Source organism: Heterocephalus glaber, unplaced genomic scaffold (genome assembly GCF_053883595.1).
Source record: "Heterocephalus glaber isolate CG9 unplaced genomic scaffold, H.glaber_assembly_v1.0 deba00001067, whole genome shotgun sequence".
NCBI lineage: Eukaryota > Metazoa > Chordata > Mammalia > Rodentia > Bathyergidae > Heterocephalus > Heterocephalus glaber.
The window spans coordinates 609,178-896,506 of record NW_028258187.1 but is presented as its reverse complement, the minus strand read 5'-3'; the positions used below and the strand labels follow the sequence as shown (position 1 = coordinate 896,506).

The following is a 287,329-nucleotide window of genomic DNA, read 5'->3' as shown; positions in this document are numbered from 1 at the left end:
AATTTGTTTAACAAAACAAATGATTAGAAGTCAGATCTGGCAGGATGTAGAAAGTGGTTTTATTATAGGGATGGCAGTGTTGGTTCAGCATTGGAAGATCCACCCCCAAAAGTTGTCATTTTAACAGAGGAAAGGAAAAAGCCATATGATCCTGTCAGTAGTTGCAGAAAAAGCATTGGACTAAATTCTTCAGCTGTTCATGGTAAAAGCTATCAGGAGACTAGAAGTAGAACAGAACCGTCTCAACAGATCAAAGACATGTACTCCATACTTCCAGCAAAAATGCCTTATATGAATGGAAAAGATACAATGCTTTCTCCCTAAAGTGGGGAACAAGGGCAGATATGCCTACTCTTCATCTGTCCATGAAACTTTGAAACATAGGCCCAAACCAAAATAGCCTGGGAATAAAAAGAAACAATTAGCATAGGATTGGCAAGGTAGAAGTAAAATCTTTATATGTAGATGAAGTGATCATCTATAAAGAAAATACTAAGAAATCTCTAGGAGCCCCTAGAACTTGTATTTGAATTTAGCAAGATTAGAAAACACAAGGTATGTATAAAAATTCAGGTCTGGGTATACTTGCTATAAATGAAGAACTGGATATTGAAATTTAAAAGTTATGTAGGAGTACAAAGGACCTAGAAAAGTGAAAAAAAAACAGTGTTGGAAGACATTTATCACCTAATTTTAAGACTTCCTCTAAAGCTACAGTAATCAAGGCAGTGTTGGCATAAGGAAAGATGTATAGATCACTGGAACAAAACAGAATCTAGAAATAGAACCACACATATATGGTCCACTGAGTTTTGAAAGATTATTTAACATGAACATTTTATAGAACATAAACTCAAGAGCAGAGGAAAAGATAGTGTTTTTGGCAAATGGTACTAGAACAGCTGTTATCTGTATGTAAAAAATTAACCTCAACCCTTTATTTCCATACATAAAAATAACTTGAAAGGATCTATGAACCTAAATATGAAAGAATAAAACTATAAAACTTTAAGAAGAAATTATAAGGAAAAATGTTCATGAATTTAGAGTAGGCAAGAATTTCCTAGGATACAAAAAACATGATATATAAAAGAAAAAAATTGATAAATGAGACTCCATCAAAATTTAGAACTTTAAATGACATCATTAAGAAAATGAAAAGTAGTCCTTAAACAGACCATATTTATAATACATATAACCTATGACCAGAATATATAAAGAACTCTTACAGCTCAGTAATAGACAACCCAATTAAAAAAGTAGACACAAGAAGATGATAAATAGCCAGTACAGCACAAGGAAATGTGTACAACACTAGAATCAGAAAAATACCAATCAGTACAATAACAAGATCGTATTATACACTCATTAGGGAGATGAAGTTAAAAGTTTTAAAAGAACAGATGTCAGCTAAGGTAGAAACGAGTTAGAACTTTCTAATACTGCTAATGTGAATGTAAAATGATAAAACCATTTTGGAAAACAATATAGAAATTTCTTGTATTACTGTTAAGAACCAACAGTTCTGTTTTAAGTCTTTACTTAAGAGGAATGAAAACACATGTTCACAATAGATTTGTACATACAAGTTGACTATCCCTTATCTGAAATTCTTGGGACCAGAAGTGTTTCAGATTTTGGTTTGAAATCCACTTGATCTGCAAAGAGGATAGCTACTCCTGCTTTATTTCGGGTTCCTGTCACATGGAGTATTATTTTCCACCCTTTAACTTTCAGTCTGGGGCCGGGGATTTAGCTCAGTGGTTCCGCCGCCTGCCTCGCAAGCAGAAGGACCCGAGTTCGATTGCCAGTACCAAAAAAAAAAACCCCAAAAAAACAAAAAACAAAAAAACTTTCAGTCTGTGAGTTTCTTTTTGAATTAAGTGTGTTTCTTGTATTCAACATATTGTTGGGTCTTGCTTCTTGACTCATTCTGCCAGTCTTTCTTTTGATTGGTGAATTGAGACCATTAACATTGATGGTTATAACTGATACATATTGACTTATCCTTGTCATGACTTTTTCTTTGTGTTGGATTCTCCCCCTTTGCATTTAATTTCTTGTTGCGCCTGATGGATTCATTCTGCGGGATTTCCTGGGGTTGTGATCCTCATTGTCTTTTCCTAGGATATTGTCTAGAATTTTTTGGAGTGCTGGTTTGGTATTCATGAAGTTCCTAAGGTTCTCTTTGTCATGAAAGTATCTTATTTCTCCATCAATTTTGAAAGATAGTTTTGCAGGGTACATCAATCTGGGTTGGAGGCTGTTTTCCTTTAGGGCTTGAAATATGTCACTCCAAGCTCTTCTTGCCTTGAGGATTTGTGTTGAGAAGTCTGCTGTGATTCTGATGGGCTTTCCTTTGTAGGTGATTTGTTTCTTTTCTCAAACTGCTTGCAGAACTTTGTTCTTCTGTTGGGTTTCTGGAATCTTAACTATTATATGCTTATGTGTAGTTTTTTTTTTTTATTATGGCTAGTTGGAGTCCTATACACCTCCCTTATCTGTATGTCAAGTTCTTTTCCCCTGCTTGGGAAGTTTTCTGCCATCACTTCTGTGAACAGTTTTTTTTAATGTCGTCTGCACTCTCTCCTGTTTTTTCATTGACTCTGATCTCTTATGTTATTCTTCTTTGCATCGTCTAGCAGCTGCTGGATTGATTTCTTGTGGTCCCTTACAATTTTAAAGAAATTTTTCTTTTCCTTGTCACTAATTGCAATCTTATCTTCTATATCTGAAATTCTGTCCTCACATTGGCTCATTCTGCTGCATAAGCTTTCAATGGAGTTTTTAATCTCCTGGAAATCTGTTTGCATCTGTTTTATGGATTCCATTTGTTTCCTATGTTGGGATTCCATCATGTTCCTCAGCTCCTCTATTTTTTTTAAATCTGTCCACTCTAGATTTATTAATCATGTCTTGCACTATGGGCACAATCTCTGCTGTTATGTGAGAAATTATTTCTGATTTCATTTTTTCCAGATCCTCTTTGGTTGCAAGTTCAGGGAGTCCAGGTGGTTGAGTATCAGAGTGTTTCATCTCATTTCCCTTTGGGGTTGCTGTAGGTGACCTGGAAGTCTGGTTTTGAGGCTTGTTTACATGTCTTCTCATTTCAATGGGGGGGGATGCTGCTAGCACCCATACAGCTCACCTCCTCTGCACTAGGAGTAACATTATGGCAGCCCAGAAGCCTCCTCTTGGACCCTCTGAAACAGCTTATTGAATATCACCAGTGACTAGGCTTTGATTTTTAAATGGACCATGCCATTTTCTTTTTTTTTATTGGTACATTTTAGGTATACAATATAATAACAACCATGCAATCTAAGACTACTGACAAAATTCTTTTTTAAAAAATATATTTGAAGATTTTTTGTTTTGTTTTTTGTTTGGGGGGTTGTTTTGTTTCATTTTGTTTTGTTTTTGCAGTACAGGGCTCAAATCCAGGGCTTTGTGCATGCCAAGCACACATTGTACCCTGAGCCACATCCCAGGCCTACTTTCTGAATTTAGAAGTGTGCGAGACATTTCTAAGTATGACACTTAGTCACTAAGCAGGAGCAAAGCTTCAGGACGGCCTGTGGCTCAGACGCCACAGCCGGCTCATCCAGGAGTCAGTCCTACCTGTAGGGCAGAGCTGCTGAGTACTCTCAGGTAACAAATTCATGACATTCAGCTTTCTGATTTAGTTTCCATTTTAACTTTAACAAATATTTGCAAAATGCCCACCACGCAGGGGCAGTGCAGAAATGGCCAGTCAAATAAGAGGCAGGAAGTGTAGATGTGTAGATGTGTCTGCAGGCTAGAGCGAGGTCAGGAACTGAAGAACCCATGAGGCAATCTCTTCCAAACCTGGTGAGGTGGTGGAGGGCAGGGCTTCTGCAAGCAGAGCAGCCATGGGGATAGACACCAGTAAGAAAGCCAAGAGAAGCCACAAATGCTGAGCCGCGTGTTTCTAAAAAGTGGTTCTGTGGCGAGTCCACTGTAGCTGCTGGGGAAGCAAAGAAGGGTGAAAGTCAAGCCCCATCCCTGTGAACCTGACTCTCAGTGCTCCGGCGGGGCATCGGCTCCTGCTGGGCACCAATGAGGTCCTACTTTCTCACCTGATGCCAGCATTTAGGGACAAATCCGGGACATCCCTGGGAATGTTTACACACGTTTCTGCTGATTAATACCCACTGGCTATCGCATGACTTTATCCATAGCTCGCAAACATTTCCTAGTTATAACGGGGATTTAAGTCTTCAAAAAGGGCAGGTCTCTCAAAATGGAAATTTTGAAAAGGGCTGGGGACGTGTGAGGCAGAAAGTTCAACAACATCAGCGGGCTGGAGGCAGGAGGCTGGGAGCTACTTGAAAAAGAAAAAGTGGTTCTTCCTCTTTCCTTCACTCTCTTAATCATTGGCTATAGATAAAAACCCACACGTGCTTGTGGCTTCAGACTTCAGCTCCAGAGGCCTCACCTCTGAGCATGACTCCAGGGTCCTCGTGAAGTCCAGCTCTGGGGGAGGGGCTGCAAAGTCACCCATGCCCTGAAGCACAGGGAGGAAAACTGGCAGATCGGGAGGAAGTGGGGACCTGGCAGGTCTGCACCACTGCTCGGCTGGTAACAAACAGGACGATGGCCCTGCAGGGAGCAAGGTGCCCAGGGAGGGACCTGGCTGATACAGAAATGTGGCCCCAGCTTGGTCTTGTCCACCCTCAGGTTGGAGGTAGCCCTCCACTCTCACTCTGAAAATCTCTCATTCTACACAAAAACTCTACCCATGCTCTGCATGCGGCCTAGGATGGGGTCTGGGAAAACAGCGGTACAGGCAGGGCTGCCACCAGGTCGGACGATGGCCAGCAGTGCTGTGGTCTTCGTGCCAAGGCCCAGCGGTGCAGTGTCTGCGGAGCAGGTCACCCAGGTGACCTGGTGGCGTCCTTCAAGTCCTGTTACTAGTCATGCTTGATGCATCTTAGAACTGTGACGGGAAGGTCTGATGCTGCTATTACTGGCTTTAAAAGTTGTTTTTGATTTTTGTGAGCACATGTGCATGATAAGCACACTCGTGGGGAGTCAGTACCTGAGCATAACACACCTTCATCCTTTTTACACCCCCTTCCCATCCCTTGGTCCCTCCCCCTTGCACAAGATCTCTCTCCCTGCATCCTGTCAACTCTCTGTCATTTTGCTCTTTAAATTGTTCATGCTTTGGGTTTTTCATATAAGAGTAGTTTTATGACAATCAGGATGAGCCTTTTGAGTTCCAATGATGTACTAAGCAGAAAATAAACTAAGACAAAAAGGTCAGAGACTTTTCAGTAAATCTATTTTTCAAATTGTTGGGGTTTTGTTTGTTTGTTCGTGTGTTTTCCTTTGTTTTTGACACGGGGCCTCACTTGGTCTTTCAGGCCCTAAACTCACGGTGTAGCCCAGACTCCCCTCCCACCACCACACCCAGCTTATTTTTTAAACTTTTTTTCTTTTTTTCTTTTTTTGGTTCTGGGGATCAAACTCAGGACCTTGCACTTGTGAGGCAGGTGCGGTGCCACCGAGCTACATCCCCGGCCCCATTTTTTAAACTCTTGATTCATGAAGTATGAAATTATACCAGCGCAGCAAAAGCTCGTGAATGGAGGTATGAGAAGACCCAGTTGCAGGTGCCTCAGGCCTGATGCTCAGGGATCTGATCCTCTGCCGTGGGTGGTCCACGGCGGGCAAGTCCCCCGCTCCCAGAGAGCCCCAACCTCTTGCCAGCAGTGTCCCAAAGGAAGAGGAGGGCAAGAGTGCAGGAAGCTGCCACTCAGTGAGGCCCTGGGAGCCCCCCGACATGGGCAAGTGGCCCATGAAACTCCACTGAGCCCCTCTTTTTAACGTATAATTCGCCTTTTCTCCCCTTGAGGTTTTTCCTCAGGGTCCTGGGGGAGGGCGCAGGGCAGCACCCTTGTGTGGGGTGGGTCTGCTCTGTCCCTTGTGGCTCAGGTCACTCCGGCCGCTCTGCAGTGAGGGGTGCAGACACCCAGGAACCAGCCTTGGAGACAGGGCTGGTGGCAGGGCCTCTCCTGTGCAGAATGACACATTCTCCACTCCTGCCCAGGGCATCTGCAGCCCAGGCTGCACCAGGAGGCGGGTACAAGATCCATCTCAAAATAGTGCGCTACCAATGTTCAGATGAGGTTCGAAGGAAAATTTGGATGTCGCTTGATACATGAACCCAATAGTCACTATTTCCCTATTAAATATAGAAGTCAAAAGAGCTCTGCAGTTACCACTGGGTTTAACCCTCAACCCTCTACAGGAGCAGCCAACTGCAGGGCGAGCTTAGCTGAAAGCCAGTCTGTGAGGGCTGCCCGAGCATCGGGGATGGTCACCAGGTTTTCCATGAGACTCTAAGAAAAGAAACTCTGCCCCCTGAAAGGGCTCTGGCTTCTAGGGAGGCTATTACTCAGAAGAATTCAGTTAAATAACCTCTTACAGTTTTCCGGTCGTGGTTTTCTTCTAACGGTTTTGTGCTTTTCCCTCTCTCTCGGCTCAAAGATAATCAGCAAGGTTCCTAGGATAAGGTGATTATATTCAAGTCTTTCCAAAGGGAAACATGGAAGAAAAAACACTCCTATCTGATCAGATCAAGGGGGATAATTATGCTTCCTAAAAATAAATTGAGCCTAAGCTAAGAAAATGAAAAGGTTTATAATGAAGGTCAGAACTCCTTTTTCTGTCTCCTTTCATCACCGCATGATTTACTTTAATAGCAGCCTGTTGTTTCAAGCTAGACAGCTGGTGGCCTGACCACGGCCTGCACAGAGTTCGGCCTGTGGCCACCACCCGCTGCGGAGAGGTGGATTTCAGTCATGACAGAGAAGCACCACCAGTGACTGTTATTTCCCGCTGTAACCTCCTGACCTTTGCCCAGTCACGAAGATCAGTGCCATGAAGCTTTTACCTATAGAGAGAGAAGGAGGAAAAGAGAAAATGGGACTTGATATTGGGGGTGAGGGCCCATTTCTGATGGTCACAGAGGAGGAGCCGCTCCAAGCTTTGCCCCAACAGCTCCTGAAACTGAAACATGAGAATTTGTAACCACAATGGCACAGTACCTGTCCCCCAAGCATGGAGCTGTTTTCCAGTAGAAGTTAGGGGAATGACTGTCCTGGAGTTTTGGCAGGAGAATTTCAGGATTCCCCCATAGTTACCAGGAACCAGCATTCCTGGGGCTGTCGGATCCTAGATCCTACCAGGACCCTGCTCCCCTCTCTGAGCAGACAGTCACAGTGAGAAGGGGCCGTCAGGTTCAGGCCCATGCTAGGCCCATGCTAGGCCCATGCATATCTGATGTGGCCCAGAAGGGTTCCAGGTGTTGGAGTGCTGGCCCAGCTGCCCCTCCCCTGCCCTGCCCTCAACCTGTAGCAACAACTGCTCGAGAGCCTTGCCCTGAAGCCTCGGTCCTCACTTCTGCTCCACTCCAAGCTCTGACCTTCAGTGTTGTCGGCCAGGCCAAGCCTCACAGCCAGGAAGCAGGGGGTTTGGGCTAAGGAGCCGAGCCCAGAGTCCCCAGTTCTTGAGGACCCTCGACCCAAGGTGCTGGAAGCACACAGAATGTTCACATAGGGGACACAGGACTGGCTGTAAGGCCTGGGTTGCAGCTGCTGCACAACCGAGCTTCTTATGCTGCCAGCAGCCTGAGACCGCAGCGAGGGACAGGCTTCTCCAACCCAGGTCATGGGACACAGCGTGGCCTCCACACGCACACTGGCTCACATGCGAATGCGTGCAGCCACACGAGGTCCCCAGGGCAGAGGGTGCAGCCCCAGGCGAGGCAGGTCTTCGTCCCTCTGTCACACAGGCAAGCTCCACCCCATGTCAACACACACACACGCACACACATGTGCACGTGCACACACACACATGCATGCACACATGCACGCGCGCGCACACACAAAAACAGAGGCCTGTGTGCCTCTCCCTCCCTCCATCAGCTCGGATTCCCTCTGAGCTCTGTTCCCAGGGACTTTCTCCACACGGCAGGTCCCCAGCTATGGACTGGAAGCAGCCGGCAGTCTCCTCCACGGTAGGAGAGTCCTGGGAAGGCCCGATTCACTGTGCGGGAGGCCTTGCCGGGCCTCACCCAAGAAACCGGCTACACAGGCACCCTTAGCTGCCACGGCCACAGGGGCTGACTGGAGGTCTCCCTGCCAGGCCAGGGCTCTCAGGACGCCAGCCCCCAGCCTGCTCACTGCACCGGTCACGGCTGCTGCTGGAGATACTCTGAATCTTGCTGAGCACCATGCACTCTGAGCTGTGATCCTACGTCTGCTCTCTTTGCTGGGGACATTTCAGAAGAGCCTGAGGTTGGCGCAGGCAGCCAACGTGTGAGAAGGAAGTACCTGGTAAGGGCGATGTTCGTACAGCTCCCAGGTGTGGTTCCTGCCCCTGACGTGCACCGACTCATTTGTCACCCAGGCTTGAGGAGGCAGATGCCCACCTCGTTGCTGGGATCGGGACTGACGCCGTACAACAGCCAACTGTAGACACCAAGGCGGGCCTCACCAGAAGCAGCGCTGTGCTTGTCCAGAGAGGCTGCAGGTCAAGTTGAAATCATCGGTCATGCAAGGTGATTGAATTCAATCTCCAACACCGTCCGCTCCCTGGAGGTCAAGTTGAAAATCCCAACCCTCTGAGTCCACAGCGAGTCTTTCTAGCACAGCAACCCCCATCCTAAGTCCGTCTGAGTCACCCTGATAGCATGAACCAGGTGTGGGTGAGGGGTTCTCTAGGAATAAAAACGAAACTGCAGAACTGAGGAAGTTCCAGGGACTTAGAGGTGATCTCACAGGAACCAAGAGCAAAGACCAGAAAAATTCTTTATGACATGATGGCAAGTTACCAAAGACTGATTTTAGGTGGTGTGTTAGTCACTTTCCAGTCACTGGGACAAAACCCCTCTACCAGAACTCAGGGAGAGGTTTGTTTGGCTCACAGTTTCAGAGGCTTCAATCCACAGTCAGCTGGCTCCAAGACAGAAACAGCACGGAGGGCAGGCACAGTAGAGGGAAGCTGCTCACCTCATGGTGGCCATGAAGCAGAAAGGAAGAAGGGAGGAGCTGGAGACAGGAACACACCCTTCCGGTCACATACCACCTCTTCCCGCCAGGCCCACTCCTAACAGCACATTCCCCTGGGGAGGCATCCGTGGCTCATCCACAGAGGAGTGCAGACTCCATGGTCCATCACCTCCCTGAAGCCCACCTTTGAACACGTGAGACTTTTGGGGGACATTTTACATCTAAACCAGAACACCGTGCTAGCTGAGTGCTTCTCTTACTGCATTGATAAAGCAGATGAAGGCACTGAAGGAGGCCTTAGATAACAACCCTGGAAGAACTGAACTGGCCAGGAACCACATGGGTTGGATTGGAAGTGGGTCTTCCCAGGTGAGCCCCCCGGGAGGCCCTGATTTCAGCCTGTGAGAAACACTGAAGCAGAGGACTCAGCTGAGTACCCCACTCTGCTCCTAAAGCATGGTGATGTGAAATCATGAAATATGTTGTTTTAGTCTGCTGAAGTTTGCAGTCATTTGTTACACAGCAATACACATAACTAATACATTGACTCTATTGTGACCAAAGCCAGTGATGTTCTGAATACAGAGAACCTGGAAGATTAACGAATGGATCTCTGGCAACCCAATGAGATGGATCCGTTAGGCAGAAAACCACCAGGAATTTGACCGCTTGTCTTAGAAACATAGCTGGGAATGTTTGGCAATAAATCCTAACAGCTAACAACATTCATCTTAAACTATAGACCGGGCCAGGTTCTAAGTACTTTGTATATTATCTTACTTAGGTCTCACAAAACTTCAGTGAAGGAGTTGTTTATTATTCCTATTGCAGAGTAGGAAACAGAAACAGGGAGATAGATCTTTTGCAAATGGGAAAGAAACCAAGAAAAGGGGAAGAGAGGGGAAGCAGGGAGGAGAACAGGACATGAAAAGGATTCCATGTGTTATGCACATGCACCAGCTCCCCATGATGAATGCGATCGTTATGTGCTACAGACATGTACTAATAAAAATAAATTTTATAAAAGAAAACTGAGGCACAGAAAAATTAAATGGCTTACCTTCGATCAAAAAGGAAACTAATAGAGTGAAGGCCGCAGCAGCCGGAATGCAGAATCAACGCACTAAAACACCACAGTATACTGCCTCCGATAGAAGCTCAAGCTACAGACTGGTGAGTGACTGTTAATTAAGCAGTTCCTACCAGAAAGAGCTGCTCCTCTCACGTGTTTAACTACTATTTATTTCTAAATAGAAATATTTACACAGAGTATGTGTTACCAAAACTAATCTGCAATATCCACTAATCAAAATAAAATGAAGGAGTACTTCAGAATGAACACGAAGTCAGAGTGGGGAGAAGCAGAATGAAGCTAGGAACAAATAGAGCTCGATGCAGGGCTTATTCACCGTGCAGCAATAAAAGCTACAAATCTAACTCTGATTGTTCAAGATTCCAGGACAAAGGAAAAAATATATATGATCAAGTTTACAGGATCCGTTTGCACAGAACTCCACACGAATGAGTCCAACATCAGTGGATGCTCAGGCACAGAGGTGGGATATGGAGAGGGAGGGAGAGGCACAGGGGCCTTCGGGGCAGTGAAAGCGTCCCTGTGTTGATTGTGGTAGTGGCTGCACGCACTTGTCAGGCTCCACAATTAAAATGTGTGTATTTTGTTAAATGTAAATTATACCCCTATCATGTTACCTTTAAAAGGAAATATGACATGTTCCAAACAGAATTCATAGCCAGGTGTGGTGGCACACCTGTAATTCCAGCACTCAGGAGGCTGAGGCAGGAGGATCGCCACAAGTTCAAGGTCAGCCTGGGTTACACAGTGAGTTCAAGACCAGCCTGAACTGCATAGTGAAATCCTGTCTCAAATAACCAAAAACTAATAAATAAATATGAAGCAAATTAACCAAATTCTACCAATGATGAAATATTTATGTTCCAATATTAACCACTTAAACTCAAAATATTCACACTGACTCATTAATATCATTTTTGAGAAGTTTATATACCTGCTTAGTGGGGAGGCAGATTATGGACATTTAGCATCATTACCAACTGCCAGGGTCCAGAGGCCGTGTCCCCTAAAATTCATCTGTTGAAACTCAGGCCCCAGTGGATGGTGTGGAGGTGCAGGAAGTGTTGGGCAGAGGCGTCCCACGGAGGAGCAGTGGCCTGCAGAAGAGGCTTGGGACCGTACGTGTCCTTTGGCCTGAGGACACAGCATGACCTGCTCACAGCGACTGTGGGCTCCCAGCTCCACTGTGAGCCCCGAACGCTAGGTTTCTAAGCCGCCAGGCTGTGGCATTTCTGCTACGACAGCCTGAATGGACAGAGCCTTAGGTCTTGTATAACATCCAGGAAAAATGTTTCTGATACTTGATGTTAGAAAGACACCAGAATGTACACGCTTATACTTACAAATATGTAAATTGTCAGTATAGTATACAAGGAACTGGAAAAGAGAAACTGCTCTGTTAGAATATAGAAATATCAGTACTTTATGTTTTTAAATTTTTCTTTAACATTGATTCAATAAATTTTTATAAGAAAAGCATTGTATCAAACAAAATGACGTAGGGCTGGGGATGTGGGTCAGGGGCACTGTGCCTGCCTGGCAAGCACAAAGTCCTAAGTTCAATCCCCGATATCAAAAAAAACCTGGGATCACATGAAACACAATGATGTACCCTCAGACCCCAGGGCCACTGTTAATGATCTGCCTGCAGCAGAGCTCTCTCGAGGTGCTGGGGCCACAGAATTTCCTAGAGTTTGGCAGCGGCTCCTTGGATCCACCCCAGCCAGACACGAGTCCACAGGACAGGGAGGAGCCCAGGAGCCCTTAGTTTAACACCCACTGCTGATGTGGCAACCACTAATTTGGGGCAGCGAATGACATGATTGTGACTGGAAAGAGGCAAAGTAATTTTCATCCACTGGTTAATTTTCCCCATAAGTACACGTCCCTCACCCCTCTGTATTCCCTCTAATAAGGAAGGTCCACGTACTCCTTCCAGGGGCTCTCAGGTAGCAATGTTCTCAGGAAACACAGGGAGCAGAAGAGAAATCTGGAGCTGACTGGGATCCCTTGGTGAATTACAGGTTGAGAGTAGACCAAGAAGTTGTTTATGCAGTCCACAGGCTGAGACAGGATTATTTTTTCTTTTCTTTCTTTTTTTAGTAGTACGCATTTTCAGTACATGCAGTTTGCAGCTATCTTGGGGAGTGAGTGGGTACATGGCTTGATTTTTTGTTTTTTGGGTACCGGGGATGGAACTCGGGAGCTTGTGCCTGTGAGGCAGGCGGGAGAATCTCTGAGCTAAATCCTGGCCCCTTGATTCTTTTTTTAATCCTGTCCCCCTTCCTTCCCTTCCCTTCCCTTCCCTCCTTCCTCCCCTAATTCCCCTTCCCTGTTTTCGTTCTTGTTGATGTGATTAGTCTTGGCTCACATTTAAGGCAGACAGCGTTACCTTCATTGAGGGCATGGGAATCCTGCCCATGGCACATCTTCACTCTGCTTCTTTCCCTCCCGCCCGCCCCCTCAGCCTTGGTCTCTTGGATATCTTCCTGTCTGCAAGAGATCCGTCCCCTTGTCCACTTCCATGCATCCTCTGTTGATCTCTTTGTACTTCGGCTCACTCAAATGATGGTCTTTAAGCTTGCGTGTCTGGTTTATTGGTTCAAGGTTGTACTTTCCAGGTGCATCCATTCTCCCTAAATGTCTCAAATTTGTCCTTCTTTACAGCTGAGTAGTCTCGCATCTGTAGAGATACACCTTTTCCTTATCCAATCGTCTGTGAATGAGTATACAGGCTGCTTCCAGGATTTAGCTACAAGTGGCATGAAAGTGTCTGTGACGACGGACGGGGAAGAAAGGAAGGACATGAGGACTCACAGCCAGGCTTCCTGTGAGCAGAGGGAAAGGTGTCTCTGCTTCTCATTTCCTCCTGTCCTCCACCGGGGTACGGCTGAGCTGTGCAGCCACCCAGCTCAAGTTTACCGGCTCAGTGCTGTGGCGATGTCCCCGCAGCGGTGGGGGCGGCCACGTGCCCGATCTTGATGTGTGACGAGATGGTGTTCCGAGAGTCGAAGAACTGCAGGACTCGGGCAGAGCGCTTGCCTGGCCTTCACATGGCCTGGGTTCATCCAGCACCACAAAATAAACACGAGAATAACGGTGGGTCTGCAACAGGGCAGCCACGAGAGAAGGAGCACACCAGGCCGGGGTCGGGGCAGGTCCTCGACCACAGTCCACGCCTGTTTCAGGCAATGGTGAAACGCCGGCGGCCAGGGGCAGCCACGTGCTCCAGCCCACAGCGCGAGGCCTCGCGGGTCCAAACCCAGCGGCAGAGTGTGGCCCGGAGCACTCTGCCAGCCAGTGCCTTTCTCTCAGGTCCTTCCCCACTTCCTGCTCTCAGAGGTGATTCTTAAACCACAGCTCTGCCCCAGGGCCAGGTAGGAGGTCCTCCCTGGGAGCACCGCACCGTGGCCCAGCTTGCTGAGGCCCTCGATGCCCGCCTGGCCGCGTCCTGATGGCTAACTGCTGCTCCGGTCCCACCGAGTGTCCTTCACCCGAACCCAGCCCTGCCCCGAGCAGCGAAGGAGAGGCCCAAGACAAGACCCTGGGTGACAGTCCAGGGTAGCCGCCTGTGTGCACCTGGCCGTGTGGCAGCACCATGCAAAGAAGTCCCTGTAGAGCCATGAGGAGCCACAGCCCTGTAACCCCACCTACTCGGGAGGCTGAGGCAGGAGGAGTGCAGTTTGAAGGCCATCCTGGGTGACTAGAGAGACCCTGTCCTACTAAGGGCTGAGATGGTACCTCAGCACTACGGCGCTTGCCACGCACGCATGCGGTCCTGGGTTCAGTCCCTAGCACCAGGAGTTTTTTAAAAAAATACCTTTATAAAGGTGACAACTGCTTATTCCCTCCAGAGACATCAAGGCCTCAGAAGGTCAGCCCTGGGCAGGAAGCAGGCGCCTGGCTCCCCAGTGCCCCTCCCCAGCTCAGGAAGCATTGGGCCCTCCTGGCCTGTGCCTCTCCTGAAACTGCCCGAACGCTTCCCCGACGGCTGCTAGGCGCTGTGTCCTCCACCCTGACCCTGCCCGGCCCATGTCACTCCCCAAGCCGCCCTTGATGGCCCAGTGTCCCTGCTTAGACCCTGATGTCCCAGAACACCACAAATGCTGTTTTCAGAGTCCCCCTGGTTTACGGTGTATGGGTTAAAACCTTGAACCTTGATGTCACAGTTAGATGAAAACTAGAAACAGAAAACCAAGCAGTTGCTAAAGAGCCGCAGCCTCGCTGGGCCGAGATCTCTCAAAGGCTCGGTAGGCAGCCTCTGCAGGCAGCCACTTCCATCAGAGAGGCTTGCTCGCTCATGCTCTGGGGCCGAGGCCCACGGGGCGTGGCGCAGGGTAGCATCCATTGCGCAGACCGAAGATGGTCCGGGCTCACCCCAAGGGCAGCTCCCCTGTCCGTCCTGCTCAGGGCCCGAGGAGGGGGGCGGTGACCAGGGACTTGGCCAGGTGCCAGCCAGCTGCAAGCTCTTGATAGGTGGAGGCGCAGGCTACATCCTCGAGGCACAGAAACATAGTGAAACTCGTCCTTGAGAGGAAGTACAAGTCCAAATTGAGAGGAAAAATGACATTTACCCAAATAGCCAGATTTATTTATCCCATAGAGCATTATGAAAATCAGCAGAGGCTAGTGCAGAAAAGTAAGAGGAAAATCAATATGGGGGAATAGATGTAACTCCCAAACCTGCTAGATATCTGAAACACGAGTTCGTGTTCTCTAAAAGTGAAGAATGAATTCTAGGAACAACGGAGGTCAAAAGTAGGAAAATTTATTGAGAGAAAGAAAGCTTCTGTCTAAGAGAGACAGAAGGGGAACCGGAAAGTGGGTTACTTGCCCACCCTGCTTCTCAAAGGTGTTTTATGGGGCAAAACCATGGGATGAGGTGGGTTCAAGGTGGGACAAAACTGTAGTCAACTGGTAAGATTGCAAGTACAGTCGCTTAGGTGATATTGATCCAATGAGAAATCACAAGGCGGACATGAAGTGGGACAAAACTATGATCAACCAATAAGATGATGACAAGTATAGTTGCTTAGCTAATGTTGATTAAATGGGGATCCAACGGGGAGTAAGTCACGTAGCAAGTCCACAAGGAATGAACAAGGATTTTCGGTAAAGGATGGGTCAGGGATCTTTCTTGGAAGGGATCTAGGTTAAGGCCTTGGTCCCCCACCCAGATGACTGATACCTACTTAGAATATCAATCACTGCTATTCATCCCTACGGGAAGTAGGGAAGTACGTGGGTGTAGTACTTTCTCTCCTTTTACAATGTTGGCATTCAGTGAATGTGTCTTCACTGTCCTCCATGTTGCCTCCTCCAGGGCCGGCCCTGACTAGCTGCCTTACAAGATATCTAACTAACCTACCTATCTGCAATAAAATGACCCAAAAAGTTCTTAGTCAACTGCCAGGAGATCTGAGTTCTGATGGTGCTATGAACTCGATACAGTTCTGCAGTCTGAACACAGCAGCTTTCTCACAAACTGTTGCGGGGGGGACGTAAAAACAGCGCATCAGACCTTGCCACACCTGAGAGACAGGTGCAGAGCTTTCCTCCCAGGGAGACGCCGGTGCTTCCGACTCTGTAGGTTTTGCGCAGGACCTTAGAAGCTTAATTTTCACCAACACTCCGGATGTGTGTTTCTGGCCAGAGTGTTGAGAACACTGACCTTTAGCAACAGGAGACGGGCAGGTCATCCTGCTGTCCAGGCCTAAGCTGGAACTGAAATTCCAGCAGCCCAGGTGCCCTGGATCTAACAACTCACCATCCTCACCATCCTCCACGAAAACCCATTAGCACTGGAGGAAACCAAGCTGTGTTTCATAAATCACCCAGACTCAGGCACTCTGTTGTAGCAGCACACAATGGACTGAGACAACAAGCATTGGGTAGATGAGAGCGATTGTGTGACTCCCTTCAAAAGGTTGCCTCACAGGCCCATGATCCCCATGCACCCCAAATCAGGCATGGCTTTCCTCCTCCACCCCAACCTGCTTGTCCACGGCCCTCTGCTCAGTGTGCATGTCGGTGCCAGCCCCATGTCTCCATCCTGTATTCTCAGCAGCCAGTAGTCACCAAGTACTGTCACCCTTTTTTAGTTGTCAATTTTAACTTTTTTTTAAAGTAAAATTAAGTCCAAATTTTAAGAATTTCAAATAACATATTTCAAATTTCTAAACTGAAACAGAACCATCTTGGAATGAAGAAATGGCATAAATGAACACTGACATCCCTTGAAATTCAAATTTTACAAAGAAAAATTCCTCTGCAAACCACAACCCCATTACGTAACAAGATGAACCATCATCTACCTCTTCACTTTGGCAAAAGCTATTTCCTAAAGGAACGGGAAAAAGTGATTTTGTTACTTCTTTTAAGTTAATTAAAAATGGGATTCTATCTTTAGATTAAAATTTTAAAGATCAGAAAAAGCTATGTTTAGATGAAATATGGTTACAAAAAAATCAACATAGAATATCTAATCAAAATTCTGAAAATAAAAAGGAAAAAACTACTGTGATTGGTTAAGGATTTCCAGTAGTTAAGATTCTCAAGAGGTATGGATAGTTCCACACAAATGTGTTCACATTTTAAGTCCTTTATACTAAATTTTCAAAAAGACACCTATCACCTGTAAAAATGTATCAACTCAAACAATTTCATTAACAGCAGGAACTCTAGAACTTCCTCTTGAATTTCAACTTTTATTTTGGGGCTCTGGGGGTTGAACTCAGGGCCTTACATGCACTAGGCTCAGGTTCTACCACTAAACTACACCTCCAGACCAATTTTAACAATTTTTAAACTCTACCCATTCTTATTTCCATTCCAAAAGTCACTGCTCTAATTCAGGTCCAAAGCCCTATTTCTTAAGCACTACACCAGCTTCCTAGCTAGTATCCCTAGCACCACCTCTTTCCAATCCAGTCTTCCCATCGTCGCTAGAGTGATTTTTCTAAAACATACAACTGATCAAGTTATTGCACTGAATGGCTCCCAACACCCCACAGCAACAATTCTCAAGAGCTCTAAAGCCCTGGAATTTTGAGGGCAGCTGCCTCAGGGAGCAAAAGAAAAACTGAATGGGATGAGTCTTGGGCCTTTCACCCAGAGGAGCCCTGCTCATATCTGTACTGTATATTACTGTTTTTAAGATTTTGTTTGTTAAGAAAAAAAGGACTCTACTAATCTATCGGCTTGGGTCCAATCAAGAGAGCGAAATCATACAGAAATTTGAACAGGGAAGTTCAGAATTCAGATTGATTAACTACAGCAGAGGCCTGGAGCAATGAGGAGAGGTAAGGAATGCAGGAGGAGCAAATACACAGAGCAGCCGCATCCTTTGAGCCGCGCAGCATCCAGGGAGTAGGCCCAGACCTTGCTGGAAGGAGAGCAGGGGCCACAGAACTTGCTGGACATCTGTCCTCCCAGATACAGGGAAAGCTGCTCATGGAGCAGCATCTCCGGGAGACAGCTGAGGGGGAGCAGCCGGCCAGGGCACTACTGGCTGCCATGCAGGCCATGAGCTGGTGCCTAAGAAGCAGCCATGCACTGCAGGAGCCTGCCAGGGAGAGGGGCAGGACTAGGAAGCCAGCCCTCCACCCCTCACCCTTCTTCTGTCTTTCCTTTTCAGCCTGACATTGCTTAGCACTGTGCTTGCTAGTGAGGGGAAAACACTCCAAGGCCCAGATGCATTCTCACGAAGCACGCAGGAAGGGTGAGTGTGGAGCTCAGAAGCAATCAGTAGATCCTTGGCATAAGCCTCTTAGAAGAAATAAAAGTGAAAACAATCACCACTGTCTGTAGAATTAAAGTCCAAAATCTACACACACACCCCTCCCACCTGCATGTTGGCAGCATTCATGCTATGTGTGCGGTCCCTCTTGTTTGGAATGGCCTCATACCTCCATTGCCTTCTTTTGCTTGTTTGTTTTTGAAGCAGGGTCACACTATGGAGCCCAGGCTGGCCTCCAACCCGCTGTGATCCTCCTGCCTCAGCCTCCCGGGTGCTGGCATCATAGGTCTGCACCACCACGCCCGGCTTCCATTGCCTTTCAATTAAGAAAGCCTCTGCAAAGACCCTGCTGAAGTTTTGGATCTCAAATGGCCCCCAAGGCCTCTGTATTGAAGGCCTGGTCTCCAGGCTGGGGCTCCACTTGGGAGAGGTGGAACCTTCAAGAGAAGGGGTCTGGGAGAAAGATGAATCACGGAGTGCTATGGGAGCGAATGGTGGCCCCAACTGCTCCCCAGCCTCCATGAGGTGAGGAGTTTGCTCTGCCACATGCTCCCACCATGATTAACTGTGCTGCCACAGGCCCAAAGCACCAGGCCCAAGCAACCATGGACTGAGATCTCTCAAACTGTGAGCCAAAACAAAGCTTTCTTCCTCCTAAGTTCCTATCTTAGGCATTCTGTCACAGTGATGGAAAGATGACTCACACAGACCCCAAATCATCGCCCTTCCGGGTCAGGCTGAAATATCACCTCCTCTGGGAAGCTTTCCTGACCTTTCACATCGGAATTAGCTCCTCCCACTGATGTATTCCAGGATTTGCACTCACACCTCTCTAAGACAGGAGAACACCACTGGGTACAGCACTTTCACAGCAGAGCAGTCCAGGACAAGAAGGCACAACTTCTAGAAGATTGCACCTGAGGGAAAGAGATCCCAGTCCAGCCTGCCTGGGCAGCAGGACCAACCCAGGGGACCCCAGTGGTGCCTGACCCTTCATCCAGACTCTCCCTCACAAGGCTGGAAGCATCATTTGTATCATGGTATCTTGCCAGTGCCTTGGCATTGAGCAACCAATGCATGCTTGCTGAATGGGGAGTTTAGTGGATTACTTTCTCTGGGGTTAAAAGTTTAAATTTTTAATGAAAGTACAGGCCTGGGGATTTAGCTCAGTGGTGCTGTCGCCTGCCTCACAAGCACAAGGTCCTGAGTTCGATCCCTGGTACCAAAAAAAAGTACCTAATAACAGGAAGTTAGACATTAGCCATGATAGGGAATGTTTCATCTAATCAAAAGATGGATTTTTTAAACATAGGTGATTACAATTCACAGAAACTACAGCCCTCATTATTTAGGACATGAGCTCATCCTTCACTCTTTCTAAATATACTACAAATCTGCTAACCAGTAGAAAAAGAAATGTCTGTATTTAGCTTCCTGTTTCACATACGTAGAGGTTCCTGTGGAGGTGCCATTGAACCCTAAATCACCCTCATCAGAGCTCACCACACCCAGTCCTGCCATGTCCCCCTAAAACCCCGGGCCAGGATGGCAGAAGGATAAGGGGCCAGGGAGACACAGGGCATCTGCACTACAGGAAACTGTGTTTACACTTTTAATCAGAGGAATGTACCACCACCCACCTGCCGACTCAGTTCATCCTCATACCAACTGTGTGAAATAAAAGAAGAAAAGGAGTATTATTCTCTTTTCCAGATATAAAACTAGAATTGCACAGATCCTAAGAACTGTGTGTTTACCCTATACTTGAACCCCTGTCTTGCAAACATTGTATAGGTTTGCTGGCATAAAATGACTCCTCCCAAAAGTTCAAATATTTGTTTTAGTTATAAATATTTGTTTTGTTTGAAAAACATATCTAAAGCATTGATTTTAATAATTGAAACAGAGCAACAGTGTGTCTTTAAATTCTCTTTATAAAAAAGATGTAGAGGGCTGGGGATTTAGCTCAGTGGTCCCGGTGCCTGCCTCGAAAGCGCAAGGTCCCAAGTTCAATCCTTGATACCAAAAAGTAAAAAATAAAAAAAGATGTTGGGGCCGGGGATTTAGCTCAGTGGTTCCGCTGCCTGCCTCGCAAGTGCAAGGTCCCGACTTTGATTCCTGATACCAAAAAAAAAAAAAAAAGATGTAAGACACACAAAGAAGGAAATCCAATTCTTATAGAAAACAATTTGCATGAGCTGTCTGGCAGGAACTGGTTCAAGTCGTTCCAGGAGTTGTGTTGTTGTCCAGATCCACACATCTGGACCTTGACTCGTTGGCACACGTGGAGTTAAGGGAGGGGATGCTTCTCACAGGACTGCTCCATGAACAGCTACTTGTAATGACTGGATTTAGAAAATAGGTGAGGCAAATTAGAGAACGACGATTCACTTTAAAAGGGTTTTCTATGGGCTTCCTTTACACGAGGGTTCCCATAATGTATTTAAAGCATGATTCCATTTATAGAAATTCTATTTCAATCTAACCTATGAAGAAAGCATAGAATAAGGGAGAAAAAGAATTCAATTTAGATTCAGTTGTGGTGGGTTCTCTGAAGAGATAGCAATGCCTTAAGCAAAAGAGTGAAACGACAGTCTATTACTAGAGCTAAAACTATTTTAAATATGCAAACATCTGCAAACCCAGCATGAAGCGAGTGCTGCGTGCCAAACGCCTCCGAGGGTTTCTGTACTGGGAGCTCAACCTCCACCCCACCTGTTGGGAAACGGAGGGCCTTGCAGGAGAGGACGGCAATTAGGTCCCTGGGGCGGTACTCTCGGAGGAGATGAAGCAGTTCTCAGGAGAGCGAGCTGTCACAGAAAAAGCAGGCCTGGCCCTCACTCATGGCTTTGTCTCTCCACGTGAATCTCCCTCTTGCGAGTGTTCCTGCCCTGTGTCACCCTATGATGTAGTGGAGCGACAGCGCCTTCCACAGGGCTCAATCCACCAAGCTGCCCTACCCTGGACGTTCAGTCTCCAAAACTGTTTGCCAAAAAAGTTTCTTGTTTCATATGTTACCCAACCTCGGGAAGTTTGTTGTAGCAATGGAAATAGACTAATACAAACCCCAAGGTGGGAGAAACAAAGAAATACATTCAAAGGTTTCATACCAATGCCAAGTAAAATAGTGATTTACATGCCCAGTAAATGGAGGAAGAATGCCGATTCTTACACAATCGCCGCCAACAGTGCCACCAATTAATTTCCTCACTCGAGTCACCCCCACTTCTCAACATTTAGTCACACTCAGCTCTTTCTGCAGTTTCCAAACCTTCAGCACAACTAGATTCCAAACAAAGCTACAAAAGAAAGGTATTGTTGGAAACTGTAAGACTAAGACCCAGGACTAAGGAACAGAATGCTTCCAAATTTCGTGATTTGTACACCATTATCTTTGTCATAGGATATGATGAGGATACAAAGTTACAGAAATATTGGGCCGGGGATTTAACTCAGTGGTTTCGCCACCTTGTGCGCAAGCACAAGGACCCAAGTTTGATCCCCGCTACCAAACGAACAAACAAAAAGACAAAGTTACAGAAATATTAAGCAATCTAAAAACTTTTTGGCCAGGTGTGGTGGCACATACCTGTAGTCCCAGAACTTGGGCGGTTGGGCCAGGAGAATTGCTGTGAGTTTGCGACCAGCCTGGGCTACATAGTGAGTTCAAGACCAGCCTGCACTGCATAGCAAGACTGTCTCAAAACAAAAAATAAAGAGGGCTGAGGATTTACCTCAGTGGTGCTGCTGCCTGCCCCACAAGCACAAGGGCCTGAGTTCAATCCCCGGTACAAAAAAAAAAGAAATAAAATTTTTTATTCTGAAATGATTATAAAATAACACAGGGACTCTTACTTGCTCTGCACCCAAGTTCACCAATTGTTTATATTTACTTTATTAATCTTCTCTATTTGAACTATTTGAGAGTACATCGAGGAATCTGTCCCTTTTACCCTTAAATATGTCAATGCGTATTTTCTAAGAATTTACAAGACCACAACACAGTTATCCAAATCAGGAACTTTGATATGACTAATATTGTTATCTAAAGGTGTACAGTCAAAATTTTGCCAACAGTCATACTGTTCTTCACAGCTATTTTCCCCCAACCCAGGATCCAATCCAAGATCGCCCATGGATTTAATCAACATGCCTCTTTAGCCTCTTTCAATCTGGCACAAGTCTTTAGTCTTCATCTTTCCTGATATTAATGCTCTTAAAGACTAGGCCAGAAGCTAGATTTGTCTTCCTCAAATGCAGATTATGAATTTTTGTGCAGGAATACTACTCTATGCTGTGTCCTTCTCAGGGCATACTGTACATGAAAGGCTCATGATACTAGTTTCTCCTGTAACTTGCAGTGTTAGTCTTCACCACATTTCTGTGTTGCATACTTTTCTCATCTTTGCAATTAATGTATGCTGTGTGGAGAGTTGCCTGATACCGTGAAGTATGCTCCCCACCACGTTTACCTTCCGGCTTAGCATCTTTCGATGATTCTTGCCTAAATCATCTTATTGGAATATATACGTCATATATAGTAAGATTTGTTGTTTTAATTATACAATGCATTGTTTTTAGCATATTTACAGACATCTTGACTAATTCCATTTTCATCACCCCAAAAAGCAACCTTGCGTCCATTAGCAACCCCTCCCCTTCCACACTTCCCAGACATTCAAGGGATCCCTCAGTGTGCCGCCCCTGTGTTTGCCTGCTTTCACTTAAAGTATTTCCAAGGTTGATCTATGCTGTTTTTTTAATTGACATTTTATTCTTTGTATTTGCCTGCGTCAATTATTGCCATAATTCTTGGAAACAGATACTCCACCTCGTCCCAATAGCACTGATTAAAGCAACATTATTTTATCACCCTGTAAGAAAATGCAGCAGTGAAGTTCACTTAGAGGGACAGGCTCCTTGCTCTAGCAACTTGCGACGCCAGGTAAGGGCCCACGACAACTGCCTTCCTCCGGGTTTCCACCACCCGCAGTCGGGTCCCACCAACCCGAAGCCCGCGCGCCCCGGAGGCCCCGCCCTTCCGGATGCCCCTCCCAGAGCCCCGCCCCTTCCCGACTCCTGGCCCGAGACCCCGCCCCCCGGCACAGGAGAAGGAAGTGACGCACCGGAAGTACCCCGGTCCCCTCTCCGCGGGGGAAGGGATCAAGGTCCCAAGATGGCGGCGGCGTCGGAAGAGCGGATGACTGAGGAGGGAGGCGGCAGCCACGGTGACGGCGGCTCTTGTTCTGCCGCTGGCTCTGCCCAGCGACAGCCTCCCCCGCCCCCTGCCCAGCCCCCGCAGCCGGGGTCCCAGGCGCCCCCGGCGCCGGCGCTGGTTCCGGACCAGCTGCCTCAGAACAACACGCTGGTGGCGCTGCCCATCGTAGCCATCGAGAACATCCTCAGTTTTATGTCCTACGACGAAATTAGCCAGCTGCGTCTGGTGAGGCCCCGGAGACCCCGCCGCCCTCTGTCGGCCTCGGATGGGACGCGGCGCGGGCGCGGGCGCGTGCCCGGGGGGGTCGGGTCGGGCTGGGCCGGGCCGGGTCGAGTCGCCCCCTGCGCGGCCGGGCGACTTCCCGGGCCCTGCCGGCCCGCGCGGGGAGGGGGGCGTCTCGGTGCCCGCGACCCCGCGCTGTCCCGCCCCGGAGGCCCCGCGAGCAGCGGGAAGGAGCCCTGTCCCGAGGCGCGCGCCGGCCGGCGGGGCTTTTGGTTTTTGGGTTTTCTCGCAGTTCATCTTTTACCGAGTGCTCTACGCCCACCTGCCAGCTCGAGGAGTGTTTATTTATACCTTAAAGTCGCAGTCGTGCGGCCCAAGATTTTTTAGAAAATAATTTGCCATCGGAATTTTACTGCACCCCAGGGATTTTTTGACTGCAGGCTTGATGACTTAACTCTGTGGGGTATTTTGCTTCCCTTTAGTGAGTTTATCTTTGTAAGTGCTCGGGAAATTGAAGGAGGTGGACATTTTGAAGTGATTGCCAGCCGTTTCCCTGTGAAAGCCCAGGATTGTTTTTAAGAGGACAAAGACGTATTTCTGACTCCTTTGTACCATTTTCTTGTTAATCCATGTGCCATATTTCAGGCTTAAATCTCCAGTTTAAAATTGATTATAATTGCATTTTTAAGGGAAATATTTTTAAAAGAAACCTTATAAATATTAATTAGAATTGACGGCCAATTTGTTTCTAGTCATCAACACAGCAGTTCAACCATGCCATTCTTCAGGATGGAAAATTTTAGTTGACAGTAAATATTCAAAACCGATTTTCCCTAATTTTCAAAACATTTCATCCTAGAATCTTGTGTAGAATCTTAAATATTCCTTCAAGTTTTATAAAGAATGACGTTTGATCAAAATTCAAGCTGTGCTTCATGGTGTCTGGAAACTGGGCAGAACATTTGATTGAATTGAGCCATTCAGCGAGACAATGGCTTTGAAAAGCTTGGAATAGTCACAGTTGTGTTTTATGAGCGTTGAGGAAAAGTAGTTTTATTTGCTAGTTATTAAAGTTAAATCATTTTTAAAGGGAGAAAAGTTAAAACAGCCCACAATTTATGAATAAATCCCGTCCCTTTAAATAGCACACTTCATTTTTAAGCACTTAACCCTTCTGGCCCTCTAAGGTGTAGATTTATAATAGCAAGTACAGAGTGTTATCAGGGAGTCCATTTGGTATGACTCTGATCCCCATCCCCAGGAAAAAAGATTCTGCAGCGAGTTTTATGTCTGCAAATATGTGGGATTTGGGGGCTGGGGGGGGGGTTGTTTTCTGTGTTATGGGGATATCTTCACTTATTCCTTTCTTTAAGGTTACTGAATAATTCTTAAGTAGATTAAATGAATATGTTGTGAGAATGAGAATTCAGAAGTGTTTGGTTTTCAATTCTTTGCTTTGGTTTAGAAGGTACAATTCAGGTAACATAAAAGAACGATGTTCCTTTTTTGCCACTAGGTGTCACCATTAATTTAATTATGATCTTTTTATGGACTTGCCAGTCAAAACAAGGTTGGGTGCTTTTTGTACACTAGCTCTTTTAAGTAGCCATTTACATCTAAAGAATTGTTTGCCAGAATATTGAGAAACTTAAATATTGGCATCTGGCATGTAACATAGTTCTTTTCTGATTTTTTGTTTGGTAGAGTTAAGGCTGGGACATGCTTGGGAGAGAATATTAAGAATAGAATTAGTTTTTGTAAAGCTAAATGTCAGCTATTTGGTGGCTTATGAACACGTTTGTTCATTATTTGGGCGTTTTTATTCCTTCTCCGTTTACTTGACATCCTGTAGGACCTCAGTCATAACTACGGTTAGCATATAACTTAGAATACAGTTACATAATCTATGTACTTACTGTTCTGCACTTCCCTTAAAAGATAAACTAAATTGAAATTGCTACAGTAACATTCTTCAATTATCTGTGCAGGTTAGTTGATAATAGACTTTGCCTCCTGTTACCATAAATAATGGAAATTTGATGCTCTAGTCCATTGGTTTCCAAAGTACCATGAATGTCTTATTAAATCAGATCTTCTTCTGCCATTAAATATTGCTCCAAAAATGTGTGGAAATTCTGGTTACACAGAGATAATTGTAAACTTAACTCCTGCATTGTATATATTTAAAATTATTTGGCTGAACACAGCTTTTAAAATAACAAATCATGTACTTTTATTTGCACAAAAATAAATATGTGCTGGCACCGCATTAGTATGTCAGCCATGTCCCCGTGATAGATTCGTGAGAGACCTTGAAACAAGTGGCAAAGGGTGAGAAGTGAGATCCTGCCCCAGAGGAGCAGATCAGAGCTTATTGAACCTGTGACTCATGAGCACAGTGTCTTTACTGCTGAAAAGTAAGTCCAGCAGACTGTTAAAAGATGCTTTAGAAAGAGACACTTCAGAGCAGAGCTTTCCCCCAGTGATTCAGTGGATCTCATTAATGCAGTGGAATCATTAGTGGTTCGGAACATGAATTTTACTGCAAGTTAAATAGAGAATTCTTACCTGCTATTTGGAATGATATTTTCTGGTCATGCTTTGTCCTGTTCAGAGCACTCTAGGTAGTTACATCTGCTACCTGTTTATAGCTCCTTTCAGGTCTTCAAATACTCTTATGTTAGAATATTTCTTGGTTACAGAGTGGTTTGGTTGGAAATATCAAGGAAAATGAGGAAGCGTTACTTTTGATTAAGTAGGCACACTCTCTGCTTCACATCTCTTACCATAAGTGAGGAGTTACCAAATTTTTTTTTTCTCAGAATGGGGATCTAACTCAGGACCTCGTGCTTGCCAGGCAGGCGGGGCGCCACTGAGCTAAATAACTGTACACTTCTTAAAAATTATTTAAGACTCTAAGACTTAACTTCAGAAAATTCTAGAAAACATTCTAGAGAACACAACACATGTTCCATTACCCATCAGAGCAATAATATCGTCACATTGTTGTCATATGCCTCCAGAAAACTGCCCTGGATTCTTTGAAAAGAACAAGTGAGAAGGTCAAGTTACTCCTCAGTATTCTGAGACTAGTGTGGCCTTGTAGACTTCCTACAAGGGTCTTGGGAATCCTGGGTCCCCAGACCACACCTTGAGAACCACTGCTCTGTATTGTTTTACAGAGAATACACACTATTGCTGAATTTTGATTGTATTTTTTTTCCCCTGTCCCACCATCTCTTCTTGAGGTTGTTGATCTTTGTAACTGGTACTTAGATACACATAAGAAAATATAATATCTTGGGAACATTTTGTTCTTCCTGCTAATTCTAGTCTCACAAAGTGAAGGGGTTCATCTAGTAACCCTGTGCAGTGTCAAACACAATGTACAAACACAGCCTTGAGCACACTTACAAGGCACCATAATAACAGAAGTGGAGGTGGTAAATACCAGAGTGTTGGGGCTCATCAGGAGAAACCTCCTTGGGTTGAGTTTATCAGTTACTTAAGGTAGAAGAACCTTCACAGCAGAAAAAAGGACAAAAAGGCAATGAAGAAATTGGAGAGGGATTCTTGGATTAAGATGAACTTGGATTTGGAAGTGTGGAGTTTTAAACATTCTGGGTTATTGGTTTGCCCCTCAACTTTTTTCATTTCACAACTAGTCAAATGTAACCAGCTATCTTTGCAAACCTCCAGGGTTGACAACCTTTGGTAAGGAAAACAAGGATTAAAAAGTAAAACCTGTCTCATCATTTTGTAAGGGGGATCAGACATTATCTCCATACCCTGTGCAGTAGTTTGGGTCTGGAATGTTCCCAGGGGCCTGTGTGTTGAAGACTTGGTCCTCAGTTTGGTGCTGTCAGGAGTAATGGGAACTCTTTTAAGTGGTGGGGCCTCCTACTCAGCTCCTTGGGGATGTGCCCTAAAGGGATGGGAGACCCCGTCTCTGCGCCGCTCCCCCTTTCCATTCTCCACTGAAAGGTGAACAGCTTTGCTGTGACACTCCCATCTGATGTGCTGCCCCTCATAGTGGCCTAACAGCACTGTGTCCACCCGGTCATGGGCTGGGACCTCCAAACTTTGGAGCCAGAAATAAACCTTTATCTTCGTAAATTGATTGCCTTGAGCAAACAGATTACCTCTGTTTGTTTAGTAAAAGAAAACTAACAGTAGCCTGATAATCTCTATGTGGCATAAATGCTTGAAGTGCTGGAGAAGGTAGTACATTAAAAGGATGACATAAGCATATAAATCCAATTTCAAAATTTTTGAAACTAGGAGCAAAAAATGATATTTGATAGATGTTTCTCCCAACTGTCTGTTCCTACCTCTGAAGACTGAGTGGAACAAATATTAAGTTGTTTAGTATCCCAAACATCTGAGTGAGCCCTTTCCCAGCACCATACTCCGATTTCCCCTTTCCAGAAAACGCCTGTGCCTTCAACGTAACCCTCCAGCGTTGGTACCTTGGTGAAGCCTGTGATTTTCTCTGAATTTAATCAGCTAGCTTTTCTAAGTCCCCACTGCATCATTACTACAGTTAGGTTGGAACTGTTTTTGAAAGGTCTTGTCTTCCCACTAAGTTTGAGCTCTGAGGGTGGAGATAAGTCTTTTCATCATGAATGCTGAGGGCTTTAGATAGTCTGATGCGATATGTGCGCTCAGCATCTTAAAATACTTCAAAGTTTTGAGTAAACAATAGAAAATATTGTGAAATGAAAATGTTTTCTGTATAAATTGTAATAGTGCTGAAAAATCAGTGATTAATATTTACTTCCAACAGAGATTAGGAAAAATTTTTTGATCTTTTAGTTCACCTTAGAAGGTCTTTAATATTTTACAAGACCATATTAGGTGATTTCAGAAAATTCTTACGAGAATAAAAACGGATAAGGGGATCTGAAGTTAGTATATAATGAAGATAGCCATGGTATATCAAGGCCCCTTTGTATTAATCACCAATCAGTTCCTCTACTGATAAGGACAATAATGGTGTAGACAGTTACAAGCAGAATAATCAACTAGGTCTTTCTCTCTGGCTTTAGGGGGCATTATAGGAATCCTGGGAACAGATTTCCTTCCTGTTTTTCAGAGGCAAACATAAAATCAATTTCTTCCAAATGAATATCTAAGTGAGATACAGAGAATTTTAAATTTGTAGTAATTCCTACAGATAACAGGATTATTTATGTGTGTGGTGTCTACACACATGCAGACAGTATAGTAGCACAGGTGATCTTAGGCAGTCCATTATAAGATAGACAGAATTTCTGATAAAGAGTTAGAGTATTCTAACCTGCAGGGGTGGCAGGTTGTGTGCATATTCAGTGTGGGAAATGGTGAGGTAGAGCATCTCTACTGTCCTTGAGTGAAGGCAGGAGGGCCCCACACCACGCTTGACCTGCACTGCTGGCTAATGCTTCGTGTGCTTTTCATGTTGACTCTTGCACTGTATTCCAGTTTGTCTTGGTGACTTATTTTCTCTTTGTTTGTTTGTTTTAACAACTTTAAACTACACCTGTCAGTTGAAATTTTCATTGATAAGCCCTTACTATTTTCTCTCAGTTCCCCCTTTGGTGTTCATCTAGGTTGATTTTAACTCTCTAGTGAAACTTTCAGGACTGTATCTTTAGTCCTAACATTACAGTGCTTACAGAAAATAACCAGCCAACTTGTCCCAGTAAGAGAACTTTTGAAAGATAAGTGATCTCTTTCTTTTTAAAGTGTCTTCTCATTACCATCAGATCTCCCTGCTTAAAACGTGCAAATTGTATTCCTCTCACCTCTGCCTAACGCTTGGTCAATAGCAGTTTTTTGCTTGTAACCTAGAAGACCTTGCCCTTTCTTCCTTCAAGGCCTGATTCAAATCTTTAGTCCTGTGAGGTCCGCCTTAGTTGGCTTTATGTGAATTTTTATATTCTCTTCACTCAGGCTCACACTCAAATTTGGCAGTATTCATGTTCGGTTTAGTTTTTAGATGAGTACTAACATATGTGTAAACCCTAAAACTAGCTAGATTCAGTGCAACAAAAGTTATACAATAAATAATTTCTACCAGACCTTGACAATTTTAGCAGTAATAATTAACCTCAATATTTTCCGATGTAAAGATGGTATTCCCAGCCCTCTGGGAGGCTGAGGCAGGAGGATCACAAGTTGAAACCCAGCCTGGGCAACTTAGCGACTTAGTAGTAAGACCACACATCAAAATGAAAAGGGATATACCTCACTGCAAAGGCTCTGGAGTCAAGGCCCAGTTACAACCGCCCTCCCCCTGGTTATCTCAATTTACCAACAATATGGTAGGCTGTACAGAGACAAGTGTTTTCTACAAGATTGTGCTGGAGGGTGCCTTGGTTTTTCATTTATTTCTTTTCTCTCTTTTTTAGTAGTGGACATTGAATTTAGGGCCTCCACATGCTAGGCAAGTGTTCTACCAATGAGCTACATCCCCACATCCAGTTTTTTCTTTAAAACATTAGTTTTAACAAAAATGGTTTTCACAGTACCTAGTTTTACTCCCCAGAGGCACAGCTCTCAGACTCTTGGCTGAGTCCTGTCTGACAGTGTCTACTAACTTCTCTCCTGTGAGTGGCAGGATTTAGCCCTCTCTCCTCCCCTCGTCCCACACATGAGCACACTGCCCTTCCTTTCTCCACAACCCAATAGCATCCCCCACCCTCACCCTTATAGGAAGTTCATTACTGATGTTTGTAGCAACAGGATTAGGGAACTGAAATATTTTTGTTACAGCACTAACTGTTGCTGATGTTTCTCACTCTTAATTCTTTCACAAGTGTACAGGGAACACTTTTAGTAGCTTTCTCAACATATGATCTGGCCCACATACTGATAGCTAATGAAATACATACCTCCGGGTTCTTGGGTTGTATAGAAGTTTTTAAGTTATCAAAACACTTCAAAAATTTAAAATAGCCGGGTGTAATCCCAGCACTTGGGAGGCTGAGGCAGGAGGATAGCTACAAGTTTGAGGCCAACCTAGGCTACATAGTGAGACCCTGTCTCAAAAAATCCAGATTTAAAATTTTAAAAATATTTTAAAATTAAAATAATGCCACTCATCAAGCATTTTGTTGAGAATGAATTATTTTTCATTAAAATGTTATTTATATATGGGGTTTATTGACTTTTTTCAGTGATAGTGAACAAGTGATGATTAATTTCATATAGATGTAGCGCCCTCTAGGAAGTATCTTGTATTGATATTAGATTATTAAGAACTTAGTGAACATCAACCCAGTTTTTGTCTTCCTATTTCCTCAGGAAAAAACAAACTTGTCAAGTGTTTCATCAGCATTTCGTTGCAAACATTTTCATTTCAAACATTTGTGCTTGGGTACTGTAAGATAGAAGCATACGACAACCCCTGGCTGACTGCCCTTAATATAGACTTACTTCCATTTTGTACTTTCAACATCCAGCCCTCTAGAGTGAGATTTAGGGATTTTTTTGGTGGGGAGGAGGAGTTATTGAGGCAAAGTCTCACTGTGTATTGCAGGCTGGCCTTGAACTCTCGACAGTCCTGCCCCAGTCTCCTCAGTGCTGGGATTATAGGTATGCCTCATCACACCTGGCCACAGCGAAATTTAACCCTCTGCAGTAAGAACATTCAAGTCTAACTGAGAAGGACTGCTAAAATCTCAGATCCAAAACAGATATTGAGGGGCCGGGGATTTAGCTCAATGGTTCCGCCACCTGCTTCGCAAGCCCAAGGTCCTGAGTTCAATCCCCAGTACCAAAAAACAAAAATAAAACAGATACTGAATACTAGAAAATGCTAGGATATATCATAAATATAACAAATACGTGGAATAAAGTTTTCAAATTAGTGCTAAGGTAAGCTTATTTAACTGAGAATTTTACATAGTACTTTAGAGTTCACTAAAAGATTTATTTTAGCATGTATTGTCTCATTTAATCCTAATGATGGCCCTTTAAGATGCTGTGGATTTATTACAGATGGCTGACTTGGGTTCTCAAATGGTAGCTGACTGCATGTGTTTTGGGCCAGGGGAAGAATAATTTTCTTTTAAGCCTAAACTTGGGATGGCTTGGGTGAGCATCCCTTTAGTTCATGGGTCAGCACTATCCTTGACATTAACTCTGAAGGAGTTTTTGCTTTCATATAGAAAATACTTCTTGCTCCAAGGGCTCAATTTCTAAAACTCAAGGTGTAGCAAAGTATCTTGCACATATTAGGCATAATTATTTTTATTCCCCCTACAGTTGTTATTATTATTACCACTTAATAAATTCTATTTGGAATCTAAAAAAAAAACCAAAACAAAAACAGATGGTAGCTGACTTGAACAGGAATGCAAATTAGCTGTCTGACTTCAGATCTTTTGCTTTTACTGTTTAAAAACAGCATATTCTATGAGAACTCAGAGTGGTTGCCTTTCAGCTACACATTAAGATGTGAAGGGTGTGACAGTATCTCATCTAAAGGCTCTGATAATCATAAATGCTCCATAGTTAGCTCAAGTCACTAGAAGAAATTAGAATTCTCATTCTGGTTATCAATCATATAAATTTTGTGAGAGGTTAAACTCAAATTCCATTACGCATTTCAGCTAAGAGGGAATTTTTCTTTAAAACTTAAAAATCTTCAAGTACTTTCCTGTACTGATCTTCAGAACTACAATCTCCGGCACAAAACATTCAGCTAATATCTAGAGTAAATGCTGTCTCTTGGCCACACATAATACTCATTTCTCTAGGAGATACCACAGGAATGACATGGTCTGGAGGATTCTTCACTGATGATTTCAGAGAGCAACCTAGGGAATAATTTGACCACTGAGGACATTGAGCCATTAGAAGTCTAAGTTAACTGTGAACAGTCTGGTCATTAATGTTCTGTTTTATTAAAATTCTGTCTCCCTTTTCCCCCATAGGTTTGTAAAAGAATGGACTTGGTTTGCCAGAGAATGTTGAATCAGGGGTTTCTGAAAGTGGAGAGGTACCATAACCTGTGTCAGAAGCAAGTGAAAGCACAGCTCCCAAGGTACGCAGAGGCTGCCGATGGTACCCATTTACAGTTCAAGTGATGTGTGGTTTTTATACTGATTTTTAATTAGTTTTTAAATCTCAGAGTTTTCATGTTAAATAGCTCCCACTTTTTGTAAGGAAAAACACAGTAAGTGATGTCTATTGTCATTTGGTTTTCTTGGGCATTCCAATCAAGGGAATGAGCAAGAAAATGAAATGAAAGGCATTCAAGTGTGAAAAGGTGAAGCAAAGCTCTCTCTGCTCAAGGATAACATGTTCTTGTGTGCCAGAAATTCACTAATGAATTATTAGAGCAAGGAGATCAATATATAAAAATCTATTGTATTTCTACACACTAGCAGTGAACAGTCTGAAAATGAAATTTCGAAGACAATTCTGTGCATAATCATGTCCGAAAGAAAAAGTATACTAAGAAATTCCATGAAAGAAGCATGAGACTTGCCTACCAGATACTGCTAAACATTATTGAAAGAAATTAAATAAATGGAGGGCCATTCCATGTTTGTGGATTGGAATACTTCATATTGTTAAGGTAGCAGTATTCCCCAAATTGATCTACAAACGTACACACACACACACTGCAGTCTCTGTCAAAACCCTAGCTATCTGTTTTACAAAACATGACGAGCTGATCCTAAAATTCCTATGGAAATACAAGAAGTTCAAAACAGTCTTGAATAACAATAGCAATATTGGAGGACTAACATCTCTTAATTCCAAAGCTTACGACAAAGCTGCGGCCTTTAAAACAGTGTGGTGAGACATAAGCATAGAAATACAGACGGATGAAATACAGTTGAGAGTTCAGAAAATAAACTCTCATACTTCTAGTCAGTTGATTTTTCAACAAGGATGCTGAGACAATTGAATGGGGAAAGAAAAGTGTTTTCAACAAATGATCCTAGTAAAACCAAATACCTGCATGTCAAAGAATGAAATAGGACCCCACCTCACACTCTGTATAAAAAAACCATAGGGCTAAGTGGAAATGTCAGCACAAACTCCAGAACCCTTAGACGATGACACAATAGTGAGTCTTCATGAAGGTGAATTGGGCAGTGCTTTGTTATATATGATGGCAAAAGCATAAGTGAAGAAAAATAGATGTGGGCAACTTTATATCATCAAAATTTAAAATATTGTGGCTCTAAAGAATTTCTGAGGAAAGTGAGGGCTAGGGATATAGCTGTGGTAGAGAGCTTCCCTGCCACGTGTAAGACTCTAGGTTCAATCTCCCCCCCCCCCCGTATGAGGAGTGGGGAGAGAAAGCATGTTGGGATCACATACCTGATATGGGTGTATATCAAACCCAGGTTGTATGAGGAGCTCTTAAAACTCAATAATAAGGGCTGGGGATTTAGCTCAGTGGTTCTGCCGCCTGCCTTGCAAGCACAAGGACCCGAGTTCAATCCCCGGTACAAAAAAAACCTCAATAATAAAAGATAACCAAAGTAAAAATGGGCAAAGGATTTCAGTAGACATTTCTCCAGTGAAATGGGCAGTGAGCACATGGAAGAGGTTCAGCATGGTGTGCTACCAGGGAAGTGTGAATGAGATGCACTGTGAGGGCCGTGTGGCAGTTCTCTGAAAGTTAAAGACTTGCATGTGACCCAGAAGTTTCACTCCTAGGTGTGTACTCAGGAGAAATTAAAGCAGGAGTATGCCCAGGGCTCTGGGTTCAATCTGGGCACAGCAAAAAAGAAACAGAAAAACCCAGTAACCAAAATGTTGAACAACTCAGATAACCATCAGCCGATAAATGAAGTGATGATATTTCCATACAGTACAATGTTGTTCAGCCATGAAGAGATACACGCTGGAACATGAATGAGCCATGAGAACTATGCAAAGTGAAAGAAGCCAGACAAAGCTGCACACCTTAGGGTTCCATTTATATGAAATGTTCAGAGAGCAAATCTGGGAAACAAGGCAGATCGAGGACTGGCAGAGAGGGAGTGACTGGTGATGGAAATGTTCTATTAGATAAGTGAAGGCAAGTGCATAACTGAGTATACTGACAATAAATTGCACACTTCAGTTGCATGTACGAATTACTTCTGGGTAAAACTGTGGTAAGGTGGTAAGTTTTATGAGCGAAACGTGCTGTCTTGCCTGTGTCTGGGTGTGATGTAGCCCTTAAACTTGATACAGCCAGGGCTGGGGATTTCACTCAGTGGTGCCGCCTGCCCTGCAAGAGCAAAGACCTGAGTTCGATCCCCAGTACCAAAAAGAAAAAAAAACCTGATACTGCCCCCCAAAAAGAGGAAAAGTGTAATTTTTATTTATTTATTTATTTTTTGCAGTGCTGGTTATCAAACCCAGGGTCCTGTGCATGCTATGCAAGCACTGTATCAGAAAGCTAAGCCTCTGCCCTAATTTTTTTTCAATGTAAAGTGGGGGTTTTTTCCAGGTATTTTGTCAGTGAGTATTGGTCCTTTGAAGGACTTCTTTGCATAGTGATTCAGTCATCCTCACAGTTATGACCCCATTGTAGAATTCTAAATTCACACATCAATGTTAGATTGTTTCATTAAAGCATTCCAATTGCTTAACATTTTAATTTACAGTACTGCCTTAGTGGATGCCACTTATTTTTATAATTTTAGGAGAGAATCAGAAAGGAGAAACCATTCTTTAGCTCGTCATGCAGACATCCTTGCAGCTGTGGAAACAAGGCTGTCACTGTTAAACATGACTTTTATGAAGTATGTGGATTCCAATCTCTGTTGCTTCATCCCAGGAAAGGTAAAGTAGAACTGCCTGCCCAGAGCAGCTGCATTGTCCTGTGTCAACTGTAATTGTTATAAACTTAAAAAGTGGTTTGTGAAAAGTCAGAATTGCTTCTGCTTCTCTGAATGAGTTTCTAGGAATGGGTCTGGTTAGCTTCTGTACAGTCAGCAATATGAGTATGTACGTACATGTGGTCTTTACATTGAAAATGCTAACCGATGCAAGACAAACTTGATATTCTGCAGAGACGCTTGTTAAGAACTCAAATTCAAGGTCCGGGGATTTAGCTCAGTGGTTCCACCGCCTGCCTCGAAAGCACAAGGTCCCGAGTTCGACCTGTGGTACCAAAAGAAAAAACCAAAAAACTCAGATTCAAGTGCTGATCTTTAGTTAAGATACCAGAGACACTGCAGTGGACAAGATAGGGTTTTCCTGCCTCTGAGATTGGTACACTGAGGAGTAGGAGTAGGCCAGCCTTGGTTCTCCAGCACCAGGCGCACCCGGCTGCAACAGCGTCTTTGTGTCTGAGCAATGAGGTGAGGTCCAATGGGCGCCTGCTACTGTGGAAACCACTTGCTGGGTCTCCCCTTTGGAGTGTAACCCCCAGCTGAAGGTGGCTGTGGGCATGGGTCCCATGCTGCAAACACAGTCGTCCTCTACGTGTGCCCTAGGCAGCTCATTTGGCGGAGCTCTCATCCAGGTCCAGCAGGACAGCAGCTGAGAGGAGCCAGCTCCTACCTCTGTACCATGGCGTGGACATCTCCCTGTCCCTTTCTCTTGTCCTGGCTGCATCTTTCGTTGGTGAGGAACTTGGTTCTCGTGGTGTCATGGACAGCTGTGCACAGTGGGCGGAGCAAAGCTTACTTTCTCTTGCTTTATTGATAAGGCAGTTGAGGCCCAGAAAAGAAGTCAGTTGATTTGATGAGAACTGTACTCTGAACTGTTCATTTCTCAACTGTCTTCCCTGTTTTCTTCCTCTTTTCTTTACTAATTAATATCCAGAACTTCAAAAGAATTTATCCTAATTTTTTTCTCCTGCATACTTGTACTTGACTGGAAATTAAAAAATAATAATTTTTTTGTGCTCACTTCGGCACCACATGTACTAAAAACATAATAATTTTTGTTCCGCTGGGATTTTTTTGAGTTTTTTTGTTTTGTTTTGTTTTTTGGTACCAGGGATTGAACTCAGGTCCGTTGTGCTTTCGAGGCAGGCAGCAGAACCACTGAGCTAAATCCCTGGCCCAATTTTTTTGTTTTTAAAAAATACTTTCTTTATAGCTCATATTTCCTAAAACAATTGTGTATATACTCAGAATTTTTACTTTATACTTTCGGGGGTGGTTCCAGGGATCAAACTTGGGTCCTTACATTTGCGCAACAGGCGGTAAAACCACTGAGCTAAATCCCCAGCCCATTACTTTATACTTTTATATTGCTAGTACTTTTTATTTTACTTAGGCAAAATTTCTAACTTACCAAGAATTTGCAATATTTGGATTGTTTTATGACTTTTTTATACTTGTTGTCCTTAAATTTTTCATACGCTATCTTCAAAACATAAGCACGTGGCATTTAGTCTCCACATTCTGAATGAGGACATTGTGCCAGTCAGCTCTCCATTGCTGTTACAAATGCCTGAGGAGGGCTGGGGATTTAGCTCAGTGGTTCCGGTGCCTGCCTCGAAAGCGCAAGGTCCTGAGTTCGATCCCCGGTACCAAAAAAACAAAAAACAAATGCCTGAGGTAATCGACTTACAAGGAGAAGAGATTTGGTTTGCTCACCGTTCATGGGTTTCAGTCCCTGGTCACTTGGCCCTGTGGCTTTGAGCCTGTGGTGGAGTGGTTCATTGTGGCCAGGGTGGGAGCACATAGCAGAGGTGCTGGGCTCCTTGTGGCAGCAGGGAAGCAGAGAGACATCCCCTCCAAGGGCATGCATCTGGTGACCTTCCATGTGGTAGGCTCTCCCCTCCCATAGTGCCTCTGAGGAGCAAGACTTTAAATACATGGGCTTTGGGGGGACATTCCAGAACCACACTGCAGCAGATGTTGTACAGCATCATTTTCTTCCTGTTTAGCATACAATCTTTTTTTAAAAAATTCAGTTCTTTATAGACACAAAACAGAATAAAAATAATCCAAAAAGGGGGGGAGGGACTTTTTAAAAAGGAAAAGAAATTAAGGGGACTCATTGCTTTCTTTGAGATCTCCTTGGTCTCCTTCACTGTGAGAGCTTCTAGCTTTTCAGCCACTTTTCAGTATTAACATCTTTGCTTGGTCTCTTCCCCGCAAGCTCAGAGGCTCTAGCAGGTGCTGCTGGTGACTCCTGCTGCGAGGTTCGGTGACATGTGGTCACCTGCTGCAGCAGCCACACCTAAACCCAAGGAGCAAGAGACTGAGTCCTCTTGAGAAAATGGGGGCCATCTCAGTTACCTTTAGTTCCTCATAGGTTCCAGAGAGTCGTGACTGCCTGGACTCAAGGCCAGTGACAGTGAGCCTTCCATGTTCCCTGGAAACTGCATCAGCCTCAGCAGGTGAAGGCTGCCACAGCTCCCTGGAAGGTTCTCTGGCAGACAGAAAACCCACCTGCCTGGGGGCTGCAGCCAGGTGCAGTGTGAGTCTGTGACTGAAAAACAGTCTTGATTTGGTATATGGTTTCTCTCCCCAAGATTGTGCTCCTGGGTTATTAAAGCTCTGGTGGTTTTATACAAAATGTATTCATTTTGTTAAAATTCAGATCTACCGACAGCATTTTATTTCACAAGTTTCTTAAGTGAATCTGGGTAATAACAATGTAGTTTAAATTAGATTGGCAGATATGTACCACAGTTTTGAGAGTTTGCCACTACAGAGGTCAGCAACCTGTTTTTGGTAAAAGCCAGATAGTAAATATTTTTGGCTTTGTGAGCCATGTCGTCTCTGTCACAACTATTGAAGTCTGGGAAACAACCATGGACAACTTGTGGTAAATGAATGAGTCCATTTGTTCCAATAAAATTTCATTTACAAAAACAGGCACAGACCAAATAGGGCCATAGTTGGTGAACCCTGACCGCTTCGTTGATCTTTGCTCCATCGTTTCTCAGAACTAAGATGTCATAGGTAGATAGCTAGCTTACTCCTGTGTGCATTTCTCAGCTTTCCTATCTGGTGTGGAGGTTGCACTTTGTGTAATAAGCTCATGTCTGCATCTGAAGTTCCATGTCCTGGAGTTTGTGCTGCCTGTGAGCAGTGGGCACCTAACTATTCTGGGAGATAAAATAATGAAGATAAACTCAAATAGTCCCCGTTCCTAAGCATCACCAGTAGTCCTGTTAACCCTTGTGTTCCTACTGAAACACACTGGTCTCTAAAGTTTCAATTTTCACAGAATAAATGATTGTGTAAGGTCATGGAACTGAGTGTCCCTAAATAGACCTAAAATCTATATATTAGGTGTGGTTGCTTTGTTTTTAATATTTTGAGAAAGAAAACTGGTAGTGCTGACTTTTGTTATGAGAGCCAGCAGTTATATACCTCTCTGTTTGCTTTTATTCATTCTTTATATATGCATTATATTTTTGTCTCAACCATTTGAAAATAAGTTGGAGATATGTGATCTTTGATTCTTAAATATTTCAATATATTTCCTAAGAACTAGAATACTTAACCGTGATATATATACAAAAATCAGAAAAATTGGGCCAGGATTTAGCTCAGTGGTGCTGCTGCTTGCCTCGAAAATGCAAGGTCCCAAGTTCAATCCCTGGTCTCCCCACCCCATCAGAAAAATTAACATTAATACAATTCTCTCATTTGACAGTTTACATTCAAATTTCATCACTATTCAAATACTACTGCTCCTAGCAGTTTTCTCTCTCAGTCTAGAATCTAGTTGAAGGATGACTCTGATTGTGGATGGACTCTGATCTTGAGCCAGAACAGCCTCTAGACTCTTGTGTCTCTTCCTTTTTACCTTTTAAACAGCATATGACAGTTCTTTGGAGGAATGTCCTTCAACCTAAGTATAGTATATCAGATGTTTCCAGAAGGTTGTGGTTTTGTTTCTTTTAAATTTGGTTTTAATGTGAAGATGCTTTTAAAAATCAAGATTAGTTGGGAGCATTTCTTACATTTACTGTGATTATCCCAAAATATATATACCTGGGGCTGGGGATTTAGCTCAGTGGTGCCGCCACCTGCCTCGCAGGTGCAAGGTCCTGAGTTCTATCGCTCGTACCAAAAAATAAACCCAGCCATGTGAGCCTTTAAAATGGAAAAAGTATATTTCCATAGTGAATTTTTTTAGATCTCTCTTCCCCACTCTACCCATCTTGGATACCTAGGGAGTTCTGATCATCTTTTTATGTGCTGCAATCTTAAATACAAGCAGAGAACAGAGAATCACTAGACTAGTATGTAACAGAAAACAGGAAGAAAAAAAGCCTTTCAGGAAGTCATGTGAGGTAGAAAACTTAAAAGAAACTGTAATATTCTAAGAGAAATTAAAGATGTGTAATATGCCATTTAAAGGATATTCAGAGTTTTAAATATTTAAATTTTTGAAATGTGAAAGACATTTTTTAAAAATTAAGCAAAAGAAGTAGATGGTGAAGTTAGGAAATCTCAAGTATAACAACAAAAAATATATGGAGCCAGGTGTGGTGACGCACACCTGTAATCCCAGTACTTGGAGACTGAGGCAGGAGGATCACTGCAAGTTTGAGCCCAGGTTGGGCAACATAGTGAGTTCAAGGGCAGCCTGAACTACATAGTGAGACCTTGTCTCAGAAAAAAAAAAAAGGTGGGAAATAAAACAGGTTCATTAGTCTAATAGGATCTTTGTTTGCTAAACAACAGATTATAAAAGATTCTCCTTCACCCACAGTAGCCTAAAAGTTTAAGTGATGGTATTTCATTTATTACTGTGCCAATTCAGACATAAGCATGACAGAATGAACTGCAGCCTACAAAGGTAGTAGTTGTTCACCATATTTGTTTTGTGTCATCTTTTCTTAAAATTTAAAAATACTTTTCAAGCCAGGTGCAGTGGCGCACGCCTGTGACTCAGCCCTCTGGGAGCTGATGCCAGAGGGTCACAAGCTCAAGCCCAGCCTGGGAAACTCACCAGGTTAGTGAGGCCCTGTCTCATGATAAAAACTTCAGAAGTCCTGGGAGTGTAGCTCACTTCAGAGGCCCTGGGTTCAGTCCTCAGTACAGCAGTCAGTCAGTCAATCAATCAGTACCTTATTTTATGATCTTCATCCTAGGCAAGGTTCAGCGTGTGACATACTGTTTTAAAGCTGAAGAAACAGCCACTAAGTGGCCTGACTGAGGCCTGTGTTCTTTCCACCAGACCTCGGAATGTGTGGAAAAATGACCAAACCTACTCAGAAAATGGATTGTTTTTAAATGTGGCAAGTATGTTTCCTTTATGCTGTTGAGATGCTGACAACTCTGGGAGAAGCAATGTAGTTTTCCACACACTATTGTTTTTTCCTTCATCTCGTCCCCTGCTCATAGCTTTTGGACAGAAGGAAGAAACTTTTAAATTTTATTAACATTCTAGCTTCTCCTACATAGATTGTATAAGTCTTTTGCCTTTTAAATTTTATTAACAATGGATTATCCATCTCATTGATTAAAATCTTTGTATAGTATAAAGATTTGAAAATGTTACCTTTCTTAGTAGAAGATTTGAGCAAGTACAAAGAAGTAACCTTATTTCCACACTATTTTTGGACGAGTTAAACAGTAAAGAAGATTTCACCATGTATACGTATAGTTTAATATGAGGTAGTAGCAATGCCTGTGGGATATTGGGATCTGAAACTCATCCTGAGGAATAACCGTTGTGCCCCCAGAGCAGGTAGATGCCCGGTATCTCCCAGTGCATATCTACTAGTAGTATCTACTAGTGCTACCTGGGGAGACTCCCCAACCGCATCTCCTGGCCACGCCGACCGGCATGTCCCTGGCCAGTCCCTCTCCTCTCCTTATCTGGTCGCCACCTCCTGCCTGCCTCCCTTACCCATGATCGTGGCCTTTCTCCGACCTACCTGGTACCCTCAGGCAGATCTTATCTCTGCCTTTTTGTATTTTCACACAACACTTTACTTTCATGGCACTTCGTACAGTCTGTCTGACTCATGCTTTGCTGTTTACGGGTCTTTCAAGGAGCCTGTCTTCCACTCCCTAGGATCTGAGTCTTCTCATGCCTGAACCATTAACAGTCACTCCCAGGCTAGCTCACACGTACTGTGAATATTCTGTGAATATTCTGTCGGTATTCCTGTACATAAACATAATAGCCAAAGCTTTATAAAGGTGTGGATCCTATATTAAACATGTAAGTACTATTTTAAAAGTGTTGTGTATTTTTAGAAATCCCTCTCCATAGAAATCTTGTTAACTCTGACCTTGGTGTTCAGAGTCTGCCCTCTAAAAACCGTATTGTTGGATGGAATTTAACCTGGGAGCTTGCCCCTGCATAGATAAGCCGGTAGTAAGCAGTTAAAACACTGGACCGTGCTTATTGAGGATCTGCCATCTGCCTCGCTGCTAGGCTCTGGAATCTGACTGAAACCAGGTGTGAGCTGTTCGGCCCCAGAGCTTACTGAGATACTGGGAAGACAGATTAACAAAAAGACGAATTTACAGTGTGGAATATGTATCTGAAGGGACAATAAAAGGTTTAATAAGGTGTTAACATAGTTTAAATTGGAGGGCTTCAGAGAAGACTGCTCTGAGAAAGCAAGATGTTGCTGAGACCTCAAGAATGGGCAAGGAAGCTGGACACGGTGGTGTAATCCCAGCACTTGGGAGGCTGAGGCAGGGAGATCATCGCGAGTTCAGGGCCAGCATACGTAGTGAGACCCTGTCTCCAAATGAGAAAAAGGAAAAGAATGGCTGAGGAATTTGGCTTGGAGGAGATACACAAGAACATTCCAGCAGCGGGGTCAGAATCTGTAAACACCCTGGGCACCAAGATGGGGACTGCCTTAATTCACAGAGGTAAAGACCAGTTTGTAGCTGTGGGTGCAGTATCCTGGCACTGGGGACATTTTAAAAAGCAGTTGAGCATTGCAGTGCTTTTCCCAAAACTTTGATAAAAAACAAAACTGAAATCAATCAATAGCCAAGCACTAGCATGGAAAGTATTAGTCAGTGTGAAACCTTTAAAAAAAATTCCTATTTTGGGTCACACTTTGATTTTTATTTTTATTGTTTTTGGAGACAGGGTCTCACTGTGTGGCCCAGGCTGGCCTCAAACTCGCAGCAATACTCCTGCCTCAGCCTGCCGAGTGCTAGGATGATAGGCGTGTGCCACCACATCCAGCTTTTTAGCCATTTCTTTATTATTTGAGTATTACATAATTTTTGTAGCTTTAACCTCCTGCTAGTTTTCATAAATGTTTATTTGGCGGCGAGACAAAGCTAATAATTGACAGCTGTTTTACAGACGTGCTGTAGGTCCTGGTCTTGCACAGCACTGACTGTATGCCTAAATAAAGATCACCTGTTCCTGAACGGGCTGCGCTGACCCTGACCCTGACCCTGACCCTGACCCTGACCCTGACCCTGACCGGGGGTCGTCGGCATCGCTGCTCCCAGGTCTTGGAGTGAGCAGTCCTGCTCCTCACCCCCTTTATGCTGTCAAAGAAGCCTCTCTTGCCCTCTCACCCCAGGGGATGATCACATGAGCCTATTTTTCTCATGGCACTATCTGAAATTGTTTATATTATTGTTCACTTAATTTTCATAAGAACAATTTTGTGATGGGGTGTGGTGGCACATGACTGCAATCCCAGCACTTGGGAGGCTGAGGCAGGAGGATTGCTGCGAGTTTGAGGCCAGCCTGGGCTACACAGTGAATCCAAGGCCACCCTGAACTATATAGTGAGACCCTGTCTCAAAAAAACAAAACAAGGAGACAAAAAAACAATTTTATCATCCTGTTAAGGTTTTTACCCATGTGTGCTATGTAATTGCAGTGAGCCTGAGAGAAATGACCATTTTTCTTCTTAGCATAGGTAGTGGTTTCTAACATAGTAGTTGAATAAGTCACTGAAACAAAAATTATGTTCTTTCACAGCAGCAGTGCCAGAAACACGTGTCACCCGCCAGTGCCGTGCCTTCTGTGCAGACACGCTCGCCCGCATGTTCTCCGTGGCTGTGCCAGGCCCTCACCTGCAGTTTTCTCTTCCCCCAGCTGCCTGCAGTCAGTGTCACCCTAGCCAGCCTCCGCCGTGCCCTCTGCCCAGGCCAACCCCTCACGGCTCGTAGGCTCGCTCCGGCTTCTTCTGCAGTCTTCTCTGGCAGACGCTGCGGGTGTCCTGCTGACATTTGCTGAGTATGCGTCATTAGAGACGGGCCTGGATCATCACACAGCGCCAGGCTGCGGGCGTGGGCGGGTGCTGTTCTAGGCTGTGGCTGAGAAGGAGAGGAGACCAGGGACAGGTCATGAGTGGGAGCTGCCTGGGTAGTGCAGGGGTCAGGATGCGTGTGGCTCGAGGTTGTCCAGGTGCAGGTGATGCATGGTGTGGTGATTCACCCTGCTCTCTGCGCGGCTGGATGGGAAGTGTCATCTTCAGGTCTCTACAGAAGCTTTTGGAAGAAATGGGGCTGCCTTTGAGGGAGAAAAGCTGGGAGCCTAAATGCCCAAGGCAACTCAGTGCCTTTCCAACAAGAGTTAGGAAGAGGGCTGAAGAACGTGCTCTTCTCTGTGTGTGTTGGGCCTTGGGTTTCCCTGTTGCGGTTACTGTTAGGACAGAAGGTCTTTGCCACCACTTGGTGACGGCAAGAAAGCGTGGTTTGAGGAAACTTGTTCCAAACCATGGCAGCCCTTAGAGAACCAGACTCCAGGGGATAGAGCCTGTGGTGGGCAGTGCAAAAGGGAGAAAGCACTCAGGCTTTGGGGAGCAGAATCGGGTGTGGAGGGTTAATATCATATGGTTCGGGGCCCACCCCTGCCCCACCCCTACTCCCATACAGGATTTAATTTCTTTGTTCAGTCCTCTGGTTTCTTTAACAATTTGTAGGGCCCTCTCTGCACCACTTGTGTGTACATCTCTCTCCAGTTACTCCGTGATGTCCTTTAAGGCAACAACTCTATTTTATTTGTCCTGATTTTCTAGCCCTAGCAGAGTCCCTGGTTCATAAAAGGTGCTTAGTAAGCTGGCCGTGGTGGCACACACCCTAATCTCAGCGCTGGGAGGCTGAGGCAGGAGGCTCACCACGAGTTCAAGGCAACCTGGGCTCCATAGTGAGGTCAAGGCCAGCCTGGATTGCATAGAAACTGTCGCAAAAACAAACAGGTGTTTAGTATATCTGAGTGTAAAGTAGTATAAGAAGCCCAAAGCCCTGTGTCACAGCTGGTACTGTTGTCCATGTCCAGTGTGTCTTCTCGGGAACTGCAGAACCGGCCATCACTTGTCTGCTGCTTAGCCATTTTCTTTTCTTTTTTTTTTTTTTTTGCTCAGCCATTTTCTTAATGAAAGTGCTAATGAGAACTTGTTGTTTTAGGTGATTGATGAGATTTACCGTGTGTTGAGATATGTCAATTCTACCAGAGCCCCACAGCGTGCTCATGAAGTCCTCCAGGAGTTAAGGGATATCTCCTCCATGGCCATGGAGTACTTTGATGAAAAGATCGTTCCAATTCTGAAGAGGAAACTGCCAGGATCGGACGTGTCTGGAAGGCTCATGGGCTCTCCTCCAGGTAGCTCTTGTTTAGAATATCTTCACTTCAGAATAGCATGTGGGCCCTAGTTTTGTAACTTGCCCTTTTATTCCCACTTAACTGTGTCTTGAAATATTCTGTTAGTAAATATTTATTGATGACATCATCTTTAGTGACAGATTGATTGACCAGAACTGTTTAAAGGAGCCATTGTTATTTCTAGTTTTTTTAGTTATTTGTGGTGTTGTTTGGTTTTGGGTGGGTTTGGTTTTGTTTTGTTGCTGGGCACTGAACCTAGCTAAGCATGTGCTGTACCACTGAGCTACATCTCTAGCCCCTGTATCTAGTTTTTCAATTAGATTACAATCTGTAGAACAATTTTGTGACTAAACCTTTGCACATATCCACACCTGTAGACTTTATAAGTTTCATTAAAGTAGCATTGTTGGGATAAAAGTTATATTTAATTGGGTATATACTTGGGGGGTCTGATTACTTAATAGCTTTTAAAATCAGAATTAAGCACATCAGATAAAACCCAAAATTCTTCATGGAAATAATCCAGTAAATTATCTCAGCCACTGCAGAATCTGACTGCTCCTTTAAAAGCCAGTGCACATAAGGCTCTTTGCACACCGTCACTTCTCTGGTAGCTATTTTCCAAAAATATATTGGATCCTAAGAGATTTGTGCCCTTATTTTTTGAAAGACTTAAGTTGTTCCATGTTCTCAGCCCTTGTCAGGAGGGAGGGCTTAGTAAGCCTTTCTCTTGCACAGATTGCTTAGTACCCCACAGTGCCCCATGGGCTGGGTGGGTCTCTGATTTAAGATAAAGCTCCTGCTTCTGAGCTTTACTGTAGATTTACTTACTGAGCACCTGTCACGAGCACAACATTGTACCGTGTCCCGTGGACACTCAAAGGAGCCTGCTATGCAGCAGACTCAAAAGTTAAGTTACAGTAGTAGGAGGAACCCTTTGAGGCAGGGTCCAGATGGCAGAGGCAGAGCTGTGAGGGGTGAAGTCTGGGCGGGCTCTTGTGGTTGCCGCCATGCAGGCAGTGAGAGAGGATCTGAGCCTCGGGTAGCTAAGTGGGGAGGGAAAGGAGACTTAGTGTTGTGGTGAGTTACACGTGCAGGGAGGAAGTGAGCGTGCTGGGCTTGGGGTAGGAATAGGCCTGCTGGCTCTTCTCGAAAATCTACGGGAGAAAAGCTTGAAATCCTGGGAATGGCGGTGCACGCCTGTAAGTCTAGCACTTGGGAGGCTGGGGCAGGAGGGTCATAGGTGTTGGAGGCAGCCCGTGCTACATGGTGAAGGGAGGTAGGGTAAAAGCTCGGTTATCAGCTTGGAAGCATGAATTCTGTGCCCATGTTACCAGCCGGTGACTCTTAATAGTACTGAAGCCTTCACACATTGTTGCCAGCAGCTGCTCCTGATCATTTTGAGTGATGTAACCCTTGCTTTGATGGAGTCCTTGTTGTATGTTAGCTAAGTGCAGAGTAAACCTAAGTACATGGTAGGGCTGCGGGTGCAGCTGAGCAGTAGACTGCTTGCCTAGCATGCATGAAGCCCTGGGTTCAGTCTCCACTGCTGCAAAACAAAAAAAACATGGAAAGTCTACTTCTAACTCAAAAGTTTATGTCTGTTTATGTAAAATAAGATGGAAAGTGGTAATTTGCTAATTTGAGTACTTTGGTTTTCCTACTTGGTCCTAAAAGTGCTTGACAGTACTTTACGTACTTACACTATTCAGTGCTTTCTCCATTTGCTGGCAGTGCATATACGGCATTGCTCTGTGAGCAGGAGAGAATTCAAATGCATTCATAGTTCAGACATGGCTGATCAGTCTGTTCAACCAAGTGGATTGCAAAGGAGAAATTCTGCATCCTAAAAGGAGCTTACCTAGGTACCCCTGCTCAGGAAACATGTTGAGTGGTGACCCTTTGAAACTTTCTCCACAGTGCCAGGCCCGTCCGCAGCCCTAACGACAATGCAGCTCTTCTCGAAGCAGAACCCTTCGAGACAAGAGGTCACCAAACTCCAGCAGCAGGTTAAGACCAATGGTGCTGGCGTGACTGTTCTCAGGCGGGAAATTTCTGAGCTTCGCACCAAAGTGCAGGAACAGCAGAAACAGCTTCAAGACCAAGACCAGAAACTGCTAGAGCAGACCCAGATCATAGGGGAACAGAATGCGCGGTTGGCAGAGCTGGAGCGCAAACTGCGGGAAGTCATGGAGAGTGCTGTGGGAAGCTCCTCCGGGGCCGGGCAGAGTGAGGAGTCTCCTCGGAAACGGAGGAAGGCCACAGAAGCCATGGACTCGCTTAGAAAATCAAAGCGGCTTCGGAATCGAAAGTAGACGGGAGCGTGGGCCTTGCTCCAGAGGAGAGCAGGGCCGGAGCCTGAGCAGTTTTGCCTGTCAGGACCCTGGAAACAACACTGTCCCTTGGGCTTCTAGGCTTCCAGAACACGACCTGGAGGTGGGATGTTCTCTCCCTGCTTCTCCTTGTGGAGCTGACGCACAGAATCTCTTTACTTTGCAATAGATTTGTACTAACCAGACCTGTTCTATCATGTTTTGGGGAATTGACTTTTTTCTGTGCAGATAATGTTTAATTTTATTTGTTTCTGCATATATGCACATTACCTAGGATCTTAAGCAAACCAGTCTTGACAGACTAGAAGTTGTTTCATAAAGAAAATGTCCTGTTCACTTGAAAGAAAAAAACCCTACTTTTTAAATGGACACTATCTTGTTTTAAAACAAAAGTTGACTTTTTGTTATAAGTGACCTTTGTCTGGAATGTCTGAAAAGTAGTTAATGCTTTTGGTATCAAAGTAATGGGTAACTGAAAGGACTTGCATAGTATTGACTGTAGAAGGAGCCTCTACAGTACTGACTATATATTTTTATAAACTACTGGCAAGGGACGGATCCAGTTAGTATCCACGTTTTCAGTTCTCTCTGGGCCATGTCCTACATTCGCATGGATGGATGCATGCACTGCCCAGTCAACCCCCTTAAAAGCTCTTGCACTGGCATTGACCTTGAACCTCTGTACTTCACTTCTTAGCATCTTGTTGATTTAAGCGCTTTGCATCTTCTTCCACTGCAGCTGCTTGCCTCCAGGGGAGAATTGTTAGTCCATTTGTCCTCCAGTTTTCTAGAACAAGAGACTATTAAAGCCTGTTGCTTATCTGTGCTCTGTAGGGTTCAGGTACACTGGCTGAGGCAGAACCCCAGGTCCAAGGCTCCTTCTATTAAGACCAGGCCTCTGGGAGCTAGTGCTGGTCCTGACTCCTCACTGTGTTTGTGGGTCCAATGTGGTGACTGAGTTTGGGGCCCAACTTGTGGATTTAGTTTTGCCACTGAAGGAAAAATTTACTGAAGAAAATAGTGCCATGAAAAAGCAATTTGATCACTTCATTTCTGGGAGCTGACCTGAGGGAAGCTTTCTAATATTAACTTCAGGCTTCCCTTGCCCTAATTTTAAACAGAGCTTTAATTCTGTTTGCACTCCTGTTTTGAGCTTGTAACTGGAAAAGCATGTCTTGCACTGTTCACCCTTCTGAGTGGTCACTTTAACAGCCTCCAAATTGTGTACAGTGGTTCTCTTCCCAAGCTGTATACTTTTGAGACATTCAGTTATCACTGTCCTAGTTTTATTTTAAATGTACTAAATTATGTAGTTATTTGACTGTTAAGTTCTTTTAAACTGCTGCCATGGGCTTCAGTTATTTAAAGTAAATGTAGGTGTAATATAGAAAACTGTCCCTTTCCAGGTGGGAGTTTTGACACCTGTATAAAATCTAAGGTTTGGGTAAGTACCTTAGTTGAACAAAAGCACAAGGTTATCATTTCCTGTATCTGTCCAGCATGACAAGGTTATTCATACCTTAGGTAAAGTTACCAAGTGGAACTTTTTCCTGTCCATTTTTAGTGTTGTCCTTTCATAATTTTGTCCTCAGATTTTGATCAATTCTATGTCTTAACTTTTAAACCCCATTTACAATGTAGTGTGTTTTCAATGAAAAACCATAAAGTAACATTCAGGTGTTTCATGCTATGTTGGGAAGGTGATTTTAAAATAAACAGTTTCCTAAAAACATTTGTCAGCCAAGGTGATCCATAAAAGTCCCTGTCTGGAATGCATTTTCTCAGCAGGTCTCACTTTTGTAGTCATAGGATTTAGCCATATTATCAGAACTTTGCAGAACGCCTACTGGCATACTCACAGCCTTTAATAGTTGTTTTTCTGCTAACAGGAAGACTTTGAAGTAGCCAAGTGCAGCTTTACAAAGTATGAATCTTATGCATTAAAGGGATAGAGCCTCAGATTATTTCTGCAGTAGTTGTTAATGAATTGTTAAAAGTTTCCTGAATTTCTTTTTAAACTCCGTCTGATTAGCCTAAATGTATCTGTAGTCTTGCATCGGTTAACATGAGTGTGTGGCGTTCATAATGAGCATCCACGGTATTGGAAGGTAAATTTTCTGTTCCTCAAACCAAATTTCTGCAGCATACACTCACAGTCTCGAGTGGCACTTGTCAGTGCGTGAATATCCACACGCAGGGAAACCAAACACTACAGTTGAATTGAAGGTTCAGACTAGCTAAAGCACTGTATGTTCTCTCCTTCACCGTCATTGAGCCAGCTGTTGGGTAGCTGTCACGCTTGCTCTGGGGTATCTTGTAGGTACTGAGTTCTGCAGATCTCACATCATTTTCACCAGCTCAGATTGATAACGTTCCATTGAAATTGTAAATCAGCTTCCTAGGAGAGCACCCTCCTGCCCTGAATTTTCTCTCGGTCATCTAAATGCTGCATGTTGTTAATAGCACATTTCATAAAGTATTCCCATCACCTTCACTGCTTCTCAGAGATGTCTGTGTTACTGGGTCATGCCCACCTAAGTTTACTGTGGTACACACTGATACGTGTATAGATGTGGAAAGACATGTGCAGAAAGTGGAGAGGACGGCCCCGCACCCATCCCACACACACACACACACACACGAGTCCCACACGTCTTAAGACCACAGAGCCTGTTGTGTTCAAACTTGTCTTCTGCCGTATGGACCCTGGAAATGGGGCAAGCGCAGATGTGTTCAGAGAGGTCCTCCTGTCCCGAAGCCTGTTGGGGTGCCATCAGCTCTAAAGCCACTGCTGTTGGAAGCAACTTTTTTGTGAAACATGTTTTTTGGAGTACTGAACTTTACAGGGGCTTGCCTTAATCTCTACTTAGTAGTTTCAAGATGTATACGCATTATTCTCCATGTTAGAATATTCTGTGTAGCCCCTAATGTGGGTAAAACAGTGTAAGTAATGCCTAAATAAGCTAAAAGGTGTCACTGCAGCTGGATTTTGACAGAAAACATAATAGGCTATGCTTCATAAAAATAATGGCACCTTAGGATTGCACTATTTTGTTCATTATTTTATATGCCATTTCATAGCCTGCACTTTAATCTCCAAAGAAACTATGTATGATGTCCCAGTTGTTTCTTATTATTAATAAACTTGTTCCTAGCAGGGCACTTAGTTCTATTTTATTATGCTGAACTGGTTTCCTGGAAAGTGGATTCCTTTCCTGAGTTCCCTTATTTCCGTAGCTGTGATATTTTCTAGGACTTGGGAACCCCTTTCATCTGTTTCCAGCAGTATATGATTTGATGTAGTGTAATGTAAACCTCATCCTCGGTGATCAGCACATGCTTAGATCCTCTTCTGTAGTGAGCACCAGTTTGTTCTGAAATTGATGCTGTGCGTGAGATTCGAAGGCAGGAGGGGACAGAAGGCATCTTGAGACGTCCTGCGGCAGCAGTTACTGGGAAAAGGCTGGTTCTGTAGGAAAACCAGCTCTTTGGCTGGGGGTCTGTCTGAATTTCTTTACCTGGTACACAGAAGGCTAATGGCCTGCCATCTGCAGTAAATTACTTTCCAAAGTCCTGAGCCTGCAGAAGGAGACTTAGTACTGGGTTGGCCAGTGCCTGCTGTGCTCTCACTTGGAGTAACAGTAGTTATATAGGTGTCAGGCCTCTTGCAACTTTCCAAGAATCTTGGTTCAATTTCTGAAATTCAGAAGTTACGTCCAAAGTTTTCCTGTTGTGTCTGAAGGAAACCATGAGGTTTGGAATCTTAGCAGTAACCTCTGTATCAGATATGTTGCCAAAGCCTGGCGGACCATACCTAAACCACCAAAAGTTGAGACGTGTCTAGCATTCCTTGCTGTGCTGCCGTTTGTTTACCTGTGCTTATGAGCAACAATAAAACACTAGTTTACCTTCTGGAATTTAATTGTTTTGACTGATCGATTGGAAAATGAAAAGCACCTCCCAGTTACACAACAGGGTACATAAATAAATGTGTTGTCACCAGTGCTGCTGTTTTCTTTGTATTTCATGCACCAGAGTTTGGAGCTCTGTTGCTGCCAGTGCCCTCCCTCCAGGAGCCACTGCCCCACAGAGCACACACTGGTGCTTCGCACATCAGGGTCCTTCCTGGAAGCCACCTGAGCAGACCAGGGCTTGCACCACGTGGGGGAGCTGAGCAGCCCCACCTGCCTGTGAGGCTCTGTACTTGCTGCCTGACACCACATTTTTTTTTCCCTTCCTAGTGAATGTTGCACCCGGCGGGCCTTCCCACTAAGCTACATCTCCAGCCCCCTCCCCCCTTTTTTAGAATTAGGTCTTGCTAAGTGACTCAAGTTTCCCAGGCTGGACTGGAACTTGTCCTGCCTCAGCCTCCCAGAGTGCTGGGATCACAGGCACTTGGCTCCACGCCTGACTTGATACCTCTTTCTAAAGCAGCCAGGGGCAGTGAAATGCCACACTCCTGTGTGGGGATCCCTCTGCATCCCCTCAAGGTAGGCAGTGCTGGAATCACGCTGAGGGAGGCATGTGGAGCTGAGGATCCCAATGAAGCTGGGCTGTGGCAAGCCAATGTGCTCCTGAAGGTTTGGGGCAAGTAGAAAAAACTTGTTAGGGCTTCTCAGCCTGAGATCTGGAGTCTCACTCCAGCTGCTTCATTACAGAAGCATCACTGATGCTTTGGCCCTGCCAGGGAAGAACATGGTTCTCTTCAAAACTCCTGCTTGCTCCAAAACTAATGCTAGCATTTTCACTGGAATAAATTCTACAAATCAGTCTCACCCATTTCTTAACTGTAACCAAGGAAAGTGCTGACTAGAGACAGAGCAGACTCCTCTCTGTTAAGTGCTGGCCCATCTCCTGCATCCTGATGAGACCACAGCATTCAGAGTCTTCATAAGGCAGATCACAGTGCAAAGCCTGGATTTCCAGAGTCTCCAGCCAACTCCATTGTTGGGAATAGGTTCACACTGTTAGAAAACCAAAGTCCTTACCAGTATTTTCACTTTTTATAAACTGGGGGTGAGTGCTAGGGATGCAGATCCGGTAGAACACTCACCTGGTGTGCCGAGGCTCAAGTTCTGTCCTTAGCGAAATCTTGGTGAACCTCCCCGAGGTAATCCCTGGAACAATTCAGAATTAATGATGACCATCTTTGCTGCTCTCAGTTTGCTGACATACTTCCCCTGGTTTTGGGTGAGTCACCCAAGAAGCAACTGTAAGGAGACAAACCAGGAGTAGTGGGTATCAGAACCAAAAGTACAAATTATGTCTAGACAGGAAATGTAAATCAAGGAAGAACTTCCCGGAATTCAAGATACCTCCTTTATATAACCTAATCAACGGAATAGGTCTCAACTTGTCCTAATCCTACCCCTAACCCTTTTCCTGGTAACACACAAAAGCCAGTTTTTAACTAGCTGATTTGTTAAAAGTCCGTACAACTGGCTCTGGGGTTGGGACCCCCACCCCGGGCCTAGCGGGAGGGGCGCCCACCTGCTGGTTCAGAGCACCAGTTTCTGTGGCCCACTGTGGCCTTCGCCTCTGCCCTCTGCAGTGGAGGTGAAACGCAGTTTATGCAGCCTTGGGAGAGGACAGCGGAGGGATGGCTGTCTGGGCTCAGCACGTGCGCGCATGGCGACTGCCAGACGGTGCCGTGTGACTTAAACAGTTTCACACAGGAGAACAGATGTGTGGAGGTGAGATAAGAAAGCCTCTCTTTGGGCCGGGGATTTAGCTCAGTGGTTTCGCTGCCTGCTGCTCAAGCGCAAGGACCTGAGTTCGATCCCCGGTACCAAAAAAAAAAAAGAAAGCCTCTCCTCCCAAAGGAGCTGCACATCTCTCAGGATCGGCCAGCTGAGCTCAGCCCCTGCCTGGATTTATGGGCGGCCTTGGTCTGCACACGCCGGCCCCCACAGGAATGCCCTGGTTTCTAGCACAGAAAAGAGAGTTGCAACTCCTGCAGGCTTTCCAGCTTGCTGGGAAATTTTACTTCCAGTTCATCGTAGCTTTCTCATCTTTTAGAAAACTAGGACAAAAAGGGAACAATTTGGAGATCCAAGTTAACTCCCTTTCTTGCCTGAGTCCGCTCCTCAGCCTGGGATGCCCTCCCCTCGGCTCAGGCCGGGCAGCACTGGCCCTGGAGATGCAACGAGGCCAGAGCCCAGGGAAGGGCTCCCCACCAGGCTCCACCTGTCACCACTTGCTTAGCTCACCTCGAAGGCTCTGTCGTCACAGGGCTGTTGCTACAACTAAAGAATTCGGGGAAGCCACAGGGCCCGGCGTCTGGCCCGAAGCAGCTCAGTCCCGTGACCGCACTTCTGAATACGCCATTGCTCCTACAGGTCCTCTCTCCCGTGTGTCCCTTACCAGTGGCCTGGGTCCTCTAGCAATGAATTATGTCTAGAAAGGAGATGCAAATCAAGGAAGAACTTGCCCAAATTCAAATCTCATGGATATAACATAATCAACTGAACAGGTCTCAACTTTTCCTAACCTAACCCCTAACCCGTTTTCTTGGAGTAAACAAAAGTCAGTAGGAGCAGGTCTGAAACGCAGGATCCCAGGCCCCATTTGGACCCAAATCTGCATTTTCACTGGATCACCAGGTGATCCGTTTGCACTCGCAGTAACTTCTGAAGACCTACAGCAGTGCACAGGTGCTGTCTTGGAACTGATTGCTAACAGCAGCCACAAAGAAAGGGAGAAGCCGCACGGGGGGAGGGAGGCTGAGGCAGGACTGCAAGTGAGACCCATCCTTCCAGTGGAATATTACGCAGCTCTAAAATGAAGAAGTTTTTATATTCTAATAAGGAACAACCTCCAGGAATGCTAAGGGAAATAACTGAGTGCAGAATGTATTCAGTGTATGAACTGTTCTGAATGAAAGAAGCGGGAACTGCATCCAGTTGTGTGTCTATGCATAAAGAAACCGGATGGTTAGTATGGGGCTGTACCATGGTTGGGGAGTGGAGTCAAGAGGAGCTCATTGCTGGGTGCTTTTTGGTGTCTTTTTCTATTTTTGAACCATGGCGATTATCTGTCCCCAAATCCAAGAGCCTCTGTCGTGTTTGTCCCCTCCCTCCATGTTGAGCCCAGTCCTCAAGGCGGGGCATTCAGAGCCCCCAGGGCCTTTGGGTCTGAGGCTCCACCCTCACCCATGAGAATGTCCTTGTGAAAGAGGACAGCTCTTACGCTGTGCCTTGTGGGGTGGCAGGGAGGCGGGAAGCCACAGGAATGAAGTTCTGCTCTTTACAAGAGGCCTATGATAGGGAAATTTGTTAGAGCAGCCCAAATGGGCTGCAACATTGGAGAGAAAAGGAGAACTTGAGATTCACATTTCCTTTGGAAATGGAATGCATGTGCTATAATTGAATCTTTTCTTTTTCTTCAGTGCTGGGTATTTAAATCCAGGACCTTTGCACAGAGCTACATTCCTTTCTCCATCTTCTCATTTTTTTATATTTACTTTTTATTTTTGAGACAAGGACTCACTATGTAGTTCAGGCTGGCCTTGAACTCACTATGTAGTCCAGGCTGGCCTCGAACTCGTGGTGATCCTCCTGCCTCAGCCTCTTGAGTGCTAGGATTACAGCTAAATGCCACCATGCCCAGCAATAAGAGTCTTGGGTTGAGTTTATTCTAAGCCAAAGAGAAGTGACCACATCCCAAGACCACAGAGTCGACATTTTCCGAAGTGGAAGAGGTCACGTGAGCTTTTGTAGGCAGAGTGAGGAGTGGGCGGGCGGTTAACACAGTGCTCATGCACGGCTGAGGGCGGCAGGAAACATTTCTGCTAAATTCCAGGCAGTTCCCAGCCTCAGCTTTGGGGTTGGGGGTGGCTGGAATTCTGCTTGGTTTAACAATGTGCTTCCTTTCCGAGAGCTTTACCTAATAGTCTCAGGAATCCTGGCAAGAGGCAAAGGTTGCAAGCGACGACCTCTTTATCTAAAGGCCTGAAATAGCCCAAGATAATCGCTGCTCCAACCGGCCCGCCGCATTCCAGCCACAATCACAGTGTCCTCCGCCGAAGTCACAGCCGGCAAGATCGCCGGTGCAGACCTGGCTTCTTGGGCGAGCTTCAGCTCCACGGCGCTCTTAGGGAACACACCAGGGTGGGACGCACCCCAGGGTCGCCATCAGCGCAGTCTGGACAGAGACTCTCCAGCCAGGGTCCTTCCCGAGACTGGCTCCTTCCTGGTTGGTCCGAGCCCCTGCCAGCCTCGCACATCCTCGAGCCTTTCTGTCCCCGTGAGTGAGGCCTGATTTTCCGCACTCTTTTTTTTTTGAGACGGGGTTTCACTGTGTAGCCCAGGCTGTCCGGGAACTCACAGCAGTCCTGCCTCAGGCTCCCAAGTGCTGGGATTGCAGGTGTCTGCCACCATGTCCGGGTGCACTTCTCCTAGAGGGAGCCGTCTCTCCTGCAGTCTTTGGAGTCAGGCTCCTTCCAACATCATGCTTCTGGGACTCCGAAGTGTGGGTGAACATCACCAGGAAGCACCTTGTGCACTCGCTCGGGTGGGTCCACTGAACAGGACTTGTTTGTCCTGTGGCCTGCCTACTGACAGCTTAGTTGTTTTTGGCTCAGGGCAGGTGTGCATGAGTCTGTCCCAGCAGTCACGTACAAATCTGTGAATGAACACGTTTTCGTTTCTCCAGGGAGTGGAACGGCTAAGAGTCATATGGCAACTCCCTGAGAAAACCAACTTGTTTTTCAAAATGACTAGAACATGTTACATTCCCATCGAGAGGCCAAGCCAGGCCAGTTGTGCCATATGCTGTCCACAGTGCTGCCAGGTTTTTCTTTCCAAATAGGGCAGTTATTTGCACAGTATGGTGTGTTGCAACCCTTGTAATTCACAGCTGCCACCTGCCCAGCAGTTCTGACCACGTCACCCCTCCCCGAGGTCTCAGTTTGTGGCCCCCAACATCCTGCTTTTTGCAGACCCCCAGGGCGTGGCACACACAGGTTTGGCTGCCAGGCCGAGTGGGCACGGCTCCAGTCCTCTGACCTCCCCTGTGGTCTTGGCGTGGAGCTGACCCAGTGCCGCCCTGCAGGAACAGGTGCACACCGGGACGCCGCTCCTGCCTCAGTGGCCTCCAGTGGGGACACCTATTTGTGCCCAGCCACTTGCTCGTGCCCACTCTGGTGGGCTTTCAGCTTCCTGGGCTCCACCCGCTGGCCCGCGTCTGTCACATCAGTGCTCTCCACACGGCCAGGCAGGGGAAAGGGTGACGTTTTTATTTTAGACAGTGGAGTGGATAGGTGGTGGTGATTCGTGATGGTTTAAATTTGCCTTTCCCTGATGACTGACTATGCTGAGGACCCTTTCATGTGCTTATTGGACACTCAGGTGTTGTCTTCAAATCTCCTTGGCTACCTTTGCGAACCTCTTGTCTCAGTATCCAATGCTAGTCCTACATGTGGGCTGCGCACAGACCTTTGTTAGATATTTGCAGTGTGAATTATTTCTCCCAATTCACGGCTGCTTTGATTTTCATAAGAGCATTTTGAAAAGTAAAATAATTTTGATGACATTTGTTTTTTCAAGTTCTTGTAATTTCTACTCTTTTCATCCTAAGAAAACTACCAGGGCTTTCTCCTGTGTTTTCTACTGATGATTTTATAGTTTTAAATCTTATTTGTTAAGGGTTAAACCTGTTTTGATTAAGTATTCTGTGTATGGTGTAAAAAAAGAGTGCAGTTTTATTGTTTTTCCATATAAATGTCCAATTGTTCAGCAACAATCGCTGCAGAAAACTATCCTCTCGCATTAAATGACCTTGTTCCATTTGTCAGAACTCCTGGGCTGCTGTAAACTGCCTGCCGAGTTTATCTGTGTGTCCACACCTGCATCTGCACCACACTGCCTACAGGAGGAGCTTTGTCAAGTTTATAATCCTGAAATTAAGTACAGTGAAATCTTCTAATTTTTTTCTTGAAGTTGTCTTGGCTATTACAGATCTTTTGCATTTCTTTCTAAATTTGAGAATCAGTGCTTTTTTGTTTGGTTGGTTTGGTTTTTTGTTTGTTTTGTTTTGAAACAGGGTCTCACTATATGATTCAGGCTGTCCTTGAACTCACTGTGTAACCCAGGCTGGCCTCAAACTTACCATGATCCCTTGGAAGTGCAAGGTCCATAGTTCGATCCCCGGTACCAAAAAAAAACAAAAACAAAAACAAAAACACAACAACAAAGCTTACAGTGATCCTCCTGCCTCAGCCCCCCAAGTAGTGGGATTACAAGCGTGTACCACCACGTCCTGTTGGAGAATCAGTTTGATACTGGGATTTTGATTGGGACTGCATTGAATGTATTTTGGATAGATTTTATATATTAATTGTATGAGCATGGTATATCTTACCATTTGTTTACATCTTCTTTAGTTTATCTCAATAATATTGTGAGTTTTCACCATATACGTCTTACTACATTTCACTACATTCATCCCTGTTTCATGTTTTTTATGCACGCACAAATGGATCTTTTATTTTTATTTGGATTTCAGGCAGCTACTTGCTGTCATCTAGTAGTGCTATTTGTTGTCTTTTGTACATTGACCTTATATCCAGTGACCGTGCTAAACTTATTCATTATTTCTAGTAAGCTTTTTACAGATATCATACAATTTTTAAGTGATCCTATCATCTGAAAATAACAAGTTTTACTGTTTCCTTCCCAACTTGTGTGTCTTTTCTTTTCTTTTTTTTTTTTTTTTTTCGGTACCAGGGATCGAACTTGGGTCCTTGCGCTTGCACAGCAGGTGGCAAAACCACTGAGCTAAATCCCCGGCCCTGTGTGTCTTTTCTTTAATCTTTTGCCTTAACTGAACTGGCGTGAGTCTCCTGCACAGTAGTGAATGGAAGGAGAGACAGTGGACCTTTCTGCCTTGTGCGTGGTTTAGAGGAAATGTGTTCATTTTCCCCACTGGTGCAAAGAGGATGTCATTTCCTTTCTGTGTCACAGGAAGGCCTCTTGTCACCACCCTGCTTCTTTCCTGTTTTATGTTTCCCATAGAGATTCTGAGCTCCAAGTCAGCTCAGGGTATTTAACAGGAACCCTCAAAAACATCCTCAACAGTTAGGTGTATTTGTCGGAAACATCCCATTTATGATAGCAAAATAATAACACAATCAAAATAGAGGGACTCTTCAAGTAAGCTTTTCATATCTGAGGGTTAGTCTTTACTTCCGACCAGCAGGAAGTGTGATCCGGACCCAGGGCCTCTCCTCTGTCTGTGGGGTCCTCGGCAGGCCAGCTGCCTCAGGGGCGGAGCAAGCCCAGGCCTGGGGCTCAGCCAGCCCCGTTTCCAGTCTCTTCCTGTCTAGGTCACTGACGCCCGCTTAGCTTCCCTCTTATCAGCTACTTGTTCTTCCTGAGGACTGAGAAGGTTAATATTTTCTACAATTAAGAGAAAGAAGAGAGCTGGAGGTGTCGTAGAGAGCAAGCTTATAGCATGCACAAGGCCCTGGGTTCATCCCAGGCACACAGGCGGGGCTGGGGAGGGACCGGGACCCAGGGCCGGCAGCCGCTGTCACAGAAACAAACGCTACCCGTCCAAGCGCTGCTCCCTGCACCAGGACAGTAGCATCGGGCTCTTTCTACCGGGCGGTTTGTCCATTCTGCCTGAGCCCATTCAGACCCTTGGGTCAGCGCTGCCAGTCACAGCTCCCCTCTGGGAGGAAGTTTCGCTCTGTAGGACACTGTCACCAGCAGACTGAGCAGCTCGGTGTTTTTTCTCTCCACTTCCTGCCGCCTTCCTGTGTATCTGCCCAGGAAACCCAGAGTATTCTGCTGTCCTTTCGGACTCCATCTCAGGCCCCGGCAGTCCACAGCGCTGGAGACAGCCAAGACTTTGAGCGCCACAGAGCACACAGCCTCCGGCAAGGGGAGGTCCGGAGACCTGATGAGCTGATAACACAGATACTCACAGCATGAAATAAAATGTGCCTCTCATTAAAATGTTTATTTTCTCTTTAAAAGTTATTGTGAAATGCACCATAAATAAAAGTAGCTTCTCTTAGGTGGTGGTGGGGGGCGGGTGTTAGCTCAGTGGCACCGTGCCTACCTTGCACGGTCAAGGTCCTGAGTTCGATCCCTGGTACCAAAAATAAAAGTAGTTTCTCTTATACTTTTTTTAACTTATATTCTATTAGTGCATGTGAATATTACATGATGGTGGCGTTTATTTCAGGTAACTAGTACATAATTTTAACATATCTTAAGCTGTTTCAATCCCATTACCCCCCTCTTGTTCTAATTTTATGTTTCATTGTGGAATAAAAAAGTAGTATATAAAAATATGTATTTACAATTTAAAGAACAAAAAGAAAACAAGCTGCATACTAAAAGACTCAGCCCTTCATGGTCAACAGAACGCTACTGAAAGGTTAAAACACAGATAACAGCGATATGATCTGCAGCGTCACGGCCGTACCTTCCCCGTTCTCTGACTGAGTGGTGTGACCGCCCTCCTCCCTTGTTTCAGCAAGTGTATTCGTGCCCTGTCCAGTGTGCTGGCCTTTTTGAGTTTGTTTAGTCATGGGCATGAGGCCGACCCACCTAGGAGGCCCTCCGGTTCACCCGGTAGCTTATGTTTGTCTGCTTCATGCAAGGCATCCAGGGTGTCAACACACAACTGTTCACAGTATTCCCCTTAAATCCTTCTTATTTCTTCAAAGCTGGTAGTAATAGCCCTCTGTTTTTCTGATATTTGTAATTTCAATGTTCTTTCTTTTTCAATCTACATGAAAATTTTATTGATCTTTAAAAGAAACCTTTTTTGTGTGTATTTTCTGGAATTTTTGTTTATATTTTATTGATTTCCATTTTGATCTTTTTATTTTCTTCCTTCTGCTTTGAGTTTAATTCTCTTCCTTTTCCATTGTCCTAAGGTAGAAGGTTAGGTTACTGATTTGAGATCTACACACACACACACACACACACACACACCCCTATTGCTATCAGTGACCCTCTAAGGACTGACTTTGCTGTACCCCGTAAGTGTTGCCATAGTATTATTCATTTTCATTTATCTCTTCTTCTTTGACCCATTGGTTATGTAGGACTGTGTTGTTTATTTCCACATATTTATAAATTTCCAACCACTCCTTTGGTTTTTATTTTCAATTTCATTCCACCATGGTCGGAGCATGCACTCTGGAGTTTTGCAGTCCTTCCATTGAGGCCTGTTGTGACCTCACAAAGGGCTCCTCACGGTTCCCGTGGGCCAGATTCAGCTCTGCTGTCGTGTCCTTGTCCCCATGCAGCGTTACACTGCCATGTTGCTAAATAGTTTACATTTCTGTGTCATAACCTCAACAATAGGACTATGTGCAGAAACTACACAGATTGCTTTGTACAACTGATTTTTTTTTTTTGTATCGGGGATCGAACTCGGGTCCTTGAGATAGCGAGGCAGGCGACAGAACCACAGAGCTAAATCCCCAGATGTACAACTGATTTTTAAACTAAGAGGAAAGGAGAGGAAGTGAGCGAGTGTGCTGCCTCTTCCCTGCACAGTGGCCCTCAGCAGCGCTCTCTACTTTGCCTGTGGACTCGGCGCGAGGGCCGTTCTGTGGTCACCTGCTTTCTGCTGGAAGAACTTCTTTCTACATTTCTTGTTAAGTGGAACTTTGGGCAATAGTTTCTCTCAGTTTTCATTTATCTGCAAATGTCTTTATCTTTAAAAGAGAGTTCTTCCAGATGCAAGATTCTTGATTGACAAGTTTTTATTGCAGTACTTTAAATAAATATGCTGTCTGTATCAGTCCATGTTCTGCAGATGGTAACACGGTCCCATAGACCAGGCAGCTTATAAAGAAAGAGGGTTCGTGGGCCGGGGATTTAGCTCAGTGGCTTTGCTGCCTGCTTCGCAAGCGCAAGGACCCAAGCTTGATCCCCGGTACCAAAAAATAAAAAATAAAGAAAGAAAGAGGGTTCGTTCACCTCGGCTCAGACTCTGGGTTGATGGTCTGGGTCATGTGTTAGTCAGCTTCTCATTATTGTACTTAAATAAATCAACTTAAAACCAGGAAAGGTTTCCTGAGTATTGTGGTGCACACCTGTAATCCCAGCTATTTAGGAGGCTGAGGCAGGAAGATCATAAATTACCCTAGGCCAACATGGGTAACTTAGCAAGACCTCGTCTTAAAATTTAAAAAACAGAAATGGAAAGGGCTGGGGACATAGCGCTGCGGTTCAGCACCCCTGGGTTTGCTCTCTAGCACTGAAAAACGAAAAGGAGGGAGGGTTATTTCGGGGCTTAGCCCTGGCCAGCTGGCAGCTCCTCTGGGCTGTGGGGCCAGAGACCCACTGGCCTCCTGGTGCAGGTGCCGCCCCCACGACCCCTCCAGGGCGAGTCCCAGGGCCTCACTGCCACCAGGGCGCCCTGGGGTGGGGATGGTCGGGTGCTCACCCCATGGGCACCCCCGGCACAGCACAGGCACGGGGATCCAGCCGCGAGGGCGGCCTTCGCTCTGCTCGGGCCCTCCCCACAGCAGCGGCACAGCCGAGCTGGCAGGACAGCACGCGGCCCTCCACAGCCCTCGGCGTGTCCTGCTGGGGCTCCTGTTGGCCGTGTCACTCTTTGTTTTGTAAAGATTTGGGGTTTGTCTTTGGCCTTTTATTTTATCGTACTGTGTCTGGATGTGGATCTCTTTGTTTTGTCCTACTTGGACTTCACTGAGCCTCTTGGATGTGCAAAATTAATGTTTTTCATCAAATAGGTGGTTTTCAACCTAGGTTTACTTCTTCCCACTGGTACTTTTGTTACATGTCCATTGACAAGATTGTCTCTGAGTTGCTTCATTTTTTTATTGTGGTAAAAATAGACGCAACAGAATTTACCAGTTTAACCAGAGGCACAAAGTGCATCCACACAGCTGAACAGCCACCCACTATCCATTTCCACCCCTTTTTCTGTCACCTCAAACTGAAACTGTGACAGTTCAGCGATGGCTGCGCCCTTGCCATGACATTCACCTGTGTGTCTGGCCCACTTTTTACTTTGATCACGACAGTTCCCTTCTCACTAGTTTTTGGTGGACGACACAGGACAGTTGAGAAATGAGGGGATGCAGCTCAGAGGAAAGGTGCTGGCCTGGCGTGTGTGAGGCCCTGGTTCCATCTCCACCTCTGCAGGAAAAAGCAAATGTGAGGGTGAGGATAGTGACGATTCATCACTTCTCACTGTCCTGAGTGTGGCGAGGGCCCTTGCGGGCAGGCTGCGGAACCACTGAGCTGGATGCCTGGCCCCTATGAGGGCCCTTGTGGAAGAGCCGCCCCTTCCCCCTGGTGTGCAAGGACTCAGCCCTCACCTCACCAGATCTGTGTGCACCTTGGTGGTGACTTCCCAGCCCGCAGAACTGTGCGGTCGATGTTTCCATGTGAGCCACTGTATGTGGGGTGCTGTCAGTGGGGTACTGGTGGGCTGTGGGTGCCTGCCCGGGTCCCTTCCTGGTGCTCATTGTCCTGAACAAAGAATTAGGCAGGAAATGAAGTAGTGGGGTTTACATTTATTAAAGACATTAAAGGCATTAAAGGTAAGAAAAGAAGGGAGAAGTGCTCTGCAGAGTGAGTCCAGGCCCACTAAAGTAGGGCAGGAGATACGGATACGCTCTATGGGCAGAGTAGGCCACAGAGAAGGAAAGCAGCGGGAACAAGGCCAGTGAGCACCGGACCCCGGCTCCACTGTCAGATCTACACCATCCTTTCAAAACCCGTGTGATCTGTGCCAGAACAGAAGATCACATTCTCTGATCCATCCCAGGGCAGGGCTTCTAAACGTGTCCCGGACGGATGGGTCACACACACTTGCCCAGCCACTTTGCCATGCCCTAATCTCCTGCCTCAGTTCTGCCATACCAGCCCCAAGACTGAGAACCATGGTTTTCAACTTCAGATTTTCCCTCTGCATCTTTTTGTGATTCTCATCTCTTTCCTGATGTTCTCTGTTTGATAAGACATTATCAGCACACCTTCCTTCTTGAAGGTTTTCCTTGGTCCTTTGAACATATTTATATTGGCTGACATCAGGGCCCTCTCACAGGCAGTTTCTGTCACCTCTTTTTTCACTGTGCATAGGTCACACTTCCTGTTTCTTTGGATGTCTTCTATTTTTTTTTTTTGGTGGACAGTTTAGGAACTGGAGATGTAGCTTGGTGGTTGGTCACATGCCTAGCATATACAAGGCCCTGGATTCCATCCCTAGCACCACCACCACATTAATAATGATAATAATAATAATTAATAATAATAATAATAGTTTCAGTCATTTATTAGTCATGTTTCCATTGCTGGGACAAAATACCTGATATACATAACTTAAAGGACAAAAGGTTTATTTTGGCTCAGAGTTTGAGAGGTTCCAGCCCCTGGTTGGCTGCCTACAAGGCAGAAATGGAATGGGGAGGAGGGCTGCTCCCCTCATGGTCCAGAAGTCACAGAAGCTGGAAAGAGGCAGAGAGGCCTCCACTCCACTTGCAAGTCAGGGAAGGTGAGCAGAACCTTGACTCAGCCCTGCCACGGAGTAGGTGGAGGATGAGAAGCACAGCCGCCTGCCCTTTGGGAGACACAAGCCCCCTTGCCCGGGAGTGGGGCACAGAGCCTGGTCACGATGGCCAGCCCTGCCTGAGGAGCGTCTGCCAGGCTGACACACTTGCTGCTCTCACCCAGGTTTGAGTTTCCTTGGGTTTCTTCATTTGCAGCATTCCTTTAGGGCACTTTCTAGGGGTGTTAAGAAGGTTCCCAGAAATCTGCAAAACCTTCCCCAGTTACCACTGTTTCAGAGGACAGGGATCCATAGAGCTGTCCCCTTGTCTGCCTGGGAAGTGTTTCACATGTTCCTGCTAAGTGACACAGGCGGACATTTCCCCTCATACTGGGCTTCTGCCACGTCCTCACCTGCCCAGCCCAGGTCCCAGCCCTTGGGCACTGGGCTAATGGGAGATACCAGAGCAAGGAAGGGAAGTACAAGCCAGGGTCCCTCCCTCACCCCTCTGCCCACCTCAGGCTGCCCATGTCTTCTGGTGATGCTACCCCAAGCCCCAGTGCACATCCACTGGGGAGGGGTAGCCCAAGACTTCCTAGCTTCTGGCAAGGTGTGCCTTGCTCTCCTCTGGGTTGGTATCGGTGGTTCTTCTTCCTTTTACTTTTTCATATAAATTTTAAAACCAGCTTATCAAGTTCCATCAAAAACCCATTTGGAGCCAGGGATTTAGCTCTGGTTCTGCCGGCTGCCTCGCAAGCGCAAGGTCCAGAGTTCGATCCCTGGTACCAAAAAAAAACCCCAATAGGCCGGGGATTTAGCTCAGCGGTTTCGCCGCCTGCTGTGCAAGTGCAAGGACCCGAGTTCGATCCGCGGTACAAAACAAAACAAAAAAACCAAAACAAACCAAAACAAAAAACCCATTTGGAAGTTTAGTTAGAACACCAAATTTGAGGATATTCGTGATATTTAGTCCTCCAGTCTATGTACATGGTCTAGTTCTTTAGTCTTTGGTGTGTTTTAATCCAGTGTTAATATTATGGGGCTAGGTGCAGCTCACTGGCAGAGCGCTGCTCACCTCGTGCCAGCCCTGGGTTCAGTCCCCAGCACCCTCCCCCCAGTTGTTAACATTGGATCTTGAAGGTCTTCCATATTCGGTGTTAGATTTGTTTCAAGGTACATTTTTATGTTTTCATAAATGCTATCTTTCTATGGATTTGATTCTATCTTTTAACTGGTTGTTGATGTGTAAAAACAAAATATTTTTATGGATTAATTTGCCTCCTATCAACCATGTGAAATCCTCTCATTTTATTGACACATCATCTCTGTTGGGCCTTACATAGATATTGCCATTAGACACTGAATTTTATCAAACCCCTTTCTGCTTCTTTTGAGACCATCGTAAATCTCTTTCTTTGGTCTGCTTTTTCCCCAGTACTGCATTCCAGGCCAAATGAGAGGCAGACGGACAGAGGCCTGTGGCCAGACTTTCCTCTGATGACCGGAACTCCTGCCTTCACAGCCCACCCGCTTGCAGCCAGCCGCTATAAACAGTTGATTGGCAATCCTTAAGGGGAAAGTCTACACCTTTGGGCCTGAGGATGCCGCAGAGCCCCCAGCGGATCAGGAGCTCAGCTAAGGGTCTGCCTATGATCGACCATCATAAGGCAGACTAATGAGGCCGGCAGGAAAAGGAGCACACAGTGCCCCCAACCCAGGGCAGGAGAGGCTGCACCCCGAAGGCCCTCAGGGCTCAGGCCAGGTTGGCGGGGTGGAGCGTCCCCTGCACCAAGTCCACGGGGACGAGACTGGGGATTAGGGCGTGGCTGGCTGGGGAAGTAGGCGTGACCTGTCCCTCACAATCCCAGGACACATTCCGGGGGAACAGTTCCCAAAGCCCTGCCTGTAGACTTCTCCCTGGAACTCTAGCAGATTTCTGGTAGGACGGCCTTGAGCTGACAGCAGTCTGAGGAGCGGGCGGTACAGAAAGGCCAGTCCACGCTGAGCTTTGGGCCACTGTTCTCGCTTGCATGGTGGCCGCCCTCACGCTGTAGGGCGCACTTCTTTTCCTCCTCTTGCTGGCCCAAACTCACTCTGCAGTCTTTCTTTTCCTACCTTTAATAAAACGTTGCTACCACCCGTGCTTGTCCTGGCCTGTTCTTTGCTCAGGATGGAAAGAACCTTGAAACCACCTCCAGAAGGAGACTCCAGCACCTGAGAACTGCGCAACAGCCACACACAAACTTGTGAAGGTTTTAAATGCAAATTTAAATGTCTTAATTTTCCAATCCAGGAATACATTTCAAAATAAGAGGTGTTTATTGGTAACTAATTCCTAACTGGAGGAGTTTGTTAGTGTTCAGCTATAGAAGGCATTAAATTCTTGTGATGAAGGTTTGAAGTGAATAAAGATGTTTTCTGTATTTCTCTTCTATGAATTAAAGTTTTAAAAACTTCCTACAGGTCAGTACCTTGCAATATGATTATTAGATCTTGTTTGAGTTATCAAAATGGTCATAAAATGATTTGCCAATGAAAATATTAAACAGGGAAGGAACTTGATTTCAAAAGTCTGACTGAGGTCATCTGAGGTTTCCTAATATCATCAGGGATTATCCATATTTGCAGTCTTCTGGCAGCAAGGGAATAGAGTCTTTTCAGAATAACTGGTGCTACTAGTTCCTCACAGATCACCCCACCAGAGCAGTGAAAAGATGTGAAAGGTAAGATAGCACATTAAGAAGCAAGAGGCTCTCACTACATAGTTCAGGATGGCCTGGAACTCACAATACAGGCCTTTAACTTGCCATGATCCTCCTGCCTCTGCCTTCCGAGTGCCAGATTCACAGGTGTGCGTCACCATGTCCAATAACATTAAGAACTGTGAAAACTTCAAAGCGTTGTATTTATCTGTCTATACTTCCCTTAGTTCACTGTTTTTGGTTGTACATGCACATTAAGAACTTTAAAAAAACCCTGCAAACGAAAGAAGCATGACCAGCTGGATTTGGTGGTGCACACCTACAATCCCAGCACTCTGGAGGCTGAGGCAGGAGGATCACTGAGAGTTCAAGGTCAGCCTGGGCCAAGTGGTGAATTCAAGGCCAGCCTAAACTACAGTGTCACCCTGTCTCAAAACAAACAAACAGCATGCCTACCTGTAATTAGATTTCAGTCTCTGTAACAATTTTACAGCTCGAATCTTTTCCTTTTCTTAGAATGTCAAAATCCACCTTTTCACCATCAACATTCTTTTAACTTCCAATAGGATTTAATGGGGGGGAAAACCCTTTCCTAACCCTTATTTACTCCACCACAATGTAACCATTTCCTGGGTGTGTTTTGAATAATTTATTATGTATATTTCATGCCTGCTGGTTTTCACCTAACAGTCCCTTTCAGAAGTAGTATTTATTTCATATTACTACAGAAATAACTGCATTTTTTTAGTGGTGGGACAGTATAAACTTGTATGGTTACTGTTTTTCTGATATGAACCTACAAGGTAAGAACTCATTTAAGAAACTATAATCATAATACTATAATTTTTCAACACTTTAACATACCCAATTGGTATTTAAATTAAGGGATCTATTAATTTTTAGACTATTTGAATCAGAATCTAAATAAGGTCAACACACTGCAATTGACTGACTCATCTTTTCAGCCTGTGATCTATGTGTCTCTCCCTTCATTTTGTAAGGAACCCGAGAGTCTCGCGCGGGTTTCCGGTCAGATCTTGCAGGTTGGGTACGAGGACGCCTCCATCGGCCTAGCTCTGCACACCAGCTTGTGATCCGGGGACCTGCCTGACCGGGTGGGGGTGTGTGTTTGTCTCTAATCCTAGTAAACATTTCTGTCCTGCATTTCTATTTTATTTTATTTCCGGTGATGGGGATGGAACCCGTGCCTTCCTCCGGGCTAAGCTGGGGGGGTCTCCCTCCTGCCGAGCGGCACCTCTGGCCCCCAATTTCCTTTCCGAGGCAGCAGCGTCGCGGATCTGGGAGCGGAGCCGCCCCGCCGTTCCGGAAGGGGGCGCGGGCGAGGACTCCGCGACTCCCGGGCGCGTGGGTGCCGTCCTCCCGCTGGAGAAATGGGTACAAAAGGAGGACAAAGGCCCCGCATTTCCCCACCTACAGCGGGTGAGCCTGTTTCCCGAGAGGCTCTGTTCGCCCTGAAGAGCTCGCCGAGACACCGTCCACTCAGGGGGAGAGCTCGCACACCCCGACCGGTGGCCCCGCCGGCGGGCACAGACTGTGGCCTGGAAGCGCGAGTGCGCAGCCGCGGCCCGCGAGGGGCGCCCGGGCGAGGGCGGGGCCGGCAGGAGGGGCGGGGCCCGGGGGGCGCAGTCTGAGGACCCCGGAGGCGGCGGAGCGCGCAGTCGCACTCGCGTGGGGCGGCGACCGGCTGGGCCGCGGCTCTGGGCGTGGCCCGGCGTGAAGGGCTGCGCTGGCCTCGCGCGTCGCCCGCAGACGCGAGCAGTAGCCTCCGCCGCCGTCCGATCTAGCCGAGCGAGCGCGGCCCGAGCTGCCGCCATGGGGAGCCGCGTGTCGCGGGAGGACTTCGAGTGGGTCTACACCGACGAGCCGCACGCCGCGCGGCGCCGCGAGATCCTGGGTGAGGCGCGGCCCGTTAGGTGGACGCGGCCTGCGTGGCCTGCGCGCCCGGCTGGGCCCGTTACGGCGGCGCGGGGACGCGGGGAGGACGGGCGGCTGCGCGGGCTGGGCTCGGCCCGTGGGGTCCTGGGTTCCGGGCGGAAGCGCCGACGTCTGCGGCCCCGAGGCCGGGCCCGGCCGGGCGGGAGAGAGCTGGCTGCAGGCCGGGCTCCGTCGACGTCGCCGAGCCGGACCTCGCCGGGCTGCCGCCTGCTCCTCCGCCCGCGCGGGGCTGCGGACGGGTGACTTCGTGGGGAGGCGGGTCGCTCCCCAAGATCGTGAGCCTGGGTTTTGGATTTTAGGGTTTTGTTTTGTTTTTGGTGGTACTGGGAACCGAACCCCGAGTCTTGGCGCTGAGCCACAGCTCAGCCGTTTTAATTTTTTTCTTTTGAGACAGGGTCCAGCCAGGTTGCCCAGGCTGGGTTGGAACTTTAGGACCTCCTGGTTCAGCCTCCCCAAATACGCAGTTAACTTCTAATATACAGTATCTTTAAACATCAAGGAAACCAGCACTTGGAGCATCCAGCAGGAGCCAGAATTCGGCTCACACACTATTTCCCTATTTTTTTCTTCTGTACATCTATTTGCCCAGTGAAAGAAAACGGAAGCCCCGGTTTTTGCAAAAGTATCTGAAGTTAGAAATTTTGTGTTTTCACAAACAAGAGTTAATAAAACACATTGAAATGGGCTGTTTTCCTGGGGATCAAACTCAGGCCTCTCTCATTAGTTGAGAACTCTGCCACTGAGCTACGCACCCTGGCCCCTGAAATAGATTATTATTTATGCTTGGGATTGAACCCAGGAATATTCTACCACTGAGTTACATCCCCAGCCCTTCTTATTTATTATTTTGAGACAGAGTCTTTCTCTCTAAATTGCTGGGCTGGAATTTGCAGTCCACCTTCCTTAACCTTTAGAGTATCTGGGAGAGGGCCGGGGATTTAGCTCGCAAGAGCAAGGACCCGAGTTCGATCCCCGGTACCAAAAGATAAATAGAGTATCTGGGAGTACTGGCATCTATCCGCCACTGCACCAGGCTGTGTGCGCACGCGCGTGCACGTGTGGGTGTATGGGTGTGTGTGACACACTCCCTTTCCCTCTCTCTTTCTGTCTCTCCTCCCCTCCCTCCCTGTCTCCCTCACAGTGAAAACATGTTGTGCAAATTCACTTGCACATACTTGATATGAGAATATATTTTATGTATTTACATATTGCTTTAGGCTGGTGTCAACTTTCTGAAATGAATTCCCAAACCCTGGAGTTTAGCTATCACTTTAATATAGAAATCAGGGAAGCAGAAAGCTACTAATTGATGCTTAATGCAAGTGTTCTACTCACAAACTTATCATTGAACCGTATCAGTTGGAAAGTTAAGAGAACTACGCGTTTCTAAATGAAAATGCAACATTTTCAAGTAGGGATAAATACAGTACTGTTCAGTGTTTCATTTTAGGGATCGAAGGTGGAATAATCAGCAAAAATAAGATCTAGAGATTAGTTTAAATTATGTTTAAATGATAACAGATACTGTATTTTCTGCCAGGTTTTTTTGAGAAGGGCAAATCTATTGTTTAACAATCAATTCTACATACAGTAGCTTATATTTGGGTTCTAGGAAGGTAGGTGCTTAGTGGTAGAATGCTGTGTAGCATGTGAAAGGCCTTGGGTTCAATTCTCAGCATTGCGGAAAAAAAAGAAAAAAAGTTTATGTTTAAATAGGTTCATGTTAAAAGTCTATTTAAAAGGAGCCAGACGTGATGGCACATAGCTGTAATCTCACCGCTCTGGGAGGCTGAAGCAAGAGGATCAGAAGTTCAAGCCCAGTCTAGGCAACTTGGCCAGACCCTGGCTCAAAGTAAAAGAATTTTTAAAGCAGAGGCTGGGGAAGTAGCTTAGTGTGAAGGCCCTGGGTTCAATCGCCAGTACCTGCTCCTCCCCCAAAATTCCATTCAGGACCGCACACTTCCCAGGCAGGCATGGAGCCACTGAACTGCGTCCCAGCCCTCCAAAATTCCATTTAAAAGACATTGGGCTGGGGGGTAGCTCCTGGTAGAGCACTTGCCTAACTTGTTAGAAGACTTGAGTTCAAATCCCAGTGCCATCGAGGGAAAAAAAGGCATCTCTCTGAGAGGGCTATCAAGTAAGAGTAAATAATAAGGATTTCTTCCTTTACTGATATACTTTTACAGAGAAGCCTTAAACAGCCTTACTGGAATATAAATCACACATTATAAAATTCACTCATTTAAAGTGTATAGTTGTATTTTGTAATATGTTCAGAATGATGAAACTATTACTGCCATCAATTTAGAATATTTCATTATCCCAGAAAAAATCTTTGAACCCCTTAGCAGTCTCCATATCCTCTAATCCCTATCCCCGTCCCTATTCCTAGGCAACCACTAACCTACATTCTGTCTCTATAAGTTTGCCTGTTAAGGACATTTCATATAAATGAAATCATAATACTTAGGCCTTTTGTGATGGCTTCTTTTACTTAATACTTAAGGTTCACATTATAGCATGTATCCTTGCATCGTTTCTTTGTGTGACTATCCCAGCTTACTTGCTCAGTCAATATGGTGGGCTGTTTCCCTTTTTTTATGTATTTTGAATAATGCTACTATAAATGTTTATTTGCAAGATACTATATGGAAGTATGTTTTCATTTCTCCTGGGTAGTAGGAGCAGAATCACTGGGTCATTAGTAATTTGGTGTGTAACATTTTGAGGAACTGCCAGACTTTTCCAAAGCAGCCCACCATATTACATTCCCATCAGGAATGTGTGAGGGTTCCAGTTTCTCCACATCTTGATATTGCCTGTTTTTATTGTTACATCCATTGTAGTGGGTATGAAGTTGTACTGTGCTTTATATAAATTAGTGAAGATTTAAGTATCTTTGATGTGCTTATTGGCCACTTTCATGTCTTTTATTGGTGAAATATCTATACACACCCTTTGCCTGGATTTATTTAACTGGATTATTAGTTGTAAGAGTTTTAAGAATGTTTTATATATTCTGTTTACAGTTCCCTCATGAGATAGACATTATGCAGATATGATTTCTTTTTTTTTTTTTTTTTTCCGGAACTGGGGATCAAACTCAGGACCTTGCACTTGCCAGGCAGGCACAGGCGCCACTGAGCTAAACCTCCCACCCTTATAATTTATTATTCTATGGGTTCTTTGCACTTTTTTGATGGTATCATTTGCAGCAGAAAAGGTTTTGATGCAGTGCATTATGATTTATCTGTTGTTTCTTTCATTTGTGCTTTTGGTATAGTATGGAAAAAAAATCACAGAGACTTATTCCCATGTTTTCTTTTGAGCCCCACCTCCCCTTTTGAGTAGGGTCTCATTTTGTAGTTCAGGCTGGCCTCCAACTCTGGACAGCCCTCCTGCCTCAGATTCCCCAGTGCTGGGGTTACAGTGTTAGGCCACTATGCCCCGCTTTTCCTTTTGAGTTTTATAGTTAGAACAGTGACTCATTTCAGTTGACTGTGTGTGGTATAGCGAAGGTATCCATTCTTTTTCAGGGTGGTAACCACTTGTTCAGCACTGTATCATAATCCAGCACTCCCCTTTCCTTGTATTGGCACCGTTGTACCGTTGATTTTTATATACGAGTACAATCTAGTCAAAATCCAGTACAAGATTACTTGGAGTAAATTGGTTTGAGAGAACCATGAAAATACATTTCATGATTTTGGACTACCTAAAAAAATCTTTTATCAGATATGTGTGTTGATTCAACTATGTCTTATGTGAGTTAAAGATGCTGGAGTTCTGTCTAAATATAACATATACTATACTTCAATACAAAATATATGGTCGGGGTCGGAATGTAGCTGAGCGGTACAGGTCTGGATGGCAAATGTGAGTCCCTGAGTTTGATTCCTGGTACACACCTCCCACCCCCCACCCCTTCCCCTGCCAAAGTCATTCTAGATGCTGTGGCTACTTTTTCTGGCATAAATTCTCAAATTGTTACTGTTGTAGTATAGCTTTACTAGCAAAATTTGTTCATTGTAGTGGATAAATACTTGATGAAGAAAGTTATAATTTGGAGAAAAACCTAATTAATGTGTTAATTTAATTATACTTGCTGAACAATTATGTGCTCTTCTCTATGCATGATTTTGTTTGTTTTTCTTACAGCAAAGTATCCAGAGATAAAATCCTTGATGAAACCTGATCACAACTTGATATGGATTATTATCGTGATGGTTCTCACCCAGCTCGTTGCCTTTTACTTAGTGAAAGACTTGGACTGGAAATGGGTCGTATTTTGGGCCTATGTCTTTGGCAGCTGCATTAACCACTCAATGACTCTGGCTATTCATGAGATTTCCCACAACTTCACCTTTGGCCACCACAAGACACTGTGGAATCGCTGGTTTGGAATGGTTGCTAATCTTCCCATTGGGGTTCCATATTCAGTTTCCTTTAAGAGATATCACATGGATCACCATAGATACCTTGGAGCTGATGGCATTGATGTGGATATTCCTACTGATTTTGAGGGCTGGTTCTTCTGTACCACTTTCAGAAAGTTTCTATGGGTTATTCTTCAGCCTCTCTTTTATGCTTTTCGACCTCTGTTCATCAATCCCAAACCAATTTCTTATCTTGAAATTATCAATACTGTGGTCCAAATCACTTTTGACATTCTAGTTTACCACATTTTAGGAATTAAGTCTTTAGTCTACATGTTGGCAGGATCTCTTCTTGGTCTGGGCTTACACCCGATTTCTGGACATTTTATAGCCGAACATTACATGTTCTTAAAGGGACATGAAACTTACTCATATTATGGGCCTCTGAATTTACTGACCTTCAATGTGGGTTATCACAATGAACATCACGACTTTCCCAATGTTCCTGGAAAGAGCCTTCCACTGGTGAGTATCGATTTGATGCATTTTAGTTTCCTATGGTCATACAGTATTGATTTGTTCATAAGTATCATGTGTAGCATCCTAAGGCGAGCTTTGGAGTTAGTTTAGGATTGTGTTAGAACATGTGTAAAATCTGCTATTTGGTAAAGTAACTCAAATATAAAACTAAATCCCTCTGTGAAGTATATACCAGTTCTTCAGTGATGTAACATTCATCATTATTAAAATGAGAAGCTTTGTTAAAATTCAGATGGTGGTTTTGTTATAAAGTCCAAATATCAACTTGGGCTCTGTGTTGAGTTCAAGGCCAGCCTGGACTACATAGTCCCTATCACAAAAAAAAAAATCTTGCTGCAATTGTAAAAAGGCTAATAATGTATATAAAATAGAATAGTAGGTCTTCTTCATTTTTTTTAAAGTATTATTTAAAGGAACCCCAACCAGTGATTTTAAGCTATTTTAAATGCCCAAATTTTTAAACATTGACATAACATGACAACTTAGTGCAACATTTGGTTGTTGCTTTGGATCCCCAATTTAGCAAAGCAAAAGCTACAAAATACATGAGTGCTTGGGGAAACTGAATCTGAGCTGTATCTTAGGTAGTATTCTGTTAGTGTTACATTTCAGCACTGTAGTTCTGATAACAGTGGCTTTGAAGGAGAATGTCCTTTGGTAGCACATGATGAAATATTTGGGGATGAAATGTAAGGAGTGGTTATCACACAACTTCTGCAACTTACTTTCCAAAGGTTCTGTCTGGCCCAGGGATGTAGCTCAGTGGTTCTGCCACCTGCCTCGCAAGCACAAGGACCCAAGTTCTATCCCTGGTACCCAAAACAAACAAAGGTTCTGTCTGTGAGGAGAACAGCTTGTGGGTTTATCACATACAGCACACATGGAAGGAACATGGATCATAGGGGAGTCATTGGTGAAACTGGTCCAGGGCCTGAGTGCTCATCTCACTCCTCTTTCCACACTTCAGTGGGCTGTACTATTCAGAATGAAGCCTGGGAGAAAAGCCCAGCACAGTCCAAGGAGGAGGACTGGGGTGGTGGTGCAGTGAGGCTGCCCCCGCCACGGGGCCACTGTGCCCTGTGCAGCCCCAGAGTGGCGCCTCTGGGGCCAGCTTCAAAGTGGGTCATTTTTTGAAGGGAGGTGGTTTAAAGAAAAAGCCAGGCACCCTTTCAACTAAAGAGATTTTCCTCAAGAGCCCCTTGCTTTTACTTAGTCCTGGTTCTGGAAACGCTGCAGTTCAGAGGCTGTGTGACCTCAGGCCCCAGATGTGAGTGGTAACTGCTCACTCCCTCCCACTCCGTGGTGCCTGCTTGTTCCCCAGTTCAATGGACACACAGCCCCAGAGAGCTGCGTCTTCATTTTCCTCCTCTCATGATACATGTTGAAGAGAAGCTTGTTTTCTTTCTTCAGTAACTCCTAGTATTTATTGCATAAGTTATGACAGTTACATTCAATACTATTGCATCATTAACAAGTATGCAGTAGTGTTTTTTGTTTTTTTGGGTTTTTTTTTTTTGTTTTTTTGGTACCGGGAATGAAACTTGGGACCTTGTGCTTGCGAGCCAGGCGCCAGAACCACTGAGCTAAATCCCCGGCCCAGTAGTGCTTTTTAACAGCTCTATTAAATGTAACTCACCTGCAGTTTACTCATTTATAGTGTTCATTTCAGTGCTTCTAATATATTCATAGAGTTGTGTAATCTAATCATCACTATAGTCAATCTTAGAACATTTTTATCAGTAACAAGGTTTTTAATATCTTTATTTCACGGTTTATATTGTAGGGTTTTTTGTTTCATTTTTCTGTTTGCAATGGTGTCTTGCTATTTTCCTCAGGCTCTTCTCACACTCTTGGTCTCAGTTAATCCTGATGGCTCAGCTTCCTGAATACTGAGATGACAGGTGTGCATCACCATGAGCAGCACCATACAGGGCCCCGAACCCAGGACCTTGTGCATGACAGTCAAGTGCTTTACCTCAGACCTACATCACTGGCTGGGTTTTTTGTGTGTGTGTGTGTGTGTACTTTCACAGTTTTGCAGTTCATAAATGACTTTTAAATGTGTATTTTTCCATTTGTTGATAACATTGCAAAGTACACAGATATCCAGACATATATTATGGTACCATTTGAATTGAATCAGACACATGCTTAATAAATTCCCTAGAATTAAAACCTCCTAATATTGAGGAATTTATTAGTTTTTCATCTCACTGCTCTAAAATATGTACAGATGATCAACTTTCTCTTTTTATTGTGACTCCTAAGGTAGACTTAGTCTTCAGGAGTGTCACGAGTCAGCTGCTTATGTGGACCTGTGCTTTTGCAAAGCTGTTGTCGTCTGGCTGTAGCTGTGACAATGAGCTACCTGCTTCTGGCTTTGACCTAGTCAGTAGATTATGGTGTAGGCCTATTTGTGTGTGGGGGGGAGGTCTTAGATCATCCTTTGATGAGACCCTCTGAAGATCTAGAGGGCTGCAAGCAGAGTCGTTGCCCCTCTGGAAGGTTTGGTGCTGGGTCCTTCCCTGTTTGTGTGGAGCACTCACCTGTCACCTTTGATGGCCTCACTGCTCACTTCGCTGTGTCATTTCCTGTCCAGGTGAGGAAAATAGCCGCAGAATACTACGACAACCTGCCCCACTACAATTCCTGGGGGAAAGTGCTGTATGATTTTGTGATGGATGACACCATAAGTCCCTACTCCAGAATGAAGAGGCCTGCAAAAGGGCAGGAGGTCCTGGAGTAAATATCATCCCAGCAAAAGAATTCCCCTGCGAAGCTTGAAAACAGCCACCCAGTGTGTTCTGCAAGTGGCAGCTTCAGGCAGCGGTACTTGGGAGGCGCCTCACACCATGTGGGCTGAGGATCTCCACACACCCGCCTCTGTGTGCTCGGCTTGCCCCACTCATTGATTGCTCATCCCTAGCGGAGTCTCCATCCACGTGTGTCACTGTGTAAGCAAATTTTTATTTTACTAAAACAGCTAATAAACTGACCTACTAATCACAGAATATTAGTACTAATTTCGGTTTTATATTTCATTGTGTTTGCACCCTGTGATTACTGGTGGACTTTGAAACTTTCATTCCAGAAGTAGTTTGAAAAAGATCCCAGTTACTTTTGGACAGAAGCTTGAGATTGAAATAATGTTGACTGTAGCTGAACTACAAATGTTCACTTTGACCTGCTGTACACGTGACCTAAGTCAGAAGCTGCTGTGTCCTGAACTGCCTTCCTCCTGAATAAAGTGCGTATGGAACCCAGTCCTGTCCAACACTGGGCTTCCTCCTTCGACTGGCATCAGACGGCTCTGTGGACAGACTTCGGTGCTCTTCATGGAGGGGAGCGGCTGTGGCAATGGACACGTCAGAGAGGGGCTGCTCTCCAATAGCCAGTGTCGTGGGCTGTTAGCCAGCAGTCAGTCCTGGCCACCTCAGTGGTGTCACTTGGGTCATTGTAGTGTGACAGGGAAGGCACCATTTAAAATCTAGCAGCCACATTGCAGCTCCATGAAGCCTCAAGCAGCAGCCAGGCAGCTGAGTGCGAGGCATAGACCCTCCTGGTATGGCAGCCCTGCTCTACAGACCTAGCTTCAGCCCCAAAGCCCTTTGCTTTGCTCTTCTCACCCTCCTGCTGGGGAAACTCCCAGTATGGCTGGAGGCTTTATGCTTAAGAAGCACCGATTTAAGTTTAGAGTGGCAGTGCTACCAACTCCGCAGCGCACGTTTGCTCAGTCCTGCCACAGCATCTGTGGACACACCTGTGCACTGGGGACTGGATCAGCACCATGGTGTGAGGAGTCTCCCCATGCCCTCAGCTCCACCACGAGTAGAACTCTACCTGTGCCCGGCCACCTGTGCTGCAGCCCTGCAGACAGCTCCCACTTGTCCTCTCATCAGCCTCTGTCTGATGCACTCCCTGCTGGGTACAGAGGACATTTCTGTCCCTCCCCAAAGTGCTGCTTCCTGTTCCTTGATGACTTACTGCCTGCATGGAGGTCTCGGCTTCCTTGCAGGTCTCATTAGCCTGGCTTCCACCTGCCAACTTTAAGGCAGTAGAAAGTCTGGGCCCTGGAGTCCTACTGGAATAACTCTTAAGTGTTACACAGTGGTATCGAAGCAGACCTACCTCTGCTTTACTCCTTGTTTATGCTCTGGTCAGCGAGGATCAAGGCCTCAGTGTTCACTTAGACCGTTGATTCATCTCCACTGTCGAGCAGATCAGGTGCTTTGTTTTCTGACCAAGGACCAAGGGTTGCTGCTCTCCTGGCTCTAATCTTACTGCTCTGTGAACAGGTAGTCTTTCCCTGAGGTTGTAAGGATCCACCTAGGACCTTTAGTTTCACCCTCACACCCAGTAGGGTCCATGCTATACTGGGAGTGATTGCTTGATAAATGGACCCTGGCCAGCACTGAGAGTACTTGACCTTAAGGTTTATCTAAAACAGCCTAAGATGGAGGGTGTTTGTATGACCTTAGGTAAGTGTGTAATACTGAAAGCATGGACATTTACAGAGAATCCTTTTCACCAGCCCTGCACCATGTTTTTTGTTTGGTTTTTTTGGTACCGGGGATCGAACTCAGGACCTTGTGCTTGCCAGGCAGGTGGTGGCACCACTGAGCTAAATCTTTGGCCCCAGTTTTTTTTTTTTGCACCAAGCATTTTACATGCGTTATCTTCCAGGCTGCACAGTTCTGAGATGCAGTAGTACTAATATCTTCACTGTGTTGATGAGATACTGAGGGTAAGATGAGGCTAAGTGACTGGCCCAGGGTTACACACTGTAAATTCAGATAACATGAATTTTTTTTTTTTGGTACCAGGGATCAAAATTGGGTCCTTGCACTTGTGCAGCAGGCGGCAAAACCACTGAACTAAATCCCCAGCTGTAAACCCAGATAAAGAATCTGAAAACCAACTGAGAGTCCAGAATCAGAACTGGAGTGTACTTAGCATAGGATCTCATGAGCCTGATTCTGGGACAGGAAAGAGGTTGAGAAACATGTTCCTGATATATGTGCTCGGCTGCAGCCTTGCTGACCACCTTGTGCTGGCAAGGGCTCTGTGAGTTCACCAATGTGTGATAATTTGAAATCCTAATATGAACTATCCCTGTATAAATTGATAGCAAAATGTATTCACTCATGGTTCATGGTGTGCTTATCAAGGATTGCATGGAGCCATGAGGATACCACAAATCCACCCTCAGACCCTGAAGCATTAACGAACCCTAAAGCCCACTTAGTCTCCAGTGGACAAAGACAGCCCAGGGCACCTATTAGGAAGAGGGGCAGAATGTGCAGTAGGTATATATGCAGGACAAATGAGCAGGTACTTTCTGGCTGGAAAGATGACAGTGCAGAGGGAAAGAGGACAGTTGAACCTGAATGTCAGATGGCTTGGGAGGGGGTCTCCTGTCCTCACATGTCTATGGGCCCTGCATTCCCAAAGGCACATGTGACTTGTCACTCCAGGCCCCACAGGGATAAAGACAGGTCCTGGGGGCTCCTGGAGCTGTGGCTGCACAGGCTCCTGGACAGAGCACCTTCCAGGAAGAAAGGTGGCATCAGGAATCAGAAGCGTCTTTGGAAAGGGCAGCATGGATTTCCAGTTTTTAGGAGCACAGCTCTGCACCTAGAGCCCAGGAAAAGGAATCAGCGCATGCTTTGTGAAAACAGCTGATAGAGTGGAACAGCACTCAGTGCAGGTTTGGAAATGCTTGTACACTAGCCAATCTAGGGTGGCCTCTAGAGCCCTTCACTGTAGTAGGTTGTCCCCAAGACTGCTCTAGCCCTTCAGGTTAGGGGTCTCACAGACCAGGGGGACCGTTCATCTTTGCAGTGCATGGCCTGAGTCTCCCATAGCCTCTTGGTTGGCAGCTGAGATTTCTTGTGGCATAATGGGGTGTTATTTTCCCACTCTGACCAGTCATGTGCCTCTTGGCTATGAGAAATCAGCTTACCCTACTGGCTGGGCACTTAGCATGTTTGGAAGTAGGTTCTCTCTGTTGTCCTCAGAAGCACAGCATGCCACCTTTACAGTTGTGTCTGCTTTGGGACCACTGAGGACACTGCTTTACAACTTTGCCCTGCAAGGAGTCTCCTGAACCCGACAGCACGAGGCATTTAAGGGTATTTCTAGAATTTTTTTTTTTTTTTGGGTACTGGGGATTGAACTCGGGTCCTTATGCTTGTGAGGCAGGCGGCAGAACCACTGAGCTAAATACCCGGCCCATTTAAGGGTATTTCTGTGCAGCACATGACTGCTGAGTCTGGAAGCCTGCCCCCCACCCCCTTTGATGACTGAGAGTTCAACAGCCTCTCATTCCAGTGGAATTCTGTCATGTTTCAGTTCTGTAAAAGCTACTTGTGAATTCTTGTCATGCATAAATGAAAGCAGGAGAATTCACCAAGTCCTTGAGTGTTTCTCTCAGGCTTCTGGCACTGTTGTGTGTGTATGGAGCACCTTCCCCCACTCTTGGTGTCTCCTTACCCAGCTCTGCACCACAGGTCTGCCTGTTGCCAGCTGCAGCCCTTGGTTTCCACCAGGACTGGGGGTGAGGCAGAGAGAAAGGCTGAGGGAAAATGCAGGAACCCTTTCATCCTTTTAGGGTAGGAGGGCCAGCCTGTCGTTGACTGACCTGAAGTCCCACTCTGGTGGAAGCCACTGTGCAGGCAGGAGGCTCTCCCTGAGTTGCCCTAGGTCACCCTTCCCACAGAACCCTCCCACCCTGTACTGTGACCTCTGCAGGGTTCATTGAGGAGTGTCATCACATGTGTGCAAAGTGTCAGCTTCAGCAGTGTCAGCTCCTCTCAAAGCACAAACTATAAAGGAGATGATCTCTCCGCAGAAAAGAGGAAAGTGAGGATTCAAGGTGCCAGTAATGTGCCTCAGATGACTTGAGCTCTCAGTGGTGGCAGAACCAGCACCTCATGGGAACCTTCCTGGTTCTAAACCCAAGCCCTGGCCACCACCCCATGGTGCCACCCTGTCATTACGTGTCCACAGAGAATGTTTGTTTATGTATGCAGGGGGGGTGTCCTGCTGGGAATGGGGGAGATGCAGAGCAGGAATTGGAGGAATGTCTACTGTGATGAGGGCTGGGTCCCCTACTCCCTGTCTTCCCACATTCCAGGCAGAGGGCTGAGCTCTTCTCTGCAATCAGCCTAGGCTCAGGGCTGCGGTGCCAGGGGAAGTGACTCCACTCCACACCTGTCAGGACCTGGCTCCCTTCAAGTTTCCCTTGCTGAGTAAATTAACATGAGCAGGAGTGTAGAAAGAACTTGTCCTACTTCACAAATTACATGTTAAGACCCCAACTATTTGAGGACTGCAGGACACGGTCCATAAATATGGCTGCCTCCACCCATGACTTCTGCTTGGGGTGACGAAGTTGATGGGGTCCTGTCCTGTGCCAGGCACTGTGCTGGTCTCTGTGGATTGCTGAGAGCTCACATGAGTATTGCCTGCCTTGTGCTATGAGGAAAAAAATAAAAGGGAAAGAATAGGTACCTTGTGTAAAATCATACAACCAAAGTTCAAATCCAGGTCTAATGCAAAGTCTATGATGTACAGAAGACCTTTACAATGGCATTTTGATCAAATTCAGAGCCCTCTTTCTAATGTTCTAATACCTGAGGTTTTCCTCGGGAGAGTCTGTTCTGTCACTCTCAGCTGTGGGGGTTCCTGTAAGGGCAGGAACTGTTCTGCAGCCAGCCCACCCCAGCTCTTCCTGCACTATGCTGCTGAGGCAGGTGAATCACTTAATTAGTCTTGGGTTGAAATCCACTTTGTCTGCAAATAGAATAGCTACCCCTACTTTTTTCCAGGTTCTGCCAGTCTGTTTCTATTGATTGGTGAACTGAGACCATTAACATTGATGGTTCTAACTGATATGTATTGTCTTACCTTTGTCATGTTATTTTTCTGCTGTTGCCTTCCTTCTTTCCTCTTTAATTTCTTTTTTTGGGGAGAGGGGTACTGGGGATTGAACTCTGGACATTGTGCTTGTGAAACAGGTGGCGGAACCACTGAGCTAAATCCCCAGCCCTACTCTTTAATTTTGTGTGTGTGTGTGTGTGTGTGTGTGTGTGTTGGTACCAGGAATCAAACTTGGGACCTTGTGCTTGCAAGGCAGGCGGCAGAACCACTGAGCTAAATCCCCGGCCCAACTCTTTAATTTCCTGCCTTGCCTGGTGGGTTCATTTTGTTGTGGTTCTTAGACTTGTAATCCTTGTTATCTCTTTGTAGAATATCTTTCGGAGCCCTTTGGAGTGCTGCTTTGGTACTCATGAATTTCTTCAAGTGTTCTTTGTCATGGAAGTAGCTTATTTCTCCATCAATTTTGAAAGATAGTTTTGCAGGATACATCAGTCTGGGTTGGAGGTTGTTTTCCTTTAGGGCTTGAAATACTTCACTCCAAGGTCTCTTTGACTTGAGGGTTTGGGTTAAGAAGTCTGCTGTGATTCTGACGGGCTTTCCTTTATAGGTGATTTGTTTCTTTTCTCTAACAGATTTTACTATTCTGTTCTTGTGTTAAATTTCTGGAATCTTGACTATTACATTCCTTGGGGAAGTTTTATTTTTTTTTGATCATGGCTATTTGGAGTTCTATATGCCTCATTTATCTGTATGTCAAATTCTTTTTTTTTTGGTACTGGGGATCGAATTCGGGTCCTTACGCTTGCGTAGCAGGCAGCGAAACCACTGAGCTAAATCCCCAGCCCTGTATGTCAAATTCTTTTTCCCTGTTTGGGGTGTTTTCTGCCGTTACTTCTGTGAATATGTTTTTTATGTTATTTATCCTGTCTCCTGCCTTTTCATTGACTTTGATCAATCTTATGTTACTCTTCTTTACATCATCTAGCAGCTGCTGGATTGATTCTCATGGTCCCTTGCTGTTTTTAAGAACTCTTTTTCCCTGATCGCTAACCACAGTCCTGTCTTCTATATCTGATATTCTGTCCTCACATTGGCTCATTCCGCTACATATACTTTCAATGGCATTTTTGATCTCCTGTTTATCTTATTTAACTCTGTTACATGGATTGCATTTCTCTCCTATACTGGGTATTCATGGTTTCCATCATTTTCCTTAACTCCTCTATTTTTTTTTTTTTTTCTGTATCTCCTCTAGAGTCACTAAGTATGTTTTTCATTCTATTCACCATCTCTCTAGTTAGCTGAGAAATTATTTCTGCTTTGAATTTTTCTAGAGCTTCATTCATCTGGTGTGTTACTTCTTTCGTTACCATTTCAGAGAGTCCAGGTGGGTGGCTTTTGAATTGTTCCACCTCATTGCCTCCAGCGTTTGCCTTTGGTGAGCTGAAAGTTGTGGGGGGTGTTGAATCTTGTTTAAGTGTCTTCTCATTTTCTTTTTTTAGTTTAATTACTGGGTTGATGCCTGTAGATTTCTTATAGCGAGTAACTTTATTGTCAATATTCAGAACCCTTAGGAAATGACTACTCCTCAGAGATGTCTTCCAGGTTTAGCTGGCTTTTGGGTTTTGAGTCTGTTGCAAGATCCTTAGGCAATCTCAGCCTTGGTATATCAGGAAGAACAACTGATTAACACAATTATGTTACTTTGGCTAAAGTACAGTCAGCAGTAACTATAGCATCAAACACAGCCTAGAAAATGACAAACTGGTAACTATTAATTTGCCACCTTTAACCATATAAACTAGATTTGTGGTTATATAACAAAATCTAAAACCAGAAAATTGTATGCAATAATTAAGCCCTCAAAATGGTGATTTTACCCTAAGGAGAGAAGATTTTAAAAGGGTTTTGGACAAGCGCAAGGACCCGAGTTCGATCCCTGGTAGCAAAAAAAAATAAAAGGGTTTTGGGGGGAAAATAGAGAAATAGAAGAGATTAGAAGCAAGGCTGAAGCACAAAGGAAGATAATACAAAGTTTGGGAAACTGATGAAGACGGGAGGAAAGAGAGAAGGAAAAAATAAAAACGAGAACAAAACAGAACCACAACAAAAAATAGACCATGTTCACACTTGTGTAAAAACAAGAACAAACAATCTAAAACCAGAACACAACTAGAACAAAAGCCAAAAAAGAGAAAAAAGAAAATAAGGAAAAAAAGAAAAACGTCCGATTCACGGCATATCTCTGCTGTCACTGGTAGACAGCAGGGGTAGAGAGTACAAATGCACTTGTTTAATCCCAGAAGGCAAGCTGTAGATTTCCTAGCAAGCCTGGACCTTCAGTTCCACTGAAGTTCACGCTTATTTCTGACAATGAGGCTGGAACTGGATTTATTGAGCCCAGAACTATCTGTGTGCCTCCTGCTGACTTGAACTCCGCTTCCTGACCTCCTGCCAATGTGAGATTGGCACCTTCACCATGACACCAGGAGCCACTAGATGGAGCCCGCCCTTAGGTGTTCTGAGTTCTGAGCTCAGTTGGCCCCTCTCCAAGATGGCTACTGGCCAAGCGTCCTCTCCTTGGTGAGACATCTCTGAACCTGAATAATTCACCAGCTACTGCAGTCAGCTGTGTCCACTGCTCAGTTCCACAGGTGTGTTTCTTCGTGGAGGCCTCTGGGGTCGCCAGTAATCACCATGTGTCTGCAGGTTCGACCTGCCCTTTCTACGCCATGAGTCTGGACTCGAGGACAAAGCACCACCTGCTACCTTCCTCTTTTTCATTGAAGTATCTCTCCACTCTCCCCATGGACTTCAGTTTCTCATTTCAGATCCTTCCTGGTCCCAGGAACCCACTTCTCTCCTCTTCATGCTGCTATATTCCAATGTCAGGACACCAGATCTCAGAGAGTCTCTTTCTCTGCTGCTCACCACTCTGCCATCTTCCCAGAAGTTCTCAGGGGCTGAGACACTAGTCAGAACAGGACAAACAAGGATTTTCAGAGCCAGCTCAGATACATTCTTTCCAAGCACCATAGTTGTGAAAAGCCCAATTTAGATCATTCAGAGGCCAAGCTACTGCCAGCCAGTGCCCCTTGTGGCAAGCAAAAAGACAAGTGAACATGTGAATGTCTTGAGCACCTCAACCCCACACTCCACCCCTTGCCCAGGATGAGGATGAGGGGCCGGTCAAGAGCCTCACTCTAGACCTGGTCCCATGTTCCAGCAAGGACCATATTAGAGCAGCACTGGGGACCTAAGTCAGACCTTCACGGGCTATGTCCAGCAGATGGCTCCTCTGCCCACATCTGCCAAGGACCTCCCGCCGTCAGATGCTGTGGAGACTGGCCCAGGCAGGCTCAGATCAGTGGCACCCAGGGGCTGTGGTCCTGTCCTGCTGGTCCCTATTGCCAGGGGAATAACAAGGTATGGGAGTGTCATCCGGCTCCATGCACACAGCAAGAGGAAAGTCACAGCTGTCCCAAACCATAGCATCTGATCCTTGCTGCTCAAACCCTGTCTCATCCTCTGTCTCTCTCCCTCTCTGCCTGTCTCTTGTGGAAAGGTTATAACTGTGGTAGAATACACATCCATACACATTCCCTGCTGCCTTCTGCAGTGATGGTGCAGGGGTAGTAAGTGCATTCTCCCTGCTGGGCACCACCCCCAGGGCCTCTGCTTCCTCTGAGCGGAAACTCTATGCCCAGCACCTGGGAAGCCCCACTGTGTCTGAGTGTGACGTGAGCACTTACTGTTTTCTTCAGCACAACCCCATCTCTGCCATGAGTGCACACAACAGAAGGCCAGTTTCACACCAAAGGAGCAAAGGTGGGTAGCAGACATGAGTGGAATGGAGGGGCCCACAGAGGATCTGGGGAATGTCCGCCCCCCTGAGTCACTCTGCCTGGGCAGCTGGAGAGACCAGTGGATGCTGCTCCCCTGCTGGGGACACACCTGGGGTACCTGCCACCTCCCAGGCTGGCTCTGCCCTGCACCACCTATGGGGCCTGTGCCCTCTCAGTGCTGGCAAGGGAAGGTGTGCTTCAGTAGGATCCACCTGCAAAGGGACCTGAAGGCGGGGTCCGGGTGACCCACACCTGTGTACCTATTACAGTGCACATGGACAGGACTTGGGAGCCAGGTGCCACATCTGCACAGATGTTTGTCTTAGGGCTGGAATGGCCCAGTGAGGCTGGGATTTCAAAACAGCGCCTGCAAGAGTGGCAGGGGTCAGTGCACCGAGAGCAGAGGAGGAAAGAGGAGCAGAGACCACGGGCCACAGGCGCTCATGTCACACACAGGCCTGGGAAGCCACCTCCCACCGGTGTCCCAGGCAGTGGGTGAGCATGTGCCCGCACTCAGGACAAGCCTGAGCTGGCCTTGGTGGCTCCCTCCCTGCGGACAGCAGGCCAGGCCCGCCAGGCAGCTCCTCGACACTCCACTCAGCCCTCCTCTCAGCACCATGTGTGAGGAAGCCCGGCCTCAGCACGGGCCCGACTCAAGGCTGGGACAGTGACTGTGTCCGTGGAGAAGCCTGGCTGTGGGGAAGGGGGCAGGCAGGCAGCCCTGTGGGCAGCTCAGGTGTCCCACACCCAGGCAGTCTGCAACCCGTGGATAGGTGACCCCTCACACAGTCCCACTGCAGCTCCCGGTGTCTCCTCAGGGCTCGCATCCACTGCACATTCGCTCTGGGTTTTGCCTTATCCACTCCCGGTGAGACTTCAACAGTCTCTGAGGCCGAGGAAGGTGAGCTGCACAGTCACCAGCCCTGTCCCTCCTGCTGGAGGCTGCTCCTGGGGACCCTGACGGTCTGCTGAGGGTGGGAGCAGAGGCAGCCCGGATGCAAAGGGAACTAGGACGTCCTCTGTGCCCAGTGTCACCGTCCTGATGGCAGCGTGGAAGGAGGGGCTGTGAAGGGTCTGTCCTCCAACCCCACTCTCCACGCTTCCCCTCAGTCCAGGGACCTAGGCTTCAGGGCCGGGCCAGCTCCGAGAGCTGTGTCACCAAGCTCCAGTTACAGATGGAGAGAGTGACACAGCCCCGTGCCCCAGGCTGGAGAGCAGCAATGCCGGGCAGGGCTGTCCACTGAGCAGCCCTGTCCTCAGGGAGCAGAGCGCTTGACCAAAGTTCAGAGTGAAGGCTGACATCATGGCCCTGGGGGTCACAATGCAAAAGCAGGTGACTCAGGGAAGGAGCGAGGACTCCAGTGCCCAGGAAGGGACCTGCAAGGCTGGGGCCTGGAGAGCAGGCTTTGGCCCAGGGCAGGGTGGCAGTGCCCCCTGCTCAGCTGCTCTCAGCTCAGCTGCTGAAGTGATTCCTAGGACTCACAGGAAGGCAGCTAAAGGGGAGAAGTCAGCCATGGCCCAGCCTGGGCAAGACCACCCCTCTGAACACTTCCCTAACACTGGCCTCTAAGCTCCTGTCAGATGGGTTGGGGTGATTGACTGACATGGAGTCTCCTGTGCTTCCCAGGCTGGCCCTGAACTCCTGGGCTCCAGTGATCCTCCGGCCTCAGCCCTCCCAGCAGCTGGACCACAGTGTTGAGACCGTGCCCAGCTGGGATGATGTCTGTGTGATCAGATGTGTTCCTTGTCTGTCCTTCCATCACCCTCCTTTCCTGCAATCCAGACCTCAGAGCACGAGGGGCCCTGGTGTGGAAATCCCTGCCCACACCCACGTCCTGAGAAGCCTATGCTGAGTCCCTGCCCTTTCCAATCCTGGGGCTGCGTCTTCAAGACCACGAGACGTCATGGAGCCCGAGGCTCCTGTCCTTTCCAGCCTCTTGTCCTCACAGCTCCGTCCCCCGACACTCCTGGAGGTGTCACCTTTGATGGCCACATTCGTGGTCCTGCTTCTGTGTGCTGGGGAGTAGCCATGAGCACTGGCAGGGACACCACCCCAGGTGGCAGTCGGCTACGGACCGCTGAAACCCAGGCGGGGGCAGCCTGAGTGAGGCTCCGGCTCCACGAGCTCCACAGGCTCCACACCGTGCTTCTCCCACTAGTGCGCACTTCTCGGCAGTGCACTTGTCTGGGCCCGAGGTTGGGGTCTCATCTTTATCTTCACACATCTGTAACCTGGGTCTCCCTGTCATGGAACACAGTCAGCTGGGGACGTGGACACAGTGGGTCTGCACAAGGTCGAGTGAGTAGTTTTGAACCCTCACTGATTCTTGTGCTCTGCTGAGCAGTGCTGATGACATTCGGCTGAAGGCCTTTGGCAGCACTAGCATGGCATGGCTCAGGGAAGGAAGTAATTGACTGTAGGCAACACTTTGCCCAGCCACATCCAGACAGAACAGTGCTGCATTTCCAGGTGTAGTCTTGTAAAACAGTATCTGTCGCTCTCTAGAATCCAGTAAGATTAAAAACTAGTGCCAACACTCATCTGATGCGGCCCCAGGAGAGATGCAAGAGTTCTTTCATGTCCCAAGAGTTAGACATTTGCCCATTTTTTAAAGTCTTTTTCTTCAAGTCTAAAAAATAGGATGCCTATTTCTTCACCTTCACCTATCCATTCAAAAATCACTTATCAGGGCCAGGGATTTAGCTCAGTGGCACCACACCTGCCTCAAAAGTGCGAGGTCCTGAGTTTGATCCCTAGAACTGGAAAAAAAAAAAAATCACATCAACTACATATGGACTAAGTGATAGTTGGGATTTGCTTAAAATTATACAGGGTAAGTAAGGGGTAGTGAGGAAAGGAACAGATGGAACAAGACTGGGTGTGAGTGGATGGTTGCTGAAGGGGTGGCCAAGCACATGAGCAGCCTCGGTACCTGCTTGAGCATGGCAACACTGCCATCACTGCACCCACAACAATAGACACTCCATGGGACCCCCCACATATACATTCCAAACGTGCATGATGAACATGCCTTCAGTTGCCATATACGAGTACAGTTAATGTTCACAAGTTCATCTCCATCTCCTCCAGCCCATGCTGCCAGACCACAGCAAAGCATTCTGTCAAACACAGATGCTCCCAACCCGTGCCACCTGATGTGAGAAATCAGTGCACACAGACAACTGCTTGTTCACTGTGATTGAACTGGGCCACACAGTAAGGCATCTGAGAACCAGACTGGGCCTTTATGTCCAAGTTCTCAGTGAGGGGAGATTAGATTGCTGAAAAAGATCAGACATGAAGCAAGGCTCAAGGCTGCATTATCTAGCTTTTGATCCCCCTTTTTTGAGACAGGGTCTGTCAGGCTGCCCTTTAACTCACTATACAGCCCAGACAGCCCCAAACTTGCAGCAATCCTGCCTCAGCCTCTTGAATGCTGGAATTATGGGCATGTGCCACTACTCTCAGCTGGATTCCCTTTGTAAATAGCTTTTTTAAATTGGAAAAACTGTTTTCCTTCTATGCTGTGGCCCCGTGGCCCTCAGCATGACAGAACTGCTGCTCACATGGCTCTGACCAGCAGTAACTTAAAGGTCAGAGGCAGCTACCTCTAAGCCTCGCCAGCTTCTCTTCAGACTGCTGAGAAGCCCTGGTTTCATCAACTCTCTCCAATACTAACTGGTCTGTGCCATTAAGCCATCCAATTAAATAGTTACTTCCTTCTCATTGTCATGTGTTTGGGACCCAAAAGAGAACAAGGGGCCCTGCCACTGAGAATCTCCACCTCAGGCTTCAACAACCAACGTAACGAGTGAGGCGAGTCAGAATAACTCATAGTATAAGCAGAAGCAGCAGGATTCTGTAGATCTTCTCAGGAGATGGTATTTTAGTGAACGATGGCCAGTGGGTGGCAGGATCATTTGGGGAAGTGGAAACACAAGGGCTGATTCGTGTTTTAAAAAGAGGAAAGGCAAAAAAAAAAAAAAAAAAAAAAAGAGGAAAGGCAGATGCCAAAGGGTGATGATGTCAGATTATAAGTCTGTGTGCAATTAGACTGATGGAACTCAGCACACTGAGGGATGTTTAGCTGAGAATGACGGGTCTGTGTTAGCAGAAGCAACCCTAGTTTCCCCTCACGAGGTGGGAGCAAGGGTGAATCGGGATGTCATAGGATTGGAGGTCTTGTACAGATTCCTGATGTCCTAAGCCAGTGATGGAGAACCTTTTAGAACTTTTCAATGATAAACAGCCCATTGCAGCACTTGTGTCACAGGTTTGCCACCACTGTCCTAAGCAAAGAATTGAGCATGACACCCAGAAGTGGCTGCAAGATCAAAGATTTGGAAGAAAAAATGTACAGTCCACAAGGTGGAAGCGGGCCAGTGAGAAAAGCTCATGGCCTTAGGAAGCTTGATACCAAGGACTTTAAACCTGAGGGTATGGGGCGGGACTGAGTATTTACTTTGAGCTATGACTCCTGCCAATGAGCAGCTTGGCTGGGTCCCTTCACTGGGTGGTGTTTTTTTTTTTTGGTACTGGGGATCGAACTCGGGTCCTTGAGCTTGTGAGGCAGGCGGCAGAACCACTGAGCTAAATCCCCGGCCCAATCCCCTAAATCTTTATGGGATATTGAGGGCCTGATGATCTCTTCTTCTGAAGCTGCCTCCGAGAGCAGTCTTCATTCCTACCTACAGATTAATTTCTTGTATAGGATTTAATGATCTTCCATGGAGTCTGGGTGAGCTGGTGGCTAGAAGGTGGAAAGGCTGAGCCACCTCTTTCAGGGCTGAGTTGGAAGGGGCATACTTGGGGTCTTCAGTAGTTGATTATGGCCGAATTCCCTGCTTGCCAAGAGAGACAGCCAGGAAAGCCATCCCCAAGGATGCCTTTAAGAGAGGCAACTGGTTAGCCCTTATTCACTTAAGTGGGATGCCTCATCTTTGAGGGTATTTACAGCTTGTACAACATTTGACTGGTAGATATACTAATAGTATTATTCTTCCAAAGCCAGGCAGAGACTTCCCCATGCTTTAGTTAGTGTTATCTAAACCTCTGTGACTTTTAAGGGACACCACAGCTAGGGAATCTATTTGATCTTGTAAGACCTTTAAGGCAGCAGAGACTAGGATAAGGTCTTCAGCAAGCATGAGGCAGAGGTGGTCAAAGTGTAGTCCTGTAGCTCCTGTTCTTATCCCTGTGGCAATTCCTACAGGAATTAGAGTAATCATTGATTTTTGGTCAAATGAAGGTAGAAAGGGAAGGGAAAGGCTGGTTGTTAGGAACAACGTATCAGGGGCTAGAAAAGCTATGGTACAAACACCTGTCCAGAAAACAAAACCAAACCACTTGTCCAGTTGGGAGGAAAGCACAGGAAGACTTGATTCCTGCAAAGAACACACTCAGGGCAGTAAGTAGCAAGATCAAGATAGAAAAGTTGATGTGTATCAGTTATGAAAGTACTGGGGGTTGCTCTGAAGAAGTATCAAAGAGCAAATGTCATTCCTGTTAATGGGTGAAAAGAGTAAAGTTGTGGCTGACACATGCCTTGGGCCTTGTTTTCTTCAAAGTACTACCTCTGTGAGTAAAGAAAAAACAAGTGTCTGTGATTGACAAAGTGATGTATTGCCTATAAGCAGTTAAGAGTATAGCTAACAGTGGTTATCCAGGGGCTGAGACTTAAGAGGATGGTCTTTCTCGACATCAGAAGCCAGAATTTTTATTGTGTTCAGCAGGTCTGTTGAAGGCAGATTGAGATTGATTTTGAGGAACCACTGTGTTGGAGAATTCAGCCTCTAGACTTGCAGTCTAAGATACAGGTAAAGTTACAGGGAGTGACACTGCCCATAGGTTTGACAGTATTGAGGGTTATCTATGGCCTGCATGCACACTGGAGCTCCGGTGACAAAGAAGTCTGAAAATACTGGCCCAAAAAGTTATCATAAGTGGTTTAAATTTGGCTGTATTTGTATAAGAGAACTGTTAGGAGTAATAGGGGTCGAGCAGCAAAGGTTCCATCAATGACAGTGTAAAGATGCTGTATGAATTGTCCAACCAAAAGGCTCTGGGCTGGGGATTTAGCTCAGTGGTTTGCGCCTGCTGCACAAGTGCAAGGACCCGAGTTTGATCCCTGGTACCAATAAATAAATAAATAAATGAATGAATGAATGAATGAATGAATGAATGTCTCTGCAGGATATGCCTCGGTAGTCATTAGGAGACAAGTGGGCACAGCCAGCAAGCAGTCTTATACTAGGGACTTATTAGACTTTAAGAGTGTTAATCTTTTTGAGTAGATGGAGGTGAGGAAATGGTTTGGGACTGATAGTTTGGAGACTAATAATCATAGGTAACAAAGTTTATCGAGGCAAGCAGCAAGGAGACTTTATTTGGTACCAGGGATCAAACTCAGGACCTTACACTTGCAAGGCAGGCATGGTGCCACTGAGATAAATCCCCGGGCCCATGGAGACTTTATAAACCATGTTCCAATTTTGATAGAGCAAGGATATTATGTGAGGCACCAGAGACTGACTCAGAGTAGGCAGAAAAATAACCAAATGAGAACCAAGAGTAGAAACCCACCATAGAATAAATGCCCATTTATGCTGGGATAACTGGGTGGTCATAGCTTAAGTCTTAGTTGCTTCCCAAGTAGTCTGATAAGTCTCCCTGTAACAGTAAATCGCAAAGCATTTGAATAGGTCAGAATCTAAGAGTATGTTCAAACTACAATCCACTGAAGTAGCTAAAATTGTATCAAAGGATTTTAGAAAAATGATCATTATTTGTACTTTAATATTAGAGGATGCAGAGAAGCACAAGGCATTGCTTCATGACAACCCTAATGAATATGCATGTGAATCAGTTGTGAGGACACATCATAGAAATGCACACTGAAGCCTTCTGAAAGTAATAAGCAGGGCCTTCAAAAGTACTGAGTCAAGCCAGAGGAATGAGACTTCTGTCAGGAACTCCAGCCTCCGCAACTCACTAGAATCGCTGGTTCTAAACTGGGTCCTTTTGCTGAAGGTATTATTGGGACAGCTGGAGAAGCCTGAGTGGGTCCTATGGATTAGGACCCAACAGCAATGTATCAGTACTAATTTCCTGACTCTGATGGTAGGTTACGGAGAAGAATATCGTGGTGGGCAGGAATTCTACATGAAAGTATTTAGGGTAATGGACATAAGACTAGCTACTTACAGAGGTTCCAAGGGGGGGAGTTGTATCAAATTAAAAATTTTGAGTAAAGTTTTATTTCACCAGTTAGAAATTTATTTTTCTTAAAGGTGTGGTGAGTTGGGGCTGGGGATTTAGCTCAGTGGTTCCGCTGCCTGCCTCGCAAGCGCAAGGTCCTGAATTCAAGCCTTGGTACAAAAAAGAAAAAAAAAAGATGTGGGGAGTTTTCCCAGAAAGTCTGCCAGATTGAAGAATCTTCAGCTTCAGCTTGTCCCTATTAATTTGAAAATAAAATGCTTCCATGAGACATCTATGTTGAGCTGAGGGCAGGCATCTCAGAGCACCTGGACTGATTGGCTCGATGTGCTGGATTCACCACGCTGGCTGCGGGAGATGTCACTGGCTGAGGGATCGCTGAAGAGCTTCATACATTTTTTGATCCTTGGGGAGGGAAGGCAGAACACAAGAGCTAAGCAAGGGCTCTGAACAGAATGGTGGCCCACAAGTTCATACGCTGAAGTCTTAACCCCAGGACATCAAAATGTGGCTGTATTTGCAGATAAGGCCTTTATGGAGTTGATTAGGTTGGGTAAGGTCGGTGGTTGGGCCCTAACCATAAAAACCAGTCTCCCAATGAGAAGAGGTAGTTAGAACACAGATATGCAGACGAAAGACCATGCGAAGACACAAAAAGAACCCCCTCTGTGAGATGAGAGGCCTGGGAAAAACCAGTTCTTATACTTTGGTCCAGGGCAGGTTTTCAGACCAGTGAGGAAATAAAACTCCTGTTAAGTCCCCAGTCCATGGTACTTTGTTAAGGTGCCCTGGCTGAGGGATCTGCTGTTGTCAGGTTGGGGAGGCCTCCACCCAGATTTTTCAAGAGGTGTGCCTGGGAAGGCAGTGAGCAAAGCTGTGAGTTAAAGCTCAAAGTGCAGTGGAGACCCCTGGAAGCTGGAGAAGCCGGCACCATGGAAGGTCTACTGAGGAGGGCCAAAGGCAGTAAGGGGAGGCAGCCCCAAAGAACCCAAGCCTCACGTCTCACAACTTGCCCTGGTTGCTGAACAGAGCTAGAGTATTTAATGTTTGCCCTGCTGGGTTCTGGTATTGCTTTGGTCTCATTCCTTCCTTGTGGTATGGGAACGTTCATCCTTTTCCATTTTATTGAAATGTTTAATTTTCTTTTCATTTTTACAGGGAGTCACTAAGAGTTTGCCTTGAGTTTCAGAGGGGTTTTTGGACCTGAACTTTTCAGCAACGGCCAAACTAAGATTTTGGTGATTCTTAAAGATAGACTAAATGCATATGAATAAAGAGATCCACATAGGTGTTTTGGGGCCAGGGGCAGAATGTTATGGTTTATAGGTAGGTGTCTCCAAAAAGCCTCATGTGCGGACAGGTGAAGCTTTTGGAAGAGGACTGGACCGTACGGGCACTATAGCTTACTTGCAGTTAGAAGGTAGGACCCGGTTGGGAAAGGCAGTTCACTGGGGGTGTGACCTGAACAGTGTATCATCCTTCCCAGCTACGCTTTAGCGCTCTGCTTCCTGGCTACCACACATGAGCAGTTCTTCTCCACCTGAATCCTTCTACTATAAGATTTCTATGTTTGAGCTTGCCGAACGTGGACCAAAACTTCTAAAACATGAGCCAAAATAAACATCTCCTTTCAGGTGTCAAGTATATTGTCCCAGTGATAAGAAAAGTAACTAAAACAGCAAGAAAACTGTTAGAGGTATTTAAAGAGAGTTATAGGGTAAAGAAAGTTTGATACTAGATTAAGGTACAGGAAGAAGGTAGGAATCAAAGGAGAAATGCTGTCTGTCATTGGAGGATGTGATGTGATACCAGATGTGAGGATGCTGCTTCCTGGCAATTTGTCTCCTATGGAAACACTTGCTTAATTTCAGAAGAGTCCCATGCCTGTACAGAAGAAAATGACTGGTTTCCTTTGGAAATTTTGTTTGTGGTTTCTATACAGAATCTGGAGTTATCAGTAAGACAGACATTGTGGTTAAAGGTTGCTGATGTGTTCTGATTTTGGTCGGAGACCAGCGAAGGGAAGATTAGTTGTAAAAGGCCCTGCCCCTCCCCACCTTTCCTAGACCGAACCACCCCTTCCCCTGGTAGTGGACGCAGTTTTAATCACACCTCCACCCCTCTGTGGTGGGAGGCCTCTCAGTAAGAAACCTTTAAAAACTGGTTCTTACTAAACATTCAGTATTTCTAGGTTTTGTTAAGTGATTTTATGTGTTGATAGCTAACTTGGAATTTGTAACCTCAGCTCTGGGAGAGGATTCTTCCTGAATGACTATTATCTAGCTTAAGTATGCTGTCACGGTAGGGTCGCAGGCATCTCCACAATTATCTCCTCCTCCAGTTCTTTTATAAATGGAGATGAGGTAACACTCACTCACTCTTCCTTTCCACCACATGACTAATGTGTCTTTCTAGATTTTCCTTCTGGTTATGTAAAACTGCTATAATTATTTTTTACATAGATGGTAGAATATCACAGACATATTTCCTAACCTTTTACGTAACAATATCCTTGGGAGAGGTCCTTCACTTTGTAGTACAGTTACGTATCATAATTTACTATATAAATATTTGGAATTTCAATCTTAGGTGTTACTATATACAATGTTCCAGTGAAATTTTAACTTCTCATGGATGTGTATAGCTCTAAGTTCATAAAAAGAAGGTGGTGAGTCTCAGCTTTTGGTGCAATTGTAATTTTGGCAGATATTCTGCCACCCAAAATGGCTGGGCTGATGGACACCCACCTTCCCCCAGCTGTGTGTGAATGTGCCTATCTGTTCCTACCCTGGTAAAGTGTATAGAAAACCAGTCCTGGAAGAGTTAAACTTAAAACTTTTCAAACACCTTTCAAATAGTTCCAAAAGTGCCCATAAGAGAGTTATTATAAGAATACTGAATTAACTAAACCTGACACAGGATAACAGGGCTTCTGTTTCTCAACACCACTGCTAAAGACACCATAATGATGTAAGCATGTTTCCTTTAGAACCAGATGAAATAAAATCTACTTTTATACATAATTTTCTTATAACAAGATGTTTATTATAGAAATATTAGAAAATATAAGTTAGCTGAAAATGAATAATTAGGGGTTTTAGTCCAAGATTCCCTCCTGTGCATACATTAGTTCTGCACAGGTCTTGTTAGAATGAAGACTTACTTAAAAAAAATTTCTTACTATCCTGGTCTTCTATACCTTTTAAATTATGATTTTTAATTTTTTATTTTCTGGTACTAGGGATTGAACTTGGGACCTTGTGCTTGTGAGGCAGGTGCTGGAACCACTGAGCTAAATCCCTGGCCCTAAATTATGGTTTTTTTAATATTTAATTTTTTGAGGGCTGGGGATTTAGCTCAGTGGTTTTGCCGCCTGCTGCACAAGCACAAGGACCCGAGTTCGATTCCCGGTATCCCCTCCCCCCCCAAATTTAATTTTTTGAGACACTGCATTCCCATGATTCATGGTTTAGCAAGATCAGGCTGTCCTCCCTCTCCCTCCCATAAGCAGCCACATTATGGCTTCCAGAAGGGCCTTGAAGACTCACTGATTTGCCAAACCAGGAAAAAGTCCCTGGGCCTTAAAATTACTCCTTATTTTTATAAAGATTAAATACAGTAAAAATCAGTCTGGGTATCTATTTGCTTCATATTACTGATTCAAAATTCGTACTATGCCTTTAATCCCAAAGAGAAGGAGTACTTTCTTATTCATTAAGGCAGTTTCCAGATATTCAAAGGAATGCAACAGAACCAGGATATCACATTACTAGGATATACATGTAGCCTTCCAAGGGATGTTCTTGTTTTCCCAACTAATCTGCAGATTCAATGCAATCCTTTTCAAAATCACAGCAGGGGCCTGCACCCCCACCCACATACACAGGGGACTGAACTCAGAGCCTTCACACTGAACTACATCCTGAGCCCTTTTTATTATTTTTATTTTAAGACTCAGGGTCTCACTAGGTCCTAAGTTACCCAACTTGGCACTGTATAGTGCTGGGATTAAGGTATAAGGCACCACTCCTGGATTCCAGACGGCTTTTAAAAACAGAAACTGACTGGGCCGGGGATTTAGCTCAGTGGTTCTGCTATCTGCCTCATGGGTGCAAGGTCCCAAGTTTGATCCCTGGTACCAAAAAAACAAAAAAACCACCCAGAAACCGATAAATATTCTATGGAAATACAAAGGGCTTAACAGACCAGGGGTGGGGGGCAAATTTGGAGCACTTACACTACCAAATATCCAGACTTATTACAAATCTGGAATAATCAAGACACTGGATAAAAGATATAGCGATATAAAGATATCTGTACAAGTCAAAGAAAAGGATAAAGAATGTATGGGCTGGGGATTTAGCTCAGTGGTTTCGCCGCCTGCTGCACAAGTGCAAGGATATGAGTTCGATCCCTGGTACCAAAAACAAAAAAAGTTCCAAAGAATAAAAAATGTAGAAACAGAATCATGAATATATGGCCAATACATTTTCAAAAATAATATGGTAGTTCATTGAGGACAGAAAGTTGCTTCAACAAACACCAGGAGAGCCACATGGATAAAGGTTAACTATGACCTAGCCTACATCACTAATATAAAAAATTACAGTTGCCCCTTCTCTTTCTCCAATTCTTCATCTGCAGATTCAACCAAATGCAGAGTAAGAATATTTTGGAGAAAAACTGTTTCTGTATTATCCATGTGTAGGGTGTATTTTCCCCATTATTTCCTAATACCATAACACCACAACAAGGCTATAATAATTACTAGCATGTAAGCATTTACATTGTATTGGGTATGATACCTATCTAGAGTTGATTTAAAATACACAAAAGGATGGGTAGACATTATGTGTAAATGCAATGCATTTTACATGACAAAACTGAGCACTGGAAGACTCTGATACAATCTTGGGATCCTGGACACAAGATTCCACAGATACTGTATTTGAAATGGAAAATAGAACCAAACAAGAAAGTTAAAAAACTATTGTTAAAAAAAAAAATTTGCAAACTTGTGTAACCATAGGAAAGAAAATGATCTAAATGAAAACCTACTGTTCTCCAAAAGATTCTTTTTAAAATATATTATGACACACCATATATTTGGAGAAAATATCCTCATATGTATTACTGATAAAAATTTCAATCCAGGTTTAATTATAAAATTTTACTGTAACTCAATTATGAAGAAATAGTTCAAAATTTTATAAAGAGCAAATGATGATGGACGGGGATTTAGCTCAGTGGTGCTGTGGCTGTCTTGCTAAGTGCAAGGTCCTGAGTTCGATCCTTGACACTGGGGGGGGAGCAAATGATGGTGAAAAATAAGATACACATATAACCAATAAACAGAAATATGCTCCACATATTAGTCATTGGAAAAATGCAGATTTAAACTACAGTGATACACTAAATACTATTTCACATGCAGGAAAATATTAAACTAAAGGCATACAATACATGCAAGTATTGTTGACAAAGTAGAGCAACTGGAGCTCTCCTAAGATACAAATGGACCAGCCCCTTTGGAAGGAGGTTACAGGGTTCCCACAGAGTGAAATACACACGTACTTTACAACCCAGCAATTACCTTGATACTTGTCAGGCCTACCCTCAATCAACAGGGAAAAACAAACAGGCTGCTTTTAACAAATACCAGCAGCTTCCCAGTAAGTGAGGCACGTGGACTAAAAAATATGGCTTACATACAAACCCCTGAAGCCAGAAAGTCCAGTGACTGTATACGTATCTATCCAGGCCATCCTTGGGCAGCTGTCACCCCATAAATATATCATCCCAGATTCCTTAACCCCTTCAATACCCATACAAGCCTAATTCCTTTCCCAGTTACTTGCTAGTATCTCTCTCCCCTGGTGTTAGCCCATCCTCTCAGGGATAAAATCTCTCCCAGCCAGCTGCCACTAACTCTCTCCCACTGTCAGTCCATCCACACGTGGATGTGATAAAAACTCTTTTCTCAGTTAGCTGCTAAAAATTCCTGATTTCTAGTCTCTGTTCAATAGAATAAACTTTTCTTTTTCTCACAATGGAGAGCCTGTCTTTTGTTGACAAGTGGATTTTTTATAACAATACTTACTTGGGAGAAATAAAGATATATGATTTTACAAATATGTGCCCGTTTGTGTGAAATACCCTGAAAGTTTTATTCATAAAACTCTAGAAACAATCTAATTGTCCACTGGTGAAAAGATAAGAAACCCACAGTTTACGTGGACAATGGCATACTGTTCAACAAGACAAAACTACTAAACAAGCCACAGAGATGAATCTCAAGGACACTACCTGAGCAAGAGAAGCCAGACACAAACCAGCGTAAACCCTGTCATTCCATGTACCGAATGCTCTACAGTAAGCTAAATTAAAGGTACGATCATGGAAATCAGATCAGTGATTCCATGAAGTGAGATTTGGTAAGAAGCTCACTACGAAGGACACACATTTCTGCAGTGATGGAAACACTCTGACCTCAAATGCAGTGCTGGTGACCCTGGTCACAGCTCAAGGAATGGTACATGCAAGCTTTTGCACTGTCATCTGTAAGCTAAACTTCAATGTGAAAAGTAAGCTCAGAGGATGGGAGGAAAACGTGGAGCTACACCAATGTCCTAAGGTTTGTAAAAACCCAAAACTCAGGTAGGGGTAGAAAAATAATTCCAGTGAAAAAGAAACAGTTTCAAATAGTATTTCTTTGGGAGGACACTTTAGCACCAGATCTGCACCCCCTCTTTTTGGTACTAGGGATCCAGCTCAGGACCTGGCGCTTTCGAGGCAGGCGGCAGAACCACTGAGCTAAATCCCCAGCCCACCAGACCCTTTTTGATCAGATGACAAGGGAAACAAATTTAACTCCAAGACTCTTTCTGATTTCACTTAGTGAGACTACATTTTATAGTGAAACTACATTTTTTTTGCGGGGGGTACCAGGGATGGAACTCAGGCCCTTGCGAAGCAGGCAGCGGCAGCGGCACTGAGCTAAATCCCCGGCCCTTGACTACATGTCATTCAAAGATGTTCAGTAAAATACAAACATCTTCTCTGGTATGCTGAGAAGCCTGAGAGGCGAGGGCAGACTGCTGTTTCTCCAAGGGTGCTGACAGAGTGCAGGGAGGCTCACTGTGACTCTACTGCAGCGAGAAAGGCCGTGAGTGTGCAGACAGCACCCTCGCCCTGGTCCCCGGCTGGTTAGGTCCTTAGGTCAAAGTGACAGGACAGTGGACTCTCAGGACACACAGAGCCTTTCCACCCAACAGCTGTGGACTCTGGCTCAGTTTTCAATCCTGTGTTATGATGACTGCTGAACCTGAGGTAATAAACGGCTCACGATGTAAGGGAAGTCTTACCATGCTGTCTGTGAACAGGTCCTAATGGCTAAGGTATATTCTGGAAATAGTACAATCTCCAGGGATGAAATTTACCACAACAATATCGAATTCAGGCATTTCTCAGGGCTGGGTGTTCCCTGCTGCCTGTCTTCAGGAATGCCACAAATAACCTGATTCCCACTTAACAGCAACCCCTTTAAACTTACCACAAATACAACACCTGAGCAGAGTTAAGAAATAGGTAAAACTTGGCATTTTGGGTGAGAAGTCAGGGTGACTGTTCATTCTTTTCCTACCTTAATGTGAAAATATTTTTACTTTCCTAAAATGTAAGTTTGAACGTTACAGTTTAGTTTGGGTATGCTTAAGCTCCAAGAAGATAAGAAAAATTTGTCAAAAAAGATATAGTAACTCAAATAATACTTCAACAAAACGGATTAAGAGTTATGAGATTGTAGAAACACACACAGTTGCCCTAAGTTGTGGTCTGAGAAGCTAGTAAGAATTGTTTTCCAGTCAAAATAAAAATCTCCCAAGAACACATTTGCGAGGATGAGAATGAGCCGAAAACACGAACACCTGAGACGAGGCCTTTATTAGAGGATAGGGTGCTGAGCTGTCTCGAACAATGGCGAGAGCGGAGGCCAGGGGCTGGCTAGGGGACCTCTTATATGGGCAAGGGGCACGGGGCGGGGTGGGGGGAGCGGACACAGGACGGAGTGGAGGTAGATGTCTGCCTGCAGCCAAAGGTGATTTTTTTTTTTTTTTTTTGGTACGGGGGATCGAACTCTGGACCTTGCACTTCCAAGGCAGGTGCTGGAACCACTGAGCTAAATCCTCAGCCCTAGAGGTGATGTTTAAATCCACTGGCAAGTTTGAACTTCTCAGTGGGAAGGATTGTAAGCAAGAGAGCTTTGAGGCGGGAGAGTTAGGTTATTGTTTCCTTGAGTGATTTATTATCTGCCAGGAAGAGGCATTTAGAAGGTAGGGCTGCCAGAGCCATTTTATCTAGCAGAGAACTCTATCAACATTCATAAAGGCCACTATCTTGCTTTTTTTCAGGTCAAAATGTAACATGAAATTTCAGAAAGTAGACACGGCATAGTAGACATGATAATTAATAATAATAAGACATAATTTCACAATTCCTGAGTTCCTACCTAATGGTATCACTTCGATGCCTTTTCTTCTAGAAACTGAGCAGTGTTTCTTACCTTTACTGATATAGATGGTTTCACTTTCTTAAAAGCTTCTTCAAAGTGCATATGACTAATCTTGAGCTCACCTGCAGAGCAAATGTACACGTCACAGTATATCCTATGAACTGTGTTATAACTTAGTTTTTCTTGGAAAGCATCAAGCCTTGAAGAGAACGTGGAGATCAGGGACAGGATGGCTCTTCTTCAGCATAATCATCAAACCAGGTAATACTCTGCTCATCAGAGTTAGTACAGTACCAAGCAAAGGCACTCATCATTCCTAAGCAGGTAATACTTTGGCGATCCTCTTTGCGCTGTTTAACTCAAGAACAGTATTTATTAAAAAGAACCATAGTTGGGCCGGCGATTTAGCTCAGTGGTTTCGCCGCCTGCTGCGCAAGTGCAAGGACCTGATTTTGATCCCCGGTACCAAATTAAAAAAAAAAAAAAAAGAACCATAGTTGTTAGTACAATTCAAATAAATTTAACTGAGAATAGAACAGAGTGTTCCATAGTACATATTTAAGAGCACATTAAGATACACAGTACTTAGATATTACGGAGTTATATCATGATTTGTTTTATATAAATGTAGAATACCACAATACTATATTAGAGGTTATAATTTTCTTTAGTAAGAGAAATAAAATTACTAACTTAACCATGGCTTGGAGAAGAATGTTCATATGGTAACTTACATGACAAGAACTTAAAATAGTAAATTTTACACAGACATTACCAGAGTATATTTACCTAAATGTAAGTGTGTTGTTGAATGTATCAAATGGAACTTGGATGGCATTACTGATTTTGGTTTTAGTTAGATAGCGTAAAGACCAGGTAGCTAGAAATGAAAGCTACAACAAAGCAAGGATATCATCCAAACACAATTATTAGTGGCAGCACCAATACACGCACAGGGGGCTGTTAATTTTTAATAGCTACACATATCAAGAGAATGACCAGATTTAGCACTCAGGTAGTATACCTGATTTTTAAATTTTTCACACAAAAATTATAATTTTGCTTATTTATATCCTTCCCGACTCAAGAACTCATTTAATATACAGTAAAAGATGCTGAGATCATTGAATCATAAAATTAACCAACAAAAAACATGGGACATCAAAATGAATACGAGGGGCCGGGGAATTAGCTCAGTGGTTTCGCTGTCTGCTGTGCAAGCACAAGGTCCTGAGTTCGATCCCCAGTACCAAAAAAAAAAAAAAAGTCAAAATGAATACGTGTGTGCACAAATGTAAGCTAAGCATATGCTGATGTAACCGTAAACAAAAGATTCTTGGTAGCCAAAGCCAAAAAGGAAAAATGATACAGATATGAAAGAGGATTTCCTTTGGAAATCTGTTGAATGAAAAACCAACAGACTAAGTCCACAGCAATGCACAGGTGTGGAGCACAGAGGTCGTCACAAAGAAATGAACTGTGCACCCTGCAAGCAACTATGTCCTGGGACGGGGCAGAGCCACCACAGAGCCCCAGCAGGGGAGGGGCGCCCGCACCTGACGCAGCGGGAATGCAGCACAGGGAGGCTGTTTCCCCCACCAGCACCCCTGGGATAAAATCAGACACTGCCAAACGGGAAGTGTGAGGAAAGCTGTTGCTGTGGCCCCGAGTCATCACACAGTCGGAAACACAGCTTTGGGCTTTTCTTGCTTAGTTCACTTTACAGTGCAGGAGCCTGGGCCCAGGCCCATCACAAGCGCTCCACCTGAGCGAGTGCTTGGGGAAGACACTGAAAAACACCCCATCAATTCTGTACTTTGAAAGGAGAGTCCCAGTATATGCACAGCTTTTCCAATATTGGCTTCTCTTGTGTCATGCATTTCTAACCTCTCCAATTTAGATTGTATTTTAATAGACATGCAAGTGTCACCTTAGTAAAAAAAGAGGGTTTTTAGAACTGGTAAGCAGAACTCATGAAACTCATGAAAACGCTGCATGAACTCACTGTCTCTATCTGATCACTTCTAGACGTCAGTGAGACACAATGCTGTTCACTGAGAGAAGCACTGAACAGCTTTGCTATTCCTATCATTGAGAGCTTACACCATACTGCGGAGCAGTTTCTAAGGGTGGGGAAAATGGCATCTTCCTTAACACAGAACAAGGATGCCAGAAAAACATCATTTCCCAGGGCAACAGTAGTTTTAAGTATCCAGGTTGATAATTAAGCTGAGAGATTCTGGACAGAATTATACCTTTTACATTTCCAGACTTTTCTCTCGCCATTTCCTGTCTCAGGGCACACAGAGAAGCTTCTCGCACCAAAGCAGAGAGGTCTGCACCCCTGTAATAAAAGAAGTGATCTTGTTTATTTATTATTAGATAACTGCAAAGGCCAGGAAGAAGCCAGATGGCAATTTTCTACTGTCCATGTGAAACAGTCAAGAAAAAGACCAACCAACAGGTGTGGAAACCTGGTTAGGATACACACAAAGAAATAGTTCTTTTTTTGTCTTTTCTATTTTTATTATAGTTCATATCTGAAGAGCCTCAGGCACTCACAGGCAGGACTTAGGAGGACCCTGGGGAGCTATGGCTGACTTGCTGTGAGGAGGTGGGGCCTGCTCAGGGAGGCAGGTCTAGCCTGGAAAGGCACATCTACCTCCAGCTTCTCAGTTCCCATGACACGGGCGACTTTTCTCTTCCTGGGCTCCGCTATGCTTGAGCTGATACATATAGACCCAAACTTCTGAACCGTGAGCCAAAATAAACTTTTCTTCCTTTAAGTTGTGAGTGTCTGATACTGTGTCCCAGCAATGAGGAAAGGGACTAAGACACTCTTTTTTTTTTCTTTGCAGTGCTGGGGATTAAACCCTGGCCCCTCACACTGAGTTACATCTACTACCATTTTTAATTTTTTTTGAGACATGGTCTTGCTAAGTGTCTAAATTGCCCAGGCTGAACTTGAACTTAGGATCTCTATGCCTCAGCCTCCCAGAGTGGGGATTACATGCATGCACCACCAGCACCTGAGCTTTTAGATTTCACTTAAAATGCTTCTAACCTTTAGATGCGAGGGATTTATAGAGGAAGCAGTACAATAAAAAAAATGAACATTCCTTTCCCCAGAGCTACAGCAACTAAGGTTAATATAAAACATATAGTGGGTAGAAGCTTACACATTATTTCTTGCAATGTTTTCACAAATAAAAGCTAAAATGCCAAGTAGCACATTTATATATAATTACATATTACATTAGAAAGTCACCTGTGGCTGCAAGTTGAATAGTGGAAAATAAAAGCCCAGAAAATGGGCTTCATGCATTGGGTTCAAGCTGAGCCTGAGTGGAAATGTAATGTTTCTGAGATTATTCCATGTGACAACACGCTGGCTCAGCATGGTCCTATGAGATCATCATGTCCAGTCACAGAACATGTTTATGACATAATGAATCCATACGTCATATAAAATAATGATGCACAGAGCTTCACTAACCAAATCTTCTGCTTCTATTGGTTGAGAGGGCTATAATACTACTTAAGAAAAATATGCTATATAGTCTTATTCAACTTGCAGCCCACGGGCTGTACATGACTGTGTTATAATAAAAACATTTGAACTCGGGACCTTGCACTTGCGAGGCAGGCAGCGGAACCACTGCTCAAAATCCCTGGCAATAAAAACGTTTCTAAAAAAGACATTTTTATATTTATATTCATTAATTATATATCTATGCACCCTTCCACTTGATGTGGCCCAGGCAAGCCATGTGTGACCAGCGCAAGGGGTACAGGGTGGACACGGCCTGAAAATCTAACATCTATACGATACAAACAGGGAGCTGAACACTGTAATAGCATCATGTCTCTCAAAGGGTGATGACAGTGGCATTAAAAGCCATATGTGCATCATGAACATTAACCTTCAGCCCTAGTGGTGCATACACAGATACCCTACTGGGAAAATGCACAAGACACGCCCAGGCTAAGTTCTGCCATCTTGTCTGTAACTCCCTGGAAATCTTGTGATACATGAGCACCAAAAGCTCTAAACTTCCCTTAAATCTTCCCCTCCCAAAGTAGTAGGATCATTTGACACAGAATGACCATCATAAGGACAGAGGACAAAGTCCTGGGCACTTAACTTGCTCATTAAATCCATAATTTGTGTTTTCTTCTGAGGTAGTCAGGGACTTAAAAGTCTCCTGTCATTGCTGTAAATCTACAGTCACCTTCTATGCCCGCAAAGCCTCCACAAAACCAAGAGTGCCATAAGCAGAAATAACCACCTTAGTGAGACCGAACTGTCTCCTGGAGCTATCCTGCAAAACCGTAACTGAGATGATGATCAGCTGGACACCATCCAACTTCAGCTAATCTGTAAAAGTTGAGCTTGTTCTTTCATTAAGGGCCAGACTTAGCCTTTCCATCACAACTGTGACTGAAGCTCAAGTCCCCTGCCTACTTTCACTTATTTTCTAAATCTGCCCAATAAAACTGCCTATGGCTTGTACTGACAGGTCCTGAAATTCTCTTCCTATGTCAATGAGTCAAGAGCCACTGTACTCTCCTGAGGTTCCCAGCTCCTCTTTGGCGAGACCTCCTTTTGGACTTCATCTGGTGGCAATCTGAAGGGTATAGGTTAGATTCCCAACTAGGGAGAGATGTACCCCCTCTAGGGGAGAGAAGGATGGTTCCATCCACCCTCACCAGCTCACTCACACTATTTCCACTGCCTTATTTCCCAAAACTGGGAATGTTAACAAACAGGCTTACTTTAAAATATTCAGGGAAAAACCCCAATGACTACCACAATCATAAACAGATGAAATCTGGTGGCAGAAATGTCACATTTCCTGCTGTTACTGCAGGCTGTGAGATGGGAGCTGGCCTGGAAAATGTGGCACTTGCAGTTTACTCTCTGTCCAATGCTGAAGCAGCAGGATAATGTGGCAGCCAGTCATGAAATACCTGCTTAAACATTCTCAAGGACAATTTGCGAAGGACACAAAGGTGGTTAGGGAAGTGTGAGTGTCTGGGGGCAACACACGACAGGAGCCTCTGTATCCTGGAATTCCATGGGAGAAGAAGTAGAGCCCAGCCAGTCTCTGCACCGGAGCTTTGTGGGACCCCTTTGTCACCCTCCCGACAATCTGGGGCAGATGGAGAACTGTGCCCTGTAGGGTGAACTGGCTTGAGATTCAAATACTTACGAATAGCAATCACAGCGAAGGTCACCAGCAACTGCTTCTAAATTTACATCTGCATCCAGTGGAGGTTTGGTGCCATTCTAAACAAGAGAGACATGGTTATTCCTGGCTCAGTCAAGGTCTATGGGCAGCAAAGTGGCCTGGCTTCTGACCCAAGGAAAGGAGCCAACTCCTGGGCTGGCTTTGCAGAGCCACAATTTCTTTTGAGAAGTGAGGGGAAGAAGCACACTTCAAGCTCGGGAAGCCTGAAGGCAAACAGTTTATGCTCATGAAGTCTGAACAATTTGTCATAGTCACAGTAAAAGCCAACTCCCACTACCAAGAACAAAACCATCACAGCAGTCTTCCGTGCTGATTAAACACAGTGTGCACTTGGGGCAGCACTGAGTGCTGATATGCACCAATGCTGAGTGCAGATGTGAACTGGCTGGGAAGACAGCATTATACTGAGCCCAGCTGGCTGAGAATAAGCAGTAACCTGCTCTTCACTGAGCACCAGCCCTCTGCACCCAACAGGGTCTTCACTGAATCCCTCATCTAAAACCCAACCCTGACTTTGGAGCCAATTTCCCTTCAGCTCTAGGAGATGCCAGAAATGACAATGATCAGATCAGTTTCAGATTTCTAACACTCACCATAGTACCAGGCTTGCAATAGTACACACCTGGTAATGTGCTTGGTGACTTACACTCCAAAGGCAAGCAACAGTTTTAAATGACTTAAAATTTGATCTAGAGGAATAAAAAATGCCACTACAGTGATATCTCAACTGCAGTAGTTCAGAATTTAACTTCAAATGTCCCTCACTTAGTTTACTCCTATTTTGCGGGAAAAAACATGAGGAGGGGCAATGTCTTCAATGATCACAGCAGCTCACCTTCCTCTTTGAGAGACAGAAGGCTGGCAAATACGTATAGCTACCGAAAAGATAGCAATCAGCCATCCTGAATTCCTACTTGTTGCAACTGCAGGTAAGGAGAGAAATATCCACAAAAGTTTGCCACTTACTTTTGTGATAGTTTTTAAAATGGCAAGACGGTCTGCTGGGGGTGGCAAACCCACAAAGAGTGTTTTGTCCAGCCGGCCTGGGCGCAGAATTGCAGGGTCAATGATATCTGGAGAAGGGAGGAAAAACAGTATCAAATAAATGAAACACGGGAGCCACGCATGGTGCTGCACATCTATAACCCTAGCACTTGGGAGGCTGAGGCAAGACTTTGAGGCCAGCAGTGAGTTCAAGACCAGCCTGGACTACATAGTGAGACCCTTTATCAAAAAACAGGAAAAAAAAAAAGTGAAACAGTATAGATTTAAATTGCAATTAACATATGAGATGGGAAAAGACTTTACAAAAATAAAAAAATTATAAATTGGATGTTATTAAAATTCAAAACTTCTGTGGCCAGCAATGTGGCTCAGCGCACAGCGCCTGTCTGGCAAGCACACAGTCCCAAGTTTGATCCCTGGTGCCCCCCTCCGCCCCCACCATAGAAACTTCTGTTCATCAACGGTGTTCCAGCAGCATTCAGTAACAATAATCTTGCTTCTCTATTGAATGGTCTTTGTTCCTTTGTCAAAGGCCAGAGGACTATGTGTGTGTCAGTTTAAATCCAGTCTCCATTCTGTTCTACTAACTTATTTATTTTTCCAAATGCTTAACAGCAGCAGTACAGAATTCATTTTTTTTGGTACTGGGGATCGAACTCAGGACCTTGTGCTTGTGCGGCAGGCACTGGAACCACTGAGCTAAATCCCCAGCCCCCATGACTCATTCTTAAAGTTGAATAATCTTAGTTCTATGCATTTGCTCTCCTCAAATATTGTGCTGGCTATTCTTTCTTTTTGCTTTTTCATATTAGCTTTAGAATGTCAATATCCACAAAATAGTTCATTGAAATTTTCATTAGGATTGATATGAATCTAGAGATTAAGTTGGGAAAAACTGACATCTGTCAATACTAAGCCATCATATCCGTAACGATGCAGTATCATTATTAATTTAGAACTTCATTTCTTTCATCAGCTTCTCAGTTTTCCTCCATAAATGATACATATTTTGCTAAGGCTTAGCAAACAGTTTTTAGACATGACACTAAAAGCACAAACTGGGTATCTTCGGAGGATTAAGACATGTTACAAATTGAGACAAAATTTTTCAAATGGCAAAGGACCTACCTCTCTAATAAATTAAGAACTCTCAAAACTCAACAATAAAAAGAATATGCCCTCCAATTTTAGAAAATGAGCAAAGGACATAAAGAGACATTTCACTAAAGAAAATCAAGGGTAACAAACATGAAAAGAAGTTAAATCTCATTACTAGAAAAATATTAAAACCATGATGAGACATCACCATACATTCTCTTATAATGGCTTAAAAAAACACTGGTGAGGATAAAAAAAATAAATGGCCTAATAATGATTGATGGGACTGTAAAATGGCAACACTTTGGAACAGTTTGACAATCTTGATAAAGAACTAAACAAATGACTTTCAACCAGGAGACGGAGCCAGAGACCAAGCCAGTGAGGACTCCCAGGCACTGGGGCCCCACCAGCCTCTAGCTGGGCCACACCGGCCCATGCAACAACAGCCCCCCCACCCTCGCCTCCTGGCTGTACAGCTACTTGGATCCACACTACAGAGGCAGAGGGAAGCATAAAGGCCACTGTCCTGAGCTGCAGAAGTGAACAACAGAGTGCTTCTCTCAGGCTCCCTGATGAAAACTGACGCCCATTGGAAAAGTGAAGAGAATCTCTGCAATAAAGGCACGCCAGACCACTGTTCTTGGTAAGTTGGAGGGATCATCACCTGCCATTGGAACCTGGACTATCTTCAGGGGAAGGGCAGCTGGAACCTGCAGTAGAACCTTGCAGAGTTCAACCCTGCAGGAGGACAGGGAGCTCAACTTGGGACTTGCAGCCAGAAATCTGCCTGAATCTCACGGGTCTGTGACTGGCTTACTGAGACTCACTGACTTATAACTATACACTGCTGCCCACGGTGTCTATTGTGACAGAAGAGACATACCCTGAAGGAGGCCCTTCATTTTTATCTTTTATTTGTTTTTTCAAAATTACCACTATTTTTTTTGCTCTTTACTTTTTTTTCTTCTTTGCCACTCTTTTAAAATTTTTATTTTTCTTTTTCCTTTCTCTCTCTCTCTGCCTCGCTCCCTTGCTGTCTCACATTGTTCATCTCCCTTTGTGCTCCTGGTTCTGCCCCTAATTCGTATTTCTTCATCTTTCTTCTCTTTCCTTCTCTTGACTCTGCCCTCTGGCCTCACTGCTAACCTTCCCCTATCCTTCCACTTAGCTATCCCTCAGTCCCCAACTCCTTCTAATTCCCCATCCCGAAGGGTAAAGTTGCTATATTGAAGAGTTTATTCACTATAAACCTATGTTGGGTTGGCCCTTGATTTTGATTTAATTCACACAGTTAAAGGTGACAGATTAATAACTACCACAAATTGTCATTTTTTTTTTTCTTTGGTACCAGGGATCGAACTCTGGACATTGCGCTTGCGAGGCAGGCACCACAACCACTGAGCTAAATCCCCGACCCAAAATGTCATTTTTTAAGAGGTGCTTGATGCTATTGTGTTTCTTATTGTATCACTTGGGATAAGGTGTTGTGACTGATCTCATCAGTTGTCCTCCCTGGTATAATGAAAATGAAACAGCCTCAGAGTGATTAGAGACTCAAAACCTAAAGACCAGCTATATCTCTGGAAGACAACTATGAGAAGCAATCATTCCATAAGTGTTCTAAATACATCAACAAAGATATTTACAATAAGCAACTTCAAAGTATCAACCCAGGAATTAAACCAAGGACAGTACCAAAAACAAAAATGTGAAGACATTTAAGCAAGGCACAAACTCAGACTTCCACCCCACAAAAGGCAAATCCTGGGGGAAACGAGGTGGATAAGTCTGATAATCAACCACCTGGACACCCAGAACTGATAGCACAGGAAGTAACAAAACAGATGAATGAGACTCTAGAAAAATTCAAAACAGAAATAATTTCCCAGATAACTACAGAGATGGTGAGCAGAGTGAAAGAAATGATTAGAGGCTCTAGAACAAAAAAACCAGATGAGTTCAGAAACATTCTGGAAGCCATGAATGCCCAGCAGAGGAAAGAAATGGAAACCATGAATGCCCAACATAGGAAAAAAATGGAATCTAAGAAAAAGATTCAAACAGATATTCAGGAGATTAAAAACTCCACTGAAAGCATGCAGAGCAGATTAAGGAATCTGAAGATAAAATAACACACATGGAAATTGAATAACACCCTCCTGAAAAACCAATAGGTCACAGAGGAAATTAATGAAGAAATTAGGCAGTTTCTACAAGTAAATGATAATGCCAGTACGACATACAGGAGTCTATGGGACACAATGAAAGCAGTTCTATGTGGGAAATTCATAGCAGTGAATGCCCATATTAGGGAAACAAAGAGAACTCAGATAAATAACCTAATGCAGAACTTCAAGCTCCTAGAAAAAGAAGAGCATAATAAACCCAAAGCTCATACAAGAAAGGAAATTATAAAGATCTGAGCAGAAATCAACGCAATGGAGACTAAGAGAACGATACAAAAAAATTAATGAATCAAAGAGTTGGTGTTTTGAAAGAATAAATAAAATCAATAAACCTTTAGCCAACCTTATCAAAAAAAGGAAAGAGAAGCCTCAAATCCATGCAATTAAGAATGAAAAAGGTGAAGTCACAACAGACCCAGCAGAAATCCAGAGGATCATCAATACCTACTTTGAGAACCTGTACTCGTCATAAAATGGAAAACACAGAAGAAATGGACAGATTCCTAGATACATACGAATTGCCAAAGTTAAATGAAGAACATATAGAAATTCTAAACACCCCAATTACAATGAGTGACATTGAAAATGTAATAAAAAATTTACCAACAAAGAAAAGCCCAGGTCCTGATGGCTTCACTGCTGAATTCTACAAGACATTTAAAGAAGAACTTATCGCCATTACTCTTCAAACTCATTAAGGAAATTGAAAGGGAAGCAAGGCTTCCAAATTCATCCCTGGAAGCAAGTGCTACTTTGATTCCAAAACCAGGGAAAGACTCAACCAAAAAAGAGAGCTACAGGCCAATCTCCCTAATGAACATAGATGCAAAAATCCTCAACAAGATACTGGCAAACAGAATAAAGAGGGTCAACAAGAAGATCATACACCCTGACCAAGTTGGATTTATCCCAGGAATGCAAGGATGGTTCAACATTCATAAATCAATAAATGTAATACACCATATTAACAGAGTCAAGGACAAAAACCCTATGAGCATCTCAATAGATGCAGAAAAAGCATTTGACAAAATCCAACACCCATTCATGACAAAAATGCTACAGAGAATTGGAATAGAAGTCTTTATCTCAACCTTATTAAGGCTATTTATGAAAAACCAACAGTCAACATCATACTAAATGGTCAAAAACTGAAAACTTTCACACTAAAATCAGGAACAAGACAAGGATGCCTGCTATCACCACTCCTGTTCAATATAGTTCTGGAAACATTAGCCACAGCAATTAGAAGAGAAAGAAATAAAAGGAATAAAGACAAGAAAGGAAGAAGTGAACCTGTCAGTATTTGCTGATGATATGATACTTTACATAGAAGACCCAAAGAACTCGGCCAAAAGACTTCTAGACTTAATTGACAGATTTAGTACAGTAGCTGGATACAAGGTCAACACTCAAAAAACAATAGCCTTCTTATACACAAATAGCAGACTCATTGAGAGAGAAATTAGGAAAACAATTCCTTTTACAATAGCATCCAAAAACATGAAATATCTAGGAATCACCCTAACAAAGGAAGCAAAAGACCTCTACACTGAAAACTACAGGACTCTGAAAAAGGAGATCAAGGAGGATATAAGAAAATAGAAAGACATCCCTAGTTCCTGGGTAGGACGAACCAACATGGTGAAAATGGCCATACTTCCCAAACTACTATATAGATTTAATGCAATGCTGATTGAAATTCCAACAATATACTTCACAGAACTAGAGAAAACAATCCAAAAATTCATTTAGAACCAGAAGAGACCTAGAATAGCAAAAACAATTCTAGGCAACAGAAACATGGGTGGGGGTATCACAATCCCCAACTTGAAACTATACTACAAAGCTACTGTGATAAAAATAGTATAGTACTCGCAAAGAAACAGACCCAAGGATCAGTGGAATAGATTAGAAGATGAAGAAACAACTCCAGACATACTCAGCCACCTCATCTTTGACAAAGGAGCCAACCACCCTCATTGGAGGAAAGATAGTCTATTTAATAAATGGTGTTGGAAAAACTGGATTTCAACCTCCCAAAGATTCAAACTAGAACCATACCTATCACCATGCATTACACTAAGATTGAAGTAGATTAAAGATCTAAATATTAAGACAGAAACACTAAACTTGCTGGAAAGATGAGGTAGGTAGAACTCTTGAAGACACTGGCATAGGAAAAGACTTTATGAACAAAACCTCAGTAGCACGTGAACTAGCACAAAGAATCAACAGCTGGGATCTCATCTTATTAAAAAGTTTCTCCACTGCAAGAGAAACCACCAACAGAGCTAAGAGACAACCTACAAGGTGAAAAAAATTTTTTAGCAGGTACACCTTAGACAAAAGTCTACTATCTAGAATATATAAAGAATTGAAAAAAATCAGACCCTCCAAATTCAAAGACCCAATTCAAAAATGAGCCTCTGAAATGAACAGACATTTCTCAGACAAAGAAGTAAAAGTAGCAAATAAACGTATGAAAAAATGTTCAACATCACTAGTCATTCAAGAGATGCAGATGAAAACAATGCTGAGATTCCACCTCACCCCAGAAAGAATGGCTGTTATCAAGAAATCAACCAATAACAAATGATGGCGCGAGTGTGGGGAGAAAGGAACCCTGCTCCATTGCTGGTGGGAGTGCAGACTGGTGCAACCACTGTGGAAGTCAGCATGAAGATACCGCAAAGAACTAGGGCTAGAGATCCCATTTGACCCAGCTATTCCCCTGCTAGGTATCTTCCCCAAAGAATTAAAAGAATCACACCACAGTGATATATGTACACCCATGTTTTTTTTTTTTTTGGTACTGGAGATCAAACTTGGGACCTTGTGCTTGTGAGGCAGGCGTCGAAACCACTAAGCTAAACCCCTGGCCCTGAAATGTAATTGTTAAGGCAAACTGACATGAGACTTCCAAGTACTACTTTCACAATTGCCTATGAATTTATTATTGTCTCAAAGTTAAAAACCAAGAAGTTACATAAGAAAAAGAACTAAGAAAACCAGACCCATCACACCAGTGCTCAAAACCTCAGATGGCTCACCTCATCCCAGGGTCTTTACTCTTTCTGTCCGCTCCCTAACTGGAATGTTCCTTTTCTCAGATTTCTGCATCATTTGTGTTCATGGTCACACGTCATTTTTTTCTTAAGAAGGCTTCCAGGACCACAGTGTCTAAAATAGCATCTCAGGCCGGGGATTTAGCTCAGTGGTTCTGCCACCTGCCTCGCAAGCACAAGGACCTGAGTTCGATTCCCTGTACCAAAAAAAAAAAAACCAACAACAAAAATAAAATAAAATAGGGCTGGGGATTTAGATTAGTGGTTTCGCTGCCTGCTGTGCAAGCACAAGGACCCAAGTTCGATCCCCGGTACCAAAAAAACCCCCCCAAAAAACCAAAAATAAAATAAAATAAAATAGCATCTCTTCGTCATGCAGCAGTCATTCTCTTCTTGCCATGTTCTATTTTACTTCATGATGTTTGTCTATTACCACTCACCCCAACTGCCTGCTCTGTGGTAGTGAAGCAAAATATATGCAGAAAAAGAATTTTCTGAATTGAGCTTTGAATTTCCAGAGATAACATGACCAGGCATATAGTGAAAGTTTAGGAATATCTGATGAAAGAGGAAATCTTTTAATGGAGAATATTCTATAGAATTGAGCCACAAGACAAACTGTATGGTAAGCACAAAAGATTAAAAACGACCACTTCAAAATGCAAAAATATACCATTTTATATTTCCATCAAAAATGGTAAAAGAGCTAGTTTCTTTGCATCCTTACTAAAGTTTTTTTTTTGGGGGGGGGGTACTGGGGATTGAACACAGGACGTTTCGCTTTCGAGGTAAGCATCAGAACCACTGAGCTAAATCCCCGGCCCCCTTACTAAAGTTTTAAACTCTTACTTCTCCTCCTCTTTCTGTCACTGCCCTAGCCAACAGTTTGCCTCTTCTGTGCCTGGCCTTTAAGAAGAATGGCAACTTCTTCCATCTTGGTCTCAGCTTTGGAAAATGATCATTAGACACAGAAGGAGAGAGGTACAAAGGATCACAAGGCACCAGACATGTCAGTAAAGAAGCCACCTTGGAAGTAGGTCTTGAGGTGCAGCTACTGCAGCTAACAGCACAAGGATCAGCAATGAATCACACAGACAAGCCCTTCCTAGATTCCCAACCTACAAAATTGTGTGCCAAGCAAAAACTGTTATTTAGCAACAGCCAATCAGAGTATCAGCAAGAAAGTATTTCTTAAGACTAAACATAGGGGGTCGGGGATTTAGCTCAGCAGTTCTGCTGCCTGCCTCCCAAGCTCAAGGTCCTGAGTTCAATCCCCGGTACCAAAAAAAACAAAGAAGACTAAGCATAGGCCTAGGGTATGGCTCAGTGCTAGAGCACATGGCTCCCACACACAACTGAACTCCCTGGGTTCAATTTCTAGCATCATAAAAAACGAATAAAAAATTTTAAAAGCTAAGCATAAAGTAAGTTATAGGCAATCAAAAAGCAATATAATGGTGGCCACGGTGGCACACGCCTGAAACCCCAGCTACCCAGGAGGCTGAAGCAAGAGAATCACAAGTTCAAAGCCAGCCTAGGCAACAGCAAGACCTTGTATCTAAATAAAACTTTAAAAAGCTGGGGATGCAGTTCAATGATAGAGTGCTTGCGTAGCATGCCAGAAGCCATGGGTTCAAGTCCTTAACAAAAACAAAAACAAAATCAAAACAACGTTACATGATGGCATACAATGCAACACAACTGTCAAATGAGCATGAACGTAAATAAAACAGATCTAGACCATCTTTGTGTGTTTCCGCATGTAGCTATCAACACAATGGGGCTCATTAAAGGGGAAAGAAGTGAGGGGTGAGGAACCGCAAAGAGGAAGACATACATGTAAAGGAAAGGACAAAATACAGGTATGTTCTGATTCATCTGCCATTCTTAACACAGGTCAAACTTTAACACTGACTACTACATCCAATAAGGGCTTCCCAACTAAGAATCTAGAGACTAAAAATTCCAAGGTAAGTGAAGTGATCAGAGAAAGAAACCAAAGGTGATGTACATGGATGTTTTGAAGGAGATTTAAAGAAAATCTAGTGACACGGAAAGACCTATTATTCTCTAATCTACTGAGCTTAAACTAAAACACAAAGTCTACAATAAACAAGTGTTAAAAAATAATAAGCATCACTAAAGACAGAATAGGCTATTTCTGGAGACAAAAGACTATCTTTTCCACAAGTTGAAAGAAAAAACCCTATGTTTGCCAGGAAAATGTAGGATGTGATTCTGTCTAAATTTGAGGGGCTTTCAAGGTTTCTTCCAGGACAACTCTGCAGTGTCATGACCTAACGATTATTCCCACTATAAACACTGCAACTGCTCATCCCCATGGTAATTACTGAAGCTGCCTGCTGTCTATCGTCAGTGTGGCAGACACAGTGTACTAACATCACTTGACTTTTACGACAGTGCTGCAATTAGGTATTATCTTGAGATGGTCAATAAGATGAAGTAATACATGTGCAAGGTTACTGTCATATAGTAAAAAATATAACTGGTTTTTGCCACTGGTTCCTGACAAAGAACCTCAAAATACTTGGAATTTTCTGAGTGACAAGGGTGGCTTTGCTGTGCTAATGAGGTAAATCCGGTGGCCTCCTAGGTAGTTTCAGAATGGTGACTGGTTACAACAAAAAAAGACCAAAAATGTGGTTAGAGGGTTGGAACTTCAAGCTGCCTCTGTGGAGACTGAGTTCAATCATGTGGCCGATGAGCTAACCAAGCATGTCTATGGAATGAAACCCCACAGCTTGATAAATGTCCCAGCTGGTGAGCACATTGATGTGCTGAGGGAATCGGAGCTCTGCACCCTATATACAGCCCTTGTTATAGAAGATAACCCCAAGGAGACCACCTTCCCGATGCCTGTGAGTTGTGTCCTGTGAAGTCCACTGGTGCTGGCCCGTCAGATGGCACAGTCCTTGCAGGACTGACTCACGACTCTACAACGTCAGCCCGGAGGTACAGTCTCTCTAGCTGGTATCAGACCAACTACTGAGAAATAAGGTTTGACAGTCGGAGCTCAAACCCAGTCTGATTCCAGGGACAGTATTTTGTTATTACCAAAATTAAACTATAAACCCTAATAGGTGAAGGACCCTAGTTAACAAGACAGACTCCACATTGCTGCTTGACCCACCTGCCTGCCCTTTAGATGAACTCAGAAGGAGGAAGCTTAGAAACCTCCTCCCCTTAGAAAGTCTCTTTAGAAATAACAATTAATCAACTATTGTTTTACAAATGTTCTAACAGCAGGACGTTCCGCTTCTGTACCTTCTGCTTGCTTTACTAGTTCTATCCCACAGGGGGACCTAGAAACTGTTGGCCTCAAAGGTGTATAAAACATGTTTGTCAACCCCCAGTTGAGGCTCGAGTCGTTGCTCGGCTCGGGTCCAGGCTGGTAATAAACTCCTGTGTGGATTTAATATCGGTCTCTGGTTGGTTCTCTCTCACTGGGTGCAACAACAGCGATGGCAAACCTTTTAGAGACTGAGTGCCCAAACCGAAGCCCCAAACCCACTTATCCATCGCAAAGTGCCAGCACTACAATTAAACCTGAATGCTCAGCTGCTGGAGCAACGTGGCTTGTGTGCCCGTATGCCACAGGTTTGTCACCACTGGTAACAACTCTCATTTTTTTCATTATAAAACAATGCAACCAATTCATCAGAGTAACTTAAATGAAATGAAAAATCACAGCAGCTTGAAAACTGGCAAATTCCTTTAAGCAACTGTCATTATCAGCAGGCAGTTACCACAAACATCACAGCAAGAGCAGCTATGAGAGTGGCGCACATGGAGGGCAAAGAATTAAGCAATAAGAGAATTTAGGATTAAAAAAAGCTACATTTGGTATGTCTGAATCATCTTTTTCATTTTGTTTTGTTTTGTTTTTTGGTGTTCTGACACAAAGTCTCACTGTGAGAGTCAGACTGGCCTTGAAGTCACTCTATAACCCAGGGTGGCCTCAAATGTGTGGTGATCCTTCTGGCTCAGCCTCCCAAGTACTTGGATTACAGGGATGCGCCACCACGACCAGCTACTTTTGAATTCTTGAGCCTTTCTCTATGTCCTACATAGAATGCTTGAATTTGAAAACAATTTCAAAGCATAATTAAAGACAGGTATAGAGGCATGGCTCCACTAAAAAATCTAAATCTATCTTCAACTTGCAGATACAGTGAAGAGTCTGGTTCTTACTTCCTTATTAGCCTGAGAGAAATCACAAAACAAATCTACTTTCAGGGCCAGAAATATGTTTTACCAGTGTTCTCTGACAAGAACGTTCTGAGCACCTACACAGAAAAACAATCAACAGTATGCTTTTTTACTACAGCTTACAGAAAACTTTAAAAAGCTTTATTTCAACTCATGCGCCAAAAAGGTATTGCCCCCCTTTAATCTTTCTTTGCTAGGATGTACGTAAATAACACTGTTACAAAAGCTGCAAGTTTTAGACTTGTCTATATGATGGCCTTCTTTCTTACCTGGCCTGTTAGTGGCTGCCATAATAAAAACCTGCTGTCGTGTTTCCAGACCATCCATCTCTGTAAGTAGCTGATTCACCACCCGGACACTTGCGCCAGTCTAAAAGAAAAACAAATGCACTTCCACCAGCCTTCAGCACAAAGGGAGGAAAAAAAAAACCTCATTTTTTTGCTGTATAAAATAACACATTTGCTAACTTGGATGAAGGCTTTTGTCAAAAGGTAACTAACAATGGCTAGGCACAGAGGTGTGGGCCTGAGGTCCCCAATACTTGGGTGGCTTAAGGCCAAGTGGATCAAAGGTTCCAGGCAAACCTGGCTGACAGCAAGGTCTTGTCACCTTTTCAAAATCAGAAGTTAACCACGAGCATTTCACTCTATACATAAGCACTGTTGCCACACACTAATATGGGCAGACGGCCTGCAACCCTGTCGTTCTTCACAGCCTACACAAGCAAACTAAAGCTGAGAGAGGCTGTACTCCTGGACAGGTGAAGGGTTTATTCACAGAAAAAGAGAAGGGAACAGAAAGGAGTAAAACCCAGACACACCATGCCCAACCAGCTGGACACAGCAAGTGCAACACTATGCTCTGGACTCCATAGGGGACTCTGGAATAGGATGGGGAGCCATGTAAAAAGACATCACCATCAGAGAAGAAATGCAGAACAGATGACTGTGATGGTGTGGACAATGGGCAAGGAGACCAAACTGCTATCATGGGAGTCCTATTTATATTAGTCAATTTTGCAACTTTTGAAAGGGTTTGCAGATTTTTAGGGAAATAAAGTATGTAATAAATGTTTTACAATTGAAGACCCCCTCATACCGATTACATTGTAACTAAATCATAAAAACTTTCTAGGGTACTTATCACTGTCAAACATTCCCAGGTTATAAATTAATGTTATGTTCTACCATGCTTTAAATCTCTATATAACCATACTCCTGATAACAACTGTTTCTGCCACTCTCTGTACTCAAGCAGCTAAGAACTGTGACTCAGTAGGGTTGGTGCAAGTGCTACTTGATGCAGATCAGTATCTTCCCAGACAGCAATGATATTAGGTTTTAAAGCTAATAACTTGCCCCAATTTTGAGTGCTTGATGTCTTAAATTATATTGTCTCAAGAACTTCAACTGAAAGATCATAAAACTACAACATTACAAGGCAAAGTATTCAAAACTACTATCACTTCCATTCCCAATTACTCATTTATGTGAGTCAGGATCACCAAAACATTAAGCAAACAAAATAATACATCAAATAGGCAAATTAGAAAACTTATCTCTGAGGTCTGATTTCAAATTACTACGTCTCTTCATTAAAAGAATCATTATGTTCTCAAGGAATGGCTTTATAAGTACCACCTGACTGAGCACCTACAAAAAGTTTATGGTATGTAAAAACATTTATAAACAAGTCAATGTGATGGTACATACCTCTAATCCCAGCATGGTGGGAGGTTGAGGCAGAAAGATGACAAGTTTGAGCCTAGCCTGTGCAATTTAGCACGACCTGCTTAAAAATTTTTAAAGGGGATTGGGGGATGTATAGCTCTGTGTGAAGGCCATAGGTACAATCCCTAGTACTGCAAATAAGTAAGTGGTAAACTACCAATCGGATACTTGCCTCTTTGTCTGACCTTCGAGGACATAACGCATCCACTTCATCAAAGAATATCACACAGGGTGCTGAGTTCTTGGCTCGCTGAAAAACCTGCCGCACAGCACGTTCACTCTCACCAACATACTAAACATTCAGAGAAGAAATAGCATGGAAAGTTCAACTTTGGGGTTTGGGCCAAATGGTAGTAAAACTAGTTTTAAATCACATTTAGATGCCAGAGCCCAAAATGTATTAAATTAAACCATACACAAGTACTGATATTGAACCATTATCAACATATAAAAGTAGCTAATTGCATATGGTTCAACTCAATATAATTAGCGATTGTGTAAGACTATAAATTTCTTTATAAAATGAAGACCAGGATATAAGGCTTTCTCTAGCTCAAAAACTCCCACAGTTTTGTTGTTTTAGAACTGATCTCTTTGCCTTATACATGTAAAATACCCAATGGTGATTTTCACTAATTCGACAGTATTTTAAAAGTATGCAAATAAAATTACCATCCCATTCTTATTTCTAGTATTTGTCACATGGCAACAGAGAAGTCAAAGTGAACCAATCAGGCATCTTACAGGTTTTATAATGGCTTACTATATGCTAAAATCTAAAGCAAAACATAAAAAACTAAGATCAGTAATATCAAGACTAAGCGCGATGACAAATTATATGTAACAACATGGTTCCACTGTTTAGCTGAGCATAAGAAATTATTCTTGTACAATTCCAAACTACTTAACGAAGAAAAAGCAGTTATTTCTTAATAAAATTTCAAAGGCAGAATCTAAAAATCATCTTTATAATGCCAACTATTTTAAGCCATCATATAATTATTCAATGAGTATATGGCCATAATAATTGAAGAGAAAGCTAGGTGTGATGGTGCATGCCTGTAACCGCAGCACTCAGGAGGCTGAGGTAAGAGGTTCCCCATGAGTCTGAGGCCAGCCGGTACTACACAGCCAGACGCTGTCTCAAAAAATCTTCATCACCAAGGCAAAGACATACATCATAGACAATGGTGATTGAAGTGTTTTAACTTACCATGTGAACAGAATTTTTCCACACATCTATCTCACACATCTCTTTGAACTTTCATTCATTTTCCTTCCCTTATATGAATAGCTTTTCTAATTCGCCTCCAAACATTTCTTCATGCAATCTAAAAGACCCCATTAATTATTCTTCTTATTAGTATGTACTTTGCTCTTTCAACACTTTATACTATTATATAACATTTGAGCTCTTCTACTTTCACCATTAGTATAAAGTCCTTGGGGAGCAAAAGTCACATCTTTTTCAGTTTTCTCTCTGATAACACCCTGGACAACGTTAAGTATGATATACTCATTTTCCTCAAAAATCAAACCTAGGGCTGGGGATTTAGCTCGGTGGTTTTGGCGCCTGCCTTGCAAGCACAAGGTCCCGAGTTTGATCCCTGGTATAAAAGAAAAAAAAAAGGAACTGAGGAAGATAACAATAGGATCTTTTTGTTTTTGGCACCAGGGATCAAACTTGGTCTTGCGAGGCAGGCGGTGGAACCAGTGATCTAACCCCCCCCCCCAATTCTTTATTAGCCGTTCAGTTGTCAGCCATTATGATCTGGTTCTGGCAAGGCCCATTACTGAGAATATTCTCTCTAAACTCACCAAATGCAGCATTCTACTCTCAGCTTCTTTCATGCTGCCTCTCAAGTTGACCGTTTTGGCTTTTGGGGTTAGACAGTCTTAAGTGTCCCCTAACACTTGAACAACCACTTTTGGTCTCCTCTCCAATTCTTATTTCCTTTTTCTGAATTATCAACATGCTCAGGGTTGCCACTAGGCCCCCAACATACTAGTTCTAGCAGAACTTGTTCACCTATTCTGAGAATTTTAGGTATAACTTAGCTGATACTGACTCCTAACACTCTTCAGCGCTCCAGACTGACATTCTCTACTATGTGCAGGACATTCCCAAGTGGCTAAATATCCTAGAGCAAATTCATTTTCTATCCTTCAGATGTCCCTCTCCCTGGCTAGATCATCTAATCAATATCTCAGAGTCATCCTGCACTTTTCAGACTTCCTCCCCTACTGACCCTGAAAAAGCAAACCAGAATACATTGGAGAGATAAAATTTCACACTCATCACACTGGCAAAAAATGTAGCAATCTGGCGGGGATTTAGCTCAGTGGTTCCAGTGCCTGCCTCGCAAGCACAAGGTCCCGAGTTCGATCCCCGGTCCCCCTACCCCCACCCCTGCCAAAAATGTAGCAATCTGACACCATCAGTGCTGGTGAGGATGTGGAACAATCTGACACAACTATTTCATGAAAAAAGTTTGCAATACCTAATATTTTTGAAAACGCATACTTCTACTTAAAGGTATAACGTATACTTTTTTTTTTTTTGGTACCAGGCATCGAACTTGGGACCTTGCACTTGCGAGGCAGGCGCCGGAACCACTGAGCTAAATCCCCAGCCCTTGGTATAATGTGTACTTTACAGGTAAAAATCCTGTAAATATGCCCACGGATATATGAATATAATGTTCAATGTAAATACAGGGAAAAAAAAATCAAGAAAAAAAATCCTGATTTTTAAACAGTGTGGCTATACTCATTCAGTGGAACACCAAACAGAAAATTAGTAAACTAGAAGTAAATGTAGCAACAAAGGTAAATATTAAAAATTTCCATCAAAAATAAACAGTAGGGCCAGGGATTTAGCTCAGTGGTTCCAGCACCTGCCTTGCAAGCGCAAGGTCCCGAGTTCGATCCCCAGTACCAAAAAAAAAATAAACAGTAAATTGCACTGCAAAAGAATACTAGCTACTTAAGTAACCTATTTTGCTTTTGCTTTATTATAGACCTGCAAACATCACTGTGTAAACATGGTAGTGTATGCATCCTATTACTCAGCTTCAATTATTATCAACTCCACTCACGACTAATCCCGAGTCATCTGTATCCCTTTCTGATTTTCTTTCCAAATTTTATTTGTAAATATTTTAGTATCTCTGAAAAATAGTGATTTTAATATAACTGCATCATCACACTTAAAATTATGTACTTGGGGCTAGGCATGTCACTCAGTGGTAGAGTAGATACTCGGCATGCACAAAACCCTGGGTTCTATCCTCAGCACCACCACCAATACACAAAATATTTATATATACACATAAATACAAGTAAATGCAGAATATCCAATAAGTACTCCTAAACTTCATACTTTAGAACATATAACATAATACATACTGTATAGGGATAATATGTATACACATAATACAGAAAGAAACATATAGGGCCAGGGATGTAGCTCAGTGGTATAAGTGGGGAGTCCTAAATTCGATTCCTGATACAATAAAAAAAAGACAAATTAGGGAGGGTCTGGAGAAACCAAATGTGTTTAAACTGGGTTGTAAAGATATATGGAGGTCTGTTATACTATTCTTTACAATTTCTTGAATATCTGAAATATTTTATAATAATTTTTTAAAATGCAGTACAGTCTCAACAAAATGTCACTCTCCTGCTCTAAAGGCCCTATCAGCATATTCTGAAGGCAGCATGCAAAGGCAGCTTGCTGTAAGGCCACCTCGCTGGCTGTAACCTTTTCGTCCAACCTCATATCCCATCAACCCCTCCTTTCAAGCACCTCTTCCACCACAAGGTCAAAATGAAGTACAAGAAATATAAGGCAGGGTATTGCTATAACCCAAGCACTCTGGGAGGCTGAGGCAGGAGGCTTCTAAGTTCAAGCCTAGGTGGGCAGTTCATCAACTTACCAAAACCCTGTCTTGAACCCCCCCCCCCCCAAACATAGCTAGGCATGCTGTACCTCGGTGTCAAGGGCCTGGGTTCCATTCCCAGTGCCCCTGCCCAAAGTAAGCAAATACATAAAACACCCATGGTAAATACTTTCCCCTTCAAACAAGGGATTTATACTTAAGTAACATTTAATGGAAAAGATTTTTTTAAATGGGAGGGACCTGGGGCGTAGTTCACTGGTACAGTCCTCGCCAAGCATGCATGAGGTGCTGGGTTTGAGCCCCAGCACAGGGATTGGGCAGAGGGACTGCTGTTCTGTTCTGCAGTATTAGACAACCTTGAGCATGCCAGGCAAGGCTCTACCACTGAACTATATCCCAATTCCCTATTAATTATTTTAATTTATTTTTAAAAATTACTTTATTTGAGTATATTGTACTGAATGCCAGTTTTTACTTTACACAGGGACAACAGGAAATAAATTAAAAATCTGGGTGAGGGGCTGGGGATTTAGCTCAGTGGTTCTGCCGTCTGCCTCGAAAGCATAAGATTCCGAGTTCGATCCACGGTACCAAAAATAAAACAAAATAAAAAAGTTAATTTAGCCGGGGGTGGTGGCGCATGCCTGTAATCCCAGAACTCAGGAGGCTGAGGCAGGAGGATCACCTCGAGTTCAAGGCCAGCCTGGGCTACATAGTGAGCTCAGGGCCAGCCTAAACTACAAAGGGAGACCCTGCCTCAAAAAACAAACAAACAAAAAATCTGGGGTGGGAGGGCAGTACCAGGGATTGAACTCATGTTAGGCAAGTATTCTACCACTGAGCTACATCCTCAGCACCCCACCACCTTAAATTTTGAGATAGGGTCTTGATAAGTGGGTTGCCCAGGCTGGCCTTGAACTTACAATCTTCCTGCCTCAGCCTCCCAGAGTGCTGGGATTACAGACATGCACTCCAACTCAAAGACTTTTTAATTTGAAATGTAAACTGCATAAATATAGAGGGAAGATATAAGCACTATTAACTGTTCGCCCTAAAGTGTTATATTAATATTTAACTCCTCTAAGCCACACAACAACAGGACAAGGTGAGCAGGTTAGGAGCCAGGCCATGTGGGTTCAGTCTCAGCTCCACCACAGTGCTTCCTAGCCAGCGAATTCTGGCGTCACTGAGCCTCCCCACAATGAGGTTCCTACCCGTGTATGAGAAGGGAACGGCTCATGCCTCATATGGCTATTCAACAGTAATGCGCATGTACCTGGTTTGACAAATATATGACACAGAGTAAACACATTAAATGTTAGTGACTTGAATATTATTTCCACTTTGCAGGGGCAGAAACACACTCCAAGTAGTAGAGCAGGGCCAGGGATGTAGCTCAGCAGTGCCTCATCTACAAGGTCCTGAGTTCGATCCCAAGTACCAAGGGGAAAAGAAAAAAGTAGTAGAGCAGAGCAAAGCTCAACCTCCTCACTCCTACAGCAATGAGTCTATCAAAATACCATAACTGTTCCAAGATCTAAGAATGTATTATCCTGTAATTTGAAAGATCATTATTTTTCCTAATTAAAATAATGGCTAATGCCACAACTTACCATATTCAGTAATTCTGGGCCCTTGACAGATATAAAATTTAGTCCAGACTCATTTGCCACAGCCTAGCAAGAGGAAACAAAGACACACGTAAGAAAAATATGTAACAAAGTAATAGAAAGAGTTTTAAATCTTTTCCTCCTTTGTTATATAGTTGCTTCTTTCTTCTTCTTTTTATTTATTTACATTTTGGTACCTGGGATCGAACTCAGGACCTTGTGCTTGCAAGGCAGGCACGGTGCCACTGAGCTAAATCCCCAGCCCTGTTTCTTTCTTTTTAGAAGGAAAAGTGACAAAGGAAATAAAAAGTCAAAGGAAGTAAATGTTAGCTTACAACTTTCTAAGAAATGCTAAGACAAGCATCACATCAAATGGAAGTATTTGTAAGTATTTTGTTTATAAAAGCATGCTTGGGCCAGGGATTTAGCTCAGTGGTTCCGCCGCCTGCCCCACAAGCGCAAGGTCCCGAGTTTGATCTCTGGTAACAAAAAAAAAAAAGAAAAGAAAAAAGCATGCTTTACCGCACTGTAATTACATTTTAACTCTAGTCTGGAATTCCAATGAGATCCCAAACTGTGAACTAAAGAAATGTTCTGTGCAATGAATGTAGTCTTTTTTTTAATCTACAAACCAAAATTAAAAAACATCAGTATCAGTTTACCAAGGCTCAACACTGAGAAACACATAAGTACAGAGGAGTTTTAACAACTATAATCTGTACGCAAAGATGAAACCTAAATAAAATCAGAGTTTAAAAATCACCAGAGCAGGAGCTGGGGATGCAGCTCACTGGCGCAGCACCTGCCTAGCACATGTGAAACCCTGGGTTTGATCCCCAACGCCACAAAAAATAAGTACAAAAATAATAACAAAATCCACCAGGGGACAGAGTCCTTTCTATAGAACTACAGAACCTGTTAGGTCCAGCTCAACATATCCCATACCACTGCATGTGGATGGCACAGGTATTCAAACCATCATTTGCCGACAGGACTCCTGGCTCGCACTCTCCCAACGCCTTCCAACCCCACACCCATTTGTGCCACCTCACTGGGTACAAGGTCTCTCCTTGCCTGGTCCTGTCGCCCCACTATCTGTCAGTCTATTAGCAACAATGCTCACGTACAAGTGGGTCCGATACCTTTTCTATTTCTCCTCTATTCTACCACTTCCATCCACACTTCAATCCTCTTCTGCGTGGACAGGTAAAAAGCCCTTAAAGGGTTTCTTTTCATTCCTGCTTTCTTCCAATCCATTCTCCACACATTGATCAGAGTACATCTTGAAAAAAATGCAAAGTAGATCCCTTGTTCACCACATGTCCTTTCTATCCTCAGATGCCATGTGACACATCAACCACAGCTCACACCTTGGGACTAACAGCTCCTCCTTAGTCCAACACCTGCTCCTTCTCTGGTTCTCAAACTCCCTCTGCCCTTCCCACCTCAGGGCTACTGCTGCTTTTTGCTTTTTTCTTGTTGCACAACTTAATGGGTCTCTTTTTGGCAGATTTGCAAATGCATATATAGACTTTGATCATTTTCATGCCCCTAGCTTCTTACTCTGTTGGCCTGTCCAGTTTCTCATGGGGTGGGAGTGGGAGGGTCTGTCCAATGCATATAATAGACAACCTTGGGGCTTCCCTAAGTGCTTTTCCCTCCACCTTCTTCCCTGATTCTTCATGAGACTAGCTGGTTCTTCAAGACTATTTGGAAGAAGTCACCATCCTGTGAATATCACGATCAAAGAAGCCATCTTCCAACTGCCTGGTCAAAACTCACCCAAATCTGTAATTTTATCATTTTACTCGTTTGCTGCTGTTCTCTTTCAAGTGAAGAATTTTATCCGTGATGCACCTTGTTCACTATTTTATCCCTACACCTCAAATAATGTCTGGCAAAGGTAGGTATAATAAATGCTTGATGTGCCAATGACTTGAACACATGCTCTGCCCTGTAAATGCTGCTGCATGGAGCTGGGCACAGAGGTATACATCTGTAATCCCAGCACTGAGGGAGGTTGAGTAAGGAGGATCAAAAGTTTGAGGCCAGCCTGGGCAACTTAATGGGACCCTATGTCAAAAAACAATTTTTTTGAAGGCCTGGGGATGTAGCACAGTGGTAGTGTCCCTGGGATTAATACCTGGCATCGCCCCTCCTCCCCCCAATAAAAAACAAAACAAGGGCCGGGGATTTAGCTCAGTGGTTCCACCACCTGCCTCGCAAGCACAAGGTCCTGAGTTCAATTCCCGGTACCAAAAAAAACCCAACCAACACAGAAAGACACAACACAAAACCACAAAACTGCTCCATAGGTGGATTATCCATACCTCTCATCCTTTCTCTTTTCTGCTTCCAGTTTCAAGTCCTTCCTACCTCCTGCTCAACATTGTAAGTAAAGGAGAAAAGAGATTCACAGAGTTACTCACCCACATCAGGTTTTCAACACCTACATGCCAGGTAACCAAGATTTAACCCTCTGAAACCCCAAATAGTTCCTGAAATGAGTGGAAACCTTTTTTTTTAGATAGGGTCTTTCTACATAGTTCAGGCTGGTCTTAAACTTACTACAAAGCCCAGGCTGGCCTCAAAGATCCTCCTGATGCTGGGAATACAGATGTGTGTCACAACACCTGATTTTTATTTTGCCTTCTAAATAAAACACAGGGAACAAAATCTAACTTTCCCTCCTGTTGTCAATTGATGGATGTTAATGATGACCCCTCACTCACTATCAGGACTCTGCTTCTGTACTATGCATTTTCAGATAACCCATTGGTATTTCTTGTTTTCTTTGCAGTTTCTCTCTCATCAGTCATGAATTTCAATGTGCTGACTCCAGCAATCGGAAGCCTTTACCTTATGCTGTTTATATACTTTGTACATGTTGCTGCTTAGAAATATTATTTTATTGTTACAACTAAACAAAGCAAGCAAGATTGGCAAAAATCCTAATTTTATATCCAACTCTAGATCTTCAGGTCCTGACATTTATGTGGTTCCATGATTTTCAAATAGGTAACACTTTGCCTCTGCAATTCAAAGACATTTTCAGTTATTTTGGGGTTCTCAGGCATGCTGCTCTGTAAACATCTGACGTAAGCTGTGAACATTATTCCCGAGAAACAATATGTACACATACAATATTCTGCCTGCTCACAGATCCAGTGAAGCTGGGGAGTCCTTCCATGGAGTCGTAGGTAAAGGTCACTGCTCCAAAGTCAGATACCAGAAATTTTAATTAAACAGAATGGTACAGAACTGTCAGCCATTTGACGGGGGAGCCCCTGGACCAATGATATTTATGTATGGATCTCAAATTATCCAACCTATATCCCTTGTTGTTAAAGGGAAAACAAATTTATTCACAATTTGGCCAAATCAGGAGGGCAGCTAGTTCACTCTCCTCAAACACAGAGAAGCAGTTCAGCTATAGGAAGAATAGATGGAAAGCCAGGACATATGCACATGGGGAATGCAGCCAGGCTATGGGGCCCACCAGTGTGCCCAGCAAGATCTTCAGATTGCAGTGCTGCTGAGACCTTCTTGGTGTAAGGCCTGGCAGTGCCAGTTTTGCTCCTAGCCTGGGGAAGATAAAGAAACAGCTTAACTTTAAGCTCCATCAACTTCTCTGTGATCTGGTCCTACCCTCAACCTTGAGGGACCTGGGGCACCAGGTCAGCTAGTTGGCTGCTTATTGTTAAGACTGTTGCGGAGTTGCCATCAAAGATATCTGGGGTACAGAAGTAAACAGAGCCCGATGCGTGAGCCCAAAAACAGCATTCATGACTGTGGAGCAGTGCTGGGACTATCTCCTTTCTGCTGTGAATAAGACTGATGTAACTGATGAACAGACAGGAATAACTGACTAAAAATCAACAGACAAGTGCACCACCTGTTAACCTCACCCACCACATGCAGCACTGCCTCTCTACTATATTTCTCTAGAACTTTTGTGAGCATGGTGGAACCTGTAATCCCAGCACTTGGGAGGCTGAAGCAGGAGGATTGCCACAAGTTGGAGGCCAGCCTGGGCCAATAGTGAGTTCAAGCCCTGCAATACATAGTGAGACTCTGTCTCCAAAAAAAAAGCCTGTTGTGAAACAATGCAGATCTTTCAAATACTATGTTGCTCCCTGCTCCTCCATCCCCAGTTCCCTGACAGCATCGTCTTGTCAGGGTACAAAGTTTAAGGCAAGGAAATTCAGTAATCTAAGTAAAAGTAAGGCTTGTACATGGGACACATTTACTGAGGAGTTACAAATTATCTAGCTATTGTGGTAGTCACTTAAAGATGCTATTAAATTCCTTATTTGTAATCTTAAAGAAACCAGACTGAAAAACTTACCTATATAACAATGAAATAAACAAGAAAATGCAATGTGCCAAAACATGATTAATAAAGTTAGAGGCAAAACTGAATTGAAAAAATTTACAAATATAACAGATATTAATCTGACTATAAATGAGAAACAAGCCAATAGAAAAAGACACGAGCAGACAATTTACAAACAAAAATAGCCAATAAACATATTTTAGGGCAGGGGATTTAGCTCAGTGGTTCTGTCGGCTGCCTCGCAAGCACAGGGTCCTGAGTTCAATCCCCGGAACCAAAAACCAAAACCAAAAAACAAAACAACATTATTTTAAAAATCTTCTACCAATAATTTCTAAGATACAACTTAGAAACTGTAAGATAACCATTTTTACTTATCAGACTATCAAATATTAGAAATTTTAATGGCCATTGCAAATTTAGGGTATGAGGAAATTGATATTTACACCATATTGACAGGGATCTGGTATAAACTTTTACAAAGACACCCGATAATATGGCTCAAAAACTTTAAATACAGAGCCTGGGATTTAGCTCAGTGGTTCTGCCGCCTGCCTTGAAAGCACAATGTCCCAAGTTCAATGCCCGGTACCAAAAAACAAAAACAAAAACAAAAAACAACTTTAAAAACATATACTCTTCATGTGAAAAACTAGGAATACAGACAACTCAATGGAAACTTTTTTTTCCTTTTTGGGTACTAGGGATTGAACTCAGGACCTTGCACTTGCAAGGCAGACGCAGCATCACTGAGCTAAATCCCTGGCAGGAATACATTCTAATAAAATTATTAGTCAAGGTATAAAAATGTAAGTAAAAGATTATATAATGTAATGATTTTAATACAGAATCATCAGCATAAATTATACAACGTCTTTATGGTAAGATATTATCTAGGTATTAAAAATATCGACATGAGAAAAGTTTAAGCCCTGTACTTATAAAAATGTGTGTGAGTGTATCATCTTAAGCTGGGTGTGGTGGCACACGCCTATGACCCCAGTGCTGTGGAGGCTGAGGCAGGAGGATCACCAAGAGTTCCAGGCCAAACTGGGCTACACAGTGAGTTCAACGTCAGCCTGAACTACATACGAAGAACCCATCTCAAAAAAATAAACAAGTAAATATATTATCTTGCATCTGGTCTTTTATTTTTCCTACTGGGGACTAAATCTAGGGCCTTCAAAACAAGCTATGCCCCCAGCCCTTTTTTAATTTTGAGACAGGGTCTCAACAAGTCATTAAGTTGCCCAGGCAGCGTGCAAATTTACAATCCTCCTGCCTCTGCTTCCCACAGTGCTGGGACTGTAAGTGCGGGGCACCATCCTTGGCTATATGTACGCACAGAAAACATCTGGAAAGACTGACAATAAATGAAACAGTGACTGGCAGTAGGTAGAAATGGGAAGATTTACAAACAACGCCTCTTCCTTTTGCTTTATTTATATTTCCTATAGTGAAAAAGTAATTTTTAAAAACTGTAAGGAAAATACTTAAGTTATAATAATTGTACCAAAGCAGAAACCAAGCATCAGTGACAAACTACAACTATGTAATAATACTTACTAAAAGCTAGAATATAATATACAGAAATAACTACCATGCTAAAATTGATGGACTTTTCAATGACTTTTGCCATTTAAAAAGTTGGAATTTTCCTGAAGAAAACTGTTACAAAAACATTTATCTCAGTGTAAAAGGTAAAGATAAATTCATACTATTGTTTGAGATTAAGAAATAAAATACACATAATTGAACACATACTGTACCTTTGCCAGCAGAGTTTTCCCACAGCCAGGAGGACCAGCAAGGAGGACTCCAGCTGGAGTCACCAGGCCAAGAGCCTTGAACTGGTCTGGGTTGCGTACCGGTGCCTGGAAAGAACAAGAGATACAACCCTGATCCAGTAAATGTGTCTGTATTACACCACATGCACAAGTTTATCTCAACACACATTCTCAACACGGATGGCACTGGCAAAGTCTGAACGAGGCCCACTCTACTTCCCTCTGTAAAGGAGGGCCTGGGTACAAGGTGAACCCTACCCCTTGACCCTGAGTAATGACTTAACTAATAACTCACTGGAAAAGGGAGGAAACGAGTATACACAGTCAAGTCAGTTTGGACTCACAACCTGGAGGCAAACACGTAACCTCACCTCTGGTCCTCAGGCCATCGCATATGCCAATGACAGCAGCAGCAGATACACCTACCAGTATGGCCATGGTGAGCTCTTCTCTAACATCTTCCAGAGCACCAATGTCTGCCCAAGTCACATTGGGAACAGTGACAAAACCTTCCCTTTTGGCAGAGGGTTGGACTGAGGCAAGAGCAACAGTGAAGTCATTCAATTCAATGCACAGTCCTTGCATCTGCTCCTCTGAGAGGGGGTCTTGGTCTCTTAGCAACCTCAGCAGCCTTTGCAATTCATCCTTAAGGGGAACAATTGAGGGAGAAAATCTTTAAATCACAAGGTCTGTTTAAGTTACATATTATATTTTTGAAACTTATTACTCCTTATTCTGTAACTTAGAGTGGACTGCTATGTATTTTAGTAATTTTCTTTCTTTGACACAAGACTTAGGTTTGTTTTATTCTAAATGGGTCATATGCCTGGTCAAGCAAAGGTATATCAATTTCATACCACCAAATATATATAATTTCTACATACTCTACTAGGGCTAGATGTAGTGAACCCAAGAAGTTGGCAAATATTCATTCCATTAACCATGATATGTCCCATTTCATTAACAAATATTAATGAAGCAGCTGAATACTGATATCAAGGAGCTCTGACAATATAATTTCATTGTATGGTTCCCTGATACTTTATTAAATAAGTACAGAGTATGCAATTTTCCTAGCACTATAAATCTTGAATTTTAGGGGTAGATTTCTTTGTAAAGAACATGAAAAGAAAGGATAAAATAAGTAAACTTAAGCAACAGCCCCTTTCCATATTTGCCAGTGTCAACCTCAGCACAGGTGGAGTGTGTCTGAAGCAGGTCAAGGTTAAGCTTCCACCACAATGTTTTTACATTATGTTTTAACAGTTACCACTGAACATTATTAGAAGTTCAGCAGGTATGACAGGTAGTAGAACTACCTCAGAAGTAACACTGGGACAATACAGCTTTGACAAAGGAATGCTAATGGAATGTACAAAGAGGGATCGAAAACTTAGTGAATGTTTAAAGTTTTAAAAACTTGTTACAGGAAAAGGCGGTAGAGCCCAAGAATGATGGGTTCGAAATGAGGGGGGTATTCTGAGGGGGTTAGTGATGATGTGCGCTTTACTGTAAAAGAATCTTTATTTAAACATTCACTGTATTTCTAATTACAACTCCATCAACCATGTACAGCAATTTCTATGAAATAAAAACATTAGAGCATGTCCCTCATCAATCTTATTCACAGGTCTGGCACAGAGCTATTTCTGTCTCTCCCCTAAAGTCAAAGTGATCACGAAAGGTAAATCTTTCGACTACTGAGGCAGGCAAGGCACTGCAGAGACATGAAGAGGACTTCCAGATCTGCTTCAGAAAATGGCAAGAGCTATGAAGCAAGGGGATATATTTAGAGGGGATTAATAGCAATGTGAGTTTTGTTTTGTTGAGACAGGGTCTTGCTACATAGCTCAGACCAGCCTTGAATGCACTATGTAGTCTAGATTGGCCTCCAACTCCTCGCAATCTTCCTGCCTCAGCCTCCCGAGTGCTAGGATTGCAGGAGTGCACTATCACATCCAGCTTTAAAAATAAAATCTTTAACAGTGTTTGTAAATACACCTTTGAGTCTGGGAGTGTTTCAAGATGACCTTATATTTATAATAACAGAGGGCAATATTCTTCATCTTCAATCAGCAGTAACAAGCTGTGCTCGGTTACCCTGAGTGACTTTTAATCTGCACTTGTTTATTTTTGTGTTCAAGCACAGTGCTTCATTATTTTGAATAATGATCTGAATTGCTTTTTCGCCCCAAAGTTTGTTCTGACCATGGAGGTGTGATGCTCCACTTCCTGCAGTTGCCCTCTGTCCTGCTAAATCTGGAAAATGACTAAAATAGATTTTGCAGTGAGCACAGAATATATCTCCTTTTCAGAATGAAAGTTTTGCTTCATAAGAAGAAAATAATTCAATTTAAAAAATATTTTTAAAAATTCTAATTTATATGTAATATAAAAGGAAGTTTATTATCATTATTAACAGAAATGACATTGGCTTCAAATAAGGAAAAACCAAACGATCAGAAAACAGAAGATCTGGCTTGAACACCTCTCTGTAGAGTCCATGTAGCCCTGGAAAGTCAGCCAACCTCATAGTCTTGGATGATAAAAAGCAGAAAGAGTATTTCCTCCACAAGACTATGCCAATCAAATCATATAGTAGCCAGAAGACCATTGTGCAAACTGTAACAAAATTCTATGGAGGGCCGGGGATGTAGCTCTGTTGTGCCACCACCGAGTTCGATCCCCGGTACCAAAAAACAAAACAAAACAAAACAAAAAACCCAACAGTGGGCAAAGGGCCCACTGTTCTCCAGAGTGGATTACAGCTGGGGAAAATAAATTGGCTGCATCAGCACGCTCTCCTAGTTTACTTAATCAAAAGTTAACCAGAAAAATTACCCTAAGTACCAATGCCCTAACATGTGGCAAACTGTTCTGTAAGGGACTAAATCTCGCTAGTGACACTTAAACTGAAGAAAACATAAAGAATATCCAAGGGCCGGGGATTTAGCTCAGTGGCACTGCACCTGCCTCATAAGCACAAGGTCCTGAATCTGATCCCCAAAAGAATATTCAAAAGCGCACCTGTGTTTCCGAAGTGGGCTCTGTTTCCAGCCTTTCCCCCTGGCCGCCTCTGCCCTCAGGGCCTCCTCTTTGTTGCTTCTGCAGCTTCATCAAGGCCCTGTTCACTGCACATACGGCTGCCTCTCGGCAAAGTGCCATCAGATCGGCACCAACAAAGCCTGGTGTCAGATGTGCTAAGTGGCAAAAATTGAATGTTTCAGGAAGTCTCAGTTTTCGGCATAAAGTTTGAAGTATTCTGTAGAAAAGACAAGGAAAACATTTCAAATTCCTAACCTAATAGTAGAAGCAAGTCACCAAATATATTTATTTGAAGTTCTTTACATGTATTAAACTGTCAGTGGTATCATAAGAACTACAAGGTCAAATAATTCATTTACCACTCAACAAGTGCTAAATTAAATTACATGTCTGACCTTATTCCAGAAAGGATAACGCCAGATATCCTTTTTTAGGAACTATGCTAAGTCTTGTGAGCAACAGAAAGGCAGATTTTAAAAAATATTTAAGAATTTTATAAATTATTACACAGGAGATAAGATAAATAACTTGTGGGAGCACTGTTTTTTTCTTTTTTAATTAAATTCTTTTATTGGTACATTTGAGGTATACAACACAATTACATTTCTCATTGGGAATTGTACCTTTACATAATGCATCTTGGTTCTTATCTTTTCCCCATTCCTAGCCCTCCCTTCACGCCCTCCACCCTTCCCTATTTACAAAGACTTTATTTCCAATTTTTCCATTTTTCAGCATTATTCCTTTCCCTTCTTTCCTTTCCCCTGCCCCTCCCACTACCCCTACCCCTTTGGACCTTTTCTTCCTATTTTGCGTTATCGATTATTCATTCTAATCATTGGTACATTTTAGGTATACAATATAATGACATTCATCATTGGAAATTTGCACCTTTACATAGTCTCTCTTGGTTCTTATTTTTCACCCTTGCCCAGCCCTCCCTTCAACCCCTCCAGTCTTCCCTCTTTACAAAGATTTTGTTCCTATTTTTCCATTTTCTCATATTAATCCCATTCCCTTCTATCCTTTCCCCTGGCCCTCCCACTTCCTTCCCCTTTGCCCCTTTTCTTCCTATTTCACATTACCTATTATACATTTAGTCCTTATTTACACTTTCAGTTTCTCACACCAGAGAAACTATTCGGTATTTACAAGTGTGTCCTATTTATTTCACTTAAGAGTATCGCCTCAATGTGTGTGCATCCACTTAGCTATAAATGTCTCTAATTTCTCATTTTTTATGGCTGAGTAGTACTCCATTTTATAAAAAAACCACATTTTCTTTATCCAGTCTCCAGTTGATGGGCATTTGGGCTGTTTCCAAGTTTCAGCTATTATAAACTGTGCTGCTATGAACACGGGCACACATATATCACTGTGTTATGATTCTTTTAATTCTTTGGAGAAGATCCCCAGCAGGGCAATAGCGGGGTCAAATGGGACTTCCAGTCCTAGTTCTTTGAGGTATCTCCATACTGATTTCCACAGTGGTTGCATCAGTCTACACTCCCACCAGCAGTGGAGCAGGGTTCCTCTTTCCCCACAGCCCCGCCACCATTTGTTATTGGTTGATTTCATGATAGCAGCCATTCTTTCTGGAGTGAAGTGGAATCTCAGTGTTGTTTTCATTTGCATCTCTCCAATGACCAGTGATGTTGAACAGTTTTTCATGTATTTATTTGCCATGTCTACTTCTTTGTCTGAGAAATGTCTGTTCATTTCAGATTGGGTCTTTAAATTTGGGAGGTCTGATCTTTTGAAGTTCTTTATAGATTCGAGATAGTAGACCTTTGTCTGAGGAAGAGGTGAAGACTTTTTCCCACATTGTGGGTTGTCTCTTCACACTGCTGGTGGTTTCTCTTGCTGTGCAGAAGCCTTTTAATAAGAAGAGATCCCACTTGTTGATTGTTTGTGCTAGTTCATGGGCAACTGAGGTTTTGTTCATAGACTCTTTTCCTACACCGGTGTCTTCAAGGGTTCTACCTAACCTCTGTTCCAACTGGTTCAGAGTTTCTATTTTAATATTTAGATCTTTAATCCATTTTGATTTTAGTTTAGTGCATGGTGAGAGACATAGGTCTAGTTTTAATCTTTGGCAAGTTGAAGCCCAATTTTTCCAGTGGGAGAGCTTTTAAAGTAGATTAAATGGCCCCTGCCAAGTGAAAGGCCTCCCTCCACATTTAAACTATTAATTCTACTCAACAGCCAAATGCTATCTTGATACACACTGAACTTTTCAAGTCTAACAGTTTTCACTTTGACCTTCTATGGACAGGGTTGAACTGCAGTTTGTATGTATGTATGTATGTATGTATTTATTTATTTATTTTTGAACTGCACTGTTTTAAACATGAATCTTCACACAAGGCTGTTAACCTTATACAGGTACTTATTACATAATATAAGCAAGATAATTTTTGATCAACCAACACAACATTCCTGGTCTAGTGTGTAAGACTACTAATTCAAATTATGTGGTCCAAATTCTTGTTCCCAAATTCTCAGGCCCACCTAGGGTTAAGGATTTGATTCACAGTGCATTTCATATAGGACTTATAAACTTAACTTAATTGGAACAGGTTGAATCTGGTGTCAGGATTTTAGTTCAGCAGTTAACAACTACTCCTATAGTAGATTTAGAGTCACATAGTGCTATCCAAAGATCCTTTTCCGAAAAAACCTGAATAGATCCAACATAATCTACAGAAACTGCTACCTGGACCAGTTAGCTGGTTATCAGACCTCTTCACAATGCCACTCGGTCTTCAACAAAGTAGGTACACTGCAGATGTCTAGGCAGCCTCACAATACGAACAAACACATTCATATTGCAAGGACTACATCTCAGGAAGCCACCAATAACCAGTAACAATGACTGCAACAGCTCTCAATTACCAAGAGTTACTATACACCAAGACCTTCTGCTTGACTTTCCATTTTACTTCCCACTGATCCTCACTACAGTACAATGTAAGACAGATCAAAACAAATACACATACACACATGCAGAAAAAAACTTTTACAGGAAATAGAGAATTCAGAAAACAAAAAGTAGTAAGATAATCAAATTACAAACACGAAGGAAAAAAGACAAGTAGAGAATGAATACAGTAAGTCCAGAATCTTAACCCCAACTGAACAAATGGAGAAAACAGTATGGAGAAAATTATTGCTAGACTACTACCAAAACCGTTCCAGAAACAAAGCTCCCAGGCCTCTGTGTATACTGTTCTACAGACCACTCATGACAATAAATTAAAAAGTTCATGCCTATTATAACTTTAAAAATTAGGGATGGAAGGGTGGGGATTTAGCTCAGTGGTTTCACTGCCTGCTGCGCAAGCACAAGGACCCAAGTTCAATACCTGGTACCAAAAAAAAAAAAAAAAAAAAAATTAGGGTTGGACTGGGTGTAGCTCAGTGGCAGAGAACTTCTACCATGCATAAGGCTCATTCCCAGGACTGCAGAAACAACCCAGTACTGATAATAAAATATTACTTTTAAACTGAGAAACTTTCAAGAAAAAAGTCACATCACCGGTTAGTATGACACTAGACTTCTCAAAACTGAAAATGAAACAACGAAATGCTGTCAAAGTGATTGAGGGAAATCATTTGTAGCAGGTTTTCTGGGCAGAGTCCTACCTTAAGCAACTAAGAAAGGAAAAACAGAAGGACACAAAAGGGCCCACATTTTATCTCTACACATCATGTCTCATTACTGTAGAATATGCTGTGGCAAAAGAACAGAATAAACCAGAAAAGTCAAGGTGGGTGGGTTCTAGCAACAGGGGATCCAAGAAAGGAAACAGCCAGTGTAGGTCCCTGACAAAAGTGGGCATCCCAGGACAGCAACTATGCAGCAGCCCCAGAGCCATCACTCCAGACTGTATGAAGATGGAGCCAATACCCTATGACTATTTCCTTCCTTTATTTACCACTGTTCCTAAAAGTGGTTGGTGATTACACCAAACTTTAGTGAAGTTAAGGGAGAAGCCATTATAAATGGGATAGTTCAGAACACTTCTCAGCAGATTTCTGTTCTACTACCTGAACAATGCTTCCTGAGCTATTTTTGATTATAGTTATATTGTTGTTCATTGGCGGACATCTATGTGTTCTCTGGATACTTAACCCCAATTACTACGAAGGCTGGTCCTAGCAAACACAGTGTTAAACTCTCTCACTGACCCATGGTCTTAGGCTAGTGCGGAGGCTGAAGCATGTGGAGGAGGGTCTGCCATATGTGGCCCAGCCAGTACTGCTCTATCCCATGGCTCCAGACACTGCCCCCAACTGGTGAGCACACTAAAAATCACAAGCCACTATTAGCAAGATCAGACCAATGAGTGTGAGTACCTAAGTCTCTTACCACTGCTGAAAAACACCCCAAACAATTATCCTATTGATGAGTAAGTTTTCTTTAAGCATTAATATAGACTTTTTCCTTTCCAAATCAGTGTCACTGATAAAAAAGGCTACACAGTATTTCTAGACAATGAAATAGGAGCAATACGACATCATTAAGTAAGAATAAATATACCTTTCCCTGGAAGCTTCATCTGGGATACCTAGGCATATTTCTCGGTCAAACCTTCCCGCACGTCTCAAAGCAGGGTCTAATGAGTCTGGTCGGTTTGTAGCTCCAATGACTAGGACTTGAGCAGTAGCAGCCACATTATTCAGATCTGTAAGAACCAGCTACAGATGAGAGGTGAACAAAACATCTGACTCCGAGGGCAATGATTCTTATACAAATCACTTAACATTTAAAAAGCATTACACATTTTAACAGATATGTATGTTTTAAATATACATATAAAACACACTATATGTCTAACATGTAAAAAGTATGGGGAAGACAAAATACCAACGTTTTCTCAGTAATTATAATCTATTGAGAAATATTAAGTACATAATTAAGAAAAAACAGGGTGTAAGGGCCGGGATTTAGCTCAGTGGTTTTGCCGTCTGCTGCGCAACCGCAAGGACTCGAGTTCGATCCCTGGTAACAAAAAAAAAAAAAAAAAAAGAAAACAGGGTGTAAGACAAGTGTTGTGAAGTACAGTGATAGGAACTATATAAAAAAAGCACTGCCATAAAATAAGGAAAGTATTATGAACTGCAACAGAGGAATAGGGAAGAAATAACTTTTCAGAAAAGTCTGAAAGGTGAATATGATTTTGATAAGCAAAGATACAGGTTAATGAAATTCTACACAGAATGTGTAAAACCACGGAAGCTGGAGCACATCTGACATGTTTGGGCAAGGTGTGCATCCAACAATGGGGAACCTGGGGTCGATAGCAGTATGTTCCAGAAGGATGACGAATTAACTTGAGACATGGGGTACAAAAGTCCAAGCTGCTCTGCCTTCATCTAGAGATACGTTTTTTTTAAAGGAATGGACAGAATGCAAGGCTTATCTTTCCTAAATGTTATTTCTCCCACGTGAACCAGGATTGAGCAGCAGGAAGCCTGAAGTTATACTCCCTTACAGGAAGATGCTAACTAAATCCTGATTATTTAGCTGGGTGTGGTGGTGTACACCTATTGATCCCAGACCTTGGGAGGGTGAGGCAGGAGGATCACCTTGAATTCAAGGCCTGACTGGGCTACACAGAGTTCAAAGCCAGCCTAAACTACACAGCACAGACTTCCCTCAAAAAACTAAAGAACAAAACGAAATAAAAAGTCATTAAGATTTTAGATACTGCATTCTTTAGCTAGAGAAAAGCCATGAAAAACTCTTCACAGAATACAGGCCTCAATAGCATTGCCGTGAATAAAATAAAACAACAGAATGAGCAACTTTAAATTGGCACAAGGAACATCAAGTATGTACTACTTTAACCTTTCCTTGTACAGAAAAGCAAGTAGAATTTCAAAGAAGGGAGAATCTAATTCCACAATTTCTGATTCCTATGCCCTAAATGTGTATCTAATAATTGTATTTAAAAATAAAAAACCAGGGGCCAGGGATTTAGCTCAGTGGCACCATGCCTGCCTTGCAACCACAAGGTTCTGAGTTTGATCCCCAGTACCAAAATAACTAACAACTAACAAAAAACAAGTTACAGACAGGGAGAAAAATCTGTGCAATTTTAAAAGTACTCCTTCCAATCTAGTGGTTCTGGCATGAACTAGGGCCTCCCACAAGTCAGGCAAGCATTCTGACACTCAGCTACACCCTCAACCTGCAAGCCATTTTTAAGATAATTCAATAAAGCAATGGACAAAGGGATAAGAAATGAGATTCTGGAGATGACACAAACAGCTAAAGAAATCAGAAAGATGCATAACCACAATGGGAAATGCAAATTAAATGAGATACTAATTTTCAATAAACAGATTGGCTCAAGTTAAAATAACTGGTAATATTCAATATTGCCAAGGATCTGGAAAAAGGGAGACTCATATAATGTTGAGGGAAATGTAAACTGCAAACTCTTAGAAGACAATTTGGCCTTTTCCATTAAAAAACAGAAAACTTTTGGGGCTGGGGATTTAGCTCAGTGGTTCCACTGCCTGCCTCACAAGGGCAAGGACGAGTTCGATTCCCGGTACCAAAACCAAAAAAACAAACAAACAAAAAAATGCATAAAACTTTTTTTCACTATTTGGTTTTGAAGCAGACTCACTATGTAGCCCAGGCTGGCCTTGAACTTCTCCTGCCTCAGCCTGCCCAAATGGTGGGATTACTGGCATGAACCACCATACCTGGCTTCCCATGAAAACTTAAAAGATAATTTTCAACTGTCAATTCAATTTCTGCTATTTATCATAGAAATATACATGTGCACCAAAAGGCTCCTTTTAAGAACATTCCCTTGAAGCAAAAAAATTGAAAACAACTTAAATATCCATCAATGTGGGAATGCTTAAACACAATATGGTGTTTCTATCGTAAATGATTCCACACACCACTCTAAAACAGGTTAAAAAATGTGGAAATATTTCCAAGACATATTGCTAAGGGACAAATAAGTTGAAGAACAAAGTGTATAGTACAATGCCAGAATTATTAAAAGTAGAACAATCTGTTAGTATATGTGTATGTAAATGGATTAAAAATAATGATACACTTTACAAATTTTAAATCAGGGGTGTAGTCTTTTTTTTTTTTGTACCGGGGATCGATCTCAGGACCTTGTGTTTGTGAGGCAGGTGGTGGAACCACCAAGCTAAATCCCCAGCCCCTGGGGTTTAGTCTTTTATTAAAAAGATTTCTTATTTTACACTGTGACATTTACTGTTTGAATGTTTTATATCTTCATGTATGACTTATACTGTTTTAAGGATGTATTGTCTTTAAATGAATTCATTATTTTAAACTGACCATCCATACAGGATAGAAGCTGAGCTACAATTCTTCGTTCCATGTCTTTTGAAGCAACTTCTCTTTTGGGAGTAATAGCATCAATTTCATCAATGAAAACAATGCATGGTGCACTTGACTAGAAATAAAAATATCACAAAAAGACAATCATATATACATTCCATATACTGAAGCATAGTTAAATATATGCATGTTTTAGCATTTTAAAGATCAAGTATCATTCACTGAAAGAATTACCCTCACAGTGTGTTAGGTCTGATTTCTACGTGTCTTAAAGGGAACCAAGATGTTTAAAAGAGGACAGTAAGAGACTACAGGCTATCACACTTACAGTCTTTTCATCAATCCATGTTTTGAAAAAGCTACTGACATTCTTTTGTAAATCAGACATTTTCTATCATACAGAATATAAACAGTAACTTTTAAAACTTTAAATCAGAAACCCTAAGTTCACTACAAATGTTATTAAATATTTTTACCAACATAAAATGTCCATACTTTAAAAAAAATTAAAAGCTGAGTATAGTGGCACACGCCTGTAATCCCAACACCCAGGAGGCTAAGGCAGGAAGATTGCCATGAGTTCAAGGCCAGCAAGGGCTACATATTGAGTTTAAGGCCAGCCTGAACTACATAGCTCAAAAAAGTAAAAAAAAAAGCCAGGTGTGGTGGTGCACCTCAGTAATCCCAGAACCCGGAGGGCTAAGGCAGAATGACTGCTGAGTTCAAGGCCACTTTGGAGCTAGAGTTCAAGGCCAGTCTGACCTACTTAGCTAGACCCTATCTCAAAAACAAAACCAAAAACAGTCCATGCTTTCCTTTGGAATCTGCCAGGAGAGGAACTTAAGAAGTACCATAAGTTTTTAAATTGTGGCAAATATATAAAATGTACCATTTTAAGAGTACAGTTCAGTGGCATTAAGTACATTCAGTGTTATACGATCATTGCCACCATCTATAGAATTTAACATCCTATGTCAAAACCCATCAGAGTTTATTCTAGCCTAAAAAAAAAAATTAGTTTTCTGCCCAGAACTACCTTTTCTGATCTGACCCCTTTCTGAGCCCAGGGAAGGGGCTGCTAAATCTTGTCTTTACTAAACACTGACTTAAGCACAGTACTGGTTTAGAGATGTAAACACAGAATTCATGTCCTGAAAGTGCCATTTGTCCCTCTTATCATTATTCAGCATTGTGTTTACCATAAACACAAAATTTACTACCTATCCCTGGCTACATATGCCAGTTAACAACTGAAATGGCACATTCTGGAAAACAGGAGGCACCTCAGAAAGAGTCAGCCTAACTTTGCACACTGCCTTTCCCACCTTTCTCTGCATTCTTCCTTATCATGCCCACACTTTTTTTAGTGTCAGCCTACACAACAAACCAAGTGGATGGGCTCCACTCTTGAAATATTTTTTCTCAGTTACTGCTGAAATTCACTGCTAAGATATAATTTATTTTCTAATTTCACAACAGCCTCTAGCAGTTGTATCAGCCATGTTCATCAGCTATTATACAGTCTAGATGCAAATAAAGACATGAAATTAAAATTTTCAGTATCTTTTAGTTTTAGCCACAGTGATAATTCCTATCTGCTCAAGTGATTTCTGTTCAAGTGTGTATAACAATATGATGGCTAATATTTACAGGGTTCTTGCTGTAAATACTCTCAACAACACTGTAAGATCTAGGCATATTATTAACCATATTTACTAGTAAGGAAATTGAGGGCACAGAGTGGTTAAATATCTTGTCCAACATCACATGTGATAGCACAGGATCTGAACCTACCTTTTTCACTCAAATTACACTCAAATTTCACTCAAATTACTTAACCATGACACTGTGCTGAAAGTAAAATTTTACACTTGATCATAGCCAAAGGCAAAGAAATGACTGAAGGTAAAACTTTAATGGGATGTATACATCACCTTCCAAAATTTTTTTTTCACCTTCCAAATTTTAATAACATAAAAGCCAAAGAAGAAAAGCGCCAAATTTTAATAATAGAAATTACAATTAGGGTAAAACCCAATCTGTAATTCTCTGGTAGAGAATTTTCTTTATACAGCTTCAATTATACAAATAGAAGTGTTTATTCTGGCATTTTTATGGTTTCTTTTATAATGTAATAAGCCTAGATATAACAATGTTCACAGTGCTTAGAAGTTGTTTGATCAAACCTAGGTTGAGAAAAGTAAAAGTGAATGAAAATATCCTAAGGATGACATATATTCAACATATGACTACTGGGTATGATGGTCAGACCTTTCTACAAATTATCTTTATGTCTGATTTCACATCAAACAGATTACTTATGTAAGAGCCCATATCATTAAGTCTACTTTAAATATTTAGTTGTCATGTGTAGCCAAATGCCATATTTAAAAAAGAATGGCCAGTGAAAGAGATAACAAATACATAGTAGCATCAGAGAAAGCATGTAACATCTGACAACCTGACATTAGCCATTAGCTAACTCACCACAGCTTGTTCAAATAAGTCTCTGAGCTTCTGTTCAGATTCCCCAGAAACTCCTGACACAATCTCTGGAGCAGCCACTTTCAGAAGCGGCAGGTCAAGTTCCTGTGCACAAACATGTAACAGCATGACCAAATATTCAAATATTAACCTCCTTAATGTTTCCCTACCTAGCCCCTCACCAAAATTGCATATTTAAAATGACTGATTTCCCTAGGAACTTCATCTTTGTGAGCTGATCCAATGAAAACGACTAACAATTTATGCAAACACATTACGTAGAGATTTTCTACCTGTTTTCACTTTACTAATGTCACTATAAAACTATTGCCTCTTAAATATCAAGAAATATGATCCCTCCCACTTAGGGCTGAGCTAAAACAACTGTATCAGTTATATATGATTACAGGAGAGAAATGGCAGAGTTGTTTCCCACATACCCTGCTTGCATTTCTCCAGCCTTAGACCTGGCAGAGCCAGTTACTATTCAAGGTAGGCTCTTTTAAGGACCAGAAGCCTGGCATGGACCATACGCCAGTAATCTCAGCACTTTGGGAGCCTGAGGCAGGAGGATCACAAGTTCAAGCCTAGTCCTAGCAACTTAACATGTTCACGATGGGGACATAATTTGTATGTCTTGCTGCTGGGCGGCTGATTTGACTTCGATTGTTACATCAGCTTGAACCGCAGTGGTACATGATGGCTGTCCAAACAGGCGGCCCGTGCCGCTTCTCAGGGGTCTTCCATTACAATATGCAAAGAAAGCCACTGGTTTAGCAGACCACGTTTCATCATGTTTCGGTTCTTTAAAGGAAACATCAAAATGGCATAAAAAACTGTTACACAGCTGATGTGTGGTACAGCAGTCGTAAATGCATATTTTCTATACCAGCAAAGGGGTATATGCATGATTTCTATGTTAAAATTTAGAGAATTATTGATAACCTATTAGTCAACATGAATGTCTTTTAATTTAATGATTTGTCAATTATTGTAACAGTTTTTTTTTTGGTACTGGGGATTGAACTCAGGTTCTTGCACTTGCGTAGCAGGCGGCGAAACCACTGAGCTAAATCCCCAGCCCAATTGTAATAATTTTTAATTGGCATGAATAGTACTGATTTATATCTGGGCAGTAATTAATCAAATTCACATAACTAAGTAGATTTGGTCCTTTATAGACTTATCTTTATTAGTAAAAAGACCAATAAAGGTGATTAGATCCATTTGTACCACCAGTGATACAAGCCTCCCAATGGGACAGTCATGCATGTACCATTGGTGGTTCAAGCCAGCGGGAGTGTGCTAATTTAATGAGACTCTGTCTCAAAATATAAATAAAATGGACTGAAAATATAACAGCTCAGAGTGAAGGCCTTATGGTCAATCTCCAGGCCCACCAAAAAAAGGGAAAAGGAAAAGTTCAGAAATTCCCTAAGTGCAAACGGCAACAAACCATTCTGGCTACCCTGAAATTTCACTTCCTCAACCACACTTTTGACCCTGACTAGAACTTGGATGTCCCAAAACTCTACATAGCATTCTGTACTTTTTTGTTCCACCTTTTATAATTACTAGGTACCACATTTGTGGACATGAATTACTTTAATGTTTCCTTTTCATATTAAAACTAGATTTGCTGTACTTACTGCTATATTCCAACATTTGCCATGCAGCAGTCTTACACAACAGATTCATTGAACAAAAGTGAACATTCACGTTCTCCTTTAAAAATGATTTTCTTGGGCTGGAGATTTAGCTCAGTGGTTCCGCCGCCTGCCTCACAAGCGGAAGGTCCTGAGATCGATCTCCGGTACAAAAAAAAAAAAAAATTTATCCTAAAAATGATTTTCTTGGGCTGGAGATTTCGCTCCATGGTTCCAACACCTGCCTTGCAAATGCAAGGTCCCGAATTCGATCCCCAGTACCAGAAAAAAAAGAAAAATGATTTTCTTTCACAGAACATTAATCTGTTAATGACTAGTATAATATTCTATTCAACAAACTCCAGTTACTTGGATATTTTGCATTTTACTACCCAATAGTTTCTAAAAAATCTTATAGGGCTAAGTATAATCATTAACTTTATTTTGTCAAGTATCTTGTATTATCATCTAGAAAAGATACTTTACCACAAAAATGTAAGAACATGACACATGGAAATTTTGAATAAATTTAGCTGTATAAAAACAATACTAGAGTCTTTTATTGCGTTGCTCTTAAGAACTACTAGGTTAGCCAAGGATTTAGCTCAGTGGTTCTGTAGCCTGCCTTGCAAGCTCAAGGTCCCAAGTTCGATCCCCAGTACCAAAAAAACCACAAAAAAAAACCCAACTACTAGGTTACAGGGTAAGGGAAACAACTACAACATAAACTATTGTTTAAAGCTGTAGTAGTTTCCCACTTACTCTTTGTTATGTATGTAGTAACTGACTTTTAAAAATCCCATAAAAAGCAGCATGAAAGAGATAAAGGGAGCATTTCTCATGACCATACTGAGAGATATCAGGTCTGTCTGAAGTTGACCAACAAAAAACAGTAACAACAAAAATAGCAAAAGTGAAAAAGTATCAGCCAGTCTCACCCCAGCAATTGCGTGTGCAAGCAACGTCTTCCCGCAGCCAGGGGGCCCGTGAAGGAGAACGCCTCGAGGGGGCACAATGCCCAGGTGGTGGTACACCTCTGGATGACGCATGTGTATGAGCATCTGGCAGACTTCCTGGCAGGGAAAATGCAGTTACCTTCCTCGGCTCAAAATAGAACAAAGGCGGAATGAAATACTTACTCTTCATAAGAGGCAAAACTGTAGAAAGCACAGGCTTTTTGTGCTTAGGCTTGAATCCTGGTGCCGGTATCTACAATTTAACTTCAGTAATAACATCTCTGAAGGTCTATTTTTCTACGCTGTAAAAATGTCTACCTTACAGGTGTAACACAAAGTAACTCACATGCCAACCGGACAAAATGGACACTAAAGAGCAGCAGGAACTGTGACTATCAGTACCTTTAAGACAAGATCACATACAAAGCACATCATGAAGAGGTGAAAAAGTTCAGGATCACACACTTCTCTTATCTGCAAATACCCTGAAGGGTACAGACCAGGTTGCTCTGTTTGCCTTCCCAAGTTTCCTTGTCTGCACCAGTTCATAAAACAAAGGGGTAGGCTTTGCTGGTGTAACTGATTAGCAATATGCCCACTTGAGGTAAAATTTGGAATGTGAACTAACTTTTAATGTCACATCATTGCCTCCAACATCTTCAAACTTCGCACTGGAGATCTGCAATTCTAGCCCTCTGGTTTTAGCTGGTAAACAAACAAGAGATGAGTAGGTCAGTGATTCAGTATAAATTCACAATTAAAGGACGATTAAATACAGAAATGTTTTCCAGTAAAAGCGCACACAAAAGGTCCCCCAAGCAAACAACTTAGAATAAATGATGCCTCTCTCAGAGCAAACACATTCACTACTACTCGCAAGACCAACATCTCACCTTTCTTTTGGAGGACAGCTTCTATTTCTCCATCTACTTCCTGAAGATCTTCTTTTTTCTGTTTGTTTCCTTTGCCCTTTATCTTGGCTTTCCTTTTTTTATCACTCTCCAGAAGAGAAAAATCTTTCGTATCCTGGAAGAAATTTAAGTAAGCCACACTTAAAACTACAATACCAATATTGTGAAAGTTTTTTAAAGATGGACATTATACAAAACACTCCATTGCTGCTGTAGCACATTCACCCGTTAACTATTCTCAATCTCTTTGCTTAAGGATGCTGTCTGCTGGGGATGTCCTTTCCCATAACCTTAAAGCTCGGTTTAAAGCCTAACATTTGAAAACTTTCCTTCTTCCAGTTGATTTAGTCTCCCCACACTCTGCAACCACTGCATCTGTAGCTGTGTTATAGGTTCCTGGATTCTGCTTTGCATTTGGGTGATTCCTTTTCTCGTTTCTGAACTATAAGCTCCTCCGCTCAGGACACTGGTAAAACCTTTTATTTCTCAGAGATGTCTCACAGTTGGTGTTTCATATAGATGTTTACCTGATGATTCACAAACTTATATATGACGATAGAGCTGCCCTGACAGCCAAAAGTATAAATCAACATGTAAGTCAAATTTTTAACAACCATAATGTTCTTCATAGTAGGTGGTTAAAGCAAAGATACTTGGAAAAGACATACTCAGCTAATAATTTCAAAGAGAAGCAGGCTGGGGATTTAGCTTGATGGTGCCGCCGCCTGCCTCGAAAGCTAAAAAAATTTTTAAAAAATTTCAAAGAGAAGCTGGGCATGGTGGCACATGACTATAATTCCAGCTACTCAGGAGACTGAGATAGGAGGACTGAAGTTTGAGGGCAGCCTGGGTAACTTAGCAAGATTGTGTCTTAAAAATAAAAAGGGTTGGAGATACATAGCTTGATGGGAGAGTGAAGCCCTTGCAATTCAAACCCAAGTACTGCCCCATCACCACCACCACCAAAAAAAAAAAAAAAAAAAAAAAAAAAAATTGAAAAAGGTTTTCCAAATCAAGGGCTTGGTGCCCGAAAACCAACCAGAGCAGCCCTGTCCAAGAGAAATGTAATGCAAGTCATATATCTAATTTTATATATTCTAGTAACCATTCAAAAATGAAAAATAGGGCTGGATGTAGTTTAACTGTAGACTGCTTGCCCAGCATGTACAAGGCCCTCCCTGGGTTCAATACCCATGCAAATCAACAATAAAAATAATAGACAATAAAAATACATAAAACTCATTTAAATTTTTATCCCCCTGATGCTGGGGATTGAACCCAGGGCCTTGCACATACTAAGCAAGCACTCCTCCACTGAGCTACATCCCAGGCAATCACATATTTTATTTAACTCAGTGTATCCAAACATTCTCATTTCAACATATAGTTAATACAAAAATTAATGAGATGTTTTGCAGTAAATTCTCAAAGTCAAATGTGTACTTCAGTAGCACACCTCTCAGTGTGAACACTAAATTCTTATGGGAAGCCCTTGATTTGTTTAGATTTTATAAAATTTATACCTAAAAATGGAGATTCACATACCTAAGTTGTTTCTTCCGTATTTAGAGGTTTTCCAAAAACTCAACTGAGTATGTTTTAAATTTACAATTAAATTACAAGTTCAAGGGCCGGAGATTTAGCTCAGTGGTTCTGCCCCCTGCCTCGAAAGTACAAGGTTCAGAGTTGAATCCCCAGCACCAAAAAAAGAAAGAAAAAAAAAAAAAGCCTAAACAAGTTCGGCTCCTTTGCTGCACAGAACCAGCCACCATGGGCAAGGAGCCCTCCAGTGGGGCCAGGGGATTTCAAAGCCCCTCTCACTTAGCCATGCCTTAATCAGTTAAGGAAAGCACCAAGCATGTTCACTTTGTGATAATTCATAAGCTACACTTTGCCTCAGGTATGGCAAATCTCGATTTTAAAAGGTTTTTAAAAAAAGGTATCTGCCTATTCTATACATTTCCATAATATACATACTAACATAAGACATTATCCTGAACAGATCAAAAAATTACATTGCTGTTTCAGCAGCAATCTTTCCTTCTACCTAAAACCATCAACTCTATTAATAACAAAAGCAATTATTTAAAAATTCTCACTAGTAAATGTCTCAGGAAGCTCATTAGCTAGTAATTCAACAAACTCATTGATTGCCACGAGGTATTTTTAGTCGGGGACACATTAAAACTCAGTCCTTACTCTCCTGGAACAAGTCTAGTATAGGAAGACAAAGAATGAGTTTAAAAAAAAAAATTACACAAAAGAAAGAATAAGATTAAGTGACCATAAGTGCTTAAAAAAAGGGGGAAACAGGAGTACCTAGCTGAGCATGGTGGCACAAGCCTATAATCTTAACTCTCTGCTAGGATCACAAATTCAAGGCCAGCCTAGGGAGCTTAGCAAGACTTGTATCTCAAAATTAAAAATTCACACTTTTAAGTGAAATAAATTGGGGGCCAGGGATGTAGCTCAGCGGTGCCACACCTGCCGGGGAAGTGCAAGGTACTGAGTTCAATTACCAGTACTGGGGGGGAAAAAAAATCAGACACATGTTTAAATATCGTGTCGTTTCTCATAGCGAGAAACCGGAAGTGTAAATAAGGACCAAAATGGATGATAGCCATTGGAGAGTAGGAAGAAAATGTTCAAAGGCGCAAGAGAACAAGGGCGGGTGTAGAGGGAAGGGAAGGGAAAAGAAAAAAGAATAGGAGGAAAAAAATATAGAAACAAAGCTTTTATAAATGAGGGGAAGGAAGGTTGAAAGGAGGGGAGGGAAACAGTGAAAAAAAGAAGAATCAAAGAATCAAGATAGAGTATGCACAGTACAAACTCCCTATGGTGAACGTGATCATTATGTATATCAAAACTATACCAATAAAATTAATTAAAAAAATAAAATTAAAGGCTATTGAAAAATGTGGGGGGGGGGAAGTGTAGCTCAGCATGAAGGATCTGGGTTTAACCCCAAGTACCACAGAAAAGAGAAGAGAAAGAAACAGAATCTAACACTGTGCTATTTTCTGTCTAATGAAAGGCAAAGACTACATGGGAACAGATGTGAAAAACTGATGGGGTGAGCCACAGGAGTCTGCAGAAAGTGTTCTAGACAGAAAGTCCAAGAACTAACATCCCAAATGAGAGAGTCTGGTGTGTTCCAGAAACGGCAAGAGGCCACTGTGGCTAAAGCAAAGAGGGAGGTGGAAGAAGATGGGAGTAGATGAGATTGAGGCATTGGGTTCCATTCGCAGCACTACAAAAACAGAAAAGGACACAGACTCCAACTGGAAGTCTATTTCAGTTGTTAAGACAGGCTTTGAGGGGCCGGGGATTTAGCTCAGTGGTTTCGCTGCCTGCTGCGCAAGTGCAAGGACCCAAGTTCGATCCCCTGCACCAAATAAAAAAAAAAAGACAGGCTTTGACTAGACTAGCAATGACAGCAGTAGTGCAAAGTGATCAAGTTCCTATGACTTGTAAAATGCAAGGTTCTACTGGACATTACATTTAATAAAGATTGTAAAGTATTCCAACTATGTGGCGCTACAATTCTACTATGAAAATACCTGTACCTTAGATACAGACTTGGAATCACTTTTCTTGTCCAATGGCTCCAAGAAAAAACTGTTTTTCTTTCCATGTGGGATTTTGTCAATAAACCATCCTCCCTCAGACTCTCTGGCAGGAGTCTTGAAAGGAATGGAGTCTGTTTTAGAACTTAGTCGTGGTGCTGAAGCAGTTGTTTCTCTTTGCTGCATCTCAGGAGTATTTGAAACAGAATCAGGATTTCCTTTCCGATATAAAGAGAGTAGTGAAGTGTTCATGTGGTTTGCTGTCTGGCAGAAACACAATTTTAGTATAAATTACTCAACAGGCATTCAAAAAAGGCTCTATTTCCCATTACTACTAACTTTTCTAAATTTTGTTTTCAACAAATTTCTCTTGTGATATTTACAGTCAGAATGTATAGGCATTCACAGTAAGATGATTTGCCAACTAAGCATTTACTAGTTAAAAAGAGGTATTCCTACCAACACTCCAAGTTCATGGAGGGTCAATTCATAATTGGTGACTAAATAAAAAGTATAGTTGCTTTTTAAAAAATACAAGAAAGAGGGGCCAGGGATTCAGCTCAGCGGTGTCGCCACCTGCCTCGCAAGCGCAAGGACCCAGTTCGATCCCCAGTACCCGCCCCCCAAAAAACTATAAGAAAGTATGAAAATGAACTGGCAGTGAGGGTCATTACTATTCCATCAACTCAGAACTAGATCAAATACAACTCAGTCTCATCCCTTTAATACATTAAAAAATGAATTTACCAATAAATGATCAAGTTATAAATAATTCCCATATCTCTTTAGTTAAACCTATTCATCAGTAATGCCAGCTCTTTTGCAGAAAATACTTTTCTCCATTTTTACTATTAATCCCCTTTCTATTTGTTTACCCTTATTTCTATTCTCTTCCCCTTTCCCACATATAACTGACTATAAACACTAGGATGACAAATCATCAACATTATATCTAAGTGTTCAATGTTTCTTACATGCACACTGTTTCTTACTGTCTGTTAATGTTGTTTTCCCTGAGGGGAACATAATGATTTTTTTAAAAAATCAAAGTGGGGCTCATAAATATCTAGCTTACCTGTGGATCTGTGTAATCTTCTGCATTTGAATCATCATCAGAAGAGCTTTCAGTATACCTCAGTAAAAAAGAGGGGAAAATGACTTAAAGGCTTTTATCCTGCATCCTAGAAAATTACTATCTAAAGTAAGTAAATATACTAAGGCAAAATACTATGGTGGTTACAAGTTCAAGCTTTGGAAGCAAAGAAACTGGGATTCAAAAATCCACCTTACCCAGGTGTGGTGGTACACACCTGTAATCCCAGCACTTGGGAAGCTGAGGCAGGAGGATCACCAAGAGCTCTAGGCCAACCTGGGCTACAGTGAGTTCAAGGCCAGCCTAAATTAAACAGTGAGACCATGTCTCAAAAGATAAAAAAAACCCCAAAAATCCCCAAAGTGAAAACTGAACATCTAATAACTACAAACTGATAACATTACATTTTTGATTGGTGTAAAAATGGTAGATTAGCAAGTGCGAAGGGCTTCTCCACAATTTATACTCTACCAAAAAACAAAAATCGACTCCAAGTAGATTAAAGAGTTAAATATGAAGCAACAAAAGAGTATAGGTAATACCATTTTAAATATTGCTGTGAAAGAAACTATTCTAATCATATCAGCATAAACCCTAACAGTAAAGATTAAAAATGCAAAATTTCTCTAATCAAAAGACACTGTAAGTCAAAATAAAAGGCAAAGGGTAAAATGGGACAAGCATTTGCAGTGCATATAAAAAAGAGGTACTACATTAGCATATGTAGTGCAGCAGGCTGTAATCCTAGGCCTCTGGGAGACTGAGATGGATTAGCAACTTAGCCAGATCCTGCCTCAAAATAAAAAAGGGCAATGATGTAGCTCAGTGAGAAGGCCCTGGGTTTAATCCCTAGTACCACAGGGAGTGGGAGAGAAGGGTGCTATTTTATGCAAAGAGCTCTGACACTAATTCAAATATTTGTTAAAAGAGATAAAAAAAAAAAAAAAAACAACAATTCAACAAAATAAATAAATAAATAAAAATAAAAAATTCTGACCTCATTAGTTATCAACAAATTTCAAATAAGAACCAGGTGTGGTGGTTCATGCCTATGCCCCAGCACTTGGGAGGCTGAGACAAGATAACTGCCGCAAGTTCAAAGCCAGCTTGGGCTACATATTAAGTTCGAGGCAGCCTGAACTACATACTGAGACCCCGTCTCAAAAAACCAAAAAAAAATTAAAATATAAACAATATGACTTCCTATAAACGGGCTGAGCAACCCTTATTTGAAAATCCAAAACATGAAATGTTCAACAAAAATGTGAAACTTCTTGAGCACCAACATGCTGCCAAAAGTAAAATATGTCACACCAGACCTAGGAAATGGCTACAAGGAAAAAACAGGCGTACTAAAAATACTGTATAAAATTATCTTCAGTCTATGTCAACCGGTAATGAATTTATTTGCTTAGAGTTGGGTAACAACCCCCAGGTATTTTACTATGCATATGCAAATCTTCCAAACCCTGAAAAATGTGATATCCAAAACAGTTCTAGTCCCAGCATTTTGGATATGGGACATTCAACTTCTAATAGTTTAAGTAGGATTACAAGAACGCAGAGAAGTGTGCCCTTTATACAAAGTTGCTGAGAGTAGACAGTAGGGCAGCATTTTTGTAAGATACCTCCAAATGTGCCAGCAATCTCAAACACATGAATGTCTCTGTCCCCAGAAATTCCACTTCAGGAATTTGACATGAAAGAGCAATGTGACACATACAAAGACACATATATACATACGCCCTACAGGATCAGTGCAAATAGAAACCACCAAATATCCAAATATGAAGCCAGAGATGAAAATTATGAAAAAGTTTCAGCTATAAAGAGAAGGGAAATAAAATTTATTTAAAGAAATACAATGGAGTACTACTCCACCATAAAGAGTGAGAAGGGGATATGACCATATATATCCTACAGATACTAGCGTAACAAGAGAAGACTGAGAAGAATTATACCAACAAATTCCACATTTTAGACAAAATGGGCAATTTCTTTCCTTTTGTTTTTTTGGGGAGAGACAGAGCCTCACTATGTAGCCCAAACTATCCTTGAACTCACAATACCCTGCCTCACTTCCCAACTGCTTGGATTACAAGCATGTGCTATTGTGCCCAAGGGACAAATTTCTTTAAAAACACAATCCAGCAAAATTGACATTAAGAAAAAAAAGATATTAGGAAGGAGCCATGTATAGCAAATTAAAAGTAATCAAAATCCAGACTGGATACAGGATGATTTTTTTTATAATAAAATGGAGTATTACTCAGCCATAAAGAATGAGCAACTAGCGACATTTATAGCTAAGTGGATGCACATTGAGGCCATACTCTTAAGTGAAATAAATAGAACACACATGTGTAAATACCGAAGTTTCTCTGGTGTGACAAAATGAAAATGTAAATAAGGATCAAAATGTATGAATTGATACTGTGAAACAGGAAAATGTCTAAAGGAGTAGGGGAAAGAAAAGAAGGGAAAAGAAAAAATATGAGAAAAGGAAAAACATGGAAACAAAGTCTTTATAAATAGGGAAGGGTGGAGGAGGTGAAAGGTGAAGGTGAGGAGGAAAGGGGAATGGGGAAAAAATAAGAACCAAGATACATCATGTACAGGTACAAGATCCCAATGATGACTGTAACTGTATTGTATACCTAAAATGTACCAATAAACTTAATGGAAAAATAAAAAATAAAAGTAATCAAAATCCAGGGCCCGGGATTTAGCTCAGTGGTGCTGCTGTCTGCCTCACACACACAAGGTCCAAGTTCGATCCCTGGTACCAAAAAAACAAACAAACAAAAAAACAGGTATGGTGGCATACCTGTAATCCCAGCAACTGGGAGGCTGAGGCAGGAGGATTGCAGTAAGTTCAAGGCCAGCCTGGGCTCCAAAGGAATTCAAGAGTAGCCTAAACTACATAGGAAGACCTTGTCTCAAAAAATAAAATATAAAAAAAATAAATTGGGGGAGTACTTCACTTTCAAATACTCCCTACTTATCCAGAGTAGCTGTCTGTCCTCTGCCTCTCTTCCCCTTTCCCCCATCTTCAAATAAATCATCTTTTTTTTTTTTTTGGTACCCGGGATCAAACTCGGGTCCTTGCGCTTGCGCAGCAGGCAGTGAAACCACTGAACTAAATCCCCGGCTAAATAAATCATCTTAACAAAACTAAAAAATTTTTGCTAAAAAATTTCAGAGAAGTTAAACTATTGTCCACACAAAGATCTGGATATAAATGGTTTTAGCATATTTGTTTGTCATAGTCAAATAATGGAAACAATCCAACTGTCCCATCAACAGATAAATTTAAAAATTGTGGCATATCCATAATTACCAATAAAATGCAACGAACTATTAAGATATGCAACAACCCTGGTAGATTTCAAATCATGTTAGGGAAAAGATTCTCATTTTAAAAATATACACTGTATGATTCCATTTATACAAAATTTTAGAAAATGCAATCTAACCTATAAAAATAGAAAGCAAGTCAATAGGTATTTGGAAATGGGGATTGAGGAGAACAAGAAATCTGAGGGTCGATAGAAATGTTCAGTGTCTTGTGGTGATGGTTTACTGAGCATATATCAAAAATCAACAATTTGTGTATTTTTAAAGTGTATAGCTTATTCTGCATTAATTACATCTGAATAAAATTATTTAAAAACCCTCAACATTATTCCTTAAAACCAACAGGCACCTTTTAACATATTTGCCATTATATCAAAGCAGAGAAAAAAAAGAAACAACTCCATCAGTAATACAAAAAGTAAAAAATTTCCATGCCAAATGATATGCTAAGAAAAATTTCTCTCTTTTTTTTTGAGAGAGGGCTTCACCCTGTAGTTCAGGGCAGTGTTGAACTATGTAGTGTAAGCTGGCCTCGAACTTGCAGCAGTCCTCCTGCCTCAGCCTCCCAAATGCTGGGATTACAGGCCTGCGCCACAACACTCAGCAAGAAATATTTCTAATAAGCCAGGTAGACACTAAATTGGGTGCCTAAAAAGTTCTAACAAAGCAGTAACATCTCAACTCATGAGCGGGAGGGCTGAGCGGGATGTTTGTTTAAAAAAAGAAAAATGAGGCCAGGGATTTAGCTCAGTGGTTCCGAAAAAAAAAAAAAAGAAAAATGAATACTTTAGTTACAGAAATGCAAACACACAAAGCCACAGTCAAAGAAAGAGTGTAATGTCTTTGGGGATTCCTGAGTATTCGATATGGCTTGAAGAAAGGACGAGAGGGAGTTAGAAGTATTATCCAGGGTTTTGTTCACCATGAAGTGCCACTGAAAAGTTTATGATATGAATATAACATTCTGGGGGAAACCCCTCCATTTTGTATAACTTACTCATCATCCTCTCCGCCTTTTCTCGGTCTTTTTGTCAGATGTTCATCTTCTAATTCTGTTAGATTCTTAAACTCCTTCTCACTACTAATTATGTTAAATACTAAAACAAACAAACAAAAATGCAATGAACTAAAAGACTTTTCTATAACTACTGATAATTCAGCTCTAACACCAAAGGACTCACCTTTTTCTACCTGAATCCTAAAAGCATTCCTTTTTCTTCGACCATAGTCCATACTGAAAAAAAAAAAACAACCCGCAAATTTTAGTATAGTGGTCTCCACCAATATTTTTCCATTAAGTTTTATCTAAATGGATTACATAAAGTTGCATAAATATGTCACTATTCATTGGCCATGAACCTCTTTTTCAGACAACTTGTTTTAAGGTAGGGTGATGCTCTGTAGTTCAGGATGGCGTTGAACTCACTATGTAGCCTAGGCTGGCCTCAAATTGGTGGCAATCCTCCTGCCTCAGCCTCTCGAGTGCTGAGATTACAGGCATGGGCCACCAAGCTCAGCTAGACAACTTCCGAGTTTGTATTTTTACTTTTTCTTGATCTTTTTACTAGTTCTTTTTCTTGGGAGTGTTTTTATTTTGAAATTTCAAGCCTAACTAAAATCCTGAAAGAAATGTAATAAATATTCATATATTGTTAACATATATTCTCAAATTATTAACATTTTGGCACATTTTACCAAGATAATTTTTTGGCAGCCATTTGAAAATTAGATACTTCACCTCAAAAAAAAAAAAAGCATGTTTCTCTATACAAAAACATATTTAAATATCCATAGTACATTTAGCACAAATTTAAGATTGATAAAATCTAATGTATACCCCATATTATAATTTGTCCAATTGTTCACCCAAAATACTGGGTTTTTAAATTTTAACGCAGGGTCTGTGATGGTTTGTGCATTCACTTGGTTGTCTTATCTTTAGTCTCCTTTAATTTATAACAGTCATTTTACCTTTTCTGTGACACTGACATTTTTGAAGGGTTCAGCCAGCTAGGGGATAAAAATATCCCTCAATCTGTATCTATCTTACATTTCCTTGTTATTTAATTCAACTTAAAGGTGCTCCAGGGTAAAAAGTGCCCCCTCAAAGGACAGTGTACTGCACACAGTAGTTGTTGTAAATGTGTGTAACAGCACTGAGTTCCAAGCTTATGGCCTGGAGACCAAGGGCAGGACCCCTTGATATCAAAGTGAAATTTAAACAGCCTTAAAACTTAAATGGTAGGAGTAAGAGGGAGCAAGAATCTGGAAACTACATTCCTTTACCTGTACATTCTTTGCAAATCAGATGCTAAGACTCCAGTGTCCACATATTTGCCACATGCATTACTGGTGAGGTACTAAAACAGAAAATATGACAAAGAAAACATTCAATGTTTCAAACCTGGTGATTTTAATCAAGAGGCAAAAGGCTACCCAGACACACTGCGCTTTAATGCAAGCTGTTCAGTAACGAAGTCCGCCAAGACCACGGATGGGATGGAAGCGGCCGAACGATCATCAGGCGGGGCAGGCACGGGAGAAGCTACCGCCGTTCGTCACCGTGACCGCAGTAACAGTAACTGCAGCCCCTCCACGGTGGTCCCAGCTCCCGAGGCCAGCGGGACACGCAGGGACCCGGCCGGGCAGCAGGAGGGGCTCACGGCGGGCCGGGTGACAGCCGACGTCCGTCAGCACCGCAAGACTTCCAACTTGAGGCAAGGCAGGATCTACGCTAAACTGCCTTTGGCCACATCTGCGGCTCCGGCCGAGCTTCCTTGGGGTTAGGATTACTGGTTTCTCTTCCACGTTTGCATTTTCCAGCAGCTGGCTGACCAGTCATCGCGACCGCTCCCTCAGTCCCTGGGCCCCTCCGGCTTCAGGAACAGATCTACCGGGTACTGAGTGCCGCTGGCCTCTGGCACCGTAAAACAGCACCTGGCAGCTGAAGGCCCGAACCGGAGCGCCGGGCCGGGCGCCCGCCCCCCAGACCCCACGAGGCCGAGGCCCCGGAGCCGCCCACCTGCACCACCCGCTGCTGTAGCCTGCGGTCCTCAGGCCTCGCCAGCCGCGGCCGCATGGGGCCGGGGCCCGCCTCCTCACGCTGCCCAGAAGCCCGCCAGCCGGCGGGCCTCTCCGGCCTACTCGAAGCAGCGCCAAGGAGATCGCGTCGCCTCTGCCGGCAGCCACTCCGCTTCGTCCCGCACCCAAGCCACACAGGAAGCGGCCTCAAGGCAGTCTCCCCGCCTACGGGAAGAAGCCTTCGCACCGCCCCTCACCCACCGGAAGCAGCCTGGGGCGGATGCTCCTCGTCGCCAACCGGAAGTGGCCTGTGGCTGTTCGTGGTGCTCGCCTTTCTAAACCGAAGGCCGGAGAGCCAGGAAGCAAAATGCTGCAAAAGGGGAGGGCCTGAAGCCGTGGGGCGTTTCTCACTGTCTCTGCGGCCCGCGGACTGGCGCTTGTGGCGAGGTCTCTCTGAAAGCGCGTACGGGCCGGCGCGGCGCGGAGGACAGGGGTGGCCGGGGTGGGGACTCGCCGCTCTGCGGGCTTTCCCTGTCTCCTCGGTCTCCAGGCCCGCAAAAGGCGGCGCGCAAAGAACACGGGGAGCGTTAGCTGGAGCGCCAGGCCATTTCTCTGCCTTTAGATCTCATTCCATCTTAGGCTATGGTCAACAGATCATTGTTTTGCCTTTTTGGGGGCTGGGGGTGTTGAGACAACATCCTATTAGTTCAGGCTGGCCTCGAACTCGTGGCGATCCTCCTGCCTCAGCGTCCCAGGTACTGGGTTTACAGGCCTGTGCTCCCATGCCTGGGCTGTCACCAAAGGCTCCCCAAATTTTCTTTAATGGAGGTTTTTGCCCAAAGAGGTTTATCGTATGATTACTGATTCGCAAACAAGTGTACACTTAGCATTCATCCAAAAAAAAAAAAAAAGAATTAAGATATGTACTTATATATCAGCTCTCCATGGGGAATGTAACCGTGCTACAAAAGCACAAAAATTTTAAGTTAAAAATAAACTTGATAGGGCCGGGGATTTAGCTCAGTGGTGCCCCGCCTGCCTCGCAAGCGGAAGGTCCCGAGTTCGATTCCCAGTACCAAAAACAAAAGAAAAAATTTTTTTTGTTAAAAGCTGCAGGTTTTAGTTTGTTTTTAACATTCCATTGTCAGGTCTTAGGTGGCTCAACAGTATTAACTGCCACCTAAGTAGTGTATTGAGGAATGGGGCTGTGAGGCGATGGATGTGGGAGGGGTGCAAGATGTCAACACTTTTCTAACTTTATCTTCTTACCCACGTTGTAACTTCACCGCAAAATGGAACCTCAAAGGTTAGAGTTTTGGTTCGGCCACCTGCCTCACAAACACAAGGTCCCGAGTTCGATCCCCAGTATCCCCCCCTCCCCCCCAAAACATTTCAACATACCGAATGTTGTGAACGAGATCGGACAATAGATGCACCACACTCTGTGCCAGATTGATGCCCATTTCTTATAGGCCGCAACCTAGGGGGGCTAGCGCCCTAGAAAGGTTCCTCGGCCACGGGAAGCAGTTTGATTTCTCCTTTTACATCATGCTTTCAGCTGGGGAGGGCTCAGGGGAGAGCAAGCAGAATCTTACAGAAGCAGAACCATGTCAGGTTAGTGGGCGGGGGGGGGCAAGGAAGTTTCACACACACTAGGTGAGCTACAAAACATCCTGCAACTGCAGCAAGTTTACTGCCAAGCAGGATGGGGGGGTCCTGGGTGCTTTGTTCATGTGCAAGCACTTTCTTCAAGCACGGGTATAAAATGACATTGAAGCACAAGATGGAGTGGGGTTGGCTATCACACCTAACACCTTAAAATTAAAAGTAAATTTTTAAAAAGTGAGGATTTTTTTCTTTTAGAGATAAGCCACTTCAAAGTCCCTCCTGATGAGTGCAGAACCAACACCTCCTCCTCTTCCCTGCCCCCAAATGAGAGTCTGGAATTCTGTTGCCTTTTCACAAGAAAAGAGGAAGAGGAGAGCGGGGCGTGGTGGTGCAGGCTTGTTAATCCCAGCACTTGGGAGGTTGAGGCAGGTGGATCGCTGCCAGCCTGGGGTGCATAGTGAGACCCTGCCTCAAAAATCCCCCCCCCCCAAAAAGGAGGAGCTGAAGATGCCTGGCAGTGGTAAAGCAAGTTGGAGATGTGCATAGTCTCTGCTCCTCCTCCCTCTGTTCCTTACTGTTAAAGACCCTGACCAACCTATACATGGGAGACCTGAGGGAATGGGCCCCTCTATCTCCTGGGAGCCAGCTCTGAACAAATCTTTTTTCCTTTTTACCAAAATGTATAGCCTCCTTTGATTGGTCAGTGGTAAGCAAAGGAACTTGAGCCCATGAAGCTACATGGCCAGTGACAAGGTGACTGTTGAGGTCACTCAGAAGAGTTCAGGTTAGATCTACATTGTCTGCAGTGGCTTTCTGCTGCCTGCTGAGTTAAGGATATATTTCCCACTGCAATACTCCAAGTATTTATCTACCTGGCTCCAACTTCACTTCCTGATTCTTCTGTGTCTTTCCTCCATCATACTGGGGTTTAAGTCCTCTTTTCCCTCAGCTCCTGGAACTGTCCTCCTGTTTTGTGTGATGTTTCACTACTCTGAGCACCTCATGTAAGTGCAATCAAATGTATCTGACTTTTTGTGACTGGCTTAGTTCCCTGAATGTTCTTGGGACTCATCCATGTTGTAGCACGTATCAGAATTCCTTCCTTCTAACCTGAACAAGATTACATGTACGTACATGCCGGATTCACCCATGGATGGACAGGTGGGTTGCTTCCATGTTGTAGTAATTGTGAATAATGCTGCCATGACTATGAATAAACAAATACCTCCCTTTGAGATCTTGCTTTCAATTTTTTGGATATATACGAGAAGAATTGCTGAATCCTTTATGAGTTGTTTTTAAAAATTTGTTTTCAGTCTGAGTTGTGCAGGCTGGCATCAAATTTGCAATCCTCCTGCCTCAACCTCCTGAGTAGCTGGGATTACAGCTGTGTGCCACCATACCTGGCAACAATTAAATTTTACCAGTCAAAGTCTATTCAGATTTTCTGTTTCTTCCAGATTTACTTTTGATAGGCTTTGTGTTTCTGGGACTTTATTTAATCTAGGTTGTCCAATTTGTTGGTGTATAATTGTTCCTAGCACCCTCTTATCATCCATCCTTTTTATCTCTGTAGAGTCAGTAGTAACGTCACCATGTCTGTCTCTTTTTGCTGCTATTGTTGAGATGGGGCCTTGCTATGCAGCCCTTTTTAAAATTTTTTATTTTGAAGGGCCGGGGATTTAGCTCAGCAGTTTTGCCACCTGCTGTGCAAGCGCAAGGACCCGAGTTCGATCTCCAGTACCAAAAAAAAAAAAAAGAAAAATGCACAGCATGACCTTTGGCCAGGGATTTAGTTCAGTGGTTCCGCCTCCTGCCTCACAAGCGCAAGGACCTGAGTTTGATCCCCGGTACCAAAAAAATTTTATTTTGAGACAGCATTTCACTAGGTTGCTAAATTGCCCAGGCTAGGGTTGAACTTGTAAACTTTCTGTCTCAGCCTCCCTGAGTGCTGGGATCACAGGCCTGCACCACCATACCCAAATTTAAAGTTAATTTCTTATGGTTGCACAGAAAAGTACAATTAAGGTTTTTTTTGGTGTGGTACCGGGGATCAAACTCAGGACTTGCACTTTTGAGGCAGGTGCAGCACCACTGAGTTAAATCCCCAGCCACCTACAATTAAGTTTTAAATTTGCAATAATCTAGAGCAGGGGGTGGTGGCACATGTCTGTAATCCCAGCACTCAGGAGGCTGAGGCAAGAGGGTCACTGTGAGTTCAAGGCCAGCCTGAGCTACATAGTGAGACCCTATCTCAAAAAACAAAACAAAATAAATTACAACAATCTAGTTTGAATGAATATTGACTTAGTTTCAATACTGTACTTGTCATTTTTTCAGTGGGGCAAAATATCCGACTTAGGCAACTTAAAAAAGTAGGAGAGATTTCTTTTGACTCATGGTTTCAGAGGGCGCAGTCTATGGTTGGCTGGCTCCAACCTGCCACAGCATGGTGGAAAGGTATGGCGGAGGGAAGCTGCTTAACCCATGGCATCCAGGAAGCAAAGAAAGAGGAAGAAGTAGCTAGTGACAAGAACATACCCTTGCAGGTCACACCCTAGTGACCACCTCTTCCAGCCTGGCCCCACTTCTTAACAGCACAGTCAGCAATAAGCTGATCACTGGATTGATGCACTGTTGAGCATAATGCCCCATGATCCAATCACTTTCCAAAAGCTCCAGCCCTGAACATATGAGACTTCTGGGGGACATTTTAAATCTATCCCATAACAAGTACTGCAGAGTGCTTGGTGTATGGAGAAAACTCCCCACACATCTGGAATGATCTATGTTTTGAGATCACATGAGACACCAAGCTTGTGTTTTTTCCCACAATATATTCAGATACAGTAACACACATATAAATATTCCATTTACTGTTTTTTGTTGTTTTGTTTGAGACAGGGTCTCACTATATAGTTTAGGGTGGCCTCAAACTTGTGACCATCCTGCCTCATCCCCTCAAGTGCTGGGATTACAGACATGGGTCACCATGCACAGCCAGTTATTGGCTTTTTATCATGGCCATTTTCTTCTCCCAAAGTTTGTATTCACCACAATTTTGACACTGCAACCATGCTTTGAGTGTTTAAGTATAGTAAGAGACAAAAGCTATTATAATAGACAAAAGCTATCATAACTAAAAATGGAAATTTAGTAATTACTATTATGATGCCAGCTTTTAAATTTTCTTAGGATAAAACAACAAAGAATGTAGAATAGTCACTGTTTCATGTTCCATTTCAGAAAGAATGTGAGATGAAGCTTCTATGTTTTGGGGGGTTTTTTTCTGGTTTTTTTTTGGTACCGGGGATCGAACTCAGGACCTTGCACTTGTGCAGCAGGCGCTGGAGCCACTGAACTAAATCCCTGGCCCTCTAAGCGTCTATGTTTAATAAAATTTAAACCAATTTTAATAAAATCTCTCCTGATTTGAGTGATTCACTCAGCAATCATTTACTAACCATCTGCTATTGACAGGATACAAAGTACAATGGATACATTGAAAATGAATACAATTTGTTACTTTTATCATAACCTAAGGTAACTGGCTAGGGATGTAAGAAAAGCAGTTAATGAGATTAGTATTCAGATAGCTGTGTGGACCAGATACAATACACAGCGATAGCTCATGTAATAATCTGTAGCTTGTACTGCTAGCTTTAACCTATGAACCCTTTTAATGAATCTAAGAACCTGAGCTGTGTCAGGCAAATCCAGTTGGTTTTGCCTTTACAGTAATTCCCCAGTCTATTCTATTTTCCAAGTGAGCTCCAGGCTGACAAACTTAACCCCTTCCATTTCACCACAAAGCCAGGCAATGTTTTATAAGTAAATCGATCAAAGTACTGTACCGCTTGACACTCTTCAGTGACTTCTCGCACAAGAATAAGTTAACTCCTGCCTGTGCCTGGCTTCTCAGGTCTCTCCTACTCTCTGCTTCAGCCACACTAGGACCCCCGCCCCATCTCTATCTTTATTTCTGATGGGGTTACACCGAGCTTCTGTCACTGTGCCTTTTGAAACACCACCTGCACACCTTCCCGCAGCTCTTCTTCAGATTTCTGCTTCCACGTCAGTTCCTCCGCCTGGCTCTCACTCAGCCTCCAGGGTTCTCCGTCCCCTTCAAAGTACTCACAAGGGCCAGTCACTCGTGGGTTTATTTTCCTCCTTCAAAGTACTCACAAGGGCCAGTCACTCGTGGGTTTATTTTCCTGTCTTTTCCCCACCAGGATGCACGCGGCAAGCCTGCAGAGCCCCCCCCCCCCCATGTTCCCCGAGTGCCCCTCAGGTTGATCCAGGTTCCGCACAAGAACTGGCTGCACGCCTGGGCAGGAGAGCCTGACGACCTTACCTCGCGGGGTCTTACTCCTCTCCAGCCGTCCAGCCTCCTAGGTAGGGTCGACTTCAGTGCCTGCGCCTCCCCCAACCACCAGAGCAGGGTCCCGTTCGTCCTCCTGGTTCATTTTTGTATCTGTGGGGTGCAGCGAATTGTCAGCCTGCAGTGGGGGTGTTGCAGGGAAATCTGTTAATGAGTGAATGGATGGTCAGGGTAATAATGGATGCACCTTTTCAAGATCTTAAAATTCGGAGCGGACCCTGGAACCCTCGGAAAAACAGCGCAGGGAGATCACCGCGGAGCCGGGTGTGCACGGCTGGATCTGCGCTTCGGGAAGAAAATTGCTCACCTCTTCTACTTAACAAGTGCAAGTGGGTTAAAGGAGGTAGTTGCGACAGTGCCTCCCCCGCGTAGCTCAGCTTCGAGTTGCTAGCACAAAATACCAGAAACCGGAAGCGCTGACCAACGTTTAAAGGCACGCCCCTAGTGACCTCACTTCCTACCATCAGCCCCGCCCCTTAAAGAGCCCACTGTGTTCATCGAGTCATTTGTTAAGGTTCAACACGTGAGACTTTGGTCTAAAACCCAAACCATAACGGACGGCGTAACTTTGTGGGTAGCAGGCTTATCAGCATTCAGTAAATTCTCGTCACTAACTGTCCGCCACCATATCTGGAGTCATCAGATAATATGAAAGCCCTGCCAACCTCTTGGAAGCGCTCGAGCCGGCGGACTTCACTTCCCAGCATGCCCGGGAACCGACAGCGGTTCTTAAATAAACTACAACCCCCGGCATGCAGCTGGGCGCGGACGCACGCCGTGCGGGCCGCGGGCTGGTGAGGCGGTAGGGGTTTTGAGGCAGGCAGGCTCTTCGAGGCAGCAGGCCGGCTCTCCTTGGCGGAGGGAGTGGCCATAGCGGCGGAAGATGGAGGCGGTGGTGTTCATCTTCTCTCTGCTGGACTGCTGCGCGCTAATCTTCCTCTCCGTGTACTTCGTATCCTTGCCTGAGGCGGGCCGCGGCTGGCGGGGCCGAGGCGCGCGGGGCGGCACGGGGCCCTGACCCTCGGGGAGCCGCGGCTCGGCGCTCTGGGCCCAGCGCCCTGCAGCCGCCGCCTCCGCACTTCGGCGCGCGACCCGGGGAAGTCATTTCTCTTCTAGTGTACTTGCCATCGAAGGCGAGCACAGGAAGGCATTTCTTCTTTTTCTTTTTGTTACCGGGAATGGGACTCAGGACCTTGCGCTTGCCAGGCAGGCGCCGTGCCACGGAGCTACATCCCCGGCCCTAGTCAGTTCTTGACTTCCGTGTTCAAGCCTGAGTATTTTCTGTAGGTGTCCGTTTGGGAGCCTTCTAATTGTACTTTCCAGACGAGCGACTCTTCTCTCTCTGGAGGGAGCATCTAGCCTTTGTTGTGCTGTGTTGTAAAGCAAAAATGTTGTAACGCACAATTCAGTTTTAACTAGTTAACTGTAGGAGAATGCACAGGGAATTCTGCATTCATCCCCTTCCCTTGGGAACGCACCTAGCCCTCTGATCCAGATAAACTTTTGTTTGGCAGAGCGTGCTAGCTTTAGGTTAATTGTACAGAACGTGGTTTTAGTGTGCCTTCATATTTCATTGTGGACAGGTAGACTTTTAATGGAAAGGAACAAAACTTAGAACCAGGAATCCTTGCTCAGTTATTTGTTGTGCACATTACTTCGCCTGTCCAAGCCTCGGCTTCTTAGCTTTAAAATGGGAGATGTCTGTTTTCTAGATCTGTGCGGTGAGAGCGTGTGTTAAGCACCCAGTACAGTGCCTGCCTCATAGCACTAGTAAATTTACTAGTGTCTAGTAAATTCCGGTCTGTGTTCCCACTGTACCTCTTCCGGTGGAGCCGCAGTGTTTGCTTTGAGGGTTTCTCATGAGAAAGCCCTGAATTTTGCTAGGTTTGAAGCTGAAGCTTGCTGAAAAGGCAGCATTACTTGCCTGACTTTTTTCTTGGCTGAGTTCTAATGACCTATGCCCCTCTTGTGGTATAAGGAACTGGAGCTGTATTACACTCCGAGAGATGAAACTGGACTATTTGGAGTTTGGAAAATTAACTTTGATGATTTAAAATAGGCTTGGTTTACACCAATTTTATAGGAAAATGTTAGGTGGACTGTTTAACATTTAGGTATATGCAGAATGTGTTTTATTTTTGTTTTGTAGTGGTGGAGGTGAAACCCAGGCTTTATGGATGTACTGTACCGGTTAACTACACTCAGCGCTGCGCAGGTTGTGTTTTGATGAAATTCAGCACAGCACTGTATTTTAAGGCTGTTGCTTTTATTATTAGGTAAGAGGTCTCGGAGATGGTCAGAGCAGACGGTATAAAACCTGGGAAGGTTTTGAACTTTGGTAGATGCAGCCTACAGAGGGAGGGGCAACAGAAAAGGTGCAGAGACGAGTGTGGTCTTCAGTGGTGAGAGACGATTAGTGGCTAGACCTGGGACACAGGCGATTTCCACGGGTTTAAGATGCTAGATTAGGTTTTGAATGCTTGAAAGCTAAAAGGAGGACTTTCACTTTTATCCTCCAAGCAATAGGGAGCCATTGACAATGTTTGACAAAACAAAGGGGAGGGTTGATCAAAGGATAGAAAGTGTCAGGAGAAATGATTTCAAGACATATTGTTTAACATGGTGACAACTGCTTCATATTTGTGAAAAATACTGAGTATAAACTCTTCTTACCACAAAAAGATAACTGTAGTGCTGGGCATGGTGGCGCATGCCTAGAATCCTAGCACTCAGGAGGCTGAGGTAGGAGGATTGCTGTAAGTTCGAGGCAGCCTGAACTACATAGTGAGATCCTGTTTCAAAAAAGAAAAAAAAAGATAGCTAGTAATGCATGTTAATTAGCTAAGTTTATCATTATACAATGTATATATTCTTTAAAACATGTTGTACATGATAATTTTGTGTAAGAAAGTAATTAAAAATAACAAAATAGTTTCTTAGGAAGATGAACCTGAAGAGTGGATTTGAAACAGGAGAGATTGGAATATAAATCACTAGGGAATAGGTCCATCTGAATTTGAAACAGTGCAGGTGGAAGGAGGAAATAATGTGTAAGGAAGAAATGATCTTTGGACTTAGCAGTGGCTGATTATAGCTTTCCTTATTTTGAGCCTGGGCATGTGATACTTTTGTCATAGAAATAAAACAGTGGAGAAGAGAACAATTTGTGGAAAAATGAGTTATGGAGATATTTAGTATTTAGTTGAGAGTGCTTCTTTTGACTTTTTTGTTGTTTTTCAGTACCGAGGATTGAATCCAGGGCCTTTGCACTGAGATACATCCCGGCCCTGTTACATTTTTAAATTTTGAAACAGGATCTTACTAAGATGCCCAGGCTGGTCTTGAACTTGTGATCCTCCTGCTTCAGCTTCCCAGAGTGCTGGATTCCAGATATGTACTACCATGCTTGTCTTTGACTTGTTTTAATGGACATTTTCAAGTGAACAAAAGTAGACACTAATGTGATAAGTCCCATGTTTCTATCACTCATTGTATCATTCAGTTCAGGACTTTTCCTTATATGTCCATCTGCCCCTCAAATTTTATTTGTTGTTAATGTACCTATACCAACCACCAATGGTGAATATAAACATGATATACTATAAGTGTAATAAAAATACAAATTAAACAAATTTCATGTGTTTGTACTGAAAACATTTGTTTAATTCCAATACACATTTATAGTGGAGAATTTGGAAAACAGAGAACTTTAAGAAAAAAAATCAATAATCCGGGCCGGGGATTTAGCTCGGTGGTTCTGCCGCCTGCCTCGCAAGCACAAGGTCCTGAGTTCGATCCCCAGTACCAAAAAAAAAAAAATCAGTAATCCAACTGTTTTCTTTTTTTGAGACAAGGTATCACTATGTAGTTTAGGCTTACCTGGAACTCATTATGTACATAAGCCCAGACTGATCTTTTTTTGTTGTTTTTTGAGGCAGGGTCACGCTATGAAGTTCAGGCTGACTTTGAACTCACTGTATAGCCCAGGCTGGCCTGGGACTTGTGGCGATTCTCTTACCTCAGCCTCCTGAGTGCTGGGATTACCGGTGTGCACCACCATGGTCTTGAATTTGAGGTGATCTTCCTGCCTCAGCCTCCCTAGTGCTGGGATTGCAGGGGTGTGTCACCACTCCTGGCTGTAATCCAATCTTTGAGATGTAACCACCCATTGTGACCATGATGTATGCATACATTTGTGTCATGTTTATTTGCTTTTTAAGTCTTCAAGGACATTTTATGACTATCACAAACACTTATAGTATTGAGAATTCAGACTTAATGTTTTTTCTCAGTGCTGGTGTTTGAACCCAGGGTCTTACACTGGTTTACCATTGAGCTACATCCCCAGCCTTTTATCTTTTAAAATATTTTTGTTGGTCTTATTTTACATTTCTTACAGTTGTTCCACATTTTAAAAAATTTTTATTAGTACATGTTTGCAGAAAATAATGATTACATTCATTGTGGCTGTCCCACATTTGAGGAACTCAGACTAAATAGTCTGAGATTAGATTTGATCCTAATAAAAGGAATAAATAATTATGTTGTGAAAATCTTTTGAAGCAGTGTAAATGAGAAAATTGAGTTGTCCAATGAGCACACTTTAGGAAAAATTTAACCTTCAAGTCAAATCTAATTCTGCCTTGCAACTGGGATTGCATTCTGAAATTTGAACACTTACATTGTTATAAAAGAAATATAATTCCTTATCTTGATCATCAGATAATTACATTGTCTGATTTAGAATGTGATTACATTAATGCTAGATCATGTTGTTCCAAATTAAACAAGGTAAGATACTTTGCTCATTTCCTGACTTTGAAGCCCATTCTTCATTTTCCATATTAAAGATTACTATAGCTAATCAACATACAGGTTTTGATTTTAGAGTGCATGTTGATTTTAGAGTGCATATTCATTGGAATGTAGATAAAACTGTTTTGCAATATTTTAGATCATGAAATTATGGTAGAAGATGTGATTGAAATTTCATTGTTGTAATCTGCATAGTCCTTGTCTACAAAAGACATCTATTCAAATTAGGTAGAGGTTCACTTTGAGGGCAGTTTTGTTTTCTGTATCCAGACTGCTACCACCATCCCCCACCCCCCTGGAAAATGCTCAGTCTCTTTTAGAATGAAGGCAAACCTTCCTTTGGGGGTAGTGGAGAAATGAAACTTTTTTGGTTTTTTGGTCTTTTGGTCTCAGTAAGTAGTTCAGGCTGGTCTTGAACTCACTGTGTGCACTTGAAGTGATCCTCCTGCGCACTGGGATTACAGATGTGTGCCATGTGTGGTGAATTTAATTAGTTGATTTTGTAAAGGCCATTTTGCCTTTAATGTGTGTGTGTGTGTGTGTATTTTTTTTTTTTTTTTGGTGGTACTAGGGATCAAACTCAGGACCTTGTGCTTGCCAGGCAGGCGAAGCACCACTGAGCTACATCCCTAGCATTTTGCCTTTAGTGTAGTCAGAACTTTATATGTCAAGAATTGCTGTCTTTCTAGCAGGAAAACCAGTTGTTCCTGGTTCATTTTATGTGATGAGCAGACAAAGCTTTCTGGATGAAAATGCATAAAAAATATGATACCGTGAAGTGCTTTTGGCTTAACCTAAAAATAATTCCCATGTGTCTTTACATCTTCGGTCACCTTACTTTTTCTGGCCCAAGAAGAAAAAGAGTTATATTTTGTTTAGAAAAGCAAACTGTGGAAAGCTAAAATTTCTGGTAACTTATATTCCTCCTCTTTTTTTTTTTTTTTTTTTTGGTACCCGGTATTGAACTTGGGACCTTGCGCTTTCGAGGCAGGTGGCAGAACCGTTAAGCTAAATTCTCGGCCCTGAAGACAATTTTTTTATTGAAAGGATTACTCAGTATTTTAGGTGCTTTGTGTGTTTTCATTCATAAAAATAAAATGTACAGAGAAAGGAGTACCTGTGTTCTTCTGCTGGAAAGGTTATTCCTTGGATTTGAAGTCTGAAGTTGTTTTTCAGTGTTAATTTTTATGAAAGTTACATGTGAACATAAAGTCAGTGACACTACAAAGTTTATAGTGAGCAACAGTAGTCCTTTTCTGACCCTTGGAGTCCTAATTGCCTTGAATAATAAGGGCAAGTGATTTCAACACTTGGGCTTATGAGGTTTTTTCCTGGTATTTATATCCCTATTTCTCTTTTATATGTTTGCCCTGCTATTTTTTGATCTGTCAGTTTTAAATATTATCCATTGACCTCTTAGTATGATAGAAAAGATTTCATTTGTTAGGTACCCCCTTAAGAATCCCTCTGCTTTCCCATCTTTCTCTTTTGCTTTTTGGGCTAAATTGATATTCACTGTTTGTCATTGTGATGTACTATAAAAATATAAATATTCTTTATTGTTGAGCCTCAGAATAGACAGTGATAATATTTTTCCTTTTTCCCTGGGTAGCTTTGTCTTTCTCAGTGTCCATAATTGCCACCTTTCTGTCTTTCCTCACTTTCCTATTATTTATAACTAAGTACATCTTTACAGCCCTTCATGTAGTAAAAGGTATTAAAATAACCCCTCAGTTCAATGTTTTCCAGGGGACGTCTCTCTGAGGTCTCATCCTCTTTCTGCTTTCTGCCTTAGTTTTCATTCTGGGACTTGTGTGCTCTATCCCTTCATTCCTGGATTTCTTGACCTTGTACCTCATTTTGTTGGAGTAGCTTCTTGACATTTGAAACATAGGAATTGACTTCTTGAAACGTTTATGTTTTTAAATGTCTTAGCCATACTCTTGAATGATAGTTTATCTGAGCACAGGATTCTAGGTAAGAAAGAATTTTTCTTTTGAATCTTAAGACATGGTTTGGTGGTCTTCTGAGTTTGTGTTGTTTAAATGGGACATCTAATGCCCTTTAAGCCCCCTCCCTTTTTATGGAGGTGAAACCCTAGCCAGGGATGGAACCCTAGTGAGATGTGTCTCACACATGCCAGGTCAGCATTCTGCCACTGAGCTACACCCCTGCCCTGTTATTGTTTTTATGTGATTTCTCTTTTTCCCCTAGCCTTTCTGTGTTCTTGGTGTTTTGGTGTTGCAGTAGGGTGTCTTTAGGTACTTTTTTTTAAAAATAGGGTCTTGCTATGTAGTTCAAGCTGGCCTTGAACTCACTATGTAGCCCAGGCAGGCCTTGAATTTATGGTGATCCTCCTGCCTCAGCCTCCCAAGTGCTGAGATTACAGGTGTGTGCCACCATGCCCAGCATGGGTACTTTTGTTCAGGCCCCTTTTATTCATAATTTTAAACATCTGATAGACTCTTTAGTGTGAGAATTAATTTCTCTTTTTCCTTTGTTTCCTGCTCCCTTTATTCCTTCCTTCCTCCCCCTCCCTTCCTTTTCCTTTTTTTTATATCCTTGGATGCTGGTGTTGACCCCAGGGCTTGTGTGTGCTAAGCGTGTGTGTGTGTGCTCTGCCACCCCGCTGCACCCACAGCTCCTCTTGTATTCTGATTGATGATATCTTCACCTCTGTTTTGTCTCTTGTCTTACAACTTCCTTGTCTAACAACTTCCATTAACTAGGTAGCTTATCTGCCAATTCTTTTTCTTATTTTTTCCCATCTCTTTTGTTTCATGGTTTTCTTTGCTTTATCATCTGATTTCCTAGTAAATACAGCATGTATGTTAAAATTGTAGTTTCTGAGAGATTTTTGTTCTGTTGGCTTATGTCTGGCCTGCTTTGTTCTGAGACTCCTGATCGTGGTGTTTGAAACCCTCTGCTCCCTACGTCGTGTGTTTCTCTGGGCCCTTTCCCTCTTGTCCTCACCTCCACACCTTCTGGTGTCTTTCCTCTTGGAGGCTCTCCTCAGATTTCTGATACTGCCTATCCATTCATGTTTAAGCTCACTGAAAGCTCACTAGATGGTCTATGCTTGCTAACCTACTGGTAGACTTTGTTATAGAGTCATTGGTATGTACCTGGACTTTCGTGGAGTACCTGAAAATGGCAGGTTTTTGGAAGTGTTTTCTCTTGAGTCATTAAATTACTCCAGAGAAGAATCCACCAGGCTCCTCCCTGGGAGATATAAGCCTACTGTCAGGCTGTTGCGGGTTTTTTTGAGACAAAGTGTGTTGCTCAGTAGTCCAGGCTGACCTTGAACTTCCTATGGAGTGTCAATGTTTTCCTACAACCATAATTTGCATTTAAAATTTCTGTGCTAACAAGAGAGGAATACTCTTGGTGAGTTGAACCCTGCAGCCGTAGTTGGGAATGCATGGGAATTCCTGCACTCTACAGTGAGCAGACAGGAGAGCGCATGGGTACCATACCGGGAGGTTGGGATCTGGCTTCCTGGTTCATTATCATTTTAATTTTTGGTACTGGGGATCGAACTCTGGTCCTTGCACTTGCAAGGCAGGTGGCAGAACCACTGAGCTAAATCCCTGGCTTCATTATCATTTTAATCCACTTTCATCTGTTATTGTGAGCGTTTAAAGCACTATTTGTTTTTGTAATTTCCTAAATGTAAAAAATGGTTTTCTTAGGATCCCAGAGAAGGGAAAATATTTTAAGATTGATATTCTAACTTAAAAGGTAACTACATATGGATATGACTTATCTCACATTACAGTAAGACACTTTAGCCTAGATAATGGAATACAAAGTAAATTAATACGCTGAAACCTGCTTAGTGAATAAATCCAACCCTTTGTTTAGGATAAAATGAAATTAAAATTTAAATGCTTTATCTTTATGGGGTAAGCAGTTACAGCAGTACACAAATCTGGGACATCTGAGTCTAAAAATAGTTTTGAAGTGGTAGCTTGTAAGCTCTCTGAGCATTCACTGATTTAGCTTCAAATAACATGTACAGCCAGGTAGATGGAGTGGTGAGATGTAACACTGTGACCTTCCCTTGCAGTGGGTAATTCCAGAAATGATTGGCCATTCCATTGTCACTGTATTGATGCTTGTTTCATTGCACTGGTTCATCTTCCTTCTCAACTTGCCTGTTGTCACATGGAATATATATCGGTGAGTATTTTTTTTTACTGGTTTGAGTTAGAGCAGTTAAGCATTTCTTAAAAGAAATTTAAAAGAATTTTCTCTCCACAAAAATATGTGTCAGTAATAAAGAACAGCCAAATGCCTTATTAAATGAGGATAAGTTTTTCTTCACTTTGATATATTAGGCAAAAAGCAGTCTGTGTGGCTAAGTCTTGTGGTAAGGCACAAATTTACGTGCATAAATTTATAAAATATATATTGTTCAGTTGTGATGACTAAAGACTTGTGAGCTGGTTTTTGTTTTTGTTTTTGTTTTTTGTTTTTTGTTTTTTGTCTTGAGTATCATTTTCCTTTCAGAATGGTCAAAAGCAGGCCGGGGATTTAGCTCAGTGGTTCCGTTGCCTGCCTTGCAAGCGCAAGGTCCCGGGTTCAATCCCTGGTACCAGAAAACAAAGAAAAAGAGAATGGTCAAAAGCCTGAGAATAAATATCAGGCTTCTTTGTTTATACCCAACATTTTTGTTTTTTGAGACAGGATCTCACTAGATAGTCCAGGTTCACCTTAAATTCACAAGCCCAGGGTGGCCTTGAACTCATGGTAATCCTCCCCTGAGTGCTGGGATCACAGAAGTATGCCACCATGCCTGGCTCTATACTTGTTTTAAATTAGAGTATACTGTACTTAAAATATTCCACAGAAGCCAGGTGTGATGGCACACGCTTGTAATCCCAGCATTCAGAAGGCCAGAGCAGGGTGATCACCATTAATTCAAGGCCAGCCTGGACTACATAGCGAGACCCTGTCTCAGAAATAACAACAAAGTACTGTACTCCAAAGAAAATTACATTTGAAAGCCTGTAAATTAGGTAACTTGCCATATATTTTGACTTTTTTTTTTGGTACAGGGATCGAACTCGGGTCCTTGCGCTTGCGCAGCAGGCGGAGAAACCACTGAGCTAAATCCCCGGCCCCATATTTTGACTTTATAAATTTAGGACATTTGCTCAAAAACAGTACAATGGAAACACTGTTGTAATTTTATAGTTATCTATTTTCCTGTGAAGAACTGTGGAAAAATCTTGACAAGCCTGGAATTATTTATATGTTTGCAGGTTGCTGCTGTACTGTATTTTTAGGCTTTATTTTAATTGTGTATATCTAAGGGTTTTCTTTTTTTTGGTTAGAACCATTCAATGGCTGACGTGTAAGCACGATGTTATAGAGTGCAGTTATAATAAAAAGGACAGAAATGAGTATAGGAAAGGTTGGAGGAGAATAAGCATACAAAGACAGTGGACGGTGGTGGTGAGGACAGCGTTACCAGGGCCAGATAGCCCCTGAGCAAGGACAGCTTTCCATCCTCGCTGTCTTCCAGGGGCTGGGTCCCCTGGGTAGAGGCTGGTAAGTCTCTTATTGCTCTGCCCAATCAGCTTCGGAGACTGACAGCCCACCGGAGCCCCTCCATGAGGACACAGACTCCTTGCACTCTGCTGAGAGCCAGCCCACAGGGACTTAGCATGCCCATTTCTCTCTGCACTGCTCAGTGAAACAGATTTGAGAGTGAGACTGGGGACTGGAACGGAGGAGGAGACTGTGGATGTCACAGGTGTCCCAGCCCATGCCCTCAGGCATCTTTGTTAGAAATGCCAGCCTAGCAGGCTCCCATGGCTCAGTGTGTGAAGTAGCATCTCAGTGTGATTTCAGTCTCCATTGCCTTGGTGACCAATGATACTGAGTATCTTCTGATGTGTTTATTAGCCATCCTTTTATCTTTTTGCTTTATATATATATATTTAGTAACAAAACTATTGGTACATTTTAGGCATTCATAATGATAACACTCATTATAGGAGATTTGCTTTATTTTTTATTTTTTACTTTTTTGATACCGGGGATTGAACTTGGATCCTTGCACTTGCACAGCAGGCAGCGAAACCACTGAGCTAAATCCCCAGCCCTTGCTTTATATGTTTTTAAACAACCAAGTTGACATGAAAATAAATAATGCTTTGGGAAGATTTCTCCGGAGGCACTGTGTACTATTGTTTGGGTGGAGAAGAACCAGCAAGGAAGGAAACCAGTTCAGAAAAAAGGAGCAGAAATAGAGGAACAATGTTGTGATTGTGGGGAGGGAGACAACTCTGAAAAATAGTGGTGGGAAAAGAATTGGACAAGACTTTAATGGGCTGTATATAATGAGAAAGAAGAATGGTGGAAGATGTTTTAAGGACCACCAAAAAAATGGTGAAACTTTCCTCAGATAACCTAGGAATTAGCAAACAGTAATGCTTTTTGAGACTATTTGGAGATGTTATCTGGATATCCAAGTGAAAATGCCCTCTATTTCGGTATAGATGGGGCAGTAGGATTTGGAGGAAAAATTCCGAGAAGCCTTTGGCTTTCCCAGAAGTGACAGTTGAGAAACAGTGTGGTAAGAGTGAGGAAGCCTGGGTTGTACTAGGAGAACCTTGACAGGAGAGCGGAGGAGGCTGTGAACTGGGGTCCATGCGGGCTGCACAAGGCACACCCGGCGTGTGGTCATGAAGCCCAGACGCTCTGTCTCCCAAGTTCTCTCTGACCCAAATTCCTAATCTCCAGAGAGAAGTTTCTGAGAATTTGATAAACTGCTTGTTTTTTGTCTTTTGTTTTTTTGTTTTTGAGACAGGATCTCACCATGAAGTTCAGGCTGGCCTTGAACTCACTATGTAGCCCAAGCTGGCCTCGAACTCGTGGCGATCCTTCTGTCTCAGCCTTCAACTGCTAGAATCACAGGCATGCACCACCACGCCCGGCTTTTGGAGTTTCCTTTAACTGAATGGAGAGAGTTTGGGATGACGAGTTTGGTAGGTTTCTACGGATGGTGCGTGAAGGTCCCAGTGCACAAGCTGTCTTTCTCTGGAATGCTGCTGTATTTTCCTCACAGTGCAGAAAATTATGCCCAGTTGACAATATTGGAACCTGCAAAGGGAAAGTAACGGTAGCCTGTGTCATTGTATTACTGTGTACATGTGGTATGAATTTAAGGCTGGTGTCATTAAGGCTGCTCACATTTGAAGGTTGATTACCATTGCTGACTTACTTTGCTAATGATGGGATTTTCCTCCTCATGTGTGTACCCATTATTAGGTTCATTATGGTGCCAAGTGGTAACATGGGAGTGTTTGACCCAACAGAAATACACAATCGAGGGCAGCTGAAGTCACACATGAAAGAAGCCATGATCAAACTCGGTTTCCACTTGCTCTGTTTCTTCATGTATCTTTATAGGTGAGTTAAAGTTCAGCTGTCCTCACTCCTATGTCTGCCTCTGATGCGGTGAGGTATCGTTTCACCTCTAGGCTTGAAGCTCACATTGTAGAGCTTTGGGGGATTATGTGAACTTACAGCCGCTGTGCGTTTTTCATGAGTCCCGTGGAGTCAGCGTTTGTCTGACCTACAGTAGAGTCACTCTGCGGTACCTGGTTATTCCTCAGCTGTTGGACTGACCGGCATGTTTAGAACTGTCTTTGCCGTTCTTCCCTGAGCTCTCAGTTGAATTGAAAGCAGTGGGATAAGGGGGGTGATGGGGCCTGTGCTTAGCGCGTGCAAGGCCCTGGGGTTAACCCTTAGCACAAATAAATGAGGGACAAGTGTAAAGAACAGTTCTTTACAACGAAATAAGACCAGGCAGGCTGAGTGGCTGTGCTGCTTTCTAACTACATCTTTCCCTTGTATGTCTTCCCTCGCTTCCTTCTTCCCTCTTATCATTTTCAGTCATGCTGTTACTTCCTTACCTGTTAATGTATGTCATAGTTCCAGTCGGGATGAAGGAGGGTACACTCTCATTGGATGACCTCGTAGCACTTTTAGCTTTTGGTTGCTGTTGTTAAAAGTGATTTTATTACTGAATAACCGTGTTTATTGCAGGGACTTTATGCTGTTCCTCTGTGTGTCTGCTGCTTACCACAGTTGGCACATTAAGCTGCACACAGCAGACATCAAGACTTAGAAATGGAATTAGTTTTTAAAAAATTGCTCATCTTTAGAGAATGGTGGAGTCTGTGCCCTTCATTTTTTGATTAGGTGCTAGCATCGTAGGATCTGGGCTCTCCCACTTGTGTGTAACTTGGGGCAAGTTTCTCTTCTTTCCTTCCTTATTTTATTAGTACACATTGACATTACATGAGGTTACATTTATTTTGGGAAATTGGTATGTGTAAGTATCATATCTTAGTAATTTTTTTTTTAGTGCCAGGGATCGAACTCGGGACCTTGCGCTTGCGAGGCAGGCGGCAGCGAGGCACTGAGCTAAATCCCCGGCCCCCATACCACCCCTTTTTTTTTTTTATCTTACTCTTATTTTGGGTTACCCACAAGAGAAAGCATAAAGTACTTAACTCTGACCGACTTATTTTACTCAGTATTATGGTCTCAAGTGACATACTGTGGTTTCCTTTTTCCTTATGGCTGAATATATTCTTCCATTGTGTATGTACATACACCACATTTTCTTTACCCAGCCATTCAATGATGGGCATCGGGGCTGTTTCCAGAGCTTAGCTTTGTAAATTGCACTGCTATAAATGTGGTTATGCACCTTACCTTGTTATAGTCTGACATCTTTAACTCTTTCAGGAATATACCCTGGGGAGATTAGCTGGGTTAAATGAATTTTTATTTTTAGTTTTTTTTAGTTTAGTTTTTTGAAATAGGGTCTCGCTCTGTAGCCCAGGCTGGCCTCAAATTCATGGCGATCCTCCTGCCTTAGCCTCCCCAGTGCTGGGATTACAGGCATGCGCCACATTTAGTTTTTCAAAGAATCTCCAAACTGCTTTCCATAGTGGTTATAGTACTTCACATTCCCACCAACAGGTAGGAAGGGTTCCTTTTTCCTGTGCCTCGCCAGCATGTGTTTTTTGTTCTTCATGATAGCCATTCTGATTGAAGTAAGATGAAATTTCAGTTGTTTTGATTTGTACTTTCCTACTAGCTACAGATGAGTATTTTTTTTTCATATACTTACTGGCATGCGTACTTCTTTTGAGAAGTGTCTATTCAGTTTATTTGCCCATTTTTTTGATTGGATTATTTTGTTTAGGGGGTTGTTCTTTATATATTCTAGATACTAGACCTCTCAGAATGAGTAGCTGGCAAAAATTTTCTCCCATTTCATAGGTTGTCTCTTTACTGTTTTTTTTGCTGCGTGAAACCTTTTAAATTTGACTTAATCCCATTTGTTGATTCTTGATATTTCCTGTGCTGTTGGAGTTTAGGAAGTCTTTGCCGTACCTATGGTTCAAGTGTTTCCCTTGTGTTAATCTTCCAGTAGTCTCAAAGTTTCTGTTTTCATATCTACCTCTTTGATCCATGTCGATCTAGGGTGAGAGAAATGGGTCTAATTTAAACTTACTTCCTCATGTGGATAACTTGTTTTCTCAGCACCATTTATTAAAGAGGCTGTCTTTCTGCTGCATGTTTTTGGCTTAGAACAAGTTTCTTAACTTTTGTGTGCTTCAGTTTTTCGTCTGAAAATGGGCTATGAATAGGGCTAGGGATGTAGCTCAGTGGTGCCACCACCTGCCTTGCAAGTGCAAGGTCCCGAGTTTGATCCCCGGTACCAAAAAAAAGAAAAAAAGAAAATGGGCTATGAATAATGCCTACCCTGTTGGATTGTAGTGTGTAGTAAGGGAAACAACGCATGAGAAGCACCTCGGGTTATTCTGACCTACAATAAACCCTCAAACGTCTTTTAGAAATGTTAGCTACTACCATAGGTCTGTGCTGTGCACTGAGCACATCTGATGTGATGACTTTTGGGCAGCTAGTCATTTATACCATTAGTAACATACAGGTATTTTAGTCATGCGATCTTAGAGGAGCAAGGGTGATCCCTGCATATGAAAGGAAAACGGCTGTTTCTTTATCATTGTTAAGGACAGTGGTTTTCACAGGGCATTTTTTGGCTGACTGCTATATATCAGACCCGGTGCAGCACCACAGGTGACAAAAGGAGCAGCAGGAGTCCCTACAGTGAATGCCTGGGGCGTGGCTGGCCATTGAGGTCCTGGGTGTACACAGGACGGGAACTCTGAGAGGTCCTGGTCCTGCTCTCATCGCAGAGGCGCTCACAGGCAATGGTAGAGACCAGCACGCAGTGATAGCACGCCAGGAAGATGACAGGCTGTGCATAGCGCACGCAGCTGTGCTGGGCCGAGGCCGGCTTCCCACTGCAGGTGCTGCAGTGCCTGTCGGAAGCCTGAGTGGGGTTTGCAGGTTGATGGGGTGGAGCTAGGGCTCCCTGCATAGCAACAGTATGTGCAGAGATCTGGCTAGAGAAGTAGCTTTTTGGCCGGACATAACTTTTAATTGGTTTTAGGTTATACTCCCCAACCTTCACTTGAAGATACTTTTTAGTGAAAATATTAGGGCATTGAGAAATCCTGATATATTCTCTCCTTCAGGTATAATTGCTTGTCTTCTACTCCAGTGAGCATTCCTTGAGGATCCTCAGGAACGCCTCTCTGGACAGATCAGATTCTGTAGGAGGGTTCCTAAGGAAACATGTAACACCAATTTCTTCTTCCCACAGTATGATTTTAGCTTTGATAAATGACTGAAGCTGGAGAAGCCATGGTTGAAGTCAGCCTACACTACAGTGCACATTGGAGGAGCCAGAGACTGCTTAAACCATCCTTAGAACCGTGATCATAGCAGTATATATTTTCGTCTTTGAACAAAAACCTATTTTTGCTGTATTTTTACCATATAAAGTATTTTAAAAATATGAATTGAGTTTTTGTAGATTTCTGGTTCTCAACTTTAGCCCAACATGTGCAGGTGTTATCGTCCATATGCTGAAGGTGGTTATTTGTGTGTAGATGTAGGACTGTATGCAGGCTCGCACGACAAAGCATGAGATACCCTTGAGGGACACTCACTGGATGAGGCACGGGACAGTCAGTACCAAACAGCATTGCTCCTCCAGTCAAGGGGAAGAGAGTCAGTTACCCTTTTTGCCTGTATTGTGGCAACTTTATGTATTAATATGGCTTAAAATTTACGAGACTGTCAGCTGAGAGTCTTGCCACAAGAATGTTAACTGAAAATGACATTTCACAATACATATTTCTTTGCAGTATCTGTGAAATCTTATAAGCCATTGCCCAGGTACAATGTAATTATTATAGAAAGGAAAAATAAATTATAAAACCAAGGTTTTATCAGTGCTTTCGTTTTTTAAAACCTACTGCTTCCACAGTCACCCCAAACCGATATAATACCCCCAGCTCTTGCTGGGTCTTCCTTCTGTATCATAATTGCTCTGGTTTGTTTGATCTCTTTTAATGGGTATGAAGAAGTGATTTGGTAGAGGGTGCTCATTAGAAGCCGAGGTCAGCATTGTCAGTGAAACAGCCCGTTCATGCCCTACTTGGTACCGGGATTAACTGCAGCCCTTCTGTTCAGCACTGGCCACTCTGAATCGGGAGACCCCATACAAGCCACTTCGTGTGCACAGCGGTGTCTCACCAGGTAATGAGCATGGCTGGCCTCCTCTGCTCTTCGCCAGCCTTGGGGTGTACAGTGAGCCTGGCTGTTAATCCTCAGTCCTAGTTGGTGCTTTGATGTTGCTGCCTTCAGCACTGGCATTTAGACAAATCCTGACTGCATTTTATGGTGGAGTCCAGAGGGCGTGATCACTGTGACATGAGAAATGGGGCCTGCCAAGGTGTGTGGCCTCTGCAGTGTTAACTGTTCTGTGTCCTTCCAGCCTTGGATTAAGTCTAGCTTTGGTGGAAGCCAGGGAGCACTAAGCTCAACTCCCCTGCAGCCGACGTTTCAGGGTGGAAGGACTGCCCCGGCAACACAAGAAAGGAGGAACGAGGTAGGAAACGTGCCCATGGCTCTACTGGCCTCTGGGGGGTCACAGATTCTCCTGTGGTGATGTTGTATTTCTGCCAGGCAAAGGGCCAAGAAGCTGGTACAAGATCTCTTTCTTACCTTTTCCCTCTGATGCACCTTCTGTTTAAAAAAGTCCTTTTCCCCAACTTCCAGTGCCTCTTTATGTTCTGCTCAAGCTTGTGAAGCTGTTGAACTTAAATCCTTAGCACCCAAAGAATAACAAGCTACTTAAAATAGCTCAGAGTGGTGAGGAAACATTTTGTCCCTAATAACCAAAACCAGTGCCCATGGAGCCAAGTGCCTCAGGGTTGTGGGTTTACATGTCGGGTCAGGTTACTGAGCAGATCAGAGTCCTTGTAACAGGACCATCGGTGCTTTCCTTCTGAAGCATTAACTCTGGTTAAAAGCAAAAACTTTCTTGTATTGCTTGTACCAAAGTCAGGAAGGGAGTGGGGGGAACCACTCTAGTTTTTTGTTTTTCTTTTTAAGGTCTCTTCTATGAATGATGAAAAAGGGCAGGCAAGCTCCAACTTTAAAATAGCTGTGATTAAGATGCTGCAGGTCAATTTCCTATGCTTTGTACCAGTGGGAGAGTTGTGGAGGACCTCACTGGGTCTGAGGGCCTGGAGCTTGTCAGGGCTCTGAAGTGTGAGCGCCTGGGAGCCCGGTGTTGAGTGCAGGGGTGTTGCCTCCCTCCTCATACTGTCCCAGTGTAAAGGTGGAAGTGGGACCAGCTGGTGCAGACCACCCTGGGTGCTCCCATGTCCCAGTCTCCGTCTGTGACTCAGGTCACTTCCTCTGCCCTTTTCCTGCCGTCCTTCCAGCAATAGCAGACCCTGTTGCTAATACCTGAAGCCTCAGCTGAGCGCAAAGATGCACCTGAGTCCATCAGAGCCCAGCAGGCCCTGCACTGCCTTTTCCTGCCTGCCACACCGATGACCATGGGATGGGAGGCCAGCCAGCTGTCCCTGGCCTGGCCTGGTGTTGGGCGTGCAAGCTAAGAAAGCTTCCTGCAGCCCTTGGCCTCCTGTGATTCATCACTTGTCGTCTGGTGTCACAGTTCCTGTGTACAGTTCATCTGCTAGATTGTGCGCTCCTAGAGGGCAGAGTCCATGCAAACTCATGTTTTTATCTTCTTCCTTTCTCCTGGCATCTACCACTGTCCCTTGCACACAGAAACAATAAATGAGTGTTGAGTAACAAGCAAGTCTGCCTATGGTGTTGCTCTTCCAGCAGGAAGTCCAACTGATGTCTTCTAAGCAGTGGAGCAGTGTAATCCAGCCCAGCGCTGTGACTGTTTTCAGGCAGGCAGCCACACTGTGAAATACTCTTAACATTGGTAAGGTAGGAAGGAGACTGGTCAGCACTGCTCAGGATTTCTATTTTGTCAGTAGTTGTCCAAAGTATCATATACTAGGTGTAACTGCCCAAAAAAACTAGGTAATCTTGTAACATACAGAAATAGGCAGCAGGATTTTATCAGCTGTTACAATGCTGGTATATTTCTAGTTCATTGAAATAATTTGTAGTAACCTTGCTCTGAGGTTTTATGGTCTAATAATGAAGCACTTGCATGAGTATAGTAAGTTATATTTTGTTCAAGTTTAAAAGCCCTACTAAGTGCATGATGTGCTGCATAGAATGTATACTAGCAGATATCCAGTGAAGCATAAATTAGAATTTGATGCGCAAACGTCCAATTTTTAAGAGTTAAGATTTTAAAAGGCAAAACAAATAAGTTAATGCAAAATTCTTAGTAACAGAGGTAAATGGATAAACCTTAAAAATTCTGAGCTGCAAAATAAATTGTAGAAAATAAGTTTAAGCTAAATATGGAGCATGATCTCTGTACACAGCATACGTGAATAAAAGAAAAGCTAATGGTGTATTGATTTTTAAATGACCTATCAGAAGGTAGGATGTAATCCCCAACACATTATTTCAGTTTTCCCAATATTGAATGTTTTTAAGTTTGTTAATGTTGAAACAATTTCAGGATATTCTTACTGTTAAATGAGATGCACTGATCAATTTTTGTTGCAGCATTTCCATACCCTCACGGTAAATTACTAGTCACTACTTCCATGAATATTGTTTAGAGTGAGACTTGGTTTAGTCCCCTCAAATGCTGTAGCAACCTGGTTCGAGCAACCTGTGGGAAACCTGAGAGAGGGAATGGGGTAGGGGAGGGGAGGAAGCGAAGTCAGACTGATGACAGATCCTAGAACCGTGTAAAAAATGTGTATCTGTATATAAATAATTGATCAAATTTTTTAAAAAGGCAGCAGGGTAGAGAAGGTAAATTTGAAATTCTTTACTTTCTGAATCTCTGCTACCTAAAGTTTTGTACTTTAAGCCAAATAAGACTATTTTGCTCTGTAGTGTAACAGACTGAAATATTTTTGATGTAGTGCAACTGCAGTTAACAAGGCTTCAGTTATAAACGGGTTTGTCAGTGAAGCCTTCTGGACTGAAGCCATACTTTTCATGAATACTCCAAAAGGCAGAAGCCGCTGTTTTGCTAATGACAAGGTCGCTCAAAGCCTTGGGTGAGCACAAAGCTATCTTGACACTACACACCAGGTGCTCTCTAGAAAAAGACCCTTGGGAGAGGCTGCTTTCATCTCCCTTTGCTGCATCAGTCGTGGAGGAACATGGTTTCATCTCCTAGTTCTCATTAAACATTCGAACCTACTTGCATCAAAATGTGTTGGCTAACAAATACTCTCCTCTTTCCTAAAGAGATACACTCCCATAAACATTAGAACTTTGTTAAAACTTGAATCAGTTTAACAAAGTTAAGCTCCCTTTCTTAAAATGTGCCTCCTGTCAGGTATCTGTCAGGTAACAGGGACGAAACCAGCCGTCCTGTCAGCAGAGTGCTCACCCTTGAGCTGGGCCCCAGCCTGGCACTGTGACTGAGGCACAGGCAACCCTGCCGACACTCTCCAGCCCCTCCTCACTCCTGTGCACCTGGGAATACCTGCTCCGTGTCACCTCCCTTTTGCTGCTCTAGGAACCATGTACTTGGGACAGGAGGCTGGCACTTAAGCAAGGAGTTTGAGACAAAATACCCGACACCCAGTTAAAGGAGGAAAGGTTTATTTAGCTCAGTTTGTGGAGTTCACAGTTGGCTGGCTCCAACGCCAGGTGGCATGGCAGAGGGACACTGCAGAGAAGGGAGCAGGCAGTAAGCAACACGCAAGAGGCAATGACCCTTTGAGTCCCTTATCCAGCCCACCCACCCTTAGGAGAATTGCCCTCACACCCAGGTGGGGCACCCTAAATCCTGCCCAGAACTGCCAAACTAATCAGTGGACCAACTTAGTGCCACACACCCTAGATCCAGCCACCTCTGAAAGAGCCCCACCTATGACTGCAGGAGGCTCTGGGGGACATCTGGACACAGCCATAACAATCCTCATTCGCTGAAATTGCTAATCTTGCAGGGAGAGGTAGTTGGACGAGAAACAACTTTCTGTACCCCGATGTCTCATCACCTGATGTGATCTGCAGCAGCTGGTCTCACAGGCCAACCAGATGCCAATGGAGCGAGCGCTGAGCCCACCAGCTGGGCAGAAGGCAGCGTGTCCAGTGCTGTCTGCCATAGAGGAGGTCCACGGGGGTGGGGGGTGGCGGTATGGCTCTGGGAATGGACGAACTTCTAGGAGCACAACAGGCATAAACCACACTAGTTGGCTATTTTCTCCTTATGGGCTGCAATAACCCTTTTATCCACAACCCACTATCTTCCCTGAGCACCCTGACACAAATGCCAAACATCATTACATCTGTCACATTCTGTGTCTCAAAACTTAGTCGTCTGTTCACATTGAGAACCACATAATATACTGTAACCAAATATATTGAATTTGGTTAATGGCTCTGAAATATCTTTTTTTAAGGGTCCTCATCTTTTCTTTCCAACTTCTTAAACAGGTCATCTAACATACTCATTGAATCACTGTAGGACCTGTAATGTTCCCAATTCTGCCTTGTCTTCCCTCAGGCACTTTCAAACTACTCTTAATTTTACTACATACGATGCTATTCAGTGAGCTGCTTATTAGCTGCTTTTACAGATGGGACTAAGCTTTGATGTGCTAAGTAACAACTTACACTGAGTGACAGGATTTATATTCAGGTCTGACAACTCCAAAATACACGATTTTTTATGAGATAGGGTCTACGTAGTTCAGGCTGACCTTGAACTCATGGCAATCCTCCTGCCTAGGCTCTGGAGTGCTGGGATCATAGGTGTGCACACTACAACCAGCAAAGAACCCATGATTTTAACTACCTACCTATGAATTCACAAAATGATTTGCAGATACTCAAATTTGCTATGATGCATCTGTCTACCTACTTTGATTGCCTTAGTTGTATGCAGAAATCTGCATTTCAAGTGTCATCATCTGTGAATTGAGCAGTTAATGAGAATCAGCAAAGTAGGGCCTTAAACTCTTCACCTCCCTGCAACAAGTTTTAAGTCAATTTTTCCAAGTTAAGTGGCCATACATAGACCAAGGGAATACTGATTATATGGTGTCGTGACTAAAAACAAGCAATGAGACACTCAGGTTTGAATCTGAGCTGCTTTTATTTTTTTTGGTACTGTAAATCAAACTCAGGATCTTGCACTTGCCAGGCAGGCACGGCACCACTGAGCTACATCCCTGGCCCCTGAGTCTGAGCTGCTTAATCCTCTTCCCTTCATTAACAAAATGGGAATTAACGAGTACCGGGCCCACACAGCTATCTGGCATGCACAGAAATGTGAGACTCACCCAGTAGCAGACAAATGCGTTCTTACTCTGCTGCTCCCGGAGGGTCTGCACTCACGTGGGCCAGCCCTTCTCACACAGAACTTGCCTGTTTCTAATGCGTGGTCTTGTCTTTGCAGTACACACAATGCTACAGTACGGTAAGTGAACTGGTGCCAGGTGGACACTGTATAATTAGTTGGGGTGTTAAACAAATTCCCGCTCTTTCCTTTGACTCAAGGTCTGAAAATGGCTTTAGGAATCTGAAATCTGGTAAGAGTCCCAAGTTGGGTCATATGCACTTGGAATCAGGACTGAGTCACATGCTTCAGCAGCAATAAACTTTGTTTCCTAAGCCAGAGTTTAACGAAGTGAGCAGGACCCAGGCACGCTGCCATGCACCTCAAGCACTCCTGCTGTGGCCTTGTACCAAGCAGTGCAAGGGAAGACAGGAAGGAAATGAAAGCCAGGGTGCTTTGGCATCTTCATGAACACATAACAGAAACTGACTGAAAGGTCTTTCTACCCAAACTACCCATGGGGCAAGAGCCAGCCTCATGTGCTCACAGGGAAAGGGACATCTACAATGGTTTTCAAGCCATAGCATTAAGAACCAAAAGATACTTTGCTTTCTACCAGAAAGAAATGCATCTGTCTCTTCTCTTAAATGACTTTTAGTTTTTGTTGTTTATCATAAAATCAAAGATCACTGACATTGTTCCAGTATGAGAGTGATTATTCAATCTTTAGGAATTATTTGGAATGCAACTTTCAATTCAATGTTTATTTTGCTCTTTAACTATATAGCAAAGAAAATGGGAGAACATTTTGCATATTCATTCATTTGAATTCTACATAAGGTCTATGGCCATCCATGTTTTAAAATTTTTTCCTGAGGCTATGAAAGAATTTTAAGAAGTCTCATGCCGTGACATGTGAGGGACTCAGGTACAGAGTTGAATCAACTTGAATAGTGAGGAGAGCAGCCAGTAATTCACATCTAAGAGGAATTAAAACCTCACTGAAAATCTGCTGCTTGGCCCTGTTTTCCACCTTAGCTATAACAGCACGCCGATTCACCAGTTTTAACTACCTGATTAGAATACTGTCTTCCTATAGGGTGTGCTAACGGCCACAAAAGCTGACAGACAAGGCTGAAGAACACAAGTAGGGAAGCTTCTGCCAGAGGAGGCTGCAAATGGCAGGACACACGGGCACTTCCATCGCACTGAGGACCAGTCTTCCACTCACCCATCTTAGGGTGGTCCAAGCACCAATTCCCACACGTGAACTTCCTCTTTATGTCCACCCTGAGGTGTAAACACCTTACAGCTCACTTCCATAGTAACTCATCCTAATGAGGAATTGGGGCTTTTGTCATAAATACAAAAAGGAGCATAGGTTTGGACACACTGAATGCTTTCTCCGAGGAAGGCTTTAGAGAACTGCTAACACCTTCAAGGAAATCCTTAGAAAACTAGGTTATTCTACTAATTGTGCCATGGACTTCACTTCAAACTGGAAATACGTATTTCTCTACTCATCAACATATCCAATGGTTAAATGAAATTCAGATGTAGTAATATTTGAACAAAATGAGGCAAGTAATTCCTTTAGAATGCAGTGCCCCTAAGCTTAACTTACCCAGGGCTGACATCCCAGCACCCGGAATCCACTCTCAAGCCTGAGGTAAACAGAGGCCAAGGGCAGCATGCCACATATTTTAGGTAATCATGGTACTACGTACACAGATTCTGTACTCAGATGAATGCATAAGGAGATGTAGTACACCAAGAATCAGTTATTCATTCTGTTTATTGGACTGAAAGAAAAGGAATATGAATGACTGGTTAAGTGCTGGTCACTGACATGGAAAAAGCTTATTTAAAAAAAAAAAAATCTCAGTAAGGCAAATCAAAGTTAATGTAGTTTCAATTGAACAAAAATTGTAGAGACAATGTAATATGCTACATATTTATAAAAGTCAAAAGGGTGTTTTGTAAATAATTAGAACAAGTGAAAATAAATATCAGAGACCTGAAATTTTTATACTTTAATGAAATAATAAAGTGAAGAAATTTAAACTACTAAATATAATCTGAGGCAGTTAAAAAAAAACAACCCAAAATTTAAGAACACAATCCTTTGAAACATTTAATCAGTCCATAGTAAATAGTAATTATATACCAAAAGCTCTAAGTGTTAACTAGTTCCACCACAATGCCATGTAAATCGTGACAATTCAGAAATCTTGAGATCGACAGATACTCTGTTCTCCTCTTGATCTCTACAGCTTGGTTTGTAAGTCCCTACATGCTTCTGTGAGCTGTTCCCTCCCCCAAACACACTTTCAAGGAGCCAATAACACTTTTTCCATCTGCGCCTACAAATGTGATGATTCAGATCTAGCACAATGACCCTGACAATGTTTGAAGTTAAAGACGGGGGCACAATTCAGTCTTATAAAAATATGTCAGTGTTAACCAAACCTTAAACTCAAGGGCACTTCACATTGTGCACAAGACTGAGGAAGATTGACAAGAACCCGGAACAGCTGTTGCAAGGACTTTTTATGAATCAAGTACTCTCTCTCCCACACACACACAACATTCATACACACATTTTTATACCATTAGCTTTGTTAAATCCAGGCTATCTGGATTAGGTAGATAAGGGCTAGGTTTTTAGTTTTTGCTTTTTCAACTATAGGGCAGCTACTATAACAATAGCTTAACAACACTGAAAAATTTTAAGTTCACCCTGTTTTTAGAAAGTGTCTAAGTGTAAATTCAATTTCACCTCCTCTCATAAAGTTAGCAGTTTATATATTAAATCAGATATGGTTTCTAAAATGTAATGTTCTGGAGAGCAACCCAAAATTAGAGTTGCTAAAATCTAAATGAGAAATTAACCCAAAATATGTATACATTTTAGAGATGGGACAAAAAGGATATTAAGACAAATGTCTTCTTTCCTCCCCATTGAAAAGCAGCCTTCTTCTGCTGTGAAAGAAAGAGAGATAGGGACCCTTGGCCTGCAGATGTGCGAGTGACCCACAGGGAGCCAGGCTCGGGCTGGCTTGCAGGAGGCAACGTCCTAGAAAAGAAAATTCCAAGGCGGGGAGGGGTGGACAGAGGGTTTTCTATCAATGGCATGGAACGAATGCCGCTCCAGAGGCAGAATACGCCTAATTAGAACTCACCTGCTACTACTTGTGTTTTCAGACTAATATTGGCAAACTGTGGGGGTTTTTCTCCTTCCAATTAGCGGGGTATCTTAAAGGTAAGGTATCCCCTTTTTTGTTCTCCCACCCGATAAAATGGGTCAATTTACGGGGGCAGTGGTAAATAAAATTTCTTCTGCTCAACTACTTACCTGCATTAATATAACACATTTATGTGGCCAGTAAGAGCAACAGAAATGCAGCTGGCATCAATACTAATAAAGTACAGAAAACGAAACAGAAGCTTTCACCCCTCCCAACTCCCATTCTAACCCTTTACCACCACCCGACACCCACCTCAGTAATCCCCAAATCTAACATTTGACCATGAGGAACTAATTATTTGGAGGAAAAAGACATTTCATTTCATTCTTGCTCTAGCCCTTAATACATAGTAACAAAAACATTTTTTAAGCACATGGAAATGAGCCTACTAACCTGATTTTTTGGAGCCAAAAATTCTCCACTCTATCTTGATCTACGTGCAAAAAGTATTGGTACTTTTCAATTTTGACATTTGTTACTATCTTGTGGCTGGCTCGATAGTATTCTCACTCTTAAAGCTACCATTGTCTATAGCATTACTGTACATTTTCCGCAAATTTCTATGGGTTAGAAAATCCTGCCATCGGGTTATTACATTATAAAATCCTAGGTTACTTCATTTCTTCCACCTTTCTAGCAGTCACTGCATGGCAAACAAAGGAAACAGATGTTTACAGCAAATTGGCACAGCAAAGCACCCGTGTACAGGAAGCTGCCCGTTAGGGTTAGACAGACCTAGAGCAAACTCACCTAGCTGCTATGGAAACCTTTGCATAGTAGTCACTCCACTTCCACAGGAATTATGTTCTTACAGATGTGCCTCACTTTACTCCACTCTTTTCCAGTGTTCATTACTGTACTTCAGAAGCACTGTGAAACCTCAGGTCTGTGGGGGCTGGGTGCAGAAGAATCCGAGCGCCAAGCTGCCCTGCCCTGGATGGGCACAGATCTTGGCGAGTATTAAGATGTGCCAGAGCACCCTGCAACCACGTGCTACCGGCTGTGGAGCCCGCGCCTGCATCCTTGTGGTTTTTGGAGGACAGGGTAGGGGTATTAACGGCTTCAGGGCACACAGGAATCAATGGTTCTAACTGTACTGAGGTAAAGAGAAGTTGCCACTTAACTGTATAGTTACCAATGAAGACTTTTATTCAAGCTTAAAGTAAAAATTAATTTTAGTCAAGAAAACTTAAGTACCAAATAAACGGTAACATATAGTTAACTTAGAAGTATCAAAAGAGGGATTGATTCTCTAAGTGGTGGTCTCTGCAAAATGGAGTTTAAAGTAATATTTTATATGCCAACTTGGTAAAATAATCTGACCACGATTCGTCATTTTCTCCTACTATGGGCTTTTGCGAGAATGCCCACTATTTTAAGGCCAAATGTGTTTTCCTTCCTTGACTCCCTGACTCCCCTCTTCTCCTTGCTACCAATCCTTCCCTGTCACCCAACCCGGACCCAAGCCTTCCCTCCTCCGTGGGACCTGGAGGAGCAGTCATGTCATACGGCAGACTTGGCCAGGCTTTGAGGGGAACCGAGTACAGAGCCCTTGGGCAGAATTTACTGTGGGGCATCCCCACTCCTCTTCCCAATAAGACAGCTGCAGCCACCCTAGGTGTCTCCTACTGAAGAGCAGGCAGGGTTTCAAGGGAGACTGTACTGCACTCAGCTGTCATGGGGCTTAAAAACACAATGTGCACATCAGGCTTTTGGCTTATTTAAATTTGAAATTCTCAAAATTCAAAAGTTCTTTTCCATGAAGGAGACCAGCGAGGGAGACTACCCACACACAGCACCAGTGGAGAATGAGGCTCAGTATGGCAACATCTAAAAAACTGAGGAATATTCTTCAAATTCACGTATCTCTGTATGTCAAAATATTAAGGGCAATTGTCGGAAAGGACTAGGAGGTTTTTAATCCCACATTAAATATGTTTGTAAGCTCCTGAATTCTTTTAACAATCTCAATTAAGTAAGCTATGAACTTCTGTATCTGATTTCTACTCTTTTGCTAGATCACATCAGAATGACTTTCCAAGGTGAGAACAACTTGAGACGAATTTTTGTTGTTTTTTTTGTGGTACCAGGGATCGAACTCAGGACCTTGTGCTTGCAAGGCAGGTGGTGGAACCACTGAGCTGAATCCCCAGCCCCAGACAAGCTTTTTGAAAACCTAAACTACTGATCTCTCATGTTAGTACATTTAAAATTCTCTTTTTGGAGCATGAATTTCAGCATCAGATACAGAGGTCCCATTGGAGAGGAAACAAAAGGGGGAATCTTCAAAGGGTGACTATGAATTTCCTGTTCTGCCCTTCTAAGCACTGTCTCTGACTGTGGAATTCCAGGAGAGCATCAGATATACTGCACATCTAAGTTGTAGAGGGAACTGTTTTAAAGCTGGTTTAGATTCCAAATGTATACAAATGAAGTCACTTTAATCCTATAAATACTTCTTAATTTATTTTTAAAAAATTGTGCTGTTAACCCTTTTACGGGGCAACAAGCTATGTGAAAAGTACAAAACTTTTTGTCAAATGTAATATTGAGAGTGCTTTTGACATAGTTCACTGGTTTGTCATCTGCATCAGTATATACTGCGCAACGGGCAAGGCTAGAATCCATGAACCAAGCTGCAAAGATCTCAAGCTAAGTAAGGCGGAAAGATTTGGAGAAACAAAAGGAGGAAATTCTTTCCTATCCAATGTATACTCTTCAGACTAATGCACTCTTTCTATCAAGCCTTCTAAACTGTTAAATAAAGTTTTCCAAACAAGCATTTAAACTTCATTACACAGAAGAGCAACAAGAATGGTAGCCTGCCAGACAAAAGGCAGGAGGGAAAAAAATATATATACTGAGTTCCGTGGGTAAGCCTGGATGTAGCACACAGTTCTTCACGACCGATGGGTTATTCAACATGGTGTCCAACAACGCTCTACGACGCGCTTCATCTCAACTGGTTACTATGAAGCAAGGTGATGTTTGGCCCCAGTCGGGCTTCAGAAATGGTTCTTTTTTCATGACGAGCATGTCTGTCCAGCTATCAATCATGTTTGTTTGCACCAAATCCCAAGCCATTAAAATACGACTAATTTTAAGTTAAACAGAAGTCGTAGGCTCCAATTCGCCATCAACTATCCATGCTACTGCATTCCTCTGGTTGCAGAAGAGGTGAGACGCACATGTGGAGGGAGCAAGGAGAGAGGGAGAAAACAAGTTACCAGTTAGAGCTTCGAAATCGGCATCTTGACTACAGAATTTAGTGACAAAAATTTGTCGGTGCTTTCATCATCAAAATAATCAAAAATGTGTTTACCTCACTGTCAGGCTAAACATTACCATGTAATCTCATGATTATTTTGAATACTAGAGAAACAAGTGAGTATTATAATTCAATACTTTGAAATTCACCTTGAAATTGTGTAGAATGAGGAAATCTTTATGACAGTTCACAGCACAGAAGAGGAAGGAAAGATCTGGTGACCCAAGGTAGAACTGTGTGTTTCAACTCCGTATTTCTCATCTCACAGCTGCTCAGCTCAAGTTCTATGTTTGCACCCTCCTCTGTGTGGGGTGCATGAGGACCAGCTTCACTGTGATATAATTCATGTACTGTACAACACACCCACTTAGCCTATGGTTGTTATTTTAGTTAGCATTTTTCATGGTCTTGCTCTGTAGCCCAGGATGGCCTCTAAATCGGGGCGATCCTCCTGCCTCAACCTCCCCAGTGCTGGGATTATAGCCATGTACCACCAAGCCTGGGTGTTGAAGCCTACGGTTTTTAGTACATTCACAGGGTTATACAACCATGAGTACAATCTTAGGACATGTTCTTCACCCTCACCCGACGTTCATCCCGAAGAAACTACCAATCCACGAGACGTCCCTGGATTTGCCTATTTTAGACTATTTCATATAAATGGAATCACAACATTTATGTCTGCTGTCTTTTAATTATTATTATTATTGTTATTATTATTATTTTTTGGTACCAGGGATCGAACTCAGGATCTTGCGCTTGCGAGGCAGGCATGGTGCCACTGAGCTAAATCCCCGGCGCTGCTGTCTTTCAATTATTAGCACATGATTTTCAAGGTTCCTCCAGCACCAGTACTTGATCATGCTCCATTTCAACAAACAGTCCATCCTTCTCCCATTACAAAAGGTGGCAAATTCTCTTGAAATAAAGCTGTCAAGCGAAACATTTACGTGACTTGTGCTTACCTAGCACATGTGAGGCTTTGGGTTCAACCCTCAGTACTACAAACAAAAGAAAATTTTCTATTCCTAACAGGAAAAGTTTTCCAGGTGAGGGGAAAACAACCTGGAAGATAACCCCCAAAAGGCGCTATGTCGTCAAATATCTGCTTTGTTTTTTAGTTTCAGGTGAAAATGAGAATGTCCTCATGGGCACACCCATGCTGGTGCGAAACAATGGAAAGGCGCAGACCTCAGCCCAGAGCCGGCCTGGCTCGCACTGAACGGGGCTGTCACGCTGGTCCAACTCCCTGAGCATGCTGCGCACCGTGGTACATGCCCATAATCCCAGCACTTGGGGAGGCTGAGGCCAGCCCGAACTACATAGTGAGACCCTGTCTCAAACAAGGAAAAAGGAAAAGAAAAGCTCACCAAGCACAAGAGCAGCTCTCACTCCAATGGGGCAGAGTGCACAGGCCTCTTTCAGGGTAAACTTGCACAACACAGCTAAGATCTGCCTACTCGCATCAAATCTGTGTACTTGAATGAGTAACTTCCTAATGACTAATAAACTAGAAAAGCACAGATAATCACAAAGAATGGGCCTCGAAACTCAAACAGGAAAACAAAGAACGTAAACATTTCTGGTCTTTGCTGACATCCCAGGAGTGAAGGAAGAACAAAAACCGACACTCACAGCAGACCTTCCCTAACCAGGAACAGGACAATGACATAATGTCCTCTGCTGAGTCACCTAAGAGCAGTCAGTCACCTTTCTAACTGAAATATTTAGACCCAACACACTGAGGAAAGTTTATGTTTCCAGGTAAATTACTTCCTTCTGAGCAAACTGAACATTTTTTGTTGTTTCTGGAAAAAAAGATGCGTCATTTACATAAAATTTCTCATCACTTCTCCTCTCTAATACTGATACTATGTTCAACTAAGATTTTTTTGTTGTTACTGTTTTGAGACAGGGTCTTGCTCTGTAGCCCACGGTGGCTGTGAACTCAGTGATCCTCCTGCCTTACCCTCCCAAGTGCTGGGATTACAACATGCACCATCATGCCCAGCTTTTTAGGGTTTTTTTAAAGACAGGGTCTCTTGGGCCGAGGATTTAGCTCAGTGGTCCCACCACCTGCCTTGCAAGCGCAAGGTCCCAAGTTCGATCCCTGGTACCAAAAAAAAAAAAAGAAAAGAAAAGAAAAAGACAGGGTCTCTCCACGTATATTCCATGCTGGCCTCAAACGCATGGCAATTCTCCTGATTCAGCCTCCCAAGTGCTGGGATTACAGGCCTGTGCGACCATGCCCAGCTATTGTTCAGTTAAGCTTTTGTCTTTATAACTGTACATTTTGTATTTTGGAGTTTCTTTATGTACAAGTATCTCAAAATCTCCAGATCTAAAGCAGAAATTCTGACAGTCATTAATTATACTTGCTTAGGTTTCTCTGCCTTTAAAAGTGAGGATGAGAATTCTTCCCTGTACAACTCTGAGAAGTTTACACCAGATGGTACAGACAGCAAAGGCCTAGGTATATGGTGAATTCCAGGACTTTTCTTTCCTTGGATTTCTCACCTCCCTTCTGTAGAGGCCAGGAGGGCACACACAAAAAGCAGCTGCATCGCAGAGCACACTGCACCGCCACTGCTTGTGTAAAGTACTGCGTATTCCTGGTGAGCAGGACCGTGTGACACATGGGGAAAGCACTGGGACACTGGAGCGTTACCTTCGACATTCTGGTGGTCTAGAAAGGGGGCTGGCCCCCATATCCTGACAGTGCCATCGTCGGAAGCACTGGCCATCATGAACGGGATCTGTGGGTTCCAGCTCACGCAGTTCACCGTGCGCGTGTGCCCTGTCAGCTCCGCGATTGGCAGTTCACTACGTTTGTGCCAGATGTAAACCTTGTGATCTGAAGACACAGGGATTTGAGGAGAAGTTAATGAGTTGTTTTATGGAATCATCACTCACCACAGAAAAGCAATGTGTCCAAATTCAATGAAGACGATTGCCACATCTACACTGGCTGCTCTCAGTACCAAGTACTGTACCTTCACTGCCATCTCCTGAGGTGGGTACTGTGCTCGTCCTGTATGCTTTTATGGGATGGAGATGCAAGCACTGAAGGGTGAGTGGCATGCTCATAGTTAACAGGTTCAAACCCAGGCAGCCCTACTGAAGAGCTTACTAACAAGTCTAGACAGCAGGCTCTTAACTCATCCATAAGTAAGGTTTATACAAAAGATGATTTATAATCTTGTGAAGTGATAAAAAAACACACACAAAACAACAATATCCCTCCAGACTCGGTGGTATATATTTGTAGTCTCAGCTACTTTGAAAGCTGAGGCAGGAGGACTGCAAGTAGGAGGTGTCTGGGCAACTTAGCCAGAGCCCATCTGAAAATAAAAATAAAATGCTGGGATACAGTCTAGGTAGCTCAGTGGCAGAACACCCTGGGCTCCATCCCTACTGTGAGGGGTGCAGGAAACACACAACACGACCCACTCGAACTGAAGATCCCCTATAGCTTTCCTTGTGATCAGCTAATCCAAAATAAAACAAGACAAAATCTATAAACAATAAAACTAATAATCCTAGGTGAAAGTTTGGGCCCTGCAAGCAAAGCACCCAAGTCCTGATCACCCTTTCAGTCCCCACTGCTGACAAGGTCTGGGCCTGGTCGCCTGCAGGGGCCTGGACATAACCAGCCTTGTGTTAAGAGGATGCTAAGTGTGTGCACAGAGATGAGTGCTGAACAGAGCAGCACCTCGCATCACCTAGAAGAGGGGAAGCATGGGTGACGGTTCTCAGGGTGAACCAGAAGGGGTGTAAGCCGACAATGACGGAAGCTCTCTGAGAGTGTGTGCTGCCAACCGAGGGAATCTCAGAGAATTTGCCCTACCTTCAAAACTCCAGATGTAAGATAAAGAGTGTGCACTGTATCTGATTTCTCTTTCTGTTTTAAAAGGCACAATTTGAAGAACTGAGTGCATCTTTCCTAGAAGGAATTTGTTCATTATTTTTGAAATTTTTCTTACATAAAATGAAATTGGGGGAAAAAAAGAAAAAGAGAAGGCATATTAGTTTCCTCTTGAATTAAAGAAGTCTGCAAAGGAGAAAGATACACGCAATTGAAATATATTACATTTGGAGGAAATTACTTTTGCGAACACACGTGCAGGGAGAATATCTGCTGAAGAGGTAGCAAAAATAGGATCTGAGGTGGTCAAGGTCAGAATGACAGGCATTATGATTTAGTTCTGTTTGTTGTATTAGCCTGAGAAATCCACCATTTATCTGAGAAAAAAAAAGCAGTGTAGTTTTTCTATATATTACCAGCATGACGAAAAAGCCTGAATAGTACGACTTTTCTGTGGAACAGGTTCCCAATTGCTCTTTTCTTGGTACTAGGAGTCGAACTCAAGACCTTGCGCTTGCCAGGCAGGCGCGGTGCCACTGAGCTAAGCCCCAGGTCCCCCAACTGCTCCCTTATACTGGGACGCACGTACTTGGAGATCTGGTGGGTCCCGGAAATGCACTGCTTCAAAAAATGGCAGATGGGTTACTGTGGTCATTTGGGGAGATGATATATTTATGTCGGGAAATCTACCATCTTTACCTCATTTTTAACCTTAAATAGAATACAATACACTTTAATTACAGTATTCATCAGGTAGATCTTAGTTTGGGCTTTAAAAAAGGGTGTGGTCATCACTGGTCATTTGAGAGATGCAGAGGAAAACAACGCTGAGATTCCACCTCACCCCACAAAGAATGGCTGCTATCAAGAAATCAACCAGTAACAAATGCTGGCGGGGTGTGGGGAGAAAGGAACCCTGCTCCACTGGTGGTGGGAGTGCAGACTGGTGCAACCACTGTGGAAGTCAGTATGGAGATACCTCAAAGAACTAGGACTGGAAGTCCCATTTGACCCAGCTATTCCCCTGCTGGGGATCTTCCCCAAAGAATTAAAAGAATCATACCACAGTGATATATGTGCACCCATGTTCATAGCAGCACAGTTTGTAATAGCTAAAGCTTGGAAACAGCCCAAATGCCCATCAACTGGAGACTGGATAAAGAAGATGTGGTTTATAAAATGGAGTACTACTCAGCCAAAAAGAACGAGAAACTAGAGACATTTATAGCTAAGTGGATGCATATTGAGGCCATACTCTTAAGTGAAATAAACAGGACACACGTGTAAATACCGAATAGTTTCTCAGGTGTGAAAAACTGAAAGTGTAAATAAGGATTAAAACGTTTAAAATGAATAATTGATAATTTGAAATGGGAAGAAAACTCCAAAGGGGTAGGGGAAGTGGGAGCGGAAGGGGAAAGGCAAGAAGGGAAAGGAAAAATTATGAGAAAAGGAAAAAAATGGAAAAAAAAGTCTCTGTAAATAGGGAGGGTGGAGGGGGTGAAAGGAGGGCAGGGGAAGGGTGAAAAAATAAGAACCAAGATACATCATGTACAGGTACAAGCACCCGGTGATAAATGTAAACGTTACTGTATACCTGAAATGTACCAAGAAAAGAATTTAAGCAAAAAAAAAAAAATAAATAAATAAATAAATAAATAAATAAATAAAAAGGGTTTGGTGCCACTAGTAATAATAATGGTAGCCATTCCTATTTTTAAAGCACCTCTAGGATACATATTTTTAGAACTACAGAGGATTCTGGGGCACAATTAAAAGGGAAAAAAATCCACCAGAAGCAGGACTGAATATAGCACATGGCGAAGAGACTTTAGTAGGAACTAAAATGTAAATAGAAGGCCTAATGTATTCAAAACACTGAAAAAGTAAATTAGAAGCCAGGTGTGGTAGCCCACCCCTGTAATTGCAGAACTCAGGAGGCTAAGGCAATAGGATTTTGAGTTCGAGGCTAGCCTGAGCTACACAGCAAGTTCAAGGATGGCCTGAACTACACAATGAGACCCTGTCTCAAAAAAACAAAACAAAAATAAGTCAAATAGAAATCCACGATGAGTCTGGAAGACCATAATATGATTAGAAAGATCAAAAAAGAATGACTTATAACTGGTTAGTGACAATAAGGAATGCTCAAATCAGGCAGTTAATAGTGTACTGGATAAAAAAAAAAAAAATAGTGTACTGGATAAATAACTCAAAAGTTTTAGTAACACCAATTTGCCTGGAGATATGACTACCTTCAGAAACTGAAAATTACAGAACTTAATCAATCAATGGGAAGTGACTGGTAGGGACAAACTCACCTTCACTTCCACTCGCGATGAAGTCTTCATTATGGCCTCCAAAGCATGAATGAATCGTATAAAACCCTTGTGTAACACCTTGATACTTTCTTACTAAAACTCTGTCTTGCAAGTCCCATAAATGAACTCCCTGTAGGTAAAAGACAATGTAGGTATTATTCTACCCCCAAACAACTTTTAAAAGTAACTTTTGCCTGATGGAACAATTTCATTTTTTATTTATGCAAAACACTAATATTCCAGTAAGTGGTTGATTCTACACAATTAAGGATAGAATACACACAATAAAATTTAGTAAGTAGAATTGTTTCTTTATATACTTAAAATCATAATTAAAATTTGGATTAAGCTAAATTTTTCTGAAAATTTTAATAAACATACCTGAGTTGCTACATTTAACAAAGCTAATCGGCCATTTTTTGAAATGGTAAAAGACATAATAGGATGATCTTCTTGTACTCTGTAACCAGAAAATAACTTGTCAGAAGCAACAAATTAGTAAGAGTCAAGACAGTAACATTACCAGGATGTAAAATGCTCCAGCATAATTAATTACAACTTTGCCAGCAATCATTATTGTACACTATAGTCCATCCGATTAAGAATCTGAGTTAATGACTAAATCCCACCTGATCATCAGCCAACACTCCCAAGCAATCAAAACCAAAACAAAGAAACATAAGCACCCCTGCTCTTCTGAAAAAGCCCTACCGCACATGCCCTAATATAACTGCTGCTGAGTGGAAGCGCAGGGTAGTTACATGTTCCTGTCTGTAAGGTCCTCGAAGTTGTACCCCCGAATCCGCTGGTGCGTGTCCGACGCCAGGACTGTCTTGCCGTCGCTCAGGCACCACAGGCACTGCACACGCACTCCTTCCCAGGAGTCCAGGAGGTTTCCATCCAGGTCCTGAGCGCAAAGAACACTGTGAGCCTCGAGAGCAGGGCCAGACTGACTGACTCTGGCCAGTAGCTTCTAGAAACTGGTTGGTTTGTTTCCGAGACTGAGCTTAAACTACTTGTTTTACAAGTGTTTTCAGCTATGGAATTTGAATATGGGTCAGGGTTTGTGATGATATCTAAAGGCAGTTAGGAAGACCTTCTGTAAATCTATCTCCCTTCAGTAACCCACCATGCATAAATAAAAAATAAGCAAAAAAAATCTCCAAGTCCACATAAAGTGTCCATTTTAATAGAAAACAATTCAAACATCCCTTCAAAATTCACCATAGCCCTTCTCATCCATGGGCTCAGCACCCATGGTTTAACCAACCACAGATGAAGAATAAAGAACAAAGACTATATGTGTCTGGATCATACCTGAACACTACTCCCTAAACAATGTAGCATAATATCTATTTACACAGCATCTATATTATTTTAGGTCCTGCAAATAATCTAGAGATGATTTACAGTATGTCAGAGGGTGCAGAGATTTTATGCAAATACAGTACCATTTTACAGAGGGCTGGAGCTGCACAGATTCTTATACCTGAGGAGGTTCTGGAGCCAATGCTCACAGACACCCAGGGTGACTGTACTGGGACCTGTCCCATAACATTCAGAAGCTGTGAGGAGGAGGATGGTTACTAAGACATAGCTTTTATCTAGGACTTGAAGACTATTCAGACAATCTTCAAAACTCTGAATGTTCAAACCTCTGAGAGGCATTGGAATTCCCATTTCACAGATCATGAGAATTACCAAATTCTGCATCCTGAAGGTTTAAATGCTGTATGAGGAAGCAGAGTCAAGAGGAACGTACACAGCTGTCCTGTGCCTAGACATGGCCTATAACCATGCTGAGCTAATACAATACGAAATTCCACTAGTCCCAAGCCAGCTTAACAAAAGGAGCTGATAACCCATAATGGTTACATAAAAAGTCTTTATAATAAGTGATCTTTAGTTATAGTAAATTATTTATCACCTTGTTTAATTTTAGTCTTAAAAATAAAACTTGAAGAACCTAGTGGAATCATGCCAGGGAAAGATCTGAGATAGAGGATCCAGACAAGAGTAAAGACACTGCATTTGCATCATGATCGATCTGGTCACAGGACTCCCTACATATCTCTTTCTTTTTGGTACCGGGGACTGCACTCACAACCTTGTGCTTGAAGACAGGCACAGTGGCTCTGAGCTAAATCCCCGGCCTGCGTGTCTTTTTTGGGGGGAGGGGGACGGTACTGGGGGCTCTACCACTCAGCCACACTCCCAGTCTTTTGGGTGGCTATGGCCACCACTTTTATTCCTCAATATTTAGAACAATCTACTTATGAAATGCAACATTTTTTGATTTGTCACAAAAATTCAAATGGCTTAAAACCTCAAGAAAATTAATACTAATTCTTTATATTCCTATAAATTAGAAACTTGTTTCACAACAAAAATGTTTAGACCATGTTTTTCTAACCTAAAAGTGTGTATACGAACATATGAAATGGTTAACTAGAAGGATGAGAGAAAAACATTCTAGTGGATGGTGTTTATTTAATAAGATGGCAAAATAGCTGTTCAGATAGTGGTTTTTTTCCCTTCGGTACCAGGGATCAAACTCAGGACCTTGTGCTTGTGAGGCAGGTACAGTGCCACTGAGCTAAATCCCCAGGCCTTTGTTTTGTTTTTTTTTGAGACAGGGTCTTGCTGTGTAGTTTAGGGTGGCCTTGAATTCACTATGTGGCCCAGGCTGGCCTCAAACTCATGGTGATCTTCCCGCCTCAGCCTCCCAAGGGTTGGGACTACAAGCGTGAGCCATCACACCTGGTGCATATAATGTGTTTTACAAAAGATACTAAGTCAATCCATTTTTTTATTTAAAAAAATATACACTAATTTTCTTTTGATTGAGTGGATACTGGGAAGGGGCTTGCACACTCACACACTGATAGAACTGCCCACGCTGACCGCCTGTCACAAAGCGTTTCCCGTCAGGATTCCAAGCCACACTTGTTAAACTGTCCTCATGAGACTGGCTCATTTTCGTCCGTAGTTCTCCCGTCTACAAGGAAACAAAATTATGGATAAGACCTTGAAGATACCCCTCTGGAGGGAATATATAAAGAAAGAAAAACAGTATGTTAAAAAAACAAAAAGCATGGAAAAAGAAAAATAATTGGGTTATCCAGTTAGTTTGGTAACTGTAATCAGAGAAATGAATTGTTTTAACTGGCCTCACCAAAAAGAAAAAAAAAAAAAGGGCCAGGGATTCAGCTCAGTGGCGCAGCACCTGCCTGGCAAGTACAAGGTTCTGAGTTCGATCCCCAGTACCGCCCCCTCCCCAGGCAAAAGAGGACAACATTCAGAAGAGAAATTAAGGACTTGAAGGAAAAGCCAGAGGCTGAACAATGCCTGCCACACATGACCCAAAGAGTAGAGAGGATGAGATAAATGCCAATAAGCTGCTCATCTGGAGCTAATTACATTCATCAAGTAAAACATCTAATTTTTCCCATATCAAGATAATGACAAGCCTAAAGCTATATATCCAATCCTGAGTTCTCTTTCTCAGTCTAAAGTCTTTTATAAATTTTATTCTAAACCTGCAGTTAGTAATTTCTTAAGAACATTGTCAACAGGTAGTAAAATTATGCTCTTCAACTACATCAAGGGCAGTCTACACTAAATTTCACATTCCAAAATGCTCACAATATACTGGGGATGATGCAAAAACAAATTATTATTACTTTTCTAATATGTAACCTTTTTTTTAGTTAAAAGTAAGAAAAGAAAGAGCATGGCCATTCTACATTATTTCCAGATAAGTAAGAATAATTAGCAGTTATAACCCTTAGACATCCTCCTGTTACATTTTCTAAGTTACTCAATTTAGAAGGTAGGCACATACCATTTAACTAGTCTTGGTTCCATTTTGTTCAGTGATTAGATACAGGATCTGAGAGATAATAGCTGCCCTTGGTATAATAAAAAGTACATGGGCATAATTTTCCTGTGAGAAATGGGTAATCAAAATTAAAAATAAAAGAGTGAAAACAAAGGGCATGATTAGGCACTAGGGCAAAGCAATAAAGGTGCAGAGGTAACAAAGCAGAAAATCAGATGTCCCCTTTTTACTAAAAAAAAGTTCAATCTAAATATTTCCACAAACTCTGAGCCATTCACCTATTTACCTTTTGGTCACTTGACACATAAGAGAGTTAAAATAAAGGTTTAGAAGCACAAATATGCAAGCAACAGCTAAATAAATCCTTGGCATGTCCTACTCACACATGTTCTGAAGGCAGAAATGGTTGTTTATTATGTTCAGAGTAGGAAATGCACAATAAGACTATTAGATTAATGGAAACTATCTAAAACCACAAGGAATAATTTGAAAACTGACTTTTAAAATACTACTTAAGAACAAATCTAAATAAATAAAGTAGTGCACTGTAAAAGTTACTCTACAACATAGTTTAATTGTCCAGAAATTCAAGATCAACTGAAAGACTACAGAGGTGTGACAAATTATTTCTTTTATAGACTACGTATTTTTCCTGTGGAAGAGAAAAAAAATTTCGTCTTTTAGGGTCATAATCACTTCAAGCTGTTTTACTGAGAAAAAGCCATTTATTCTATTCTGTATTTTGCTACCCCTCTGACCCAATCACAAATAAAACACTAAATGTGAGCCTGATAAAAATGGCATAAAAGACATTTTGGGAATAACTGGATATTATGATTATGAAATGAAGGGCTGGGGATTTAGCTCAGTGGCACCTTGCCCACCTTCGCAAGTGCAAGGTCCCGAGTTCAATCCCCGGTACCAAAAAAAGTTAGTTGAAATGAATATTAGAGAATTATAATGTTCCTAGATATACTGTTCAGTTATGTAGGATAATGTCTTTTCTTGTTTTGGGTACCAGGGATGGAACTCAGGACCTTTCGCTTTTGAAGCAGGTGGTGGCAACACTGAGCTAAATCCTCAGGTGGATACTGTCTTTTTTTTTTTTTTTTTGGTACCGGAGATCGAACTCGGGACCTTGTGCTTGGCAAGGCAGGCAGCGGAACCACTGAGGTAAATCCCCGGCCCTGGATAATGTCTTTTTAAAAGAAGGTACGTGATTAGTGATTAGAGTATTTAGAGGTAAAATACATCTAATTTACTTTCAGATGTTCTAGACATGGGTGTACATAAATATGTAAGTACATATGCATGTTTGTATGTTTCTATGCACATATAGATACATAGGAAATATCATAAAATATTAGTAACTTTCAAACCTATGGTAGGCATACTCTTTCAACTTTTCTTGATTTATAAAAACTCTCATTAGAAAGCTGGGCTTGAGGGCCAGGATATAGCTCAGTGGTACCACGCCTGCTTGGCAAGCACAAGGTCCTAAGTTCAATTCCCAGTACCGGGGGGAAAAAAAAGCAAGCAAGCTGGGGTTAAAGCGAGCAGCTGACCGAGCAGCACGGAAATCTCATTATTGTAGCTGCCGAATTAGAATTCCGTCATCTTACTGTTTCTATACCACCTCTGAGTCATTTCTGTGAAGTTTTCTGAGCATGGGGAGTCACCTTCACACTGAGCTGCATCCCCAGCGCCTTTTCTTTTTTTCCTAATTCTGAGACAGGGTCTTGATAAGATGTCCAGACGGAGCTCGAACTCTGGGCCCCTGCCTCGCCTTCCCAGAGCACTGGGATGACAGGTGTGTGCCACCACACCTGGCCTGACTTTCATTTCACAAGTCCCCAGATTCAAAACCCTACCTCATCAAGCTATACATTTAGGGTCAAACCACAGCCTAAGCATTCCTTTGGCAAGGAGTTAAAAAAGCAAAAAACATCACCTAACAAATCATCTTTAAAAGTTTAATTTTTTAAAAAATTGTTAACTGCAGGGATTCTAAAATGTAAATAATTGAGTAGGCCCCATGTTGAGTTCTTCTAAAATGGGACCCCAGCTAGAAGTTCAAGTTTTCATTTAGAAACAGTAACAGAGCCCTTAATAAAAATAAGTACTGCGGGGCCGGGGATTTAGCTCAGTGGTTCCGCCACCTGCTTTGCAAGCACAAGAACCCGAGTTCGATCCCCGGTACCAATAAATAAATAAATAAATAAGTACTGAAAGCACCATTTTGCCTCACTAAAGTAGCTCAGAATATCAAATGCAGGTAAGAAGATGGCGCAACTGCCATTTGATTGGAAATTCTGATACAACTATGAAACTGTGAAGCCACCACAAAATCTTCTGAGGCACACAGCAAACAGTGCAGATTTCACAGAACAAAACAAAGCACCCTGAAAAACTTACTCATCACTCATAAATCTGGACCCTTGGGTTCCACTTGAAGAACTTCCTTTTACAAAAAAATACAATACAGCAACTCAGGCTAAGTGGGTCTGCTGTATTCACCAGGAATAAAGTTAGAGTAAGTTCATTATGACTCTGCCTACTGAAAAGCTACATCAACCAAGGGTGGATGGAATTCGCTCACTTGTACATTCCAAAGCCAAAGCTCCGAGCAGTCATCTGGGCCACAAGCAACGAGATAGTTGTCGTCTGGACTCCATGCAATGTAAGAAACACCATACGCATGTCCTTCTAATGTTTTAAGCAGTTTTAGCAGGTGTGTATCCTAGAAGGGAAAACAGACAACTCAGTTAGCGCCTATCCCAAAAATCATTGTTTTCTGGCACAAGAATGTAAAGAGCTAAAAAGATGTGCTTTGATTATACAAGATAATCCAAAGAGGTTTTCAGACCAATTTTCCCTGACTAAATCTCAGTTTGCTTCATGAAGATTCACTCACATTTTCTTATCAAGTATCTACGATATTGAGGCCACTGTGTGCTAGATGGAAATATAAAGATGACACAGAACTTGCCCAGAGACTTTCAAGAGAACAGAAAACAGAAAGGTGTAACAAGAACTACCTCTTATTTTTTAACAGCTTCATTGAAATATAACAACATAAAATTCAGCCTTCTAGAGTGTACAACTTGGTGGTTTTAGTACATTCATAGTTGTCTTACCACCACCACTACCTGATTGTCTAACTTTTAAAATCATTCTTCCCTCCAAAAGTCCCAGTAGCAGTCACTCACTTGAAGCTCCTGGCAGCCAGTACTTTGTTCCTACGGACATGCCCATTCTGGATGTGTCATACAAACTTAACCACGGGGTCCGTGTGTATCTTTATAGTCTCTTCTAACTTGCTTCTTTCATGAGCATTAAGGTTTTCAGAGTTCATCCTTATAGAATACTATTTTACAGATACACTTTATTCTGTTTACCCATTTAGCAGTTAATGAACATTTGATCTCTACTTTTTGACTACTCTAAACCATGTGGCTATGATTTTGTATTTCTGTGTGGAGATGCTGTTTCATTTCTCTTGGGTAAATAAAGAGGAGTAGAATTCCTGGGTCATATGCTAATTCTATGTTCAGCATTCAATTCTCTTTTTTGAGACAGTCTTACACTAGTCTTGAACTCATGGCAATCCTCCTGCCTCAGCCTCCCACATGGTGGGATCAGAGGTACCTGGCACCACATTCAGCTGTGTCCAACATGTTAAAGAACCGCCAAACTACTTCCCAAGGGGCCCCATCATATCCCATTGCCACCTGCAAAGCTGCCACTTAGTGAAATACCATACACTCACACAGTATTTCATTTAATCCTCACAAGTACAGGAGATGAGTGTTGTCCCCTCATGTTACAGAGAGGGAAACTAAGGCTTAGAAAGGTTAGAAATCTGCCTCTGCTTATGGCACAGCGAGGATGTGAATCACAGCTGCCTGACTCAAGGCCCGTACTGCTAATCTCTGCAGGTTGAGCCATATCCTTTGACTGTGAAAGGCGAGTGTCAGGCCTGGAGAAGCTGATGTGCTTATCTAAGGCGAAGGGGCTCAATTTATCCAGGAGGTAAAAAGCCACTTAAGAAACATCAGGCTAGGAATATATAGTCTGGTATCCGGCTTTAAGGAGAGGACTAAGACAGCAATGTGGAAGTAATCAGAAGAGAGACCAGATCAAGAAACTTGTAAGGAGCCAACAGTCAGCACTCCTAACACTGAGGCTTCCACTAGGATGGTCAGGATGCGAAAATGTCAAATGAAGAGACACTTCCGAGATAAACACAACAGCAGGGCAGTGGCAGAGTGTTTGCATAACATGTGTGAGGGCCCAGCTTCAATCCCAGCAGGGCAAAAACAACACAACACCAAAACAAAAAGTGTTCAAAGACAAGCTGCTCATTTCTGGTGCGGGGGATATGGATGCCAGAGGAAGTAAGAAACCATGAGACACACTGAGAAGTCACAGACTTTAGCGTGCGCACTTGCTGAGCCTAGGCTTAAGCCTGGGTACCTAATGAAGTCAGCCTGGGTTCCCATCCCCAGCAATGTCCCTGAGAAGTGGGCTGTTTACCATGTTCTCTCTAAGCTTACCTACCAATCCATTTAATTCTTCAGTCCAAATCTCCACTGTTTTGGTAAAATTGGCAAGGCAACAATTTCTCATTCTTCTTTGGGGGGTGGTAACAGGTATGAGGTATTTACTTTAGATCAGTGGTACTCGGTCAATGTTATGTGCATAATTTACTAAACAAGTCAAGTTTTCTAACCAGCTTAACATCTCCCAGGAACAAACCCTCAGTGTCACAGTGACGGTCTAGGTCCTGGCACATGGTCACGCTGACAGTGCGTTATCACTGAACGTTCTAGAATCACCACCACTAGTCTAGGAGATCTGCTTTCAAATTGATGACAAACTCCTTTACATTTAACTCAAAAACTAAGTGTTTCATGCACCTTAACAACAAAATACAATCCGGTCAAAACTGGAAATAAAGGCCAGGGATTTAGCTCAGTGGTTCCGCTGCCTGCCTCACAAGTGCAAGGTCCCAAGCTCAACCCCTGGCACCAAAAAAACAAAAACCTGGAAATACAGATTTTAACACCATAGTACCTCTTCACATGTACAGTGCCTCCATACTAACATACTCAAAGGGAGTTCACATGACTGCTCAGATTTTGGGGGGAGTGGGTAAAATTCACTTTTTGGACAAAGGGAAAAACGGCTAAAGGAAATTGGGCATTAGAATAACAGCTTTAACCTTGTTTCTTTTTTCTAACTAGTAAAAAATACAGACCAAACACAAAATGCATATTGAAAAGGGCACAAATTTCCCAACAGCATTCCACGTAGCAAAGTACCACACAGCAGAAGTTACTCAGCGCTGTGCCGCTATCTGAACACTGGGGTCTAAAATCAGACTGGAATATAAGCATCAACTCTGCCTCTCCCAAGACATTTAACACCTGATACATTTACATTACTATTATCCTGGGAAACACCGACCTGAGGCCTAAACTCCGGCAAAGCTCTCCCTGCTTCTAACTGCTACTTCATTAACCTTCTCTCTGTCTACCAAAGACTCTTCCCACAAACTGCCAAAATGCCAAGCTATTTTTAAAATCTCAGGACCACTCCTAGCTGGTTCCACCTGAGTGTGTCGTCTTCTTCACCTAGGGCCTGCCTTTCTTACTGCCCTTGGCTTTCGGGTTCCGTAACACCTCCTCCGTGAGCTCCTGGCGCTCCTATCCCACGATGACGGCACTGCACCACCTGCTTGGGTGGCCCGTGGCAAAGGCCCTGGAACGCAGCACACACTGCACACTGGCTCCGAAGGGGGCTCTTACAGCTACAAGGAAAAACTTGAAGCTACTTCTGACACTGTCACGCTCTGCCTCAGAGACCTCGCATAAAGGGATGAAAATAGAACCCCTTTAGAACTCAAAGCCCATGACTTGATCCATTAGCCTTCTTTCCCACTCTTCATCATTGCCAATCCAAGCCTTGCTGTGGGGGATGGGAAGGCAGAAGAGGCCCCCTCTCTCCCTAGAATGCCCTTTCCCTGCAGTGAGGCACTCTCCCCTGCGAGGCTCCTTGTGCTTCCAAACACGTGGTGTGTGTCTGTGTGTGCATATGCACACACAGAGATGCCAATGCTCACTTTACTACACTTCATTTCCCTTTCCAAACTGTGCAATCCTTTCACAGGGTTCTTAACCTGTAATTCACAAGATGGGGTCTAGGGACAGAATCAGGAGTCCTTGGACTTAAATGGAAAAAAGTTACATCTTTAGTTTCCTTAACCACAGTCTAAAGTTTGGTACTTCTTTCAATCTTAAATACAGGCAATTAAAGTAGTACTAGAGGGTACTATTGTACTACATTAGGCTGGAACACAGTACCTTGTATAGTCAATTTAGAATCATGTAACTTTTAATAGATATCTCAAATATTTTCCTAACCCACTAGAGCTGTTACTAGTATCTTGAATTACATATATGCTCACTACTAAGTAAAAACTGTGATTCTACATCTGCTGCTAGAATTGATAATTTAATGTGTTAATACAGCAATATTATGACATCTTTTTGTACTATGTTGATAATTATCTGAAGATAACTGGGTTTCCAATGTAATTAACATCTAATATATCTGGGCTTGCTGTTTTAGTTTATGCATGTAAAATATTATTCTGAGAGCGTTGGTAGGTTTGCCAAACTGCCAAAAGAGCATATGGCACAGGAGCCAAGGATTTAGCTCAGTGGTTCTGCCGCCTGCCTTGCAAGCGCAAGGACCTGAGAGTTTGATCCCGGGTACCAAAAAAAAAAAAAGAGTATAAGAGTATATGGCACAAAAAAGTACACAAGTCTTGCTGACCAGTGAAGAATAGATCTTGTTTCCTTTCATCCTCCACAGCACACAGGTATGCAGGAACTGATGTATGCTATCAAACTGGATTCTCTTCTTTTTAAAAACATTTCCACTTATGGTTCCTTTTCTCTATTCTTTTCAACATAGCAGCCCAAAATGTTATCCTAGACTAATATGATATTCTAATTCTGAACTTTAAACAAGTTTATTTACTTCATGGTCTTAGGTGAATGACTTCTAAACCAAGTGTAACTTCTTAATGTATTTCGAGTCATGTGCTTCTCTGATTACCCCATAAATGAACTGGTTGAAAAAATAAAGTTATTTCTACATATCTGTAGGTACTGGCTATAAATAAAGATAAATGTGATTCTAAAAGATTTAGAATTTTAAATCCAGAATGCAATAATTTTCACATATATTACTAGGGAAAGAGGGGAAGCGTCTACACCAGAAGACTCAAGCTATGCAGGGCAACAGAGGGCTTCAGAAAGTACAGTGTAATGACCTCTTCTAACTTGGGACAAAGCCTATAAATTAAGTATTAACAAAAATACAAATTGCCAGAGATGTTAATCACAGTAGTTTTGTAGTCAAAATATTCCTTATGTCAAACTCTGCCATTTACCAGCTGTGAGAGGCTAGACATGTAACTTCTACCTGTTTTCTTGTCTAAAGACAGGACATAATAGTTACTAGGAGGATTAAGAATGCACACACAGACTTGGCATGATCACTGAGTCACTGGTATGTAACACACAACAATTTTGAAATCAATCTACATATATCATCTAAATAATAAGCTGGGCGTGGTGGCACACACCTGTAATCCCAGCACTCGGGAGGCTGAGGCAGGAGGATCACCGAGAGTTCAGGGCCAGCCTGAACTACAAAGCAAGACCCTGCCTCAAAAAAACCAAAATATAAAAATAAAAATAAAATAAATAAAAAATACCATCTAAATAACATAGGTAGAAGGAACAAACATGACCAAAACCGCATTTGCCAAGAATTCACGTACACTATAAACTCAAGACGACCAGTGAGAGAGGTTTGCAGTCCACTCCCCTTTGCAATCGAAACCCGCATACTGGAGTACATACCGGATCAACTTGCCATATGATAACTGTTGTGTCTTTTGAACCTGTTGCTAGTTTAGTGCCATCGTTAGAAAATTTACAGAACCACACTTCATTACAATGCTCCGTGAGTATCTGCTGAGTGTAACAGGGGAACTGCCTCCTAAAACAAAGAAACCCACACATAATTATTCTTCCAAAATGGATTAGCCTAACAATGAAAAAGGTTTAACAACTGATAAAATTTCTGAGGTTATGCTATCATAAACTTTCAAAATAGAATATGAATGCATTTATGAATGCTAACAATCAAGTTTATATTGGTATGCTGAAAAATAAAATACTGTAACATGAGATACTTTTTTAGTCAAGACAACCTTAGTGGAAGTCAGTAAATCTAAAATCTGCTTCAAGTTAAAATTTACTTTTCTTTTCCACCTTCTGAAGATTACTTGGTCTGATAAAGTCAATTCATACAAATAAAAATCAGGGATCACATTTATCTCTGTAAGCTGATGGCACTAGCTGGTTGTTAGGAATAATGTAGCATTTTCAATTACATAAAATCCAGTTAAGCTCTTATTAGAAAAGCAACTTGGTGTAACACAAAGAACAGCCATTGCTCCCTGACAAAGAGCTTGGGTCCTTTCTCAGTTGTAAGCATTAATGTCTCTGGCAAACCATTTAACTACTGCCTTTGAACTCCACTTCCCTCATCTGTAAAAGGAGACTAATAACCACCCACCAAGAGTTCTGGATTCTTAAGAGAATTAGAAAAGCATTTAAAATCTCTGAACTCAACAGATCCTTAAATGTTACTGGTACTTCTTTCTGGAAGTGCACAGGAGAAATGCATATGCGACTGGGGTAACTGCTATTAAGCAGAGTCTGACAAACTTAGGTTCAAATCGTAGCTCAGCCACTTAGCACCTTGTGATTCTGGGATATTTATTTAATCTCTCCATTTTTCCAACTATGAACTAAAGATAATGGTATTTGTCCTACAGAATTCCTTATACAGGATGAAGAGGATGCAGTAATGGCAAAGCATGTAGATTGAGTCTGATATAGTACTTCATAAATGGAAGCTATTTATATACAAAGGGCAAAGAAATCTATGATTTATAATTAAGCCTAGTGTATAAGTGAGAAGGCTATTGCATAAATGAGCATTCTTATTAAGTACTCACTTTTTTATTTGTGGTGGGGTTTTTTTGGTACCAGAGATCAAACTCAGGACCTTTCGCTTGCAAGGCAGGTGCCGGAACCACTGAGCTAAATCCCTGGCCCTAAGTACTCACTTTTAAAAATCATTCTACCCCTCTCCAGTGTCTCCATCCGCAATATCCAACAGGACTTTCTGTGACAGTGGAAATGCCACATCCTCTGCTGTCCAATGTGGTAACCCTAGTCACATGTGGCAACCCTAGTCACATGTGGCCAATGAACAACCTGAAATATGGTCTGTAACCCCGAAGTGCACTGACTTAACTTGAATTATTGTACACTTAAAATTTAAATGGCCACATTTAGTGTCTGTCTTAACACTACAAATCTATACAGTTTAAGTATCTAACCCAGAAATCTGAAAAGCTCCGAAATCTGGACTTTTTGAGCACCTATAAAACATTGCAAGTGGAAAATTCCAAACATGCGAAATGCAGGCATGCTAGGAATGTCACATAAGATTACTTTCAGGTGATGCGTATAAGGTGAATGTGAAACATAAACGGATTTTGTGTTTCAAATCAAGATGGTCCATTATGGATATTCAAATATTCCAAAATCCCTACTTTCTGGTACCAAGCATTTTAGATAAGGGATACTCATCGTGTATCATAAATTTTCTATTTTATAAAAGAAAAATTTACATAAAGGCCAATATGGACACTTTGGGGAGGCTGAAGGAAGATTCTGGAGCCCAGGCGTTCAAGACCAGCCTAGGTAACACAGCAAGATCACATCTCAATCAAATCACCCACATATGTATATCTTGCCAATTTATCAGTCTGACAGGTAATAAGTATTTAAAAATAAATTACCATTCTTTATCTGGCATATATGGCAATTTATCCTAACAGATGGCTACATGGAGTCTCTTTTAAACTTTTAGGTTCTTTACTGCAAATGGCTTTAATAATAAGCTATTATTTTACTCTGAGCTGAAATAATCAATACTAGCTGGCATTATTAAAGCATATAGTAGGTAAAAATACTGTGTGCTACTTTACATATTCTCAAAATACCCTGGGTAAGAGAAATTCTATTATTCCCATTTTCATAAGGCTCAAAGAGGCAAATAACTTAGAAGGTATCATAAAACTGGTAAATGAACTACAATTTGAACTTAAAGCTAGTCTTCTGTCACTTTAAATAATGGTTTGCAAAGACTGAAGTCTAATTACATAATTCAAATGGTTCAAGTTGATTGAGAATAAAAATATATCTAAAATTGGGGTAGAAAAGTATCTTTTCTAGGGCCTGGGATTTAGCTCAGTGGTTTCACCTCCTGCTGCACAAGCGCAAGGACCCAAGTTCGATCCCTGGTACCAAAAAAAAAAAAGCTCTCTGGAAAAGTACCTTTTCTGATTCATAGTAAAATTTAAAGAACATAAATCAACTAGTTTCAGGACAATCAATTTGAATAGGAATAAAAGCAATCTTTAAAATGTTATTTTTTTTGGTAGTGCATGCCTGTAATCCCAGCACCCAGGAGGCTGAGGTATGTGGATCCCTGGGAGTTTGAGGCCAGCCTGGGCTACACAGCAAGATGGTGCCTCAAAAAGTCAAAATTTTTGTCATTACTTAAATAATCCCTTAAAATAAGAGTAATGGAGGGCTAGGGATTTAGCTCAGTGGTGCTGCACCTGTCATGCAAGTGCAAAGTCCTGAGTTCAATCCCTGGTACTGGAAGAAAAAAAAAAAAAAAAAAAAAAAAAAGACTAATGGCCCAATTTATTAAAAGCCTATTTTTAGATTTATGCAAGTGAGTTAATATAATGTCCTTGCTTTCAAATATACTTAAATTTTAAGATGGTGTTTAAAAGCAGCATCTCTGAAATAAGACTGGTCAGCTTTTTAAACTGAATCTTTAAGTTGTAAGCATCTATAACTATCTTGGAATAATTCTTTACTAAAAAAATTACTATTTCTGAAGGCTACTTGTGGAAATGTCCCAAATAATAATTTTTAGGGCCAGGGATTTAGCTCAGTGGTTCCAGCACCTGACTCGCAGGCACAAGGTCCCGAGTTCATTCCCCGGTACCAAACAAACAAAAAATAATAATAATTTTTAAAAAGTAATTTGTTCTTTAACGTACAAATTTAACCAAAAATGTGTACGCTAACTGTGAAAAAACGGAAACTGTATATAATCTAACAGAAACTTTTCAGTGTTGATCACGATTTTTTACAGAGTCCTAATTCACCTATTCCTGATTCTCCATTCTCTAAAGAGAGTAAGAATCTGGTAGTTAGATTTCAATGCTAAGATCTCACACCAGAAAACACTGGTTTTCTACTTCCAACGCTAAAATCTAGTTCCCAGAGTGCAGATCCTTTTAAAGGCCTCCAACCTAGTACCAGGAATTAAATCAAACTCGGGTTCTGTTTCTCCAGTTCAGTGCTCTCAGGACTGCAGATCCTGACACAGCACCTCATTCCACCCAGTGTCTTTAAATCTAACCCAAGAGTGAACAGCTGAAGCTGAATGTTGGTTTTCTGGCTTGGGAAGAGTAGATCCTCACTCAGAGAATTCAAGAGGAAAAGCAGAATCAGAAGGCATATGAGACAGCAGAAGTCCTCCTTAGACGTGCTGCATTTAATAGGCACACAATCCAAACTGTGGTGAGTGACTCTAGCCCATTTCTAGGAGTTACTACATCCACACAGAAGCGTTAAGACAAAGAGGGAAGAAGCACAATTCTGGAATATACATTTACGAAAGAGGTAGGTAGAGAAAGACCCTAAGGAGGAGCTGGGAGTACAAGCAAGAGTCTGAAATGTTCTCAGGGACTATGGTACAGGAACCTTACCACACTGCTTTGAAGTACCCAGCAATGGGCTGTTCCTCCCCAGCATCACCTGTGTTAACCTCACAAGCCCTAAGACTGTAGGGATCTGAAGAGAAAAGGGAAAGGAAGGATGCACATCCTGCAAGTATATAGTGGGCAATGCCTTCAACAAGTCGGCTCTAAAGCAGGAGGTACAGGAAGGGATTGCACTGAAGACCCTCAATTCAGTAAGAATGCTTCGGTTATGTGCTGCAAACACGTACTGGAATAAACCAACTAACCATGTTGGTCCTAGGTCAACTCCACTGTTCATTGTCAACTACACTGACAGTGCATTCTACACGGGCTTAGAAGACCTGGCCCCTGATCTGAAGAAAAAAGTTAAACTAAACATTTGCTACCATTTAGTTTCACAGGTACAGATATTGAAGTTAAAGCACTTAGGATAACAAACATCATATACTGACAGATTTCAGTTTCCAAACAGGAAGCAACCTCCTAACCTTCTGACACCTCTTGAATCATAAAGATCTGACCATCACCTTTCAATCCTAAAAGCAATAAATTTATAAACCAAAAAGACTGAGGTTCACAACTTAGGGGGCACTGTTCTCAAATCTCCTAAAGGAGCTATGAAACTGCAAAGCCTTTTAATCTATTATCTTTTACTGCTTTTAAATTTAAAGACTTAAAAAATACTCTGAAACAACTCCAAGAACAATGCTGAAAAAGGGTAACTGATCATCTTTGTACAAGACATCACTTAAAGATCTAATGCTTTCAGATGAGTGATGCTTGTAACTAATTTAAAACCAATACTTCTAAAACAATTATTTTTTTGTAATTGGGAAGACTGAAGTCAAAATCATATGCAAAGTGGATCATGGGGCTGGGAGGTGGCAGGGCTTGGTGGCAAGGCTGAGTCAACTCGTATCTGTGAGGCCCTGGGTTCCATCTCCACCACCGAGGGGGTCATCTATGCACACCAAAAAACCATTTCAAATCCAAGAACAGGTGTGTGGGTCCACGTCATTTCTGTGGCTCCTCAAAGTCCTCACATTGTTCTGCCCAAATGCTTTATCCCCAGGCTCTCGGCAAAAGCAGCAGAGCACTCGCTCTACAGCTGCCCACTTTGTGCTGGGTCCCCAGAGCCCAACTGTGTCCTTCCTGGAGTCTGAAAGGCCTCACAATTTGTTTTTTGGTATTTTGCTTCAATTTTGGAGATTTTTATTAAAATAGGAGGGACATATCTCTACTTAAATGCTAATAGCAAAAGACAAGCCTGAAGGTAAGGTATAATGCTATAATGCAAACCAGGAAGTTATTATGTTATTTATAACCTTTTTAGCTTAAAGATCCTCTTCTATTAAAAAGCAGAACTTTCACTAAGAAAAAAGCACTACCACCTGTGACCTTTACGGGCAGAAAATACTGTAGCTTGGGCCACAATTGTCACAAAAAATGACTAGCCAAACCTTGGGGAAGAAGAAGAAAAACTGGCTCTCTAGCTTCAGTTCCAATTATGGCTTACTCTATAAACATACATAAATTTCTCTTAATTTTTAATTTTAGTAGTTTCAGGTTTCCTTGTGAATAAATGCTAAGTCAGACATAAATTGTTACACAGCTACAGGACAAAACTTTACAAAAATAAAACATCCTAATAAAGTTCAGAATTGCACCTGTAAAACGTAAGCATGTTTCAGGATGTAAGGTCTCCTCTTACCTACTACAAACATGATCAATAAGCAGAGACACAGAGTCTAGGTTGTTGTCGAGTTTGGTATTGTGATACAGGCACCGGTCCCTTTGCAGTTCCACCGCCTGCCGCAGGAGAGTCTGTAAACGCCGTGGGGGAAGCATCACTGACGGTGGTAAATAGGCTTTGATGGGAGATATTTTTTAAAAAGAGAAATAAAAACAATAATAAACTGTAAACTTTTATTGAAGACATTTGCTCATCTTCTGCTGTATTTGTCCCTACCTCAATAATGGTGTCCCCTAAACAGACAAGGTCTAGGGATGTGTCCGTGAAAAGCTACAGTGAGGATGGGAATATACCTGGGGGAAAGGGCTTTATTTTGCAGGTGGATTTTTCTGGAGAAACAAACAGAAATCCCCCACCCCCAAAAAATGGTTTAGAAAAAAAAAAAAAGCAGATAATGACGATGAAAAGACCTAACGGTGATTACATATTAGTGGGAGGCCAAATGTAAGAAAATTCTCTACTCAACAAGGACAAGCTACAATGCGGTGGCAAATCAAGTTCCAGGCCCATCAAACGGCTCCTACTCCCATGGACATTGTGGAAACTCAAGAGTTAATAGCAATCATTTCCAATCTTTGAATGCCATATATGTATCTTCCTAATCTCACGGCTTTCTGAGTCTTAAAATTTCCACTTCTACTTCAACATTAAAACTATGTAGAGGGCCAGGGATTTAGCTCAGTGGTTCCCACTGCCTGCATCGCAAGCGCAAGGCCCCGAGTTCGATCTCCAGCACCGGAAAAAAAAAAGAAAGCTGTCACTGAAGAGGGGAGGAATAAAAAAATTTACCTAAGGAAATCTGGGCCTTACTACTGAAATCAACAAAATTTGTAAAATGCTTGTGACTTAAAAGTTCAGTTTACATATTGTTTACTCTTAACCATAGCACTTCTGCTCCAAAGCGTATCTTGAGAAGAGCATCACCTCACAATATGAATGAAATGACTTCCTGGGACCACGCCTCTCACGTTCTGGAGGCCACAAAGGTGGCGGACTTGGAAATTCTTTGGTTTAGAAGGCTGAGTGGCGCTCCCCTCCTATAACCACTCAATAAAAGTACACCGAGACAGGTCTAACTCACCCAGATTATCTATTTCTAATCTAAGAGAAAATAAACATCAAAAATTCAGGCTCTTGTCTGGGTGTGGTACAGCATGCCTGTAATACCAGCACTCTGGGAGGCTGAGGCAGAAGGCTTGCCAAGTTCAAGCCCAGCCTTGGCAACTTAGTGGGACCTCATCTCAAAATTAAAATAATTTTTAAGAAGGGGGGAGGTTTGTAGCTCTGCACAAAGGCCCTGGGTTCAACCCCAAGTACCACAAAAAAATCAGACTCTTACTCTGGAGTTTGTCCAATAGTTTTGATCGGGAAGCTGTCCCTTTGCCTTCCCATTCTGCTTTTGCTCGCAGGTCTTCTGCATGGCTACACATCAGATACCTAAAGACACAATGAGAAAGGAGCAAGTATCAAACCCTTCTCTTTGGAACATAATCGCAAATACTGCATTTTGGCTGTCCATTTCTTAATAATATGTACCAAGAAGAACAGTGGACCCAATTTATTAATATAACCTGACACCTGTGTAAAATTGCTAAAATGTAACAGTAACAGCTAAGCATCCAATGTTATTGTTATCCACAGAATACATCCTTATGTTGTCAAAGATCACATGAACGCAGCTTTTACAGTATGCTGGGCTCCATTCTAAGCCCTCATCATAAATTACTTCACTGCAGGTTCATGATGACCCCACATGAAGCAAGCACTACACTATTATTATTCTACTTCTATAACCGAGGACACCCAGGCACAAAAAGCTTAAGTAACTAGGCCGGAAGGGACAAGGGCATTTGAGCTGCAGACTTCGCTCCTAAGCACTGTGCTAGCTTCTCACTAGTAACTCAAAACTCAAAAAACCTTACAAAGGTATTTATACTAAATAAATTGAACAAAAACAACATGCTTTCCAGAGTTTATCACAAATATCACTCGAGAAATGTTATGAATTTCTAATATTGTATGTCATTTTGTTAAGGTACTGAGATCCCACAGCAAAAAATGTTCTATTATTCACTATATTTGCAAAAAAGGACAAACACTAAAGTCCATGGACTCTAAAGAACCTACAATGAGCATGACCCTAAGCTGGTTCTGGCTTTTCCGGAGGATGTGATTTGACAGTGAAGAAGGGGAGGCATCCTTCAAATAGGGAGACCTGGTCTGGCCAGGAACTCTCCTGCTGCTGTCTAGTCCTCTGCCAGGCAGCTGTGTCCTCCTCACATGGGAGGACCTGCAACAGAGCAACAAGGACCAAGGGGAAGCACCTGGAGTGCTTGTTCTGCTGCTCGCTGGACAGGAGAACTCCATAAATGACAACACGTGCATCAGAAACTTCTAGGTCAACACAAATACTGCCCCCCTTCTTTCTTGTCGTCTTTTCCCCCCCAGTACTGGAGATTGAACCCAGGGCCTTCCCACTGAGCTACATCCCAGGACCTGTTATTTTTAATAGGGTCTCACTAAGTCACTAAGCTGCCCACACTGGGCCCAAACTTGTGGTCCTCCTGCCTTAGTCCCTCAGAGTCCTGGGATACCCTCTTTCCTGAGTATTAAAAAAAGTATTGTAAATATTATACTCAAAAAGCCCTTACAGGAAACTGAATAGTATAAGAGCATGTTTTTAAAGTAACTTTATGGGAGAATTATTATGGTTTAGACAAACTGTCCCATTTTTAAATTCTGCAAAGTGACCTGACAATTGCTTCTTTGTCCTTTTGAAAATACATACTAAACTTTAGGCTTTAAATGAGAGATCTGTTTATGGGAAGTCCCATGGTACAACTGAGAAGATACTGTACTGACAGGCTTGGATCCCAGCTCCACATCTTGCCACCTCTAGGCTATTTCCCTTGTGTGAAAAATTCAGGAGGAAAAACTTGGTGGTGAAGTTGTTTCACTTTAGAGCAAAACTATGCATGTTCTCTTACCAGACCGGCCCCCCAAAATCCTTCATGTGAATATTTAAGTGATAAATCAAACAACATATAAAAAAGGTAATCAGAACAAAGTAATTTGTCAGCCATGGTATCAAAGCACCTAGCAGAATTTACTGTTCCAAGACCAATGACCTGGCAATCAACCAAATCAGGCTTTGTGACTTGGCTCTCTGATTTATCCTGGTGTAGTAGCTTGGTTACTAAGCAGGCCATGAGAAAATCCTAAAATAGGGTCAGATATTAAGAGTTAAATATTGCCTATCAACTGGAGACTGGATAAAGAAAATGTGCGTTTTTTTCATAAAATGGAGTGCTACTCAGCCATAAAGAATGAGAAACTAGACATTTATAGCAAAGTGGATACACACTGAGGTCATATTCTTAAGTGAAATAAATGGGAAACACACGTGTAAATACCGAATAGTTTCTGTGGTGTGGAAAACTGAAAGTGTAAATAAGGATCAAAATGTATAACTGATAATGTGAAATAGGAAGAAAAGAGGCAAAGGGGAAGGGGAAGTGGGAGGTGCAGGGGAAAGGAAAGAAGGGAATGGAATATGAGAAATGAAAAAATGGAAACAAAGTCTTTTTATATAGGGAGGGATGAAGGGGTTGAGGGAGGGAAGGGGAAGGGGGAACAAATAAGAACCAAGATGCATCATGAAAAGGTGCAAGATCCCAATGATGAATGTAACTGCATTGGACACCTAAAATGTACCAATAAACTTAATCGGAAAAAATAAATAAATAAAATGATAGTCCAACAACAACAAAAGAATTAAGTAAGCTTCAACATAAGTTAAGCTTAAACATATTAACAATGAAAACAAAGACAAAGGAGAAAGGGTTGAGACGAGGGGCAGATAAGGACCTTTCCACCCAGGAAGAACGCAGGTCAAGTTAGCTGACAGCCCCTCTGCACCCCAAACGAACTCGGAAAACGTTAGCAATGCAGGATAAGCAGTCTCTCTGTAAGCCCTCAAAACTCGCCTCCATTCACACAGCCCCTGCCCACGAGGCCGCCACAGAGCACACTGCCCTTCTTCCCCATCTCGCGAGCCGCGAGCCGCCACAGCTCTTTATCTCATGTTTCCAAGAAACTCTCTCCTAAATTCTTCCTTTTGTCCTCAACTTTATTCTTCAATTCTGGTTTTTGTTTTGTTTTTTTGGTACCAGGGATCAAACCTGGGACCTTGTGCTTGTGAGGCAGGCAGCAGAACCACTGAGCTAAATCCCTGGCCCTTATTTTTCAATTTTGGAAAATAAAACACTCAGGTTTATACAAAATTAACTATTTCACTGGGCCAGTCACTCACTTAATTGGAGGCTCAGTACTCCTATCTGCAAAACGAGCCCTAACCTGTCTGGGCCGTTCTATTGTCCCCCGTTTTGTCTGTGAACACTCATTACGTGTCCGTATTGTTGCAGATTTGGGGGATCATGTAGTGAAAAATGCTAAGAAAAAATGAAAAACAGTTACACGACATAAGGCAGCCTCAGTCACTTAGACTGGGACCTGAGCAGCAAGGAGCCAGAGACTGGGGAAGCACATTTAAGACAGAAGGTCAAGCAGTACAAAGAGCTGGTAAGTCAAGGAGCAGAAGTAATTAGTGTCACTACAGAGTAATGAATAAAGGAAAGAGCAGCAGATGAGGGCTCCTGTGGGCTTAAGCAGAAATTTTGGGTTTTATTCTAAATGTGCTAAAAAGCTAGTGGAAGGTTTTAAGCAAGGGAGTGAAATGACTTAATTTATGGTTTCACTATGTGTTTCTCTGGTGGCTGTGTGACATTAGCATTGTTAAGGGAATAAGGATGAAGTCAGTGCAATAAGGTAGGAAGTTACTGTAACATTCTAGGAGGGGTTCACTCGATGGCTTAACCAGGATAGAAACTGTGGAGATGGAAAGAAAAGACAGATTTGGGATGTTTTTGGAGCCAGCCCCACATGTCAAAGTTACAAGACAAAGAAAGAACAAGGACAAAACTTAGGTTTTCTGTGTGAGGAACCAATCCGGTAGGAGCTGTCATTTACTAACAGTGGCCCAGGTGGGTATGGAAGTGGGAGGAGACACAACTGCAGTCAAGACTTTTGTTCTGAACACACTGATTAGAAATCCAAGTGGAAACTAACCTGTCCTGTAAGCTACTAGCTACAAACAGGGCATTCAGATGAGAAGTTGGGCTTGGGAGCCCTCGGCACAGAGTTTGTGAAGGCATGGTGTAGAGTGAGACTACCTAGGAAAGGGTCAGACAGAAAAAAGGAGAGGGCCCAGACCCAAGCCTTTGGGTACTTTGACATTTAAAGGAATGATGTGAGAAGATGACACTGCTGATGTGAAATGCTTACAAGACCCTGGTACATGTGGTCATTTTAGAAATCTAAAAAAGATGTTTCTATATACTCCATTGCTTGCTATGATCCAAGCCCTAGGGTTCTGATGGATTTCTGATACAGTATTTCATACGTAATATGCATTTCTTCTCCCTTTCATCTATTTAACATCTTCCTATTCTAATACGAATAGCTTCCTAGGATGACAAAAGTAGATTGCACATACATCAGTGAATTGACCTACACTAATATTATGTAAGAATCTGACAATATCCAGGTATTTCTACCTGGGAAAAATGTTAAAGAAACTAAACTGTGGTGAGTGGCACGCTCTGTAAAAATAACAGCGCTGTCATGAACCCAGGGTCTGCACTCACCCACTAAGAACGTGGATGCGCTCTGTGTTGTACTTCAGGGGCGTCAGCTCACAGCGAAGAACCTGAAGTGCCTCCAGGACCTTGCCATCCTCCAGGTATTCCAGATACTTCTGCTGCAGCAGCAAAAACTTCATCCTCTGACATGACAGAAAGCAGCAGTCAGGGGAAAAAAGTTGATGGTAGTTTCAGAAAATGTTTGTGCCTAAACAGAACAGTAGAAACCATTCTACTATGCCCTTTGAAAATATTTATAAAGCTTCAAGATCATTAAAAATATTTTGGTTTAAAAAAGTCACAATAGATTAAATGTGCTCAACTTTACATCTTAGTAAAACTCAAAATCTGTCAAGCTCATTAGTGACCACAGTATCATCAATACAGAAAAAAGTGGAATTCTGCTCTCAGAATATCCTCCTAGTTTTATGACCATCTAGAACCATTCCAAGCATCTCAAAATTGTTTATTTTTTTTTAAAAAAAAGAGATGTGAGGATTTATTAGAGATAGATACAGGATGCACTCAAGAGTGGAGTACAGGTGCTTAGAGAAATGAGGCACCTTAAAAATTTTTCAAAACGTCTTTTACAGTAGAGCATTAAGAGGTTTTATGCACCATTTTTTTGAAGACTGGAGAAAAACCAGTTAATGGGAGAAATACTTAAAAGTCACAATGCATGGACTAAGGGTATAGCTCAGTGGTAGAGCACTTGCCTAGCATATGTGAGGCCCAGCACCACAAAAAATTAATTATCAAATGAACAAAATCCACAAAAAAATCAAACAAAAACTAAAAAGCCACAATGTGAAGAGGAACTAAGTAGACCAGAACGGAGAAGTAACCCCCTAGATAGAAAGATAAAGTGCCAGGTTTCAGCTTAGGCAGAGTAAGCGCATCTCTTCTAGGTGGCTATGACAGGATGCCTGCATTAGAGGGATGAGCTGAAAGGTCTTTAAAAAGTCTCAATGTTTCAATGTGTATATTTGGAACAAACTGATGGCTGATGTGTTTAACCCAAGCACAGTTATCATCAGCTCATCTGCCCCCCAAGAATAAAGCACTCTTGATTTATTGTGAGGTACTTTCATATTTAGATTTTTTTCCTAAAATGAATTGGCTTTAGTATTTTTTGGTGGTTTGTTTTTTTTGGTACCAGGGACCGAACTCGGGACCTTGTGCTTGCGAGGCAGGCGGTGAAACCACTGAGCTAAATCCCCGGCCTGGCTTTAGTATTTTTTAATGTTGCTTTATCATCATATTTTAAAATTGAAAGTGATCATCACAGTCTTAGCTTTTTACAAGGGGAGAGAGATGTAAACATCCTATCTTCAATTTCTTTTAAACCTTTAAGGTCACTGATTGGAGGGACACTTTCATCGTATTTGTTACTTATGCTAGAGCAAGCCAACTGATGTAGGCAGAAAAGTTTAGAAACACTAATAATATTTATTACACTAATATTAGTGTAAGAAACACTAATCATATTTAGAAACTTTAAGCTAAGGCATATAGTGGTAAGGATCTCAAATCCATTTTTTAAAAAAACCTAAATTAGTGTTTATCTATTAAGATGCTTATTTTAGCGGATTCGATCCCCGGTACCAAAAAAAAAAAAAGATGCTTATTTTAAAATCATTAAAAACATTATGCTGCTGTCATAACATGGCAAATATGTATTTACAGAATTAAGAGTATAATGAGCTGCTTTTCAAAGTTGTCTATTAAGGAGCTTTAGAAGAAAGGCATAAACTACAAGCTTATAAAATTTTCTCAAAACAAAGTAAAAAAAATAAACTCATATAAGTTAGGCAAACATTTATATATTCTTTTTAAGTCACGTGGTTCATGTTTGATAACAATCTAAATTTCAGAGACAAGCTCTGTAACTCCAGGAAAACCATTTACCAAATTTTACACTAAGACTGAGTCAGGAATGTGTCAGAAACAGACTAATCACCCAGATGACTGGAGAGGTATGCTGATGTACATGGGCCTTCAAGTTAACTTTTACAGGTCAAATAAAAACCTTCCCCAAGTTCACCAGATGGCAAAAAAAAAAAAAAAAAAAAACCTAACCGAAAGATCTTTTTTAAAAAAGGATTTTTTAATGTAAGCTTTTCTTGATGTTCTCACCATTTTATCTTCTGTAAAGAATTCAATACTTTATAAAATGAAGAGCTCATACATTTCCATAATCAATACTATGTTAAAAGTTTCACTTAATTCAGTGTACTTTTTACTCAAATTTGAGAATCATATCTAGTTGCAGAATTCTTCCATTTAAACATCACATGGAACTGGCCAGCATGTGACTTAATTTCTTCACTAAATTTTCTTGGCAACTGGGAATTGGAGATTTTTTTTAAAAGCTTGGGGCAAGTCATTTTTGTGTTTATTAGTCATAAGGGCCAAGGCCCTCCCCCTTTCCAACGTGTGTAGAAGACAGTGCCCTAAGTGCTGTTTCCTCCTTATTTTCCCACCAAGATCTTGAGAGAACAAGCCACTCACATCCCATGGGCAGAGGCAGGGCAGGAGAGAGGAGGAAGGCAGACTAAGGCTTCAAGAGACGTCAATATAAACACACATTTCTGTACATACAGGGGATGTTATAAAAACAGGGCAACATCATCTCTCTCTGAGTCATTATATCCAGATTAAGACAAAGACTATCCTCAGACAAATACTGAATCTTACTACTGTGCATGACAACATGCTCTTAGCCAAACACAGCTAGAGATGTGGTTAAGAGATAAAAATGTGTAGCCTCCTAAAAATCAGTTCACAAATAACAAAGAGTAAAACTGTATTTTACCTCCCAAAATGTAAAACACAAAAATATAACTATAATCTCAAGAATTCAAACGATATTAACTATTTATGGGAAAGACTTTAAAAACCAGGCAAAACTGAAGCTTGCTTAGATGGAGACAGGAAACTACTTTTTTTAAAAAGAACATGGTGAGGGCACGACAGATGAAGAAAGGTGAGGAAGTACATCTCTCCTTTATATCTTTTCTCACTTCCAATTAGACCTCTATGAGATTATCTCTGGTTTCTATTGAGTTTTTGACATTTCTAGACCCAGCAATACTTCTTTCTTACTTTTAAACAGCTAATAAAAACCTGAAATTGACAAACGACTACAATAGCTTGACCAACAGCTCCACAGTGTGTTTGGACTGCTTTCTTTTTCCTCTCAAGATTGATCTGACCCAGGGCCTTCTTTATACTAAGCAAGGTTCTACCACTGAGGTATAGCCCCATATCCTCAGACTGAATTTTAATGTGGAAGAAAAAGTCCTACATTACGTTGACAGTGGGGATCAAACCCAGGATCTCACATATGATAGGCAAGCGCTCTACCACTGAGCTACAGCCCCAGCCAAAAAAGTTCTAAATTATGATACACACAAAGACTAGCTATTGGTCGTGGTTCTAACTCTGGAGTAAGCTTATAACACAAGTTGTATCAATTTAAAGTCGCAAAGGAAAGGGGAAATGAATTACATTTAAGCCATGGCTCTCAAAACTTCTATTTTACTTTAATGATTCATGAGTTCAGCTTCCAGAAAGTCCAAAGAAACTTCTGCTATTCCTAGTATCATTTGATACCATTTAAAAATGGGAAGGAGAGGGCAATGTGGTGAGGGGAATAGAGTGGGTCAATAGAACATTCAGGTTTAAAAAATAAAGTACAATTTTAGTCTAGACTAAGTCATTGAATGATTCTGAGTATACAATTAAAATAATTATGTTTACAAAAACCCAAATAGTTGTCTTTAAAAGTATTATTACAAACTTAGGATTATATTCGTATTAGATTATCTTCTTCTGGAGATGAGGTGGGGGAGAGGAGTAAATGTAAAGGTGAAAAGCAACTTCGAAAAAATGCTGAACTAAATCTTTAAAAGCAACCGATTTGCCAATGCTTAAAGTGAGGCAAAAGTTGGAACCCCTTTCTTTGTATAAATACCTAAACAGTTTGATGGTGTGAGGCTCAGCCAGGGACTTTATCTTCATCTTTTATTAGATCTTACAATGTTCTACAGACTGACCAGGCTGTAAAAAGAAAGGATTCCTACTTATTATCTACAACTACCTTTCTTTAGTTTGCATGTTTCCTTAATTTTAATTCACCTGAAGCCTATTTTTTAGAGTTGTACTTTTGTATAGAATTATACTGAAATCTGAAAACTCTACTGTAGTAAGTTTTAAAGGAAATTAAAAAACAAACAAACATCAGGTTCTATTAAGTTTAGACAAGGGTAGAAAAGATTAATGTCTGACCCAATTTAAGAAAACACACACATACAGACACACACACACGAAACACCAAAACGTTAACAGTCATTTACTAATATTTAACAAACAGCTGGTTTCCCTACTTCACTTCCTATTCGGCTTCTTTCCCTCCCCCACCAGACAGGAAACTGCTTCTGACAAGAAATGAATCAGCTAGAAGTTAAAAAGGCAACAGCCAACAGCCAGCAGCTGATTCTTCATGGTTTCTGACCACCAGCACTTGGAAAAAACATACACCCTCCTTTCCCTCACCAACATCTGGAGAACTGAAGCCCATCTGTATAAAAAGATTCATCAAGATTTGAGAAGGCCGGCAAGTTAAACTATGAAACTGATCTTGTCAGGGAAATAAGGCAAGTAAGCAGGGCCCAATGGTCAAATCTGTATATTCTCCCAGAGTGATACATATGATAAACACTTTGACACTGTCAATCCACACAACTTGGAAGGCAAGAATGGAAAATGGTGAGCACCAACTTATGCTGGTTTGAATTGACTATAACTCCCAAAGAGTGGGTGGGGGTAATTAATGTACCAATTCATTAAAGCTATATGGATTTATGACACCTACACATTTTCTCTTTAATAGTACACTTAGTATTTTGAGTAATATAAAAATATATTCATGCTTTACAAGTATAAAACACCCATTAATAGCACCGAAAGCAGATCTTTCAATATTATTTCTGTAGAGCTTAACTTATAAACCAGGTTCACGTGACACATTTACTAAGTATGATCTTACAAATATAAAACATACTTTAAAACACAAACTAATTCTAGATTACAAATTCAATTATATAAAATTTAACTACTTTTAAGCCTTATCTTCTGTAAGAGGCAGATGCCTAGTTATCAAAAACCTATTAAAATAAGCATAAATGTGAAACTAAGAACAAAAGTGTATTTACCACAATTATTCCCAACAACGTTTGAGAGATTTCAAGTGCGCCTCTTACCACAATAGCATGAGGAGAATGCACTAAAGGCTTTAGTTCATTCAGGTCATTTTCTGCCTGCAAAAATTGATATAAAAGAAAAACAGAAATGTCACAAAATGCACATTCAACATACAATTTCAGCAGCAGTCACACAGTTCTATATGCCCTACTTTACCTTATCCCAGTCTCCTTCCATGACATGATTTCGGAATTTGGTGGCAGAAGGATGTTCTAAACGACATCCTGACTCTTGCATGAGGAGATCAACAGTCTGGCTGCAGGAGAGATACAGTGTAAAAAAGACCTGACCAACTTTCCAGTTTTAGTCTTCCAAATAAACGCATGTCTATCAAAATAGCTGCAAAGTTTTTAAACTAACCTCATGATGAAGAGAAAAAAATGGTTTTAATTTACTTAAACTTGACTTAAGTGCCAACTACATTTATTCCTAGTCAAGTTAAAAACTTTTTCTTGAAACTAGAATCAAATAATTTCTTCCGGTTTTTGCTATTTAATGTCTCAGAAATTTAATGAAGTATAAAATTTCCAAAAATGTGTTTTAATTGGTCAGCTAAGTGCTCCACACCAAAGTACACATGACCTGTGTCAGGTACAGCCTTCTGTCTAGGTATGTTTGTGCAAAATTCTATTAGATCAATCTTTAAAATTAAATAAATCTAACATCAAAACCCATTTCCTTTCTGTCTCTACTAAAAATAGCAAATTTACTAAGGTGTAGGTTCCAACAGTCACGAGTTATTTCCTCCTGCGGCTGTCAGCTTGCTTGTCTCAATAACATGTTCTGTTAGCATTTACAAAATCTGTTTTCATCCTAACCCTTTTCCTCGGGGAATAAAGTGAATCTCCCTACCACATTATTTCTCTTTAAGAGCTTAAAAAAGATTCATTAAATGCGGTTCCTTCTACCAGATATGTTGATACCTCTAGCAGACTTGTATGTCGGTTTCAATGTAATGCTTTCCTTGGGTCTACCTATTTTCTTGGCTAAACAGTGCAGTCACCTGCCTGGGAAGCAACTTATGTCACTTTTTAAAGACCTGCCTTCCTCACTCCCTAGCAAATTCATAAATACGACACTACACACTTTCCAGCCTAATTCTTTAACCCACACCTGGAAGCTAGGGAACTGCTGCATGATTTTCCCAACTTCATCACATCCCAGTTTACCCCTCCATCGGGCTCCCCAATCCTATCTCCCACCCCTTTCGTTTTTCTTTGTGTGTATACAAAACAGTGATTTTGTGCCAAAGCCAACGTCTACCTTCACTACATGGTAGCTACATAAAGCCATTTAAAGTGTATCTGAAAACAAATGATTCATCGGATCAGAAGTCCCTATTTCAGAGGCAATCATCTTGACGGTTTTAAACTGGGACTCCAGCCTAGTTAGTGTGGGGCTTCCCGCACACACAGGGCATCCCACTTCATCATCCCCTCAGAGGCTTTCAGCCCCCTCTCCCAAAGAGCCCAGCCCCGAGTCCCCACAAACACTTGTAGGTGGCTGCCTCTGCCAATTGGTGGTTTGCCTGGGTTGTTGTCACGGCTGGGGGTGGGGAGGTGTCCCACAAAGATGTCTCCGAGACACTCGAAAAACAAATCCTCCGAGATTCATTATTTCCCCCCGCTCAGGCCCTCGCGTCCGCCGTCACAGACGAACAATCAGGCCCCGAGGTGCGGGTCGGGCGGGGGCTCCCGGTACCAGTCCCCGATCCGCCCCCCCCCCCGGCCCTGGCCCGCAGGCGGCACCTACTTGAGCCCCAGGCCATTCAGGTGCTGCCCGATGAGCCGGATGACGTCCTCGTCCGACTGCGACAGCCGCTTCTTCTTCTTCAGGCCGCTGCCCAGCTCGGGGGCGGCCAGGGCGGCGGCGGCGGCCCCGCCGGGGACCCCGTGGTGGCCGGCGGCGCTGCCATTGTTGGCGGCGGCGGGTCCGGGCGGCGGCAGCCCGTTGGCGTGGGCCAGCTCGGCCGCCGCCTCGCCGTTGTGCGCCGCCGGGCAGGCGAGCTCGGGGCCCGGGCCCGCGCCGCCGCCGCCCGCGCCGTTGGCCTGCATGACGCCGCCGCCGAGCGGCCCCGCCACCTCCACCTCCGCCGCGGGCGGCGGGCGCGGGCCTGCGCGGCCGGCCGGGGCCCCGGGCTCTCCTGCCTCCTCCGCCGCCGAGGCGCGGGGCTTCTTCCGCGGGGGCGGGGAGGCTCCGCCGGCGTCCGAGTCGGAGGAGGAGGAAGCGGAGGCCAGAGTTTCCTCGCCGAGAGAGGCCGTGGTGGGCGGCCGGCGGGGCGCGGCGCGGGTCGGGCGGGCGCGGGCCGGGGCGCGCGAGGCGCGGGCAGCGGCCGCCTGTGTGCTCCGGTCGCCGCGCCGCTCCGGTGTTGATTCCTCCCCAGCTGCTGCCTAATGGAGTCCGGCGCGCGCGTCACCGGAAATGCCTGCACTGCGCTCGCCCACTTCCGGCGGCAGGTGCGGCGCTGTCAGCGTGTGCGGCCGCCCTGTCCTCCCCGCGGGCCCCGGCTTCGCCCGGCCCGGGTTCTGGTGGGTCCCTGCCCGGCCCTGCCCGGCCGTCTCCCGGTTCCGGCCCGCCCTGGGTCCGGCCCGGCCCGACCCCGAGGGGCACGCCCGCTCCTGGTTCCGGCCCGCGCAGGTTCCGCCCGAGGCCGGGTCGCCCGCGGGTCCGCCCGGAGATGAGGCCGCGGCCTGCGTGGGTCCGGGCCGCCCGGGGTCGCGGCTCGCGGACCCCGACCCGCGTCGGCAGCCACGGCCTGTTCCGACCTGGCCTCGAAACTTCGGGCGACCTGTGACCGACTTGGGTAAATCGGAACCGCAGCGCAGATCGCCCCGCGCGCTCGAGGAGCTCGGCGTTCGCTCAGGAGCTCGAGGAGGGGGGAGGGGGATTGACCCGGGCCTCGGGCGCCGAGCTCCGTCCCCAGCCCAACCCCCATAAATATATTTTCCTGTTTTGAGACAGGGTCTCGCCCAGGCCGAGTTCCAGCCTGTGCTCCTCCTGCCTCAGCCTCCGAGAATGCTTCAGTTATAGGCATGCTCCGCTGGTCCAGGCTGAAGAAGTCTTTCTCTAGTTTCCCTATGGAAAAAACATTCCAGTAGTGCATGTGTGTATTACAAATTTACACAATTAGTAACTCAGTAATCTCGAGTCTTTTGAAGACAGTCCTTTTAAAATTTAAAAATAAATATACGGTAAAATAATGCTGATGAGAAATAAAAAAATCCTGAGCTCAATCTCTGCTACTTGTGAGGCTGAGGCAGGAGGATCAGAAGTTTGAGGCCAGTTTGGGCAATTTGTAGAGACCCCAACTCACAATTTTAAAACGGCCAGAAATGTAGCTCAGTGGCAGAGCCCTGGCCTAGCATGTGGGAGGCCTTGCTTGACTTCCACCACACACACAGGTCTGGAGCCCCACGACCCTTAGACCAGGGGAGCGGGCAGAAGACCAAGGCAGGCTCTTAAAGAGGTTGTTTAGCTTTGTAGTTCTCATCTCTTAAACATGCTGTGGGATGGCAAGTCTAATTGCACCATGACACATTTGGTGTTTGTGCTGCTGAGTTGTAGCTGAGGCTTGGAGGGCAAGGCCACCGGGTTCATCAAGCCAGAACTCCTAGGTAGTCAGCGCCTCCAGAGACTTGTTTATATATTAACTCCAGAAACCTTTTTATTAAGAGGGTGGTTATTGTTAGGCAAAAGTTTGATGTTTACAAAATGATTTATACTACAGTAATTTATTAGGCCCCTAGCAACAGTGAGGATGAACAAAGTCTTAGCTTCCTGCTGAATAAAGGCTAGAGCTTTTATGAAGGAAGCAGTCACTTAGCTACAGACCTGGCTCACACTTCCTCAGCAAAAGAAGGATGAAGGAAAAGGAAGTTGGATCTCATCGCTGTCCAAACTCAGCATGTACATCTCAGCTTCTCTGCTTTTTAGGTAACCTGGCCTGGTCTTACTAGAAACCTGAATTTCTGAAGCCCACGTGCACACACATCCCTGTCTGTATTCAGTCCCACACTGCCTGCCTGTTGTCTGCACTCTGGGTCTTTCTAGAGCCAGGTTTCAGGACCACTTGCACGTGAGTAATTTTAAAATACTGGTCTACTCTCTGAGACACCTTCGGTAACCCCATGCCTGCAGGCTGAAATCCAAAATCTGGATTGGTCTCCTTGGAGAGATCTCAGGCTTTTGATTTTCTCTTTCCATCCCACTTTAATTTTTCTGTTAAATGTTTCTCTTTTTAATTAACCACTGCATATTTATGAGGAAATTTTCTCTCTTACTGTTCCTGTTTATGAACCCTTCACTGCTATCCACCCCGGACACCTGGGCTCATTTCTGAGTCTGACTGCTCCTCTTTTCTCCACCTGTCTGATTCCAGTTAGCCACTCAAGACTCAGCTGGTTTTGAGCCTCTGGGGTTCCTGACTCAGCCTCCCAACCTGACATCATATGAGTGTCACTTACCAGGCCCCTCAGACTGGACGGCTGCTTCTCATGAGAGTTGCTAAGACCCCACCCCTTCCACCAGCCATCAGAGGGGCCTTTCAAGACCTCTATTCCCCTCACTCATTTTTGCCTTTTCACACTCCTGGAAAAGACTAAGATGGGTTTGGGAATGGACATCCAAGTTGTCTTTTAGGAAAAGGGAAGTGAGGGCATAATTAGGCTTTTGTGCCTTTAAACTCATTTCCATGTGTGTCACAGGACTCTGACCCTGTGCTAGGTTCCAGGTGAGAGGCACCTTCTTGTCCTAGGCATGTTCTGGCAGGGACTTTCAGGGGTTTGCCCTCATCAGGGATGAGGCAGAGTGTTTCAAGGCTAGGCTCCTGAGCTATTGGACTTGCAAGGCCTTCCCATTCCTGAGATACCTGTGAACTCCGTGCATGAGTTCCCTGACTGCCAGTGTTTGTCAGCCTTTGAGTCCTGACCTGTGACTCATGAAGTCACCTCAGGGGGCCATAACCAGTATTTTAAAAAATGAAGTGGGAAAATGTAAAAGCATAGGAAATATCTGTCATGGTGATGTCCGTGTCTGTGCTTTAGGAGGTGAGATACATTTCTTGTGTAGGTCATTCTCGAAAAAGCTTCAAAACCACTCACCTACAGTCAGTCCTGCCTGACTAGAAGGCCACTCTCAAAGTAGGCGTTGGGTAAACATCGACAGCTCCCCGGACTGCCCAACACAAGGTCTTCATTGAGATAAGTAAAAGATAATGTCAGAGTTTGCAATAAAACATAAACACCAAAATTTTCACAGGTCTTTCTGAAACTAGTAGAGATTTACTTTTCTGTCAAGGTTTAATTTTCAGAGCTTGAGATGTAACGCATCTAGAGTGCCTAGAGGCCCTAGGTTTGATCCCCACTACCACAAAATAAATAACAGAAGATTTTTTTGTCATCACACCTTAGTACTGTACTTAGTAACACCTGTACTCGGTTTATGAAATTCCTGTTAGGAAGAGGTACTTTTCAGGAACTCCGGTGTCCCTGAGGAGAGATGTGTTTGAATTTACATCCTTAGCTTCATTGCTTGCTTTTCTGCCTGTGAGGCTGTAAAATTGTCACACTGGACTTGTGGAACTCCTGTGGGCTTGGAAGAATTCGGGAGTGGCCTCAGGAGTATCAGGGTCAGGCCCCTGGGCAGCTGATTGGCCTTGGATGGTCTCGTGACTTCTCCCACACAGGGCTCCTAAGTGGGGCTAATGATCTGGCCAGCCTGTCTGATGGAGTGTCTATGTGGGTCAAATGAGTCACAAATAGAACTGATATTTGTAAAGATACTATGTTGAAATGTTTAAGATGAAAATTACATTCTTGGTCATTTAAAAAAGATCTGAAGCAGCGAAGTGGAAAGGTGTAAAGTGGTTTTGTTACTGAGACTTGAACCAAGGACTCTGCTGGCTTCCCCACCCTTGGGTTCCAGCATCGGGGCGAGGCCGGCAGGGCTAAGCAGCCTGCTTGTCTGGGCCCTCCACGCGCCCCGCGGGTCTCCCCATGGCGAACATGTCTCCCTCTGCTTGCTCATCCCCCCCTCCATGAGCACGTAGGGTGCTCTTCTGGGCAGGGGGACCCCAGAGCCTTTCTCAGAAGGAGTGGGACGCGCCTTGCTCTCAGCTGCCACGTCTCAAGCTGTCCTAGGGCCCAGCTGGTATGGATAGCAACATCTCAGACAGCCAAAGGAACTGAAAGGAACCTCAGAAGCAATGATATGTTCCCATCACACAGCCTGGAGGAGTTTGTAACTGCAGCACCAACTTTGTAGTAGGGTCACATTGTGAAAATGCTGTACTGCCAGCTACAAGTGCAATGTATTCCCCAGCTTCGCTAACTAGAGCAGAAGAAAGCAGTAATCACCACACGCTGATAAGAACGGGGTGGCAAGGCGTGTTGTTAAGTGGAAAATGCATGTTACAAAGCACGATGTATAATACTCATTTTGGTAAATGAATGAATATAAATATCTACATTGTTTTTCTGTTGGGACAGAAAAGTATAAGCAGTGGTTTATCTTGGGTAGGGGGACTGGGGTGGGAGATCAAGGTTTTATTTCTTTGCTTTTGTACTTTTTCTCAGTCTTTGCATTTTCTAGAACTATAAGTTCTTTTTATACTTTTTCTCAGTGTTTGCATTTTAAGAACTAAGTTTTTAAAAGTATCAGGTTTATTTGAGTTTTGAAGATTATAGATAATTTTACTTTCCTTTTTCTGTATTGATGGTATGCTTTTAAAGCACCGTTTTTAAAAGAATATTTAAAACCATCAGAATACTCATGAGTACTTAATCATAATAAAATATGCCAGACAAGCCAGTGTTGTGTGCATCTCACTGACATTAAGTACGTTTGCTTTTAAAGATCTGCTTTTCAGTACCTGTAGCTCATATATTCTCAGACTGGTGTGTTTGCTCATAGACTCCCCCATCTCTCGTTTGGTTAAATTCATGTGGGGAATAGAAAGTAAAAAGACATTCCTATTTATTAACTTTGAAAAGTAGATAAATAATTAATCACCCAGGAGTTCTTCCACAGGCTGTAGACATCAGGCCCTTGGGTAGTCTTCTCAGTTTCAAACAAGCTGTTCATCCCCCTGGTATTTTGATAATCATAAGTAATTATCAGCGGTAAAACACAATTTTGACCATTAATAAACAAGTTCTAATTATTATGAGAAAATGTGTATGCCTAGCTCATACAGAGGAACAGACCAATGATTAGATACCTAAAAATTTAAATAGTGTAGTAAGTAGTTATTCATAAAGTTTAAAAAATTATTGAAAGGAGGCAGGGTGTGGTGGCACAGGCCAGTAATATCAGAACTCTGGGAGGCTGAGCCAGGAGGCTCTCAAGTTTGAGCCCAACTTGGGGAACTTAGGAAGACTCTGTCTCAAGATAAAAAAGGCCTGGGTTTTAATCCCCCAGGAGATATAAAATGAATATATATAAAATTGGGGCTGTAGGTTAGCAGTAAAGTAGGTGCTTAGCATGCATGAGGTCCTGGGTTCAATTCCTAGCACTTAAATAAATAAAATAGAATTGTGCCTGTTTACTAAGTAATGTCAACTGTGTAGGCAGTTGTGAAATATAACAGCCTAACTTAAAAATGTGTGTTGAGTGAAAGGCCACGTGTGCGTGTCAACCAGAGAGCAAGGGGACCTGGTGGGCAGCGGGCGGCACTGGGCTCAGCCGGCCGGACGCTGAGAGCCTGCTGCCCGAGGAGCAAGGGCTTCACCTGCTCACACTTGGGAGACCCGAGCACCCCGTGACTCAGTGTCTTCCCTCTCCTGCAAGTGACGCAGACACTGGTGTAGAAACAGGTGTGTCAGGAAGGCCCAGCCACAGACGCAGCAGCACTGATGCAGTGGGACGACAGCGTCCCCAGCACGCTCCTGCAATCAGCTGATGTCAAGGACCGACGCTGTGTGTACTCAGTATTGTTCTATGTGCTGGGCTATTTTAATCTTCCCATCAATCTTATTGGGACTGCACTATTAGCCACATTTCAAAGAGGATAAATTGAAGCAGAAAATTTGAGGTCACAGGGCTGTGGTGTGGCTGAAAACCAGGTTCTCAAGCCCAGGAAACTGCTGTTCAGACATGGCTGGTGGTGGGCTCTGGAGGAGCTCATTGCTCCACTCCTGAGAGGTTGAAAGAACAGTGCAGTGCTTTGTGTACATTGAGCTGAGCTTTGCCCTTTGGGTATGTATGAAGCCTTGGCCCCTCACATTGAAGCCTGCCGCACCATTTCATCAGCCTGATTGGAGTAAATACATGTGTCGCTGAGTGACACAAAAGAGGTTTTCCTTCCTACAAAACCTATAGCAGGGGTTCCTGAAAGCTCTGTATCAAAAGAAACTTCCTGTCTCCAAAAAGTCCTTGTAGAAACGGAGATGTTCTGCCTGGTAGGAACAGCACACTGAGTGCGGTGGAGCGTGGACATGCGCTGACCTAGGATACTACACTTGAAGTGCACCAGGAGCTGGAAGGGTGGAATGCGTTTCCTTCCTGTGGCTTAGGGCAGCCCTGGCCTGGAGGTCTCCTGACAGTCTCGATGAGCCTGGAGGCCTGGCCAGGTGTACTGTGTAGGCACTGCATGTATCTAAGGAGGGTTTCTAAACTGTAGGCCTCTAGAAGTGTAGGACCCTGGGGTAAGAAAGAGCCAAACCTGATTTCTTCATGGATTCATACTTGGTTGCTTTGGTAGCAGCTTCAGCCATGTCAGTAGGCAGAGAAATCCAGAAAGACTGGAGAGCAGGCTAGGTCCTGGGTCAGGGTCAACATGGCAGGAAAGGCTGATCGGCTCAGGGAGACTGCAGATGTCACGATGGGATTGTAGCAATGTTTTCCAAAAATGTTCTGTCCTATTAGAGCTAGCTACATACTGACATAAGAGTATAGCATGTATCTTATAACTCATATTTTCATTCTGGATCTTGGATTTGCTTCAGAGTATTAGGGAGACAGCCTGGAGATCATCTGTCTGTCCATCTATCCCTGCGGATCTGAGTGTCCACACCCTGTGCGCCTGGGCCAGTCAGTGTGCAGATGTGGCTAAGGTGAGACTACTTGAAGGTGAGAGACAGTCAAGATTGCTGCTTTAATTTTTCTTTTGTTAGTACACACTGGCTGTGCATAACGACTGCACTCAGGACGTCACACACCTTCGTTCTTTTTACATCTCCCAAGATGGCTTCTTGATGTCCCCGTAACCCTAGGTTTCCATTATTACTGCGTAGCCTTATTTTATTAGGACAGGTAGAGGTAGAATAGAGGAGTCGTAAATAGCCAAAAAGTATAAAGCCTTGTTCACTAGTTTTAATTTTTTTTTATGCAAGATTTCAAATGTACACAAAGTTGGAGGGAATGCCACAGTGATTTCCATATTCCTACCACTGGCCACACATCTATTCCTGGCTTATGTGCCCTTCCCCTTGTGAACATTTTGAAGCAAATCCAAGATATTTTAATTATAAGATGTATATTTTTATTTCAGTGTGTAGCTCTAAAAGATAAGAACTCTTCTGGAAAACATTGCCACAGTATCATCATGACACCTAAAAAAATTGAAAATCCCTTAAACATTATCAAATACGCAGCTAGTGTTCGAGTCTCCCCAAGTGTCTCACAGTGTTTTTAACAGTTGGCTTGTATGAAGCAAGATCCAAAAGGCCCACACATTGCATTTGGTTGAAGTTTTCTTAAGCCTCCCTTTTTAGTAATGATTTTAATTAAAGTACTACCATAGATAGAGAGGCGTATGTAAATCCGTGCATATACAACTCAGTTGTATTCAAGCCACTGCCCAGGAAGGACACATTGCTGGCCTCTCACTCCAGTTTCCTGTGCATCTCTCTGATGAATGGCGATGCTGAGCTCATACATAGACCACAGACATAGCTTTTGCCATGGCACCTTTTCTTTCAGGAAGCCCTTCTTAAGTCTTTGGTTGCTCTTACCCTTTTAGGATTGTGTTGCCTAGTATTGATTTGTGGGATACTCTGTATCTTCTGGGTCCAGTCTTCGTTGATGTGCAGACTCCTCTTCCCACTGGGCCTGGATGGGCAGGCATCAGAGGTGAAATCCAGTTCCCCACTTGTGGCCTTTATGGCCTGTGCACCTCTGTCCTTCAGAAGTCTTCCCCGGACACCAGGGGTGCGAAGGTCCTCTTGTGTGTCACCCTCCGGAAGGTTAAGCATCCTCCCTTTTCACTTGGAAGCCTACAGTCTTCTGGAGCTGAGTGCTGTGTCTGGTGAGGGTACCGGGAGTCTGAATTTTCCACACGGACGCCCAGGGAGCCACACCGTAGTAAAAAACCTTCTCTTTGTCCTGCAGGATGTCACCATCACACACAGGAAACTACCTGCTGGGGCTGTTTCTGAACTCTTCCATGAGCCTGTCCCTGTCCCTTTAGGCACCATCTGGCAAAGCTTGTGCTAGTACCATGCTGGCTCAGTTGCTGACACTTGCAGTGTAAGCCTTGCAACTTTCCTTTTTTTAGAAGATCATATTGGTTTTTGCTGGCCCTTTGTGTTTCATGTAAAATATAGAGCCATTTTGCTAATTTCCACAAAAATTGCTGAGATTTGATTGGAATCACAATAAATCTTAGACCAGTTTGAGAACCGAACCTGTACACTAGTGCATTTTTGGGTCTGGGAATACAGCATGTTTCCCTGCTCCTCCAGCCTTCTTTAATTTCTCCTAGAATATATCGTGGCTTTCTGTGTAGAAGTCTCACACATCTTTTATTAGATTTATGCCTGGGCATTGGATGTTTTTTTGATCCTGACGTAAACAGTGTTGTGTTTAAGTTATTTTCCTCTCCCTGTTCTGCTGCTGGGATGATCGACAGGCCCTTCACTGACAGAGGTCATGTGAAAGCCCACGTCAGGATGAGCTCTACTTTTGGATTTAGTGTGTTTTACCAGCCTATATTTGCCTTCCACTTCCAAATAACGATACAGCTGGCGTCTGTTTTTTTCAGAGTGTCTGACACAACCTCTCCCCCGGCACAGCTGGAAAGAGGGACTCCTGAAGTCCGGCTGGAAGGAGGCCCCAAGCTGAACTGGACCTCAGGGAGCACAGCTGGCTGGACCCACTTGACCGTGTAGCAAAGCCAGGGAGGAGCAGCGGCCTCACTGCCGTGGACTCCGGACTTTTGGACACTGGTCTCATGAGGGTCAGGGGGTCAAGTAAAAGTGAGAAGAGCTGTAGCTGTCGGACACTAATTTCAGAGAACACGGCACAGCTGTACGGCTTTGTCGCCCTGTAGTTTCGTGTTATGAAGACAGGGCATTGTCCTCACCTTGTAAGGGGCTCCTGCAGCTTTGGGGCCTTGGCAGGGCAGCGGGGACCACAGGGCTGGTGGGTGGTCAGGGGGTCGGCTTGTAGTTAGTGCTGGCATTTTCTAGCTAATTTAAACATTAACTCATGTCATCAGCAGAATTACCCCCACGAGGTAGGGTAGATCTCCTGCCACTTCCTTGATGAGGGTAGAACAGGCTCAGAGAGGCCTACAGCTTGCCCAGGCTCACACAGCTCGCAGTGACAAGGGCAGGGTCCAGGCCCTGCTTTACACCAGGTAGCCTGTCCTGCGGGCTGGGGGCCCTGCGGGTCTCTGGCCCCATCGTGGCTGTGCTTGCCCTCAGAGCCCATGAGGTCAGAAGTGTCGGGGGTGGCAGAGGGCTGCAGCTAAATTAGCAGTTAAAGTTGAGCAGAGGGGGCACAGGTGAGGGGACTGGAACCTGATCTTTAGATCTGATTTACAGCCCAGGAAACTAAGTCCACTGATTGTTCAGTGTGATCACCTTAAAATTCCCCTGGAGTAAGTAGGATCCTGCATTCTGGTCGGCTCCTCCCCAGGCAACAGGCACAGCTATATTTAGCGCCATCCATCCGGAGCTGCTGTGGTGGCCGGGCAGCGTGTGGCTCCAGGAGTGGCTGCCACGCACCCTGGTGGTGGAGAGGGACTGGCGCTCAGGCTGGGTCCGCTGAGCTCAAGGGGGAAGCAGCCGTGTGCAGAGCACGGACGCTGCTCCGGCCACAGAGGCAGGCAGACTCCTCATGGAGGCCGGCCGCTCCCCCTGAGAGAAACCAGAACCTGCGGTTTCCCTCCCACAGCTCCAAGCCCTACTGACTCTGCCCTCTTAATAGCTTCCTGAGGCCTCCTTGGCTTCCTCGCTGCAGTTTGTATCCCTCACATTTTTTTCACCTGGATGAGCAACAGCCTCCTAAATGCTGTGTTCTGTTCTTTAATTAGTTCCCTTCGCTGTCACCAAAAATAGCTCCATAAGGCAGAAAGCCATTATGTCACTCCCCTACCAGACCTGTCTCGGCAGCTGTCACGCTGAGGAGCACTCTGACGTCCAGCCCCAGCTGCTCTTGCCCGGCTGCACCAGGTGCTCCGGGCCGCCTCCTTCTGCACCCTCGCCTGCCCTGTGGGGACCTGACACCTCCACTCAGGCTACACCTCAGTGCACCAGGCCGAACTCTGAGCCAAGGCCCTGGAGGGAGACAGCACATCCTCGCTCAGCTCACTGCAGCACTGTGCAGACGCCTGCAGCACGGGTCCTTCACCCGTCCATTCTGTCAGAATTTTTCAAGCATCTGCCATATGTGAGAAGATGCTGGGGAGTGTTCTGGGAATGTGTGGTGAACAAGACACGAAGCCCTGACTTCCGTGGCACTTCCATTCTTACAAGCCCATCCAGGTTTGTATTTTAGTCTGTCCTTTGGGGAAGATGGGTAGTGCCAGGTGGTGGGCGTCGGCGGACAGCATGGGGCTGTGATGCCTTCAGGAGAGAGCCAAGGCCCCGAGTGCCCAGGCTGAGAACCGAAGGAACCATTCCCGAGGCCAGGGCCCGGGACCAGCACACAAAGGCCAGTGCAGAACGGCTGAGCTCTGCAGTAAGCACCCTGGCTGCCTAAGTCGGGCAGGAGCCTCGAAGTGGAGAAAATGCCTAGGGAGGCAGGAGCCAGCAGATAAGTCACAGCTGGTTTAGGGCCGCAGGTAATCATTCTCGGAAACACCCTATGCGCTCACTGGCAGTGCCTAAGAGCAAAACAAAGAAGGCCTGTTGCCTGCACCCAGTGTGCAGAAGCGCTTAGGGATGGAGGTCCGAGTCCCTGTCCCCGCATCACTCAGAGTCAGCTCTGCGTCAGGACTGCCAGAGTGAGGAAGCTGCGGCTTCCACCATTCTCTGGGCCTCCACTCGCCTGAGCCCAAGGTTAACGTGACCACAGGAATATGGACACTCATTTGTCGTGAAATGTGTTTATGTTAACCTTACGTGGTGGCCCTTCATTTGCCTAGGCGTCATTATTTTCCAGCTTAATATTTATATTCCCTTCCCCGCACCCTGAAACTTGGGGATCCCATTGAGACCCTGTGCATCCTCGTGTCTGGCAGGCCACGTGTTCGTGATGCCGGTCGCATCGGCTCCTGCGCAGGGTGGTGGCCTGAGGTGGTGAACACAGAGCTTGCTGCAGTGTGAGCTGGTCCAGCAGGCTCTGTGGTCGGGACAGCCCCACCTGACTCAGTTCCCAGCAGCCCTAGCTGGGCTTGGAGGCCCATGAGGGCTCTGTCTCATGGAGGGTGCTGGCTGCTGGGCACAGTGGAATGCCAGGAGAGGCGGTGGGCCGCGGCATCACACAGGTCTGTATTCACAGTTGAGGCGCAGCGTGGCCACACCCAGCTTCCTGTTACGTTCTTGGTAATGCTTGTGGGAATTGACCTGATAGAAAATACCCTGGATCAACCGAATCGGCACTTGGGATTGGTTTGGACCATGAAGCTTTCAGACATGGCCCGCATGGTTAGGTGCCTTGTTCAGGGAGGAGTGGGCTGGTGTCAGCCCTGGGCCGTGGTCCTGCATTCCTGACCTTCTGAGTGGCTCTTCTGATCTGTCACACTGCTTCTAGTCACTGAAGGGAGGTACCAGGTGGAGACCCGATGAGAAGCTGGTAAGCCAATAGTTCATATTTAAAAACTGGTGCTGGGTGTGATGGCAGTGCACACCTGCAATCCCAGCACTCCGGAGGGAGGCAGGGAGACCTCAAATTTGAGCCTAGCCTGGGCAATTTAAGGACTCGGATTGCCTCTCAAAACAAGATAAAAGTGCCTGGGGATAGCTCAGTGCAGAGGCCCTGGGTTCAGCCCCCAGCGTGGGGGGTCTAGATTTTGGGTTTTCTGCTCCGGGGCTGGCTGCCCATGCCCTCACCAGCTCGCTGCAGGCCCCGTTGCCCTCCTTGCCACCCAGACTTCGGGGCTCGCTGCCACTTCCCACTCACGATCAAGCTTGCACTGTCACATTTCTGAAAGTCGAGCCTAAGGATAAAGAGGTACTCCTCATGCCCCTGCCGCTACTGAGAGAGGGCCGTGCTTCAAGGTAGATGGCTGTTCTGAAAAGCTCCGCGCCTCCGAGAGCAGGCCCTCCACCTTGAGGCCCCTCTGGCAGGCCCGGTGGCTTGGCAGGCGGCCCTCCTCCGACTCTAAGCCACGGGCAGAGGTCTTCACATCACACCTGTGGCCGGGAGTCTTCGTGCGCCTCGGGCCAGTTCTGAAAGGAGATTGTCAGAGCATGAAAGGGAGAAGAAAAGTGGAAGAAAGAGAGGGAAGGGGTCTTCTCCACACCTCTGCCAAGCCAGGGGCTGAGACCTGGGCTCAAGTGTCCAGGCAAATATATGAGGAACCTCCGGGTGCTGGGTCGGGGGCTTGGGGCGCATCTCCTGATGTAAGCGGTGATCCCAGCAGCGCCCCCAGGGGAGTCAGGACCAAGCCCCTCTGCTGCTGGGCAGGTACCAAGCACCTATGAGATGGGAGAGCAACGCTAAGCTCCCCCCAGCGCCCCCGGCTAAGAGGAGCCCTGCGCTGCTGTGCTCTTGTGGACGACACCGTCTGTGGGCTCGCTTCTGTAGTTTTGCTCTGCTCTCCACCTCAGTACATCCTTGACTACACCATCGAGGGTTTCTGTGGTTTCTTCTGCAGAGCCAGGAGGCTCCAAGAGACGAAGAAGACCCACTTGGGTGCATGGTGTGGATGGAACTTCGATGTCGGGAGTGACCAAGAGATTAGGGGCCAATCCTTCCTTGTGCCTCTTGCTGTTGCCTGTCTGTTTCCTGCTGTTTCCTCTGGCATCTCAGGCAGCACAGCTGTTTGTCACTGCCTCGGAAAACCTCATAGCCACAAGTGAGGAAGCTGCCCATGGGAGGATAATTATGAGCTTTGGGCTTGGCTTCACTGTGGCCCAACTGCGTGGATACAGGAAGTGACCTGCTCCAGGAAGTCCAGTTGATTTCCTACTCCTTCCTAGAAGGGCACGGCTCAGTGCTGGGGACAGGACTGGCACAGGCTTCAGGTGGAGTCTCTTGTGGGAGGACAATTACTGATGAAGAGCCACTGTCATCAGGATGCCAGGCACATGGCAGACAGGATGAGATGGCCCACCTGCGCTGACTCACCTGCCAGAGCACAGCTCACCTGCAGGGGAAGCAGGTGTTGAGTCAGTGGGTGGGGCCTGCATCCCTCTTCCTCCACCTTTCCTGGAGATCCCAGGACATGGAGGTCCTGGGGGATGGGGATCCCAGGGACACGCAAATGGTGGTGTCCGTGGGCTCTCGAGACCCATGGGGTCTGAAGGGCCCAGGAAGCACAGCTTTCGACTGAGAGCAAGACTCCCCTGGACCTGAGCGCCCTTTGTCTCTCCCAGAACCCAGTGGCCCAGGGCTGCCTCTTGCCGTGGCTTCCAGACCTGAAGGGAGACCCAGCGCCATCCCGGCCTCCACGGGGACAGCAGAGCATCGAGGCTGCTTTTGCTGGCTCAGTCTGACAGGGAGAGCGGACGGGTGGCACCACACAGGCTGCTCCTGGCCTGCACCTCATGTGTCTGGTGTGGGAGGGGGACAGGCAGCCCACGCCGTGCCTGCATCGGCCACAGCCGAGCCCGTGTCTGCCCACTTGCAGTCTGTGACGATCCCAGTGTAAACCTTGCTGGGCGTGTGGCCCGTCTGAAATGTGTGGACACCGAGCAGCATGAAGTGAGCACCACCCGTGCTTTGTAATGACTGGCTTTGTGGTGTGCATGCAGCGCAGGTGTGTCATTTTAAATTATGCATATGGCACTCAGAGTATGCAGTGAGTCCGATAATGGCTTTGCTTCACACAGCCTGCACGGGATGTGCCAGCTTAGCAGATGTGATCATTCAGCTCGCACAGAAAGGCTGCCTTGACCTCCTGAAGAAATCCTGCAGTCACAAGTTCCAAGTAGAACAGAAATGTTGATGACATCATCCATGAAGTGCTGTGCTCTCCCCCTGTGCTGTGGAATGAGCCTAGCACTTCCACACTGAACTAGTTTCCCTTCTTTTCTTATTTGTTTATTCTAAGATAAGTCACTGAAGTGTCCAGGCTGGGCTGGAGCTTGTGATCCCCCTGCCTCAGCCTCCCACAGTGCTGGATCACCTCATCCCCCTTCACATCCTCCCCCGCCCTGCCCACAAGTGTGGTCTCCTACTACACAGCAGGGCCCATGCATGACGAGCCCGGTGTGTCGGCCGCGGTCTAGCTCCTGTGTCATCTCCCCAGCTCTGTGGCCAGAGGTGGGATGTGATCCCGGGAGCGGCAGGCCCTGGCCTGCCGAGGACTCCGCCTTCTCCTGGGCGCTCCTGGGCCCTCTGAGCAGGAGGCTCCTCCTCGGGAGCCCTGCTGCCCAGTAACTTTCCCCTCTGAGGACGGGAGGACGCGGGCGATCTCTAGGACACAGGCCCAGGCTTGCCGGCCGCGCCCTGTGCGTGACTCCGGAGCTGGGCACGAGGTGCCAGGCAGCAGGCAGCGAGGCAGGAAGCCCGGGCGGGGATCCCGGCCGGTGCTGGCCAGGCCCCTGTGGGGTGAGAGGGTCTGGGAGGGCAGGCGCTGTGGGCTGCAGTGAAACCGGGAGAGCCACACGGAGCGCTCTCCCGCTGAACCTCCGGCCCCTGCACCCCTCCCTCGTTCCCCCACTGCAAGCCCTGGCTCCGGGGAGCGGCCTCGCAGCCGGGGCAGCACAGACCCGCGGGACATTTTTATGTTTCCCGTGTAAAACTTAGCGTCTCACGGCGCTTCCTGAAGATCAAAGGCTTCCTAACTGGATGGGACTCCACGGCCTGACGGTCAACATTTTTCCCCGCAGCCCCCTCACTCCCTCCTCCCAGCCCCAGCAGGCAAAAGAGTGGGCCAAGGGCCACAGAATCCTGCGTGGGGCGGAACCTGGCCCTGCTTCAGCCGGGCCTGGCTTGTAACTTTCCAGCATGCTGCGGGAAGCGGCTGGAAGCTCCGTCCTCTGGCGGCCGCCTCAGAAACTGCGCCCGCAGAGGACGGCCGTGCACTCCGGCTTTGCTTCAGTTTCGTGCTTTTGTGTTCGATAGCATTTTATAAGTTGATGATTATTACTAAAAATTGAATTATGTTTAAGTAAAGTTCTTGCAAAAATATACAGTAGGAAGCATTTGGATAGAAGATTTCTGGGAAGGAGCAGCCGAATCGCACAAGGGGAACTCCAAGGGGCGGCTCTGTGTGGGCCCAGGCCCAGTGTTTGCTTCAGCGCTGTCGTCCTCTCTGAAACTTTCTTAGCAAACCAGAGTGAGACTCTGTTAGCAGCAGCTCGGGCCATGCTTCGGCAGAGGCCGGGTCCAGGGAGCTCCCGGGCTGCCTCCCCGGCCGCACGGCCCAGTCGCAGCCCCAGAGGCCTGAGTCTCCGTGCTCAGGTGGGCTCCCCTCCATGCGAGGCCCGTGCAGCAGCACCTCCCCGCGGAGAGATGCTGGGAATGGTCCTGGACGCTGCTTCGCAGCTGCGGCAGTGCCGGGGGCGTCTCCTAGCTCGGCCCGAGGCCCGAGCCCCGGCTGAGGTGCTCCAGGGACGAGGCGGGGATGCCGGCGGGCTGGGGCTCGGGAGAGGCCGCTCGCACCCTGACAGTCCTGGGGGCTGGCTCAGCGAGCACGGCGGCCGGCAGCTCCTCCGGCCGGGTCGGCGCTGTGTCCCAGGCTCCGTCCGAGTCCAGCACCCACCACTGCCCCCGCCCAGGGCCGGATGGAGGCTCCAGGGACCCTGTGACCCAAGCGCGGGGGCCACACGCCAGAGGGCTGGGCACTGAGGACGCCAGGAGCTGCCGGAGCAGTTCCCTCTGCCCACTCCTGTCTTCAAAAGCGAAGAGAGGAGGTCCTGAGTGCGACTCCTGCCCCGTCTGCTAGTCAGGGGCTGGTTAACAAAGCGCAGGAATGCCCGGCCATGCACAGGCAGGGCGCGCCTTCCGGCAGAGCGCTGCACACACCACAAACCAGGTCCTTCTTCCTGGATTCTTGAATCCCACTACTTCTGGGGGTGGGGAGAGGCGGGGTGTCCCGAGCACGCAGCGTCTTAGCCGGCACTGCTGGGGCGCAGCACCCTGGGTCGACCGGCCGACGGTTCCTGGTCCCGGAGTCCCCGGGCCAGCCGAGTAGGAGCCGGGGTGGAGAGGCTCGCCCGAGTGTAGGTGTGGAGGCAGCGCCCGACCCGCGGGGCGACCCGAGGGGTGTCAGGCGGCGGGGAGACAGCGCCTCCTTCCAGTCAGGCGCTTTCATTATGCAATTACGCTTGATTTGTGTGAACTTTGGGGAAAAGGTTTTCATGGTCATCTCGGATGCCTTATACATTTTAAACAGGGTACGCAGTCAGCCCAGTATGACCCTGATTCCTCCTCCAAGGGAGATCAGTACCCCGAGAGGCGTCAGCGCCGCCCCTCCATCAGCGAGCCAGGTCCTCACCAAGCAGCGCAGTGACCCACGACGTTGCGATTGTTTCTGTCTCTACCTCCACCTCACTTGCGCGTACCTGCTGTCAGTGACTGGTTCTCTCGGTTATCACACTGATTTTAAACTTTAAAGTATCAAGGTTTGGTTTAACGTACCTTAAAACGTACCCGTGTAAACACAATTGGGCACAGTCTGCGTTTAGCACATTGCACCCTTAACGAAGGCTCCTGTCGCCAGCAGTCATTCCCATTCCTCGCTCCGGCCTCCCAGCCCTGGGTCACCACTGAGGTTCTCCTCCCATCCCGAGTGAGTCCGGGAGCTTCATATAAATGGAATCAGACTCTGTGTGGTTTCTTTCACGTGGCATGATGTTTTCAATGTTCATCGATGCTGTAACATGTAGCATTACCTTTAGACACAGTTCCTTTTTTAAAACAGATTTTATGTTTTAGAGGAGTTTTAAGTTTACAGCGGAATGGAGTGGAAACTACAAAGTGATCCTGTGAAGGCCGCCGCCTCCCGCAAGTCCCAGGGCCCTCATCACCAACGTCCGCACCAGAGCAGCCCGATTGTCATCGCCGTGGACCTGCACGGACACATGGGGGCCACAGGCGGCCTCGAGGTGCGCAGTGATCCACTCGCTCTACGGCTTTGGATGATCACCCAGCACGATAGCATCGAACTGCCGTAAAGATCCTCCTGTCGTGCTTAGCCTGAGACAAAGTGGCTGTGTGGCTGGGCATCGCCACCAACGCTGGAAGCTGTGCAGCTCCCGCACACCCTGCAAACACTGGAGACGGTCAGTCTTATTCCTCTCAGGCACTCTCAATTGTGATGTGGATCAAAGCTCGTGTTTTTGCACATTGGTATGCAGCCATTCCAGCACATTTTGTTGAAAGGGTGCTCTTTCTCCACTGGCTTGCCTTGGCACTTGGTAAAAGGATAGTTCTTGATCTATGTGTGGATGGTCTATGTCTCATTTCTCCATTCTGTTTTATGTGTATGTGCGTGCTGGGGTGGAACCCAGGTCCTTGTGCCGGGCAAGCATGTGCTCTGCCGCTGGGCCACACCCAGCCATGGTTATGTTTCCGTGTTCTACCCCATTAATCTATTTGTTTTGTTTATGGCAAGCTGCATTGTTTTGATTCCTGTAGTCTTTTTTTTCTCTTCTTCTGACACAGTCTCGCTATGTAGTCCAGGCTGGGTTTGAACTCACCATGTAGCCCAGGCTGGCCTCATACCTGTGGCAGGTGCTGGGATCACAGGTATGCGCCACCACACACAGCCCTGTGGGCTTTGAGTCTGGGGTCAGGCAGTATGAGCCTTCCAGTTCTGTGCAGAGCTGTTTGGTTTGCTCTGAGTTCTTTACATTTTCCTGTAAAGTTTAAAATCAGCTGATCAATCTCTGTAGACTCACTCACTGGAACTGCAGTTCTATAGAACAATTGGGAAAAACATCTTACAATACTGAGTTTCCTGATCCCCGGACAACGCTCATTTTTCTCCTCATTTAGGTATTTTTAATTACTTTCAGCTATGTTTTGTAGTTTTCAGTTTTTTCACATCTTTTGTCAGATTTACCCCTATTGTTTAATATTTCTTTCTTTTCTTTTCTTTTTTTTTGGGGGGGGTACCGGGGATTGAACTTGGGACCTTGCACTTGAGAGGCAGGTGCCGGAACCACTGAGCTAAATCCCCAGCCCTGATTAATATTTCTTATTGGTATTGTAATTATGTTGTTTTTAAAAATTTTTATTTTATCTCTTTATTTTTGGTGTGTTTTTGAAACTGAGTCTCGCTATATAACCCAAGCTGGCCTCAGACTCACACCAATCCTCCTGCCTCGGCCTCCTAAGTGCTGGGATTACAGGCATGTGCCACCACTCTTGGCTTGCTGTTTTAAATTTTAATTTCTGATTTTTTTGTTGTCAGTGCATCGAAGTACAACTAACTTGCTGCTTTTATCTTATAGCTTACAAACTTTCTAAACTAATATATTGTTCTTTTGAAGAGCCCATTGTATTTTCTATTTAAATGATCGGATCATCTGTGGATCAAATGCTTTTATGTTTTCCTGTGGAATATGGACGCCTTTTAGGGCTTTTTCTTGACTGACTGCACTGGCTAGAATCTCTAATACAATACTGAACAGAGGTAAAGAGTGGGGACACCCTTGCCCTGTTTCTGATCATGGGGGGAAGTATGATATTAGCTCTAAGTCTCCCAGATAGCCTCTATCAGGTTGAGGAAGTTCTGTTGTTCCCAGTTTGTTAATGTCTTGTCTTTTTTATCAGGGGAAAGTGTTTGCTCTTGTCAACTGTTTTTTCAGCATTTATGGAGATGTTCACAGGGGTTTTCTTTTCTGCTTGTTAGCATGATGACTTAGATTGGTTGTGTAATTTTTAAATGTGAAACCGCTCGTACATTCCTGGGACAAATCCTCCTTGGTCAGAATGTGTTATCATTTTAATAATTTTTGTACTCATTTTGCTAAAATTCTGTTTAGACTTCTGCATCTGTACATTGGTCTGTAGTTTCCTTTCTTACAGTGTTTCTGGTTTTGGTATCAGATCAGTGCTGGCTTAGAGAGTGCATTGCCAAGTTTTGATCCCTCTTTAGTTTTCTGTGAACATCTGATATTATTTTTCCTTGAATATTTGGTAGACCTCACCAGGAAAGCTATCTGAGATAGAGTTCTTTCTGTGGGCGGTTTTAAACCAAAAATTTTGTGTTTTAAATAGATATAATTTATTTGGGCTGTTTCTTTTTGAATGACCTTTGGTAATTTGTATCTTTCAAAAAATTGTTGGGCCAGGGATTTAGGTCAGTGGTTTCACCGCCTGCTGCTCAGGTGCAAGGACCTGAGTTCAATCCCCGGTTCCAAAAAAAAAAAAAAAATTGTTCACTTTATGTAAGTTGTCAAATATACAAGCATGAACCTATTGATGGCATTCTCCTTTATTTCCTTTTTTCTTTTTTGGTACAGGGGATGGAGCTCGGGACCTTGTGCTTTTGAGGCAGGTGGCAGAACCACTGAGCTAAATCTCTGGCCCCTTTCCTTTATTTTCTTAATAACCTTGCAGTCTGTAGTGATGTCATCTCTTTCATTCCTGATAATGATATTTTGTATCTTCTGTCCCTCCCTTTTTCCTCATTAGTCTGATTAAGTATTGTTAATTTCATTCATATTCTTAACACTTTTTTGGTTTTATGGATTTCCTGTATTTTTTTCTGTTTTTAAAAATGTCACTGATTTCCTCTTTGATCTTTATTATTTCCTATATTCTGCTTGCTTGGGTTTGCTCTCCTTTTCCTAGTTTTCAGGGTGAAAGCTGAAGGCGTTAACGGAAGATCTTTCTTCTTCTAACACAGGGAGCTGGCGCTGTACCTGCACCCCATCTGCCCTGGTGGACCAGAATCCCATAACCTCGGATATGTAATTTTCATTTTTCATTAAGTTGAAATAAATGCACTAGTTAAAATAAGTTAATTACTTTCAGACATCTTGTCTTAGTGACTTTCTCATGTTTGAGACACGATACCAGATACCCACAGCTAAAAGAGGAGAGGTTTACTTTGGCTCATGTTCCAGTCTGTAGCTGGCTGACTCCAAGACATGGCAGAGGGGCGTGGTGGAGGGGAGCTGCTCACAGCATAGCAGACAGGAAGGGGCGAGGAAGGGCGGGCCAGGAAGGGAGAGACTCTTTCAGGCCACACCACAGCCCCCCTTCTGACCAGACCCTGGCTCCTTACAGCAATAAAAATCACCTTCCAGGGCCGGGGATTTAGCTCAGTGGTTTCGCCTCCTGCTGCGCAAGCACAAGGACCCAAGTTCGATCCCCAGCACCAAGAAAAAAAAAATCACTTTCCAAAAGCCCCCTGTGGCACACAAGGCTCTTGGGAGCTCTTGGGGGAAACCTAGAGAGAAACCATAACATCTGGCCCTCGCCCCAAAAGACTCACGTGGATCTCTTTCCCGAAGTGGCTTCACTAGTCTTCTCTTCTGCAATATCGACTTGTCATCAATCCCAGCCATCTGTTTTTCATGTCAGATTTTGGATTTTTCATCTTGAAAAAACTTTGAGTCTTTTTGGGGACAAAGTCTTGCTGTGTTGCCTAGGCTTTCTACAACTGCTGGGCAGAAGTGATCCTCCTGCATCAGCCTCCTGAATAGCTGGGATTATACATTCATGCCACCATACCCGGCTTGATTAGGGTCTTACAAATATAGTTCCTGTGTTTATCTAACTTTTTGAATATATATAACACAGTTATAATAACTATTTTTAATCTTTGACTCTTAATTCTAACATCTGGGGCCGTTCCAGGATAGTTCATCTTGATCATTCTCCTCATAAAGAGTCAGGGTTTTTCCTATTTCTTTGTATGCCTGGTGATCTTTTTTTTTTTTTTTTTCAGTACCAAGAATCGAACTCAGGACCTTGAGCTTGCAAGGCAGGTGCAGTGCCACTGAGCTACATCCCCGGCCCTGCCTGGTAGCCTTTGACTGGATTTCATACAGTGTTAATCTCGCCGGGTTGAGTGTTGGATTTGGGGCACTGTTCTGGCTGCAGTCGGGTTGCCTGGAAACAAGTCCTGAGCACCTTGCTTGCTGGCCACTCTGGCTCCTCCCGAGGCTGTCCTGTGGTCGGAGCCCAGCGCTGCCGGCAAGATGCCTGGGGGTGTCACAGAAGGATCTTTGTCTCTTCTCAAACCCAGTGGCGCTCGGCAGAGCACTTATCTTCCCACCAGTTCTCCTCTGCTTTCAGGCGTTATCCTTCTTCCATCCCAGAGAGGCTCCCGTATTTCTCTTTCTTTCAACTGTGCCTCTTGTTTCTTTTAAAATGTAATTATGGATTGTGCACACGCGGCTCTCCAGGCTCTAGAGAGATAGGCAAGTTTCTGTATGTTCCTCTCGAAGTGCAGAAGTGATTTCTTCGCTGTTGTTCTTCATATTCTACTGACTTATAAAAATGTACCCGGCCATGCTTTCTGCCGAAGAGATAAAAGCTTCTTCAGGCAAACACGCTGAAAATTCAGGCAATAGGCCCTTGCCACGGCCCCCTCCCTCTGAGCCACCGCTCGCTCCCCGCTCAGGGTCGGCACAGCAGTTAGGTAAGGAGGCATTGGTCGGCAGAAAGGGAGATCGGGCTCTGCCGGAAACCCTTTTCTTCCCCCAAAAGAAACAAAAGGCGTCTCGCTCTTTTCTCTTTCCAACTCCCGTCCCTCGGTGGGCACAGAGGCTGTAACGAGAGCCTCTCTGCCACGGTCCACGGCGCCCACAGCCCCACAGCCCGCAGCAGGGAGGCGCTGTCCTCCGCGGACCCTGTGGCGGGCGAGGGCCTGTTCTGCAACGCGACCCCGTGGGGCGCCTCACTCGGCTGCTGCAGAAGTTGACTCCAAGGGCCGGGATTCAGCTCAGTGGTGCTGCTGCCTGCCTTGCAAGTGCAAGGTCCCAAGTTCGAACCTCAGTACCCCCCAGAAGTTTATGTCAGAATTGCTGTCTTCCTCGAGTTTACGTTGTAGATGGGGACATCGCAATTTTGTTTGGCCATTATTTCTTCAAATTTCCAGGCCGCCTCAGCCTGTTTCTCATCTTTTCGGATTGGAATTATACTTTTAAAAAATATGTTGTAGCCAATGATTTAGGCCCATTGTGTTTTATTTTTATCAGTACACGTTTGCATGCATAACGGTCACCTTCACTGTGGGGAGTCAGGTGGTGACATGTCTCAGCCTGTCCTTCTTCTCCTTCCTCCTCACTCCCCCTCGCTGCATGACACACGCTCTCCTCCTGAGGTTCTGCAGGCCCCTGAAGCACTGTCAGCTTTTTCAGCCTTCTTTCTGCCCTTCAGATTGGATAACTGATCTGTTAATCTATCTTCAATTCACTGATTTCTATAATTTTTATACTGCTGTTACATCCCTCTAATTTTAAAATTTCAGATGTGTATTTTTCAGTTTTAGAATTTCTATTGATTTCTTTTTTATAATTTCTATTTTCTTTTTAAAGATAATTTCTGTTTTCTCATTGACACTTCCTTTTTTACCCATTGCAAGTATATTTTCCTTAATGTTCTTAGGCTTAGTTATAATCATTGTTTTATAACCCTGGTCTACAAATCCGAATGTGTGAATCATTTCAGGGTTGATCTTTGTTATTTTCACTGCATGTGCATAATGTCTTCCTGTGGCCTTGAACATAATTCTGATTGTATCTGGGGCATTATGGGTGGTAGGTCAGAGAGATTCCGAATTCTTCTGTTTCTTTAATAGTAACAGGTGAACACAGCTGAACTCACCCTAAATCTCCCTGTCCGACTGTGGCTAGGCCTCACACTCACACTTCCCCTCAGGTCCTCTGCCCATAACCGGGCTGCCGGAAGTTGGCCTCACACGTGTGGGCCCAGCGTCAGGTGACACAGGGTTAGGGTTTATCCACACAGTTTGGGGTTCCTGCTCTTTGGCTTTCTCAGGATTTCCTCCTTTGCTTTTCTCAAATTCCATCCTCCGGTTCTTCCAGCCAGTAAAATTTGGGGTTTTCTTTCTGATGTTTGGCTGCTTTGCATCACACAATCTGGGGCCTTCCCTGGAGATAAAAGCCAGCAGAGCGCGAGTTGTTGTTGTCGTGCCTTTCCTTTCCTCCTAGCGTCTTCTGTCAGCTTCCGGTTGCTCTCCTGCGTGCTCAGAACGTCATTCTGACACCTGCCCCAGTCTGTAGCTATTGTCTGTGAGCAGGTGGCCGGCTAGGTACCACCTGCTGTGGCAGGGAGCAGAATCTGAGTGGCTGCCTTTGCCCATCTGTGCTGTGAGAGCGAAGAGCCAGAGGCTGTGCAGCTTGTCAACAGCAAACATGTGTTTCTCACAGTTTGGAGGCCGGGAAGCCCAGGGCCATGGTCCCGCAGATTTGGTGCCTGGTGGTGACCGGCTTCCTCATACATGGTCCCTCCACCCGTCCTCACATGGTGGCAAGGCAAGGCAGTCCTCGGGGGTGCTTTCCTAAAGTCACTTGTCCCTCTTGAGGACCCTTAGCTCTCGTGCCCTAATCACCTTCAGAGCCTCCACCTCGACATCATCACATGGAGGTTAGGGCTTCAGCCTGCTTGTTTCAGAGGGTCACCAACATTCAGGCCATGGCCCTAAGTATGTGGGATCAAAAACCCAGGACAAATAAACAAGTTGCTGTCAAAGAAAACCTCAGAGATAAAAGAATTTAGAAAAGAAAGTATTGTTATTTGTAGAGAGGTTTGCCAGAGTCTGTGCTTTAGAAAGTCAGGTTCGTGCACTGGCGATGCAGCAGAATACAAAGGGGGAAAACTGCCAGGCCACCGACTTCACTGTCAGTCTACTTGCGGTGGGAAACCAGCAATTTTCTTGCATGATTTCAATGTTTACAAAGGTTGAGATATACTGTCAGATGTCAGTGTTGGAAAGTAGAGGTAGGTGTTTTGGTAAGGGACCTGTAGGGACAGGTTTCATGCACTGGAGACTAGAGTTCTATGGAATGATCCTGGTTTTGAGGGGTTTTTTGTGTCTGGATGCAAAGCAGTGCCCCTGCACCCTGCTGTGGGATGGGATCTGGTTCGGCAGGGTGTTTGTTGTGTCTCCAGAGTCTCTTTAGGGTCAACTCCCCTTCTAACATGAAGACTTGACCTCATAAATTGGTTTCAGATTCTTCTGATTCGATATAGGTTGTTTGGGATTTTTAAATTATCTGCCTGGTTTAATTAGCATAGTGTATGAGCGATATTAATACACAGGACATCGTTGTTACAGATTAACAAGGCCAGAGCCTTCTGGCTTGAGACTTAACTCATAAATCCTCTACAGCTGGAATTGGCTTTTATGTATTGGAATAGTTTTACGGCCCTCATCAGCTCCCCCATTGAGCTGCAGAAGGAGAAATACCATTGGCTCCTATGAGGTTTTGCCTACAGAGACAGCCAAGCCTCTCAGTTTCCTGACCTGCTAGGAAGTTCTTTGCTCCCTGAAGGTAGGTGATGTTCCCTCAGCTGGAGGATAGGTTCTGGACAGCTTTCTGGGAATGGCAGCCTGGTGCTGGTGTGTGCTGGCTCCCATGAACTGACAGTTTAACTTGCAAGAATTTTGTTACCATTTGTTAAACCTGGCCATTAGCAGAAATTAAACTTTATAACCTACAGTTGAGTAGATTATACCTAAAAAAGTGGAATAGAAACTCAAAAGCCACCCCTTACCAATTATTGTACAGCATCTGACATTTGTGTGACTCTTGTCACCTCCCTGTGGTGGGAACACTTTGCTCGTGTCTCTCACCAGCTCTGTGCTCAGCCACGGAGTGGTAGATTTGGCCACAACGGAGGTATCTACACCTCAGAAACCATAAGATGCTGGGACCCTGAGTGCCTTTTCCTCCCTTTGCACATTGCTGTGGGGAGGCTGCCCAGGCCCAGCCCACACAGCTCAGCGCATGCTCCTCAGCTGTGGCTCCCGTGTCCCGTGAAATGAGGTGCATGTCATGGTGGCTGCCACACATTTGATTTATCCAGTTCATCTTACAGGAAGGAGGCTGGGATTTTATTGAGCTTACATGAATAAGTACATCATTATGAAAAATAAAGGAGATTAACAGATAAAAGCACCTTGAATAGCATTTAATGCATTGCTACCATTGTTTTGAGTAGTTTTCAATCAATATAGTCTGAAGAATTAATAATATTGCAAAGCTTTTTTTCAGTTTCCACATTTTAAATATATACTAAGAATTGCAATGAGAAGTTTTCCCGGTGAATGTGAGGAGGGAGTTGGAACAATATACCACTTACAGGATGCTTCGTTCTCATTTGTACAAGGATGTCCTGTTAAATTGATGATTAAAGAACAAAAAAGAGATTTTACCTCATATATCTACTGAAAATAGACCACTAACCACAGCTAAATCAGTCCATTTTTACTTTGCTGGTCACGACTGGGCCCTGCTGTCTGGGGTCCCTGCAGCCTGGCAGGTGTCTGTGGTGACGGCCTGGCCCTGACCAGCCTGCTCCGAGCCTGGGCACTGACATGCCGGCAGGCACAGTGCCTGCCATAGCTGTCACTGCATCTCTTTTTGAAGTTTCTTGTAACATTTCTGTTTCTGTTCTGAGTTCACAGCAGATGCCTTTAGTCAAGCATGAGGGAAAAGGAGATGACATCTGTGGATAGTGAGACTGTGGTAGATGCGAGGCTTTGGCTGTTTTGTTCTAATAGCCAGGATGTTCTAACCTCAGGATGGAGGATAGTGGGCCCTGACCAGTGTGTGAGGCCATTCCGACAGGGACTTCCCAGGAGGGTGAGGACGTCGGCCTGGGGCCTTTAGTCTTCCTTTCAGACTTTGTTTTATTTGTCACCAGTTGACAGGGCTGTTTTAAACCTAGAAGCAAAATTTATTTATTTATGTGGACAGAGTCTCCCAATGTAGTCCAGCCTGAACTCACTATATAGTCCAGACTGGCCTCAAACTTTTGGGGATCCTCCTGCCTCAGCCTCCTGAGTGCTAGGATTACAGGTGTGCACCACCTTGCCCGGCAAAATCTTCCTTCTTTTAATTTTCTTTCTTTCTTTCTTTCTTTCTTTCTTTCTTTCTTTCTTTCTTTCTTTCTTTCTTTCTTTCTTTCTTTCTTTCCTTCTTTCTTTCTTTTTTCTTTCTTTCTTCTTCCTTCTTTCTTTCTTCTTTTTTCTTTCTTCTTTTTTCTTTCTCTCTCTCTCTCTCTCTCTCTCTCTTTCTTTCTTTCATAGTTCATAATTCCTTCTAGGGGATTGGCATGTGTGCACTACCTGTCCTAATTTCTTTTTTGTTTTTAAACTCCTTTCCATTTCCCCCTTCCTCACCCTTTACATAATTTTTTAATAGAGTAAGTTATTGAAAGTTATTTGGCTAGTCTTTGCACAGAAATTTAATATAGTGGGTAATAAAAGAGGCTATTGGATTGGCAACTTATTTGTGTGACAGACGTGCAGAAATTTTTTATTTGCAGAACATAAATGAAGTTTGCAGCCATTTATTTGGCTTTTAAGGTTGTCATTAAGGATACGAAAGGTCAGAGGCACTCACCTGGGCTCTGCATGGAGTGTGTGTGTGTGTGTGTGTGTGTGTGTGTGTATGTGCACGTGTGCATGCGAGCTGGTGTACTTCTTTATAGATGTTTTCAGTCCACTCCAAGAACTCAAGGAGGAAGTGTGACTGCTGTCAGCAAAAATAACGAAGTGTAAGCAAGGGAGTGGGGAATGGGTACAAGGGTCTCCAGGGCAGAAGAGGGCGCAGGGGAGAGGCTGCCTTTGAGCTGTGCTGCAAACTGTGCTGTGCACAAAAGGGCTTCAGGAGCTGCACACAGATGCAGAGAGTCCTTTGCTACTTCACAAGAATTTTCTTCTTTACATCTTAATTCTGATTGACTTTAGGGTTATTCCAATACTAATATTCAAAATTTATAGTGATGGTTTTAAATTCTTTGAAGTACAGGTTAGTCCCAATTTAAATTATTTCAATGTACAATGATACAGATTGAGACTACATTTTTGCATTTTCTTTCTTATTTTTTGAAACTGAGTCTTGCTATGTTGCTGAGGCTGATCTCCAACTCCTGGGTTCAAGTGATCCTCCTGCCTCAGCCTCCTCAGGAGCTGAGACTAAACCACTCGCCACCATACCTGGCTCCAGAATGCATTTTAATAAATGGTCCAGAACACCTTGGGGAAGAAAAAAGAGGAGAGTAGATCCCTAGCAACCAGGAAGGATCTGACAAGAAAATTAAAACCTACAGAGAAACTGAAGAGATGGAACACAATGTGAAGGGAAGAGATGAGCTGCACTTTCTCCCTAGCTCCTGGCTCATAGCTTATGGGAAAGGGAGGCTGAATCTACAGAGACAAAGTGAAAACTGAGGACCCCAGATGGGTTTAGCAAGAAACATTGGAGTGGAATGAACTGGCAGGAGCTGTGAGCTGCAGAGAGATTGAGGGATTCTGCTTCCACACAAGTCCTTCAGTAGGCAACAGCTGGTGAGTGATTCCTGTCCAGTCATCTGCCATTTCCCTGGAGATGACATTTTCAGAAGGGCTGTGCTGAGCCCAGAACTCAGAGCATCTGTGGGATGGCTTCACTTCAGGGCTTCCATTGTTACATTACCACAGTGACTAGGTGAGAGACAGCCAAGGTCAGGTAGGGCCAGAAAGAGACCCCTGAGGGATTTGAGCTTAAGGACACAGGCCCCACCCCCACAGCCAGAGGCCAGGCTCAGCCTGGGTTGTTCTGGATTTGAAAGTTTCAGCATTGATGCCCTTGCCCTGATCCTACTAGCTGCTGGTGCCTGCATCCAGCACAGATCTGGGGTCCAACTCCTTTTTTATGTAACAGCATGAGCAGAGACATGTTTGTAGACTCTGAAAGAAAGCTACACATTTGAAATTACTGAAATGTGTGTGTGTGCACATTGTTTTTCATTTTTGTTTTGTTTTGCTTTTTTTTTTTCTTCTTTCCTCCTTTTTACTTCTCCAGTTTATTAGGGTTTGGTGAAATTCCTTTTGTCTTTCTTACTTTTTTTCTTACTTCTTTTTTGTTTATTTATTCCTCTTCTCCCTTTTATTTTTCCTCCCTTTAATTTTTCCACTTATTTTTACTCCCCATATAATTTCTCTTTTTCTCTCTCTATTATCATATATTTCTTGTCAGTTTTTTCTTACCTTTACCTGACTCTATAAATATCCTTTTTACCACTTTCCTCTCCTCTTTTTTATATCATATAGGTTAAGTTTTCAAATTTTTTCCCAAATCCTGTATATTTAATAGTATAACCATAAAGCTTTTAAAATCTTTAGACAGTTAACTCTATAAAATTACTGTTGAATTCTTTTCTATCATTAGTGGAGATACAGCTATAAATGCTGTTGCATTTAGTACATATTACCTGTAAGTAAGTATTTGGGTTGTGGTAATGTTTACACCATAATTGTGGATTTCTTCTTTAGGTTTAATGGTGGTACATAATTTGTTCTTATGGTATAAAATATCCAGTTTATCTTGGACAATACTCCTGTAGATGATTTGATTGATACAGGATAGCATACTTGTTGCTATTTTTCTGTAAGCCAACACTAAAATTGCCTTTGCAACATTGACAACAACTAGAGTACATTTCCAGAAAACTCGGTATTAGAGTAATTACACTGCATCCCCTCCCAAATTAGCCAAGGTATTTGAATCTTGGGGCTGAGGCAAAGGACTACAGTTAGCCAATCCCAAAGTATATCACTGAAAAATGAATAAAGAGATCTCTATACTAGCAACAAAATCTCTATACTAGCAACAAAATCTGTAAGTGTCCATAAATCTCAGCACAAAACAAAACAAACAACAACAGAAACATAAAAAACCAAGGCAACAAAATGCCTCCCCAAACTCCCAACTCTCCTGAAGCTGATTCATGGGGCATTGAGGGGCAGAATAGCATAAGCGAGTGGTGGTGAACCTATGACACAGGGACTGCAGTGGGCAAGCAGAGTCCTCTCTGTCAGCATGCAGAGACAGGTTGCCCAGGCATCGCTCCAGCAGCTGAGCATTGGATAACAGTGCACACACGGGCAGTGTTGGGACTGTACAATAAATGAGTGTATTTTGGGTTGCAGTTTGGACACTTGGTCTCTAAAAGTCTTCTGTCACCAGCATAAGCCATACACCCAAATTCCTTGAAAGGATAAGAGAGGAGGTTAGAAAAGAGATCAAAGAGGTGCTCAGCAGGATCACAGAAGATGTTAACTAAACAGATCATGGAAGTAATAACCAAATGACCCAGGAGGATTCAGAAGACACTAAAAAAAGCTAGATGACCTAAACAAAATGATACAAAACATAAATGAAGTTTAGCAAAGATTTAGAATCTATGAAAAAGTTTCAATCAGAAATTCAGGAGGTTAAAAATTATATTAAAAGTGTGGGGAGTATAAGTGACAACTGTGGGGATATTTCAAAAGCAGAAGATAATGATGCCTTCCAAGACCAGTTACTCAAAGATACCTTAAAAGCAAAAGAGAACATGAAAAATGGACCTAACAGTTGCTAGATTATCCAAAGACAAATCTAGGAACAATAAGTGAAAAATCAGAAAGCAACACAAATCATATTTAAAATCCTGGTTATGGAAATACTGGCTGAAAACTCCCCAAATATAGAGAAAGCAATGAATGTATAGATGAGCGAGGGACATGGAACCTCAAGTAGCCCTGACCAGGAGAGAACCTCTCTGCACCATGTTGTACTCAAAGCACCAGAAGTCCATCACAGGGATAAAGTCTGAAAAGCTGTTAGAGAAAGACAACAAATCACACACACAGGCTAACCCATCAGAATCACAGCAGCTTCTCTACACAAGCCTTAAATGCCAAGAGGAATTAGAGGGAAGAGTTTCAGGCCCTAAAAGATAACAACTTCTAACCCCAATTTATGTATCCTGCAAAAACTTTCCTTCAAAACTGCTGAAGAAATAAGTTAGTCCATGACAAAGAGCACCTCGAGAAATTCATAACCACCAAATCAGCATTACAAAAAATTTCAAGGATAAGGCTGGGGATATAGCTGAGTTGTTCCACTGCCTGTCTTGCAAGCACAAGGTCCCAAGTTTGATCCCCAGTATAAAAACAAAATAAAAAATTCAAGTATATCCTTTAGAGAGACAATGAAGCCAACAATGCCAATAAATTTAAAAAAAAAGAAAGAAAGAATGAACACATCCGGTGGAATGAGCAGCTAAGCAAAAGAGGAAAAAAAGGAAACTGCCATCAGGAAAATAAGGCAATGACAGGAGTAAGTCAGTGCCTCCCAGTGATAACTCCCAATGTGAATGGCCTCAATTCCCCAATCAAAAGCAACGGATTGGCAGAAGGCATTAAGAAACAAACCCAACAACATACAGTATGTAAGAAACACATTAAACCCAAAAAGAAATTCACATTAAAAATCAAAAGATGGAAAGCAATATTCTATATAACAGGAGCCCAGAACAAAGGAGGAATACCTATCCTAATTTCAGACAAGCGCATTTCAAGTCAAAACTGATCAGAAGAGACAAAGAAGATCATTACATATTGGTTAAGGGAACAATTCAACAGGAAGAGATAACAATTATAAACATATATGCACCAAATACCCGCATGCCCAACTTCATAACACACCCACTAACAGACATGAAAAATCAGAAATCACCAATACAGTTGTAGTGGGGGACCACAATGCTCCACTGTCACAAAGGGACAGATCAACTAGACAAAAAAAATCAAGAAATATCAGGGTTGACAACACCTTTAAAGAAATGGACTGAATAAACATCTACAGAGTGCTCCATCCCACAACATAATACACATTCTTCTCAGCAGCTCATGAGACTCTCCAGAATAGACCACACACTAGCCCATGAAGAATGCTTAAGTAAATGCAAAAGAATCAAAATTATCCTATATACATTATCAGATCAGAGTGCAATGAAACTAGATATTAATTACAGATGCCGCAGAAACTATGGAAACATATGGAAATTAAACAATACCCTCTAAATAATCAATGGGTCACAGATGGCATTAAGGATGAAATTAGATAGTTCCTATAATCAAACATTCATTCCAATATGACATACTGGAACCTATGGAACACATTAAAAGCAGTCCTAAGAGGAAAGTTTATAGCAGTGAATTCCCACATCAGAAAAATAGAATGAGCTCAAATAAACAACCTAATGATGTACCTCAAGATCCTAGAAAAACAAGAACAATCCAAATCTAAAGCTATTTTGAGGAAATAAATTATAATGATCAGAGTATAAATTTAATGAAATTGAGAATAAAAATGCAAAGACTCAATGAATCAAAGAGTTAATTCTATGTAAGAATAAACAAAATAGACAAACCCTTAACCAAACTAATCAAAATAAGGGGAAAAAAGACTCAAATCCATGCAATTAGAAATGAAAAAGATGAATCACAGTGGATTCTGGTGAAATCCAGATCACCATTAACTACTTGGAGAAACTGAACTTTAATAAAATTGAAAATTCAGAAGAAATGGATAGATTCCTAGACACATGTGAGCTACCAAAACTGAATCAAGAAGATATAAAAATCCAGTATAATCCAATGTCAATCAGTGAAACTGAAGAGATAATTAAAAAAAAAAACTACCAACTAAGACAAGCCCAGGTCCCGATGGATTCACTGCTGAATTCTACAAGAACTTCAGGGATCTAACGCCAACACTCCTCAAACTCTGTAATGAAATTGAAAGGGAAGCAGTACTCCCAAAGCCATTCCTGGAAGTGAACATTACCCTGGTTCCAAAATCAGAAAAGGACCCAACCAAAAATAAGAACTACAGGCCAATCTCCTTAATGAACATAGATGCAAAAATCCTCAATAAGAGACTGGCAAACAATGCAGCAAATCATCAAGAAGATCACACACCATGACCAAGTAGGATTCATCACAAGGATGCAGGGATGGTTCAATATATGAGACTAAAGGACTGTAATACACCACCTTAACAGAAGCAAGAACAAAATCACACAATAGTCTCAATGGACACAGAAAAGGAATTTGACAAAATCCAACATCCATTCATGATAAAAATCCCTGAAAAAAGTAGGTAGAGAAAATCTTTATCTCAATCTGACAAAAGCCATCAATGACAGACCAATGGCCCACATCATATTAAATGGAGAGAAGCTGAAAGCTTTTTCTCTAAAATCAGGAACAAGAAAAGGATATCTGCTATCACCACTCCTGTTTAATCTAATTGTTGAAACATTAGCCAGATCAATTAGGGATGTGAAAGAAATAAAAGGTACATGGATAGGGAAGGAAGAAGTTAAATTAGTATTATTTGCAGATAACATGATGCTCTACATTGAAGACCCCAAAATTCCATCAAAATACTCCTAGAATTAATTACCAAATTCAATAGCATAGCAGGATACAAACAAAGTTGATGCTCAAAAATCAATAGTGTTCCTATACACAATTAACTCACTGACAGAAAAATTAGGGAAATAATACCTTTCACAATAGCATGAAGAAAGATGAAACATCTTAGGAATTAACCAAACTAAGGAAGTCAGAGCCTTCTACAATGAAAAGTACAGCACTCTGAAAAAAGAGATTGAAGAGGACATCAGAAAAGGAAGGGTATCCCTATTCCTAGTCAGGCAAAACCAACATAGTCAAAATGGCCACACTTCCAAAGCTTTTCTACAGATTTAACACAATCCTAATCGAAATACCAATAGCATTTCTCACAGGACTAGAGAAAGCAACCCTAAAATGCATATAGAACCGGGAGAGACCTGGGATAGCAAAATGAATTCTGGCTAACAGAGGCAGGGCAGGAGCGTCACAGCCCTGGACTCACAGTGATGCTACAAAGCGACAGTGATTGAAAAGCCCAGCATGGGTTGGGAAAGCCCTTGAGGCCCTACACGTCCATTGGCAAAACCAGACTCATGGATCAGTGGAGCAAAGGATGTAGAAGAAACTCCAGGCACACTCAGCTACCCGATCTTTGACAAAGGGGCCACATACTGATACCAGAGGGAAGACAGCCTCGTAACAAATGGTGCCGGGAGAACTGGCTTTCCCCACACCAAAGATTCTGGATCCATATCGCACCATGCTCTAAACTAAAAAATGGATCAAAAATCTAAATGTTAAAACAGAAACAACCTGCTAGAAGACAAAATAGGTAAAACTTTAAGATATAGGCATAGGCAAATTTTCTGAACAGAATCTCGGTTGCACAAGAAATAATACCAAGAATCAACAAATGGTTTCTGTACAGCAAGGAAACCAACAGATGGAAGAGACAACTTACAGAATGGAAAAAAATTTTGCCAACTACTCATCAGACAAAGGGCAAATATCTATGATATATAAAGAACTGAAAATAAAATTAGACCCCCTAAATTTAAAGACTCAATCCAAAAATGGACATCTGAAGTGAATAACACTTCTCAGATGAAGAAGTACAAACAGTCAATAAATACATGAAAAATGTTAAACATTAACTGGCCTTCCGAGAAATGCAAATTAAAACAACTCTGAGATTCCATCTCACTGCGGAAAGAATGGCCATCATCAAGAAATCAAACAATAACAAATGCTGGTGAGGCTGCTGGGAAAAGGAGCACTTCTTCATTCTTGGTGGGAGTGTAAACCACTAAGAGGTCAGTATGGAGATTCCTCAAAAAACTAAAAATAGAAATTCCATTTGACTCAGCTATTCCCCTTCTAGGAATTTTCCCAAAAGAGTTAAAGGCATCATAGTAGAGAGATACATGCATACCATGTTTATAGGAGCACAATTCATAATTCACAATTCATAAATCTTGGAAGCAGCCTATACGTCTATTAGAATATAGATGTGGATAAAGAAAATGTGGTATTGGCTAGGGATTTAGCTCAGTGGCACCGTGCCTGCTTCGTAAGTGCAAGGTCCTGAGTTCCATCCCCGGTACTGAAGAAAATGTGCTATTTATACACAATGGATTGCTCCCCTGCCATAAAGAAGCAGACACCTGAGCAATTTGTAGGCGAAGGGGTACACCGTGAGACCATAATGTTAAGTGAAGAACATCAGACTCAGAAGCTTAAATGTTGCATGATTTCTCTTGTATGAGAAACTCAATATGGAAAAAAAGTGCAAAATAAAAGACAGACAATAGGAAAGAAGAGAAAGAAAAACTGTTACTGTCATCCAGCATGGGAACCAAGATGAGTCCTGTACACGCACCAGCCCCCATTAGTGTAACCATTAGTACTCCACACATATGCTAACAAGAATTTTTTAAAATGGTCCAACTTTGAAAATATTTACCACGTGCTTCTTTTAATGTACATTTTTAGTTTTAAAGATTGATTTGTAGACTATAGCGTCATTCTATAATGTTTGGAGACTAAGATGAGAAATATACTGCTCATATCCACTATCTTTGTGAAGCTATTGCCATTTTTTGAAAAATCTATCCTGAACTTCATCCCGAGGGCGTCTTTGAGGTTTGGCCCGTGACACGATGTCCGCGTGATTCCGATCACCCACTGCTCCTCGCACCAGGCCCAGGCACTTTCCTGTTGTGGGGATCACTTGGAGCCGAACCTTTCCGTATTTCCGTAACGCAGGGTTCCTTTAAATAGGAAGCACCCTATCGAGTGTCTGAGATATGTGACCAGTGACAGGCACTCAGCGCTCACAGGTGTTTCAGGACCCAGCTTTGGTGTTAGGTGAGGCAGAACCTCGGGCAGGCGGGTATGAGGCCGGTGTCCCCGCTGCTGGCCTGGGGCATCGGGGGGAAGATGTCCAGGGTGGGGTGCTCAGCCAGGTGTCTGGGGAGTGGGGCCAGGACCATAGCTCCAGGCAGGCTCGGGGCCTGGGTCCCGTGTGCTGGGGTGGGTGTCAGTAGCACAGGCAGGACGGAGCAGGCAGTGAGTCTGGGCAGCACAGGGCAGGGTCTAACAGCCACTGAGCCTGCGGCTGCTGGTCTGTGAGACAGGTCCCCAGGGGAGCAGGTGGGCACCCAGATGCACTGCAAGATCGGCGATCTCAGCTTTCTGCTGTCCATCTTAGAAGTCGCAGGGTCACTTTCTAAAAGTGTCTGATCACAGCGTTGGGAGTAGCTGTGCTGATTTACTTTCTGCGTATTTATCAGCAGTGTTGGTGTTTCCATCTCTCATTGACAAAAGGACGCACAGTACCTGGAAAATTTGATGTCATGTTGTTTTCACACAGGGTTTCAAGTCACTGAGCCCTTCCCGGGGCCCAAGACGGGGTGAAGAGCATTAACTGACTCTGCGCCCCTGCTGAGGGGCAGATGCAAACAGCGACCCACAAGGGAGCTCCTTGGCTTGCATCCTGGAGGACGGGAGGACGGCGGGTGGCCAGGACCAGCCACGGGCGCCCCCGGCCTGGCACCCACTCTGTGCCGCCATATGGGGCTGTGAAACCGGGAAGCCGTGTGGGGTGGAAGGGGCCCTCGCCTTCCAGGCTTCCCAAGGACGAGGATGAAGACAGGGCCCGCTGCCCGCTGGCTGGGAGCAGTAGGTGCCGGCGGAAAGGCCAGGACAGAGGACAGCGGCGCTGGATTCGGAGTCAGCAGCAGTCCGGGCCACACGAGAAGGGAGCAGATGTGGAGCAGAATGGAGAATTCATTTGGCTTGATTGGTTGCGTGGAGGACTTCTCTGGGATCCTCTTGGAGAAGGCAGCCTTGCAGTAGATGGCTCCTTCCCAGGAGCGGCGGGAACTCTCCCGGATCTGTGCAGTGCGGGTGCCTTCACAGGGTCGCTCCTCAGGATGTCAGGGTCTGCCTTGGGGCCTGACTGGCCGCTGCACCTGCTGGGCCCGGGAACCTTCCTGCCTGGGCCTGGCCGGCACCCTGCGCGGGGCACTGGACCTACTACGGCAGACGCAGAGGGGGCACGTCAGGGTGGGGGCGACACTCAGAACTGTCCAGTGCGGAGGAGGGCGCTGGGGCCTGCCGAAGCCCGCTGTATGGCTACAGCAGAATGCCCGCCACTGAGTAGTTTAAGAAAAGAGGTTTGTCCAGCTCCCAGTTCTGCAGGCTGAAGCCCAGGGCTGGGCAGCTGCTCCACCAGCTGCTGCAAGGCCTGGGGACGGCAGTGGGGTGAGACCAAGGCAGGGTGAGGCCAAGGCGGGGCCTCCTGGGCCTGCTGTCACTCTGGTGCCCACAGGACCGGCAGGACCTCGGTTTACCCTCCAGAGGCAGCACGCTCACCAGCTCGCACTAAGGCCATCCCGGAGGAGCACGGGCTGGGGACAGCAAGCTCTGGGCACGAACCTGGAAGCCTTCCCTGCAGATCTGACAGATGTGTGGGAGGGCAGACCCTCAGCACACAGCAAACCCTCAGTCATGGTGGAGTCCAGAACCACAGCGGGCAAGTGGTCCTCCGGGGCTTAGCTGGGTCTCCAGCACGCAGAGGCTCTTGGGGTTCCCCTGGAAATAGAAACTCACCCATGCAGACACTTGCACACATGTTCATAGCAGCATTATTCATGGCAGCCACATGTGAAGGCCACCAAGTATCCTGCACGGGAGCACAGGCAAACAGCAAGTGCTCCACCCCCACAGTGGAGTAGTATGCAGACAGGAAGAGGGGCGAAGCACTGTTACCTGCTACGGTATGGACCAGTCTTAAACCACTCAGTGAAAGAAGCTGATCACAAAATAACACTTACTGTGTGGTTCTACAAGTGTCCACACAGCCAAATCCAGGAGAGAGGAGCTGAAGGCTCAGGCCTGGGGGAGGTGCAGGGACAGCTGCGGGTCAGCCCTGGGATTCTCCTTGGGGTGAGCACCCTGGATTTGATCGTGGTGATGACTGCACACCCGGGTGAATATGCTAGTGCAGCTGAGGGTGGTGATCTTTGTGTGAAAGCCCAGGACCAACGCTTTCGCTGCAGTGGCCTGGTGCAGCAGGGAGAGGAGGGGCCACACTTCCAGGTCAGGGCCACCCCCACCCCCTGCCGCAGAGCCAGGCGCTTCCTGGGTGCTGCGAGAAGTCAGGAAAGGCCAACCGGAGATGTGGCTGGAAGAAGACATCAGCGGTCTTTGTTGTCTCAGCACCAGGGACGAGCTAAGCCTGCTCAGCCTGAGAGCAGCCCACGGCAGAGGTCTCAGTGGGCCCGTCTGGAGCCCTCTGTAGGGTGGAAGCCCCACCCAGCATCTGGAGGGGCCCACCGAGAGCATCTAGAGCCCGGCTCGGGAGGGGCTCCCCGGGCAGGGTGGGGGCCACAGGGCGTCCCTGTGTCCTGCTTTCCCTGGTCTGGGCATTTGGAGTGGAGGGGGCACTGCAGCCAGGGTCTTGCTGTCCTGAAACTCGGGATGGCACAGCCACTGGACCCACAGGGACAGCCCGCTGGGACACAGGTGGCTGGAGGGCCCCGAGGAGAGGGCGGCACCCTAGGCCCCCAGCCTGCGGGCGGGGTGGGGCAGACGGTGCTGGAGCAGCGGGCCAGGGACAGCAGAGAGGCCAGGCAGCGGAGGGGGCGAGGCCCAGCTCAGAGCGCCGTGGGTGTAGGGAGGGGTGGGAGGCCCTCTGTCCCCTGCTGTTGCAGGGAGCTGGGCACGGGGAAAGGGCCCTGGAGCGCCTTGGTTTAGCTCAGTGGCTCACTCTCCTGGCCATGCAGATGCATTGTAGCTGGCTGTTCTGGGGTGTTTTCCTCTTCCTATCCTTAAAATTGGCTTCATTTAAAAATTTAACATGAAATCTTTTTGCTGTTTGAACCATCTAAGACAACAGCGCAGGCCCTGGGGACCTCAGCGTGGCTTTCTCAGGAAGCTGCCGTTCTGGGGCAGAGCCCTGCAGGCCAGAGAGGGACACAGAAGTCCCCACAGTGCCTGGAGGTGACAAGCGTCCTCCTCACAGACTCTTCACTGGGCCCACACCCGAGTCCCTCGGCCTGGCCTCTAGCCTGCCACCCTTCTGCCTCCACAGCGTCCTGGGACTGAGGGTGACCTCCCACTCCGGGTGCAGTGTCAGAGGAGCCTCCCAGGGTCGACAGGGCAGAGCTCTTCTGCACTGCTTTCCCCCTCCCTTTCCCTCCCCTCCCCTCTTCCCTTCCTCGTTCTGCTTCCTCTCTTTCTTTCTGGAGAAAAGATGTACAAATTATTTACTTGCAAGACAGGAAATGTACAGACCCTTTCCTTAGGAGAACGCCAACTTTCAGGGGAGCAGTGGGCTGGGGGGAACCCAGCAGGGTTGGAGAACAAAGCCAGCCTGGCTCAGAGCAGGCAGTGGTGACTCCTGTGGAGCCCAAGGGAGGACCGTGGCTTGCTGCCTTTCTTCCCCTGAAGGCACTGGGCTGATGCCAGCCAGAGATGCAGGGTCTCCACTGCCTCTCCTCTGGGGCCTCCTGCATTTGGGCAGAAAGAGAACCTGCAGTTTCCCCTGCACTGGGAGGAGAGCGGCAGGGAAGGGAGCTCAGGGGCACCTGGATCTCCGGCTGGTCCCTCGGCCTTTTAATGTCCTCAGGTCAGATTGCCAAGTGTCGTCTGGATGTGGAGGCTGAGACAGGAGGATCGCAGGTTTGAGTCCAGCCCAGGTAACTAGGAAACCCTGTCTGAAAATTTAAAAAAACAGTTAGAGATGTAGCTCCCTGCAAAGGGCCTGGGTTCAGTTCTCAGTATAGAACAGCAGCAAACAAAATCCAAACTGTCCATGATGCTAAAAATGCCATGTGTGAGGACTGCTGCTGTGAGCCCCAACAGCAGCCATTCTTGGTCTTTCCCCCTAACCTTCCTGAAGTCCACCCACAGCTCAGTGTGCCCTTCATCGCAGAAAAGCATCCCCTGCATGGCCACCTTGACCGTCGCCGCACTCTGCCTCTGTCCAGACGAGGAGCAGAGGGCAGCTTGGAGTCACCGTGGGCTCCCGGAGTGGGCGGGGCCCCCAGGGTCTGGGCAGCGACCAGGTGAGTGGTTTGAGGCCCCGGGCAGTCACACAGGCTGAGCTGCAGCCAGGCATCAGTGGCTGGTGTGGATCGGCCACTGGGTGGAGGCTGTCAGGGCGGCAGGGTGTCCACGCCTCCCTGGGAAGGCCTGGCCTCAGCGGGTGGTGGAGGCTCAGCTTCCTGCTGTTTGGACATTACCTTTTGCTCTCCTGGCCTTTGCTCTGTAGTTCTTGAACCAAACCTTCAGGAAGCGCCCTGGAGGCCGACAACTTTGAATCCAGACTTGTTCCTGAGCTCAGCCCGGCTGTGAGCTTGCGGTCATTTCATGAGCATCAAGAAACTCGAACGCAGAGAACAGCTGGCTTATATAACACGGGGATTTATCACTGCTGGGTTAAAGAACGTCCAGTGTCAGCCTGAGCTTCAGGCAAGTCTTGACCCAGCCGCTCAGCAATTTCCCCAAGATCCAGTTCTTTTCTGCTCTTCAATCAGATCAGATGGCCGCCCAGGGTCTGGCTGCCTGCTGCAAGCTCTCCCTTTAGTGGGCACTCACAGAAAGGAGTGGAGCCCACAGGGGCAGGGCTTCAGGGAGGGTGCAGATGGTGGGTCACCTTGCGCTCGCATGCGGGTCCTCCCTCCTCTGCCCATGTAGGGCTCTGCCCCTGGCCCAGGCCTGCTGTGTTCTCCTCCGACCCCATCCCCTGTCCTTCCACTCCCCAGCGCGTGCAGGGATCCTTTCTTCTGTGTAACTGTTACTGGGTGTCTCCTAAAAACGGCTCGCCAAATAATCGCGACTGGGTTTTGTGGTGCTCACCTCTCCTTGGAGTTGGGCTCCAGGTTCTTCTCTCAAACAAAGAATTGAATGAAACACACACACACACACACACACACACACACACACAAAGATGGCAAAGTTTATTTGAAAAAGTACAAGTGAAGAACGAGGGAGAAACTGGCTCTGCAGAGTGAGCTTGGGCTGAGTAAAAGGAAAAAGCGAGATCAAAGAACACCCCAGAGGACACAGGGCGGCCTATCGTGAGGAAAGCCAGGACAGCGATCCCCTCTTGGCCTCTGTATCCTTTGATGCTGTTCTAATCTCTAGGAAACCTGTGAGAACTTCCACATCCGGGTCCCCGGGGGTGGTGCTGGGATCCCAGGCCTCGAGGTGAGGCAGGTCAGGCATCCTATGGAAAACCTGCTCCAGTTCTCCGGAAGTCTCAGGCAGGGCTTTGGGAACTGCTCTGCGCATGTGCCTGGGATCTGTGATTAGCAGGTCACTCTATGTCCCCAGCCAGCTCTGCACACCCCACTTTCCTGTCTCGTAACGGCATTTGTGAATCCTACACTGACTGGATGTGAGGATTTGAACCTTGTTCAGTGCCCAGGCGCCCAGGTGGTGCATGTGGGTGTGGGTCATGGTGGTTGAGCGCTCATCATGCAAAAGGAACTGTGTTAAGAGTGGGCCCCTCCTGTGAGTTGGCAGCAGGAGGCCCTGGTCCACCCCCCGAACGTGTTCTCCTATGGTCTGATTTGCTGTCCTTCAAGCAGAGGCTGTGGTCACATCTGCTTTAAGGTGAAGACCCTGGAGCCGAGGAAATGAGCCCCCGGGCCACCCCGCGACTGTCTTCCCAAGCATGGCTGTGTTCTGTGCAGAATTCGCCTGTGACCAGAGTCCCCACGGGGGTGACTGACTCTCAAAAGAGGAGCCTGGAGGAGGGCAGGTCCTGTGCCGGGGAACAGGGACGGCAAGCGGGAAAGGGCCTCCCTCAAGGGTCCCCACTGAGCAGAACCCAGGAGTGCTACATAAGACGGGTCCAGGGGACCGGGCCCAGCGTCCCTCTGCTGAGAAGGGAGACGCATGCGGGACAGTGGCTGGAAGTCCCGTGGGAGGCGGGAGAAGAGCCCAGGTCCCCAGAGACCCAGGGTGCGGCCGACATCCAGCCCGGTCCTTGCAGGTGAGCCCCTTTGCCCGCCCTTTCTGCAGGTCTGGATGGACCACCTGCCACCCTCACTGGGCCTCCACGGGGGCCCGGGCACTGCTGGCCCCACCACTTTCTGTGTGGACCCTCGGTCTGGACGTTTCCTCCCCAGTGTCCTCACCACGGGTGTCTCCAGCCCCAGCCGAGACACTGGCTCGCTAAGGAGCTGCTTTCCCCCCGGGCCCCTAGGCAGACATGGTCTGGAAGCTGGGCCAGAATTTGGGGAGCAGAGTGAGGGACTGGGAAGTAGGTAGGATGAGCGGGGCGCAGAGGCGGAGGCGCGCTGTGCCAAGGGCAAGGACGCGGCTCAGAGACCCCGCCCCGGGGGCGCAGGGCACGGTGGTTTGTACCATGATTTGCCTTACAATCCTGTGCAGCACTCAGAATGAAATGCTGCAACGTTTGCATCAAATTTAATTTTGTGTACTTAAAATCTGCGTTTGTTGTCGGTTCGAGGCGCGGGTCTTAGGCCCTCTCTCTGCGCTCTCGGTGACTGTCACCCTCCTCTCTGCACAGACAGCCTCGAGCCCCAGTCTCGGGGAGGGCGTGGCCACCTGTAGGGCGGGCTCCCAATCTCGTCCCTGCTCGACCCTGGGACGGGCAGCCTGGTGCTAGGGAAGGGCAGGGCGGTGGCCAGGACTGTGCGGAGCCCAGCTGGGCCGGGAGACAGGCTAAAGCCGCCTCAGCCTCAGGCAGCCAGCGCCAGCCACGTGGCCACAGGCCTGCGTACGGAGCTGCAGCTGGGCACAGGCCGCCGCGGGAGGCTGAGATGCCCCAGGCGGCTCGGGGCGGGGCAGGGGAGAGGAGCGGGAGTTTTGAGAGCCGAGGTTTGGCTGGACCGATGCGCGGGTCGCCGAGCTGACGGCCCCTCCCCTCCAGCGTCTTCTCCTGAGCTTTCCTTGCCCTCTGCCTGGCGGCCCCCGCTGTGAGGCCCCCCGGTGCTTCACCGTTTCCTCTCCCTCCTTCTACCGGCCGAAGCTGTGCTTCCTTTAAGCCAACTCAGTCCCTCCAGGAAGCCCCAGGTGCTGTGTTCCTCGACCTTCGTGTCCAGGGTTCCCAGACTCACTGCTGGCATCTGGAGACGGATGTGGGCTCTGCGGCCGTGGCTCAGTGGTTTGACCCGGTGTCTCAGTCTCTTCCTCTGGGAAATGGGGACGGCAGAGCCCTCACGGCAGATGGAGGCGGCTGTCTCTGAGCTGCTCCCCGCGATCCGTGAGTGCGGTGAAGGTCACTGCGCTGCCCCGCCCCAGGGAAGCCGGCCAGCACCCTGCGCTCCCGCTGGGCCAAGCCTCGGGCTGAGGGGTTCAGTGTGGAGCCCGCCTCCCCTCATCTGTAGCCTCGCAGCATGATGTCGCTCCAGTGCTGGCGCCTCGTTCCTTCTCTAAAGCTGAAGCCGGTCCCGACTGCAGCGCGGGCGACTGCGCTCCTCGCGAGATCCGTGCGCCCCGCTTCACTGCCTTCTCACTTCCTGCCCCACTCAGTCCTCCGAGGGAGGGCGCCCCTCTCACGGCTCGGCCGGCCGTCACCTCCCTGGCCTCCACCTGGGCGGGCACTGGGTCTGCACTTTGTCGCTGAGAGCTCAAAGACGAGAACCTGATCCCTGGCCCAGTGGAGCCTGGATCAGACCCAGGCGGGCTCCACGCCAGGTCTGCTTTCATTTCCAGGACCACCGCGCCTCGCAGCCCCAGGGCCTTGCGGAACTCTGAGCAGCGCTTCATCTGCTGTTGGTTCCGACCCTCGGGGACTCTGCTGAAGGGGGTCCGTGAGCAGCTGCTGATGACACAAAGCCGGGGTGCGGGTCCTCTGAGCGGGCCACGCCTTCGCGGTCCCCACCTGTATCCAGGACCTCAGCGTCCGGCCGCTTCTCGTGAGGGACTGGCTTCCTCTGTGTGCCCTCTCCCTTCCCCAGCCGGACAGCTGCGCCAAGGTCCGGGCGGACTCCTTATTTCAAGGAACCTGGATTTACAGCATTTTGAACCGTCGTGATCTCAGGGCAGTGAGTCACTTGGGACGTGAGTCTCGTGGGAATGAAGTTCCTTTGTGACGAAGGCAGCTGGCACTAAAGGAAGCCAGCACGCGAGCTGTGCAGGGTCGGGTGTCGGCGGGCAGGCACACGCCAGTCGTCACGCGCGCGTGTCCTTGTCACGCCACAGGCCCTGCTCCGTGTAGAGCAGGTGTGTGTGTCTTCCCACGAAGTGAGGAAGCCAGTGGACCCCTCGCCTCTCAGTCCTCCCTGCCCTGTCAGCTCTGCTGGAGGGAGAGGCAGGGCGCGGGGGGGGGGGGGCTCCTCCGCACTCCACTCTGCGGAGCTTCATGAGAGGCAGAGGGCTGAGCCCAGTCTGGCCTCTCTAGGGTAGCTGAGGTCAGAGGGAGCCAGCAAGCCTTGCTCTGGCAGTGCCCTGGGAAGATAGCATTGGCTGTTTTACATCAGACCCTTCTCCATACTGGAATTTTACATGGATTAAGCGATCAGACCATATCCGGAGTTGGACTAGGGAGAAACGGTCATGTTTCAGTTCTCAACAAACTCTGTCTCCATGAGACGTGCAGTACCAGTCCTCAAAAGCATGCTGAGCAGGTTTCCCAGGACAGAACAGCGCAAACAACCCAGAAGACGTGTGCAAGGCCGAGTGCTGCCACAGGACGCAGTACCTGGAGCCAGCAGAAGGAGTTCAAGCCTGGACTTGGCCACACAATGGCAGTGCGACGCTGGGTACACCGAGCATCCTCTGTGCCTCAGTCTACTCATTCTAAGCGAGGATGATATTAGTACCTAGCTTGTGGGGTTTGTCCTGAGCATCTCACTGCAGGAGTTAACGCTTTACGGCTATTAAAATAGTGTCTAGACCATAGAAAGTTCTACTTAAGTGCCTGTCGCATACACACAGTATTTTCTGATCTGGTCAGCCGGAGCCCCTGGTGGCCTTGGAGTGTGATTCAGTCTGAACCTGAAGCCCCCAGGTGGGACTGCCCGGGTCTCCTATCGCAGTAGGACTCCAAGGATCTGCGGAGGTCGAGGCATCCGTGGTGGGGCGGGTTCACCTTGGTGCCTCCAGGCTGGGCCCTGAGGCCGTCTCGTCCAGGGCCCCAGAGGTGTCTGCCGTGTGCTGAGTGTGGGCCGTGACCTGAAGATGCGACTCTGTTTGATTCCATGTTGCCACCCGCTGCCAGGCTCCCTGTCACGTGGGCTGCAGGCTGCCTGCCGTGGACGGATTATAAGGCAGTGGAAGCTCTGAGATGGAACCTACCCCGTCCTCCACTTCGAACACAGACTGCTGTTCTCTCCAGTTCTCCTATGGGTGTCTTCTTGGACAGTGGTCACCGAAGCCAGGGGCTCCTCCTGCTGGCCGGTGCAGGCTCAGGGACGTTCTCATGTCTGCAGGGGGCCTTTCCAGGAAGATCTCGGGGTTATGGCATCTGTCTGACAGGAGCCTGAGGGCATCTCCAGCTGCATGGCAGAGACTTGGCTTACCCAGGCGGGGCTGCCCCAGGGACTCTCCAGGGTGACTTGTGGCTTCCTGCTCACTTCCTTCCAGCACCCCCACTTCATCCCGAGGCCCATCTTCAGCTTTCCCGAGCCAGCTGTGCCTCATCCTCCCCTGCTCACACTGCTCTGAGGACGCCAGTCCCGACTCCGTCCTCTGCAGTGCGCTTTGCCTCCTCCCTGCCATCCAGTCTGGCTGTGATCGTGATCGGAGGAGGCTCTGCACTTGCTCTGGGCCTCTGGGGCTGGCAGGGAAGAGACAGCAGGGGGCACCAAACCCCGCAGTTCCGAGGAGAGCCTGGGGCTCCAGATTCCCCAGCGAGGTGGAGCGAGTGGCAGGCGCCCAGCCCCAAGCCGGCCACAGATGCCATCAAGGGCAAAAGGACCCAGGACTTGCGTGGGGTCCTGTCGCTAGCTTCAAAGTAAGGGCTATAGGACATTTCGCTGGATTTGTGCAGGGCCTACCAAGAGCCATGGGGTGCCCAACTTGGGCCTTGGACGAAGACCGCCCGGCCAGGTTCTCCTGCTCCAGGGCCGCTCTCAGTGCACCCTGCCCAGGTGTTGGCAGTGAAATCCCCGCTGGCACTGCACTCATGGACCCGAGAGTGAGATGGGGCAGCAGGGCGAGGGTGCTCGGAGCTTGGTGGCGGATGTAGCAGTCGGCCCCGGGGGCCGGGAGTCTTGGGACCAGTGTGCACTAACGAGAAGCCAAGAAGCCATGGAGCCAACAAAAACTGCTCTCGGCTATACCGTATTTAATTAATACTCTAACATCCACTCCTGTAAAGCTTACATCGAATCGACTTTTAAAATAAGATCCTGCTTATAAAAAGAAAATTAGTATTTTTCAAATACTACAGATAAGGAATTAACACGGAGGCGCCCTGAGGGCTGTGTTCCTTCTGTGTGAGCCGGAACTGGGTTCAGCCAGACCTTGGCCAGCTGCAGAGCTGAGGCGTGGCTGGTGTGAGGCCTCTCTCGCCACAGCCCCGGCCAGTGAGCACTTGGCACCAGCAGGTGGTGGGCAGGGCTCGGGCAGCCGACGGAGGCAGTGCCCGGACCCCCCTTTTCATGTTTGCAGCCAGTAGCGTGGCTGTCACTGTTATCGGTGCTGGGGCTGGGAGATTGTACCCGGGGCCGTGCCCCTGCTGGGCGTGCAGCCCAACACAGAGCTGCACCCCGCCCTCCCATTCTTCATCCTGAGACCCGGTCTCTCCAACCTGCCCGGGCGGCACTTGAACTAGTGACCTTCCTGCTTCAGCCTCCCAAGCAGCTGGGTTACAGGTGAGTGCCAGGGCGCAGGCACAGCTCTGTCTTGTAGATGGTGAGATGCACTGTGTGCTTCAGTGCATTTGCACTGTGTGTCAGTCAGCTCAGGGTTCACACTGCTCACGGTCCACCTGCTTGCCATCTCTTCGGGAGGAGAACATGCAGAATCCTCTCCAGCTCTTTGGAGTTGTGTGATGCAGTCTTGTTAACCATTGTAAATATCACTCTGTGTAATGAAAGACCAGGGCTTTTTCTCCCACTGCACTCGACTCTGCAGCCCTTATTCAGTCTCTCTTCATCCGTCCTCCATCCCTCTGGCCTCTGCTAATTTCTTTTCTGCTGGCTCCTTCCATGAGCTCAGCTGTTTTGGATCCCATTTATGTGTGAAATCATTAAGTATTTGGCTTTCTGTGTCTGGTTTATCTCACGTAAGCCAGGTCTATCCAAGTTGCCACAGATGACAGGATTTTGTCCTTTTTATGGCTGAGTAGTATTCCTCTGTGTGTATTATTTTTCTTTATTCATTCACCTATCAATGGACACCTCAGTGGATCTTGTACCTTGACTATGGTGAGCAGTGCTGCAGAAAATGCGGGTGTGCAGGTCTCTGCGGTGAATCAGTTTCACCTCCTTTGTACATACACCAGCAGAGGGGTTGCTGGGTCACACGGCAGTTCGATTTTTAGGTTCTGAGGACCTGCCGTGCTCATTCCACAGTGGCTGTGCTAATTTACTTCCCCACCAGAGTGTGGAGCTCTGCTGTCTCCACGCCCTCACCAGACTTGCCATCCCTCGTCATTTTGATTATAACCATTCTCACTGGGGTGGGAGGAGAGCTCACTGATTCCAACTTGCTTTTCCCTGATGACCTGTGATGCCGAGCATTTTTATATGCTCGTCGGCTGTTTGTTTGTCTTCTTTTGAGAAGTGTCTATGCAGATCGTTTGATCACTTTTTAATTGGATTTATTTTACTGTTGAGCTTTTAGAAATTCCTTATATATTCTGGATATTGATCCCTTGTTGGATGAATAGTTTGTAAATATTCCCTCCTTTCTGTAGTTTCTCTTGCTAATCTGTTGATTGTTTCCTTTGAGTGCAGAAGATTTTTAGCTTGCTCTAAACCCCTGTGTCTGCTTTGCTTTTGTTGCCTGACATTCTTGTTCATAACTCCTTGCCCTGACTAATGTTATGGAGCAGTGATGGCGAAACTTTTAGGGACTGAGTGCCAAAACTGCAGCCCCAAACCCACGTATTTATTGCCAGGTGCCAACACTGCAATTAAACCTGAATACTGAGGTTTTAGTTTAGAAAAACAACTGTTACCTGAGCTTGGCTGCTGGGCAACTTGGCTTTTGTGCCGACAGAGAGGGCTCTGTGTGCAGTGGCATGCGTGCCGTGGGTTTGCCACCACTGTACAGAGCCTGTGCTTTCTTCTAGTGGTTTTGCGGTGTTGGGTTTCCATTAAGTCTTTAATCTGCTTTGAGCTATGTACATGCTGGGAGAGAGGGATGCGGCTCGTCCTGGCCAGGTGACTCCGGGTTTTCCAGCTCCACTTACTAAGGCAGTGTCCTTGCTTCAGTGTGTGCACTTGGCGTCTTTGCTGGAAGTCACTTGGCTGTAAGTGTGTGGGGTTATTTCTGGGCTCTCTCTTATCTTCCAGAGGTCTTTGTGTCTTTTTTAAAACAGCAGTGCCATGCTATTTTGGTTACTCTAGGCTGTAGTATGTTTGATGCCTGCAGCTTTGTCCTTTTTGCTCACGAATGCTTTGCAGCCCCCCTTTTTAATGCTTTTCTTCCTGTTGCTGAGGGTCAAAAGCAAAGAGGTCCTTGGGAAGAACAGGTCAGGAGATGGGTCCAGAGCTGCACTCCTGACAGCCATGCTCGGGATAGGCTCGATTGCCCTGGCTGGCTGGGGACAGGCTGCCTGTCCCCTGCTAGCAGGTGTGGGCTCGTTTACTCAATTTTGCACAGCCACTGTAGTGCTGAAATACAATGCTGATTATAGAGCATGCACAAATATTAACTCCAAAAGGATGTGGTAAAGATCCTCTGCAAGGTATTTTTAAATGTCTTATTGCAGTGCTTTCATTCTGTCATTAGCTAATGTTTCCAGCACCATTTACACTTCGGATTGGATTTCGCATTACTGCAGTTCCTGTAAAGTGTAGGTTGTCGTGTTACTCGGCTGATTGTTTCCTGCAAGGTACAGAAGATTCCTCAAAGTCTTCTTGGTGATTTAAGAACTTTGTGGTAGACTTCGGAGGTCTGTGCATCATTTGTCTCCTGGTCACAGTCTGCCCTTTCTTACTCACCTTGTCCTTCAATGTTACTCCAGCCTACTGTTTGTTTTAGAAAACAACGCAAGTCTCTTGCACGCCTCTGGGAGGGAGGGGGTGCACCGAAAAGCCAGAGCCTCTCTGGTTGCTCTCCCTGGGTCACACGGTGCAGAAGGAGCCCAGGACCCGCGCTGGCCCCAGCCACCTCCGGCGCTGTCAGAAGCCCGTGCCTGCTCAGGACACCCAGGAGGCACAGCGCCTGGAGGGGCCTCTGAGGGCCTGAAGCCATTGCCTGTGAAGTGTCACTTAATTGCATGGCGACAGATACACAGAGCGAGTGATGCTCCCTTCCCACACCTTGGGATCATGTTTGCAGAAGTTTCCCTCTGGGTCACGGCTGTGCCAGGCCCCGCTGCCTCTGCAGACTTCAGACAGCTGCTCGGTACGGTCTGATGAAACCTCCCGGAGCAGCAGTTGAGGACTGTGCAGCACAAGCCCCGCCCCCACCGCTCTGCGCCATCCCGGGCAGGGACGTCTGGTCACTGGGGTTTTTGGGCACCCTAAGCAAGCCCAGATGGTGCCGCCCACGCCCAGCTCTGCCCTGATCCGGTGGCGGGGAGGGAGGAGCTACTTTTGGAGAGGGAAGGTGGGAGTCACCTGGGCCCTGGAGTGGGGACAGCCCTCCTGTGCTGTGGCTGGGCGCCAGAGGCTGCAGGGCGCATCCTTCTCAGCCTCTCCTCCCCAGTCTCTGCTTCCTGGAGGTGGTTGTGGGTGGTGGGGTGACACCTGGGAACCCACAAGCCCATGGGGCAGTGGGGCATAGGGTGGCGCCGTGCAGACCAAGAAGCTTGACGCGTGGCTACTGCCCTGGGTGTGTGGAAGAGCCAGGCTGGCAGCCGGCGCCTAACTTGGGGACAGCGGGCAGCCTGGAGTGCTGCGGAGCATGAGGCGTGCCCTTTCGTCACGTTGTTCGAGGGGCTACTTCCCCTCTGGTCTGTGGACTGATACCCAGGCGGGGGTGTCAAGGGTCCCTCCCTGAGGGACGCAGCTGTTCTGGAGCTCGTGGGGCTACCCCACCCAGGTGGCCCCAGACACAGCCAGGCGTTTGACCCTCGCAGGGCTGCAGGGCTTCCCAGCACTACCTGTGCGTGTCACTTCCACACACCTGTGTGCAGGGCTCACTCCCTGCAGCAACAGCAAGAGGTGGCTCCCCATGCCCAGGCAGGAGGCATGGGCCAAGCGCTGCATAGAGGAGTGGCCCTGGGGGCGCCCGCTCCAGAGCTGGGTCTCTCAGGCACCAGAGACGGTGTGTGTGGCCACAGCAGGCCCATCCTCTGCATGCAGGCGACGGGATGCCCGCTCCTCGGGGTGTGCGGAAGAGGAAGGCTTGTGACACTCAGCCCAGCACTGCATGCCAAGTGCTCTGTAAACAGCAGTCGTTGATTGTGGGCCGGGGCAGCCCAGTGCAGAACACCTGCCAACCATGCACGGGGCTGTAGGGTCCAGCCCCAGCACACAGACACAAGCACAAACACACACACCGCAGGGGCGATGACTATTATAGGAGCTGCCTGACTGCAGACTTGGGGCCCAGGGAGAAGCCAGCAGGCTTCAAGTCTGTACCCTGAACAGCGTTCTCCTCCCTCTTCAGTACCGCACGGCAGGTCCCGGACACTGGACCTGTCAGCCCCAGGCTCCACGTGGAACATGTGAGGGAGGTGAAGAAGCCTGTGTTTAGTATTAGTGTTGCTATTGATTATGACAAAAGGGATTGTGACTGCTACTACTAATTATTAGTTTTTACTTTTTTGGTGGCTGCGACTGCTGTTACTAAACTTTCTCTCGTGACCTCAGGTGGGAGACACTTGTGATGCATTTACTGTGGCCAGGGCCGTTCGTGCGGCGTTTTCTCAGGTCCAGGACCCTGGGCGTCCCTGTTCTCTGCAGGAGAGCCAGCAAGCAGGACCTGTGAAGCAGACCACAGACCCGGGAAATACTGAAACATGGAAGGGGCCTTGCCAGGGATTTAAGATGGGAGAACAGGTGCTAGTAAGCGAGGGTTCTCGCTCAGAAGCAGTTGCCAAGCTAAGCCCTGGGGAGCTCAGTTGGAGGCAGGTGCAGGCAGAAGGTCAGGAGGACAGCGCCTGAGTCTCCGTCCTGGGCAGCTCACCCGCACGTCTCTGTCTCCCTGGGCCCTGGCGCTGGGCCCTCCCTGCTGCGGGAACGGGCATCTCATGGTGATCCCGCCCGCGGGCAGACTGGTTCCGGAGACAAGGTATGCGGTGTTCGGACGGGGAGGACGCGGCTTCTTCCATTCTGAGCTTCCTTCTTTACGAACTGCCACTCTCCCCATCCCTCCTCCCCCGTGAGGGCCGGAAGCCTGTCTGGCTGCTGCGGACATGGACGGGCAGGAATTCTCTCACTCAGGCCAAGGATGGGGGTCGCACAACGCTCTGGTGTGGCCGAGCTACTCGGCGGTGTGATTGGATGCGTCAGGCTTCCGTCTCCCTCCAGGTTTTGTGCTGTCCTGATCCAAGACTTCGAGCAGATGAGGTGGAAGTGCATCTCCTCTGGACCGGAGCCCCTCATTTCTGCCATGTTTCTCCCCACATAATCCCGGCCAGGTCGTCCTGTTGTTGGTCTCGTAGTGGAAGTGCTGTTGGGGAAGAGAAGCAGCCATACCCTTCTGCTGAGTTGCTTCATTGTGACAAACCCGAACCTCAGTTTTCTCTGTTCCACTTTAGCTCTGTGTTGGTTCTGTGCTGACCGAGACGCTCACCGGGCCTCTACTTCTCACTGTTGAGGAGAACAGCAAGTCTGAGTCCTGGCTGCACATTAGAGCCACCTGTGCCTGCCCATGTTCAGTGGCCTGGACAGGCCCTGGCCCCTTCCTGGGCAATGCTGACCCAGGGGTGTGCTAAGAACCCTGCAGGTCTTTCAGAACCATACACAAGCTCAGCAGCATCCTCTCCGAAAGGCCCTTCTCCATGCCCCAGGTACCCCACCCCTGTGTATCTTGGTCTGAATTAGTCAGCTTTCCAGTCACAGGGACAAAATACCTGACACCCGCAACTTAAGGGAGGAGAGGTTTACTGTGGCTCACAGTTTTTGGGGATTCAGTACATGGTCAGCTGGCTCCAAGGCAGAAACGGCATGATAGAAGGGCCTGGTGGAGGAAAGCTGCTCACTTCATGGTGGCCAGGAAGCAGGGAACAAAGACAGGAACAGGGAGAAGAACACACCCTCCAGGTCACCCCCAGTGACCTCTCCTGGCCAGGCCCCACTTCCTAACAGCACGGCCAGCCATGAGCTCATCCGTGGCTGAATCTACTGATGGCCACAGCACCCCATATCCAGTCATCCTCCAGACACAGAAAACTTTGGGGGGACATTTCAGATCTAAACCGGGACATGGTCCTAGTGCGGACCCCCATATTGTAATGCATTCTTACTCAGTCTTCTTTAGATGCCCTCCCAGGTCAGGCACCACATGTCTTCAAATCTGCAGCCACACCGTGCATTTCCTGGCACGTGTGCACTAGGTGATGTCTGTCTGCAGAGATGAGTTAAATGGCACATGGCTGGCCGGGGTCCCCACGGTCAGCATGCTGGGCATGCGTACTTCATGGTGCCCTGGCTGTGCAGCGGAGGTGTCTTCCTGTGGGACTCTCCTCAGGATGAACCTGCAGCCTGAGGGTGTCACGCCGTCCCTCCTGAGTCTTTTGTGCTCAGAGATGACAGTGCCATAGCAACTTGAGACAGGCTGAAGAGCAGGACAAAGACAGTGTCCTGAGCTGCCACTGCCCAGGGCCTCTGCGACGTCCAGGCCCCTCTTGGGGTCCTGTTGGCAGGGGCTGAGGAGCCAAGTGGTGACCAGGCCCCCCATGGGACACAGGCCAAGGTCCTGGCAGAACCGCATACCTCAGGGTCCCTGTGCCCTGGACTAGAAGCCTGGCCTGAAACCCAGGGCCGATGTAGGCACCAGAAGACTGTGCACGAGTCCAGTGTATACCGTGACTAGGAAGAGGAACTAGCTCAGTGGACGTTACCAAGAAGCTGGATTCAAAAAGCCAGCTCGAAAGCCAGGTGTAGAGGTGCAGGACTGTCATCCCAGCCCTTGGGAGGCAGAGGGAGGAGGATCACTGTGAGGACCACTGTGTGCAAGCCCAGCCTGGACTACATTGTGAGTCCCTGTCTCAAAAACTACATCACAGTCCCTGTCTGTGCTGTTTGCAGGCTCTTTCCAGAGGTTCTTTCTTTCAAAGAGCCTCTTAGCATGAGCCACCCAAAAGTTCAAAAAAAGCAGACTCTGCGTCCTGTGTTACTGGACTCTGTTGTTGGTCTCTGCATCCTCAGGGCTCACAGGAGACAGAAGGGCCAGGGTCTGTGGGGGGGTAGACGGCAATGTTCCCACCTCTGCTCCTCTCTGCCACACACGGGCCATGGTGGGAGGCAAAGCTGGTACCAGGACTTCCGGTGACTGCTGAGCCCGAGCGCACATGTGTTTCTTGCCTGGCTGCAGCGGGCACCAGTCCTGCCATGCGCACTGCCACTGTGCCCCACGCACCCCACTGCCTCCACCCAGACGTGGCGCCGGTCAGGCTGCGATGGTGTCAGAGTCACTGCGGGAGCCTCTGCAGCTGGGACGGGCACTGTGCCTCGAGCTGCAGTGTGCAGCGTGGCTGATGTGATGGTTCGTGTTGTGCCGGCTGCTCCACCGGCTGGTGTTATCTCTGGGCGTCGTCGGAGACTTCCCGCGGGGCGCATGGATCAGGGGCTCTGGAAGAGGCCAACCTCCCTCAGGGGAGAGTTGGAGCAGGTGGAGGGTGGAGGAGGAGGGGACTCTCCTGCCCACTGCTCAAGCTGGGACACGATCTGTGGCCTCAGCCGGAGACACTGTGTCTCCCAGACCTCCCACCTCCAGCTAAAACGGATTCTCCCATCCCCAGGGCATGGGCCACAGAGCAGGGACTTCTCAGCTTCCATGAGCATGTGAGCCAACTCGAGAGGGAGAGGGAGAGAGGGAGAGAGGGACACACACACACACACACACACAGGGGAGGGGGAGAGACAGGCAGAGAGGACTCCACAGTGTCAGTACCACTCTCCGGCCTCCAGTGCAGGGAGCTAATCACACCCCTTTGCCCTGGAAAGGACCCAGCAGTTTCTGATATGCCACAGCGCAGTTCCACCTCAGCCAAGGGCAGTGGCTGAAGGCTTGTTCGTCCCCAGGCGACCCACGGCACGAGGAGGAGCTCGTGTGTGTTGTGGAGCATAGTGACGGACAGAAAGGCCCTGTGCAGCTACATGGAACAGAAAGCCTGAACGTCGGTGCTTCCTGTACCCTTTCTGGAAGGGGAGCTGGAGGAGGTGGCCCTAGGGGCCCAGGCTGGCAGTCCCTCTGCTCTCAGGCTCTGAGCTGGCATCTTTGTTATTCTCTTGTCTCTCCTCATTGGTCACAAGGTGGCTGCAGCCGCTCCACACATCACGTCCTCATATAGCCGTGTGCAGAGGCAGGAAGCAGGCATGGGCTTGGAGGTGGCCAGGGCAGTGAGTGGGCTCTGCATAAACCTCCTTTCCAGGGTGGAAAATCCCCTCCTAGCACCCCCACCCCATCTATGGGCTACAGCTTCTCGTGGGTCCACCCATTAAATAATGTGGGCGGATGAGTCTGTCATGCCTGGCTTAGACCAGCAGTGGTTCACCCACGGAGCCCAGGTGTACCGCCAGACAGGCAAAGCTGATTCTGTCAGTTGGGCAGGGGTAGGAGGCAAGGAGAGAGCGCAGGTGAGCCACAAGGCCCTGAGATGCTCCCATTGGGTCCAGGCTTCTGCTAAGGCCTCCTGGGGCGCCTTTGTCCCCTGAGGGCACAGGAGACTACTCCCATCCTCCCAGTGTGGCCACATGATTTGAGGCAGGAGGGAGGGGCTCGGTTTCAGGGCCCCTGTTGAAGCCACTGGGAGCCCCACCCTGGGGTCTGAGGAGGTGACAGGTGGCCTGGGCTCCTGGGGCTGTGGGGAGGGAGCAGAACCGTGGGCTGGTGAGAAACTCCCTTGGGTCCACCTGAGCTGGGCGTCGGAAGCAGCAGACCCTGAGATGTGGAGTGGCAGGGGGCAGCGAGGACTTCTCCCCACCCTGCTGTGAAGCTGGAGTCTGTTCTGCTCTAACAAAGCAACGACTCAGACTGCCACCACCTCTCCCAGGACTCGGGCTGTGGCTCCTTGAAGGCTGTGGGCAGCTTATCCGACAGCGACCAGCTTCTGGGCCTGGAGCCGACTGAGAGTGGCAGGGAGGAGAGGCGCGTCCAGGCGGAAGGGGTCCCTTCAGCCCCTGGGGTGGAGGCCCGGAGTCCTGCCGGGCAGCACAGTGACTCCTCGTCCCCGATGCTGTCTTCTCGGTGACGACACCAGGCTGCCCAGCACTCCAGGCAGAGACAGCAGCATCTCCCTGGGCACCTGGGTGGGAGCAGACACACCTGGGCCACAGAAAGGGCTCCGGGAGGGACGGTGGGGCAGACAGTCAGCGACAGGGACCAGCGAACTGGTGCCGGGAGCAGCACCTTCACGAAAGACGCCAGGCTCACCAGGGAAACGGAGGGGAACAGTAGATTGGGCTCACCGCACCTCTGAGGGAATGGCTAAGAAATGAAAGAAGGAAAGAAAGGAAGGGAGAGAGAGAGAGAGACAGAGGGGGAGAGAGACAGGGGAGACAGGCAGGAAGAAGGAATGCAAAAGGAAGGAAGGGAGGGAGGGAGGGAGGAAGGATACTGGCCACGCTGGCCTGGCGTTGGCTTGGCCCTGTTCACCCTAGCTGGGCGGGTGGGGGCGTAGCCCGGGGCCAACTCCTTGGAGACCCGTGCTGTGTGGTGTGAGAGCCCGTGTGTCTGTCCTCCTGCCAGGTCCTCCCACACTCCTGTCACATGTGCACCCAACACCGAGAACATCTCAGACCCACACACAGTGGAAGTGTGCATGGCCTGGTGTAGATCCGCAACCCACACCATAGTCCACAGAGCAGTCTTGCTGCCCACAGCTGAAAGAAAGAATCCCGCAGGTGTGATTTTTGTCTGTTTTGACACAGGATCTCACTATGTAGCCCAGGCTGGCCTCAAACTCATGGGGATCCTCCTGCCTCAGCCTTCGGAGTGCTGGGATTACAGACGTGTCCCACCACACCTGGCGTGCTGATGTAGTTTTGAGTGATGAAGCTTGATGTAAAGGAACACATTCTGTAGGGGTCCATGTGTGTCAGCTTCAAACCCAGGCCCAGCACTCTGTCATGCTGGAAGCTGGTGAAAGGGGACCTCTGGGCCGAGGAGGGGCAGAGCCCAGAGGAGCCTGCCGAGGTCCTGGCAACTGAGACGCCTGCCCTTCTGTCCGTTCTGTTGTGTGTCAAGGAAGTTGCTAGAAGTCTTCTACTCAAAACCTGCAGAGGAAGAGAGGTGTCTGGGAGAGGACAAACTCTCGGCTCACCAAGGTGACACTCGTCCCGGCCGTGGGCGCAGGGTGGGGGAGCCCTGCCTCCCAGCCCCCTGTGGGTTTGCGCTGCAGGGGCCAAGCTCAGGGTGCAGGCTGCCAGGCGGTAGGGGGGCTGTGCTCGCTAGCAGCCCTGGCGGGGAGGCGTTTCCGGTTGATCTCCGGAAATGGCCCACACGCAGGGCCTGGAGGAGCGCCGGCCGGCTCCTCAGGGGCGCCCTGCCAGAGACCCTTGGCACCTGAGATGGGAAGTGCCACTGGGTAGCTCCGCTCCTCATTTGGGCTACAGGATGCCAAGCTGCGAAGTGCCCAGCCAGGCCTCACAGAGCAGCCTTGCCGAGGGCCGGCCTTGGGGCTGCATGCGAGGGCAGGGCGTAACTCGGGTTATCAGTGCTGGCCCCAGCGACTGAAGTCCAGATGTGGGTGGGGTCCCTGGGACTGCACCCAGGCAGAGGGTGTGTGGGTGAGGAGAAAGTGAAGGGGGACTATGGTAGATGCTGTTACTTTTGCCTTTGGGGGCCAATATCTCCCTCTTAGGAGAAGAGCACCCTGACTTTCTTTCAGAGAAACAGCCTTTCCTGGTGCTCAGCTTGGGTGGTCGGTCTCTTTCCTCTGGGGTGTGGTTTACATCCAGAGAGTCCCCTGGCGTCTCCTGTGTCTGAGGGGGGCTTTTGGAAGGTGACTGGATCAGGAGGCACCATACTCATCCATGGACTAGCCTGCGGATCCCTTCTTGGACCCTTTCCCTCCTTCTCTGCTTCCTGGCTGCCATGAGGTGAGCAGCTTCCTTGTGCCAGGCTATTCTGCCATGATGTTCCTGCCTTGGAGCAGCCAACCACGGACTAAACCCGCAGGAGCTGTGAGCCAAAATAAACCTCTCCTTTTAGTCATTGTTCTCAGGCATTTGCTCACAGCAACGGAAAGGGTGACTAATACGCTGAGGCCTTGGTGTTTCAGTTGAGAGACGAGGCCGCAGGTGTGCAACTTACTTCCTGAAATGCTGAGAATCTTCTGGGAGAGAGGCTTTCTCCCCTGGTGTGGAGGGTGGCAGGGGGTTGTTGGAGCCCTGGGGGCCGTCTCGCTGACACAGGGAAGTACCTGTCTAGATGTAGCCCCCAAGAATCCACTCCAGGCATGAGACAGAGGCCAAGCTGGGCATGCTCATCCAGCTCTGGTGATATAGCATTCCTGTGCTTTTTAGTCACATGAAACAAAAGCCTCTTATTGTTCTGACTATGAGTGCTGGGTTTCTGCTTCTTGCCCCGAGAGGATTGTCAGGATTTGTGATGGGAGAGGCGTGAACACTTCGCTTCCGTGTGCTCTGTGTGTTTGCTGCCAGCAGTTTTGCTTAAGTCCAGGAGAGGACAGTGTCTTTTACTGAAATGCCTGACTCCCGGGAACTGACCGAGGACGTTTTCTTGTCCCCAGCACCCGGGACCATTGTGGCAGCGCACATCGCCAGTTCATAGCTGGGTCCACACCAGCCCTGTCCGCCCCCTCCCGAGTGATGGCCGTGGGTGTGCCCTTCTGACCCCGGGCAAGCCAGCTGTCGGCGCGTGTGTCGCAGTGCTGGTCTTCTGCCTACGCGCGGGCTGGGACAGCAGCGTGTGTCCTGTGGGAGGGAGAAGGCGGCTGTGCGTGGACCACTGGAGCATCGTGGAGCCAGCAGTGTTCAGCGAGTGTGACCTTCGCTGTGGGGGAGACAGGGCGGTCCAGGTGGGTCCAGAGCAGGAAGCAGAGAGTTCAGCTGAGTGGAGGCTGTCAGAGAGGCCCAGAGAACAGAGCAGCGGTCAGGTCTGGGCTGGAGGGCCAGGCGGCAGGGGCCCACAGGAGACCTGGGCAGTCCGTCGCCTGCACCCATGAGGTCAGGTGCTCTGGCTGTCCCAGCCCCTGCTGTGGGAGGAGCAGAGGTGCCTGGGGACCCTGCAGGCCCCGTGCCCCCTCGGTGGGCCTGGGTCTGGCAGCCTCGGGTTGGGGCTCTCTGGCGGGACCTGCCTGGGTCACAGACTTCCTGTTGCAAATGTGCCCATCTTCTCTCCATAGTGCCTGTCACAGCACTGACCCACAGGAGGGCGTGCTGTGCTTTGAACCCAGTGTCTCCAACCCGAGGCTCAGCCCAGTGTGACGGCCCTGGGAGCTGGGGCCTAGAGGCAGCTCTGCCCTTGGGGATGGACGGGGCCCTTCTGGGGATGAAGGAAGAAGGTCATCGTGCTTCCGCCTTCCTGACGTGGAGAAGGCAGCCGGATGAGGCGGTGGTGGAAGCCGAGCCCCGCCAGATCCTGCTCCTGCTGTTGACTTGAGCATGGACCCCCAGGCTTCACGCTGTGTGCAGTCGCCTGCTGCTGTTCCAAAGTCCCTGCCCTGATCCTTCATTTCAGCAGCATGGAGGACAGGCACTGGCCAGCCGAGGGCTGGGGGGCCGAGCCCTCCTGGAGCGGGCTGCGCCCGTGCTGGGGCATGGGGTGTCGGCTCTGGCTTCCAGGGCTGCCACTGCTGGGAAGCAGGACAGGGCAGCCGTGGGGATCTGTGTGCGCCTGACCCTGCAAACCGCAGGCTCGCTTATCACTCATC

At 44.7% G+C, this 287,329-nt stretch overlaps 6 protein-coding genes, 1 long non-coding RNA gene and 1 other non-coding gene across 29 annotated transcripts; 4 read left to right on the top strand and 4 right to left on the bottom strand.

Moving 5' to 3' along the window:
• Positions 1-23,007: 23,007 nt before the first annotated feature.
• Positions 23,008-51,027, top strand: Fbxo28 (F-box protein 28). The gene is made up of 5 exons (XM_004867438.4): positions 23,008-23,315; positions 32,234-32,343; positions 34,955-35,093; positions 44,582-44,777; positions 46,698-51,027. Exons 1-5 carry the CDS (start codon positions 23,049-23,051, stop codon positions 47,090-47,092), a joined length of 1,107 nt encoding a protein of 368 aa, XP_004867495.1. The 5' UTR covers positions 23,008-23,048; the 3' UTR covers positions 47,093-51,027.
• On the bottom strand, positions 35,089-53,707 carry LOC147828470 (uncharacterized). Of its 4 annotated transcripts, none has more exons than XR_015450717.1 (3): positions 52,601-53,707; positions 52,164-52,320; positions 35,089-35,414 (listed from the first exon to the last, which is right to left on the bottom strand). It is a non-coding gene; the product is annotated as an uncharacterized LOC147828470 (long non-coding RNA). The 4 variants fall into 4 exon arrangements; XR_015450719.1 differs by lacking the exon at positions 35,089-35,414 and adding an exon at positions 41,035-41,933; XR_015450716.1 differs by lacking the exon at positions 35,089-35,414 and adding an exon at positions 42,401-43,489.
• LOC147828471 (small nucleolar RNA SNORA77) lies at positions 37,576-37,701 on the bottom strand. The gene has a single exon (XR_015450766.1). It is a non-coding gene; the product is annotated as a small nucleolar RNA SNORA77 (small nucleolar RNA).
• Positions 53,708-67,952: 14,245 nt separating the features above from the next.
• Degs1 (delta 4-desaturase, sphingolipid 1) lies at positions 67,953-76,469 on the top strand. Of its 2 annotated transcripts, XM_013066533.3 has the most exons (4): positions 67,953-68,212; positions 72,412-73,154; positions 75,005-75,070; positions 75,769-76,469. In XM_013066533.3, exons 1-3 carry the CDS (start codon positions 68,131-68,133, stop codon positions 75,053-75,055), a joined length of 876 nt encoding a protein of 291 aa, XP_012921987.1. In that variant the 5' UTR covers positions 67,953-68,130; the 3' UTR covers positions 75,056-75,070; positions 75,769-76,469. The 2 variants fall into 2 exon arrangements, with proteins under 2 accessions (XP_012921987.1, XP_004867496.1); XM_004867439.3 differs by lacking the exon at positions 75,005-75,070 and having other exon boundaries at positions 67,980-68,212.
• A 6,683-nt stretch (positions 76,470-83,152) lies between these two features.
• Positions 83,153-164,673, bottom strand: Nvl (nuclear VCP like). 14 transcript variants are annotated; one of them, XR_002390048.2, is made up of 24 exons: positions 158,247-158,509; positions 157,511-157,584; positions 156,406-156,458; positions 156,222-156,321; positions 151,850-151,907; positions 150,775-151,038; positions 147,191-147,323; positions 146,926-147,002; positions 146,280-146,414; positions 143,699-143,800; positions 141,209-141,326; positions 138,413-138,557; positions 133,852-134,086; positions 131,251-131,469; positions 130,807-130,911; positions 124,705-124,767; positions 119,362-119,481; positions 117,729-117,828; positions 106,839-106,945; positions 105,834-105,910; positions 102,876-102,964; positions 100,672-100,742; positions 84,318-84,454; positions 83,153-84,021 (listed from the first exon to the last, which is right to left on the bottom strand). XR_002390048.2 is itself a non-coding variant. In XM_013066524.3 (24 exons), exons 3-24 carry the CDS (start codon positions 157,516-157,518, stop codon positions 92,472-92,474), a joined length of 2,424 nt encoding a protein of 807 aa, XP_012921978.1. In that variant the 5' UTR covers positions 157,519-157,584; positions 164,208-164,352; positions 164,542-164,673; the 3' UTR covers positions 92,149-92,471. The 14 variants fall into 14 exon arrangements, 12 of the variants coding, with proteins under 12 accessions (XP_012921974.1, XP_012921978.1, XP_012921977.1 ...); XM_013066524.3 differs by lacking the exons at positions 83,153-84,021; positions 84,318-84,454; positions 158,247-158,509 and adding exons at positions 92,149-92,516; positions 164,208-164,352; positions 164,542-164,673; XM_013066523.3 differs by lacking the exons at positions 83,153-84,021; positions 84,318-84,454; positions 158,247-158,509 and adding exons at positions 92,149-92,516; positions 164,208-164,327; positions 164,542-164,671.
• A 336-nt stretch (positions 164,674-165,009) lies between these two features.
• On the top strand, positions 165,010-182,289 carry Cnih4 (cornichon family member 4). Of its 4 annotated transcripts, none has more exons than XR_206189.4 (6): positions 165,010-165,186; positions 168,957-169,025; positions 173,119-173,231; positions 176,331-176,471; positions 180,952-181,065; positions 181,907-182,289. XR_206189.4 is itself a non-coding variant. In XM_004867442.4 (5 exons), exons 1-5 carry the CDS (start codon positions 165,118-165,120, stop codon positions 180,992-180,994), a joined length of 435 nt encoding a protein of 144 aa, XP_004867499.1. In that variant the 5' UTR covers positions 165,010-165,117; the 3' UTR covers positions 180,995-182,289. The 4 variants fall into 4 exon arrangements, 2 of the variants coding, with proteins under 2 accessions (XP_004867499.1, XP_004867500.1); XR_002390050.2 differs by having other exon boundaries at positions 181,572-182,289; XM_004867442.4 differs by having other exon boundaries at positions 180,952-182,289.
• A 5,594-nt stretch (positions 182,290-187,883) lies between these two features.
• On the bottom strand, positions 187,884-229,463 carry Wdr26 (WD repeat domain 26). 2 transcript variants are annotated; one of them, XM_021246461.2, is made up of 14 exons: positions 228,819-229,463; positions 227,223-227,322; positions 227,066-227,122; positions 221,808-221,944; positions 217,442-217,539; positions 216,061-216,217; positions 210,346-210,484; positions 205,008-205,148; positions 201,446-201,565; positions 199,329-199,474; positions 198,949-199,027; positions 198,568-198,697; positions 195,050-195,235; positions 187,884-192,275 (listed from the first exon to the last, which is right to left on the bottom strand). In XM_021246461.2, exons 1-14 carry the CDS (start codon positions 229,118-229,120, stop codon positions 192,250-192,252), a joined length of 1,818 nt encoding a protein of 605 aa, XP_021102120.2. In that variant the 5' UTR covers positions 229,121-229,463; the 3' UTR covers positions 187,884-192,249. The 2 variants fall into 2 exon arrangements, with proteins under 2 accessions (XP_021102120.2, XP_087065968.1); XM_087209842.1 differs by having other exon boundaries at positions 227,018-227,122; positions 228,819-229,449.
• Positions 229,464-229,470: 7 nt separating this feature from the next.
• Positions 229,471-233,871, top strand: LOC110346181 (uncharacterized). The gene is made up of 2 exons (XM_087209843.1): positions 229,471-229,869; positions 231,000-233,871. The coding sequence occupies exons 1-2, from the start codon at positions 229,488-229,490 to the stop codon at positions 231,020-231,022; spliced, it is 405 nt and encodes a 134-aa protein (XP_087065969.1). The 5' UTR covers positions 229,471-229,487; the 3' UTR covers positions 231,023-233,871.
• The last annotated feature ends 53,458 nt before the right edge of the window (positions 233,872-287,329 follow it).

Coding starts and splice junctions, on each gene's coding strand:
- Wdr26 (XM_087209842.1), bottom strand. CDS start 229,120: ATGCAGGCCAACGGCGCGGGCGGCGGCGGCGCGGGCCCGGGCCCCGAG. Junction 205,149..210,345: donor TCATATGGCAAGTTGATCCG/GTATGTACTCCA, acceptor TTTCCCTTCTAG/GATACACACCTGCTAAAACT. Junction 195,236..198,567: donor CATCGCGAGTGGAAGTGAAG/GTGAGTTTGTCC, acceptor CTGTGTCTTCAG/ATCACAAGGTTTACATCTGG.
- Fbxo28 (XM_004867438.4), top strand. CDS start 23,049: ATGGCGGCGGCGTCGGAAGAGCGGATGACTGAGGAGGGAGGCGGCAGC. Junction 32,344..34,954: donor GTGAAAGCACAGCTCCCAAG/GTACGCAGAGGC, acceptor TTATAATTTTAG/GAGAGAATCAGAAAGGAGAA. Junction 44,778..46,697: donor GCTCATGGGCTCTCCTCCAG/GTAGCTCTTGTT, acceptor CTTTCTCCACAG/TGCCAGGCCCGTCCGCAGCC.
- Degs1 (XM_004867439.3), top strand. CDS start 68,131: ATGGGGAGCCGCGTGTCGCGGGAGGACTTCGAGTGGGTCTACACCGAC. Junction 68,213..72,411: donor GCGGCGCCGCGAGATCCTGG/GTGAGGCGCGGC, acceptor TTTTTCTTACAG/CAAAGTATCCAGAGATAAAA. Junction 73,155..75,768: donor CTGGAAAGAGCCTTCCACTG/GTGAGTATCGAT, acceptor TTTCCTGTCCAG/GTGAGGAAAATAGCCGCAGA.
- Nvl (XM_013066519.3), bottom strand. CDS start 158,303: ATGCGGCCGCGGCTGGCGAGGCCTGAGGACCGCAGGCTACAGCAGCGG. Junction 156,459..157,510: donor GATTTGCAAAGAATGTACAG/GTAAAGGAATGT, acceptor TTTTTTTTTCAG/TATGGACTATGGTCGAAGAA. Junction 105,911..106,838: donor TTTTAAAAACTATCACAAAA/GTAAGTGGCAAA, acceptor TCTCTTGTTTAG/AATGGCACCAAACCTCCACT.
- Cnih4 (XM_004867442.4), top strand. CDS start 165,118: ATGGAGGCGGTGGTGTTCATCTTCTCTCTGCTGGACTGCTGCGCGCTA. Junction 173,232..176,330: donor GTCACATGGAATATATATCG/GTGAGTATTTTT, acceptor ACCCATTATTAG/GTTCATTATGGTGCCAAGTG. Junction 176,472..180,951: donor TTCTTCATGTATCTTTATAG/GTGAGTTAAAGT, acceptor GTGTCCTTCCAG/CCTTGGATTAAGTCTAGCTT.
- LOC110346181 (XM_087209843.1), top strand. CDS start 229,488: ATGCCTGCACTGCGCTCGCCCACTTCCGGCGGCAGGTGCGGCGCTGTC. Junction 229,870..230,999: donor GCGACCTGTGACCGACTTGG/GTAAATCGGAAC, acceptor TCTGCTTTTTAG/GTAACCTGGCCTGGTCTTAC.